This window comes from Poecilia reticulata, chromosome 17 (genome assembly GCF_904066995.2).
Source record: "Poecilia reticulata chromosome 17, P_reticulata-male-v2, whole genome shotgun sequence".
Taxonomy (NCBI): Eukaryota; Metazoa; Chordata; class Actinopteri; order Cyprinodontiformes; family Poeciliidae; genus Poecilia; species Poecilia reticulata.
Genome location: NC_088846.1, coordinates 17,425,616 through 17,713,973, shown reverse-complemented (window position 1 = coordinate 17,713,973; position 288,358 = coordinate 17,425,616). Strand labels below are relative to the sequence as shown.

At 39.0% G+C, this 288,358-nt stretch overlaps 9 protein-coding genes, 1 long non-coding RNA gene and 1 pseudogene across 27 annotated transcripts; 8 read left to right on the top strand and 3 right to left on the bottom strand.

Moving 5' to 3' along the window:
* Nucleotides 1–27,471: 27,471 nt before the first annotated feature.
* On the top strand, nucleotides 27,472–40,378 carry LOC108167098 (uncharacterized). Its single transcript, XR_001777494.2, has 3 exons — nucleotides 27,472–28,460; nucleotides 31,679–31,780; nucleotides 35,057–40,378. It is a non-coding gene; the product is annotated as an uncharacterized LOC108167098 (long non-coding RNA).
* Nucleotides 40,379–47,725: 7,347 nt separating this feature from the next.
* Nucleotides 47,726–172,252, top strand: adgrl2b.1 (adhesion G protein-coupled receptor L2b, tandem duplicate 1). Of its 14 annotated transcripts, none has more exons than XM_081598696.1 (24): nucleotides 47,728–48,502; nucleotides 78,334–78,548; nucleotides 100,056–100,269; nucleotides 107,535–107,644; nucleotides 111,070–111,084; nucleotides 113,622–114,422; nucleotides 126,636–126,935; nucleotides 129,004–129,104; nucleotides 131,778–131,963; nucleotides 134,989–135,027; nucleotides 138,635–138,818; nucleotides 140,893–141,015; nucleotides 142,816–143,021; nucleotides 144,094–144,267; nucleotides 146,893–147,102; nucleotides 148,313–148,533; nucleotides 149,668–149,734; nucleotides 154,628–154,719; nucleotides 156,153–156,321; nucleotides 157,794–157,922; nucleotides 160,989–161,085; nucleotides 163,042–163,167; nucleotides 168,538–168,591; nucleotides 170,130–170,220. In XM_081598696.1, the coding sequence occupies exons 2-23, from the start codon at nucleotides 78,473–78,475 to the stop codon at nucleotides 168,573–168,575; spliced, it is 3,678 nt and encodes a 1,225-aa protein (XP_081454822.1). In that variant the 5' UTR covers nucleotides 47,728–48,502; nucleotides 78,334–78,472; the 3' UTR covers nucleotides 168,576–168,591; nucleotides 170,130–170,220. The 14 variants fall into 14 exon arrangements, with proteins under 14 accessions (XP_081454824.1, XP_081454822.1, XP_081454823.1 ...); XM_081598697.1 differs by having other exon boundaries at nucleotides 47,747–48,502; nucleotides 168,538–168,576; nucleotides 170,135–170,224; XM_081598695.1 differs by having other exon boundaries at nucleotides 47,747–48,502; nucleotides 168,538–168,576.
* Nucleotides 172,253–221,646: 49,394 nt separating this feature from the next.
* Nucleotides 221,647–235,481, top strand: prkacbb (protein kinase, cAMP-dependent, catalytic, beta b). Its single transcript, XM_008434216.3, has 10 exons — nucleotides 221,647–222,091; nucleotides 228,206–228,267; nucleotides 228,345–228,473; nucleotides 228,748–228,846; nucleotides 228,936–229,018; nucleotides 230,099–230,225; nucleotides 230,320–230,415; nucleotides 231,433–231,555; nucleotides 232,275–232,439; nucleotides 235,134–235,481. Exons 1-10 carry the CDS (start codon nucleotides 222,046–222,048, stop codon nucleotides 235,257–235,259), a joined length of 1,056 nt encoding a protein of 351 aa, XP_008432438.1. The 5' UTR covers nucleotides 221,647–222,045; the 3' UTR covers nucleotides 235,260–235,481.
* An 8,638-nt stretch (nucleotides 235,482–244,119) lies between these two features.
* exosc4 (exosome component 4) lies at nucleotides 244,120–246,476 on the top strand. Its single transcript, XM_008434211.3, has 3 exons — nucleotides 244,120–244,602; nucleotides 245,608–245,814; nucleotides 245,886–246,476. Exons 1-3 carry the CDS (start codon nucleotides 244,432–244,434, stop codon nucleotides 246,243–246,245), a joined length of 738 nt encoding a protein of 245 aa, XP_008432433.1. The 5' UTR covers nucleotides 244,120–244,431; the 3' UTR covers nucleotides 246,246–246,476.
* Nucleotides 246,477–246,895: 419 nt separating this feature from the next.
* gpaa1 (glycosylphosphatidylinositol anchor attachment 1) lies at nucleotides 246,896–252,281 on the top strand. The gene is made up of 13 exons (XM_008434210.2): nucleotides 246,896–247,044; nucleotides 247,369–247,465; nucleotides 247,866–248,045; nucleotides 248,157–248,268; nucleotides 248,361–248,508; nucleotides 248,618–248,719; nucleotides 248,836–249,032; nucleotides 249,122–249,318; nucleotides 249,820–249,973; nucleotides 250,111–250,182; nucleotides 250,268–250,464; nucleotides 251,181–251,351; nucleotides 251,453–252,281. The coding sequence occupies exons 2-13, from the start codon at nucleotides 247,392–247,394 to the stop codon at nucleotides 251,694–251,696; spliced, it is 1,848 nt and encodes a 615-aa protein (XP_008432432.1). The 5' UTR covers nucleotides 246,896–247,044; nucleotides 247,369–247,391; the 3' UTR covers nucleotides 251,697–252,281.
* Nucleotides 252,282–253,175: 894 nt separating this feature from the next.
* sharpin (SHANK-associated RH domain interacting protein) lies at nucleotides 253,176–258,824 on the bottom strand. 2 transcript variants are annotated; one of them, XM_081598800.1, is made up of 9 exons: nucleotides 258,377–258,824; nucleotides 255,859–256,033; nucleotides 255,347–255,436; nucleotides 255,128–255,269; nucleotides 254,962–255,052; nucleotides 254,593–254,878; nucleotides 254,330–254,430; nucleotides 254,114–254,221; nucleotides 253,176–254,028 (listed from the first exon to the last, which is right to left on the bottom strand). In XM_081598800.1, the coding sequence occupies exons 1-9, from the start codon at nucleotides 258,638–258,640 to the stop codon at nucleotides 253,978–253,980; spliced, it is 1,308 nt and encodes a 435-aa protein (XP_081454926.1). In that variant the 5' UTR covers nucleotides 258,641–258,824; the 3' UTR covers nucleotides 253,176–253,977. The 2 variants fall into 2 exon arrangements, with proteins under 2 accessions (XP_081454926.1, XP_008432431.1); XM_008434209.3 differs by having other exon boundaries at nucleotides 254,330–254,433; nucleotides 258,377–258,822.
* Nucleotides 258,825–258,851: 27 nt separating this feature from the next.
* On the top strand, nucleotides 258,852–263,445 carry LOC103479659 (alanine aminotransferase 2). The gene is made up of 11 exons (XM_008434208.3): nucleotides 258,852–260,270; nucleotides 260,375–260,464; nucleotides 260,546–260,654; nucleotides 260,926–261,059; nucleotides 261,145–261,388; nucleotides 261,476–261,555; nucleotides 261,624–261,760; nucleotides 262,531–262,702; nucleotides 262,778–262,933; nucleotides 263,039–263,151; nucleotides 263,270–263,445. The coding sequence occupies exons 1-11, from the start codon at nucleotides 260,166–260,168 to the stop codon at nucleotides 263,358–263,360; spliced, it is 1,431 nt and encodes a 476-aa protein (XP_008432430.2). The 5' UTR covers nucleotides 258,852–260,165; the 3' UTR covers nucleotides 263,361–263,445.
* dhx30 (DEAH (Asp-Glu-Ala-His) box helicase 30) lies at nucleotides 263,324–277,512 on the bottom strand. The gene is made up of 19 exons (XM_008434207.3): nucleotides 277,341–277,512; nucleotides 277,000–277,121; nucleotides 276,797–276,907; nucleotides 276,098–276,349; nucleotides 275,854–276,003; nucleotides 275,619–275,771; nucleotides 274,729–275,196; nucleotides 274,068–274,448; nucleotides 273,871–273,946; nucleotides 273,672–273,776; nucleotides 273,380–273,555; nucleotides 273,066–273,272; nucleotides 272,890–272,971; nucleotides 272,598–272,791; nucleotides 271,973–272,132; nucleotides 271,716–271,873; nucleotides 271,252–271,355; nucleotides 271,025–271,164; nucleotides 263,324–264,011 (listed from the first exon to the last, which is right to left on the bottom strand). Exons 1-19 carry the CDS (start codon nucleotides 277,510–277,512, stop codon nucleotides 263,758–263,760), a joined length of 3,465 nt encoding a protein of 1,154 aa, XP_008432429.2. The 3' UTR covers nucleotides 263,324–263,757.
* LOC145547939 (alanine aminotransferase 2-like) lies at nucleotides 264,815–267,809 on the top strand (annotated as a pseudogene). The gene is made up of 10 exons (XR_014084224.1): nucleotides 264,815–264,829; nucleotides 264,888–264,996; nucleotides 265,267–265,400; nucleotides 265,486–265,729; nucleotides 265,817–265,910; nucleotides 265,966–266,100; nucleotides 266,868–267,040; nucleotides 267,117–267,223; nucleotides 267,376–267,486; nucleotides 267,605–267,809. The product of XR_014084224.1 is annotated as an alanine aminotransferase 2-like (transcript).
* Nucleotides 277,513–277,532: 20 nt separating the features above from the next.
* Nucleotides 277,533–280,895, top strand: LOC103479654 (chymotrypsin-like elastase family member 3B). Of its 2 annotated transcripts, XM_008434199.2 has the most exons (8): nucleotides 277,533–278,288; nucleotides 278,436–278,524; nucleotides 278,778–278,860; nucleotides 279,112–279,237; nucleotides 279,525–279,661; nucleotides 279,783–279,925; nucleotides 280,012–280,164; nucleotides 280,822–280,895. In XM_008434199.2, exons 1-8 carry the CDS (start codon nucleotides 278,249–278,251, stop codon nucleotides 280,837–280,839), a joined length of 789 nt encoding a protein of 262 aa, XP_008432421.2. In that variant the 5' UTR covers nucleotides 277,533–278,248; the 3' UTR covers nucleotides 280,840–280,895. The 2 variants fall into 2 exon arrangements, with proteins under 2 accessions (XP_008432421.2, XP_081454928.1); XM_081598802.1 differs by having other exon boundaries at nucleotides 277,533–278,524.
* Nucleotides 280,772–286,372, bottom strand: wrnip1 (WRN helicase interacting protein 1). Of its 2 annotated transcripts, none has more exons than XM_008434200.3 (7): nucleotides 285,704–286,366; nucleotides 284,864–285,058; nucleotides 284,176–284,414; nucleotides 283,756–283,979; nucleotides 282,241–282,396; nucleotides 281,629–281,708; nucleotides 280,772–281,548 (listed from the first exon to the last, which is right to left on the bottom strand). In XM_008434200.3, exons 1-7 carry the CDS (start codon nucleotides 286,316–286,318, stop codon nucleotides 281,267–281,269), a joined length of 1,791 nt encoding a protein of 596 aa, XP_008432422.2. In that variant the 5' UTR covers nucleotides 286,319–286,366; the 3' UTR covers nucleotides 280,772–281,266. The 2 variants fall into 2 exon arrangements, with proteins under 2 accessions (XP_008432422.2, XP_008432423.2); XM_008434201.3 differs by having other exon boundaries at nucleotides 281,420–281,548; nucleotides 282,245–282,396; nucleotides 285,704–286,372.
* Between the last annotated feature and the right edge of the window lie 1,986 nt (nucleotides 286,373–288,358).

Here is a 288,358-nt window from a genome sequence, read left to right as displayed (position 1 = left end):
CATTTTTATTACAGGATTTCACAAAGTCTAACATTTAGAAAAGTGCAGTGAAAAAAAAGCATTGATCTGATCTGAATTGAGCTGAGAACTGGCAATATGTTTGCTACATATAATCTGAAGTATCCCACTTCCATGTGTTACGTTGTTGGCAAAGTTAGTCTAAAATATTTTGCTGTCACTGTATAGATCAAAGTCAAGTTGGGTCAAATACTTCACTTTAAATATATATATATATATATAAGTAGTATATATATATATATATATATAAAAGATAAAAATAAGGAAAAATATAAATGAACATACACAGATTCACTCTGGTCAGCTACCTTCTTATGCCTTGTGGGATGTCACTGCAGGCATGTGGGAGTGGAAGCTTGTCTTTTTAAGGGTACATGTTATCTTCATTGAATATTATTTTACACCAAAATAGCCAAATAACCAGAAAAAAACTAACCAGTGAATGTATAGGTGACAAACTAAATTCAAAGTGAGTTTGTATATTTTTAGCTTCTCCAAAAAGTTTGATCTTAGGCTTGAAAGAATCTCTGATTGTGAGGTTTAAGAAATTAAAACTGCAAAACATTAACAGAATGCAGAAGCAGGCTTCAACTAAAATAAGTAAAAAAAGCTTCAAAGCAGAATCAATCTGCTTTGAGGCACATTCGTAAATTCCCGAAAGCAATCAGTTTTACTTACACGTCTTGTTGACGCACACTTAATGTGCTTATACACTTGCATAGTACTATCTTCTGGGTAGCACAATCCTTACTTTCTGATTCTAACATGCGAAAAACATTTTACAAGTAACTAAAAATATGTTGAAAGAAGAAAACATGCTTGATCCCAACTTTAGTTGAATAAAACTTATGTTTATAACCTTTACAGTGACTTTATTTTTTGCATTTGCAGCTTCCTGCAAAGTTGGCACAGTGCCCTTGATCCACTTACAAGAATTGCTGAATTTAATGGATTTTTCTCTTCATGCTTTGTATTTTATCGAGTACAAAGAAACCCAACATAAGGAGAAAAGGCTTTTCATTTTTGCACATAGAGAAATATACCTTTGTGCTGATTCAATTTAGAATCAGCACCAAAGTTTGAAAGATGGAGTAGATGCAGATGTGCATCATTTTTGCAATCTCTGATTATGTCTTTGTTTCTGCATTTTCAACAAACAATAGTTTTTCTCTCTTTCTTTCTCAAAGTCAGTTGGTCTCGAACAGCCAGAGCCCACGCTTGTTTATCCATTCAGGTGGTGGTCGGAAGGTTAGCCCTTCAATATTTCAAACTGATTACTGGGTGAAGGATGGTCACTGGCCTTGAATTTAGTAAAGCTTTCACAGGTCAGACCGGAAGATTTTTAACCTTTTTTTTTTCTTTTTTCTTTTAACGGCTGCAGTCTGTCTGTGTACTGTAGCCCAGAGTTACAAGTTGAACTGTGTTTAACACAAGCATAGCACTAACACAAAATGACAAGAAAGCTCGAAGGAAATCACGCTATTCTTCTAATCTTTAAGTTTTTACATTTTTTATCTATCTTGTACATTTAACTATCGCCCGTTTTAGGAGTTAGGGAGGGAGCTTATTTCTACTGTCTCATCCCTTAGCTGCACAAAAAAGATAACCTTTGCACTGATGAGGAAGGAAGAGCAAAAGATAAGAAGATAGTAATTTATTTTTTTCCCCCTGTGGCGCTTGCTTCCTTTGTGCTCCAGTTAACATTTATAATAAGAATAAAATCTCCAAAAGTAGATAAAATAATCTTTTGTTAACATGCAGGTAAAACAGTTTCAGACTGCAATACCCCTAAGGGGCTATTTATAAAGTCTTTGATTTTCCGGGAGTTCAACAGGTACAGTTCCTTACAAAAGTACTCACGCCCCTTTGACTTCTTTACTCTTTTTAAAATAAAAATCATAGACTTTATGTTTTACATATGATACACAAGGTATCATAAAATTATCTGCATGTTTCCACATTTTTTAAGAATAAGAATCTGAAAAGCATGAGGCACATTCATAAAAAGTTTCCCTGAATCAATACCTTGCATTTTGATTGAGGAAATATGCAAAGTATTTCCTGAATTCCTGAAGCTCCAATCACAGACTTAAAGGCTGTGATTAAAACTGCTGGTCACTTGGGCTCAACCAACTGTGTCCCATTCGTCTTGGCAAAAAAGCTCAAATGTATTCTAAAAATGTATACATGTATTCTAGACCTTGTTCTTTCGTGGTGTTAATGCAATAAAATTTGAAAATGTTTAATGCTTTGAATAATTTTGCAAGAGCCTGTGCATTAGTAACCCACTTACTAATACATTATCTACAAATAATGAAAATGTGTCATTTTTGTTATGTCACAGAGTCAAATACTCTTTTTAACAATTCTGAAACGAGACTTTCCATTGGGAGGAAACAAGCAGGTAAATATTTGGGCTCACTGAACTCTAAATTAAATCGGGATACTGAACAGAAATTTGCTCAAAACTATTTTACTTTTACTTAGAAAATCAATATCCACTTGAAGCTGGAGCACAGTCAGCATAACTGCTAATTTTAGTATTAGGCTTTTTATTTTGATGTTGAAACTCTAGAATTGTGTTTTTCTCCTGTGGATGTAAAAATCTTTGATCATTGGAACATCTCTTTTCCATTTCAGAGAAATTCCCATTTAGTTATTTTTTTCCCCTCTCTTATATCTTGTGCTAAACACACATGTTCATTTTAATGTCTGCTGTTGAAATTTATAATGCCAGTTAGATAAAACTTTGGAGCAGCAGCTGCTGCTCTTCCCACTCACTTTTGCAGATAACTTGGCTAGAAATTCTCAACCAGAAGAGAGAAATCTGCCACACTGTAGTGTGCTTCAAAACAAGAGGTTAGGAAAACATAACCTTCTTGTCTGGGGCAATGTGGTGTGGAAAAAAACATGTTGCTTCTGCTAATTCCCTGTGCAGCAAAAAACTTCCTAACAAGTAAAAAGATACCAGCCGATAAAGTGTGTGTGTATGCGTGCGTGCGTGCGTGTGTGTGTGTGTGTGTGCTTGTGCCAGCGAGAGGAAAAAAAATAACACATGTTGCAGGGTCTAAAGTGACGCACCCAACAGAATTGGACAAGAAAACACACTATAATGTCTTATCAGCTCTCTGGCATTAAAAGCAGACCAGAATGAATCACCAATCTTTGCGTGTCTGAGGAGGAGATAACTAAGCAATTTTGATTTGGAACCCATAATAATATTTTATGAGGCTCCACAAGCTCCTTTCAAATCTGTTGACGGAGTTCAAGGTTGTAGGTTTCAGCTAAAAACCGATAACCCAGACCGGAAATATTCTGTTCCAGTGAATACGTGTATTCATATTAGCTGTCCTGAATGAAGAAACACAAATAAAAAAAAAGCTGAGAAATTATAATAATAATAATAATAATAATAATAATAATAAATTTAATAAATTCATCATTTGTGGGGGGCCAGTGTCTATCTCCTACAGATTTGGGACAAGAGGCGGGGAACTGCATGGTCAGATCGCCACACACAGGAGAACCAACCGCGCAAACACACGCAGACATGCACACACACACACACACGCACACGCATACACATACACATACACACTTATACTAAAAGACAATTTAGTGAGACCAGTTAACCTAGCAGTAGCAGCCTTGTTTTTGGACCGTGGGAGAAAGTTGGAGTACCCAGTGAGAACCCATGCATCCACAGATAGAACATGCAAACTCTATGCTGCAAGGCAACAGCGCAACAAACCGTCACTATTCAGATTTAACTATAATGATAACATGAGCATTTATGTGCCTATTATTATTTTATTCTATGTATTATTTTATACTAGTGGGTATTTTGTTTGCTAGTTTCATTTAAAATATCTGGATATCCCATTGGTTAAAATGGCAAAAACATTTAGTAAATATAATTTTTACGGTAAAATATTTAGAAATTTTAGAGCTACAGCACATACCATCCCTTTAAATTGTAATAGAATGAAAGAGCAATTGTCTACCTAAACATGATTTCTGAAATTCCTGGGCTTGCATAACACAAAGTGGATTTTTAAATCACTTTTTATTGCACAAACGTGGTGCAATCAAACCTCATTTTAACTATTTTTAAATCACTATAAACAGTTTAAACAGCTTTTAATATTTAGAGTTAATATCCGTTGTAAAAGTGACATAATTTCTGCCTGTGTGCAAGAGAAACCTTTCCATATTGGTGATCTAATAGAAAATAAATTCACAAAAAATGTCAAGATGCTTGTTCCACAAAATGGTGTTCAGTTCTTTAATATTGCATTTAATCACATGGAAATATCTGTTTATAAAGTCTGAAGGTTGCAGGGTGCTGGTTCACCTTGCAGATATCCTCGGATTCCATCAGTGCACTCTAGTTGCTAATGAAAAACAATTGCAGCCTGCTCTTTAAAACCTTTTTATTTCTGTCTTTAAAAAACTAATTAGTGTGTACATATATGCATATTTCCAATTTCTATCAAATAGCATTTTTTTCCCTTCTTAAACTATTTACTTAGTTGTTTATCATCTCTTACTATAAAAGTCATTCCTTTGGTTGTTAATTAGTTCTTCAATGCCATTAATATATTACTGTAAATATTTGTGCATGTTATGAAGCAACAAACAGAAACAATCTTCATGCACAATTTAAGTTTGAACTCTTTCTGAATATGCTAACTTTTGCATGCATACTGTTTCATAAATTATGAATATTTAAACACAGTCTTATATAAAATTGTGTTGTTTCTTTTTTTAAAATGGCCTCATTATGAAGTGAAATTATTATTTTTTTTCTCTTGTCGTTTTCTTATTAATGCATGCAGCGTCGAGCAGCTGCAATGCTTTCTGCTCTAAGGAAAACCGATTTGGAGTGAAACTCTTCTCCTGAAACATATTTTTATTCATTTACTTCCCTTCATTTATTTGTTTTGATTTTTATCGTAGAGTGAAAGATTTATTAGACGAAGACAGAAAAAGGATTCATGTGAAAGCACCGGTGATCATAGACAGCGCGATTCTGAATTTTGCTCAGTTATGAGCAAAGTTAATTCGGATCAGAGCTTGTTCCCGACAGTATCGCTGCATTTGCCCTTGAGGATTGCCAACAGACTGAATAGTTGTGTTCCTGCAGAAACTTTCATGGCACAGATTAACCCTGCCTCCTGTTGTTTGATCTGGTCAAGTCATGCAAAGTGCCAGAATTATCCAATCCTCATGCTAATGCTTGAGTTGTGTGTAAAGCATTTGAAGACGGTACACGGAGCATGCACTGCTCAAGCCCGTCTTCTTAACAGCTTCCAGCCTGGGATGATGTCATTTCTTACCCTGCAGAGGAGTAATCTATCTCCTGCTAGCCCTGAAGGGCCCCTTAGGAGTTATCAGTCTTTAATAGTTGTCTCTGTTGCAGCTGATTCAATCCGTAACACCATTTCTGGGGCCTGTGCAAGCATAAAACAAACATACTTAATCATTTCTGTCTTTAGAAGAAGAGAAAAAAAATCCTCCGCGAGCCTTCGCTGCTATGTTCTGGGTGCAAAGCATTAATATCAGAGCAGACAAAGTGCTGTGGCTTGCAAGAGGTATGATTACGCACACACTCATGACAGAGGGAGACAGAGGGAGACAGATTCACACACACACACTCACGCACCCGCAGGCGGAGAGTCTCACACACACTGCTCAGTGTGCCACTTCCTCATCTCCTGCTGCTCTGTCCTTAAACCTCTTCACCCTCTTTGCAGGGAGCAGACACTGTGCTCTTTTCTCTTTGTCATGGTAATAACACTAAGCCTAACTGTCCCCCATTCTGCCTGTCAACTTGCATTTATTTTGTTTTCCTTTTTTCTTTACTCTCGCCGGCATGTACTGTCAGATTTCTTGGGATATGTTAAAGTTCCTCCTTGTATCGTTGGCTGCTCCTGGAACCAATTATATTATTCGGCCTGCCTATTCCTACATAGGAATGGGAAGAAGGGGAGGCAGAGAGAAAAAAAAAATCTAGCTCTTTTCCCATTGCTAGCAGCATCACACCTCCCCTAACTTACTCTTGAAGTCCTGCTCAAGAGACTTTTCCTCCCCTAATCTGTTTCCTCTTTAAAAGTCTTTGCAGTGTAGTTTCTCATTCTTTCCATGACGTCTCCTTCTGACAGTGGGAATAAGGGTCTTTTTGTTGGCGACACCAGCATACTGCTGTGTGACACATTATCTGGTGTGGTGTGCCACTGCAGCAGGACGCTTGCCTCGGAAGCTAAAAGTATTGTCTGAGCTACTCACTTCACCCCTGGCTATCTGCTGTGCTCTGGCTTAAGGCTTTATCCTCAGGACTCTGCTGTGCTGCTGGGCCAGCTGGGCCACTGAACATAAACAACCTCACCTTTGAATGCTAGGAGTCCATGTTCAAACCGTCTGTCGGTCTCTCTGTGCAATGTTTGTTGCAATTTTATGTAAAGACAAGCGCCAAAGTAGGGCACGATTGTGAGAATCAAGTAAAAGAATACATCATTTTGTAGACTTGGTGACATGCTTTCCCTTTCAGCCCTTCTGAGTCAAGTCAAAAGACTTGATGCAAGACTTTTGGTGTGTTTCTACTACCTTTGCACATCTAGACATTGAAATATGGGCCAGACCGTCTTTGCGAACGAGCTCAAACTCAGTCAGGCTGGATGGACGGAGAACATCTCTGAACAGCAGTTTTGAAATCCTGTCATGTATTCCTGATTGGATTTACGTCTAGACTTTGACTGGGACATTCTAACATATGAATGTGCTTTAAACCGACCCGCTGTAGCTCTGGCTGTGTGGTTATGGTTGCTGTCCTGAATCTCTACTGCAGTTTTGAGTCTTTTGTATCTTCTAACGGGTTTCCTTCCAGGACTGGGTTGTATTTATCTTGTCTTAACTAAAACAAATGTCCCACTAATAAATAAATCTATATAAATATTAAATGGGTAATGTTATGTAAAATCAAGTTTTGTGACTTTTACATTGTCATAATGTTATTCTCTAATCAAAAACATATCTGGAGTGCTGCTTTGATTATTAATCAAGCGTCCTTTCAATCATGTTTCATACGTATAGCATTTACGTACGTATAGCACATAACATTGCCCCTTTAAGGATCTAATATTTGACCAAAATTGAAGAAAATCAGCTAAGTACTGTTGTTAATTACTCTTCTCATCACAACAAATATAAGAATTGTGGAACATGTATGTTAGAAACTTGTCGCTTTGATAATATCACGAGATTTAAAAGATCATTTAAAAGAATCACATTTATTAGGGCTTATTAGGCCAAGTCCCCAATGTTTCAAGAGCCGAACAGTGCATCTGTGTGTACTGTTAGTTTCTGCCACGAATAGTGTTTGTAAGTAGGTCAAAAAGTTCAGTGCTGGTCTCTTCTGACCAGAGTCTCTTCTTCCACATGTTTGCTCTGTCTCTTGCATAACTTGTTGGCCGTCTGTAATTTCTGCAGAAATACTCATAACTTTCTTTTACAATTACTTTCTTCAAAACCGATTTAATTTGCAGAAGGTACCAATGACGAGTGTTCTTAAAGTACAATCACAAAAACAGTGATTTCAATCTATAATTTATTTTTGCTTACTGTTATGTCCTAATGACATCAAATGAAATTGAATTATATATAAACTGATTCATTTTTACATAAATAAAGTTGTATGATTTTTAGAAAAGTTATGCTGAAATAAATAGATAAACTTTGCCTTTCAGCGAATCTATGCTCTCTGTAGGTTGACACAGCCCAGAAATCTGATTAAAATTCTGCTTCTGCATTCAGCTTTCTCCTCAAGTTTCAGCTAAAAAGCAGGCCTATATAATTTGCCTAATCACACTTTTAATAGCAGTGGAGCTGTCAAAGCCCCCCAGAGCAAAGTAAGGCACATAGTGGCTAGAAATGACGTTGCTCGGACAAACACGACAAAGTGTCAGAAATGTCATTCGCGGAACAAATTGCCCGCCATTGTTGTTCTGTGACACCTGTGAGTACCTTTCTGTAGACATGGTGTAATTATGGACTCAACGAAAAATGTAGATGGGAAATAATAATGCAAATGTATCTGCTTTAGTGTTTTTTATTTATTTATAATGGCTTACTACCTACTATTATTGTTTTTTTTTCTCGTAGCTATGTTTCCACACTACGGGCTTGTCACCACGAAACGTTGTTTTCCTTTTTCCTTTTGTCTGAAGCTGAAAATACATGATTACAATTAAAGCTGAAGGAATCAAGCAGGTAAAATGTTGAATAAAATCCACCTTGAATTGTACATACAACTGAAATCAAGAAGATTTGCATCAATTGCAGCATAAAAGACCAAAGGCAAACCTTTAGAAGCACACTGTTCTCAATTTCTCTGTTAATTATTGACAATTTCAAACAATCTTCAGTTTATTGCATTTATTTCATTTCGTCAATTCGTTGGTAAACTGTTATCAGAATTATTTAATTTATTATAATAGGTCATAATAATCTTTGTTTATACTGAGCATTTTCAAAAAATGTTGGAAATGCAGTTCAAGTGAATTGTTGTAACCTATTTGCTGGATTTTACAACAATCTTTTTTACTAAGGTATTTTCATTATAAAATGAAAATATATGTTGGCGAATGTCCGTGTTGGCTTAGCGAGATAATTCATATAAGTTTAACGAACACGGTCTGTAAATGTGCAAAAAAAGAAAAAGAAAAAAAGTTGCTTCAGAAACTCCTATGTCGCTCCTAAATTGAACAGAAGTTTGAAAATGCATTAAGAACAAGAGATGATGTTCTGTTGCCCATGACAACCGTGGTTCATAAATGAAAAGTTTGCAGTTGTCAGTCAAAATGCATAAAGAAAATTAGTTTGAAATGGCTGCTGCTCACAGAACTAGCAGTGATAAGCCGGTTTTAATTTGGCAGTGCCTTCGCTCTTTAAATTCTCGTTCAAATTGCCACCTCCCACTCCCCTGCCCACTTTGGGTGATTGTGTGGAAGTCATTTTTAGCTTTAGCTGCACCGTTTGGCTGCACCGTTTGGAATTAATGCTTTAACCCGGTGCAGCCGTTTTTGTCGCAGACCACTATAATAGGAGGGGCTGAAGTCACCCCAACCCTAAAGTTTAGCAACAGCTACTTAATATTTTCCCCCTTTCCCAAGAGATGACTGTGCCAATAACGTGAGCATGTTAAGAGTTTGCTTTTACTGTTCGTGTTTAAGAGTCCAACTTTATATCTAGTTTCCTAGTGCTGCACCTACACCATTTGAATGACTTCATAGGCCTTTACTCCACAAAAAGGGAATGTTTTTTTGTGGTTAAAAACATTCCCTTCAAAATGGGACACCCTCATACATCATTACTCAAAGCTCATTTCTTTTATCTAAAATAAAAATGTGATGAGTTGCTACCAAGTGCCTGTTTTGACATTCTTAGTTCCCTTGATTTCAAATGAATGGCCTGCCGACAACTTCCCATGGCCATCTGCTGCAAAATAGATATACGATGATCAAGCTGCTTTTATCATCTCGGAATACAAGCTAATTAGTATGAGAGACTGCAAAAAAAGTTTATTGTATTGAGTTTCAGCATTTACAGCTTTAAATATTTTATTTTTAATAATCTTTTTTTTCATATTCAACAAACATAAAAGAATGTTGGGGCTAAGTGTCAGCAAAACAAAGAGGTCAAATTTAATTGATACAAAATTTGTAATGCATATTTGAAAACATAGTCACATATACATTGTAGTATTAAAGTGCCTAGAAGTTGCGCTTTGTTGACACTAATAAATATTTCAGATCAACAGCCAATTTTAATATCAGATAAAAAAAAATTATGGTTCCCTTGAGGGTTAAACGCAATCCAACCCGACGAGGAATTTTGACCCATTATTCTGTTATTATTGCTTCCAACCACATTTTGGGTGCTGAGCATGAACAACCTGCTCAACCTCAGGCCACAGCACATCACTTAGATTTAATTCTTTGACTAGGCCAATTCAAAACCTTTTTAGCCTTTTTTAAACAGTGTTTTGTTTTACTATGGTTCATATGTCATATTATTATTTATTTCAGAACACCAGATTATCATTGTTTTTGCTTATGATGAAAAAGTAAAAAGAAAAGGAATCACCAATAGGAGAATATATTTTTCACAACACATCAAATCCAGTTGCTCCAAAATAAAGTAAGGCAGCTCAAAGGTCTCAACAAATATAATATAGAAATATCATGTTTGAGAGTTCTCAAAAATAAATATATTCAACACAACCTAAACTTTAGGTTTCCAACAAAACTGTGAAAGTCAGCGAAACGAGTAGCACATGGTGTGCATCAGTATGGGATGTAACTGTTATAACAGGCAAACAAACAAATCTACAAATCACAATGTGGCAACATACCTGTGGAGCAGAGTTGACACAAGTTAGTTGCCAGTCGTGGTTTAAAACCTCCTGTAGGACTTACCGGGCCATCCGGTGTTCCAGGGTCCCTACATAGTTTTATTTACGAGAAGTAAATGCCTAACCTAACCACAAGGGTCCTGGTGGGGTTGTAAGTTACAGTGGAAAGACTTGAAATTTGAAGTTTTCGCATGTCCTCCATCTAATATGACTGAGCTTGAGCTATTTTGCAAACAGATATGAGCAAAAATATCTAAATCTGCATAGGTATAGTTGAGACATCGCAAAACAATTACAGTTGTAGATCCTATTTCGTCTTGGTCTAAATTCTAAATGCCACTAAATTACATTTAGGTGTGTGGCTGCTACAACGATAAATATAACAAAAAGTTCAAGTTCATACTTCCATGAGGCGTTGTAAATCCATTGCTTGTGTTGCTGTGCTCCAGATCCACATTTTGGAAAAATCACCGGGGCTGGTTCCTTACTTCAAAACCTTCAGGGAGATGCTATTGACTCCAGCAGAGAGGAAGATGTAGTTTTTAAAAAAATCACTATGGTTGCCCTGACAGCACTGCTGCTCTGTTCTTAAATATGTTTAATCTAGGATTGAAATTAATGTGCAGCAGGCTGGTGGTTTCACAGCAGGTGTTGACTAAAGCTTGGCTGCTCAAGCAGGGCAGTGTTCATATCTCCACAGCAGCCAATAGTGTATTGATCAGAAGGTGAAAAGCAAGTGATTGTACATGTTGTCATGACACTTCCAGAACCAGCCTTCTTGGCAGCATGAGGCAAAACAAGCGCCTGTTGAGGTGTGCTGCAGCAGCCCTGTGTACACACACAGGAAGAGATGCATAATGGCTGGGTTACTGACAGCTCAGACTCCCAGGTTTTCAGCCCTGCAGCATATGAGGAAAGTCTCCTAAAGCTGCAAGCAGACTTGCAGAGCTTAGCAGAGCTGACAATCTTATTTACATTTATTATATGAGTAAATTCATCCTGACTCATCAAAGAGAAGGAACCAGTATTGACGCTGAGTATCATAGAAAAAAAAAATCCTCTTATAAATTCAAACAGTGATTGCTACGTAGAAAATCCAAACCAAGACTGTTGCATGTGAAGACGTTTGCACATTGATTTTGTGCATTGTACATCATTCTTTAATACTTTTCAGGTATGGGAAATTACCAGCTGATTATTAATGAATTGTTTTGATTTTAGAATGAAATGTTATTTTTAATACTGTGTAATCTTTTTCTATAGAGTACCTGTCAAAGATTTACGTACATCTATTATCATTATATATGTAAAATTCAGTTTTCTTCTCATCAAAAAGTGGCAAAAAAAATGTTGGTTTTAAAGACTTGCATTGTCACTGCTAGAACTTAGGAGGCTTGTCATGCTTGATCATCTCACTGGTCACAGCTGCATGGTAAAACTATGACAATAGAACTTCTTTTAAAAATTGTCAGACACCAGGAAGGTAGTTTTTAAAATTCAATCGAATGCCCAATGACATATTTAATAGTCCCTTAGAAACTGTAAATAAATATTAGTTATGACCACTTTTAAAGACTATAAGCAGAGTCTGGCTCCTTGATCTATCTACGTCGACAGATAAATCCACACATAATTACTTTCAGCGTGATATATGTGTAATTACGTCAAAAACCGAGCATGGATCGCATTGTTCTATCAAAGCCACCTCGGCACGGCCTGATTATTCATTTGAGTTGCATATCTTGCCGTCAGTCAGCTTCAATGTTTTTCATGAGATGAAACAAAGCAGCCGCGCCACATTGTATACGGACGTTTCATCATATCAGCATAACAACTGTTCCTTCTGATGCCACAAACCACAGTATAGAAAATTCACAGCTGCCTATGTTTAAGACTCTATTAATTCCAGCCATGACTGCTGACAGATGAAACAGCTGGCAATAAACTATCTTGACAGTCTTGTGTGTTGCATTAAAAAAAAAAGGGACCGTTATAGTTGGGCGGCCTGAATTTTGGTTACTTTGTCATCGCTTGTGTTGCTTTTCTAGAACTCTGCCAGAGACATCACATCAAAAGAGCAAAGGCAAAGAGAATATTTCATCTTCAAAATGTTCACTTAAGACTGTTTCTCAGAACTGCTCAAGGACTAACAGGTAGGCTTTTTATAGGGGTTTCCTGCTTGCTCTGTACTTCCACCGACATGAAAAATTAAATAAATGGAGCCTGCATGAAACAGCTAAGACTCACAGTATGTTTGGTTTCCTGCAGGGATGCTTGGTTTGCTTAAACGCAGTAAATCATTCGGTTAAATATGCTTCTCATTCAGACTCAAACAATCCTCTCTCATCAGCTCCTGAAGAGTTTATTAAACTCTTAAGCTAAACGTGCATGGAGTCTGGCTTTGAAGCTGTCTCCCCTTCCTGCCTGTGAATCCAGCACCTCTTGGGGGCAGTAGAGACATCAACGCTTCTTTCATGTCTTTCCTGCATGTGAGCAGCAAGGTCAGAGCACGGATTGAACTTGGATTACCACCTTACGTGTCTTGGCTTCCCCTGTTTGCTTTAGGCCCAGATTATCACCATTTACAAGCTACTGGTATAGTCTACTTTGTGGCCAGGATCATATCTAACATAGCAGACTAAAGAGCTACTTATAAGCTCTCCACCAAAAATAATTCATTGCAAAAAAGTTTGAAGCTATTTGAAGAATTTTAACTTTAAACATTTTAAAGTAAAGTGAATTTTTATTTGAACCCTGATTTTTTTTTTTTTTTTTTTTACACAGCATGCTATGTGGTTGATATAAATTGGTCCTTTGGGAAGCAATTCCTGCACCATTTATTGGGTTGTTTCTACCGAGGCGTTCAGCTGGACGATCCCTCAAGGAATCACTTGTGTGTGATATGAAGCTTTGGGTGTTCTTGCAGAAATCCTTTTGATGCATGTCCCCTATGTGGTCCGAGTTTGTTTCGATTGAGTAGCAGCATCATAAACACAACAAACGCTCTCTGGGTTTGATGCCCTCTATAAACAAGTTGCACGCAGCTTGATTGTAATGATGATTTGGCACAGAATGGAAGGATCAGGCAGAGTGGGGCTGGAAGTGGCCTAGAACAATATGTTTGTATGAAGTTGCTGTGCAAACACATATAATCTCAGCTTCTTAGCCAAAGAGGCTTGATGAGTGACGCTTTGGAGGAATCCCTTGGCCAATTAGTGTAACACATGGGGTACCCTTCTTATATTTCATTTTATTTTGCATAAAAATATACAGTGCCTCGACTGAAAAGCTTGAAAAGAGACTCCAATAGACTGGAGACTGCTGAGCAACTATTAATATTTTAACAGTTTGACAACTGCTAGTTTCATCAATACATTTAACCACAACTAGCCCTTTAAAGACATTCATGATCATGATGTGGCCTTAAATGGAAACGAGAGAGACATCCCTGGTCTAGACCAAAATCAAATTGCAAAACTGTTGTAAAACATGAAATTCCATATTCACAGATATTCTGCCCATTTGGACAAATTTTGAGCAAATTTGAAAAGCGTGTAGAGACACACTCTGAAAGACTTTTGCTGTCTCCAGCAAACGGTGGTCATATTGACTCGTAGGGGAAGTGACTATATATGCTGCACTTTATACATAAAATACCCTGAAGCCAATGTCTCCTTTTCCATTGGCTTTATAATGAAGTACTATTTTGTGCTGCTCTGTCCCAAACAATACCAGTGACTTATACTGAAGCTTTTTAGTTGTAAGATGATAAAAATAAAAAATAAAAAAATAAAAACTTCACAGAATATGAAAACTTTTACAAGGTATAGTCAAAACAAGATTTTTAGTATACAACATAATTTATCTTTTCTGTTGAAACCTCAGGGATATTCAATGAAAAATAAATCAATAAGATTTTGTTTTACCTGGCAGAAGACAAGCTGTGTTTGAATAATCAGCATCCTATGCATTTTGATGTGCTTTCGGTAGGATAACTGGGATTTGATTATTCATGCGTCTGTTAAATCCAAACCAACATACTTCTTCCCTTTGAGTAAGAAGGTCAAGAAATGGCATTAAATAAATTTACTGCTGTATATGTTTTCGTTTTCCTCCTTAACAACTCTGCCAGGTTTGATTTATCGTGTTTATCAGACTGGCTAAAAAACAGCTGCAGGCAATAAACGAGCGGATTATCTGATCACCTCGCAAATATTTATCTTAAAGCCTTGGCACTCCTGCTAGGAACGCTCGGAACATACCTTGATTAAAGAAGATGAAATCATCCACTTGTAAGAAAACAAAGAAGCCCATTACAATTAAAAATCTCACTAACCCCAAGTCAAGCACATTAATATTAGCCTGAAGAATATACCTCGGTTTTTACGCACACATTTACTTCTGGTCCGCCCTATAATGTTTTCTTTGCTCTCCCCAGTTCAGTGAAAATTGATCTGAACTCCTCTGAGGTAACAGCTGCTAAATGTTTCTTACAGATTCCTTCCATAATAGATACCAAACTAAAAACCATCAAGCTGTTATTGTTTTATTTATTTCTCCAGAGGCCTGAGGAAGACTCAGCTAAGAGTCCCAGCGCGGCGCGAGGTCGAAGTCATCCAGCAGTGGCCTCCGTCTGGCATTTTACCCAGAGCACATCCTGTGGGAGTGGGAGCTGTGGAGCCGGCTGTGCGACCACATCAAACAATGGCTTTTTGTTGTAAACAAAGCCAGGGCAGCTTGCCGGGGGCCCTTTCTCTCTCTCCCCGTCTCTCCTTGCCGCTTATGGCCCCCTATCCGGCCTATAGACGGCAATTCTGGACTGACTATCAGACGGTGTGCACCACACTGCGCCACAGAGTCTCTCTTCCGTTTGTATCTGTGCACAAAGACCGTGAACCTGGCAACGTAACAGACAAAGTCAAATTCTGCAGCAGCAGAAGCGAAATGAAAACTAAAGGTTTGCCTTGAGAGGAAACAAATTCACCTGAACAGTTGTTTCCCTGGCATTACGCATAATGTCCATATGTTTGCTTAGCAGTGAATTTTTACTGCTTTTTGTTGCTTGTTTCCGGGGGTAAGAGTGCCAGTTACGAATAAAGTATTTAATGTGCAGTTGTTTTCCTAAAACATATAATTTATTTGTTTGTGAGCTCAGTTTTTCTTTCAGTTGCTTCTGAGTGTTGAAAACAACATTCCTAGTTTCCCTTAAAGCTGAATAAAACATTAGTTGCTGATAGATGTGACCGGGAAAAGCACACTGCAGTGTTTACAGTGAAGCAGTGATGGTGAAACTAAAGATTTTAGCCTGAGTGACAACCTGCATATAGAAAGAATGAATTGGCTTGATTATTTCTCCTCTTGGGGTGATTATTTAAACTGTTTCATTATTTTCCTTTCTTTATTTCCTCCGAGCTTACATACTAATGTGATTGTTTGTTGTCGGAATGTCTTTTGATTAAATTTGGCTCTGTTTTGTTTTGAATACATTGGTTGGATTGCACTTAATAAACAAAATGAATAGAATAGAACCAATGTATTTAGAACTGAACACTTTTGATTCGGCAGTAGATTGCAGTAGCAGTAGGTGCTATTCCCTTCAGTACATATTCCTTAACAAGAGTTTGACTCTTTATTAACTTACTTTTTAAGTTTTTTTTCTCAACAGTCAGGAACTCCAAACACATCCTGATTTCAGCATACGTAAAATGCACCAAAGGTCACACTGGCAACCTTTTTTTGTTCTTACCTTTTTTAAAGAGTGAGAAGTCAGAACTGATTCAAGCACATCAAGTTGGGAAATGGTGCTTTTTTGTTTTTAGACACAAAATTGGTTCTTTGGAACTTGGAAACATTTTCTGCCTGATATCACTAAATAGCTTTCTGAAAAAAGTTAACACGTGTAAATCTGACTAACCACAGGCAAAAAAACAAAAAAAAGTCAAATTCATGTTAAAAAAGCACATAGACAAAATTGTTGGTAAGCCTCTGTTAATGACAGACAAGCCCACTTTGTGTTTAGTTGTGTGTTGTAAGACCTATAACCTACGACTAAGTCCAAGCTTTTTGACACAAGGCAACACATTTCTGTCCAGAATGCCTTGATATTTCATTGAACCCTGTACAAATTTAAGACACCCTGTGCCAGATGCAGCAAATCAGTCCCAGAACATAACTGAGCCTCTGCCATGTTTCACAGAAGGATCTGTACTCTTTTCTTGGTATGCTTCATTATTTGCATCTGTGAGCTGATGTGCCTCGCCATAAAGTTCCAGTTTTGTCTCATCAGTCCAAAGGAAATTCTTCCAGAAGCTTTATGGTTTAATATCCATTGTGGTGAATTCCAGTCTCGCTTTTTCATGCTTTGCTATCCTCCTTGCTCTTCTCCCATGAAGTCCACTTTTGTTTTGGAAAGTGATTCTGTTGAACCACATGTCAAAAGCAATGTATGATTTTTATCAGTTATTCTTTTGTCAGTTTCAGAGGGTTACAAACAATGTTGTTTGTGTGTAGACTGTAGACACATTATTGCACATTATAAAAAGACAATAATCTTTGAAATGCATACAAATTAACATATGACAACCATAAAGTTACGCGAGGTGGCAATGTGAAACTTGAAGTATCACATGTGTTGCCATAATGAAAGCCATAAATCGTATACTTAATATGTTACTATAGTAATGTATACATTGTAATTTCCACTTTCATTTTCCTACCTCGGTTTTAAATGTGGAAAATTTTATTTTTTTTTCATTTTTATATATTTTTATCTGCTTTTTTTTTATTGCCATCAGACGCAGAAAACAGCATGTGAATTTTCCATTGGATTATGAATCCTTATTAAAGTTGTGCATCAATGTAATCAACATCTTGATTGTACTGGTACATGGAAGTTAATAAGAGCTATAGGGGGGCTTAACTGCTTTTTAAATCACTGGTTTCATGTGCTAAATAATTTTTTAATGTTATATTCTATACAAGGCATTTAAAAAATGGAATAACTAAAAATATCCCGAAGAGGTAAAAAAAAAAGTTTCACATAAGAGCAGGCCAGAATCAGAAAAGAAATATATCTTTAGTATAAGCTGAGGTTAGCCTTCTCTATTTCAAAAGCTACCTTTCACTTGCTCTGGAACAAAATTACTCATATCTGTGGCTGCATTTTTTGAAAAGGTCAAAATCAAGTCGTAATGCAGTTTTATTCTGAAATATGTTGATGCAGCATTTTGCTTTTGTAGGGCAGAATATGAGTTTCCTGCATGATAATGCAGTTAGCACACTGACTGGCCACAAATTACTCTTAATAGATACCCAAAGGAGCTGCAATACACAGTCAGATTACAGTGGGAACCCGTTTCATGACCACGTATGATTCCTGCACACGACCAACACAACTGCTTCATGTTAGAGTCATTGCTACTTGTTCATCTGCCAAGTGCTTAATCAAACCTTATAATGCATGTTTTTATAGCTGAGCTGGTGTTTATCCTAGAGATTATCACCACTTTATCCTCAGGGATCTTGACTGCACTCGGCTGTTATAGACCAGTGATCGCGCTTTAGCTTTAATAATGAAATATTTTAAACAGTCCACTAATTGAAACAGCAATGCAAGGCACCAGCTGTGGCGACTGCCAAGCTATTATCACTGCTGATAGATTTGATAAAAAAGGGAAACAGGAGAGGAAGTGGGAGGCTCTTCTTTTGTGTCCCATGAGCATTGAAGAACCATACATGCATACGTAAAAGTTTTACTGAAACTAATCTGTATTCTACCATCATTTTCAATGTATTCCATTGAGATTTTTTTTTTAAAATAACAAACACAAAAGTAGACAAAGTTGTGAAGTAGAAAATAAATTATGAATAATTTTCAACTTATTTTACAAATGATAATCTGAAAAGAGTAAATTTTTATTCCAGAACAACTCATTTTGGGTTTAGGTCTGGATCTTCTAACAGAATATGAATTTGATTTGATCCAAACAATGCCACTCCACTGTAGCTCTTGTTATTGGCTTATAGTAATTTTTATGGTGAAGAATAAACATCCAACTCAGTCCCAAGTCATTAGGAGCCATTAACACTGTGTTATATATATATATATATAGTGTGTGTGCGCGCGTGTGTGCGGTGTGTGTGTGTGTGTGTGTGTGTGTGTGTGAAGAGCTTCCTTACTGCAGGCTTTCCAGATAATTATTTCTTTAATTGTAGTCTACCCTCATTGTCAGTGGTCAGACACATGGCCTATGCAGAGCTAGTTGGTGGTTTTTAAATGAAGGGGAAATGGAACAACCTGCTTCAGTGCCCCCGTTGATCCCTCGGGTCTCTGCTAGTTTTTCTTTTCTCTCTCTCATACCTAGTGTGTCAAGGGCATTCCCCCGTTTCCAAGCTTCTGGAAACATGCAAAGGTCAATCACTCTAAAAGCTGGCGGAGGCTCGCAGCGGGGGAGCAGATTTACGTACTCTCCTAATCTTCCCTTCAACAGAGTGGCTAAAACGTGTGCTCTTAATAAATTCCCCAGCTGTAACCAGTAAAACTCTCCCCTTTGCAGAAAATGTACACTGTAATGTTCAAGCATCATTTGTTTTGTTCTGCACAAAGCTGGGACCGGTATCCTGTTAACATTTGTTTCCTGACTGCATTTCATATGAAGTGGAAATTATAATGGAGTGAATTCGAACCAAGTATGTGCATGCTAATCGCACCACTTTGAAATCCAGATGCTGGCAGCAGAGGAGAAAGAGGCTCCTATTGACTGTATTTGAATCTATTTGTGAGCACATGTTACAGTGTCGACACTGAGAACTGAAGGTATGAAGTGTGTCAATGGGAAGTACACCAGAGGGCAGAGGCCATTGCCTTTACTGCTATTTGGAGCATGCAGTGTCTTTGAGGTTTGAAAAGTTTGAATTAGATTTGCTCCAGCACTTCCCCAGCTGGGCACTATGTAAATTGACAGCAAGGGACTGCGCTGAAAAAATAGTGCAAGCCTCTGCTACCAGCTCTACAAGAACATTTTTATGTCCTTTACACTAAACAGCTCGTCTACAAGTTTTGTTTTATACGTCACTGAGCACCTTTCTCTTCTTCTGTGGCCTCAGTCACAAGAAGGAATATGACCATATAGGAACATCCTGCTGATAAAATATGTTCCTGCTTCTATTCTTCTTTTCCATCTAAGAGAATTAGCCCGGCATGAAAATATTTTTCAACATCCTTTTGTTCTTTAAGAGAAACAGGATGCCGAGGCTTTCCATTCATGCGCAGTTATTCAAAATAAAGAGAGGCTTCAACCCCATCTGGGGCTCGCATCTTAAAGGGGAGCATATTTCAGCTTTGAATAACAGAGTAACATCTTCATGCTGCAGCCAGTTTTAAGGCAGTGAGAGGTCTGGTTCAGCCTGTAGAGCCTGAGCAACGCTTTACAGTGAGAAGCAACAATGCTCCGTCATGCCTGGTGCCGTTTTTCTTTTTCCTTGAACTGCAGAAACTTGCAAGTAGATGAGGCGCCTCTGTGTAGCAGAGGAGGGGGAGCGGTGGGAGGGAGTAGGAAGGGAGGGAGTGATAAAAAGAAGAAAAAAAAGAGGGAATCATTTATTATTCAAATGAAATGAGGTCCAGCAGATGGTGGAAGAGGGGCCGTGGGCTTGCAGCAGAAAGCCTCCTGCTCTCTACCTCTGTGGTTTCAATCAGGCTGTGACGAAATAAAAAAGTTCAAAGGGAATCAGCGATCGTGACAAATCTCATTAGCATATTTCCAATGAGCAACATTAGAGGTGAGGATGGGGTGGGGGGCTTGGAGTGAAGGGATGAGGGGTAGTCAATGGTCTCTGGTGTGCAGGAGCTAATCAATGTATCCTGTGGACATATGATACTACAAGCTTCATTTAAACTAGATACACCTATTACTGGATGCATACAAGCTTCTTCCTGTGTTGGCTTTCAGTATCGTATGATTGTAAACAATCATTACATAAAAAACTCCGATCATGAGCCATGAAGATAAAAGCAAGGATATTTGTAGCCTGAGTGCATAAGACATAAAGATTTCAAGTCTTTCAAAAGTTTTGAATAGGCATAATTATCTAGGGCATGACTACTAAGACAAGTTTTTCTTTTAATAATTTTTGTTAGAATATCATTTTGTAAGACTTTCTGTTTAAAAACTAAAGCTAAAGAAAATTAGTTTTCAAAAGTTCTTTCCTTTTGCATTTCTTTAACAGGAAATGCAAACACCATCCCCAAAATGCAATTGAGAATATGTGACTTCAAAAAACGTTGTTTCTTTTTCCAAAGAAGGCCTGAGAAAAATTTTGTTGTTTTTCTTTTTTAAGGCAATTCATTCCATTGAATTGTATTTGGTAGTATTGATAAAGACCGCAGAATACAAATGCACGCCACACTTTTCAGATTTTTATTTGTTAAAAGATTTGAAAATCATTTGTAATTTTACTTTTGCTTCAGAACTATGCACCACTTTATTTTATCATTTCTGTAGTCTTTTTGGTACATTTCATGCTGCTTTTAATGTTTTTCTTTTATTATTATTATTATTGCATCGGTTTGTCTCTACTTTACATTGTGTGTGCAAAATGTGCTTTGATTTCGAATGCGACACACGATCTTAATCAAACATGTTTAATATGTTCAAACAATATGAATACATTTGCAGGCCACTGTCACTTAAGACTAAAACTCACAACAAGTATAAGAAACTGTTTTCTTCCAAGAATCCCGGAGCAGCGCTTATGTTTTTCTGTGAATTTTGAGTATTATCTAGTGCTATTGTGTCAAGCCATTTGCCTCAGCTCCATACAACAGAGCCATGTGTGGGGTCAACCAACCAAGGCTAGACTTGTAAAAAGACAGAAAACTCTTAAGCTGCACTTCAGACACATAGGACTCCAGCACCTGTCATGGGGAAACTTAAGCATTATTAGCCTGCAACCATGTGCACTCAGTAAAAATGCAGGTAGCTTATGCTACATATACGAGAGGCCATTGTGCCTTCTGTTTCAAACTGAGTACCCCTCCATCCTAGATTTGAAATATTGGGCTGGGAGATGTCCCCCCCCAGGCTCGACTATATTTCAAAAAACTGAAATCCGAGTGAGTTATTCTGAAGTTCCCTGTGGTGCTGTTCTCTTGGACCGCAACAGCCCACAGATCTGGCAGCAGACGCCTCTTCTCTGTGAAAATACAGAGGAACATCTAGCATTAAAAAGCACAAGAGGAATTTGGTCAGAGAAGGAATGCAATAAAACGCATTTAAGAAAGGCCAAGTTTTACTTTACACAAAGGATCTAAGAGTGTCCCACAACTAAAATGAGGGACATACGGGAACAAATAGATCACAATCACTTTTTTATGAGCTTGAAAAAAAGGAGTGGTCACATCCTGCAGTAGGGTTTTGGTTATCATATAACAAAAGAATGTTCTGTCTGTGGAGTAGAAAGACTTGTGCTGAATATAAAACCACAAGCTTTGCCAATCCTAATTTGCAACTGATTGTTAAAACAATCGTAAACTGGCAGTTTTTCAGTTTATTAGCATATTAATTGATTTAGGCATATTAAAACAAGTACCTTCGAAGAGGGAAAATAATAATTGAGTTATTAGGATCACAGAATTCCCGTGTAAAAGAGATTTTTAATCTCAATGGAATTTTTCTGATGAAATAAAGGTTAATAATAAAACAAATAATAATTTAAACAGAAACATTAGGGGACTTGGTTTTGCTTTACTTCACTGCTCTCTTCAGCGCATATGAAAAATGGTTGGAATAAATTGGAGTTTAATACTCCTACCAGTGGTGGGGAAAACCCATCTTTTGTTTTATTACCAACAGTCGGGGGTTTGAATGTCTGATTTGATGATTAATGAGCGGAGATTTTCAAAGCAGAATCGAAGCCAAAGCTATAAAGTATTAAAATAAGTTTTGACTTAGACAATGGATCAGTGGTGAAGGCTCTGGCTCTCTTAGAGCCACTTCATCCTGCCAGATAACTGGAGGCGTTACTGAGCCTTTTTGCAGCTCACCAGTGGCATTCTTTTGGTATCAGTTTGAGGATTCCACTCATCAAACAGAAGCACTTTGCACATTGTAAATTCCTCTAATTTTAAATGCATCTCATGGCTTGGAAAATGAGGAGACCACCATGAGTTTGTAACAGGTTCTTCTGTTTTTTTCCCTAACTCCCACCCAAACACTGCAGCCACTCACTCCTCTACACTCTGAGACCAGAATAGAAGCAGCAAAGTGACATTGACAAGCCCAATGGGCCTGCAGGCTGACGTTAGCCCACCCTGGGATGAGGCTGCTGCAGGACCACCCCAGCAGTCCAACTGAAGCTCGGGGTGCCTGGACCAATTTACGACACCTACAAAGCAAAACTGCAATGTAAGCAAGAGGCTGAGTCATGACTGTGCTCCAATCCTGCCTATAATCATGACCACAACTTTTTTTTTTCATTGTTTGTTACACCAAGACTATTTTTTGTTTCCACTGGTCCTATGATTGTTATTCTTCTCTACTGCAATCACACTTTTATTGTCCTGCATACTTATTATTCTATGCTTCTTTTTTTTTTTTGGCATTCGGAAGCTGTTTGTGATTCAAATATTATTGTTTCACAGGACTTTCTAAAGCAGCTTCCCACAACAGTGGGGGAAGTACTTACAGTTGAAACCAGATATTTAAAGACGTCAATCCTTTTCTCCCCTTTACTATCTGACATTACATCAGACTAAACTTGTCATGTTTTAGGTCAGCAAGAAGGAACCAAACTACCAAAAATGATTTCTATTTTGTAGATATGGTTAAATTATAAACATGTCTTAAAGAGATGGTTTTTGACTTTCTCCAAAGTCAGATGTTTACATTACTTTGCCTTTAAATTTGTGAGAGTCCTGATTTTAATGTCATTATTTTGTACGCTTTTGATCATTTACAACATTAAAGCTAGGTGGAGGGCACGTCTGTGGATGCACTTAAGGCCACACCCCACACTGCTTCCTCAAACACTCTGCATGGACCCCGCAAGTTTGATTCAACCTAGAGTACAATTTCCAAATGAAACTACGGACATCATGAGAATGTCCAACCATCGTACCGTTCAGGAAGGAATTGGGTTATGTTTCTCAGAGATGAGCAACTTTTGGAAACAAACCCCCAGAACAGCAGCAAAAGACTTTGTAAAGATGGTAGTTTAGCTGGCATCATTATCCACAGTAAAAACAGATTCTGTAACAACATATATTGAAGGGCCGCTCAGAGAGGAAGAAGGCATTTTCCCAAAAGCTACATAGGATCCCAGACCAGGTTTTGCAAATTCTCCCTGTGGTAAAGACTTCATATTTTAGAAATACATCTTCTTATCTGATGGGAATAAAATTTAAGGGTTTGGCCATAATGATTATTGTTACATTTGGAAGAAAATGAGAAACATTGTAGGCGTGACAGAACCATCCCAAATCTGAGGAGTCAGAATGACTCTGCATGGGTGTTTTGTGGTAGAAGGAACTGGGAATCTTTGGGGGGGAAAAAGTTAAAGCTTGGAGACAAATGGGTCTTCCAATCGGACAAAAACTCTAATCATATGTCACCAAAATTGCTTAAGCTCAACAAAGTCAATGTTTTAAAGTAGTCGTCACATATCCCTGATCTCAGACACAGAAAATGTGTGGGTAGATCTGAAAAGGTGAATGAAAGCAGTTCAGTTTACTGGAGTAACGTTCCAAAAAAATAGTGTGTGATGATGTTTTAGGATACCTGAACGATTTGACTCAAAACCTACAGATTAAAAAGTACCAAGGAAATACATGTAAACTTGTGAATTTGAAGAAATTGGAAGAAAATCTAGTTGTCATCTACCTATCTATCTCTCTTACAGCAGAAAAAGATGAATCTGATTTAATGCCAAGAAAATTATTCAGAGTATGTATATATTTAGTTTGATCTGGAAGTACTTGCACCACACTATAAAAGAGCTTTTGTAATGAAAATGTTAGTGAAAACTATAATGATAAAAGTCTTTAAAAATATGTCATGGCATAAATACACAGTTTTTAATTACTATAGAAAGGGTAAAAAAAATCTCCTGATTTTTGTGTGCAAAACTATTATTTTGATAACAAGCAGACAAGTAGCACAATGAATGAATTGAGTTAAGCACAGTGCAAACACCTTTTTGACCTTATTTCAGTAAATATTTAATCATATTGCATCTCTGATTCATCACAATTTTACTGATAAAGATTTTCTGACATGTCAAATCAAATGCAGTCTCATGACGCTGAATGGTTTATTGATCTAGAGAGATTACCATCTGTAACAAAAGATAGTGTTTGTATTTCTGCCATTCAAAGGACTCGAGTTTGCCTTTCATCCATACACAGTGTCCACAGTGCCAATCAGAAATATGCACACACTCATTACTGAACATGATGGTAATCGGGGCTCTTTTAATTTGATTATTTAAGTAGTTCACCATTTAAATAAATGTTTAACCAGCACACGTTTGGGTGTTATGAACAAGATGATGATATTTTTATGCTTTGATGTTTGATTACCATTTTCATCAGAAATGGTAGGGCTCATTTAAGTACGATGGCATGCTGTTACAGAGTTTTTAGAAATGAACCATAAAGTTCTATTTGGACTGAGTTTAGGTCCTTTCCAAAAGCATATATTAGTCTGATTTATTCCTTCCAAACTCAGATTTGACAGTTGTTTGGAATCATTTCCATTTGTTCAGGAACAATCCAATGGCTCAAGATACTAAAACACCAGTGTTGTCATCTACAGTGAAAACAGTTTTCCATGACGATTAAAGAGTGGCGAAGAAAGGAACACCTTCTCCCCCCCAACACACCTTCAAACTTGGTTGAAATTTGCAGCTGTCGTGGGCAAGCCAAATGTGTTCTGGAGCAAAGTTTTATGACCAGACAAGAGCTGTTGCCCACAATGATTTGAAAAATGCTTGGAAGAGTCAAGGTGAGGCCTTGAAATTTGAGAACCAGATCCAAAGCATCATGCTTTGGTTTTGAAGGGATCATTTCATTCACTTTGTGTGGAATAATTACTTTATTCAGCTTTACCTGAAATCAGTAGAAGATTCATCAATGCCTTGGGCACAATTGACAGTTCTTCATTAATAGCCTGTTAGGAATAAAGGCAGAGAGAGAAGGGGAGGACATGCGGTAAGAGGTCCAGGGCGGGGAAATTGAACCCCAAACAATGTGTTGAGGACTATTCCCTCTGTACATGATGCACTTGCTCTACATTTGAGCCATCTGGTGCCCTCATATGTATCTACTTTTGAACTGTTTGGAAAGTTTAAAACTAATCTCTTATTGCTTAGTTTTGTATTACATGAATAAATATGCATTTAAATATGCTGTCAGAAGGTGTGGTTGTCATAGACTTACATGCAGAAGAGAGGATGGCAATATTTTTTAGAGGGATAGTCATTGGGAAAAAAAATCTAAATAACACAAGACAGTCACAAAAAGCACTGGAGAATCAATGGAGGCAGCAACACAAGAAAAAATGGCACAAATTACAGACAAAGGATAAGTAAGCAACAGAAGGATCTGACAAAGAAGCAGAGAACTGACTGACGGTTAGTGAGTCAGGTGAATGAGCGACATGAAAACCAGGTGGGACTAAGCAAAAGAATGCAGTGCGGTTGCGGAGAATCTTAACGGGGAAAGTAAAGGAAACACAGAAACTAACACAGAGGAAACAAAGTGGACCAAAAGCTCAAGAATAATGTGAAGACTCGATAACATAGCACAAGAAAGAATTAAGATAACCTTATCTTCTTCAGTGCACCCTTGTTATTCTATGCCAAAGAATAATCAGCTGTCAATCTTTTAGAAAATTGAATTTATTTATGATTTTTTTTCCAACTATAATAGATATTCATTCACTTGCATTATATTTGCAATTCTACATTCATACAAATTGGAAACACCACGCTGATCCAAAGCATTTCTCATAGATCAAACAAAACTAACCCCATTCTCATAATGACGGCATTTAAAGTTCATGAGTCATATTTACAGTCATGTTCCACACTGAATGTTTTTACAATTGGCCAAATATATCACAACCATTAAGATTTTTAGAATAGCACAAAGCAATTCAAAAACAATGTTGTTTTTATTATTAACCCAGGTTTACCAAGCAAGCCTTCAAAGGTATCGACAGTAATCAGAAGCACCCTGCACAAAAAGGAGTGAAATTGAGACCAGACCGAACTGTGGACGACTCTTAATCCACAGCAGATTCTCTCAGCTTGAATCAAGCTCTGCAGCGTCGCTCTCTCTCTCTCTCTCTCTCTCTCTCTCTCTCTCTCTCTCTCTCTCTCTCTCTCTCTCTCCATCTCTCTTCTACGTCTACTTGCGCTGGTAACAAGCCTCCACTGTGACTGGGGAATTCATGAGCAAGGCCGGGGCTGGGGGAACCCTTCCCTCCCCTTCCTCTTCAAATAGAGGCATGTAGAGCCTCACTGGAAATGGTGGTGGTAGGGGAGCACGAAGAGAGGCATTAGAGCTGCTTCTCTCTCTCCCCCCCTGCAGTCCTCAGCTTTTAACCAGTCTTTTCCGCCACTCGGTGTGCATGCAAGGCCAGCCAAAATAGATAATAAGGAATGTCAGAAACAGAAAATCACCTCTACCAAGACCAAACTGTTCCAGAGGACTAGCTTGCATTCCAAAGCAACAGTGAGTGATTTATTACTGCCCAGAAAAAAAACAAGTCTCCCAAAAAGACATTTAGCTACACAGCTGGTTAATGCCAACTGGTTGTGACTTGTGATGAGTAATGACATCCCCTTTGAGCCAGTGGCTTTGTTCTGTCATGTCTGGATGATGGATTGTTTTTTTAAAACTTCTTCCCGTGATGTGCCGATTATTCATTTCACAACAATTATCCTTTGGTTTTTTTATATGAGAGCCAAGACTTTTCTTCCTCTGTCGGGTCAGTTGTGTTATCACGTTTCCGTGCAGCCGAAGAAGCAGCAGTTGTCCACTTTTCACTGTACTCATCAACAGTAGATTCAGGGTCCATACAAACCTAATTAAGAATCAATTTGAGCCAGTGTCAGACAGTCTGGCGCCTCGAGAGGGGTAAATGCTTTTAATATGAACATTTTATCGTTGTCTCAAAGTCTTCCATTGTCTAACGGTCTGGCATGTGTAAAGTATATGTCATGGAGCCTCATGCCTGGATACTGAGGCAGTAGCATATCCGCAGATTTCAACACATGGCGTGCACATGAAAGAAAAGGTAACAAAAACTGCTACGTGAAGCAGTCCCACCCGAAAGGCATAAATCAAACAATACTGCAAAACAACGGAATGTTGTCGGGAGCCCGTGATAGGCATGCATGTGCTCTGCTTGTTCAGTTTCAGTTTAGTCCCAGGACAAATGCCAGCACATGAAATCCACTCTTAAAACATGTCAAACAAGTCTGAGTCCAGCTCAAAGCGCTGTGATTGCTGTGAGGGCTTTGGAAAAACTGACACCTTACCGGCTATTATCCATCCTTCCTCCTTCTTCACATCCATTTCAGCCTAAGTGAGATCTACAGATGGGCACATTGTTTGCTGCCTGCAGATCTCACTGCATATCTTCACATTTGTTCTTTACTGTTATTTGGTAGCATAATTTCATCCGTTCAAGGGAAATTGCATGTTACATTCAAATGCCCAGTGGTGAAAAATGCAGAAAGGAGAGAGCAATGAGCAATCAGACGTTTAATGTGGACCAATTACAAACGCCAAAGTTATATGCTCTAGTTTCCATCAGTCTGCAGCATTACAAATAACAAGAGCACACATTGACTAAAACCTGTCAAACAAGAGCCTCTTTGGGGCGGCTCTCTCCATGCTGTCATAGCTGTGAAATGCTGTGATTATCACTCGAGGCGACGCCGCCGTGCAGAAATGATGGCTTCTGAAAGCAGAGTGGCAGTCAAGAAATGAGGAGAGTTTTCTGTACACTTTCACCTGGGCATTGAGGTAATTTTTACACAAAAATTTTCTCAGCGATGGTAATTGCATGCTTGCTATGCTGTTATTGATTGGGCAATTAGGGTCAGCTGTTGACAAAATGCAGTCTTTGAAACAACATATGGGGCAGGATCTTCTAGACAGATTTGACAATGACATTTATAGTGGCTTGCAAAAAGACTCGTGCCTTTTTAGTTTTTACAGATATTGTCATGCAACGACCACAAACTTTGATGTATTTAATTGGGATTTCATAGGCCAACACAATATGGTGCGGTGCGTACTTGTGGAGTGGACAGAGATTGACGTATTGATGGGTTTTACAGGGTTTGTTTTATAAAAATCTGAAAATGAAGTCACATTTAAAGTTTAGGTAACACCTTATTTGAAGGGGGGTGAATAAGACTGGCATGACACTGTCATAAACATGACATAACACTTGTCATGAACATGAATAAGCCTTCATGAATATTTATGACTGTTGTCATAAAGCGTCATTTGGTAAATTATGACACTTTTAATACAAAGTTGACATTATTCAAAATGTCTTTGTTGTGACAACTTGACATTAACCAAGAAATCATGACTGATATAAATTTGTTATAAAATTATTCGTGATTGCACTTTACAAAATTAGGCAACTTTATGTTATTAAAGGTAAAGTTTAAACAGTAATGATTTCTTGGTTAATGTCAAGTTGTCATAACAGACATTTTGAATAATGTCAACTTTGTATTAAAAGTGTCATAATTTACCAAATGACCCTTTATGACAACAGTCATAAATATTCATGAAGGTTTATTCATGTTCATGACAGGTGTTATGTCATGTTTATGAAAGTGTCATGACAGTCTTATTCACCCCCCTTCAAATAAAGTGTTATCAAAGTTTACAATAGCGTCTTAGACAACGCTATGTAGAGCCTGGAGGTTTCTGACCTATATGCAAAAATGCAAATCAGTGGTGGGAAAAATAAAAACCATCCTCAACAAAGCATGGTGCTGGTAGGATCAAAGTCTTTTTCCTCACCAGGGACAAGTAAGATGTAGTTGAGAGGTGAGGACTATACAAAACAAGGCAATCCTGGAAGAAATCCTGCTAGAAGCACCAAAAGACATGGGATTGTGGCAGGGATTCACAAACATAAAGCCAGAGCCATATTTTAATGACTTACATCAAACTGAGGCGTTCATGTGTTAGAATGCCCCTGTCAGTCCCAAATCTTTTTTTTTCAGTCTGTCTGAGTCTGAGCTACTTTGCAAAGAAAAATGTGCAAACTTAGGTGGGAAGCTGTGGCTGAACACACATGCCTGTCTTTTAATAGTGGCTTTCTACTTGGCCTTAAGAAGTCACCTCATTTGTGTAAATGGGTCCATATGCAACACATTTTATATTTTTGTCAAAATATGAAAACAGCTTATTTTCCTTTTCTTATCATAATCATGCATCACATTGAGCCAGTGTAAAATCCCCTCAAATCACAACTAAGTACTATGTAGCAAAGTAACAAAACATTAAAAAGTTCACGGGGTGTGAATACTTTGCAAGGCACTGGAATCCTTTGTGAAAAATCTGTCCACCAGTATGCTTACTCGTGTTATTTGGGACCAGTATGTCTGCTAGTCAACGTCCAAACTATGCTTTTAAATATTCTTTTATTTTGTTGGACTTTGGATTGGATGTTGGTCAATATTTAGTCCAAAATACCAAGGAAATTGGACTCTTCTGCAGGAAATTAAGCTATACATAAATATACACACACACACACACAACAACAAAAAAATACCATAAATAAAAGAATAAGATCTATGGCGTGTTTTTGTTATTTTCAATAAACCATTTCCAGAAATAGATTGATTTTTTACATGGAATTCTTGAAGTCATAGCTATTGGAAATTTCTTGCACAGACGACATGCTTCGCATCATAAAAGGATCTACAGACACGTCCACTCACTAAAGGGCTGAATGCCGTCCTAACAGCTCTGAATCATCCTCTGCAGCTGTTTTTAATCTTCTGCATTAAAGAGTAGGCTTATTTAGTCTCTTTAGAAAAGAAGCAGAAGATCCACCAATTAACTACGCACCAGTTTCCACACTTCCCTTTTTAAGCTCAATTGTAGGTAAAGTGTCATATATGGAAGTAATTTGGTTTATATATTTAAAAAAAGTTTAAATGGGTATGTCTCAGCCTGGTCTCTGAATCAGTTTGGGATGTTTTTTTCTTTGTTGTTGTTGTTGTTGTTGTTTTAACTCTAAGGCAGAGCACTCTTGGTAGAGAAAATTGCTAATTTCAGTTTTGTTTTTTTCCCCACAGCAAGGCAGCTCACAATAACAGAGGCCCAGCTGATGCTCTTTTTAGATGTATTTTTCAGAGAAATACCTGGGTGTTTTGAAACCTTTTACAGCTCAGCTCTCACTAATGTGCTGTTCTCCTGTCTGATGTGAAAGTGCTGACAAGGACCTGAAGGAGAAAGGCCATGGCACCTTTTAAAAGTCCCTACATTGGTAGCCTGTCAATTCGTGTTTTGATTCGAAAGTTCTCTGACTTGTCTTTAATGCACTTTAAGGTTTCATTCCAGCCGACAACTCCCACTTGGCTCTGAAGTATAAATCAAGTTCCCTGGTGCTTTCCAGGAGAAAATCTTTTTTTGAGGGGTAAACTGTTTAGCTTAGAAGGTATTAAAACTGTCTACCTGATTACTCTAATAGAAATAGAGTAATCAGCAGATTGTTTAAAGTTGTCTTACTTAAAGAGGAATAAACATGCCTAAATTTGAACAATTCCTTTGTTTTTAAGCAAAAAGAATAAAATATCAACAAATACTTCATAAAGAATAAATTACATAAATGTGAAAAATCGATATGTGGCTTTAAAGATAAATATTTAACCTAAAGCGAGGAAGCCAGAAATGTGGGGTCCAACAGATTGTTTAAATGCCCAAGTGGCAGACAGTTAAATCCTTTCATCAATTACAGATCCCCCAGATCTCAGCTCACTTAGTGTATAAAGCTCACCTGTCTACAGAATAATTTCTTCCACTGCAACTTTCCTTCTGCCATGGGAGAAACCAAAGAGTTGTCAAAAGATGTCAGAGACAAGACGGAAGAGCGAGACAGCTGAGTGAGAAGGCAAGACAGTTTGCGATGTAGGTCATCGGGGCAGTTGTCCACAGTGGTATTAGAAAGGGGCACACACGTTTTCTATTGTTTTTTCTTTTATGTGCAGCCAATGGAGAGTTGGCATCCCCATGTACTGAGAAAGCGCCCTCGTTTGCTGATGACAACTAGGATTTGTGTATGTTTGCTGACCATGCAGAGTCCACGTGGGGTAAGTTGAAAATTAATCTGTGACGTCTTAGTTTCTTTTAGCTAGAGTGACAGGAGGCTGAACGGAGAAACGAATAAAAAAAAATACTCTGTGTCTCCGCTGGGTGAAGTTCCAAGCGAGATCTTTTTACATGTGGTGAGGATGATCCAAGAAAAGTGAGGTACTAGCTCTATCGCTTTGGACCAGTTTCTCTTAGAGAGAGAGCAGAAAAAGGTCCCATCATATATAACCATTATCCACCCGGTTACTTCTCTTTATGCTTTGCTTGTCAGCTGCTCTTTCAATTGCATTTAACTGTGTGTAAATTGAAATGAACTAATATGATCACTAATGGCTCAGAAGACTTTTATGTAAAAAGAAGTACAACCTAAATTGGGCCCCACTTTTAGTAATGAAATGCTGCAAATACATGCCATCTCAAAAGCCGTTAATTTGGACAAGGTTAGCACCAGGACCAATAACTTAGAAATGATGTGAGAGCAAAGAGGAATAATGTGGGTGGAAGCACAATAGGGATTATGAGAAGTGTTCGTAAACCATACCACAAATAATTACTCATATTTCACTCCAGCCAAAGCATCTTTTTCACTGCTGCACTGTTCTGCACAATAATACATGAGCAGACTACAAAGTGCAGCTTTGCCTTCACACACTGTTAATACATTTATACCCACATAAAACCACGTCCATCCAATTTAGCAAAGGGCTAATTCGACTGAATGTTTTTACTAAAATAAGTGTTCATTCATTCCCCCCTCCCCCCCAAGCAGAACATTTGCCAAGAGAGCTAAGCAGTCAAGTGAGGAAGAGTTTGCACACAGCATGTGAAGAGGTTTAATCAGCCACCTGTGCGGGGGTTATTGGGATTGTTTTATCTTGATTACAATGACATGGTGTTCAGATGCATTCCATACTGCGGCTTTTCAAACAGGCCTGTAAAGGCGGTCCATTTTGAGTAAGAAATAGTGGACGCTAATTGAGGCGAAGCCTGCAAAAAGGGGCGGAAGTGAAGCCTCAAAGTCCCACCTCACTTCAAGGCTAGGCTGTGTTCCTCTCACATCTATTCCACCATGCATTTTTGCATAATGGGTTTACTGCACCCAATTTTCCCCGTGAGCTGCTTTGCAAATTATTGACTTCCAACCAACACTTGAGTGGATAATATCTTCCTGTTTTTTGTGCATTCATTATTTATTGCGTCTGTGTTTGTCTGAGGGTTTAAGCCGTATGGTATGTGTCTGAGCTTCCTCTGCTAAAAATAGAGGCAGTCCCAGAACTCCTGCTTGAGTGACAGGATTCCTCTGCCTGGCACGCAACGACGATCCAGTTCCCTTTTTCCTAAAAACGTCACCCCACTATATGATGGTATTTCAACAGATTGACTGCTCCATTTCTTTGAAATCAACTAAACCTAGAAAATCATCCTTTATCAAAGAAAGATTTAAAAAATGCAGTGCTGTAAAAAAAATTGTGTTTACCTTTACACACGTTTCTTTTTTTTTTCTGTTTGTCACACTTAAATGATTTAAGCATCAAGCTAATTCTTACACTGGGTTAAGATAAACTACACTAAGGGAAAAAGTTAACCAAACCAACCTGGCACTTTAGAATAGAATAGAATAGAATAGAATAGAAATCAGCAGCAAAGTGAGAGGCTAATGGATGCATCCATTTTCACAAAAAGATCATAAAAAATTAAACATAAAAGACAAAATAATTACAAAGTAAGAAAATACTGCAGGGCAATGCCATGCTCTAATTAAAATAAAAAATGTGTATAGATAATTTGTGAATAAAAAAAAACAAAAGACTGTTTACAAGAAGTAATAAAAAAAGCAGTGAAGAAGATAACTTAAAAACTGGGAGCTGTAATGGTTGCAAAGTATTTCAGTCTGTCACCAAAGGAGCTCTCTACTTCTGCAACAGCTTCATGCCTGAGGTGGGGGACATTCTCCATGAATGATGCCATTTTTGCTTGAATTCTTCTGTTCCCCACCACCTGCATGAGGTCAAGATGGCTTCCTAGCACAGAGCTAGCTTTCCTGATTAGTTTATCAACGACTTCCTCTCAGCTGTAGATAAGCTGCTGCTTCAACAAACGACACCATGGAAGATGGCTGATGCCACTACAGAGTCAAAAAAAAGTCTTCTTCAGGAGCAACCATTGTACTCCAATTGATCTTTTTCTCCTTAGCAGGTAGAGTCTGCTCCGACCTTTACTGTAGTCTGTAGAGCATCATTGTTATGACACCAGTCCAGTTTATTGCTCAGGTTAACATCCAGGTACCTATAAAAAAAATCCACTATCTCAATGTTAGTTCCTTGGATGTTCATGACATTATAGCAGTCCTGGCTGGATTGTCTTAAAGCCACAGAAGAAATCAAAGAACATGATCTTCACAGTCTTCCAGCCTTCTCCAGGCAGCCAGGCTGGTAGGCAAACTGAGCAAAATCCTGTGAAAACCTCAACAGGAGATAAATAGTGTTGAGGATCAAAGTCTTCATCAGATGCAAGGTCAATACTACCTGTGTGGTAGCTGCTGGCTTCGGATGTGTTGTGTTGCATGTTGGTTCTGCAAAGGAGGTCTTCCATTTCTATGGTACTTTTCTATTTTCTATCTATGCTGAACTTCAGAAATCTGGAACTGGATTGTCTTGTTTTTCCTTTAATAACTTCAATTCTCTCTTGAAAACATTTTTTTTTAATTTACATAGTTAAAACATGAGAGGGCCTAAGTAAAAATAATCTCATCTGAAATATAAAAGCAAGAACAGAAAAAACTTAATATGGGAAATATTTTTAACAACACTGCATATTTTTAAAACTTATAGATTGTTTCTTTTTAACACAACCGTGTGAAGAAAACTCAAGGTCTGCTACTGTTCAATGGCATCATCAGATTCGGTAAATCTTTTTTTTTTTCCGATTTTTTTCACTCTACGCCTTTTCACACTGGAACAATGAGCATCTGTTTCCATTTTTCAGTGTGTTTCGGCGTCTATGTGAAAGAGCACAGACTCCGCTGCACAACTCGCAGGGAAACAACATTTCCAAGTACACACAAAATAAACAGTCACCATTGCAAACTAAATTAAAACAAATGTTCCCAAGCGCTCCAGAATGCTTGACTGTAGATTGCGATGGCTTTTTCAGATAAGCATGTTTTTGGAGTAAATCACACAGTTGGAAAGCAGTGATTCTGGTACATTACATTTATTTGTACGGCGCTTTTCCCCATATAAAAACCGTTACTTTTTTTTTTTTTTTCTTTACAGGAATTCCAGGGGCAGAGAAAAGGCAATTTTCTTTCAGCCAAAAAGATCTGGAAGCGAGACAAGTCTGAATCCATGTAGCTTGTCAGATTTTATCCACCGTACACAGCTGAATACTCTTCCTCTTCTTGATCCCACCTCTGTCAGCGTCTGCTGTTGAGACAAATCTCTTGAGACTATAGGACTTCCAGAGAATATACTCTGCAGCCATGAACACTTTAGTTCATATATTTACAGCTTTGTGAAAAGTTATGAAGTGATACAAAGTAGGGTGCATATATATCAGTTTATTCCAATAAAAGTCTAAAAATAAAAGGTGACATGAAAATTTATTTATTGCCCGTAGAAAGTCCACTGCGACTGGCTGGAAACAAGAAAGTCATTGCTATAACAAAACCATTCAAATTCCCATTTAAAGTTTGTAGCAGACCTTGTAGGGAATACAGCAAAGAAGCAGAAGAGGTTCTTAAAATCCTGGACATGCCATCCTCATGGTGAAACATGGTGGTGGCAGCTTAATACTGTGGGCATGCTTACATCCCCCTACTGTGGAAGTAAGTAGAAAAATGTTAGCAAGAAAACGGAGACTGGAAAAGGTTCACCTTCTAGCAGAGTAAATACCCTAAACCTACAGCTAGGGACAAAAAGGAATGCTTTAGACATATAAAAATGTTTTTAAGAAGAAGATTGCGTAAATATTTCAGCCTCTAAATGTGCAACTCTGCTTGAAATGTGATGTTAAAGTCTTGTTTGTGGAATGGCAGGAAAAATTTGTTAATCACTCAGAGGGCCTAAATACTTGTTCATATTTTTGTTTATAAAGAAAGCCATGTATTTTGTGTTGGCCTGCAATATAAAATCCCAATAACATACATGAATGTTCACGGTTGTAATGTGAGAAAATGTCAACAAGAAGGTGTCAGTATTCTGCAAAGCACTATATCATTTGAATTCTGTAATAAATAGTAAGTTTAAAAAAAATAGACTACAGAACTAAGTAAAAAAAACTGCAAGAAGAGGTGTATTTATTTCAAATACACTTCAAATATGATTCTTTCATCTGTTTTTATACCCATCTATACATCATGCAATTTAGCAATGTGCTAATCTTTAGCAGTCAACAACAGAGTATATGCAATACAAACCAAATAAATAAAAAAAACATTGAATTTTAGAACAGCAAGATGACAATTTTCAAGAAACATTTGGTAACATTTTCACCTCACTCAATAATAAATGCCACTCGCTCTAAACATGTTCAGAAGATTTCAGACATGCTGTTTGAAAAAGAATCTCCAAGAGATGGGAGGTTGTTTTGCAAGCACCACATGCAACTTGGGGTCTGCAAACTCTTCAAGCACAGCAATGAATAAGAAGGAAAAAAAAAGAACAAAGCTCACATTAGTATGCACAGTCACTCACTGTGAATTTATTTATCAGTTCTAGTCATACAAAGGCTCAGCTACACATTGCCAGTACTTGGTGCTGTAGCTAACAGGTTGGATAAAGTCAGTAGCAGTGTCTGATATAAAAAAAACGAAAGGAATTGAAAATCAAATGGGGAGTTCTGTAAATTTTAGAGATGCTAGATTATTAACAGTTGTTTTTCCACACGTCAGAGGATTTCAAGAGTATCACTTGTTGAACTTTTTCAAATTTTGCCACAGTGCAAGCACAAACTTTCAGATATGTTCGGGGGAGGGGACCATGAGATCGTTCAACATGGACTGGTGTATCATATGTGTTTAGAGAAAAGGGAGCATAGTTTTGTATATCACATAAAATCCACATAAAGAACATTACAGTTAATGCTTGTAAGATAATATTGAGAAATTGTTCAAGGGATGCAACGACTTTTTAAGTGACAATAAGTGACAGTTAAGTATACCTTGCAACTGTCTTTTTTGCATTTATTTGGATTCTCCAGATTTGTAGATAATTATTGAGAACCAAGCAGTTTTTGTATGTTTCATAAATACTTACTCCAAATCATTCTCCTTGGTTCAAATCCCATTTTGATCTAGCCAATTTAAAATTCACAATCAAAGTCCAGTTTTCTTGTGATTAGATCATGGTCACCCCATCCCTCCCCCCTCCCCTGTTGTTCCCATTCTTTTTATGGTTTCCAATTACGAAAGTGCAGAAAGCACCTCCAGTATAAGCTTGGAAACGGATGCCGCAAGGAATTTGCCTCCCTTTGCTGGAGAAAGCGAGCACAGAGTGTCTTTCTGCCTGGAACAAGAGCATTTAACAAATCCCATAGAAAATCCTCAGAAACTTATCCTTTGATTTTTCTCTTTTTTCAGTAAATAGCTCTTCCCTCCAAGGTTTGAGATCGCCTTTGAATTCGTAGCTTTTGATCTTAATGAGGAAAACCATCTAATAATGACTTCAGACATATTTACCGCAGCTTTCCCTGCTACCCGTTTTATTTACAGCATAGATGTTTGTTGAAGCACCCCACATTATTGCATGAGGTTTCCCCCCCCCCATTATGTGAACAACAGATTTTGAGAGAACACACATTTAGAAAGAGAGAAAAACGACATGTAGTTATAAAGGAACTTTAATTTTCAGATTGTTTCCCTCTGTGAGTTCTCTTTCAGCTGAAAATGCCACAATAATTCCACCACTAAAGAGAATAAAATCTTTCATCCCCACCTCCATCTTACACGAGAATTTAGTTGAAGTCTTTTTCTTTTAGTAGCCGCATTATGTTTTACAACCAATGTTCTAATAAAAAAAAAAAACGACAACCAAAAAGATCAGTGTTGAATCAAAATACTGGATTTTTAATTGCATATCTAGATGCATTTATTAGATCACAAATATATCCGCATGGAGTGTTCACACTGCATAATCACATCTGTGAATAAATTTTATATGTGTCGCTGATCAGAGCAAATCAGTAGGATGCTTATTTCTCCAATGAGCTACAGTGGAGTGAAAGGTGGTCTCCAAGCAACCACAAGTAATCATAGGTGATGTAATCTGTACGTATGGATGGGTAGTTGTGAATCCCACTGCAAATTACAACTAATTGAGCAGAGATGTGGAAGTTAAGCTGTGGTCGGAAGTGAGAGGAGTTTACTGCGGCTCCAACCGAGCGTCCTCACAGACCCGTGATTTACGTCACGCAGCGGAGTCTGATTTTACCAAAACAAATGATAAATAAAAAAAATTATTTGCACTCTTCAGATGAGTCAGCAGCAGCAAAACCGAAGCTTGCATTTAGTCCTATTGTGATATTGGGTTTTGATTGCACGCCGAGAATGACAGGCCGCAGCGAGGAAACAGCAAAGCGAAGCGTTTTCTGACAACTCCATCAGGCTTTAAAAAGAAAAAAGAAAAAACTGAGGCGAAAGCAGAGACAAGGGCCGTCTGTGTCTATTTACATATATAGTGTGTTGACCACAATGAATAAAACACCAACAAGCCGAGCTCTCCTGGGCTAGTTCAAATGAAATTGAGAGTTTATACTTCCACTAGTAGGCAATGCATAAACATTGTTTCTCTAAATAAGGTTACGTACTGGTGGAACAGCATCATTACATCTGTTTTCTCTTACTTGCTTGGTCTATATTATGTAAAAGTACGCCTCAGAAAACATTCAAGTTCTACCGTAAGCTTCTCACTTTCCACCTGGTGAAGCTGACCCAAATTCAGGTTTCCCTGCGACCTGAGGACTGTTTTTTTTCCCTTTTCTTTTCTTTTTTTTTTATTGAATCCACGTGTAACAGAGCCCATTGACCCCAGCTGTATACTTTGGCTCATGAGTAAAAAGAGCAGAGATATTTAGAATATTATTCCTTGCCAATCAAGTATTTATTCTCAGACAGATTTTTTTTTTCTCAGGCAAATATGGTTCTTGCTTGAATTTGCACAGCTGAGATAGCTCTTACATTACAATACTGCAAAGCAGGGATCTAAAAATAGGAGCAGTGTTAGGGGAGAATGAAAGCTCCTACTAAGTGTATAATATCATGTTCAAAAGAAAGCTGTGTGTGGCTGAACTTTAGAAACCGGAGGAAAATGTTACCATAAACCTGCCTCCAACTGTGCAGATCTTTTCCCCTTCCAGTACCTGAATTGTTGGGAAAATGACAACTACACAGACATCACATGATATTCAGAGGCAAAATATCAGAGCTGAGGCAGCACATCAGAAAATTGTGTGTTGTCTCAGAAGGAAGGTTGCTGTGCAGACACTTCCTACTTCGTACTTGATCTGCTGGTAGAGCAGATCAAGTACGCTAAAATTTCCTTGGTTTATCAGTTTCCAGTGACAGTTTCAGTGTGTTTTTTAATGAGGCAGAGCATTCTGAAATGCATTTAAATTAATATAATTTTTTCTGAGTTTTTGTCGGAGAAGAAAGCACCTATTTGGCCTATGCCTCCACTCGACAAACAATGACTGCACGATTAGGGAATAGCTATGCACAAATATGCTGTTGTCCACTCTGTTATTAAGATTAGATTATTTTTTGTCTAGAAACAGCAATTTGAGGCTAATGTTAAACGGTTTACAGTACAACTCTGATGGACTTTTAGTTTCAAGAGTAATTTTATCAAGAAAGACAAATTACTTCCGCTCAAGTCATAGTGTTCATCTGTTTTATTTGTATTTATTTTGTCAAAAAAAAGAAACAAATAAAAATAAAACAGCCAGCAACATTTCACACAGGACAGGGATAAAGCTGCTTACGTCATGGTTAGGTTATAATACAGCTTTTCTTCTCAATGAGCACCTTTTAGCCTACAGACACTGTACGTCTCCCTGAGCATACCATCCCTATGGTGGCATAAGTAGAGGCAACATCATGCTGTGCATGATTTTTCTTCAGCAGTGACAGGAGCTGATAGGAAGATGGATAAAGTTAAATGCAAGCTCACTCTGAAAAAAAAACAACAAAAAAAAGAACCTGCAAAAAATTTCAGGCAGGGTCAAAGGCTCACCTTCCAGCAGAGCAACAATATTAAACATACAGCCAGAGCTGATGGCTTGGATTATGGACGGCTCATGTGTTAGAATGGCCAAGTCTAAAACCAACTGAGAATTCATGGAAAATTTAGAAATTTGATCTCCATGGATGCTTAGGACTACACTCATATAGAGGTGGAAAATCAACACCGCACATCCCCTTTATCTGAACACACCATCCCCACAGTATAACATGGCAGAGGGTGTGTAATGCTGTGGGAAAGCATTTCTTGAGCAGGACAAGGTAGGTGGATAAGTTAATGGGTATATACATGTTTTTTTATTATTATTGGAATCCATATATAGTCTTCTATCCATGTATAGTCTATCATGTATGCCTTTGACTTATGCACTATTTTGTGTTGATCTATCCCACAAAATCCAGGTGCATCCAAGATGCACACAAATTTATGTGTGTTAGGTGACAACATAAAGCAGTTGAAGTATGGAAAACTTTGTGAGGCACAAGTGATAAAATAAAGTGTGGATCAATCGAAGCCTCCATATTGTGGTTAATGTAAAACAACAGTACGTATATGCTCTCCCTCTCATTGAAATTCACATCTTGTTTAAATATTATATCTGATAAGAACATCAAATACGGAATACTTTTTTTAATTCAATAAATACTGGCAATGCTACCACTCTGGGCTGTTCTTACCTCATGTCTAATGATTTCATTCCAACTGGATTCACATACTATACCAGACACCAGCCTGAATTATAAAAAACCTAGCAGTGTACCTCATTCAGCTCCAGTTTCTCACCATATGCTGTTTTTCAGTAGATGACAGAGCTATTTGTGGAGCCATCTGTGTCTGAAATCTATTGATTTTATATTCTTGTGCATGGTTTTTTTTGTTGTTTTGTTTTCCTTTATTTACAGAAAAGCAAACCCGCTTAATTTTAAGAGACAAAAGAATTTCACTGTGAAGAGAAATCATTTTACTTCCCTTCGAAATGTGATGTTTGTTATGCACCTTCACTTGTTGGCTGGTTTGGTTTTTGTGCCCAAACAAAGGGTTCCCAGTAAAATTGGTAATAATGAGTTAAGAATATTTATCATTTACAGTTCCCTGCAGTATGTTTGAATGTTTAAATGCGTTCACATTTTATTCATATTGCAACTGCAAACGTGAATGTGTTATATTTTGATTTTATGTCATAGATCAACACAAAGCAACATATGATTCTGAAATGGAAATAAAAATATAACATGGCTTGAAAAAACATCTTTACAGGTAAAAACATCTGGGATTATTAAACAAATTATTTTATTAAACAAACCACAGTACCCAAAAGCAAATATTACTGAACTCAACCCTTTCTTGGTTTGTAATTGTTAAAAAAAAAGAAGAAAATAATCTTCCCCGTGAATTCTAAAACTTACTGAAGTCTGTGGTTGTAATCTAACATAATGTAAAAATGGGTGGGAACAATTTTGCTAATTGGTTGTTTGCAATATAGTTGTTGTTTGAAGATAGTAACGCACAAACCTAGATTTAATGACCAAGATTAAATTAGTACATTTAAATATTACAGTTAAACATAAACTGAACTCATTTACCCATAAAATGTGAGCGAACACCTTGAAAATAAACATTTCTCCGCACTGTTCAGGGTTCTGTGTCTCATGTATAATTTAAGGACGTCAGTAGCTTAAGATGATTTAGCTCGTCTCTCGCAGATGTGCAAATCCAGCTTTACATCAAAAGGGAGCCAATCAGCAGAAGGGCCATATTTTAGAAAGCTGGATGTATTCTTTCAACTGTTCTAAGCAGCTCCTGCCTTTTCAGTTCAGTTGTTTATGCTACAGAAATCAGCTAAAAAGCCAGTGAAGCTGGGCTCTCGTACCACTTTTCGTGTAACATCATCCTCACAAATATACAGGGTGCAAGAGCCAAAACATCAGGCTTTTCTCAACAACACCGCGCCTTACTTGGTCCTCATTGCTTCATAAAACAGCCCCACAGCATCTTTTAGCTGCAGAATACTTTCCAGTAAAACTCAAACATTTATTCATGTTTTATGGATGTTAAATTTAACTCAGAGAAAAAAAATGCGCTAGTTTACTTTTTATTATACAACTATGACATATTACCAATGGCTCCATGCAAACGAAATGAGAAGCATAGTACATTAATATTAAATAGCAAAATGATTTATATTTGCGACCACTCCGCAGAAAGACTTGCATAATGTTTTAAAAGCACAAGACTAATTGCTGAAAAAGTTAAATTAAACCTAATTTGTATCAAAAATGTCTTCACCTCCTTATTTGCACAAAATAGGGGCTACATTTTTCAATAAGTAAGCTTATATTTAGAACCCTTGACATTTATTGCCACCTCTGGTAATAAATGAATTAATCCTCCACTGCAGTTGCATAATCCTGCACTGAAAAATGTTGAAAAAATTATTACTCAGTGGAGATGAAAACACCCACATTGAGAAATAATTGCTTTTTGTAAAATCACCTGTAGAATAAATGTAACATTTGTTTTAACATATATTTAACTATTTTGCCCAAAGTTTGCAGGAACTACTAATTGCAAATCCACAACTTTAGCTAGAACGTGATTAGGTACTCGTCTAAATTCAGCTGCATCTCCAGTCATAGGACTAGTTAAAAAGCTGTATAAAATGCGGTCTTATGACGATGTAACAACTGCTGCATTTCCCCAACACTGATCTCTTGTCAGTGTTATGTTTTGTCTGGTGAGATATGCATGGGTTCTCTACCACTTCTTATGGCAGCGCCCAGAATCAACAGTTCTTGGAACTGCCCCATGTTTCCATAATATTTGAAACTGAAGTTTGAAGGTGAAACATACAGAAGTTAGATGTAAAATATTTTGGGTATTCCTCACCCAATCACCTGTTCTACCTGATGGGAAAGCACACAGAGAGGTGGGACTCCTAACTAGCTATAGATATGACATCACCTATGTCATATTTGCACCACAGGAGATTAGGTCAAGCTTTAACCGTTTCTTGTGAAAGAAAAAAAAAACAAATAAAAAAAACGTATTTCTTAAGTTAGGACTAAAATATATATTCTCATTCCTAACTATTCTTACTTGCTTCTACCACATGCCTCCCCTAACAAAATGCAATATAAAGCTGGATTTTTCAAGAGTTCTGAAGACAGTTTACACACCAGGGGTGCCAATATTTGTGAAGGTAATATGTTTTCCTTTAAGGGGAGAACAAATAGAGATCAAATATGCACATCATCTGAGGCGCTGATTAAACATCCCTCTCAGTGTACTGATGGCTCTCCTGCTTACATTTTTACCTTCTGGATTTAAGTCTTGCAGAAATGAGTCCAAAGTGAGGTTCTCGCTCAGAAAATCCTTTGAAGTTCAATGCGTTCTATCCGTTTACAGTGAACAAACCAACTTTCTAGTTGCGTCGCGCAAATGTTGCAAAGCTTAAGCTCTTTTTGTTGTAGATATCACAGCTCGATAAGTCATTTGAGCTACACATTTTTGAACACTGGTTTGTCTATGAGCTCCCATCTTTCTGTGGAATATAATCCAAGTGAAGAGAGATAAGAGGAGTGCAGGAGTGGGAATATTTCAAAAGGTATTTTCTTATCACCTAGGTGCATTTTTCATTCAGCGTTTTATCCGTAAACTCTCTGGCCTCAGCCAATTAGATTAAATCTTACTTTATCCTCATTATTATTATTTTTTTTCTGCTGATGCGTTGTTTTTATTAATACCTTAATGATCCAGGTGAAGCTCACTGCCCACACAGCTGAAATTTTAATAGTTAAAATTAGAGCGTTATATACATGAACTGCTCTGAGTTACATGGATTTTCGTCATTAATGGCCTTGTAATTCCGAGCCACTCCTAATTAAACCTGGGAACGCTAATTAAAATATTGTACTTCCTGGATTGTTAACATCACCTGGAGAACACAGAGGACAGCTTCTGTTTTGCTTCTCACGCATGCGTGAGATGTGTACAAATACTAGATGAAGAAGGTAAATTAGCCTTAAAGGGACAGTTTTGAAGTAAGGGTTATTGAAAAATGTGGCAGGAAATTGATATCGTCTAAGCAGTAGATAATTATCTACTGTCTTGCGTCTTCGGTTTTTGTAAATCTAGATTACTTGTGCCTGGAGACTGCCTGCCATCTTGATTTTTGGTTTGTCAGTACTTGAAAACATACATTTATAATTAGGGCCAGGACTTTGACATGTTGATTTTGATTAGTATTTAGATTTTGACCCATTAAAAATGTTAAAAAAGAAACGTGAATAATTGCATTGTTCTTTGTTTTTTTTTTTTACATACAAAAAGCCACAGGCCAGATTCTTTGTATTTCCATGTTTCCGGTGTGCCTGTAAATCTGACACACAAGCAACATCTGCAAATAACAGCAAACAAGTACTGGTGGTTCAACACAAAACAATCTGTTGGGACGCTGGAAAAGACTACTGCTGTTGCTGTGTTGTGTGTGAATTGCGGAAAAAAGGGATTTAGCCTATCCACAAAGCTATTAAAGCTTAAAATACCATCTCAATGCAAAACATGTTGCGGCAAGCAAAGACCTTCCCAACGCAGCATCCACAATTCACATTTATGAAGAAGTGCTTTTTCAAAGAAGCTACATGAATGATCAGAGGTCACTGGAGGAATTCAAAATTGAATTCATAAAATCGCACTTTGCCCCAATGTGATGGCTGAATAACCTAAGTCACATATTTAAAAATATATATTCTCGTTGTTGAGTTCATATTCACTCATATGATGAGCTCATATCATTTCGTAATTCAGCAGCGGACAGGATTTTAAAATACAAAAGCGTCTATTTTATTAATACATGGTTTTTGATTAAAATGCTGTAAACTTTGATTTTTTTATTTCAGTCCTTGCAATTAACTCGTTTAAAATGTTTTAATAAAGTTCCGCTAATTTACAACATGTAAGCGTGTTCAAAAATCATAAGAAAAAATATTTTTACTTTGTTTGGAGCTAAGTTTTAAATTCCAGCATAGCGTCACAGATAAATCTCCAGATTTTTTAAAATTTATTTTGGGTTCTATGTGCCTCCCTGTTATTATTAATGGCCCCCCATCTGCCCATCCATTGCAAAACATTCTGAAGGCTGGAGGCAGTGTGACAACAATGATCTTCCTGTGTGAAACAGATAATGAAAATGCTGCACAAAGCATTTTTGATCAGTGTAACTGTGATGCAAAAGTAACTTAGAATAAAACCTAAAAGTAATATTGCTTTCCTCTCTACTTGATAGCCACTCTGGCAACATATATTTTACTTACTCTTCTCAGTATGTTTCACAAATGAAGCTCATTGCTAGTGTACCACCTTCTGTCTGTGGTTGTGTAAATAATAATTGCCTTCTCTGTGAATAACTGCCCAAATACTAAGGTGAGTACTGTTTAAATGCACTAAAAATATATTTTGCATATACCACCGCAATATTTTTGAGATTGTTGTTGTAAGAAAGAAAAATTTCCCTTAGGTCTTCACACTTCCCAGACTAGCCGTAAACTCAGTTCTCAGTTTTTGCAACCAGGCTGTGAATAAATCATGCATGAAGTTCCAAGAGGCTCCAAAGTGAATAATAATCTTAAGAAGCAAACCAGATTTCGGAAAGCTAAAGAAAAATACTACATCTATGAAAATTTCTTTCTTGGGTTAGTTTTGCATTTCCCAAAACCAAATGAAGCATGCAGGTTGTAATTGTGACAATAATAATAAAAAAAAGAATTAATTAACAAAACTCGCCTTTTCTTCTCTAACACAGTGTTACTCCTCCCTCTGTACATTGTCTATTACAATTACATGCACATGGTTAAGTATACAGATTAGGTTACGACATTTTTAGCAACTTTTAAAAACTTTTAGGACAGACAGTACCTGCTTTCCTTACTCAGGTGTTTGACGCTCCTCAGGGAAATTTGTTACAGAAGAGAGGAGGCTCAAAGTTAGCCATTTTTAGTATCAAAAAGGTTTTTAAAGGAAGTCAGCGGAAGAACAGAGATGTTAGAAGCAATTAAAAAAAAACTATTTTGTCAAGATGTTGAGAAAAGTTTGAGCTTCATTAAGACCGGAAAAGGATTTTCAAAACATAACAGGAAGGCTGAAGAAAGTGCCTCAACAGTTGTTTTCAAACTCTTAAATCCGGTCTGTCGTTTAACGTGCAAGATTTTGAAATGATGGCAGCCTTCATGAAATCTCAGAGTTAGAGTAAGCCTCTACATTTTATAACAAATATAAAGGGTAACAGCGTTATCAATGTCCTGGCTGTGCCAACTGCGCTACTTGACATGATGCCGGCTCCACCCATGCAGGAGCTGAGCAAACCTCTGACAAACAAACAGTGTTATAATGGCAGAATGTGGCATTCAAAGCCTTGTAAAAAGCCGGAATGGGAGAGACTGAGAAAAATAGTAAGAAGGATAGGAATAGAGACTTAAAGGATTATTGGAATTTGAAGTAAACTTATAGAGTATTTATAGATTAAAGAAAGGAATATTTATTGTCATGATACAAAATTAAAAAATATTAATGACATATGGTAGTTTTGCTACCCCCTCGTGTAGCTACAGTAGGTGGCGGTATACACCTTAAAGTTGCTTGCGATCTGCCGCAGTAGGAAAGAAGAAGAATCTTACGGAGAAATTTTTTTTTTTTTTTGAATAATTTTTGCCTCGTCAGTCAACACTAAGACAAAGACGAAAGTCAAGAAAATTATCCAACGAGTCATACATCAGGTCTGTAAGGTTATTTGCGGGATGTAATGGCGAAATTAAAGTTAAAGTCAAAGACTCTTGCAGCCAGACGAAGAATTGGGGGCAAAAAGTCTTGTCGGATGTGAGTGTGAAAGCTGTCTGACGCATTTTGTGAGTATTACTTAAATAATACCGGCTTGTGAAAATCTACCTTCAGGAAAATGTTTAAAAATAAACAGGAGCATAAAAAGGTGCTTAAATGTAAAAACCACAGTTACTGCAGTCCATGTTTTCACGCTGCCACAGAGCTACCATTGGAATTTACACCTAAAATCAAGCATAACTACCTTCACCTACTAATCAGTGATTTGACTATCAATAAGTATCGTTATGCAAAAATGGGATGGGATATTTACTACACCTGCATGGAGTCGAACATGTCGTAGTTGCCCTCAATCACAGTTTCATTCAACTGGATATGAGGTGGGTTGCAGGCCTTGATCCATTTCTTGCATTATTATTCCAGACTTCTTTTGGGTTTTGGAAATGTAATAAAGTGCATTCCGCTCTCTACGTGCTCTGGGTACCGGCTGTCAGGACTGTATGTCCCTCATTGACAACGTTTGACTATGATTTCCTTTTATTTCTCCCCAACTCTTTATGACCATAGCTTCTTAGCAATGAGGAACACCGGAAATGTTGACAGAGGTTCAGTTCCTCCAGCTAAGGGGCGTTGATTGACCGCTAATTGGTCAGTTGCAGACAAAAACTCCCTAGAATGATTGACGGGGCCAACAAAGGTTGCTAAAGCCAGTTTAAATGCCAACTCCCACATTTTGTCTTTGATTTAGAATCATATTAAAACCCTTGCATTGCCTTCTTCTGCCACTCATTTTTTTTTATAATTCCTGAGGCTCAGGTTAAGTAATCTGGATGCTGACTAAAGTATGACATTAAGTCACAAAATCAGCTGCTTATAATCTTTAAGCAAAACTCCACTCCAAAAACCTTTAATTAGCATCAGAAGCCACCCCGATCCGTGCCGTGCTGGTGATCCGCGCCGGGTTTTGCGCGCCGCCATGCACAGCCAGCTGCTGCAGAGCAGGGGACCGGTGCGCCGTTTCTCCTCGCCTTGTTTGCCTCCAGTCCGGCTGTAGCTCCGACTGTCTGCGCGGCGTGTGGATGAGGCGCGGAGGGAACGACCCCCGAGCGCTCACAGAAGCGCCTGGAGAAGCCACGCTTTCCCATTTAGATCGCAGTCCGCCTGCGTGCGAAGCCGCCCGAGGACTTTTCGGACTGATCTGAGACGCTTCGGAGTTAGATTTTGAAGCCAGACTGGGGCGCATCTCGTCTCCTTGAAGTGATCCCTTTTTCATGCAGTCTGTCCGTAGCGCTCCTGTCGGAAGGAGTCTGTGAGGAGGAAGAGGAGGTGGTGGAGGAGGAATCGGATAGAAGGGGAGTGGGGGGGGGGGAAGCAATCATTACTTTTGAACAGACCCTTCGACATGGAGCTATTCGTCCGGTCCCGTGCGCACCGGCTGGAAGAAGAGCGCTTATCTGCCTCGGAGATCCCCATCTTCTGTCCAGTGTGAAGAAGGTCAGGAATGCAGCAGAGCCCCAGCCATCTTTGTGTAGTTTATGAGGGCTTCTTTTAGAATAAAACCGAGAACGGAGAGGCGGCGGCGGGACTCCTGGTGTCGGTGGACTGAATCGGATCTCCACTCCACGCCAGGGATTCTTATTTTGGCACCGCGCTGTAAGTAGCGTTTAAACGCGCATGTTTGACTCTTTCTTGTGGAGATGTTGGGTTGTGGCTCGGTGAATCAATGCCATTTATTTACACTCTCAAAATAGGATCAAGAAAAATGCGAGAAAAGGGGGCCTCCAGCAGTTCTAAACTGCTGCGACCGACGAGATCAATGCATCCCCATGGTGCAACATATATATACTTCAAGTTAGAAGTTGCTTGGCTGCAAGATTCAGAATGCTGTCTGTGGGTGGAAATAATCTAAAAGTAAACCCTTCTGATTGCTGTGTTTTTAACCTAAACGCTCCCCGTTATTGTACATTTGTATATTTTCAGTTAAGTTTATATATATATATCTCCTGATTACAAAAAAAAAAATCTTAATGCTCTTTATAAGGCAACAGATCACAATAATACCCAGAAATGTAAAATCAAATGAATTCAATACAATTCATACGGATTCATCTTTAACATTCACATTCCAGTTTATTCATACATCAATAATCTTCACTGATGCTCAACAAGACAAAGAAATCTCTTGACATGACCTAAAAGATTTGAGAATACAAATTTAATAATTTGATGTATGAGGTAGCCACTATTATTAATTTTATAATAAATACAAAAAGGAAAAAAAAAAAAAAAGCGAGAACTCCCAAACATCTCCACCCAGTCCTGGACATCCTAGATCTGGACTGCCAGTTGCTGTCTCCATTTACTTTTCCATTTTGCGGCTGTAAAATAAGATCATTTCACAGGACATGTATAATTCACAGACCTGAGTTAGCCATGTGTGATGATGGGACACACACACAGACACACAGACACACACACACACACGCTCACACACCACAATGCACACGCAGACACACGCACACACACAAACACACTAATACACACATAAATAGAGTTTTTACAGGCTGAAGGAACCATATTTTATTCTCACGTGAGGCTTTTAGAGACATGGGCCGCTCAGACCTTTAGAGAGAAACAACAAAAGAGCGCTTGGGCTGCCAGTACCAGCCTGAAATATCCAAGCTGAGCAACATTTACATATAATCCATACTGTCTGTATTAAATCAGGACAGTGGTGCATCATTATATAAGTTGAGGAAACTGGGGGCTTCCTTGGGCTTATATAAGAGCCTCGTAGTTAAGATTATGGATGTCTTTACGGCACCAAACAAATCCAATCATATTTAGACCCTGACGGGAACGATTCTTCATCCAAGACCAGACTATAAAAGTCTCGCTGGCTGGGATTGATGTTCAGTGCTTAATGCTGACATTCCCATCAGTGATCCCTAATCATGGAAAGGTCACCTCGCCTTCCTGCTAAGAAGGGCAACATTTACAACTGAAAAGAGCCCTCCATTCACCTTGCCCATGTCTGAATTATATCCAGAATTTTTATTTATTTATTTTTTTTGGAAATTTTCTTTTCTTTTTCTTGTTCTGTCCGAATTTAGCCAATTTAGTTGACCCATGCCACCAACCTTAACCACCCAGCGTTCAGTCAAAATTTAGGCGTTAATAAACGCCTTCGTGGAGACACCTTTCACTTTTTCCACCGTATGTTGCACAGACATCAAGCAACATTGTCTTTTATATGTCAGTATAATTTAGTTTACGGGGGACTAGTTGTTTTTTTTAAAGAAAAAGTCCCAAAGGGACTGATAATTTTGCCCCTTAGGAGTTTTGTACCTGTGTAGTTTTTGTCATTGCATACCAGATTTTTAGGTATAAAATGGAGCCGTCAGTATCTATCATCAGCATGCTTCTCTCTTACGATGCATCAATTCATACCTCGCTTTAAATAGAATTTGAACCTTTTACCACCATTTAAAGTAATTTTCTAGAATTTTTGTAAGAAATATGGATTGTATAACTTCAGTAATTGAAGTTTTCTCAAAGAAGGTTGCTCTTTTTATTTATTTTTTGTGTGTTTGATCAGTAGCCCCAACGGGTGCTGATCATTTTGCATCTTTGCCAATTTGAACCATTATTGATTAATGCGAAGGGATGGGCGATATGGACTTTATATTTTATTACAATTTTTTTTATACTTATTGTGATAATGATAGTTATGAGGATAAAAAATGTGTTTTTAACTCCTTTACAGTCTTTTTTTGGCAGCTGTATGACCGCACAAACATAAATATCGCTCTTAAGACACACTCGTTTTGAGATTTACTTCTTCAGGACACTAATTACATAAAGAAGTGTGATTTTTGTCACTGAACTGCACATTGTTGCTGTATTAATCATATATTTACTTATGCTCTTATGGAACCAAAGATTTTTAAAAAATGAGTAAAAGTAACTATCCTCACAATACTGACAGTTTCCGTGACTTTTCAGACATGATTAATTGGAATTTTTCCTTGATGAAGCAAAATGCTTATCACAATAAAAAAAAATGTTCCCATGAAAGGTGCGTTAAGTGACTACTCTCGTTTCAGCAGTTTTGGAAATTAGAGGAAGCCTTCTTTCACAGGATGTTTTGTACTGACCTCTGGTCAATTTAAAGTCACCTTTGAGTCATTTTGTGTCCGCTAAATGGCCAAGGATTTCAAGTCATTTTTCTATTCTTCTGTAAGGAAAGTTGAAACCAATGGATTTCCACCAACAAATGTTTTCTCAGAATCCTTTTGGTTTGATCAAGGAGTCATGTTGTTGGATATTTCAAATAAAACCGTGAGTCCAAATGAGGATTAGACCCATCATCAGTGAAAAAGGGTGGCATATAACAAAAGTTCATTGTCAAGGGGGCTTATGTCTGTAATATAGTATAAGGCTTATCTGTGAAAAAAGATAAACTGATAGACAGTTGTAGAAATAACTGTGTGAAATGGTTTGGTAAGCAAAGTACAAAATGGAAGTACGAAGGAACAAAATGGAGTTGAGAATTGGTGAAAGAGCCACTAGGATAGTAAATGGTAGGAATTCAAATGGGGGCATAGGGAGTGGTGCTAGTTGGGGACAAATGGTGTCTTGCGTCTTCCTCCCATCCCTCACCCCTCCTTCTCCAGCTTAGCTCCCACCCAAGCCATGCCGGTTGGTTTGGTCCATTTGTCTGGTGTCGTCTTTGGGAGGAAGTGCCATCTCATCTCACATTGCGCAAATGGTTTCAGTCCACGCTAGTGTGAATTCTAGCAGGTTTTTTTGTAACTGCCAATTTCCATATCAAAGTGTCTGCATTTGAATAGGGGAGAACCTTAGCTGCCAGCCCCCTTCCTCCAAGCAGTTTTGTTCTGATGGAGCACTGCTGCCGCTGGTGGGGTCGGTGGTGGCGAAGACGCAGGCTACTCACAGGATTTCTGGAGATGGCAGTTGGCTGCGTGTGTGTCTGTGTGTGAGAGAGAGAGATAGTGTTTGTGTTGGAAGCAGAATTAATGTGGATTGGGAGAGTTAGTTGGCTATAATCTAACACAAAAAAGCCATATATTGAGTGGAAATTGTGGATGCAGCTCATTGACTTGGTCATGTGAGAAAGATTTTCTCAGATTTTTCCTCTACTATTCCTCAAAACAATGCTAGCCAATTTGTGGTTTTTTAAGTAAGGAAATCAAGACTGCTCACTAGCTAAAAACAAGCAACCCCCTCTCTCCCCCTCCACACACACACACACACAAATAAGTTGCAGAAAATTTGTTTAGTCGATTGGGCTGCAGTATTGAGTTTCTAAAGCGCCCCAAAACAAATTTGCTCTCGAGTGCCTTCTTGCGAGCTGAATGGTTTAATTGGACATTGATTGAGTGACGACGTAAAGACACAGAGCGTTCATGCTTTGTTGCGAGACTCCCGTGTGCCTACTGGTGTCTGATTGTTTTTTTTTTTTTTTCCCTGTTGCAGAGATAATATTTATTTCCAATTCTGTGCAGGTGTTATTTGTCAGAGGAAGAATGCGCCAAGACATTGTTTATTTTGATGGATCCTTCGGCTCTCTTTCCTCTTTGTCTCTGTGATACACGGTCTAATCTTCGCTTCAGTTTTCGGCAGGTTAAATAGATGAAAATAAACAGACACTTTGCGGCGAGCACAAAGAGAAACAAACAGAAAAAAAAAATCGCTTTTGTGCCTTTGTGTATGCCCTTACTTTGAAAATAGGATCAGCATAGGTTAATAGTGAAAGAGGGTGCAGCGTGTGAAATGTTATTACACAGAGACAGGGAATGTAAATGCCATTGGAAGCGCAGTAGGGGTCAGCGGCCCCTTCATGCTCCTCCTGCTCCTCGGTAATAACATGAGCCAACTGCTCCCCGATCGGCTGAAGAGGACAGCTCGCTCTTTCCTCCCCTTCCCTTTGTTTGGACAAAATAGCATCACAAAACCGTCGCAGAGGGGCAAGAGCGGGAGAGCAGATTCAAGTTTGAAGCCCAAAGAGCAGGAAAGAGTGTGTGGTGTGTGGGCGTGTGTGTGTGTGTGTGTGTGGGGGGGGGATCCAAACGTCACCTGCTATCTTCCCTCATGGCCGACAGGTTTGACAGCTGCCTTGTTCAATTCCTCCAACTTTCTTGTGAATGGTTGGGCAAACAAGTAGACCGAAAGGGTGACACAGGAAGAGATGAGTAATAGATGAGCTTGGAATAGATTGATTTTCAAAGAGAAACGGTCCATAAAGATGCAACGTGCACATTTTCCTATGTATGGCGTAATTTTCTCCCCTCTGTTGGCGGTTTCTCAGCCCTAACAAAGCCTCGAGAACAGCCTGCCTGCATTGTGTACTTGTGGGAGGATGAGGCAGGAGCGACTGTGGTAAGTTTGTCGAGTTGGAGTGGAAACCACGCTGCGGTGCTGATCCAGAGCTGGCCGTTCAGATTATTAAAAAGCTGCTGAGGAGGAGAGGTGCTTGCATTCTGCTCTGTGGAGGCTGCTGTCAGTGGAGAAATTGGCATCGGTGCTCCCTCCTAAGATGGATTTCCTATTGCTCGCTGCGAAATGATCTAGAGTCTAGTAACGGCTGCAACCTGACATTTTCCTGTGATGCTCTCTAAAGACAACCCCCCGCTCCCCGTTCCAACCCCCTCCTCCTCCTCATTTTTTGGTTATTTATTTATTTTTTGAAGTAACATCAAAGCTGCTCTTTCTCTTGTTGTCCACATTTGGAAGGGATTGAAGAAAAAAAAAAAAAAACTCCCGGAGTTAAAAAGCTGGAAAGGGCACAGAGTATTTAACAAAGTGCTTGAGGGTGAGTTTTTCACTCGCTGCTGAGGCCCATTGAAGCCATTTTGTGGCTTTACTTAAAAAATAAAGAGGCAAATAAATGTGTATGAGGGTAGTTAAAGGGATAGTCTGGAATTTTTTTTTTTAAAGAAAAGCTCTATCAAGAGGTTGTAAGAAGGTAATATGTTTTCTTTCACTCTTAATCCAGGTTAGTTATTTCCAAAGGCTGAAGCCACTGCATTCTACAAAATGTTACTCTGCAAATGCCATTAATTTCTCTTTAAACCATTGTCTCGTTTGGAATCGGCTGTTATGCAGGGAAGATATCATTTACATAGGAAACGTGAGTATGGAGGCAGTGTGCCCCTAATTGCCTTCCTGTGTGAAACATATACTGAGAACAGAATATGTAAAGCATTTCTGGTTAGAGTACAATATTTTTTATTTGTATATTAAGCAGTGTAAAAAGTCAAGAATGTTATTGTAGTTTAACTTAAATTATTAGTTTTGTACTTTATAAGCTTTACCAAGAAAAGCGTAAATGTTCTATTTACATTTATGTTTCACAAAAGAAGATTATTAGTGTTGCACTGGCTCCTTCCGGTACTTCTCTTGTAAAGAACCATTCTCCTTGCTGCAAATAACCAACTGATTCAAATATGTCGATGGTATAAGTTTTATAAAATAGCATTTGAATGAATCACTGTGACCTTTTTAAGACAAGTTATTTTGAGTTAGTAGAAGTCCACTTTGGTATTGATGTTGGTTTGATCCTTAGCAGTGTTTCAGATTTAGAGACATTTACTTACTTGTGTAATAATTTTCTGCTTCTCTGTAAATAGCTACTCAATGCAAATGTCACAACGAGTTAAAGTTTTATGCAAAAAGAGTTTGCATTAACCGGAAGAATGTTTTTTGAGATTGAAGTTGTAGTCTTCTGTGGTCTAGCTTTTAGCCTTGTTCACTGTAGTGTTTCCTACTTGGTCACTTTGTAACTATATTTAACATGAATTAAGAACGCACTGGCAACAGTTTCTTTGCAAAGCAACTGCCAACAAATCTGCCAACTTTTTCTGGTGCTATTAGACACTTTTAGAAAGAGAAAGGCTGTATCATTATTTCTCTTTACAGCAAATGGGTGCTACCTTTTGGCTCCTGCCCGTTGCCAAAGCACCTCCAGGCAGCCTACGCCACACATCAGTGCCTCCCAGCTGCAGACAGAGCAGCAGATAGTCACCCCTATGTCTCCGAACTGCAAACCAATCTGTCGGTCTTCTTTTTGGGTTCTTCTTGTTGGTCTAGAGCTTGGATGAAGAAAAAGGATTATAATTGTGACATCAAAAGCTTTATTTGTAGTTCATGTTCAGAGTGGATTTCACTCACATTGTCTCTCCTACACTTTCCTTCTCTTTCATAGCACCCATTACATTTACATTCACATGGCCAATTATGCAAATCAGGAAGCATTTAAATTTAGTGACTTTTATTGACTTCCTGAACAGCCAATAGCCGCTTACAAAGGAACCGACTGGGGTCATTTTACATGTGCAACAGGGTTTATGTGCCATTCTAACTGTGTTTTAGGAAGGTGGCGAACCACTTCCAGCCTTGACTTCAACTGTAAATATTTGTAGTTATCTGTAAAAAAAATCCCAAAAATTAAAACACAAAGCTAGTTCATGAAGTAGTGATGGCATTCCCTTCTATGACTTTTTGAGAGCTCCACCTAATATGGATTTATAATAAGCAAAGTGTCAGTTACTCTCGGTAAAAAATTAACTAAGTGTTTAACAGACACACTTCAGAAATCCTGAACTGTCCCTTTAACAGCATAGGTGGATACATGCCTGAGGAAAATCTCACCCCCGACTGCACTTCCTCCGGTGTTTAAAATGACGGTTAACTTTCCCCCACTGGTTTGAAATGGATGTTTAATGATCGACAGAAGCCCAGAGCTTAGCGTCCTAGCAGTCACGCTGGCTCTGTGTGTAGGAAAGCTCTCCCCTTGGTGCCGTTGTTTGACGTCGAGTTCAAAAACAGGCTTGTTCTCAAGTGATGGATCATCACAGGTCTCTTTGGGTTGTGTGTTAACCCTTCGGAGGGTGCAGAGCTCTCCCCCCGTCGGTAGCACGTGATGGATGTGTCCCGTGTGTTTCAGCTCCATCTATCAGAAGATTAGCACTGACCTGTGAGTTGTCTGAGCCGCCCTCTGAGCTCCTTTTGCCCCAACGCTGCGGCGATATTAGCATACAAGGACGCTTCTCTGTCTCGGGGGGGATACGGAGATAGTGTTCTTTATTTGGTCCTGCCGCTGTATAAGGTCACAGGAAGTGTGTAGATTAAGGGCTGAAGAGTGTGTTGGTATTAGGTGTATCTGACAGGTCATCTGTCTTCAGTGCTTCCCTGAAATTCCTAAATAGCACCATATAATTATCCTAGAAATTGAGGTTCAGACTATGCTTCACTGCAGTTCCTCCTTCATGGCACTCATGAATCATATAAATATGTAAATCAGTCAACTGATGTGGTTTAACAGTTACTCTTCTCATAGCATCGAAACATCTGAAAGCGGAGTGTATATACACCCAGTTTTTTTTATTTTATTGTTTTTATAAGGCCGCCACACATGATGGACAGCATGAATTCTTCTATTAAGTGCCTTCACAGGAACTGCACAAGCACAATTACCTCTTGAGAAACTAGTTATTCAAAGCATTAAAAGGCTAAATCAAATACTACATTGCAGCCCTTTCCCTCACCTCAGTTTCGCTGCGATCATAAAAGTCTATCCCCACTTAGCGCTCTCATGCAATGCTTAAATGTCACCTCCTACGGTATTTCTGGCATTTTGTCCTTGTTGTGTCTTTATGTATTGAAAGAATACCTCATATGGCTGTTTTCAACAGATTTCTTTTTACTACTTTCTGAATTCACTGGGGAGTGGGAAAAAAAAAGTCAAAAGATCACCTGTAATCTGTGAGCTCGTCGTCTGCCATGTCTAATGGCTATTTGATGCTTACTTGGTGTCACTTGGCGTTCCGCGACAAAGCCAATCTATTTTCAAGGTGAGGAGATATTGTCAGAGTCCTTGAACGTTCCCCGGGCTTTGACTGGCAGGCGTTGTCACCGAGGATAAGGAGTGGTGGGAGTCACACTGCAGAGAGAATCTATTACCTCGGATGGCATAGGCACACTTTCACAATGTGTCAGTGAAGTCAGCCATCTTGCATACTCTTGGCGTCTGGAAGAGTCCCCTCACCAGAGCAACGAGGGAGCAGCTTTCAAGTTTAATTTTGGGGCTTGCCATAAGCAGTTTTATTGATGTCGCATGCTCGACCTTAGTGCTATGATGAATCGTCCTGTAAAAGCAAAAACATTGAAGCGTTCATCAGTGTCACTGTGTAATCTGTTTTGTGATCACTTGCAACATTAAACAACCTAAAAAAAAAAAAAGAAAAAAGAAGAGAGAACCAAAGTGTTGCAGCATAAAACAGGAGCGGTAAAGAACTCCAAAACTCAGCCGAGCCCTTTCTTGTGGAGTTGTGCTCATTTCCGCCATTTCAAAAGCCTCTTTAGAACAGGGAGAATAAGGACTGCGGGGCTCTGCGAGTTGCAGGCGAGAGAGGGAAGCTTGTTGATGATCAGCCGAGCAAATCAGATCTTGATATTTGAAGAGTGGAGTTGTGATTGCTAATCACTCTACTGCTGAGTTTTAATTAGGAGACTCATAAGCATTCTGTCATTTCCTTGCACAGCATATTCGAGCATCGTGTTCTTAAAAGAACAAATAATTAGTTGCCTTAGTAGTTGGGGCTACAAAACAAGCTTGTGTTTCTAGAACATACAAGAATAACACTGATTAAATTTTTTAGCACAACTGTGCGTAACATGACCTTTTATGTTATTTTTTCACCTTGTAAGATAGACTTTTTTTTTTAAAAGTAGACATAAGGCCTGCACAATATATCACGACTATACCATCATTGCAATATCAAGTGGGGGAAATATTCACATCACTAAGGACTGCTTGGAGTGCAATAAAACTTGCATTTTTCAAGCTAATGTAATATTTAGCCAGTTGGAAAGAGTCTCAAGGCAGCTGATGCTCACACCAGACGTTGCCCAAAATGCTAAAGGTCACAGAGTGTAGGAAGCACAGATGAGAAAAGAAGAAATGCAACTGATACCTTCATCTCAGTAAATATCAATATTATCTCCATTGCAATATTTTCCAATAGCCCCTAGTTGAAATGTATAGATTGGAATTTGTGCAGCTAATCTTTATCAGTGATTTTGTAAAACTCTAACCTGCCAGTACTGATTTCTCCCTAAGAACATGAAGTGACAACAGATTTATTTTTACTACTTTCTGAATTCATTGAAAACTGCAGTATTTAAATGTCTGTAGTAAGATAAAAAAAAAAAAAAGCTAAGTTACAATTTACAGAGGTGTCACTCTGCATTGCTGTAAACCTCAAAAACAGTAAAGTGCTTCAGGCTATGGGATAGAAGTACTTTTAAATAAAATCCAACTAAAAAAGATCAAAGCTTATTTTACTGGCTTACAAGGCATCTTTTTTTTATTTTTTTATTTTCAATCTAAAAATGTAAAAGTGCTTTACATGACAAGATGGTGATTATACATGATCAATTGAGAAATTTAATATGAAATTCTCAATTTAATATTAAATAAAAAAAAACTGTGATGTGTTAAACTGTTAAATCATTTTTTTCAATTACTGGAACTCTATAGAAGGCAACATTAGACCATGTATGTGAGAAGGAGTGAGTGAACAGTCAGCATCACACAGCTCTGCACTGAAACATGACTTGACAAATATTTATAAAACAACAACAACAAAAAGATTACACAAGACACATTTCAGCTATGAGACCCAGAACTTTTATGTCCTGGAACTTTCTAATTTATCTTGCCTGCTTCTTGTCTGTTTTTCTACTTTGGGATCCAAAAGGTTGCCGATGATGCATCAGTGCTGATTGATGTCTTATCCAGCTGCTGAGATTGGGACAGAGGCTCTCATCAAGAAAAAATGTCTTGATTCTAAGTAATAAAATTATAACCAATAATTCTGTTGCAGTGATTACACTTTTATAGCAGACAAACAATCATGAAATAGTCTAAGGAATAGTATGCCCGTGACAGATTTTAAAGGGATTTTCAGCTTCCTGTCATTGATTGAAAAGACTTGCTCTCTCTCACTTTCTCACAGCCTGAATGAATAATAGAAAGATAAAGTTTCTTAAAACAGTATTTCAAATTTATGTTCTTCCTTTTAAGACTCTTCTGATGCTGAAAATAGACCACAGATAACAGCGTCTTTTAATAAGATACTGTTGTCTTGGCAACAGCGTTAAAATATATTTCTGTGATATCTGCGGATTGTTAACTGATTAGAAAATGTATTGTATTTTTTTGATTCTGACCGTCCAATCACATGGTGGTTCCAATCAAGCCGAAAGTCATATGATTTCCTGCAGCAGTGTATTTTTCTGTGTCCAGTTGTAATGGCATGGATCATTTCAACCTATGTTTAGGTTTACACAATAACCTACAATCTGCTGAGCAGCTGTAGAAAATAGATTTTCCTTTCCAGAAACTTTTGACACCTTTCTTCTTCCTGCCTTCATTTTTAAACACTTCTTCACTTGGCAACAACTTTCACACCAAAGGGTGTTGTTCCCACATGACTTGTTACTGCTGCATTCACTGATTGGATGAAAAAAAATATATAGATTTTTGGTTTTCAAGTCTAAAATAGTCTGATTTTGATGATCGACCTCCTCTTGGTATACATATGCTTACACATACTTTCTCCAAGCGAGCCCCAATTTAATCAGGAGTTATTTTCTCGCAGTTATTGCTATAGATTTGACTGATCTTTCTCCTGAATGGGCATGGTTTCTGTCCTGCACTCCTAAGACCTTTGTTAGGACATTTTAATTACAGCAGAGCTGGGTGTAATTGATCTCGGCTTAGAGGGATTTCACTGTCAATGAGAATGAGCCTGGGCGTTAATACGACCCGAGCAAACGCTTCCACCTTTGTGCCGCACTGATACACACTCCTGCAAGAGGGACTGGTAGAGATGAGACGGCCGAGTCTTGTTGTTGGTTACGTTTTGAAACGGCGAGGCGTCTGTCTTTCATGTGTAACCATTCAGCGTGAACACGTCTGGATCCCGGATTTTAACACATCTGTAGCCAGCATTGTTGCTACCTGAAGTGTCCTCTTACGGAGCACTTTCTTCATGGTTCCATGTTGTCACCCACGATCCTTAAATTTTCATAAGGCTGTTAGATAATGCTTCCCGATGAGGGTGAATTATTGATGGCCTTGTACGTATGAGTGGGACAGAGCAGGCTTTTAACTCTCTGAGCTACGCTGCCTCTTATGTGGTAACTAAGGGACACCGTACAAACACCCAAAGGAATGATGTACTGGAGGAGGAAACAAACGGAGGCAGGGGGCTGAAAATAAAATAAAAGAGGCATGAATCCTTTACACCACTGTTGGGCTAAGCCACAACAGAAGGGAAAAAAACTTGGCAGCAAAGAAAGGCTTTGCATGAACAGAAGCCTTCTTTTTGTGTTTTTGAAGCATTGAGAGGTGGTATGGTGGCTGTGTATGTTTTGTTTATATTTATACAGCGCTCTGGTTGTGCTTTCCCTCATTGTGCAGAAGCACATATACACAGGTTTGCTACAGTTATTAACACAGGAATTTGCAGTTGGAATAGACAAGTAAACTTTGTGCACAATTTATAAGGATTACAGCTTAAGAAGAAGTCAGGATAAAGAAACTGATCAGGGGATTGAATGGGAATGAGCCCCTTTAACTGTTTTGGTTGTAGACTAATTGCCCTAGTAGAGCAAAAACACTATTTATCTAATGGCATTTGGTCTCATTTTTTGCCTTTCTCCCTTATTGATCTCTGAACACTTGGGTTTTGAACTGTTGATTGGACAAATAAAACAATAAGAGGATGCCACACTGCACTCCATGATTAACACTTTATAATATAAATGATTTAGGAAATGAACCATATAAATGGTCAATAGATGCATTGATAAGAAAATTAATCACTAGTCCCTAAAGCAGTGGTTATCTAACTGTGAAGTGCAGAAGACTCGCAGTGCATATGGTTTCATTTATCAGGTTTTTTTATAAGTAAAACAAATTTTGCCTTTTAAAATACCCAAGGACTTTTTTGTGATTATTAAAAGCCTTTGTCTTGGTATGCATCTGGTGAAGGGAAACATAAAGAGTATTTATGAACATTTATTAGACCAAAAGAAGAAAAACATAAATTCTAGTATTATGTGATTACATGTTGACAGTCTGAGTCTCTTGTTGGACTAAACCATCTTCCATGCGGATTTCATATTTTTTTATTTTGCTGGGTTTAGTTTGATCAGCCCATAGCTCTAAATTCTGCAAACACACACCCTGACAGCTGTCCCGAGTCTTATTGCAAGAGCTCTCATCATTGTTCAAATTCGCTCTCTTTGCACTACTATGGCCCTGGAGTTTGCATAACAATGGAGTGAGCAGAGCAAACTCTGGAAAAGCACATCATTTGGACACGCAGAATTTCAGCCGTGTGGTCCTTGAAGCTTTTAGGTGGGTTTTTAACGATCTATTGATATTTGCAGATGAAAGCATTTCATTGAATCATCCAAAAAACTTTTTTGGAATGAAATACCACAGATTTTGTTTTCAAAAGTGTTAAACCTGGAGAAAAAGGTTTAAAGGCTTCAGTATGTTGTGAATTTCATGTTGCATTTCTTTTAAATCAGCCTGACTCTTATAGGTATTTTAGTCCCTCGGGTCAGCAGCCCATCTTTTAGAATGAATATGCACAAGCATTTACAATTTTTTATTTTTTTTCATCAGAGACAGATACTCTTAAATAACCACCCGGTGTCTGCCTTCGTAAGTCAGCGACAGCACAAGAAAGCAATTATGTAGAGTGAAACCAGAAAATCAAGTCCAACCTGTGTTCGTTTCCCAGAGGAAATGTGGCAGATTGATGCCTGCGTTTTGGTTTCCAAAGGAGCTGACAGCGTGGGTGGACAAATTATTACAAACTAGTACTGAAAAAAAGTGGAAGTGGAAGATATCTAAGTTTAAAGTATTTTTTTAAATACATAACAAATTTTCCAACTTAAATTTGCCAAATAGATGGTCTGAGCAGTACTCCCAGTCCACACAAAAGAATCTTTCCTAATCAGTGCCATCATGCAAAGTAATTAACCTTTAATAAAGCCTTTGAGATTTGAACATAACAGAACAATTTACAATTACTGATTTTAAATTATGGTTTCAACAAATTAAATTAATGCGCACATTTTCTCAACGATTAGGCCCACAACTATACCTCTGGGAAACATCATTTTCCTGCTTTTTCTCAAAGACCCTCCTTTACTTAACAAGTCAACATTTCTCTACTGGTTCTTCCTAAGATAAAGTTAAGTATTTCAATCAGTATCAATAATTTTTTTTCTTTCTCTAATAAGCTAAACGGCACATTTTATACATAAGGTACATCGAGCAGCAATATATTTTTTATTGCTTTTAAATTCTTAGTGCAAACGTTAAGTAATGCTAATTGTACTGTTAATTTTTTTTTTCTTTTGCTGAACATATCTTCTCATTATTAAGATAATTAATTAAAAGTGTTTGGATATATGTGTGCAATGCTGAAAATACAGTTTTGATGTTCCAAAAAAGGACCAACATTTACCTCACTGAAAAACAATGCAGCATATTTAAATGTGTGTGCAAGTTCAGAAATCAGGTCTCAAATCTGCAGCAGTTTAAAAAATTTGATAAAATAAACATGCATCGTGAAAGGATCCTCTCATTGCTAATGAATGCAAAAATAAGCAAAAGGAAGAAAAAAAAAATTATACACCACCTGCCAATCATCAAACAGCAGACAGACAAATTTAGCGACCAGCTAATAATGCAGGACTTGGCAGATTAAGAACCAGATATTTCCCTCAGGAGTTTTGCAGTCTGCAGCAGAGCTAAAAGTGCGCGTATGCTGGCCTGAAAAGCATCTCCAAATAAGTGATAATTCTGGTTTGGAACTGTTGGATGTGTAATTAGGCAGTTGTTTGCAAGGACTGTCTAAACAGACTTGCTAATAATATGTCATTATTGTGTTTACAATTTCCTCTGCTGGCCCTGCTTGTCAAATTGAACTGATAAAAGTAGCTTGACCAAAGCTTTTCTGATGCAAGCAAACAAAAAGATAAAACGGTGTGAAAAGTGGGGGTGAGGGACGGTGTCTAATTTTACCAAGTGAATTAGCATTTTCTGTCTGCATCACCTACTGGGCTATCATAATAAGACTAGACATAATATGTTAATTTTATTGCTGGATAGACTTGATATTCTCTTCCCCTTGGTGGAAATTATATGATCATAAATTAATGTTGGTGAAATTACCAAATATCTTGCATTCTTAGTAAAAAGTGCCGAGGCTTCTTTATCGGCTCAAAGTTATCACGCAGAGACACGGTGGATGGAATCAAAGGAGGAAAAATTCACGGTAATTTACTAGCTGGTAAACATCTTTACATTCTGAAAATCAAAATGAACCCGTATGTTCACCAAGACCCCGGTAAACACACTGAGCTGAATATCATTGCAGGTATTAACGATGCCCTTCAGGATACGCTTTCATCTCTGGCCCAGTCATAAAAAGGCTTCCCCAGCATGGAGACGCTGAAAAATTAACGCAGTGTTAAATGCTCCCCTCTCTGCATCCTGATGGCTTTACCTGCAGGGAAAAACCAGTAGATATGTACCATCAACAGTAAAACATGGTGGTGGGTCCTTAATAGTATTGGCAGCCTTCCTTTGGGACTCATTACTTCTGACGATTACTCCACACAGTCCAGTAATGGCCAAGGTGTGGGAGGCAGTTTCACAGGACCACAGTAGTTTGACCTCATCTTGCAGGAGTTTTTGTGTTTAAAGCAATTTCACTGTCTGGTTTCCCAAGGTAAACGGACTAAAACGTCCTTTTTGTTAAATACCAAAAAAGTAATTTACACTTCTGTCAGACTTTTCAAGATGTCTAAATATTGCTATCTCACTAATTTTGGATTTGTTTGTAACAGAATGTAGTATTTATCATATTATTACAGTTTTGACATGGTAAAGAAATAATGTTATGTTTTTACAATGTCTTCACCTGTAAAGACATTGACAATGTCTTTGCAGGTCTTTTTGGTGTTTGAGTTATATTTGTATGTGAATTTAACTAGTATTGCATTATTATCATTCTGAACAAATTGCACACAGCACTAATGTTTTTCAATATATTGTAACATTACTTAGATCTTGATCTTGGATGCAGTGATTTTAATTTGGTGCAGATTCCTTATCTTTGTTTTTGTTAAGGTTTAGGGTGCCCAGAGCTATAATAGTAAAAGACATAAGAACAGCGTTTGGAATAGATTTTCTGCCTCCTGTCCATGAGCGGTCATTAAATATTTATTTAAGGACCAGAGGAGATGTCACAGTTTATGTGAGATAGCAAGTGCTATAAAACAGTATTTTGATAATTCAAAACAAAGCTAAACGATTACAGACTTGATTTTAAAGTGGTTGGTAGAGATTAGGGTGGCTGGCATTATTAAAACCTCGGTCTTTGTGTGTATTCCCAGGAGGATTGTTACTTATACTCTTAAATTTAATCTGAGCCAGCATTCCAAAAACTACCATGTTCCATAACAGACAGATGATAAAATGGATAAAACAGACCAATTTTGCTGTACTCTGTTAAGCCTTCCTTTCAAATCCTGAAAGACTCACGCTCTCTCGCTTTCTTGCAGCCTGAATGAACTGCAGTGTTTAAAAAGAAAATACGCCTTCCTCTCCAATTGCTCTCCTACAGTTCTGTGTTGACTCTGATTTCATCCAAAGAGAGATGTTGTTGCTACAACCTGGTAATGCTTATATATGATGTGCTTACTGATCAGAAAAAGATAAGATTTTTGAGCGTCTGTCATCCTTGGCACTGGTCATGGCAAATCAAGTTGGAAATTGTCCTTTTTGCATTTTTACCCATGAGATGTGTAAACAGTGAGACGTGAAGTTATGTAAAAAAAACAAAACAGTCCAGCATCACCATTTCTCTTTACTACTATTTAAGGAGCAATACAAGGCATTTTGAATAGTTGCTAGAGTAGACAGATTAGAAGAGCATCATTTACAGAAACAGTTGACTTTTTTTCCCGTGTTCTGGTGACACTATCAATAGTGCTTTTCCAGGGAGCTCCCTGGAAAAGCAGGGGGACATCCCCGTCTGCTTTTGCCATCACAGTTTTATTTTGAAAAAAATACAGGAGCAAAATGCAGCAATGGGGAAGCAGAAACTTCACTTCTAAACATGTTGCTGCATCCCTTTTATCTCTGAAGGCTTATGACATTACATCAAACCCAACTTAAAAGTGTACCAGGTGCAAGTTGGAAAGCCAATGAGATTTGCTAAGGGGCCGAATAATTTTTAGCCACACAGTGTATTTGAATGTTCTTAGCAGGAACATTTTCATATATAAATGATGTTCAGTGCTAAATAGCTAAAATGATTCCAAGGTGACAATGAAGATTCTTTTTTTTTTGTAATTCTTTCTACTTTTGAATTTCATTGTGGTTCATGTCAGTCAATATTTTTAGTGATGTTAGAAAGTGTTTGTTGGTGTGCTCATACAGCCCTGTTAATCAGGGCTGTATGAGTAAAGGGTGAAATGAACACGCCTTGTGACTGGCTGTCACTTCTCTTTCTAGTGTTTATTTTCAGTAATTCACATTGAATTACTTGAGCTGAATAGAAATAAATGACAGCAATTTTTGACTTATTTTGCTTAAAATACCCATTCAAAAGTGTTATTTAAAAGGATTTAACACTTGAGAATTACATAAAGTTGATGTTGATGAATTTTTTTAGGCTCAATAATTTTTGTATCTAAAGCTAAAATGGATAGTTGCATACAGTAATCATATAAATTACACTTAAATTGCATTACTTTTGTTCTTTGATGCTGTGTTCAACATATGATTATCTGCAACTTGTGGCGACATGCAACACTAAAGTCATTCTTTTTAATCTGACAAATCATCTAGTTCTTATTTGGAGATTTGCAGGACATCTATAGTCAGGATCTAAAGCAGCTTGATGCATGTCAGGCACCGAGGTGTCAAAACGACGCCGATACAGACCACACAGGGAAGGAAGCCCACGGGCCGACCACGCATGGGTAATGCGAAGCAGACCGGTGTTTAGAGTTCGGACAAACATTACGGTGAATCCGCTCCAGGAATGTGTGGAAACAAGAAGGATGGCTATATCAGTGCATGTGAGGCGAGCCATAAAGTTGTCATTGTGGCGAAACAGTCACTGCATGAAATTGTTTCTCATGCTGCTGAAAGAATTCATCTAACTCTAAATAGCTCCTAGAAGCTGTGCGAAAGCGTAGTGAGCACGGTTTGCAGACAGGAATGTTGGGAGAGGCCTAACAGCTTGTCTGAGTGATGTAAACTGGGTCTGAAGAACTGATTTGTTTTTGAGATAAAACAGCCTTTAAAGTCTGACTTTCAGATAAACATTACACTACGTCTCATAATAAAGTGATGCAGGGGCTACGCAAATAATGTGGATATTTGTCCGTGTTACTCAAAGTTCATCTCAGCTGTGTCTAATTTCTCTCCATCTGTTTAGTTTATTCATGTAATTACGGAATGACTCCTGATAAAATCTAAACATTTTGTATAATTAGGTGTATGAGTAGGTTTAAAACGTTCTACTAAGCTCATCAATCATGTTAAGAATTAGCGCATTTTTGTTTTCCATGCTGATGTTGTACGTTGCAAAACCTTTACCACCAAAATTTGATTATTCTATTTATTAAAATCTTCTTCAGTTGTAAAGTCTTGTTTTTGTCAAGCAATTTCAATAGTTTTTTTAATGTATTTTTTTTTTACACAATATTTTTGAAATACTTGGATCAGTTCCAATTGATCTAAAACATCAGTTTTACTTGTACAGGCTATGTTGTTGCAATTCTGACCATTCTTAAAGCATAACAATGTAATTTTTTCCCCTTATGACTCCAATTAAATTTATGAGGCTTTGATTTGATGATTTTCTAATGTCATAGTTGTCTCTAGGAAAGTTGATTACAAGCTTTTATGTGTGGGTCTCCTGTGAAGTAGCCTCAATTACCATTGGAGTTATTCAAAGTCATTATCTCACATAGGTAACTTTTCTCACTTGGGAATCACAAGTTGTTTGCAGTTTGTCCATCTTTGAACTGAAATGCTTCTCCAACACATGGAATTTTTTGTCACATCTTTATAAAAACAGATTGATACAAAATGTGTGGATTGTGCTCTCTTTTTTTTGGAGTAAATCACAACCAACTTTAGGATAAACCAGCACTGGTTGATACAAATGCCTCATTTAAAGGTTCAACAAGGTCAACATCTGGTTCATGTCCTATTGTTTCAAATGACAACAAAGTGATTTTGGTTTTCTACATTTTGGGTGGTGAGTCAAGAGAAGCCATTATTATGTTCAAATTCAGTATTCTGAAACTGTGTTTGAGCTCCCCCCCGCACCCCCCCCCCCCCCCCCCCCCCAAAAAAAAAAAAACATGTAAATTAGTTTTTTCCCCTAATCAACTGTTGAAAGATGTTTCAGCTGTTTCAATGCTTTGCCTGTAGGGCTGCTTGGTTGCCAGCCTCAACTTGTTCCATGTATTGTTATCTAGCCTACAGGAAATTCTAAAACTGGAATAAAAAGTGCTAAATGATGACATAAGCCTATTTTGAATGCACAAATTCTGGTTGCAGTTCCCACGAGCTGGATGAGCTATGGAAATCAAATACCAGTTTTAAACCAGATAGAAAAAATTGGGCAATAAATATGCAAATACCAAAAATAAGTTATCTGGTCAAGTTGAAAATATAATTTCAGGAAACGGTCAAGTAAGTGTCTTTTTTTTTCTCTCTCTTTTCACTGCTTGGAAAATGTGCATACAAAATAATATGACAAATATTTAAAATGTTTTAGCAGAGCTGCACCAGCCAATCAGCCAGAAACTGAAACTTGGGGATCTGCAAATCAATTGGTGAAAAATTCTGAATTATTGAATTATTGGCATCAAGAATATATTTGACTATCTTGAGTTGAGAAACGCATCAATCAGGCACTGTATTTGAGTTGAATAAAAATCTGACACAAATTACAGAGAAATGCCTGGGTCTAAATATAACTGTAATTCGTAACGGGGGTGAAATTTTACAGAAGGCAAAGCTTGATTGGTTCATTTTTATGTTTTAGTTAACATAAAACTTCAGTATAATTCTGAACTTCGCCTCTGACTTCATTTTTCTCTCTTTTCAAACTAACACAATTCATTTTAAAACCTTTTCTGTGGTTTTACACCTATTAGTATTAATGATGACTTTTTATTCCTGTTCAGCAGTATGATTCGTGTATTTGGAGCGGGGGGAAGCTATTGAGTTATCTATTGAGAGACAATTTTCTATTTTTACAGGATTAGTGTGAGAAGGGTAATAATCACAAATATTAAAGCAGTGCCTGGATCTTGCGTGTCAGTAACTTGTATCTATTTTAGCAGCGGGAGCTTCCTCCCTTGCCCTCCCTTACAGCAGAAATAACACTTATAAAACCAGAGCTTATCCCATCCGTGGCGACATCCCTGTGATAGTTTGCAAATAATGTGCCATTTCCTTTTGGAGAAGGCGGGACTCCAAGGGCTGTTCTGGCTCTAACCCCGGAGCTGAGATCACTTCGGCCCAGATGCAGCGTTTCTTTTGTCTTTGTTTGAACAAGTTGCCGTCAACTGTGGAAATTGTATCTGATTATTATGATCCATCTCTGGCACAATGGAAGCACATGAATGGAGTTGTGTAATGTTGGAGACTGATTAGACAGATTTCCCCCTGCCTGCATGTTGCTCATTAACATCACAGATGTTATGTATTAGCTTTATGCGCTCCCTCCTGATAGAACTAATCTAGTCTGAATGGGGCTTTAGAGTGTGTAAAAATCTAACATCACATCAGTGTGCTTAGTTTTTTTTTTTTTTTTCCCTTTACCTCCAGGAGGTGTTAACATCAACATATCACTCGCCGTAAATGTGCTGAAAGTGAACGGAGCTGTTGTGTGGCGTGTTTAGTGTGTTCAGGTGGAGCTGACATTGCCAAGCCAGTTATGGCTGCTTGTAAAAAAAAAGAAAATGCTGTTTAACATCGGAGGGAGCCGGAGGTGAGAGGAGTGTGTGCGCACGTGTGGGCGTTTTTGTGGATAAATGCAGGGGAGTGTGAGAATGATGCATGGAGGAGGTGAGAAGTGAGGCTTTGAGAAAAATTTATGAAGAGATTGATTTGAAAAAAAAAAAAAAAAGAAACTTTTCTTCGCTGTGTCAGTACCAGACTGCTCTGTGTTCCTCTTTGGCGACCTTCCTGCTTAACCATCTGCGCTTAGGTCAGTCTATTAATTTCAGAGCCAAACAGAAAACATCCACTTACAGTCAAATGGTAAATAAAAAGTTAGCCTCTTTAATTGAATATACTGAGATTCGGTTTTCCGAAGCTCAATGAAGTTAGAATACCTTTGGAAATGAATTTTTCATTCATTCATTTCAAAAAGAAAAACTTGTTATATAGAACTTTTTGCACACAGAGTGATGCATTGCACTTATTTCTGATAATTATGGTTATCTAAATGACTAAACACTTAAAATTGGTTTTATCTGAAAATTGTATTTTATTATCAATAAAATTTCTTTCTAGTGAAACACACTGTCTATGAATACGCATTTAATACATGTTGGGTTCCTTTTGTTTGAATTACTGCATCAGTATAGCACAATTTTCTGATTAAAATGCACAATTTTATTTCAGTGGAATATTTGGCCCAATGACTTACAGTTTATTCCCTTTCTCCTTGCAGCCTCCTTAGGATCTGGTTAAGCAGTGGCATAGCAAGCAATACAACAGTTGTAGCTGATGTCCTGGTTAAGTCTGTGTTCAGCTCTTGAAGCAGTGGATTTGGTCTCGATCCAAATCTGGTGAATACACTCCCATAGTTTTAGTAGAGCTTTGACTTCATAAGACTTTTTCATTCCACTTAATTTTCTATTGAACTTTTTGGGATGTAGCACTTTGTACACAGTCAGCTTCTGAAGGAATAACAATTTGTACCTTACCACTCAAATGGAGGGTGTAAGTAGCAAGTCAAAAATCTTAAGTATTCTGATTTTTGAGGGTTACATATTATCAAGAAAGCTTTAAATTCCACTATTAGTTTTTGAATATTGTGATGTCTTTATAATTTTTTATTCTTCCCAGTTCTTCTCACTCTTCTTTTCTGTTTCCATAAGCAAAGTGACCCAAACCTCCTACTTCTTTATCAACGTCTGAGTCAGGTGTCAGCAAAGAAAAAAAAACAAAACAGCGAAAGTTTGTCTACATGGCCAGATATTTAATAGTCAATAGAGTTTGAATGCGTGGGACTCGAAATGTTATAGTCTACCAAAAATTAATCAAGTTATGCAGCTGTTAAATTTGCACTTCAAAAATATAACTGCTCAATGATTCTAAATAAAATATGAGTTGAAATAAATTGCCATTTTGACAACTATATAATTTATTGAAATGCACCTGCAAGTCTAATTTTGAATAATTAAATTTCTAGGTTTGTGAAAATGTCAGATTGGGCTGATTGGCAGAAAAATACCCAACAATTATGATAATCCATGAACTATTTAAATCAGTTATACAGCAAAGTGCCAAACATTCACTGTTTACAGTTTTCCCAGTCGCAAGTATTAATTATGATGGAGTAACAAGCACAAGCTGTCTCCTGTGAACCATTTCAAAGCTACATTTTCCTGAGAACCACATTCTGAAAACACACAATCCCCAAAACACCCCAGTGAGCCGTGCAATATGCATGCACACTGGTGCGAAACATAATGTTCTGTTTCTGTTTTTGATGCTAGGAAATTACATATCAGTAACCTAGTAAAATTTGTTTGTTCAGGATATTGCTCTGCTTGTAAAAACAGGACTGCTCTTTAGTCTATTTAGGACTTTCAGAAATCCCCGTTCTCCCCAGAGTGCAGCTCAGAATCGATAGGTGGCTCTCGCTGTTAATTTGGTAGATTTTGTTTTGGGTTGATATCAGAACAGGTATAAAACGGCGTGAACAGTTTTTTAAAAATATACATAGCATACACAGTTGATGAATCAGTGATAATTATTGTCAGGAGATAAATTTGCTGTTGCTGAGAGATGTAGCAGTCATAACTGTAATTATTTTAGGAATGATTCATTATTTTGTTGACAGGTGTTTTTTTTTTTTTAATGTTGTCACCCCCGGCACAAATTCTTTCTTTATTTTGCTTGACACTAACCTGGTTGTGACTCCTGGGCCTTCTTTGTTCTCTTTACTTAACGTATTTTGCCCAACCCGCTCTATTTTCACTATGTCCATTTGCCCGTTGGCACTCAATCTTATCTCCTGACTCAATCACTTGGCCAGGAGCCGCCGAACACACCAACCGTTGTGCTCTCAATAAAATAAAGAAGCCTTGCACGTTTCGGAGAGCTTCTGTGTGGGCTTTGTGCGCTGTGTTCAAGGACGTTTCACCTTAAAAGCGCATTTATTTTTTTATATTTTTTCTTAGCAGTACCTCATTTTCAACTGAAGTCATTTATTCCAAGAAAAAAGACAATAAATAAAAGCTCTTCAGGCTTAATGCACTAATAAAACATTTCATTTTGGTAGATTTTAATCAATATATCAGTGAAAGGTATGGAAGTATCTTTAGTACATCTTAAATAAATTTGTGAAATTCTATTTAAAAGTATAACTAACTAGCTAAATACGTTGTTAGGTTTGTCCTATTTTGTAAAAAAAAAAAAAGTTTTATGGCATATTATTAAACCATACAACTTTACTGTTAATAGGCATTGATTTCTCAGGGTAAGCAAGTTTAGCTTGCTATCAAGCATGACTTTAGCACAAAAGTGTTGAACTAGGTACAACCTTTTTCAGTTTATTAGTACGGTGCCATCTAAACAGTTTCCATGACAGCTGTAGTTGTGATGTTCTTTGACGAAATGTGCCTAAAGGCTTCCAAGTTCAGGTTGCTTGCAAGTTTTAGCTTACTGTTGGCGCTGTGGCTAATCTTACTAAAGATAGCTACAAGCTGAATTTCTTGCTTCAAAACAGAAACTTTCTCAGCACATGTCTTTTACTATGTAGATATATTAATTTCTTATATAATCACCTGAATTATATAACAATTATATTGTTCTCTGATGGATGCCAGGCATAACCAGTGCCATTGACTGAACCAGCATGTTTAGTTAAACTCTAAACAAATTTTATTTGTTTATTTAATACTTATCAAAATGTATTTTCATAATGTCACTTTAAAAAACTTTTATTGAAATGCAGCATTGAAACTAAGTTGAACTTCTGTCAAAAAGATTGCAATAAAAGAAGGTGTTCTGTTGACTCTTTAGCTTCACATTTTATAGCAACATGTCAGAAGGCTGTTGGGGAAACCACAAGTTTACTTCTTTAAAGGAGCTGTGGATGTATGTTTGCAAGATCGAGTGCCTGCATCAAAGGGAACAATTTGGTACTTTTCTGGCCTAGTACATTCAGGTACTCCAAGGGGGAAATACATCAGTAATACACTCTGTGAAGCAATTTTTGCTTCCCATCATTCTGGAAATTGGTCATAAGTATGTTAACCAAACAATATGCAGTCAATCCTTGACAGTAAGAAAGATTATTCACAAGTAGAAAACATTCATGACACCTGCCAGTCTTCCTAGAAATGGATGTCAGGAAGTTCATTCCAAGGTCAGACATGGGAGTGTTCAAAGAAATTATAAAAAGAATGTTTCTGAGTTTGTTAGATGTTAAAATTCTTTGTAGTCTTGGAGAGGTTGTTAAAACGAGCTCGTTTTATTTAAAAAAAGACGTGACAGAAAGGCTTACTAATTTACATCTGAACAAGTGAAAAAGACATGTGGAACAATGTCCTCCGGAAAGACTTAACCGAAACGGAGATGCTTGATAATGATCCACAGCAAGACGACTGGCAAACACAAGAGCGAGCATATCAGTGCACACACCTTTCACCAGCTGTCAAGCGTGGTGGAGGAGTGATGAACTTGTTTTACTGGACTGCTGCAGAACTGCATTAAATGAGATGATGGTGAATTTTTCAGTACACAAAGGAAACCTAGAGTCAAATGTGAGGCCATCTGTTCGACAGCTGAAGTGAAGCCAACACTGGAACAAGACAATGATTCCAAGCACAGCAGCAAGTCGGAAAGAGTGTCACTGTTGACCACAACAATTAAAGTATTGCAGTGGTCCAAAGCCTTAAGTTAATGAGGGCTCACACAATAATGAACTGAAGAAACAGTGCAAAGACGAACTACACAAAATTCCTTTATTAACAAAGGAATTAAGAGACTAATCAAAGAGGAAGACTGTTTTTGAAGTTATGGCTCATAAAGGTGACTCTGGCCTTTATGAGCTTAACTCATAAAGGCCAGAGGCCATGAAGTTGGGTTTTTTTTCCCCACAATATGTAATAAAAAGTGTGCTTGAAAGTTTTAAGTGGAAATAGCAAAACTATTTCTTTCTGTTTTACAGTTTTCAAACATTCATTTCTCAGAATGACCTAATTTCCAATCAATCTGCTCATTAGTTGAGAAAATTAAGAGGATTGAGTTCCAATTAGGAAGTCGTCAGCATGTTTTGTTGTTTCACCAAGTGCAGCTGCGAACCCGTTTACAGCCAGTTAATCCTGATGGCAGTTTATCTTATCTTCGAACTGTTGATAAAGCACATTTGGCAGACTGTGCTGTGTGAAGGTGCAGCTCTGTTTCTGGATGTTGGTGGGGACTTGTCTTCATCACCGGTGGAGCCAAGGAAATGACATCATATCCCTGCAGGGGTTTAAAGCGCAGCTCTGACAGGACTGTCATGACAAAAGAGTTCCCCCGAAACATCATGGCGCACCGAGGACAGGAAGAAAATTTCCCTGAGGCTGTGTTTTCTTAGTTCCTGTAGTTCCTGTCTCTCGTTTCTAGTCCATCAACCGCGTTCTGGCGTTTGAAATTCCCTTCTTGAATGTGTCTTCTCTGCTTCTGAATGTAGGGCATGGGGGTTGGAGGCAGAAAGTTCTCCAAATTAGTACTTATTCACTGAGTGGAAGACGCATCATTGTGTTGGTAAGATCCAGCACCACAGCTCTACGTCTCTATTTCACTTGTAGATTTTCAGCCTACACTTGGACTTGCACATTAGTTTTTTGTTCCAGTCTTACTTGATATGTATGTATGCGCTCTTTGACGCTCTCTTCTGGGCGTTGACAATTGAAAATAAATTAACATTCCTGGGCTTTATTTTTGTCTTCTCTAAGCCTGTTGAGAAAACTTGGAGGCAAACTCACAAGGTCAGGTCGTACTCACAGCCTGTCAATCCTCCTCAGTGACCCCACCGCCCCGTTTCTTTCTCCCCCTTCCATTCTTTGCCTCCTTTGCCAGTCGCCCCCCTCAACTCTCACAGCTATTTAGTCCCTTCCGTCTTCGAAACTCCCACACTCGCCTCTTTCTCCCCCATCTCTCTTTCAACGGACGCCTCTCCAGCTTGAGTGAGGCAGACGCAAGCTTTGTCAAAGGAGCCTCGCATTCATTCAGGCGGCTGCTGCAGCCAGCCCTGTATTTCATGTTGAGACATGTGGGCCGTCTCCTCTTGTCCATTTGTTTTAATTATCCTTTAATTGCTCGCTGTCCATTTTTAAATGCTTGTTTATTATTTCTATCAGGATGATGTGAAAAATTTGCTGTGGACTGTGATTTTCTCCATTATCTTAACTGATGATTGATCTCTCTCCTTGGGTTTCAACTGTGTCGGCATGAGAGACAAAAGAAAACAGATGTCAGGAATGTTTGTGAATCATTTTTCATTTCATTGCTGGGGCTTTCGTCCTTTTCTCCAGACAGATAGACTGCTAATGGAAGGGAAACCTTGGGGAATATGGTGTGTGTTTTTAAGGAAGGGGATCTTAATGCACAGATCAAAATGAATGTCCCTTATCTATAGTGTGTTGGTGTGCGTTGCAAGTGTGGACTCATGAAAAATAGTCACACTGTACATCACAGTTTGTGATATTTATAAATCTGCAATATCTGCGTCTTTCTTTAAACTTTAAATTGTTATGAACCTGACAGGTTCCAGTCAGGTTTCAGCATCGGTTTTAGCATCGTCATCTCCGAGAGAAATCACCGTTAAGATGCACCTACACTTGATTAGCTACTATGTCTTCAAACATTTTAGATAATAGAGGAAGATTAGATGTAGGCCTGTAAATTATTACGTCATCCTGATTTACAGGAGAGTTCTTAAGTAAAGATATATCGCACAGCTCTAACTATAATTAAAACCTTCCACCAGCTTCACCCATCAGCCAACAATATTTGAAATTTGATTTGCATGAAGGAAATCCTTTAATTGTGAAGTTTTTATTGAAAACTGTTATGTGGGGAGCACTAATTGCAATTTGCACATGTTTACTCGCTCTTCTCAAATTGTAAAAACCCATATTGCATTAATGCATCAGATTTATGATACAGTATTCAAGAAAATATTGCATCCATGCAGTCCTTCGCAATTACGATATATGCTAATATTTCAATGATGACTTAAGATGAATTTCTGTGATTTATTCCTTTGAGTTCAGATAGAGGTTTTAAACGAGATGCTTTCTGATGGTTTCAAAACTACTGCTGTTATCAAAGTGCAGAAAATTTTTTTCTCTTAAAAAAGCTGAATTAGTCATAATTGAAAGAGGCAGGTCAGAACTTAGAAAACCAGAAGAAGAGTGATTGTGCATCTCTACAGATGATCATTATGCAGAAATGCTGGCCCTGTGTGAACCTCAGTTTTGAGGCTGTAGGGTGGCTCAGTGCAGACGATTTTTCTGTATCTTAAAGGGTTAACTGTGACTCATTTACCTTTTAAAATAATGTTCTGCTCGGAAGCATTGAGGCCCTCATCCACCAAATTACGTCAACTCCCCCCCCATCACGTTCCCTGATGTGAAATTATGATGCGTCTGTCAGCGCTCGTGTAAAGCATCTTCATGTTAATCGCCTAATCCGTTTATCTCAAGTCTGGACCGATTCAGTGCAGAAATCCCTCCAAAAAAAAACGTTTTTTTTTTTTTTTTTGTTTAGAAAAGATGAACATGGCTGTGTCCTCCACCAGCTTAAGGGAGAGAGGGGAAATGTTACTCAGCAGGACGGCAGCTGATCAGGAGAAAGGACCCTGGGGTGAAGAGGGCAAGACTTCATCTTCAAGACTGTGCAGGATCTCATCCCCTGGTGTCTGGAGGGGCTTTGGCGGGAGTTCAGTAGGTCCAGCAGACCAGAAGGGCAGGGGCACACCCCTAGACCAGCAGTCCCCAACAGTCTCCAGTCCTCTCCTGTCAGCAACTATTATGGTTATGCCACAGTCTAAAACCTCATATTTGGAGGATTATTAAGTGGCTGCAGAAGTCCGGCATGTCTCTGGAGTGTAGTTGCTCTCTTCAGTATTGAACCTGTAGAAGCTGTGTTGGTAAACTGAGGACTGAGAGCTGCATCAGCAGACGCGGACTCAGACTTCCCATACAGGAGAGCGAGCCTGCTCCTCTTTGTTCTTATCTGATCTGCTTCGGCGCCACTGCCAGATAAACAACTGCAAGAAAAATAAAAGCACAATTCCCATAAACCCACCTAAGATTGGCTGATAAATTTTAAGTTGGCCGCATGTGTGTCTCCTTGGCTCAGAGTTTGCAGCTCAATAGCTCGGTCAGGGTGACCTCAAGTAAAAATAAATATTTTCAAGCTTCGACAGGCTGCTTGGAGAACCAGCGAGCTTTTATTCCACCTCTACCGGGTTCTGGTCACGTATTTAAAATGCCCAATATTTGCTTGAATAATGTCTGAGTATGCTAATGTGAAAGCTCTCCCATGTTTTGTGGGGTTTTTATGTTGCCAAAAATATCTAGGTGTATTAGCGAGGCCCAGAGAGTGATCAGCGCTGACTGCTCTGCTGCTCATATTTTGGGTTCATTATAAAATAATCACGGCAGTTGAAAGGTGGCTCAGAGGGAGCAACATTCAGCAACAGGGAACATTTACTCTCTTCTACATGAAGACAAGTAGCAAGTGACCTATGTGTGGGATTGGGTGGATGTATTATTTAGAGATGCACCAATCAGACATTCTGTGACCAACTTTATTTCAAATTATGAATCAGACTTTTCTTAAAGACATTAGCTTAGGGAAGACGTAAGAATGTCTGAATTTTTTTTCAGCTTTCTGTGAATGGCTATTACTTATGTTAGGAGCAGAGGTAATGTGACACTATAATGAAAGGTTAAAGAATTAAAAAAAAAAAGTTTTTTAAATTTAAAAGTTTAAACTGGCTTTACTATCTTATATTAGCAGGTAGCACAGTCACTCAATTACAACGTCCAAACCAAAGTGTGTTCTCAGCACACAGTGGGGTGGTCAAAACGGTGCGTTCACTAATTAGAAACAGATAGGATTTTTAGGTTTCCATCTGATCCGGAGTCGATCAAGCAGAAAATTTGTCTGTTTCGATTCACTGCCCAACTTCTCAGTGCATCTCTACTATTACTGCATAGAGAATCACAAACACACCAAACTAATATGGTTTTTTTTTTTTTCTTTTTGCTCTAATGGAGTTTGGGAACATGATTCCAGCCAGGATATGCTTTAACTATTGCTAGCTATGTATTTGTTCGAGCACTCATATGAATAAGCTTGTTTGTGTGTGTGTGTGTGCATGCGTGGGGGTGTGTGTGTGTGTGTGTGTGTGTGTGTGTGTGTGTGTGTGTGTGTGTGTGTGCATGCGTGGGGGTGTGTGTGTGAGTGTGGCCTTTCACATGTGACACACAACACATCCTACCCCGGTGTTTGACTTTGGTAAGCAGCTTATCTGTCTTGTGTGTTAGTCTGTCTCAGGCTCTAACCTTTTGCTTCTTGTGCAGACAAAGGGCCGTTTTTGCCGGCCCTTGATAAGGCAGGAAACAAAAGTAGCTCTCAAAGCCGCCTCGTCTGTAATGGCGTCCTGTATTAACGTGTTGCCAGAGCGACATGCTTTTCTCCTGCGGTGATCTGGCAGCAAATGTAGAAGGTTAAGCACAGAGACGTAGGAGAATAATGCAGAGTAAACAGTTGGTTGTAATTGTACAGTGCTGAATAAGTGCTCAAGTGTGTTATGTGCTTTGCTGTTATGTTGGCACCCTTATAAACATGTGGTGAGAAAAAACAAGTCCGATTTGGAAGAACTTGAACTCTAAACATGTCCTCGTTTGATCAAACCTTTTGAACGTTGGTATTCATGATGTTCAGATATGTGCTGTTATTCTTTTCAAACGCAACCCGCTGATAAATTCTCGAGTCTTTCACATGTTGAATTGCCGACCCTACAGTCACACTAATGTTAACCATTCAGTCACTAAATTCTTACAGTTTTTTTTTCTCTTTTCTTGTTTACTTCTAGACAAAAAGATGCTCAGCAATACTTCTCCGAGACGTACCGATCGCTGAAGGTTTACCGGCTCTCCGTCCTCTGACTGCGACACTTTGAAACGCTGTTATCAGCCCATCAGTCATCCGGATCGTTTGCTAACTGCGACACGATGGCCTCTGCACTGTGGAGGTGTCCAGTGCTGCGCTGCCTCCTGCTCCTTTTTCTGTGCTTTCACTGCACACAAGGTACGTTCTCAGAAGGTGGAATTAATGCGATTTCAGGCAACCTTTGGAAAAGCATCTTAGTATTCAACGCATTATGAATGTGTGGAATGTATTAGTGAAAATTGTTGTAAGCTGTTTTTGAGAAGTGAAGAGCAGGCAGATAGGTTGCCAAGGTCTTCTTTGAGCTTAACCTTGAAGTTTTAAAATGTTATTCTAGACCAGGCACAAACCGGGATGAAAATCACATGGTCTGATAACCTTGAATAAAACTGCCATACTTTCACAGTAATTACCCCAAGACTATAAAGCTGAAATATGTAATGCTCTTGTAATTGCTTTTATTTAAAACAGAAAAGCAACAAAACTTTCTTTTTATTGAATACTATAGCATATTAATTATTACAGTTTAGTACCATCTAGTTATTGTTTGATTTTGATAAATATTCTCAGGCAGAAATTTAGCTTTTAAAAGAAAACACAAAACAAGGTTTATACAATAGGTTTATAACAACCTATTGTGCAGAGTATTATATGATTTTGTTATTCTGCTCTTAAAACCAGTGGTGGTTTCTGCAACCGCCCACATAGCCCAATCAATGTTTTAGAAACAGTTATGGTATTTATAACTTATGCAGGTGAAAGTGGTAATTGTATATATTTTTATGTTAATACATATATAGGTATGGTATTTTAAGGTAGCATATTTGCCTGGAGCAGTATCTATGTCTCGAAATCTCAGACTGTTGGCAGTGACTAATTTATTTACTGTCCAATAAACAATAATAACTTTCGAAACAGTTGTTAGAGTCACCTTTATAGTTTTTTTAATTAAATACCACGACATATGGTGCTGACATTTTAGGTCCATATCACATTAATAAATAGTATTGCTCCTTTAGTTCCCAAAACTTTTGGAAGCCTTCTTTCAGCCACCTGACCAGCTGTGGGTAGCAATAATAGGGGGAGGGGTAACACTGCCAGAAAAAAATCCCACTTTGACAATTTTTACAAAATGATCTGAAACCACAGGAATGGCACGATGGGAGATTTGTTCAGTTTTAAAACTTTGGTATAGCTTTGTAACAGAACTGCCTAGATATTTTCTGGCTTCTTATAAATAAAAAAAAAAGTATTTTCTTTAGCAGAGGCACTTGAAACTGCTGTCATTGTTCTCTGCCAGTAAAGTCTGAAAAATGACACCTTTTCTGCTCCACAAGATTCATTATAGATTATGAGAGTGTACTTTGATGAACCAGATTCTCAAAGAACTTATGCATTTTTTATTCTCACCTTGATAAAAATTGATCTGAGGCACCCTGCGAACATGGAACCCTCAAAAGTCGTGCACAAGAGCAAGGGACTTGTTACAAATCCCCAAATGAAACCTTCAAACTGCTTTTTTTTCTCTTTTCTGCTTTTTATTTCAGCTTCTTCTCCCTTCCTTTGCTTTTGATTAACATATTTGGCTGTAATTACAAGTGTTGTGACAAAACACACCCATCAGTTATACGCCCGTCACCACTGCTGATGGTTGGTGTGTCTGAATTAATGATGATCATTTCCGTCTTTCCCTTTCAGACCCTTTTGTACGGTGAGACAAAGTAACCTGAAATCACATAGTTGCGTGCCAAGCATTTATTACAGATAGATGTTGAAGAAGTTTTTTGTTAGGGGACTCTTTTTCAATTTGGGATTTGCATTATTTCTCCCTCTTGCTGTTCTGTGATAGATTTCTTTTCCAGTTCCATTTTAGATCTGGCTCTGGTAGACAGTTTGTTAACAATGGCAGCCTGCTACAGAGGACCTTATTCCAGCTGTCTCTCTAGTAGTAATGCAGCTTTTTTGTTTTGTTAGATTAGGTAAAATGGAAGAAGGGCTTGCTGAGGTTCTTGAAGAATAGACCCCTGATTTGGCCTGGCTTGGAAACTGAGTTGAATAGTCTTGTTGAATTTCTTTAAGAGGAACACTGCTTTGGTATGCAGAAAGGGCAGGTTTTGGGTTTCAAGTTGATGTGAAGGCTCTCAGGCCCAAGAATGCATATTTGCCAATCCGTCAATAAAGGAGTGTGTGTGTGCGTGTGTGTGTGAGTGTGTGAATCCATCTGAAAACAATATCCAATTCTATCCACATGCCACTCACCTTCAGCCCGTCCAGCCCTGAGGGCCTGCATCCTGCCGCTTATGATCTATGTTTCCATCAGCGTCCCTGCAATGCAAACTCCACCTGATAATTACCTCCTGTCCCTCACTAGGAGAGGGTATAATCAGGTTATGATTTTCACCCAAAACACCCCAGCCTAACTTTGAAATACTCACTGACATACCTGAAAAAAAAAAAAAGAAGTAGTTTCCAGTCTACGTTTTCTTTCTCTTCTGGCGGTGAGAAGGAACAGCAGTTTATCATCTGAATGAAATGCAAAAAACCAAAATTAAACTAGTTGAGATTTATGACTGTGGAGACTAAAATGTCTCTAGAGATAGACAAAAATGTTTCCAACAATATTTTTTTCTTGAAGTAAACAAATTAATTGATTTCAAAAGGCATTACGTTGTTTTTTTCCCTCTCTTGTGTTTCAAAAATGCAAGAGAGAAATAAAAGGGGGGGGGGGGGAAGGGAAGTTTGGACAGTCTGGTAGATCACTGGTAACTTGTTGACGGCTTATAACAGATTTTTGTTACTAGCCAACTTTTTTTTTTTTTTTTTTACGTTTTTTCTTTCTCTAGTTTTTACTCAGTCTTCCTATTGAGTCAAAATACATGCATGAGTTTGTTTTTTTGTTTTTTTAGGTCTGCCTGCAGACGGACTCTTTGGCTGTGCAGAATGAGTGGGCTTCAGAATTCATCTCGTACCCATATAGCTCCATTGTGAAATATGGCTTTTTAAAAATATTTATACTATTTTGGAAGGACATCCATGTTAAGTAGAGGTGCACACATAAGTCATGTTTTGCACAGAAAGTAGCTGTTATGGCAGTTAATGTAGAATGAAAAAGTGTTTGTCCCTTACAAATTTCTACTGTTTTTGCTTCTCTGTCAAACATGGAGTAGCCAATCATTGGTTTGCTACCTTAAACTCAAGCCTTCTTCAGTTGTACAGCAGGACAATGATCCAAAGAACTAAGAAGTCCACCTTTGAATGGTTACAAAAAAAGGTTTTAGAGTAGTCGCAGGTTTTAGAGATGGCCCAATCAGACGGTAAGTTTAGGCAGAAGAAACTTTTTCTCATTACTGTATTCTTTGTAGGCTGTGCATGTACCCTAAAACCTCTAATATTCAAGTTTTTAAATACTGTTTTTAGAAAACCAGATTTTTTTTATTATTGCATTAAGGTCTGATGAAACATCATCAGTGCCCGTCACTTCCACACAAGCCGACTCCATGATTAATGCCCTGTTGTGGTTAACGATGTTTTTGACAAATCCTGCTGACTTTTGTCTTCAAACATTTTATTTTCCTCCTGTCACTCCACATGACTTCCTTGCAAAATAAATCAGCCTTGTGAGAATATTCATCTGTAAATCTTTAGTAATGAAGTTTATGATCGGGATGAAAGAATGCTTTTCTTCTTCTGTTTGTATTTGTTTTGAGGATGTGTTTGTGCAGCTGTTGCTTGCATCTTACTGCTCAATCTAGATGTTCCAGTAGGTCTTCAGCAGTCAAACAAGGATTTGAATTTCATTGTCTGGCATCTTTTTTTCTTTTTTTTTTAAACATCTCCACTCCACACCTCCACTGCTCCTGTTAACCACCGTCCCTTAATTAGATCTCAGAGCAAGGAAATGGCTACCTGAGCACGACTTCACTATCATCTACTGCTTTATGGGCATCAATTATTTTAATTATCAGAGTGCTGGGCAGCTGCTTAGAGGAGCCTATGGGTGCTGATTGCTGGGACAAGGTTTGAGGAGGACAGAAATAAACCTCAGAAATTTTCCTCACCTGGGGTTTAATAATTATGAGTGGGAACACGCCATTGCACTAACGAGCTTATTAAGATTTGAGAAATTGTTAAATTAACTGAAAGCTGACCTTTTTAATGAAAACACAAATACAAAAATGAATCTTGAAAAACAACTTTACTTTTTTTCCAACAGACTTTTTCTAGTTTGGGATATTCCTCATCAAATTGCAGTATATTTCAAATTAGGTTTTGCATACGTCTTTGTTATTATTCTCAGCACATCAAATCTAATACTCGAACTGGCTCTCCTTCATATATTAACAGTGTGTCATATGAATGTCTTACACATTAGGATACTCATAACTCAGGGATCTGCAGCTCTTTTAGCATTGCAGATCTTCACAACAAGCTTCAACTCATTGTTTGGATGCACAGTCAATGGTTTCGTAATATTGTTTTCTCTGCAGCAAGCAGGGAGCTAACAAGCAGAGCAGTAGAGATGCATGTACCTTATACTTCTTGTTCAGTAAACATGCACAGTTAGTGGCTGTGTTGCACACGTACTGGGGAACTGAGCAGCAAAACAAGCCAGTATAGCCCCACAGGAATCTACACAGAACCTAAAAAACAAACAAAAACAAAAAAACTTAGTGGATTTATTTACGCTTCAGGTGAGAAGGGGAGGAAATGTGAACTTTAAAATAGTAAAAAACAATTTTGGATCTTATGTGGGTGGGATGGAAATCATAATCCTGTCCTTTTATGGAAGATTAAGAAGAGAAAACTACTGTGTGGGAGGTAATTACTCCAGATAAATAGATGAAATTGCAATGACTGATGGAATTATTTGTGACTGATTTCATTAAAAAGCTATTTAAATGCCATTTTAATTAAACCTTGTTGTTTCTAATCTCTTCATATGCAACCACATTTGGCTATATGCGACCACAAATTACAATGCATTTTTATTCGAACTATAGGCTCACACAAAGTACTGCATAATTTTGAGTGAATACACAATTTCTTAAGATCTTTTATAATGAAAAATCTCAAAAGGACGACTGTATGTGTGTATCCATGCCCCTTTACATCAATACCCCTAGAAAAATCCAGTCCAATGTCCTGCCTTCAGAAGTCACATATTTAGTAAATAGTCTGTGTGAACTATAATCAGAGAAACAGCCAAGAGGCTTTTGGTATCTCTGGAGGGACTGGACACCAACCAAGTAAAAGACACATCAACAAGAAGGTGCTCTGGTCAGATGAGACCATAACTGAACTTTGTGTGGAGAGAAACGGCTCATGGTAAAACATGGCAGTGGCAGCATCGTGTTGTGGGATGCTTTTCATCATTCGCAGGAAAACTGCTCAAATTTAATCGGCTTGCTCGATGCATATGCAAGAGTAAAATTAAAAGGCTTGGATCAAAGCATAATTGTATGTTGAAACGGCCTAGTCAAAGTTCAGCACTAAATCTAATTGATAATCTGACTGAATTATTCAAATCCTAATAAAATACATAAACGTTTGGAATAGAAACTTGACAAAAGGGTATGATTACTTATTGCAAGACATATGGCTTGTTCCTTGCCTGCCTGATTTGTAGTTCTTTCCACTCACTTCCTCGTAGCATTTTATAACCTGCCTATAAAACGATACTTCTACCCAGAGGGAAGTAGGTCATGCAGGTATTGGAAACTGTTGTATATCTCTAAAACCGCTACGGTGCTCCTGTCTAAAGATATTAAAGACGACGACCTGATTCAAAGAGAGCAGCCACAAAGGGGGAGCAAGCGAAGAGCGGTTTATCTGCAGCGGCTGAACACGAGCCGCTATCTGAGTCATTAAAGGAAAGAAAGACGAGTTTGGGAGGGGCTGTGTCATAAAATGTCAACACTTGTCTGAGTTTTATTATAAAATGGTCTAAATTGAGCTTCTTTCACAACACTGCACAAAGGTCTGCTGCAAAAAATTAAGTGGCTTGTATTTGATAGGTGTTGTACATCTATAGAAATGAGGATCAAAGTTGAGGAGTGTTTGCCAAGGTCTTGAGACGTTGTTCCAGCACAAATAAATGTAGGGAAAAGACTTTCAGCTGTATTTTGTTTTTGAATGATAAACTGTGTAGAAAAAAAAAAAAAACATGTACAAAAAAATTAGGCACTTTATTTCCGAGGAGCTGTTTCACAACATCAATTCTGCCACTTGTGAACCCCTGCCTCTCTGGATAACACACTGTACGCCTCTCGCTGAGGAGTTTTTTGTTGATAGTGAGAGACCCCTCTGCTGAACACACCAGTATGCTTGTGTTTCTCCCCCAAAAGGTTGCAAAGGTTAACGCCACGTCTCGGCACAACATTTGTGTCAAGCGGTGCCATACATTGTGCTGACGGAGGGCCCTCCCTCGTGCCACGCTGGTATTTCCAGTCTTGGGCTTGACAGAGCTGAGGGGGGAGGCCATTGTGCTCCAACTTCTCTCTGGCCCCGGGCCATACACAACCAGTCTGTCATCCATTGATATGCTTGGCTTGCCGTTTTATGATTCATATTGAATGCTGCGGGTCCATGGTAGGGCGATCATGAATTATCTGCTAAACCGTGGGAGATTCACAGATGACTGGTCAATCTGTGTGGTGAGAACAAGCGTAGAGGAAGGAAAAATGTGATATATCAGTGCTTCATTGAAATTCTGCCCAACTGGAAGTAGTTCAAGAAATAAGGGCAGGGGTTCATCATCTGGACTGGATGGACTTTCCTGCTGCTTGGAAGACACGTGGAGATGGAGAAATGGTCTCATTATTAATTTTTCTAAAAAAAAAAAATTTTTAACTAATGACTGATAGAGTTCAGTGTCTTGCACAAGTATTCATAACACTCACACCACAAACTTAAATGCATTTACATATTTAGTAGCGTTTTAATGTGATACAGCCGCAAAAAGTAGAGCATAAGGAAAATACATTTTTGTCATGTTACATTGATAAACTTCATTGTATTTTATTAGGTTTATGTGTGATAAACCAGGAGATAAGTAGTGCATAATTACTCAGTGGAAGGAAAAAAAAAAAGAACCTGAATTTCTACTTTTTTACATTTTGAATGTGTAAAGTGTGGTCTGTATTTGGAATCATCCCCTTTTCCTTTATTACCCTACATAAAACCCAATAAGAAAATGGAATCATGTGAGTAACCTAACCTGAGTATAAAGACAGCTGCACTCAAAAATACTGAGGTTTGTAAGAGGACATTTGTGAACAAAGCATCATAAAGACCAAAGAACGCTGCAGAGATGCCATTGAACATGAACAGACTAGAGCAATCAATCAAGAAGAGCAGTAATCAGAAAAGCAAGCAAGACGCTCGTTGCATCTCTATAGGAGCTGCAGAGATGCACATCTCGCATGACACAATCTAAGAAAAGGAACATTTGTCATGATTTGTGGGTGTTTGGGTTTTTGACTTATGGTTTTTATTATGGGTTATTTATGTTCAATAGTTTTTGCAATATGCGCTTTTCCTGGGAGGTCTGTTTCCAGTTTTCTCCAGTGTTTTCTTCTCTGGATAGTTTTCCTAGGTTATTCCAGATAGTGTGTCAGGTTATTCCCTTTCTGTTTTATTTGGGTTAGTCATTCTGTTCAGTTCCTTATATTTCTTGCCAGTCAGGTTCAGTCAGACCAAATGCCTAGTTTCATAGTTTATTCTGAAGCCTGGATTGTTTTTTTTCCCCTTTTTCCTTTTACATTACCAAAACACATAGTGTCATAGTGTTTTGGTTTTCTTTTTATTTATCATCCTCATTAGTTTCATTAGTGCTATTTAGGTTTGCTGTCACTGTCTAGAAGGTGTTGCTATGTTTCCTTATGTTTAGTTTCTTAGTGTTACACGTCTTGTGTATTTGTATTCATTATCTTAGATTCCTGTCAGGCCTGTTTTATCCTTTTGGTTCCAATTCCCATTTTGTCTCATTTCAGTTTCTATGTCCCTGTAATTAAGCCCATTGAACTCACCTGTGTTGCCCCATCTTAGTTATGTTACACTACTGTTTCTCTCGCTATTTAAGTTCCTGGATTTTCTTTGTTCATCGCTGAATTCTCTGTTCTGTTTTGCTCTATTCAGCTCAGTTCAGTTCAGTCCCATGCTTGTGCTAAGCTTGTTTAAGTCTTTTTAGCTAAACTCTTTTTCATTTTTTTTTTTTTTTTGTGCTATGCCACACTTCAAGAGTCGTTTGTGCATTGGCTCTATAACAAACAACATGGCGATTTTATATATTTATTTATTTTTAACCTTTTATTAAAACAAAAAAACAGCCACAAATGTATCAGGAATGATGAACACTGATCGTCATCTCCAAAACACCAGCTTCAGCATGAAAAGCTGTGGTGACAGCTTTATGCTGTGGCATTTCTTTTTTCGGCAGGGACAGGAAAGCTGATCTGTTGATGCGAAGATGGGGTGAGCTAATTACTCATTAATTCTGGAGGAAAACCTGTTAAATGACTTACAGGAAAGGTGAAGTTCACCTTGCAACAAGACCCTAAAACATACAGCCAGAGCTACTATGTAATAGTGTAGTGAAAAGCTTATTTATGCGTTAAAAAGGCTTAGTCAAAGACCTAAATCCAGTCAAAAGTATGCAGCTAAACTCTAGTCTGACTGAGCTTAAGCTTTGTTTGCAAAGAACAATGGACACAAATTTCAGTCTCTTCATATACATGCAAAACTGGAGGAATCAGATCCCTAAAGACTTGGAGGTGGTTATACAAAGTAAAAATGTGATGACTAAATACAAATACATGCCACAGTTTCTGATTTTTATTAGGAAAGATTTTTTTTTTTTTAGAAAAGTACGTTACTACTTTGTTCCACTTTAGAATTATGGACTACTCTCTCTTGTTTTTGTGGTTGTAATCTGGTAGAATGTGAAAACATTCAATGCTTTTATAAGGCACTGTATTTTGTCTGTATTCCTGCCTGATGCAGCGGCATTGCAAGCTTCTGCAAACCTCACCAGATATATTTCTGCATGACATCGCCCTTTATTATTTTAATAATATCCTGGAAAGTTTGGAACCATAGGAGAACATGAAATTGAAATGAGCCAGACCCACGCGAATATCCAGGATCCGGGTTTCACTCTGAGGAAATGAAATACAATATCAGCCTCAATGGGTTCATCCTAGATTTATTGCAACGGCCATTTCCTGAGTGCGTTTTTTGGTCAAAGCGAAAGCAAAGAGAGATGTTTCCATCCAGCGCTTGAGTGTTGGTGTGTAACTCTTTCCCCAAACCTGAGGAGAGGCTTAGCCGTTATTGTGTGTTTAAGACAGGATTGTAAAAGTCAGTTATACGGCGAGCTGATGAACAGGCGCTTAATTTAATGGGCTCAGAGACGCACAGGTTGTCTGGCAGTTTCATTCTATTTGCAAAGCGTGCCTTAAATCTTCATTTGCTAGCAGTATCTGTGAGCAACTCCACCGCCATACAACTCCACTGTTGTATGGCAACAAGTTGTATAAACACCGGACCACATGCCCACCTCGCGCTTTCCTTTCTTAAATGCTGTCTAAGAATTTCTTCTTTTTTTTCCTCTCTCTCTTTCTCCAGGCTGCCTCATTCAAGTAATGGATGAGTCCGGCTCAAAGCCGTGAAGTAGCTTGCCTCGGATTTGAAACTTTGCTCGCTGCAAGGCGTTGTTTTGAACAGGGCTCAGCTGTCAAAACAAAGTATAACATTTAATCTTGAAGGGAAACAGTAGGGGTTCAATAACAATATAAAAAGATGCAGGAATCTTCTCGCCTTTCATGGTGTCTTGGGATGTGTTTTCCAACAGCAGAAATCACCTTTTGAAACGGAGACAAAAGCGTTCACAGAGCCAACAAGAACCTCTCTCGGTTTTATTGCGATTTTTTTAATGTTCACAGAAATTTTAAATAGCTTAAAGGCACGTCATAACTAATCTAAAGCACAACAGCTAAACAAACAGGCAACAACAAAAGTGTATACCATAAAGCACTTTTGAGTAAAAGCAATCAAAGCCAGTTGGTGCTCTGAATACCTGCAGCAGGATGTTTTTAAGCACTACCTCTTCAACTGCTTTGTTTTTAATCCTGACAGAGTTGGAACAGTAATTTGTCAAGACGAGTAGACACATAAAGTGTGTCTGCCGTTTGGACAAAAAAAGCGGCTCGTTGTGAGGGAGGGGAATAAAAGGAGACTACAGTTCTATTTACTCTGTGTGAAAATTGTTCCAAAATGATGCATTTGTCTCTACCTGTCGTCGCTGCTCTGAATCAAAAATGTCATAACTGCTCACATCTCACATTTTCTACTGATGGTTGTGTTTTGCACCGCAAGCGATGGAGTTAAAACGGATGTTGACAGTAGAAAAATATGGCAATCAATAAAAAGCATTGTGGATTTGACAACTTTGGCTTTTTGTGACATGTTTCTTTGTTTGCAGAGACTGAGGCAGAGGGACTAGTAAGTTTAAAAAAAAAAAAAAAAAGGAGGACAAAACTGGCTCCTCAGCCAGCTCTGGTTTCTTTTTGCCTTTTGCTCTTGTATGGCAGACAGTCATATATGATGTGAGTCAGTGTAATGATGTGTGTTAGGTCTGCTGGCTAGCTCTCAGTACAGCCCATGAATGTGCCTCTGTTGCAGTCACTGTTTTACTAATCTCCTCAGAGCTGAGTCTGTGCTATAGAGCATGACCACATTTTTTTTTTGTCTAGGAATTAAATGTCACCTGAGGGCAGGTCACCTGCAAACAAAAGGCCACCAGCCGATTTGCAGGTATAAACAGTCCCAGATAAGGAGGCCTTCTCTTGCTGTGCAGGAAATTGAATAACTACAGAGGCAGAGAAAAAGTCGGCGAAACAGCCACGCACAAAGAACGTTTTTGTTTGCCTTACACTATCAGTATTGACCTCTTGCAGCATATATCCTCATTGAGTGTGCACGGCACAATGGTCTCATCGAAGATGAGGAGCAGGAAGCTGTCTGTCATCTAGATCTCCCCATCTGGGCATCTGTTATCAGCACTGCTGTTTTCTGCTCGCATTGACTGGAATGCTGGTGGAAGGGAATGGGGCAAGGTCATCGCGCTCAAGTCAATCAAAGTGGTCAGCGTTGCAGAGATAGCAGGGGGTTATTGCCAAGGAATGTATTTTTTATTTTTTTTTCCATCGACTTTCTGAAGTTCTCTAAGACTCCCAACAGCGTTGCGCTTGGGTCCACAAAGTCAGGTAGTGTACAGTGCATTGGAAAGGATTTCTATACCCCTTTAACTTTTCATTGCATTACTACTTTAAAGTCTTTTAATATGGTTTAGTGTGATACACCGAGACAAAATAAAGCATAGTTGCAAAGTTTTTTTTTGTTTTTTTTTTTTGTGATGAGTCAAAATCTGAGGTGTGGTGGACATTTTAATTCAGCCCCCTATACTCTGCTACCTCTAAGTTAAGTCCAACCAATTCTCTTCAAAAGTCACCTAGTTACTGTACTACAAACTAGACAGGCTTTCTATTCTTACAATTTCAGACAATTCTAAAGATAATATGGATAGAGAATTAGATTCCATAGAGATTGCCGATGCTACTGCCGATACGTAGGAAGGCAAGGTCACAGGCCCTGATGGTCACAGGCCCTGCATTGAGATCTATAAATGTAAAAATAAATTAGCTGAACTGCTTAATTAACCCAGAACAAAATGGCTTTGTGAAAAACAGTCAGGAATTCCATCAGGGTGTCGAACTTGATACGTGTTATGTAAGTTTTATAAGTTGCATTTGTTATTTAGAAATTGTCAAACATGAGGGGGATGTAGGTTATCATAATTTTTTATGTTAATTTCTTCCAGTCAGTCCTGTGTATTTCGAAACTGTGGGTGCTCGGTTTCATTGAGATTGTGCAAGTGCCAGCTTAAATGTCCTAAAAGAGGACAGAGTGCAAGCACACGCTGATGTGACCAACACATTTTTTAAATTAGGTTGCTGCAGAGTCGGCATTCTAGAAAAGAGATTCCTGCAGGATGAGCAGAGTTAGTAGGAAACTCAGGATGCCTCTTGAAGAGATTGCTGATAAAAATCAGCCCATTAATCTAAGTCAGCACAGACTCGGCCTTAATTGCATTAAAAGTTGCATTTTAATGCAGAAGGAAACATGCGTTCGATGAAAAACATATGGCATAATAACAAAGGCATGAAAAAAACTTTTTTTTTTGCATGTGCAGCCAAAAAAAAAGTCTTATGTTTGAATAAAAACAAATTAAGCACAAAAAAATCAAAAACAGGGAAGCCTGCATAAAATGCCTTTCAATCTCAAGTGAATTAGTTTGTAATCTCAAGAAACAAGCCAGTCCAGTAGGAGTGATAGTGTGACAGTTTCAGAAACCATGATGAAACTGAATTGACCATTTATTCTCAGCTAAAGCCTGATCTCTAGTCATCATTGTGGTCTCAGCCTCATTATTCATGTAATCCGTGTTCCAGTTGCAGCTTCTCCTTACACCCTGATTCGGCTCCACACATGCAGGATCGGGCAAACGGAGGCGGGGGTTGGTTAAGGGGAACTCTGCCCCGGCAAACAAGAACAGAGACGAGCATGTGATGGAGACTAACTCACCCCCACCAACACCACTTCTCCTTTCTGCTTCATCCTCTTCTTTTCTTTCTCTCTATCCTCCGGGAAGGCACCTGACTTACCCACAGACGTTTCTAGCGTGGAAAATCCAGCTGGGGTTTAAGTGCAAGGGTAAAATGTGGGCTTCAAGGGGGCTTAGGCATCACTCAGGGCAGATCAAACCCACAAAACTATAACCCTGCTGAACTCTGGAGGGTTAGCCGAACTTACCTCTTTCTGTGTGTTTCATCAACTTCCCTGAAGAGATGCAACAATATGTTGGATATTGAACAAGCAATGAACTAATTCTGTCAAAGCGCCGCTCTCCCAGGAGGGCATTGGAGATTTTTCATGTTCTAAGCTGAACATTACCTTCTTCTAAATGTTTATCCTTCGTAATAGATATTTGTATCAGTGTGGGAGGGATGTTTTCTCAGTAAATTATGAGGGATTATATTTTACTTTAATCAGACTAATGTACTAGGGAAACGGGCCAAACATTATAGTTTACTACATCCTCACCAGAATTATTCCTGTCATGGCCCTCGTGAATTTAGAGGCTTACATGTATTAGTAATGTAATGAAGCTTCGTCTATCTTCTGATGTTCACCCAGAGGGTCAGAGATATGGAGGATAAATCTTAATTATTGTGACCAAATTAAGTCATTACAGCCTGCAAGTTCTGCAAGAAATTCTTATCTGCAAGGGCCTGCATATGAGTTGGATGTTCTGGAGAGGCTAAGTAACCCACCGTGTTCTCTGTGCATCGTTTGTGGCAAAGCGTACACATGGATACTCTGCGGCTCAGTAAAGTCGAGTAACGAGCTCCTAATTGGAGGGTTGTAGGTTCAATTCTGGCGTCCTCAAGTCACATGTTGATGTGCTTCTGGGCAAGGCACCTAACCCCAAGCTGTCTATTCATGGGTGGATGCGGGATGTTGCACGTGCTGAAATTGATTCGATACATTGTTCAACTCTACTTGTTTAATTTATTTGCAAATTTACGATGCAGAACATAACCAACGTATATTACCAACGTATACAATAATTCGGCATCATTCAAATGCACTACCCTATATTCATCTGGGGTATGTTTTGCTAATTGTGGTGCTAATGCTATGTGTATTGTGATAGAACAATACACATGTATGGGACTTTGAGACCCATACATCTCAAAGTCAGTTTGTAAACTATGTTACTATGTTCATCATTTTATCATCTTTTAACTGACATGGGTTAAATGATGCTTTTTTTTTTCTTCAGGTTTTTTCTTTTTTTATTTTCTCTGCAAGCCCACAGGAATAAAACGATTAAAGGGGAAGGGTCATAAGCCTCTTAAAAATATAAAATGTCATTTTCTTCTCTGGATTAAACAAATCATATCATTGGACCAACCTGCTCATTTTTGTTCAGTGGCCTAACCAGTAACATAATTTTTGTTAACTTTAAACCGTGCAAGTCCATAATGTTTTAGCATATTGATTGCTGGCTTCAAAACTAATTTGGAGATTTACAACAAAAGCGAGTGTCTGGGTTCTCTGAGAAATAGCAAGCTGCAACTTGCAACAAAGCTGCAACCGTTTCATTCTTCACAAAACAAACGTGAAAAAATTAAGAAAGTATAAAATTAACATATATTTAAAACTCTGATGGACAAGAATAAGTATTAAGTATTACTTTTCTTTCTTTCTTTTTTTTGCCTCTTATTCACATAAAAACTACATCCCTGGAAAATTAAGGTTTAAATATTATTGAAAATCGTTTTATCAATATGTTTCTGCTAGGCTAGTAATAATATGAACGTTTTGGGGTGGTCAAGTCAAAGCCTGCACTTAAATCTAGCAGTAGTCAAAGTGTGTTTGATTTTGGCAATCTAAAATTAAAGATTAGAATAATGGCAAAGAAGTGACCTTCCAACTTCAAAATACTGTTGATAACACAGAAAAATCTCCTGAGCAACTTTTATATTGCCCAGTTCTGTGGGAATAGTAAAGAGTGGCATACTAACCTTTTAGAAGGACACCATGGTCCGGAAACAAATGGAGTGATTTGTCTAAATGAGCAGCAAAGACTACTAATGTGCTACTCCCATAGTGCGTTACAGAAAACTCAAACAAATCAACTCTATTCCAATCCCTGCTCTTTTGGTACATGGTTTCTTTTCCCTTCACCTCACTGCACTGCATCATGAACCTTTAACAACCCTTTAGATTATGCTCGGTCACTATCTACTACATTTTATTATGTTTTAAACAAAACCAGTGAACTCACTATTCAACAACTGTCAAAATCTAAATTTATGTCCAAACCTACTTACTATTTTGTATTGAGCATCATTGCGGTAATATATAGACCTCCACAGGCCGTCCTAATATATCTGGTTTTATCTTTCAGAAACAATGAAATACCTCTATATGGTGTGATAGCATCTAGGTTTTAATAAAATGGCCCGCCTGAGGAGTCTAGAGGCAGCATTAGGGTCCTTTAACCCTAGCAATATGACAAATCCTTCTCCTTAGACCCCTTCATTGGGACATGTGTCAACATTTAATCTGTTATTCTATACTCCCGCGCTGCATTTCTGAGTTAAGACAACATTTAGAGAATAAATTGGGGGAAAGGGCAGTGGTACGAGCTGCGGCTTTGCAACTTGAACCTGCAACGGCTTAATTTATGTATCACCAAAGAGAAAAGGGATACAACACGGAGCGCTTCATCTGACCATGGAAGCAGTCTCTTCTTTAGTGCTGGTTTCTATTTTAGAATTCTTATATGGGAATCAAGAGTGTCTGATAGCAGCAGTCTGGGAAGGGCGGGTTTAGCCCTGGGATTTGTGGTCTTGTCTGACACTGTCTTTAGAAACAATTCCCAGCAAGGTGGACCAGAGCAGGGACTAAAGTGTCATGGGAAACGGTGCAATGTGTCCAACTTGATTTTCAGTGTTTCGCCGTGTTTCGACAGTTGGACTGAAATGTGAGCTGCGGAGGGATGTGGAAGGCTTCTTTGGGTGTCATCTGTATTCGAAAAGCAGGTGTTACGTCGCGAATCCCCAGATCTCCGTTCTAATCTCCCACCTTTCTTATGTGTGCCTCTCACATCTGATGAATGGTCATGTGAAACATTTCCTAACGTTTTGGGCAGAATTGTCAACTGCCTTACCAATTAGAAGTATTTTGTGTGGTGCATTCATACAGGTTTGCTCAGGCTAGTTGAAAAAAATTAGTGTTTTTAATCTTCTATGCCTGTTTTTATACATTTCTTTTGAAAAGCCTAACTCCACTGAAGTAAATCCTTCTCATTCCCTCCGGATATTGGATTATGGAGGCATCTCTCACTTTTGGGGGAAAAAACTTGACTCTAAAATCTTCTCTTTCTTTTCAAGATGTTGCCTACCAGTAGCACCGGGAATAAAACAACATAAAAAGACAAACAATCTTGAAGTACTCCTGCTGCGACCGTGGTGGGGGCACTCTTATTTAACTAAAGGCTACACCCTCCTTTATGCTGCAAAAGAAAGCGTCCCTGTCAAACTGAAACCCAGAACAATAGAGGCCAGCCTCAGGGAAACAGGGCCATTTGCATGCAGCTGTTTGCCGTTTCCAGGACCACAAAGGCCAATCAAAGAAGCCTTAATGGGAGATGACAAGCGTCAACCAGTGCCTTTGCTCTCTGTCTGTGCCAGGTCTCGTCATTCTCTCCTACCCTCCAAATATGGCCCAGTTTTTTTTTTTTTTTTTTTAAAGTTAAACATTCCTCCAGTCTTTTTGTGCCTCCCACTGCCTGATGGTGTGTAGTTGGAGCGGTCAAAGGTTGGTCATGACTGCAGACTTGAGAGCTCGCGTGCAGAGCAGCCAAGATGAACCTGAGCATGTGTGTTATGGTCCGCCACTTGTAGCTGGCAGACGGCAATATCGCAACACGAAAACGACATCATGTTCTCATATAATCTTCATAGATTTTTTTTTTTTTCTTACGTCACATGAGGGTATAATTGCAGAGGGTTTCAGATGCACCCATCTGAGCCACAGTGCCACTTCCAATTTCAAGGGTGTTGATAGAAAACAAAATATGTATTATGAGAGGGATTGTCGCCAGTGAATTATAGGCTGTCAGCTGGAGGAAAAAAGAAAAAAAAATAAAGCTCCCAGAATGCAACAGACTGAGCATCAGTACTGATCTTGCTTTGCTCTCTTGAGCTCAATAGATGGCTTAGCAGGCAGGTCAGGAGGAGAAATCTGAAAAGCTACTTTTCTGTGCAGCCACTCACTGACAGGAATGCATGATTAGGCCTGATGTCAACAAGAGCAGAAATGGGGATCAGAGCCAATTATCACTTTGTCAAAGTGGCTTCCATTGCAATATGTCTGGGTGGTCTCAATCGAATATGATGATACTAAGCGTTTTATTTGGCAAAAATATAATTTCATGATTTTTTTTACAACAGGAAAATTAGGGTCACTGTTATCACAATCTCTGTATGTAAAAACAGTATCTAGAGCTATGACATGGCATAAAGCGTAGGTTGAAGAATATTTGTAAACATACATCTGCGTTGCAGTATCAGTTTTTAACAATGAAACTTAGATTTTTCAGTGGGAACAAACACAGTAATAATAAAAAATCAGCTTAAGTTAATAGATAAAATTGTTTGGATACATACTGCTTTTTAAGAAATTGATAGTTATTCTAGTGATATTAATGTAGAAAAAAAACAGTTTTCACTTTAGGAAATATTTGCAAGGGGATCAAACTTGTACTGTTGAGTAAATTCTTGGATGGCTTCTTTTTACCTTTACTTGAGGAAAAACATGATGTAGAGCTACTCTTATAAATGTTGACTTGTTGACTGCTGTACCCAGCCTGGCTCTTTACATTTATATCCTTAAATAAAATTGAATAGAAATACGTTCTTGTTTGTGGATGCCTTACATAAACACAATATGAAAGCTCGTTCAGAGGGAAAATGGACAGAGCTGTGGCAGCTAAGGTTTTTAGACTTGCATGTAGGTTCATCCTCTAGCAGGACAGTAACCTTAAGAATACAATCAGGGCCACCTGCAATGCTTGTAGAGACCAATGTTGAGCGAATGTATGAATTTATCGACCGTCGACAATAGGCTGTGACCTGTTGCTTCATGCGTTGTTGCCAGTAAGACTGCAATGAGTAGCTTTTTTGAGAAAAGTTGCTAAAGGGAACTGGAAAGTCCCTAAATATATTGACAAGTTGGTAAGTTAGCAACAATTATACTATGCAATCTGCCTAACTAATATGACTTAGGTTGGTATTGTATTGGCATCCCACAAACAATATATATTTTTCAAAAACAGAGGGGTAAAATATTTAAAAAATATGTGGCATAGTGTAATTGTAGCCAAATAATTTGTTTGGTCATTTAAATTTTCCGCTTTACTTTCATTGCTTTTTGCTTATGTTTGTGGTGAATGGTTTAATTTAATGAATGAGTTGAAGAAATTTTTTTGATAACTGGATGCAGTTTTATAGGAATTTCACAATAGAAATTGCTGTTGAACTAAAATTTTAATAATGCATTTTACCATAGTAATCATTACAACCAACAACTTTTTCTGGTCTACAACATAAAGCCAGTATAGTGATGAAGTATAAGATTCAACTAAGTCTGAAATAGAGCACAAAACATTCATGTTTACCGTTTGTCCAACAGACCACATATTTTATGTTATGTTATGTTAAATATTGGCAGTGACACAGCAAAGATCACCCAGTCTGCGACTCACACCCACACAGGGTTTGCGTTATGAATTCCATCCTGCAGTTTTCCTGACACCATTTTCCCTACAGCTGGTGGCCTTCTGTCGCAATCTTCAACTGCTGCAAAGTTGATCAGTCAAACAAAGCACAGAGTGTGAGATGAAAAGCTTTTCATGCCTCCCTAGAACACGCTGCGCACAAACAACCTTCACTCCTTCTCAAGATCTTGCAAAACTTGTTTAAACCAAGGAAGTGCACACAGAATAGACACATCCAGAAACCTTTGTTGTCACAAGGTTTTTGCTTCAGAGCTTTGTCTAAACCCTGAGATCTTAGGCGACATCCTGTTCAGCCACCAAAAATATATTCCTTTGAATTTGGACTTTTCCTATCTACACAATGAAAAAAAAGTCTTCTTTACACATGGTATAGTGTTGTATTTTATTCAGATTTGTCATCGCATGCCTAGTTACAAGTTTACTAGACAAGCATTAATGAGACCAAGACTATGTGCAGTTTGGAGAGAAGGCGATTTGTTTTTTGGGCCGCCGGCACAGTCTAGGTGCTCCTAATTGATGTAGTGTTAGCCTATGACCAAAAAGATCTATACCAGAGAGGTGAGGGGTGGAGTCCAGCCAGCCACGAGCCTAATCAATCGCTAGTCTTCTGCTGACAGCAGCTTGCCATCATGCCATAGCGATCTGATAGATGGGCAGAGGCAGCGGTGGACTGCCGGAGAAAGAAACTTAGACAAGGCAGATGGCGCATGTGTCCGTGAGGATGTTTTTTTTTCTTTGCAGAAAGACGGTCTTTCTGCTTGGAATTTTAAAACCCCACAAGATACATTATTTCCGTCTGTTCTCTATAGCTGCCGTGATAAACCCGTCACTCCGTCCGTGAGGAATGGCAGGCGGGACGATCATTAGTCTTTGCAGTAAAGCCGCCAACTCCTCTCTCTGGGTTTTATCATCCACCATTCTGGACAGGTTTTCTGAAAGGTTTGGGTAATTGTCATGGTTATTGGGAAAGATGGAGTGACCCCGCAGCCCTTCACTTATGATTTGGCTGGACTGATTTCTTCTAATGAGGTGATAAACAGTCCAGCTAAGAACAATTTACTGGCTATTAGATGGATCATGGTTTCATAATGAAATGTCTAGAGGCCAAATGCCAGAGAAAATCTGCCATTAATTTCATATTTTGTTCTCTTGCTACTTCTCCTGGTGTGCCTGGAACTTTTTTCTAATATGCAATGACTCTTTCGGTATATTTTTAAGAGCGAATGTTTTACAGATGCCATTTTTCTCCTTTTTGCTGCTGCGGCGTGTGCAGGCTTACACAGACTATCATTATGACTGAGCTAGGCACAGAAAAGCTGAAATGACTTGCAGACATGTTGGTCAGGTTTTTAAGGACAGGAATTTCGAGCCAGAATCACTTCAGCTCTGAGCAGTTCAAACAATGCTAATTGCGCAGGACCCTGCCTATCAAAAGTGTGAGGATAATTAAAGCATGGGGGCAAAGTGAACCCGGGGTGGTAAGTGTTAGTACATGACAATGGTGGGGAGCCAATGGGAGCAGGAAAAAGGTAACAGGCTGAAAGGAGGGCTAATTAGGAGAGAGCAGTGTAGAAAATACAAATGGTAGCTGCTCCCTCAGGGGCCTGCCGGCGCTGAAAACAACGACGATTATTGACAGTTCATGCAGAGCTCTACTTGCTCGTCTTTAATGGAGCACATTTCCATGTTCTGCTTAGATTTTACCAAATTGTTTTCTCAGAATTGCAGACAGTTCTAGTTTTTTTTTTGACTGGATCACTTTAACTGCAGTTAATGGATTTATTTTTCTTCCTTACAGTGGATATAAAAAGACTATATGCCTGTGTTAAAATTTCAGACTTTTTGGATGTGAAGTGTACAAGCTCTTAAACTAGTACTTTGTGGGAGCACTTGTTCATTCAGATTCAGCATCTGTTGTTCTTGTGCACACACCTGTCATCATTTCTAATAAGTCAAATAAATTTTTGATAAAAATCAGCAGTATTTCAGTTATATCTATCTTTTTTTTAAATAACCTTGGCAGATTTAGAGCCAAATACATATTTTAACATTATGTTTCTTTTTTAGAGTAACTTGGACTTTTGGTCATAATCTCAAGACATGGTAAAGGCACTATCATGCTGTAGGATTACTTTTCTTCAGTTGAACCTAGACTTTTTCTAAAGACAGATGACGTTCAGATGACGTTCTGCGTAGTTCTAAATACCACTCAGCTGTGATGTAAAACCTTCTGGTCTATGTTAAATAAAAGCACAAACCACAATCAGTGCTTTACCAGCAGAAATATAAGGTTTTAGAAAAGACCTGGCAGTAATTTGGAATAAATCTGACAGGAAATCCGTGGGGTTACTGATGAAGCTTGTGGACAATAGCTCTCATTTCAATCTGTTAGATTAACCCAAATCTATCAAATCCTGACAAGTCTAGAATTCAGACACCTATATTATGCAGTTTGATTGTGTGGGATAGACATAACATTTTGAAATTTTGCGTGGCTCCAGTTTTGACCAAACTTCTCAGTGCTTAACAGAGACACCTTTTGTAGGGTAATTTCCTCTGAAGTGATTTAGACATCGGTAAACTGTATAATTTTCTTCTTAAATGTTATATAGTTTAGGAAAAGAGTTATTTGGCAATTGTCCTTTCTACTGGGCTTCATCCATTGGTCACGTGTCCTATGTGGACTTCACACTGTCCCTTGTCTGATTGGCCCCCCCATATTTTTCAGAATCCCACTTCATTCAGGTGGTACTCTGCCTCTCTTTGTGTCCTTCTTTTCAAATCAAACAGAGTAAAAAAAGAGAAATAAATTAAAGGGTCTGTATGATAATAAAGCTGTTCTCAATCCAACTGGATTTGGTCCTACTGGTGGATGCTCTCTGTTGGTGGAGACCATCTCAAATCACTCTTGGCCTTTACATCTGCTGAGGAATTTATTAGATCTCAGATGATTTAAAAATTTGACAGGCCTGACCACAGAGCAATGGAGAAATGAATTGTTTTTCATCGTTCCCCCATTCCTGGGTTGCGTGTAACGGCCCCTCTATTTAAAACTGTGGTAAACATTGGACTGCTGTGGCCTATTCGGAGCTTGCCAGCAAATTTTTACAGCATGATGTGCGGTCTTATTGTGCTGGTGCAGTGATCCCTTAACCTATTAATTTAGTGATGCGCTTTTTTTGTCTTTGTGTGCGTTTCTCTTTTCCCTCCATCGTCAGGCTTCAGCCGTGCGGCCTTGCCTTTTGGGTTGGTCAGGAGAGAGCTCTCGTGTGAAGGATACGCGATTGATCTCCGTTGCCCTGGGAGTGATGTCATCATGATCGAGACGGCCAACTATGGCCGCACTGACGACAAGATCTGCGATGCTGACCCGTTCCAGATGGAGAATGTCAACTGTTACCTCCCCGATGCCTACAAGATTATATCGCAAAGGTAAAACACCGGGGGGGAGAGCAGGGATTCCATTTCACAAACACAACCAGGAGTTAGGCAGAAAAAGCATGGCCTTTTTTTTTTTTGTCTGGAATATTGCTGAACTCTTTATTGCTGTAATATTTTTTTACATTTCGGCATGTACTTCTTCAGATGGATATGCTTTTGTGAATTGTCATTATCATTATTTCTTTTCCTAGTGCATCTCAATTATCCGAATTTCATATAAAAATGTATTTAATCCAGTAATTCAATTCAAAAGCAAGACTGACATTATAATGATTCATTCTACACCGAGTGATGAATTTCAAGTCTTTATTTCTTTTAATTTTGATGATTATGACTCATAACTTATAAAAATTAAGACATAGTTTCCCAGAAATTGAAATGTTTCATTATATAAACATGTTATGTTATGGCCATGTTACAGTCTGTACAATTATGGAGAGAACTGCTGACATGGCAGTTGTCCAGCAAACAGTCACTGACTCGTTCCAGAATGATGTCATTAAAATGTCATTATTTACTTTCATAATGACATACTTTAGTCAGTGTCCTTGAAGCACCTTTTTCTGTTTCCTGCCACTCAACTTTTTCTAATAAAACTGAATGCAGGAGTCTGTGAACAGTCAAATTTTAAGCAATGATGTTTCCGCTTGTTGGTGGATGGTGTCAATCACTGCTAGCTAAAAAAAACTGTAAAGTCACCTAATTTTCATGTAAGTCATGTTATTTCTTGTTTGAAAATTATCTTTAATTAATTTAACATAAAATTATTCATTTCTGAATTTTGAGTTTTTGTTACTTTTAAGCCATATTTCTCAAAATAACAGATATAACATTTCAAATGTATCCCATTACGTATAAGGAATCAATATAATATATATTTACTTTTTTAGTTTAAATACTGGAGTACATGAACTTTTTTCCTGGCATTACTATCTGTTAAAATTCACATGTGCTTTTGACCTCAATTATGTTGCTCTGGTTTGTATTGGTGCAAAAAAACTCTCTTTTCTGGTATGCTTATCTAACATTTTTTGCATACAATATTCAAATATCTTGCACGATTATGTTACTAAACAGCAGTAGACAAGCCTGACCTACAAACTTCACATTTCAGGCAGATCAGGACCAGTGTGTGTTGTGTGTCCTTGGCGCCTTTTAGACTCTGCAGAGCTTTTTTCATGCACAAAACACTATGCAATGCGCCGAAAGCTAATACGTATAGACAGCTGAATGTGTTCAAGCAAAATGGCGCCATCTTACACCCTTCAAATTCCAGGTTTTGCCATCTCTTGCCAAATTATGTGGATGACATTTAAAATCTTTAAAAAAGTGTTGCGCAGATTAATTCTTGACAGGCAGGAAGTGACATCCATGCAACGGAGCTCTTCACACCAGCTGCGTGTTGTTGCTTCTGTTTGAGTCATAATCGGAGTAGCTCAGGGAGGCGACCGCCAGTCACATGAACACCCTCCTAATACCCTATCTGGAACACTGCACTTGCTTTGTTCAAACACTTGTAGTGCATTGAAGTGGCTTTGCCTCAGGTAGCGAGCGGTGCCCATCATCGTGCCTTTTATCCTGGTTACCCTCTCACAGGATGCCGCCTCATTGTCAAACGACAGCACAGCAACACTTCAGCTCGACTGCTGCTTGCCCCTAGAGGTGTGTGTGTGTGTTTTTAAAGGGCACTGGATGAGCTATTCATAAACAGTAACGACCACTGTTCACTGTCTAATGCGCCGCTCTGTCTTAACCTGCAGCCTCTTTAAAGCTGGCTTTTGAGCATCATTGCCCACCATGTCAGACCTTTGGGATTTTTACATGCCTCATTTTCTCCTGTTTACTCCCATGAGATGCAGCTCCACAGAAGAGCTTCATGAATACATCAGGTCCTGCTGTCTTTCTAAATCTACACCGCAGTCCCAGTGCAGTTGTACAGTGTAACGCTGCAGACGCTTTCCATGCCTTTTGCTTTCACTGACCACCGCAACACTTTTGTTGACAAGTCGAGACCCACACTGGGTGGGGATTTACTTCAAACCTACAGTCAGGTGAAAATTAAAACACCCCACAACAGCCCATGTTTTTACTTCATATTTGGGCATATGGATATTTAATGTCAAATTCAAGTAATACCCCTAACAAAACAACAATATTGAGCGAAACACATTTTTAAAACCTTGAAAATGCGATATAATTTCTGGTAAGAAATAAATAACATCCCCACATTTATTCTTTCTTAGAATGGTTAGAAAAGTTTATTGGTATTTTGAAAAAAGATTTAGTTTGGTGTGGCTGATGAGGCTGTTGAAGTGAGAGAGCATTACGGGAGGATCTGTCTAAAACATTCAGAAATATGTTGTTGCATCTTACGTGTCTAACTAAAATAAGGCCTCACAATAATTACAAATTTACTATTCCATGGTATGGGAAATAGTCTACAAGTGAACAACATCCAACATGGTCTGGTCTGCCCCATCTAAGAAAGTCCCCCTTTTAGTGGACTGTAAGATGCCAAAAGAAGTCTCTGGCTATATGTCATCAATGAACCTGCTGCTGGCCTTTGCAGCTGTTGCTATGAAAAATAAATACCTGCATAAAAAGAGAAAGACTGCGTAAGTTTAACTTTCACGGGAGGTGTGCAAAGAAGAATACTTTCATTAAAATAAATAAATAAACCAAAGCCACACTGAGATTTTCCAAGGATAGCCCAGACAAAGACCAGAACTTTCTGGATGTTGTTCTTTGAACAGATGAATGTAATATTGAGAGGTGCGTGGTGAAAATGTGAGACCCTCTCTAAAGCAGTTGTTAGTGAAGCAGAAACTGGACCCTGTGACATGACAATGACTCAAAACATGCTGGTAAAATCTGTCAAGGACTAGCTGAAATGAAAAATGCCTCTCTGAGTCAAAGCCTAGATCTTGAACTGATTGAGGTGCTGTGGGGTGACTTGAAACAGGCTGTACATGCAAGAAACTCTTCAAACATCTTACCGTTGAAAGTGAGGAGTGGGTCTAACTTTGCTCAGATTAATTTCTACAAGAAGCATCTCTGAAGTTTTTTTCAGCCAGTGGGGTAAGGCTAGCTTTTAGAAGGTAGTGTGTCCTAAAGTTTTCCTCATTTTTATTCTTTTGTTTAATGAGTAAAAGCAAGGACATTTTTGCTATTTAATTTCAGTTGAATCACTTTAATTTTCAGAAATAAAGAAAATGCAATTAGACACCAAGATTTCGGCATTTCTTAATAAATAACTTAATATTTATTTGGGCGTCCTATTTTTTTCACATGCCTGAATATTGATCCAGGTTCCCAGGAAATAATGGTTTTGAAAGGAGCCTTTTGCCACAATGATCGTAAGGATTCAGATTAGAGGGAAAGGGCTCCTGATCGTAATTAAAGGTGATGTGATAAATGGCGACGTTAAACCAGCCGCAAATCTTCCAGAGGCCAATCAGCGCTCCATTGGTGTGCAGCAAACTAGAATGTGGGTATTTTAACTCTATCACAATGGACCAGTCAATACTGTCAGGATTAACAAAAGGCAACAGCCCCACAGACGGATAAACAAACACATTAAACAAGAGCGGGTAGATGGAAACAGTTGGAGGTCTGCATCTCAGACTGGCAGTTTCTGGAAATTGCGACAGAGAGCATTCGTCAAGAACTGTTTTTTTTTTTTTTTTCTTCCCCCACAACAAAAATTACTAGACAGGAATCAAATAGATTGATTTTTGCACGACAGCTACATCAGAGGGTTTTGTCAAGAAGAACATTTAGTTGAAAGTTTTGTAAAGAAAGTGCCGCAACCTCTGGTCACATTGCTTAATATTCAGGTCCTCATTCCTTTAGAAACGCGTCGTGAATGGACTGCGAATTTGACCTTTCCGTCTCTCGACCGGAGCAGGTGCAAAAACTGTTCACTTGTAAAAAATTATGATCTAAATACACTTTTCGTCTCTCTGCCTTCCATTACTTCATTTGAATCACAACCTCTTCTCTGACCCTTTAAAACTACCAGAATGAATCTTTTATCTGGTCAAAGGTGCAGCTCTCTGAGAGAAAGCGAGTGGAATTCAAACACTTGACTGCCGTGAGACTGTTCAGTGCACATCGCACGCTGGGATTTGCTGCTGTTATAAACAGACCGTCAGAACCCTTAGCAACAACACCTGCTCCTAAAACACAAAGGCATCTCCAAATTACTGTGAAGGAAAACGCTGCGGTGAGCGGTTCCTGCATAAAAATAATTTTTAGTGATGGAAAAAAAGCTTTTTCTATTGGTTCTGACATGTATACAAATCAATATTTCATGTTTACCAAAGATCAAATGGTGTAATATGATAGGTGTTCTCTTGTACTGGTTAACCAACAGAGAATGATCATCTAACAAAACATTTTTCCTGTCTTTTTAACTCACAGCCTTAGTTTTCTGGTCTGCAAACTAAACAGTTTGATTTGGTCTCATTGCTCACATCAAGTCAGCCGAACACAACCTGCTTAGTACAACAAAGAACTCATAAATAGCCAGAAATGCTTCCCTTCGGAGCCGCTAAGAACCAGAAGTGGAGCTGAAGCTTGGGTGAATATTTATTAGATGTGTGCCTTTGTGTGTTCTTTTGTCCTGCAGGTCAGCTGCAGTGTGGCACAAAGTCAACCACAGTAAAAATTGCAGATGAATATTCAGTGTTTTTTTATTATTGATTTATCACCACCTTTATAATTTATCTGGAGTTTAAATTTCCTGCTAGTTGAGATGAAGCTCATAGTTTCTTCCTTAACACACTTAATGACAGATTTATAAAGAAAAAAACACCATAGGAGTGCACAGAAACATTTAACCCATGAGACTATGCATGATGTTCACAAGGTTTTAAACAAATTTTTTGTAAATCTAAGAATGCAAATAAAGATTTTTGCAAATTCTGTTTCTTTTCCATGCTTGTGCTTTTTAATTCTAAGAAGAGACGATTAGGATTGAAAATCATCCCTTTTTTGAATTTTAACAGATTTCAATCTGTTAAAAGGTTGGGTATTAATTTTATATATTATATATATAAAATTATATATATTATATATATATATATATATATATATATATATATATATATATATATATATATATATATATATATATATATATATATATATATTATATATATATATATATATATATATATATATATATATATATATATAATATTATATATATATATATTATATATATTATATATATATATATATATATATATATATTATATATATATTATATATATTAATACAATTTATTAATATAAATTTTATATTAATAAGGTCTTATTAATATAAAAAATAAACTCTATGGTGGAGCATTATCCAGTTTAGTTTAGATTAATCAAGTATTTTATGGTTTGAACTACAGATGATCAAATACAGAAACGACTCAGCTTTTTATTTAGCACCTATAGCAAAGCTGTAAAGCACATGCTATCTTTAGTTGTGTTAGCAGCTAATGGTTTCTCTTGTTGGTAAATGTGGAGTTCAGGTGTGATCACTGTAGCCTCCATGTTTTGCAGGTTGTTTGCATCTTATCTACCACTGTCAACAATTACCCAAAATATTGCCAAAAAAGGGATATAAAACTGATGAAAGTTTCTTAATCTGTTCTAAAGCATTGTTTCAAATTGACCTTGAACCATCACAATGCCTTGGTTGATGGCACTATTGCCTGCTGATGCATTTTCAACACAACCAAATAATAATCTATTGCCCAATTATGCTTAATTTTGCTGATCGGCACTCTACCTGAATTTATATCCATCCTGTTTGCTGCATTGAAATTATATAGTGAGATTACGTTTTTTTTCCAAATATTTCAAAGCCTATTTCCTATCACTTGCAGCTATTGACTTTAAAATCTCTGCACCCAGAATGAAGTGGAACATTTTTGGGTGAATTTGAGGTGATCCAGCATGCCCCACACACTGTCAATCAGATCACATTTTCATGCAGTGACCCTTCCTCCCTTGCGGCAGTTCTCTTGAACATTTGCTACGCTGGAGCTACAAACGTTGCTTCTCTATAAGCACAGCTGGCAGCATATTGGCACTGAAGTTTAGACCATAGCTGGCTCTTTCTAAAAATCCTTTGTTAATTGTGCATGGTTTTAATAAGGTGTAGTAGTTGTATGGCATTAACTTTGAAGTACAGGCAGGGTGCTACAAAGAAATTGCATGTGCACTTACGAGCAAAAGTTTCATGCTGGATTTACATGTGTGCTTACCTGCTTTTTAAAATCCATTAACTTAGTCTTACATGGATGGTTCTGTTCATCCGTCATATTTTTGTTTTGTTTTGTTTTTGCAGTGATAAATTGTCCTAAACCTGTTACTGTTGTCCCCTGTTCAGATATATGTTCAACTTGCATCTCTGCCTCTGACTTTTTTTTCTTTCTTTTTTTTTTTTTTTTAAATATTTATCTCAAACCTGCACATTGTTAAACGTTTCTTTTTCGGTGCCAGTTTTCATCTTGTTTGCCTCTCTTGCTGACATCATTCTCAATCCCTGGGCCTGAAGAGAGCTCGATTGAAGTGGAGCCAATTTCACCCTATACAGTATTTACACAAACTCGATCTTTTGCTGTTCTTCTATTTTATTTTATTTTTTTCCCCTCTTGCTGCCTCTTGACTTGAACTTTTTTTTAACACCCAGAAACATGTGCTAGCACACGCACACACACACACACACACACACACACATACCCAATGTCTCTGCAATTCACACATCATACTGTTATTTCACTGAGGGACACCATATCATGCTGAAAGGCAAATAACCTTTCATGGAGTTGACACATTCATGTCTTGTTTGGGCATACATGCAGAGGAGCTGCTCTGTTGTACTCGAGGCCACCCATTCCAGTCCAGTGCATGTCACCACCACCTGTCGCGTGTGTTTTAATGAATGTCCTCTCTTCCAATAGCAGCCTGAAGACAGTAATTCCCAACATGCCTTGTAGCTGCTCTCTCGCTCTGTCATTCATGCCATCGCCTTCATTTACTCGCCCCTTTAATGCTCTCATTCCTCTCCCTCCTCGTTCGCCAAGGTTTGAAACTAGAATGCATAAGTAACAGTCGAGCCCGGGATTTCATCAATGTCACTGAGGCTGCTACAATGAAGCGCTCCCTCCTTTTGTGTTGTTAATGTTGTCTCATGCGGAGTACTCTTACTGTGGGTAGTCATGATGAAATCTCTGGTCAATCTTTTTTTTCCCCTAGGTGCAACAACCGTACGCAGTGTGTGGTTGTCACTGGCTCTGATGTCTTTCCCGATCCATGCCCTGGCACCTACAAGTACTTAGAGGTCCAGTATGAGTGTGTTCCCTATAGTAAGTATCGCCACCCCAATCTCATACAGAAATCTTTGTTGTGTAAAATCAAAGTGTCTGATGTGACTGCAGCCTCTCTTTGTTAGCTCTTACAGATGACTCTTCAACTCTTTTATCTGGAATAACACTGTGTTAATTATGACCTAAAGCTAGATGGACTTGGAATGTTTCTTAGGTATTTAAAATTGAGCTTTTCCAGTTATAAAAAGAAAAAGCACACATTTTTCCTGTTCCCTTATTGGAAGTCTAGTCATGCAGATGTGATTTTATTTGACTTTATTTGAGATGTGAGATATTTTATGTAATAAATGCTGATTTTTGTTGGCTGTAAGTAAATGCCAAACAAGTGGCAAAATAGAAGTTGATTAAAAAGAAACGTGCACCCAGAGAGGCATACAATGGTATGAGTCATACAATATAAGAAATAAGAAAGAAAACAAATGTTTCACAAATGGTATTTGCACAAAAAAAAATCTAACAAAGCTCTGTAACGCAATCTAACTGAGTTTATTTAAAACAGAAAAGAAACATTCCCACTACTGCTAAAACAAAATATTGATTTTTTTTTCCTAATTTGTATTAATATTATCTATACGATTTATTTATTGTAGTTTAATCTTGATTCAGTAGAGTATTACCCCCTTTTTGCTTTTAATGTTGCAGCTTATTAACTATAGTTTTAAAATGTTGTTCTGCTTATAGAGTTCAGGGATAACATCTTTCAAAAACTGGTTTTTGCATGTGAAAATACTTCCAAACAGCTGAATTAGTTTTTTTTTAAGAGAAGGAAAAACTATTCCACATTAAGGTAACCTACAGTTCTCAGGGTCTGCCAGCTTGTTAAATTTAGTTTAAACCCCAGGAACAGCATGATATATGGTTTTACAAAGCTTTGGTATACCTGGTCCCAGCCTACATTATTTTTAAGTCATTTTTTAGATAATGTTCAAGATGGAACCAATATGCAAATGTTCTGTCCATCTTCACGACTGCAACTTGCCAAAGTAAATTATCACCACATTAAGAGTTGTGTGTCCACGGTTAGGGGTATTTAACTGACAAATTACACATAAATGGCAATTTAACCCCCCCCCCCAAAGATTAACAAATAAGCTAACAGAAAACAGTTTATTCCCCAAAGGCATCTGTTACATAATTGCACTTTAAGTGACCAAAAGTTTCCACTTATTAACATGTACGACTCTGACTGGCATAGAGAATGCTCCAAACTGCAGAAAGTTATTCAAAACCTTTTTTTTTTTTGCTTTTTGTTTTTGTTTTTTTTTCTTCTTTTTTTTTGTTTCCTGTTAGCAAATTTTCACCCTATTTATGACATTTCCCGGTAACAGTCGGTAACCTATAACGCTGTCCGAGGTCACTGCTCAGCCTTGTTTATTTTTTCTAAAACCAACTAATGGAAACATGCTTAATTTGCATGCTCATTTTGTACCTGACAGCGACATAGAAGCCTGGTTACTGGCATGCCAATTATCAACCGTGGAAGCTGAACTTTCACTAACAGATTGTAAATCTACTGCAAGATTCAAAATTTTGTTGTAGTCAGTTTAATTTTTTTAACGTAACTGTGCAGGCTGAGCACAGCGACACAAATTAGCACGTCAAACTCATCAGTTTTAATTTTTGCGAAAAGACGACTGTAAATGTCTTCACGGATTGCTGCGAACATTATCTGGCTGCGTAAGATATCATTTATTCTAGTTTGCAGTGTTTTTAAGTTTAGCTTTGGCTCGGGGTTTTTAAATTAAATCTTCACGTTTTAGTCATGTATCATTTTAGTTTCAACCACTAAAGCAAAACCGAGTCAGATTGAAGCAGAGGTTCCACATGATTCAATTTCCACTGAGGGATTTCACTGGGGACTTAGACGTGATAAATGGTTGTTGATGTGTCCCCATCGCCGTCTATCCCAGACTCTGCTTCAACGGCAGTAAATGCATCTCTGGTTTACAGTATGACGCTCATATAGATCAAATTGAGTTTTTCATTGGCCGTATCTTTTCTTAAAAAGCATTGCTGGTTCTGCGGTTAATCCTCAGACCTTACTGTGATCAGTTTACTTTGGAACTACTTTCCACCGAACAAATAGCTTCTGCTTTTCCCTTTTTTTTTTCTTTTTTTCTTTTTTATAAACTCAGTCTTACATATTTGTGGTTCAGTTGAAAATCTCAGGGGTATATATTTCTACAGCTTGACAAATAAAGCTGAAGCTATCTGCATGACTAGATATTAATAAGGGTTGGAGACGCAATGTTTTCTCACAGTTTCCGTTGGCTGACTTTTGGATTGTCTTTTACTGAAATCAGAATGTATGGCGTTATTTAGTGCTCTTGTTGATCCATAACACAAAGGATCCTACTGTAAAATCTGTTTAATTGCCTAAAATTTAAAAGAATGCTCTGCATTTTTCCTGAGGTTAAACTGAATTGTTACACTTATCACAACTCTCTTCTTCTACAGTTTTTTTTATCATCTTTGCTGCAAATATGTTTATAACAGTCACTATTTTATAGTTAATCCAGCTTTAAACGGATGCCTAGAGTAGTTCATATGAATTCAGCTTTATCTGAGCTTACTCCATATATTAAGTGCTGAAATGTAAACCTTTAGAAATACTCACTCTTCTTTCCCCTCTTCTTTCAAACAGACCTTCCTTTCACCTCCTGTTCCCCACCAGTACTAACTCTTTCTATTTTTTTTCTTTTAATTTTCAACCTTTTTTCATATTGTCTGCAGCCTCTTCAAAGCACCGAAGCACATGCAGCTGCATTTCTAAGGAACGCCCATTAGGCTATCATCAATCACCTCGTGCGCTGCCAGCTCGTTTAAGCGTTGGTAACTTTAGTGTCGTGTTTTACGCATGTGGGCGAGCAGATCTAGAAATCCAGCGTTTCGTTTGTGTTTAGAAAAGTTTGAACAATTTCCACCCTCAGCCAAGACATGCCAGAAATAACTCCGATGCTGTGTTGACTGTTCTCCATCGTAATATGACCAGGACTTTGGATTTTTTATTTTATTTTTTTTATAAATTTTCTCCATCTCTTGCTGCTTAGGGGAGAAGCATTCTTTGAGGAATTTATTCAGCTTTTACTGTACAAACTGTTGTTTTGTTGGCAGATAAAGGCAATGGAAATGAGTAGTTTATTGGGAAGTGCGATACATGGCTTGTCTCTTGCCATAACTTCTCTGTTTTTAATTCTAGGATGAGACATCGCTCTAACAAACTTTTTTTTTTTTTTGCTCTTCCTCTAAGATCTCCTATCCCAGCCAGCTGAATGGTTCATTTCACACTCACACCCTCCAACTAATTTTCTTTCTTTATATCTACTAGTTAACTCATGATAACATTTCTCTTCCTCTTGCACTCTTTTTTTTTTTTTTGCTTTCTTTTCCAATGCCTGAAATAGAAGTGGAGCAAAAAGGTAAATGAGTGCTCTGGTCCTTCCCTCTCTTTACCCCTCCACCCCTCCACCCCCCACCCTTTCGGCCTCTTGTTCTGTGGTGTTGAGTACAGCTCCCCTCACGTCACACCCCCTTCCACCTCTCTCCTCCCTTCCTGATTGCCTTTTCCTGTCAAATTGTAAACCCATAGGAGGATGGTTTGCACCCATGGAACCCAAACGATTTGCAGAATGAAATTTCAAATGACAACCATGGTCACCAGACCAAGTTCTCTTCTCGATACGAAAGAAAACACTGACTGTTTTTGGTGTCCATTCATTCCTTGGACCCCCTCGTAAGCAGTGTAACCCCCACCCCCCTCCCCGACTTCTCCGAAGAATGACTAGTTGTGTGTATACCTCTTAATTGGCTCAGTCTCAGTTTGCCTGGCCCGAGTTCTGCTGCACCCATAGCACGTGATGTGAAATAGCAGTGATGGCTGAGTGAGTTTGGCACCATCTGCAAAAAAAAAAAAAAAAAAAAATGTTTGAGGACGGGAAAACAAAATTTCCCTGTCTTTCCTTTCTCTTTTTTTTTATCCAGAACAAATTAATTTGTATTGGAACCTTGCCGTGGCCTCCCTCACCCATCAGTGGTTACTCTTGTCTTTTGCCACAGAAGTAGTGAAAATCCTTTGCCTCTGTTGTTTCTATTTATTCCCTCAACCTCCACTTTCATTTTTTTTTTTTAGTTTGTTTTACCTTTGCTTTGCTGCCGCCACCACTACCATCCGACAACCTGTTGTTCACTCTTACCACGAGATGTAAAGTCTGTTCCCTTTCCCTCTTGTTACTTAATGACCCTCAGTCATGTGAGAGTGCATGTGCAGTGTGTCCGTATGTACAGTGGATATAAAAAAGTGCATACACCACTGTTAGAATGCCAGGTTTTTGTGGCATAATTAATGAGACCATGACAGATCACTTGAAAACTTTTTCTACCTTAAGTGTGATTTTTATCTTGTACCATTTAATTGAGAAAGTTACGCTTGAAGGAGAAACAGAAACAAGAATATAAAAGCTGGAATGACCTGGTTTAGTACCAAATCTGAAACCGATAGTTTGTTCAATCCCTGCAGCCATTTATGATTCAATTTCAGCATTCTCTGTTTTTTGGCCTTGTAGACGCTCTCAAAGCCAACATCAGATTGTGAGGGCATCTTTTGTCCCTCCTCTCTTCATGCGACCACAGAGATTTCTGTCTGGCTTGGCTATTTTAAGATAACATTTTTGCTGGTGAAGCCTTTTTTTTTTTTTGTATTCTATAATCTTCAAGCTTTGACTCATAAGTGTTTAGGCTCAAAACTGTCTGGCACCTTCCCAAAAAGTCTAGTACTCTAAGCAAAAGCATGATGCTGCCACCAGCATATTCTACTGTAATGATTGTGTTTTAATTAACTTTTTCAACTGTGCCAAAGGTTCAGATTTAGTTTGATCAATCCGGAAATGTGGAGCACACTGGAAATTGTTGCCACATATAAAATAGAACCAAGCACAAGGACTAACCAGAAATTTTTGCAGTTAACTCAAATCTTTCAATTTTTCTGGGAGACTCTTGGTAGCATCTTCAACCAGTTTCTCTCTTGTCTTTCTATCAGTTATGAAACATGCAGTTTTTGCCAAGGATCTGTTGTCTATATTGTCTGCAATTATTGACAACTGTCTTTGTGATACCAGATACTATGTATGATGAGATATTTTATGACATATCTGCTTACTTTGTCTTTACCTAGAGGATTGAATTAAGCAAAGTCAGTAGAATTGGCCTTATATGGCTGAAGTTTATTTGTTATCCATCAGATTCACTCTTAACTGATGGGAGGTGTAAACACAAGAATACTGGATACTGGAATTGAATTAAAAAGTGGTTCAATATAGTATTAGATTCAAGGTGTGCATACCATTTTCCAAAAGATTTGAATATTTTTCATTTGAATTGTAAAAAAAAAAATAATAATAATACTTACCATACAAAGGGTGGAAAAAGTTTGGAAATGATTTTTAATAATCTCCTAAAACCCTGACATTTTAATCAGCCTATTTTTACTTTTATAGCCACTGTACCCAGCTGTTCATGTGGCATTTGACATTTGAAGAAGCCTTTCTGGTGTTGGATGAAAAAAAAGAAAAGAAAAAAAAAGCACACAAAACAAAGCACTGTGAATTCTCCTTTCGCCACTTCCCGTGTCTTTCGTTTGCAGGACTTTAAAACTTTTTCGGTTCACATTTTATTTGTTTTGTCCCCGGTACAGTGTAGCAGCAGCCCCTTGAGAAGCAAGTTCTATTAACCTCACATTTTTCATCCTGAGTAGTTACTTTGACACGTACATTTGTTTTCCTCCCCCCTTTCCCCGTCTCATTAGTACAAAAACACTAGTCAAAAGCTTCAAAGTCCCTGATCTTTTTGTCCTGTACTTGAGTGGCGCAGCTGGGAAAATTGTGCCTGTCACACATGTAACGTTTGAGGTTTTTAATATTCTGCCTTGTTGTATTTTTGTTTTGCTCTCCTCTGTCACCAGTTTTCATTTGTCCGGGGACTCTGAAGGGCATAGGAGCTGCAACCTTCCTGTTCGAGGCCGAACAGCAAGCGGGCTCGTGGTGCAAAGACCCGCTCCAGGCTGGAGACAAGGTCTTCTTCATGCCCTGGACGCCCTACCGCACGGACACACTCATTGAGTATGCCTCCCTGGAGGATTTCAAAAACGGTCGCCAGACGACCACTTACAAACTGCCTCACCGTGTGGACGGAACCGGCTTCGTCGCCTACGACGGTGCAATTTTCTTCAACAAGGAGCGCACTCGTAACATTGTCAAGTTTGATCTCCGCACGCGCATCAAAAGTGGAGAGGCCATTGTGAACAATGCCAACTACCATGACACCTCACCTTACCGCTGGGGTGGCAAGACAGACATTGACCTTGCGGTCGATGAGAGGGGCCTGTGGGTGATCTACGCCACTGAGCAGAACAATGGACGTATCGTGGTGAGCCAGCTCAACCCGTACACCCTACGCTTCGAGAACACCTGGGACACGGCGTACGACAAGCGCTCGGCCTCCAACGCCTTCATGGTGTGCGGCGTGCTGCACGTTGTGCGCTCCACCTACGAGGAGAACGAGAGTGAGGCGAGCCGCAGCCAGATCGATTACATCTACAACACCAAGCTGAACCAGGGCGAGTACACGGACATCCTCTTCCCCAACGAGTACCAGTACATCACCGCCGTGGATTACAACCCCCGGGACAACCAGCTGTACGTGTGGAATAACTTCTACGTCCTGCGCTACGACCTAGACTTTGGGCCGCCGGATCCTGCAGAAGGTGAGGGACTGCTTCATTGTCAGGTGTAATCCATTGTCTTTGTGTAAACCCCTCTATTGTTTGGGAGTGGCTTGGGATGTCACAGATGGCTGCTTTTTAATTCTGGATACAATTCAGGTGTGATCAAGGAAAGAGGCTTGTGTTATTCTTGGGGAAAGGCCTCATTTGCAGACAGAAATTACAGATTCACCTTGGAATGAGGGACAACTCTCTGTAGGGTTGAGGCACAGCTAAAAAAAAAAAAAAAAAAACATGAAAAATGCGCATCTTTATTACCACGAAGCAGGCAAGCCACTCAATCCAGCTGATGCTTGGACCCCATCAAATTCTTCAATCTCGAGCCTTATCCGAAACCATTATCTACACTGCCTCCCTGAACTTCCCTCTCACGCTGCGAACATGTAGGAAAAGGCTTGTGCACAGTATGACAGAGGTTATCCTTTCCTCTCCGCCTCAGGATTGCACCATGTGTTGCCATGACTACCTCTTCAACTTTTGCTGTTGCCATTTTTCTTTTTCTTTTTCTGTTTTTTTTTTTTTTTTTTTCTCTAACAGATGAGGTGATAATCGGCAACCTATTGTGGGCTAATATTTTTCAAAGGCGAGTTATGGAGCACACAGCGCATCTGTTGGAGAAAAAAACTGGTTGGAAAAGGAGATCTATTACAGTGAAGAATCCTGTCAGGCAGTTAACAGGCTTAAATTAATCTGTGAAGTGCTGAGAGGCGACATATGTGTCATCAGACAGGGACATTACATCAGGCCGATAATGGGCTTAATTACCTGACAGAAGCCAATTTATCCCACAAGTCTTCTGTATGAAGAGGGGGAATAAGAATCTTGACCTGACTGGATGATGCGTTATAGAGGTTCGTGTTGCTGCCCCTCTGCCGAGCACTGTTGGATATCAGGTTACGACTGGGCCACTTATTAAAGAATCATCGAGTGGTGATATTATTTATTGTGATTATGAGATCATTTATGACACATCTTATGTATTTATCGTTAAAAGTTCTTCTAAAAGGTTTTGAGCATGGAAACTGTTGAGTTTTCAGACTATATTTCTTACTATATTACCTAAAAAATACAAAAATCAATTTGAGAAAACAAGTAGCATTTTATATTTTACAGTTTTTATTGCCACAGTCTTCCAAAAGTAATACAATTGGTACATTTTATAGCTTTGTTTGGCCTCTGGATCTTCATAGATCAGGCTTTGATGCAGAGATAACTGATTGATCAAGTTCTTTTTGACTATATATTTTGTTAATTGGCATCATTTAAATAAGCTGAGTTTAAATTAGTCAGGCTTTTTCTGGTAGATACTGTTTTTTTCTTTCTTTTTTTCCTTTTTTTGATGACTAAAACACATGAAAGAGAAAATACTCTGCCGGTTCTTTGGTGCATCAGTTTTGAATCCAAATGACAAAATTAAAATAATTATTTATGCATCAAAGAATACAGTTAAGCCATACCCCAGGCAGAATTAGGTTTAAAGTATTTATTTGTTTATTCATTTTACCAACATATTTATTCTGACTGGAGGTAATGTTAATGTTTTGAAATAGCCCAGTCAGAGTCCTGACTTGAATCCAGTAGAGAATCTGCCAAAAAGTTTTTTACATCGTCTATGGAGAAAGGTATATAAAACTCTTCCATTTTTCATTAGTTCAGGAGAAATGTCTGCCTCATTTCTTATCAAAAACAGACTTCTTGGTTCAGTAAAAATTCATTTAAATTCAAAGCAGTTTTTTGACCTTAACTGTGTGTCCAGCTATGTCATTAGTTGGATAATCCAGTATTAGATTCTGAAATGTAGGCTTATTTTAATTAGTCCAGACTTCAAAGAAGAGGTAAAATATCCTTACAATTATTTGTAATTTTTATTGAAAATTGTTCATCAGTTCATAAAAAGCAAAACAAACGTCAACCATAAATTAGGAAGAACATTAGGAAGAAAAATGACAAATACACTGAAATATACTAATTAATTTTACATTAAAACAATGTGTAAATATGCAAAGAAAGAACACAAGTGAGAGATACACAAGAGTACAGCTTGTCAACGTTGCACTTTATATTTTCTATATACAGTTAATAAATATAAATAAAAGGAACTGTTTTTTTTGTTTGTTTTTTTTTGGGTGGGGGGGGGGGGTTATCGCATAGTTCTTTGCAACAAGCAACACATAACTGAGCTACAACTCATTATTAAGATAATTCTGGTTTCTGTGCCGGTTGTGAAAAACCTGAATGTAGTTTTGCTAATCAGGGTCAGTTTATGAGCGTGTGGGCCCCAGGGCCAGGAGTCAGATCAGGTGCTCTACTTACACAACTGAAACTTTTCCTTATGAAAACAGTTTTTTTTCCAGAACTCATCAACCTGTGTCCTTTCTGAAAAGATTCTTGTAAGCAAGGCAGCATTTCTAAGAGAAACTTGGGAGTTTACATTTGCTTGCCGTTATCAAGTTCTAAGGTCAAGTGGGGCTGTGACATTATTTTTTAAATAGTTTCGTTTTGGTCATTTACATGAATATTCAACAAATTAGAACACTTAATGATATCGACTTACACCTTGTAGGAAACCTGGCAGTCCTTTTTGCTCTATCAATATTGCACAGACTGAACATTGTGCAGTCCTAGTTATGTTTTGTTTTTTTTTACTTATGAATATTTTGGAAAGCGGTTGCCATGGGGCTTGAAATCCGATTCCTGACCTGTGCTACTGAAGAGAGAGACATGGGGAAAGGTTGATTTTAGAATGGAGACTGTGTGCTCCTGAACTTTGGCCCCATGTCACCAGATCTTGTTTGTTTTCCCGCTGTTTTCCCGGGAATCTCCGAAGACTCAATTAAAAGTATGTTAGAGTTGATATGAAAACTACTCGAACTTTGATGAGTTTTTGTCGTGCGTGCAAACTGCTAGCTCAACTGCTCACGTCCTGATTTATGTAAATGTAATTAACAAGTGAATTATCATAATTACCCTCTGTGTCTCTAAAGAGTCTCGGGAAGAGGAGGGAAGTAGCCATCACAAAGCATTTCCAGTGAAGGGTTTAATGTGCTCTCTCAGCTACCGTAATGCCTGGGTAAACATAAATGCCACATAGGCTCGGCGTCGCCTCTTGCTGCAGTCACACAACACAGTTGTTGATATCACCCATTAGTCTCAGAGCTGGTTCCGTGCTACTGTTCTGACACGGGGATCCATTCAGAAACCTGTCTTCTCTGCAGAGCTTGTCACAGTGGATCACTGGATGTGTTTTATGAGCGCATTTAGTGACGCTGTGTTCTGAAGGAGGCATATCTGAATATGCTGAGGCCATCCTCAGCGGCAGCAACAGTATGCTCTATAAAGGGCTCTTGAAAATAATTGGTCCTTGTTTATTAGTTTTTTCCCCCCCTTTTCCCAGATCTACACCTCTAATTCTGTACTGTGAAGCTGTTAGGAATTATTGCTGGCCGTGATATGTCGCTGAATTAAACAACGTACTCTGCAGGGTAGTCTAATCGTGCTGAAATAATGTCTCACTCTCTGAAACTGAGGAGCACTTGAGGCGTAAAGGAAATTAATTGTGCCCATTAAGATTCATCGACCACAGAAGGAAGTTACACCAAAACCAGAGCATCTTTTCTGCCTTTATTTCCTGTCGGTAACAGCAGGCGTCGCCGTCCTTTTCTGTCAGCGGCATCAACCTTGACGGAGATTCTCTTACTAGAGAGACGCTGGAACAGCAGCGTGATTGCGGGTTCATTTTAGGGAGAGTTTTGGCAAAGTGATCAAAGCGGGAGATAATTGACCTCAGCAACTTGTCTGCTCTTTTACCTTGCGGGAGAGGCTGTGTAACACTGAAGGCTGCTCAATTCTGGCCTCCGGTTGAGGCGATTAGCTCGGGTCATTCCACATATTGATCTCTCTACTTATTGTTCCAAACAATTCACAGGGAATTAGCAAACGCATCAGGAGGCTGCTAATGCGTTGCGAACACAAGCCAATATTGGGAGAGTACACCTCCTCAGATGTGTGTCGAACACCCCTTTCACCACCACCACCCAAAAAAACCCAAAAGGTTGTAGCTAGAAAACTTATAGGGACATCGGTAATGCATTCTCTGTGATGTACAAAGGCATTAACTGATTTCTTAGCCAGTAATTGCAGAGAACATTTCAAACTAACAAGGAGAGAAAGGGGAAAATGAATTTGTCTTTGAGGTAGCATTGATTCGAGACCTTAAAGAGGAGAGGCGTAAAATTGATGGCTTTGTTCAAAAGGCTTAGCTCCTTGGAGCATTCTGGTAGAACTGAACAATAAGTGGGTTCTGTGTTAGAAAAAAAAAAAAAGGGGGGGGGGAGTGGCATTTTGCTTTCCACATATGTATTGGCTGGTTACTGGTGTCAAGGTTTTTAAAAGTTACAGTTTCAAAACCGCTAAATTTTCCAGTGTACCATATTTAAATGAGATCCCAGACAAAGTTTCTTGACTACCTGGAGTTTTCTTGACATATTGAGCATCACATCAGCTGGCAGGAAAATTATTCACTACTGCATCATTTTTTCTCAATTTCAGACATAATTGTTTCTTTTTTTCTAAATTACTTGGAAAGTTTCACACAAGCTATCATTAAAATGCTTTTTACACCTTTCAATTTGTAATCTTCTGCAATTTTTTTGAAAATTGCATTTGCATTAACCTTTTCAGGTCTTGCTAATTTGCTTGTCAGTTTTTTCCTAATGAGTTGTAATCATGTGCAATTTGTTAAATCTATATTTGTTATGATTTTGCAAAAAGTTTGCTTTTTATTAGTAGATAAGTTCACTGTTCTTGATTAACCTGATTAACCTGATTAACCAAGTTCTAACCAAGTATATATATATATATATATATATATATATATATATATAAAATCTTTTACTCAGTCCAATATGAGAGAAACTTCCCCCTGTCTGGTCAGGCCTTCAGATAAAGCTGGTCACCAACAACCTGTCAAGATATTAGACTCCCTGTGTTTTGAAATCCCGGGTCGGAACCTGTGCGGATAAAGAGTTTACTTTGATCATCCTTTGATGATTCTTTGGTAGATGTTGTAGTTTTGAGTCCGACAGAAAATGCAGGAATTACAAGATTACGCTCTTTTTTTGGATCAAAGGATTTGTCTCCAACCTTTATCTTGCTTTTAGTACTCAAAAACAGCGCATCAAAGTACGCGCTGTTAGCTGATTATAGACTGCAGTTTAGATTCAAAGTTTGAATTTAGTTAATGGATATTAAAAATTTAAAATAGGCGTTTGACCTAATTTAAATTTACCTTACTTACTTTTTTTCTTTCGGTCAATCCAGACCTATTTCCACATAGAATGAAGTTTGTCTATTGTCTTTTTTTTTTTTTTGTCTTGTTCTGGCTAAACCAAGCCTTGCATCTTGCTCAGCTTAGCTTTGCTTTTATATCTTCGTATGACACCTCCAGGTGAGCCTTGAAGACTGTGAACATTTATAGATGTATCACGCGCTAAGCCTGTGCTCCACACTCTAAAACATGTTTGGCAGCAGAAATAGAGTCTGAAGCAAAAGAAGTCAGGGGATTTGGAGCAGCCTTAATTGTTCTGCTTGCTGGATTATGGCAGGAGACTGTTTTAGTGGACCTCATAGGTGTACATGACAGGGAGTTTTGGAGTGTTTTGCTCCAAGTGTATTTCTGTCTCTACATATATCTTCCTGTCCGCACGCGTGTGTCTGTATAGCAAGCTGCTTTGCCATCTCCTCCTCCTGAATCAGGCTTGTCTCGTTGTGACTGTGTTACGCCTGCTGCTCCACAGTGTTCGGTTTCTTCAGGCCTCATAAATTACCCCACGCAGACACAAGATATGTGTCAGGCAGAGCTTTTCTCGTCCATGGCTCTTTTAAGGAACAAATGTCAATAAAGCTGTCAGCCCAAGAATTTTTTTTTTTTTTTACTACTTTATTTTTTTTTATTTTGAAGGAATGATAGCAGGTTCCTTAGCATCAAATTCAGGAGTGCTTGAGTTATCTTGTTACTCTTTACGATTCACGCTGCCTTCGTGTAACCCTGAATCAAGCAGAAACAGCACAAGCGCCTATAAACAACCTGATGTAAAATTCATGTCTTGTGGGATTTGTTGCTCTGTCATTAATTATCAGCTCGAGCTCCAGGTAAAGAGGCAACTGAAGCTCAGTTTTCATCCTCTAAGACGTCCTTGTTATTGAGGCGAGCTACACATGGATTTATGTAGAGCCACATGCACATGATACAGGCTCCATGGAGTCCTACTGCCACTCTCATCTCTGCTAAGCTGTCCAGCTGCTGGGACAGCTTTAAATGAATTTTGGAAGTTATGTTCTTTTTAGAAGCTTATAAGCAGTTAGTATTTTAGTCGCTGTAGATAACTCTCTTGGTGTCTTTGTGACATTCAGATTAGGTCCTTTATGCTAAAGCTAACAGATAGGATTGAGGCCTGCTACAATGGAATGGAAGCTTTTCCATTTAGCATTCTATTAGCATCCAGTCAAAATGCAGTGAGACCTAGGCTGCAGCATTTGTTAGTTTCAATGTCATAAATTGGATTTACATAATAATAATTTAAAAAAGTTAATTATATTTTGATAATATTTAAATTACTCCTTACATCAGTGACTTTTTTCACCTGCACATTGACACTCACTGTAGCTAACTTTGAGTCATGTGCTAAGCATGGTTCATCAAAATGTGATGATTTTAGTTTCACCGATCAGGGCCCATCATTCTAAAAATGTTCCTTTAGACAACCAGTTTTCTGTTGCATTACTTAACAGAACAATTATTGATGTTGAACCTCCTCCAACCTCCATGTACCTTGTAAATAGTAATCAGCTTCTGTCCAAATAAGACCACGCTGCAAGCATGACAATGGTTTAGAACTTCGTAAAGCAGCATGTACATGAAGCTGTATCATGGACTGTTTTAAGAAATGTTCTGCTTAAAACCCTGAAGCAAAACATTACTTCAAACACCTTGAACTATCCATTTAATATCTAGCACACACTATAGAGTCTTTTTATTGCCCACCATGGGAATAGCAGCAGAGAGATGTGGGGTCATTTGAATATTATTTCATATTCTTGCACATTTTAATTTCCTATAAGCCGCATGTGTCTGTTTATTAGTATACAAGGAGGATTAACTGTGTAAGTGATTCATCTTCAAAACTGAAACTAATTAAAGCAGCTTGATTTGACTGCAAGCTGTCATTCCACTTCCCTTAATAGCAACCATTAGACAGCTTACAATCTATTTATTTACGTGTCTCTCTGGACAGGTAGAGAATACGCCGACTTTGTAATTTAGGTGGGAAAAAAAATAAAGCTCTGCTAGTGGGAAAGTTTGAGGTATAAAATCAAGGACAAACAGAATAAGCACTCTTCTCATCAGATGATTACACTTTAATATTTTTTTGCCATCTCCCTCTCAGGAATGACTCAAGGGGGCCATAATGTGATGAAACTAATTCTGCTTCATCTCCCGCGTTTTTCGACTGATGATCTTGCGGGACGATATTCCTTCTCCCCTTTAGCTGTGTTTTAATTTACGCACTCTGCTTTGACACTGGTCATAGTCATTTTTCAAGTGCTCAATCTCAAACTCTTCCATTACATACAAGAGGTAATATTCACCATATGGCAACGGCGTGCTCTTTGGTGTCAGATTTCCCATAAAGAGTGACTTCACTGCCTCTTGAGAGGAATGCAAGCTAATTGGTGCAGCCCTCTCTTGGATGAGTGCTATCAGAGGACGCGAGGCTCTTACTGGAGGGAGTTGCTCTTTGCAATCAAAAGAAAATTGTAGAGCGCATGGTGCAGAGGCATCAGAATAAGCCCGCAGATGTGTTGCCTTCTGAGCGCATTACTTTGTGTAGTACAGAGGAGCTGTGCTGCTTAGCTGACTGTCTTGATGTTACCCACACTTTGATTTGAAGACTTAAGACATGATGACTACAAGGATCCACAAAGATTTTCTTTGATTAAATAAGGTGAAATGATGGTGGTAAGAGTAAGAAGAGCGAAGAGGGAACGGGGAAGATGATGACCGAGTGTCTAATAGCTTAAAAAGCAGAAGCACGCTGATTGAAGATTCCTTAAACAATTCCCATTTTTGTAGAGCTGCTGTGTTGATTTATTTACTTAGTTGTCTGTTTACAACTGAAAGAGGAAAAAGTAGAAAGAGAGAAAACATTCTCCGAAAAGTACCAGGTTACAGATTTTTCTGTAAAATCTCTGGAAATCTTTGAACAATGACCTTCAGGTTGTAGTTGATGAAAATAAACTCAAATAAAAAAAATGACAATCTCTCTACCTTTGTAAGAAAGATAATGGCCCTTTCCCATCAAACTTTAAAACAATGAGTTGCACCAAATCACACGATTACCATTTTTATTGACTGGTCGACCTTAATTTATGCTCAATATCATAAGTCTTAAATGTCGTCTTCACGTAAAGAATCACATTTGCAATGTAATGTGTTAGATTAAGTATAGACATGCAATATAAGTCACAGCTTGATACTCAAAGCTTAAAGCGATTATCTGTCCTGTGATTGGAAATTATAGATCTCATGAAGTAACCTGGAATTGAATTTGTCTATTTAGCAGAAGGCACTTTGAATGATAACCTTCCAACTTTAATTTTCCTGATCTTATAAACTTTTAATTTTTGTCTGATTTTATTTTTACATTTTTAAAGTAATTAGCCACTTAGTGAAGGTGCCCTAATGGGGAGGAAAAGGGCATAATGGATTGGATGTTAGCACTGGAAAACAGTATTTAAATACCAGAAAGAACCTACCTGTCTGAATATATACCTTCTCCTTCTGCATCAATGGGTTTTGTTCAGGTACTCCATTTATTTTCTGTTAAATTATCTCATTTTAGCTCATTGGAAATTGGACTGCAGTAAATATTAACTAGTTATTTAGGTACTATAGCATCCATCCTCTCTATTCCCAGTAATATGTTTATTGCTTGTTCATTGCAGCAGAAAATGTTGATGGAAAGCATTAAGATGTTCTGGTCAAATCACTGAGAAACGACAACAGCTAAGTTGTTCTACAGCCAAATCGGCTGATGTAGCCGGATGCAACGCTTTTAATAAAGCAAGTTAATGAGATCAAAGTAATGAATTTCATTTCTATTTTTACATCAATGCCATTTAGTTAAGTATTTGCTTATTCATTATTAGTTGTGTAATCGTCACACGATTCACAAACATTAACGCATATCACAGAGAGTTGAATCAGAAGTGGAGACATTAGGCCATAATGCACAGCAGCACCATTAATGAAAATCAAATCCGGCATGCTAACACAAATATGTATTTCCTAATTTTAAGCACGGTGGTGGAGGGGTGGTGATTTGGACCTGGGTACATCCCGCTCTTCTGTGCTTCACACCATTCTCGATTGAACACTTAAGGCCATCTGTGTGACAACCAAGGCTTGACCGAATTTGGACCAACAACAAGACATCTGCAAATCTACAACAGATTGTCTGGGGGAAAAATAACAATAACTGAGATGTAGCAATGGCCCAGCCAAAGTCCAGACCTCGAGCCAACTTAAATGCTGTGGTTGGACATTAACGGAGCTGCTCATAAAGAATGTCTGCAAACCACAACGAACTGAAGCAACATTTTACAGGGGAGCGGGCCAGAGTTCCTCCACTGAGATGTGAGAGCCCGATAAAGTCGTACGGAAAACGACTGCTTGAAGTTATTGCTGCCTAAGGTAGTTCTACAAGCTGCTCAGTTTTGGCGCGCACTCAACTTTTCCCATGACTGTATAAATCTGTAAGAACACCGGTGTGCATTTGAGAAGTTAAATATAACATCATTTTTGAAGGTGCATTTACTTTTAGAAAAGCATTTCTTGAAGGTTCCAGAATAAACAGCACTTTATTTATTGTAAACTTTCGGTGCCATTGTTTTTATTTTGCTTCAAATTCCTAAATTCACCAGTGTTATTTTTACACAGTAATTGTTTATTAGATACAGGCATCCTCAGTGCTTGAGAAACGTTTTTAGCAGTGGTTTTTAATGGACAAAATCCTAAACACTACTGTAAAACGCTGTGGTGGAATATACAACTAAAAGTAAAATAACATTATTGTGAGCAACAGAACTGTACAATCTGAAGATTTCTAATGGACAAATATATGAACAATTATTATCGTAAATAATTATTTCCTGTAACATCTAACATGCACACATGCTTCAAATGTTTCATCCAAGGGAATTTTTGCAGCATGTTGCAGCGAACTGGATCTTTCGGGATATGAAAAGTAAAATGAAAAATATTACTGCTTAAAGATCATTAAAAAGCAGACAATTTGCATGTTGTGATCATTTGCACTGGAACAAGTTGCTTCAGAGGGTTGAGTTGGAGAAATACGCTCTCAGGAGCAAGTTAATCAGGTGACGCAAGCAAGCTGTTACAAACAGCTGCGTATCAGGGTTTATATCAGCCTGTGGAAAAGCAGAAGTTTGCTCAGGTATGGAGAGCTTTAATATTCTGAAACCCGATTACACTTGCCCTTATATTGCATTATATGTGTCTATTGAATCAACCAAAGTCAGCCTATGAATCTTCTCACTTTCCCTGACTCAATGAAAAAACTTTGCCTCCATTACATAATATGTCAGAAACTTTTTGCTCACTCTCATAGATATCATTGTTCTGTTGGAGCAGCTTGAGAGTCGATATTGACTTTCAGATTAAATACGATAGCTTCTGGAGTGAAAATATACAACAATGAGTGCGATAGATATAAAAACCCTTTTATCAACTTAAATCTCAAGTTGATTTCATGTTTTTTACTTTTTTTTGTATTACTTTATAACGCAACCAAACCGCACAGGGGTTAGCTGTTAAAGGTCCAGCCATGATGACCAGGCCAATTTGTGAATGTGTGGCTGACAGCCACATGATCGGTGAATGAGTGCAAGTAAACTGTCCGGGCCCGCGTAGGAAAGGAAAAAAGGTCATCCCGTGAAATGTCACATTTGAGACACTCTGTCTCATTTCCTTTTCTCATCATGAGCATCACCCGCCACTCCATCATGCTAAGGTGGCCTCTTGGCCTCATCACAGATATCAGCTTTGTAATAAACTCAAATATTTTTACCTGAATGAAGAAGCGACGATCCCCCTGACCCGCTGATTGGTGTGAAACAAGAAATGTCGGCTCTGTCACTATTCTCCCCCGGGGAAATGGAGATAGGTGTCTGATGATGGAGTGTCAGATAGCATGATATTGCATTTTCCCAAAAGCACCCAGGGAACATGATGAAGACTATAGTGGCTTCTCGCATGGGCAGACCTCATTGTGGGAAGCTGCTTTTATCTTAAAATACAATCAGCAGGTTGTGGGTGGAAATGTATGGCCTTTCAGAAGACAAGAAGCCTGGGATATCTGCGAAGGCACACAGACACACAAACACTCACTCTGTTTTCTCTTTTATCCATATTGACTCTTCATACTGTATTAAATTTATTGATTTCCCATTCCTGCTCTCATTTCCTAGTTATCTCCAGGCCCTCCGCTGCAGATATCAATCTGTGAGCTGGCAGTGATTTTAGGCAGGGACACACCTGAGTAATAGAGCAGACACTGGTTGGGTTGCACACTTGTGTGTGTGTGTGTGCGTGCTGGGGTGTGTGTGCGTGTGTGTGCATGTGCGCAGTCACACTCGGATTTGCTTGGTAGGCGTGGACCGAATACAGTGGAATCGCATTATTGCTGATGTATGGTTTTTGCTCGGGGCAGTGCGGTTCTCCTTCCGCGCTCCAGCTTTATCAAAGGGAAAAAGGCGAACTAGGCAGGGAGAAAAAAGGTAAAAATGCAGACAGCCTTTGTCTTCATTGTTGACATTTAATCAGCCCAATACGGAGCCTGCTCGGAAGGAATCACTGCTGTGTGAAAGATTGCCCTGCCGCTGCTGCTTGTCTTGCTTATTGGTTTAAGTAAAATAGAAACGGTGAAAGATAGTGTCACATTGTCAGGTTTTTCCCCAGTGTTGTTTTGTAAGGAAGAAGAGTAGAGGTGGAATTATAAAGCGAGACCCCCCAACCCCCCGCGAACCTTTTTAATTTTCAGTCAACAATAACTCTAGCATTCACCGGTATCAAGAAAGCACGTCTCTAACAGCCTCACCGTTCTGTCGCTCCTCCAGTCCCAACCACAGAGGATCCCTCCGTCTCGTCATCCGTCCCCAGAACCACCCCGATGTTCACCACCACCACCGTGCCCACCCTGAGGGGGCAGGGCGACACCACTGGAGCGGGAGCCGATCCCAGAGAGGGGAGAATACTTTACGAGGACAGCCATGGGTCCGTCACGTCCGAGCCCACTGTGCCCGAGTTGCCCCCGACGCCCCGGCGTTTCTGCGAGGCCACCAGGAGGCGAGCCATCGACTGGCCCCAGACGCACACCGGCACCACTGTGGAGAGACCGTGCCCCAAAGGAACCAGAGGTAAGTGTCTACATTTATTTGAAATCCATATTTTTGTAAAAACGTTCAGTTTTCTTTAAAATGTTCAATTTACTTATGCTTTGTCAGGTTTCAACCATTAAACTCTTTAGATTTTGTTTGAAAGAACAACATCTGCTCCAGATTAATGCTTTTATTTCCTAGGCTCAGTTTACCATGACAGCCTCTCATGTCTTGTTAGGTTTGCAGTTGTGCCAGACCAATTGCATTTTCTGATGATGGATTAAGCAGTGCTGCTGGGTTTTTATTAGTGGTATCAAAGGGACTCAGTACACCGTGTAATACATTTCAGATTTTTAGTTGTACTAGGTGTTAAAAACCAACGTTATTACTTCACCTATATGTGCTGGCATGTCTATAAAATCTCAATAAAGTTTATTGAAGTTTATATTAACAAGACAAAACACAAACAAGGTTTTTTTTTTAATTAATTACCCAGAATTCTGCGTAATGGTAAACTTCAATGATTTCTGGAAATGTAAGGCAACATTTGTTGTTTATGTAGGAGCTTAACAAGATTAAAACCCTTATCGTTATTTTGTTGTGAATAAAAATACATAAGCTTATCTTTGCACTGCTTCAGACTTAACTAGCATAAAAGTTATCTTGTTAAATCCTCTACAAGCCTGCGATTAACATCAGTACTTTGCTAAAGTTTTTAAACCCCTCTAATTGATTTAACTAACAAAACCACATAACACCTTTAGAAAATTAAATGTAATAGAATTAAACCTATTTCTCATTATGATGCAACCCAATGCTAATGCAGTACAGCACAATCTATACAATTTAAAACGGCCACATTGTTGATCTGAATCACTGTTTTTCTGAGACTCTTTCTGAACAAAGACATAAACAAAACGTGTCCATGCTTTTATTTGTTTCAGGAGGCTTGGGTTTGTTCTCATTTGGTACGATGACAGTCGCAATTGGAAAAGTCACTTCTGCCGCTGACGTTTTAAAATAAAAATAAAAAAAATGAGCGAAAAGCAAGATCCGAAGAATCTGACAGAATCTCTTAAAATGATCCCTATTTGTGTGCTCGGCGTAGTGTTATTTCCACCTCTATTTACATGCACCAACTCAGCCACGTTTCAGCGGCGAGGCAGCATGTCAGTTTTAAAACCAAAGTGTTGCATGATTAGAGCTTTTTCCTTCCTACATCAAGGAGGGAGAGGGAAAAAAAAATCATTATGTACCTTCTTGGTGCTTTCGTGCTATTTCGAAACTCTGGGATAAAAGTGTACAAATAGCAGGAGGGGAAACTGTTGCCTGTTTCCAAATGCACAAAGGCAAACAAATAAATGTGACGGACTGTTCATTTCGTGAAACGGCATCTCTTCCATCGTAGGTAAATTTAAATAATGCACTTACAATTTACTTAGCGCAGTTAAAATCTCTGCTGGAAGCATATGAAGTCAGCAGTTAGGGAAGCAGTTTTTCTGCTGTAGTTATGTGTGATCGTCTGACAACAACATTGCCGCAGTAATCGCGCTGAAATTACATTCGGAGCAAATATCAGAATCTGGAAGTACTGTCAGAATAAAAACAGAGGCAGCAGATACAAGTACAAAAATAAGAGTGAGATAATGTTTCAAAAGGACGTGGCGTCGATTTTTGTCTCATCAGTGTGGCAGGAATTAATTGGAAGTAATCGTGATTTTGAAAGATGAGGCAGCCTGCGAGATGCTGAAAGCTGTGAAATGTGTTGATCTTTAACTGTAAACAAATGCCACTTTGCTTTCTCTGTCAGTTCTTTTCCCCCTTCTATCTCAAGCTACACGGACCTTGACAGCTTTTTACTAAACCTTTCCAAACATGCTTTTTTTTTTCTTCTTTTTTTCTTTTTTCAAAGCAGACATTAAAATTCCTCTCAGCCTTTCAGATCATTTGAAAAATTCCTGCTGCTGCGGAACATTTAGTATCCTTCACAGGAGAGTCTGTATAAATGAGCGATCAGCAGGAGACATTGTATCCGAGCAAGATTTTGGCTACCCTCCAACTGTTGTGTGTGTGTGTTTTTTTTTTCTTTTTCTCTGTGCTGCTGCAGGCACAGCTACTTTTCTCTGCACCGTGATGGGGACTTGGTGCTCCAAGGGGCCGGACCTCAGCAACTGCACCTCCCACTGGGTGACTCAGGTGGCACAAAAGGTAAAACGGAGAGTTTGCCCATTACAAAACATAGCAGCGATCAAGTATAGAAATCAAACATCTTCACTGTGTGCAATGGGTGACCCCTTTCCTTGCTTGGTTTATTTTCTGAACAGGTCAAGTGTACTCATCATTGAAACACTTCCTTTTTTTTTTTTTTTGCAAGGGGAGCCAAAGTCATGTGGCAGAAAAAAGAAATGCTCTCTCTCTCTCTCTAAAAAAAAAAATCTGGCATAAATGCCAAGAGCTGCAGCATGCTACGGAGAATCAAAGAACCAGGGTCTCTTTCGTCAGTGCTTCTGTTCTTTGATGTTTTGCAGGTAGAGCTGTAGATGTGCAGATAAGAGCTTCAGTAGCCTGAATGCACTATAATAAAACAGGAACACGCTGCATTCTGAGAGAGAGATTTTTGTTCTCTCTGTTCGAAAAGCAGAAATGAATGCAGCAGGTTCAGGCAGGGCTCCTGGGGTGGGGAGGCGAGTGGTAGTGCGTGTGCATCTAAAGAGCTGTGCCCTGATTTCGAGCACTTTATGTGATAGAAACAGAATTAGTATGATTTAAAAAAGAAAATCTGATGCACGGCGAATCACGTTGGATACTTTTTGTACTGTTAATGTTTTTTTTTTTTTGCCATATTATTCCATATTTTCCCTAAATGTAATCTGCAAAGACAGCAAAATGAATAAGCAGAGATGCACATAAACACAAGTTTTTTTTTAGCCATTTCAGTAAACTGCATTCATACAAAACCGCAGGGAAACCTAGCATATTGCAATTATTCTCACATTGGTTATAAGAAGAGAGAGAGTGATCAACATTTAATGTCCAGTTTCCAGTAGCTGATTTTTGCAAAGCTTTGACTACTGATTTTAGCCAATGATGATCTCTCATTTGGAGCTATAATTGAGGAAATGAAAACAACATTAATGGCGTTTGTTCAAGCCGTGAGCCAAATACAAAATCATTACAGATTTCTATCTTTAGCATCTCATATTAGCAATTATCACAACATGTACTCCAAAAACAGCTAACGAAATCCAGAGAGCATGCATCTCCACAAGGGCTGACCTATATTAGGAAAATATTCTACATGTGAGAATATTGACAAATGTTTCAATAACAATACGGTTTATGATAAATACAAAAATTATATGTATGCTTTGGGTCCATTGCGAACATAAATGCCACATAAAGAATAGTCTATCCAGTAACAGTATTAACAGTATTAAAACTGAAATGCATTCAGTTTTAATACTGAATGCAGCTTCTCAAAAACTTTGTTGCAATTTCTTAATGACTTAAACACTTTGACTTCTTCACCTTCTAAACCTTTTTATGCTGCATTAAGCAACAAGTCCCATCACTGACTGTGATAGAGGCATAGAAGTTCTGAATGCATGCTAAATAATTAGCTTTCGCTTCAATACGGTCCAAGTAATTCTGTGTGAATATCCATAAGTACAGTGATATTGTGATGATAACTTTACAATATATCTTCAGCCGTAATCTCTACCTTAACTCTGAGATCTCTAAAAGCCTTTTCAAATGGAGCATGTTATATAAATGACAGAGTTTAAAGGATCAAAAGGATAAAACAGAGAAACTCTGCTGTACTCTGTTCAACTTCCCCATTATCTACTGAAAATGTTGCTTACTCTTGCTGTCTCATACCTCGAATGTTCAACAGATATGTTATATTTTGTGGGAAAGAATGTTTTTTAAACAGGTTCTTAAATTTCTGCGCTTCCTTTGACTTCGTTTTTAAACGCCTCACTAATATTAAGAGTAGCTAACCTTGAGTCTTCTTCCTTTTAATAACAGCATCCACACCAAATGGACTTGTTGTTACCAGAACATAATAGCTCTTTGGAATGCTACGTTTTACAGATCAGAAAAGAAAAGGGGAAAAAAATAATAATAATAATAATAATTTTGAGTTTCAGAGCTGCTTGTTGCTTTGGGTCGATCAAATTGAAAATTAGCCACCAGCTCAATGCTGCACTCTCTTTTACAGCCTTTGTTTTTAATAATACTTTGCACAAGTTATCTGTTTTATTTAATAAAATGTAACCTGGAAGCAATCAAAATATAGCCACCTGATTTATCAGCTTTAACACAGTTTATTTAATTCCTACCTCTAATACTGATGACTATAATAGTGCTGGTCTTCTAACTGTTCAAGTAGCATATTTTTATACAGTCTCATCACCTTTCCTGTAGATTTAAATTAAATCTCAGACACACCGAATGAAAATGTGCTTCCTGTGTCTGTACATGTATTGCTTCCTCCTGCACAAATTGATTCATCACTCACCACAGAACAATCCCACCATGCGAATTAGTATAGATGTAGTCAGCATACGTACTACGACCATGAGTCACTGCAGAGCTGAGATTGGGTCTAATAATAAATACTATGTTACACTAATCACAGAGGACAGCTTATAATTGTTATGCTGGTGTATTTTTCTATACTCCTCTAATGCTCGCGGGTGACTAAAACCTCTTTTTTTTGTAAACAAACCGTGTTGCAGTGGATTAGGACTCTGAGATGTATGTGAAATAAATTATTCAAGCCGGCGTTATATAACCATCATCTCAGGCCTTCATCACCCACATTTCCTTGACACCCCTCTCTTGTCTCCCCCTCCCTCCCTCGTCTGCTGTTTTTAGATCCGAAGCGGCGAAAGTGCGGCTAATTTAGCCAATGAGCTGGCCAGGCACACGCAGGGCCCCGTGTTTGCAGGGGACGTCAGCTCCTCCGTGCGGCTGATGGAGCAGCTCGTGGACATCCTGGACGCGCAGCTGCAGGAGCTCCGGCCCAACGAGAAGGACTCCGCCGGACGCAGCTTCAACAAGGTCTGGCCTGTTGTAACCTCTCGTTACATTTTGTTCCCTCCTTTGCTCCTCACTCAGAGTCAGCATAACCCAAGACATTCATTAGCAGGATGCTTACGGATAACACACGGACAAGTCTGTGCACTCTCTCTCTCACCCACATGCACACACACGCACACACACACACACACACACACACACACACACACACACGTACACCCACATAGGTATCACACTCAAGTCTTAGGTGAATGACGCTAAGGGGCCAGGCCTCTGCCCTGAGGGGGAACCTCATTCCTTTACAGCTCCTGGGTAATTAAGGGCTTTTGGAAAAACAAGCTCACCTGGCAGTTTCACCTTATCCGAGCTAATGGCTACGAGCCCCCCTCCCCACAGAGAATAAGTCTTCATTGCTGACAAGTGCAGGACTGCTGTCCTTCGGAGCCTCGGCGGACGCCTTTTGAAAAGAGAGCGGGTCCGAGACACGGCTGCTTCTCTCAGCCGCCGGAGGTTCAGCGGAGAGATGAGTGACAGCTTGAAAAATTGCATTATTATTCAGACTCTGCAGACGGCTGTTGCTTGGTAAACAATGTGATATTTTGCTGAAATGACAACTGCAGTTTGTGTCCATATGTTCAGACGGCAACATAACTATCCCTGAGATTACAAACAGCTAGTCTGTTCATAAAGGGGGAGTTTTTATGAAGGTTTCCTGCAGTGCTGCTTTGAAATGTCACAAAAAGGGCACAGTGTAACTGAAAACTTCAGGGATTTAACCTCTCTGCAGTGATGTGAAGGTGTACTCGGTGACATTGATGCGCTTTGTTATTACAGCTGCACATGTACACAAGAGTTTTTATGTCCTTACAGGCTGATATGGCGTTACTCCTGAAGCAGGTTGTTTCCCTTTGGGAATTCAGTTATGTTCAGCTTGTCTCAACTTTGTAAAAATTAGCTCCTCGTAAGCACCTTGTCCTGTACATGTACACTATTATATATAATGTAGGCATTGTACTTTATATATAATGTACAATGCCCTTTACACACATCTGTTATTTTGCACCATTTTATTCTGACACAGATCCTGTACAATTCAACTGAAAAGGAAATCGGAACAATTAGTTTTAAAAAAATTAAATAAATAAAAAGATTTTGACTTGACAATGATTGTCTGCTCTGCCTGGCCAAAGTTTAGCAAATCTGTCACCTTAGGAGGACAACTCTTGTCCACAGGCCTCTGCAGGGTAACTTAGATTTTTCTCTCAGATTTTAGTGTAAAACTAGAGTCCTGTCATCCCAAAAGTATTATTAAGGAAGAATCACTCATTTTGATGTAGTTTGTGTCTGTTTATAGTTCAGTCTACCTTGACAAAAGTTTTATTGAAAGACGTATCCAGACATTATGATGCCGCCACGATCATGATGTGATTGTGGATCCGATGTTCTTTCGGCTGTACCGTTTAGAAATGGTGCACACAGTTCAACCTTCCTTCAGCTCATTTTCCCACAAGTTTTTGGGAGATTTCAGTCAGACATTTATCTTATTTGCAATGCCACTTTTTGGTCTCCAGTTAATGACCAGTTGTCATGGTAAATGTACTTAAATCCTGGAATGGCTGGTTTCCTTCTCCTAACTGATACCTTTGAGCAAATAGATGATTATGCAAATGAGCAAATTTCAGAAAAATCCTCCTTGGATACCTGGACTGTCATTCAGGTTAGTAAAACTCACTAATGATGTAAGGGGTCTCCTTAAGAAGACTAAATGCAGAAAGTGAATGAAAAGGTGCATTAACGAAGCATTAGTTTAAGGAAATGCACACGTATGCAGCCAGATTTTTGCTGCTCTAAGTTTTATATTTTATCCCGCAATAATCTTTTCAGTTGGGTTGTGCAGGATGCCTCATTAACAGTTGCAGGTGTTGCACAATTTTGAAATCTACTACATACTCCATCAACAAACCTCCCCTCAATCAGGAAATCATGCTTTTATGGAAGAGTAACAGCAACAAAAAAAAAAAAAAACACATTTCTCAAAACAATGATTTACAAATGCACATTTTACTTCTCCGCTGTGGTGTTTCCTTTTCTGGTTTTTGCTATTTTTTATATTTTTTTTTATCTTGTTGTGTTTTGCACCTCATGGCCGCTCCGACTACGGACACTGTATTTCATTTACGACATCTGATATCCTCAGAAAGCAGCCTGCAAATGTATCCCTGTGTAAATGTAAACACAAGTGAAGATAAAGTCGCGCCAGTTCTTGGAGTTGGCTTGTCAATTTGCATGCTCTGCAAACAAACAAAAAGAGGAAAACAGTGTACATCTGAGCAGCTATGTGCGTGGAGTTTTAAACGTTTATTCGTAAATTTGTTTCCAGGAGGATGAAACCACTAAACCATTGTGTGCCCCTTTAGGTTCCGTGCAGCCCCTTCCCTGCAAACTAACAACTCAAATCAAAGTCACAGTCTGCAGAAGTTTTGTGCATACCCTTAGGTGTTTTGGATGCTGTGGCCTGGATAAAAGCCCCTGTGTTGCAGTGGAAGGAGCAGCGGTGTTGGATTTTCTTTGGTGTGACTTACTTCCAATGACACGGCCACTTACTTAACGCCAAGAGATTAACCGAGGGTTATAAAAATAACTAGCATTTAATTGTTTTCTCCATCGAGTGGAATGCAAAGATTTTATCCTCAGATTGTTTATCCTCTCGGTGTATTGCAACGTGCTGCTAATGGGGAGCAGCAGAATCTAGTCTCAGTACTTACTCCTTCCCGCCGTCTGTGTGTTTCTTATCTCTTCCCCTCACTCGTATGTGATCCATATTCATAGCAAGGAGTTGCCCCTTAACTTCCCCTGGGAAGCTTTTAGATCTGTCTCATTATTTCAAGGTGATAGTTCACAGACCTGTGCCTTTCCTTCTTTTCATTAATCCTGTAATTGATAGTAAGTTGCATGGTTTAACGCTTCCTTTTCTCTCACCACCTTCTCTCCCTCTTTCTCTTTACAATCCGTCTCTTATGCTTGATCCTCTTGTTGTACGGAAAAGCTTCAAAAAAGAGAGAAGACATGCCGAGCGTACATGAAGGTATAACTGCCAGGCTTTTTTTTTTTCTTCCCCCCCTTCACATTGCTGTTTCTACCTCCGGCCCCTGACGTCTGACTCTCTTGCATGCGCCTTTATCTTTGGTTGTCTCTGTGCCAGGTGACCCAGCTTGTACGAAAATACAGCGACTCTGTCTGTCTCTGCTCTGCCGTCGGTCCCTTTGAGGATGTCCCTGTCAATATCATTCCGTTTGTGTCTCATTCTCCCCTCCTTAATGTCCAATCACTTACACGTCTTCGCCTCATTTTTTTTCCCCTTTCCCTCCTCCCACTTTTCACCCTCTCCATCAGTCTTATTGGCTTTTTGCACGTTCTGTGAATAATTGCCTTCCCACGGTTGTAATTGCATCTCCCTGTCAGGCAGAAGTGTGATCAAAGTGCCTTGGTGCTCAGTTGTCACTTGCTTACATGGTAAAATCTCTACTCTCCCTTATCCCCACAGCAAGAAAAAAAAAAAACTTTTCTCCAACTGTGATTGTGTTTTATCTGAGGGATTAATTTCCGAGCCCGTTGATTTGTTTGTATTTCGCTCCGATTTTTACTTCTCCTCTGCTGCTTTGGAGTTTATTTTCTCAGGTGGGCTCTGCTGAACGATAAGGCCGTGATATAAACTCGGGGGACAAGATTCCTTGCACGGACTAAGACAAATGATCATATTATGGTTTACTCAGTTGCTATGTTGTTCTTTTTGCTTGATATCTCGTTTTACAGAGGGAAAAATGCCATGTATTTCCTTGCACTCATTTGGAAATGTTGTTTTAGCCACACTAGCAGCCCAACTAAAGGTGGCGTGGGTCCTCTGGTCATCCACTCAACATCTGCTAAATGAATTGCCGAAAAATGCAGAGCACATATATTTATAGCACCCAGAGGCAGCATGATAATGGCTTTTTTTTTTTTTTTTTTTTTTTTTTTGTGGCCCTATGTTTTGCATCATGCACTTTTGAAAGCACATCTTTTTTGTAAGGCCGGAACCCACAAGGTGATATTTTTGCGACATCTTAGTAATGAGAGAATTCATTCTTTCAGGCTTCAAAGTGGGCTTTAGTTGCCAAAGCGTGGAGGGTTCAGCCAGACGGTGTTCATGCATTGACAGCGGCGAGGGAGGTTTAGATGCGACAACGATGTTAGCTTAGCAGCTTGTCGCATCAATTCCTGCATAACTGGAGAGTATTTTGGAGAGCAAATACTGCTGGTGCAGGCTTTTTATCTTGGAAAACATTTATTTGCACTCCTACCAGCTGGATGGGACCAACTGTTCTACTAGTAGAGGTTTGCTCATCCGATATGTTGGACTCATAAACACTTATGACACAACCAGAAATTTTGCAAAGGTGAATTAATTTATTTTCTTTTTTTTTTTTAAGGCACACCAACACACATTAATACATTTTATTTAAATTAGCATATTTTATATTTTTCTGAGCACCCTAAAATATCCAGTGCAATGAAAGGTTCAAATTATCATCGGAAAATCGAAATAGAGTGACGCTGCTGCAGATTTACCAGGGCATGTCCATCCACCTTACTGGACAGCAGAGCATTAATCACAAAAGAGTAAAAGGCTTTACGGTTTGGTGGGAGAATCGCTTGACAGGACAGCTCTGGCCTTTGTGAAAGAGTCACAAGAAAAGTTAAGACTGCCATAAGAAAATCCGTTTGCTGATTATTGTAAGCAAATGTAGAAGTCATAACAAAGATTTGGAAGATTGTTCCCTAGTAAGATGAGACCAAGATAAAAAATTTTGGCCAACATGCAAAATCCTGTTGTTGGTTGTAACACTTGTACTGCTCCCTCCTTGAAACATGGTGGTGGCAGCGTCATGCTGCAGGGACGCAAATATGAATGGAGCTAAAAACAGAGCAATCCTGGAGGAAAATGTCACTTTCCAAACAGCAACCCTAACGTAAAAGAATAACTGAACTGCACTTTTTTTCAGATTTTTATTTTCAATACAATTCCTGTTTAGAGATAACTTAACTAACTATTGATTAAGTTAATAGTAAATATTACCAGTTTCTCTTTGGAGTGTAATACATTTTTACTACATCATTTTTACAGTTCTCTAAAGATCACTTTTTATTTTCAAGAGTAGCTTTTTTTTAGTTGCAGAGAAGAAGAGTCATTGCATTACAAATAAATCAAATCCAGACTTAAGAATAAATAAATTGCTGCAGCTCCAAAGAAGGGTTTTAAGGCCGCTTGAATGTTGACTGTCCTGTTCAATAAGCTCTCACCATATGTCTCCCTAAAGGCTCCCCTGACTGAACCCCTGTGATTTGTAAACTGACCTCCAACCCAGGCGAGATTTAAAGAGCATTCAGTCAGCAGACAGGTTCTTTCTGCGCTAACATAAATTAGAGACAGACAGGTTTTTCCCTTCTCTCTTTTTTTTGTTTGTTTTCAACAACTTTTTTTCTTTTTTTTCCTTTTGCCTTACCTCAGGGTGGGAAAAGATACATTTAGTGTCTGGATTGCTCTGTTACATGCACATCAAGCACACAAAGCGACAATCTTTCCGCTGCCTGCAAGGTCAGGGCCGTAAAGATTGATTTTTTTGCGCTCAAACTCCCAGACATAAAGGAGCACTAACAGCCTGGTGTCTGGAAACAGTCATCATTGTTGTGGTTACCAGGAGCTTTGTGGTTAAATGTTGCGGTTGATCAAATTTCGGCACGGACCTGGGTCCTGCTTTGTTTTTAGTCCAGGCATGTGGAGGATCCTGTCATTGGTCAATTAGTATTTTGGAAAATCACAGGCATGACTAATTGGTGCCGTGAACAGGGTCCTGTTGCGGTTAATTACCATTATTGCGCTGGCTCTTGCTGTGGGTAATGACACCTATGGTTAAATTGTCACTCTGAATTATCACACTTAAAAAAGTAGTCCGAGATCGCTCTGCCACTGTTGTTTTTATTTCTGCTGGATTTCTCGAAGCTAGTTGTGTTGTTTCTTAATTTTTGCCGGTCCTGAGTCATGAACTCAGCCATCCAGCGTCAAAGGAAACTCTTGTTTTATCGACATATGATACTTGTGTAGGGTTTGCTGGAATGTTTTGCTTACTTAGGGCTTATCAGAAAGCAGGAAATTAAAGGATTGAAACTGAAAACAAGCAAACCGTATACCCCTTTGCCCCCGTTTTGACTACTCCTCTGGATGAGGATTTTATGATAATGCCCCCTTTCCTCCAGGAAAACAGCATCAGCAGATTCAGGAATAGCAATTGTTTGTTAGGAAAGCAGGAATTCTGAAACCCAAACAGTAGAGGCAGCTTTAATAATTAAAGCTTTATGGTTTTTGAAAGTTTTTTTTTTTTTTTCATAAACAGAATATTTTACAATGCCTACTATTTTTTTTTTTTTCATCATTATTATTTTAGTTGTCCTTGAAAACCCCTTGTGTTTCCTGTCGGAACAATCTTGATATTTCAGTTCCACTTTTTTATCACTCTGACTGTTTCTCATTCATGTTCGCTTCAAGCATTTGCTTCCCAGTCCCTCTGTGCTTTGCTGTTAAACTGGAGTTGTGACAGGAAAGCGAGGGATGGCAAACTGACGGGTTTTTTTTCCTCTCGTCTCTGTGGATGCAGGCGATTGTGGACACCGTCGACAACCTCCTGAGGCCGGAAGCACTGAAATCCTGGAAGGACATGAATTCCACGGAACAGACGCACGCCGCCACCATGCTCCTAGACACCCTGGAGGAGGGCGCATTCGTGCTGGCGGAAAACCTCATAGAGCCGGCGATCGTGAAAGTACCCGCAGAGAATATCGGTGAGTCCATTAAAAACATAGATATGATGTCTTAGCAAAAGTATTTACACCTCTTTAACTTTTTTTTAACCTTTTTATTCTGTAACAACACACTTCAAGGTAATTTATTTGGATGTATTGGTGGTAGATCAGTACAAAGTAGAATTAATTAGAATGAAGTAAAATTTGAGGTCACCTTTTAATTTGACTGATCAATTCCAACACATAAAAATACACTCGTCTGACTTTATCTGCTGCTAGTTCAGGTTTTTGGTATCTTGCCGCTCAAATAGATTTTCTTTCTGCATTTAGCCCCATCCATCTTCCCATCTGAACTCTGATCACCTTCAATGTCCTCGTTGAACAGCAGGATGCCCAAAGCATGATGCTGCCATCGCCATGCCTCGCAGTGAACATGTTTCAAAGTGATGCACAGTGTTAGTTTTCTGCCAGAAAAAGCAAACGCATATTTTGTAAAATACACATTGTACGGCAAAAAGCTCAAGGGTTGTGAATACTTTGGCAAAGGGTTTTTTTCACAGCACGTCTGGCTCAATTTGTGCTGCTGGTGTTTTTTTTTTGTTTTGTTCTTTTTGTTCAGTTGATTGAGCTGAAATTGATTTTTAAAATTATTTTCTATTTAGTAATCGGCAGCTTTTCTCATTGGAAAACCGGTTTGATGTGAAATGTAAAATGTTCACATCACATCATATTTGACTTGACGTAACAGGACAAAAAAAAAAAAAAAAAAAAGAGGTTCATTAGTGAAGCAGTCTCATTCATTTTGGTCTTTTCCGAACGTGTGAACTGTCATGTTTCTGCTTGTAGCTCTTTGTTGCTATGGTTATGGTTCCTCACTCACCCCATCTTTTTTTTTGTCTTATGTCTCATTGGTTTTTAATCTTTCTTTGTGAAGTCACCTCATTTGAACGCGTGCTGCAAGATGAACTGTCCCGACCTCTTTGGTGGGAAACAAAAGAAACCAATTGAATGGCACCACTCCATTCAGACGGCTTCTCTATCGGCTTTCTCCGAGCCTTTCCCATTAAGGGGTAGTTAGCAGCGCTGATAACGACAAGTTCTGTCTTTACCAAAAGCACTGATTAATACATTTGCGTAGTATGCCGTATATTGACTATTTAATCACTGCGTTCTGGCTGCCCTCATGAGGCTGTTGAGCTGTCGCTTATCTGCAGCAATGAAGATAATATTTCAGTGTGGGAGCAAAGATACACCCACGAGGAGAAAGGAGAACAGTTTGCTTGATCTCCTTGCAAAGGTACAACAAAAAAGCTGAAATCGATTGTTTTTTTCTCCTAATAAGGTATTTTAGAAGGCCAAATTAGTTCTCCGGGTAAAATCTAAGCACATGATGAGAAAAGGAAAAGGAAAGTGAGATGGAGCGGAAGGGTGACCCAAACCAGAGAACAGTTCTTCATCTTTGTCCGTCAGAAACGCCCTATCTGCTGAAGTGTGGCTGTTGGTGATGGGAGGGGGGCAGATACGTGTATCCTTCTGACCCTTTAGTAATTTCACACATCAAAGGGAACACCACCCTGCAGCTGGCATGCTGGAGAGCGAGCGCGAGAGAGAGAGAGAGAGAGAGAGGGGGGGGGGGGGCTGCAGGAATTTGGAGGATTTTCAGAGATTTGCTCATCCAGCCCCGAGTTATCTGAGCCCACGGGGGGGAAGAAAAAGTAAAAGTAAAAGCACAATGATATGTTTGATCCTATGAATATTTGACATTCATGCTGCAGCAGGCTGTGCGCTGGCGTTTACTCATCCTCCACCGCAGCCCTTGTCGTTATTTTTTTTTTCCCTTTGCTCTTGCCTCTGAGGCTTTCACAATGCCAGGAAACAGCTCAGTGACATGGGTTTTTTAAGTAAATGACACCCTACGGGATTTTGCCAAAAAGGCTCGACTCTGTTACTGTTACAATGAACGAGTCTTTTACAGATGCACCACTGGGCCTTGATGGTAGAACTCTATTGAACACAGCAAAGCTTTTAAAATGTCGTCTTTGAGTTATGCATCTCCCAGGTTTTTTTTTTTCCCCCGCTAACCTCCTCCTTTCTACCTTCTTCCATTTCTTAGTGTTGGATGTGTATGTAATAAGCACAGACGGCCACGTGCAAGACTTCAGGTTTCCACAGACGAGCAAGGGTGGAGCAACTCTTCAGCTATCCTCCAACACAGTGAAAGTCAACAGCAAAAATGGTGAGAAAAATAATAAAAATCAGAGGAAAAAAAAGCATTCGTATCAGTCGTTGAAATTAAAAATTTAACAGTAAGATTTTCAACCTTACTGAACTCCTGCGGGATTGATTTGGAAGTGCTGTTTGTCCGGAGTGACCAGCACAGTGGCTGAGGTGAAACCATCGCTGTGAGGAATCCCACAGCAGTGCGTGACCATGCTCGTGATAAGCATGAGGAGAATGGGGCAGGGTATTATGGTCGTACTCTGCTCAGGGTTCTGTCTCATAATTGATTAAAAATTTTAATTACCAATATGTCTTGTTTCTTCAAACTTTAATCATCCAATAAATCCAGTAAACGACACCAAAGATTCCACTATTTAAAGGGAAACAGCCTTTCTGAGATACTAAGACGCATCGTTCCAACAAAGAAATAATCAACCAAGCTCAAATTTCTTTACATTTTGTGCCAAGTGTAGCTTGACCTACTCAAGCCAAGTTTTAATCAATCGCAAATGGACCTTCAATTCAAGTCCCTTGTTTATTTCCAAAGCCATGAATATCCATAAGTTTAGATAAAAATCCTCAGCCTTAAAAGTGGAAAGTAACATTGAATTTATTTGGTCAAGAAAACTGATAATTTAACAGAAAATAACAGTTAGTGTGATGAATAGATGATTGGATTATATAAATTCTTTGCAATAGAAACTAAAACTTATGCAAAAAATAAAAAAAACAGTATAAAACACGTCACACGTCTAGATATAATAAACATCTGTTATAATCTCCACGGTTTTCTTTTAGTGTCATCTCTAAAAGAAAACCACATCTCCAGATTGATGAGTTACTTTGGCGATTTTGGCTCAAAACTCTAAGGGTTTTTCTTATCTCGATATCCTGAAGAATAATTAAATCAAGACAGGGGCTGCGGGCATGTATGATATGAAACAGCTGCCTCTGTGGTACTATGATAATGATTCGTCCATGAAACGTCAGATATGATGTTATTAGATTATTATTTTTTAAAGAATCTGATTGTTATTCTTTAACTGGATGGAACATAGCCTGTTGAATAGTTCAAGTTTCCATCTGATCTATCTACTGTATGGACCTAAATTATTAAGAAATTAACATACTCTTTTGTTCTTTGCTTACTGTACAGGATTACACATATTTAAACATGTAAAATAGTTCAAATAAATTAAACTTTTATTGCAATAGCTCTATATCATGTGAAAAAGGAGATTCCTTACCATACAGCTTACGAAGCATGGAGCCCAGAGAAATGCTGGACTTTGTCTTGCCTGGTTTGTCACGATTGGTTTAAAATTTAAAGTGCAGATATGGACATTTTTAGGTGGGTATATTTTCTTCTTGTAGCCATTTTCTACCTTGGGAATATCAGTAGACATCTGGCTTTCTTGTCTTTCCCATTTTGAAAGGTGAATACAGCGAAAGAACTGTTATGTCAACACCTAAAAATCCCAAGACTAATTAAAGTGGAAAAAAGAAATGATAAAGAAAAAATGCTGAAGTTGTGTTTGTTGTTGTCAAACATATGTCCTCAAATTAAAGGTTAGATTTTTCTAAAACTTTGGATGTTAAATTATGTTACTGGAATGAATATATATATATATATATATTTTTTTTTTACACGTTTACCAGCCGTGCCTGTGCATGTTTAGGGTTCTGTTCATCCAAACAATGAACCCTCCAGTACTCGCCATTTAAAATGATACCTAATTTCTGCACTTTTGCTTTAACTAATTACGCTATTGTGAATTTCCGCAAACTACTAGATTTTATAATTGTCTCGTTGCAGGTGTGGCCAAGCTGGTGTTTGTGCTCTACAAGCACCTGGGCCAGTTCCTCAGCACAGAGAACGCCACACTGAGGGGAATGGGGGATCTGAACAAACACAACCTCTCCCTCACTGTCAACTCCCACATCCTGTCAGCTTCCATCACAAAGGAGTCCAGCCGTGTGTTCGTGGCCGACCCGGTGGTCTTCACTCTGGAGCACCTGGATGTAAGCCTCCTCCTGCGATTTGACCGGACCACCTAATAGCGCTATCTCTGACGGATACTGATGTTATACCATGGACTTTGACAAGAGACATTGAGGGGGTTATCATGGGGGCAAATTGTTTTGCATTGTACCAATGCAATTCTCAAATCAGCTCTGGCAATGTTGATTAAGGAGAGGTTGCAGGTATGAATAAATATGGAGGCTATTTTTGATCATTCAAAGGCATAAAACTCTAAAAGAAATCTTAAATCTCCAAGAAATGAGACCTTGTAACCGATAATATAGTTTGCTTTGTAAGTGGCATTCATTTATTTGGAAATAATTATTAGACTATCTGAATGTGTTAGGTTGTCTGCAGGTGTTGCTATTGATTCCTGTGCTTTTCACATTTAGTCACATTGTAACCTTTAATGTATCAAATCTGAAAATTGCAATAGCCCCCCTTCCACACCTCTTTTCCCCTAAATAAAATCAAGCGCAGTCTTTAGATATTGAGCTAATTTGTAAATAGAATCCACTTGTTGCGACAGACTGGTGACCTGTCCAGGGTGTACCCCGCCTCTCGCCCGGAACGTTAGCTGGAGATGGGCACCAGCAACCCTCCCGACCCCACTAAGGGACAAGGGTATAAAGAAAATGGATGGATGGATGGAGAATCCACTTGTTGGATATATAATCATCCACTATAAATACGTGTTGTTTTTTGTAAAAGGCCCGAGAGGTTTATAAAGGAGCCATCGTGTTGTAGGGAATGTTTTTTTCTTTGAGCAAATAAAGGGTAAATCTGAAAGAAAACCTCTCAAAGGCTGAAAGAGACTTGAGACTAAGGCGGAGGTTCCCCTTCCAGCAGCCAAGACATGCAGCCAATCCCAAAGTAGATTGGTTTGGATCAAAACAAAAATCATGTGTGAGAATTGGCCAGAAAGTCCAGACCCAAATCCAATTGAGAATCAGCGGTAGGGCTGATAAATAATTTTACGAGGCAATGTACATGTATACACATAAAGAGTTTATTCAGTTGTTTTTTGTTTTTTTCTGATTTAGGTTCTTCTGTGTGTTTGTTACTTTGCAGAAGGAGCATTATTACAACCCTAACTGCTCCTTCTGGAATTACTCGGAGCGAAGCATGATGGGATACTGGTCCACTCAGGGCTGCAAGCTGCTGGAAACCAATAAGAGTCACACCACTTGCTCCTGCAGTCACTTGACCAACTTCGCTATCCTCATGGCTCATCGGGGAAATGTGGTAAGTGGCCCCAACCTTGCTGTTCTCACCTGCTATTTTTCTTTCTCAATTAGTCCTTCTGTCTCCTGTCCTGCTGAATGATTTGTGCACACGTAGCAAGTGCAAGAGTGGCATCTCAGCGATAATTAGATTAGAGCCAGAGTAGAAGGTGAGCACATAAGCAGAAGGTGTTAGGGGGGGGAAGAGAGAGTGGGGCTGTCATTTTAAAAGAGCGACGCTGCGGATCAGGATAGGAAGTGGCACAACGTTATCAGAAGTAATTATGTTTCACCTGTGGTCCGTGTCTAATATGTATTCTCCGTTCCTGCGTACCCCGAGTATCATGGGAAACAGCAGAACCTTGGGTTTTTACTTACATTTGCCACCCTTCTTGAAGTGGTCCAGAGTCCATTCAGCTACAAAATGCAATTACAATCCAATTACATGAAAAATAGCATGTGTAGCAGAGACCCAGCCAGTAATAAATGTAGAGGATAAGTATGTGGTTTGTTTAATAGTGCGTTCCAACTCCTGAACTTGGTGCCTCTCATCTGTCTTAACCTCAACCTTAACCACATCTTGAAACCAGAGCCCAGAGGCTGGGCTCAGCCTCACACCAGTCCCCATACATATCACCTCAACAGTAACTCCTGACCTCAATGTAATTACAAATATCACAGAAGGAATTGCCTCACTTTCAGGCCACCATGAGTTTGAGTGATATTTCTTATGGTCAGGGCTGCTTTCCTATTTTATTTTTTTTCTTCTTCTTTGCAGCCTGGCCGGTTGCCCACTCAGTTTTAGATCTTCTGAAACGCTGCATGAATCAGCCGCACACGGCCGCTGCTCTTTGAGGCAATCCCCCCACCCCTCCGCTTCCTTCTGATGTCGCTTTCTGCAACGCGCGCAGCATAAAAAAGGATGACGGATCGCATTCAGTTCGTTTGCCAAATGACGTCAGGCTCGATCGGGTTAAATTAGGGCTTTGCAGTTTGTCAAGCCTGTCTCTTGTTGATCAGTCAAACGCCCAAATGAGCGCCGAAGCACTTCTGGCTCTGATGTCAAGTTGAACATATAAGCGCTGAGAATTCATATATCTCTAACATCTGCTGCATTTTGGGGGAAAAAAAGAGAAAAGAGAACCCTTAAAATCAAATTTGCCCTCATATGAAAAGAAAGAAACTGTATTTATCTTTCACTGCAGCAGCATAATCTCTCTTTCAAAAAATGTGTACACATCCAACATTTAATTTTAGTGCATTTATTCATTCTAAGAACATATTCCATTGTAAGAAATGATTCTCACCAGTGCCACAATTATTGGCACCTCCTGCTGTTAATACTTTGCACATCCCCCATTACGAAAAGAACAGCACTTTCCCTATAAATATTCACAAGGTTGGCGTGCGTACATAGAGGAACCGTTGACTATTTCTCTTTGCATGATATCTCTAGATACCTCTGAGTCCTGGGTTTTCCTTATGTGCTCTACTCTTCATTTTGCCGTACAGGTTTTTAATAGGATTAAGGTCTGGGGACTTGGGATGCCAATTAAATAAGGTTGATTCATCGATGTCTTGTGAATCATTTCTGTACTCATTTTGGACATCTGTTTTAGATTATAATCCATTTTTAGTTTGCAGGTAGAGTTCACGAGATTTTTAGAGTCTCCAAAACCATTGAGACATTCTGAATTCATTGATTTATATTTTTTTGGCTTCAGAAAGTCTTGATTGAGCCCAGGCTTCCCAAAGGAGGCTTTAAATCACCTGTAGCTTAGTGCTGAATTGGTACATTTATTACTTCTTTCCTTGACCCTTTCGTTTTTTGAGAAACATTACTTTTATTATTATTTATTATTTTTACAACCTCTGTCTTTCATTTGTTCTTGTTTATGAACTAATCTGTTGTAGCACTGTTGGAAGGAAATTAATGCTGAACATTTTCCTTTCTTTTGTGCCCCTGAAAGAATGATTTCCCTGTCACAGCCGCTTTATTGACATAATGTTTTCTTAGTTATTTTCAACTGTGTCCTTTTGTTAATAAAATCAATGAATGTTTTAAAGTTTTGCCTTAAGGTTTTTGGCAAATTGATAAAAGAAAGTTGCTACTTTTCTTGTATGCACTTCCCATCACAGTGGATACCACTGCCCCTTATTTGAAAGTCACAATCTTTTGTTTGTCCCACCTTCACGATCAGTGAATCGAATTGAGTTTATTTTATATAGGAAAACGGGATGCGAGGAATTACTATTGTTTCTTAAACATCCATCAATACTTTATGATTACTTATAAAGTATTCGGTGACTTTTGAGTGGTGGCAATTCTGTGTTTTTTTGTTCTCTGAATAAATGGACTTAAATAAAATGTACCCTTTCAGTACAGGAGCAATAAAAGCAATAAAATATTATTGTATATTAATGGCTTTTACTCATCTTTAGTAAGTGTGCCAGTAAATTTGCAGAGTGCTGCATGAATATGACTTATAAAACTAAACTGAACACCTCATGATTTTCCATTTTCTTTACATGGATGAATGTTTCCACCAGACTGGACTTTAATCTCAGAGAATCACAAATGCCAGCTATTATGATGAGTAGTGCAGGAGCAAAACTGAGTCTGTGCTTTCCGCGTGCGTTTCTGCAGAGAGACGGGGGCATGCACGAGGTCCTCCTCACCGTCATCACCAGGATGGGTATCGCCGTGTCTCTGGTGTGCCTGGCCATCAGCCTCTTCACGTTCTGCTTCTTCAGAGGCCTGCAAAGCGACCGCAACACTATCCACAAAAACCTCTGTCTCAACCTCTTCATTGGAGAGCTTCTCTTTCTTGTGGGCATCCACATGACGGAGCCAAAGGTACAGGGGGAAATTATGCTGCAGTGGCTCTTAATTTTAATTGCCTCAACTTGAGCAATTAACCTTCACTAACCTAAATTTCACTCCTAATTTGTCTTTTTAAATGTTGCACCAAAAAGAAAGGAAAAATAGCTACATGTGAGTAAAATTAAAAGCCTACTTGGAACGGCAGACGGCACCGTGTGGTGTGTCTTTAATAGGCCTGTCACGATAGCAACTTTTGCTTGACAGTAAATTGTCCCTTTGTGATAAACAATTATGTCGTCGTTTTGAGACCGTTTTCAAATAATATAGTGATGGCCTGTAAACGAAAGTATAAAAACTATGGAATTTATGGAAGATTGGGTGGAGGAAAGAGATTGCTGAAAGAAAGTCTTAAGAAGTTCAATTTACATTTTGCCATGTATGGAATACAGAAAAATTGTGGTACAATAAAACATGCAAATCTGTGTCCTGGAAAACTAAATCTAGACATCACCCAGAACACATCCTTACAGTGATAAATGGTAGAAGTAATGATGAGTTCCTTCCACATGGACAGGGAAACTGGTTAGATCTGACTGAAAGATCTAGATCAACTTGGAAATATGTGCCAAGATCTAAAACCTGCTGTTCACATATGATAGTATTTTCATATGTAAAGCTGCTAGAGACAAAGTTTGACTCGGGTAATCCAAATTCTTGCCACATTTTCAGATTTTTATGTGCATATCCATAGTTGTTGAAAACATGTAGCACTACTTTGTGCTGGTCGATTATATAAAATCCCTACAAAATGCATTGAAGAAGAACTGTGTGTAATTTTAAGAAACGGTTTGCAAAACAACACAGGCATCGATTTGCTGTATTGACGTCGGCATCTTTGGTGAATGCAGGTTCAATATTTGCTGTCCTCTTTGCTTTCAAATAGTTCACTAATTAGAACTATAAGAACATTTGAAGGCTAAACACAAACCAATAGACCTTTTGCAGACAGACAGGACATGGTTAAGTTTATTAAAGTCATTTAATGAAAGCAGCTGAAGACCAGAAAATGAATACTTCAGATGAAGAAATAAACCCAGGTTGAGTGAACAAAGCACAATAGGGCATTGTGGTTTTATACCACGACAAAACCATGCAATAGTCTTATTAAAAATTCTATTTCTTTTTTATTTCAGGAGATATGAAATCCTCTTGCGTGCAACTCTTTTGTGTGTTTCCTTTTCAGCTGGTGTGCTCCATCATTGCCGGAGTCCTCCACTTTTGTTTTCTGGCTACGTTCACCTGGATGTGCTTGGAGGGCGTGCAGCTGTACCTCATGCTGGTCGAGGTCTTTGAGAGCGAGTTCTCACGCAGAAAGTATTATTACCTCTCTGGCTACCTCGTCCCTGCGGTCGTCGTTGGCATCTCTGCAGCCATCGACTACAGGAGCTACGGAACGCAGCGGGCGTAAGTGCTCCGCCTTCTGCGAATCTTTTCTCTTGGCTTTGCACAAAGATATGAAAACAAAAAAAAAAAATCATGAACTTCTCTACTTGGACACACCCACACAGCATGCATATGGAGCTCTGTGCTAATGACAGTAATATCACAGGGAGTAGTCCACCTCCGGCCTATGGCGAATTAACAGCCTGTCACTGCAGAAAGAGGAGGCTGTAAGCATAGAAAAAGCATTAATGAATATGCTGGCTGACTGGCTTGCCAGTTCCTCCTATTTATTTTTTTTTCTTTTTAGTCTTTGCAAATGGATAATTACTGCCCTTATCAGTAAGAAGTCTATGCGCTTCTGGACTGGTCTTTATCCAACCAGTAAACTTAGGACTTGGAAGGCTTTAATCTTCTAATTTGAAGAATGAAAGTGTATGTCATTTTTCACTCTCCCAATTTCTTGCAGCAATCCTCACTTCATTTATGCATCCTGAAAAATAAAGGCCAAAGGATATTGCTTTTTTTTTTTTTACTTCCCACAATACATTGTCTGCTAAACACAGACTTTGAAATTACTATGAAGCATGACTTTTAAGTGTTCAGCTAAGGCAAATGACAGCACCAGTGACGATGACAAATATGAGAAAAACCAGCCACGCTGCCACAACCACCTATCCCTCGATTCTTTACCCTTTAATGTTCACCAGGTGAAATTACCCCCAGAATCACCACGCCCAGTAACACTCGGCAGAGCTGTGAGCCGTAAACCAGGACAAACAAAAGTAGCAGTAACAGTAAAAAAAGAAAAGGAACCGCTTAAGAAATAAAATGAAAAAAATAATAATAACAAGTCACAGGCTGCTATCATCACCTACTTTCAGTGCAATCTCAGAACAGCACATTTGCAAAACACTGAGACGTATAAACGGAAAACACCAGCGCGATAAGAATTGCTTTTTACTCTGCAGCACCTCGTGGCACAGTTCCAACACCCTTTCGAGGTCGAGTTTTCTTCACTGTGGTCAGAAGAGTTGCCGCTCTGTTGCCATGGCCTATCATCTAACCAGCTCCTCTGTGCACCAATCAATACGACAGAGCAGTGTTTTGGCATTGAAATGACTTGATGAACTAAATGTTCCTTTTTACGTGTTCCAGATGCTGGTTGAGAGTGGATAACCATTTCATATGGAGCTTCATTGTACCAGTGGCCTTCATAATAGTGGTAAGTTTTAAAATTTGTGCAAGCATAGGATCGTTTTTTTTTTTTTTTGTTTTTTTTTTTAATCGCAGAGAAGCTTTGGAAACAGTTTATAGATTTTCTCTCCATGTGTACTGGCAGCCTCTTAGCTCTGCTTTCTCAGATCAATTTGCATGAAAGGAAAGTGGTCCCATTATAGCTGACACGAGGACATCAGTGTCCACTCAGCTATGAAATCCTATGAAATCAGAATTGTTGAGCAGTAACAACGCGGAGCTTTTCGGTCCTCTCGTCTCAACTAGAGAATACTCCCCTTCCTGCAATCAGGAGGAGAAATCGTTTCAGGCATGAAGGTCATTTGCTCAGTGGGAAAACAAGGGGGATGACGGTGAGGGGCGAGTTGGGGGGGAGGGGCAACATGGAAGTAATGAGTGGGTGGGCCAGAAGACAACCATTACCAGAGTGCACTGCCCTGCTGAGGATCATGACACATCCCCAGCCAATCCCGGCTCACGGACATCTCCATCTTCGCTTCTTAATATTTCATGTAGAGTACACCGAGTTCGCCGCAAACTCACAACACACGTGCAGGAGAGGTGAGAACAAACACACGGCGAATGTCCACGCAGGAACACGCATGTAAACGAGTCCAACGGTTGTATAAACATGCAAAACCATGAGAGGAGCTGCATGGACTCCTGCACTGGTTTTATGTGCTTTATTTGGCAGAGAAGTAAGAGACCTGAAAACTGTGGAGGACGGCTCCTTAGAGACCAAGCATGTAGGGAAGGAGGTGTTTTTTGGGGAGGGGAGGGGTCGGTGGGGGATCCATATGCAGCTTTCTGCAAAGTGCCTCCCAGCTTCTCTACTCGCCGTCCATCCGTCCATCTGTCCGTCTCACCGTATCTGTGTCATCACTTACGGCTGTGTTAAATGTATCTCCAGCCTCTCGGCTCGTGTGGACGCAAATTGGCCCCAGTGGCTGGGAGACAAAACTCTGTGATCTAAAAGCCTCTTTCTGTCTTCGCAGCCGCTCCTACTTCTTCCATCTTTCTCCTCGCCGCTGTTCGGTTACATATGCCTGCCCCTCACATGCTGCTGCTGTTTCCCTTCCAAGACTATTTTCTGTCATCTTGTCATTTTTTTTTTTTTTTAGACTGCATCCATATGGTCGGATAATTGGGATTCTTTCTTCCTGCAGGAGAACAAAAACTTCAAAAATGTTTATAATTATAGTTTGCTTTCTAGTAAACTTCAGCGTTTTTTTTTTTTCCTTTAAAGATTTTTAAGCTTTTTTAAAAAAAAAAACAAAAGTCGACCTGAAGTTCCTAATGGAGGAAAAAAAAGTTCCACATTACCCCTGTTGTTTTTCATGGAATCTTCAGTGCAGCACATTTGAACAGTTAAATATGGTATCAGACCAAATCAAAGCTCATCCCCTCCCTTCCTTTTTGTGGCCACAGGCCCTGCGGTGCTTACAGAAAGAGACATCCTGAGAGCATGGAAACCTTTTCTGGATGTATGGCTTGAATCACTTAAATGTTTTTCCTGGCCTCGGTAGAAATTGCCTCTAAAATATGGCATTCAGCTCCTGTTGCTCCCACCCCCCCACCTTTCTCTCCGAAAGCTTCCTGAGCTTTCAGCCATGACGTGTTAAGATTTGTGTGGGCTTTGCCGTGCGTGCGTCCTCATCTCGTGTAATTGCGCTCCGTGTTTGGCGTCGTCTATAATGACAAACACGGGAAAGGAAGACAAACAGCGAACGCAGCTCGTGTCAAAGCCCCGAGCCGACTGAGGAAGACCAAAGTGATCACCTCTCGCTGTTGATTTTCTCTGTGAAAGTCAGAAGGCCTTATGATCAGTATAAAATTTTCATAGACCTCTCACTGAAGGTGTGTTGCTTGCTTTCAAGCCAACACAATAAAAGATGTAGTTTTTCTTTTCAGACTATATTGGTTTCTGTCTACAGTGTCTTTCAGAAATATTATTACCCCTTGAGTCTTTTTTTCACATTTTGTCACGATTCGACCGCGAACCTCGTTTAGAGGGATTTCATGGGATTGGCCAAGACAAAGTAACGCGTAATTTAGAACTGGACAAAAATAATGCGTGGCTCTCGAAGTATTTCTCAAACAAAGACATCAAAAGTGCGGCATGCTTTTGTATTCAGCTTCAAGAGTCAATAGTCAATTGCAATTGCAGCTGCTAGTTTTTCTGAGAATGTCTTTTACCAGCTTTGCACAACTAAAGACTTAAATGTTCGCCCTATTCTTTGCAGAATGGCTCAAGTTCAATCAGAGTAAATGGAGAGCATCTCTGAACAACAATTTTCTCATCCTATCCAAGAATCTCTGTGGGATTTTTTCGACTGGGCCATTTTAACACATGAATATTCTTTGATCTAAACATTTCTTTTGTGGCTCTGAGTGTGGAAGTCCTGCTGGAAGGTCAACTTCTCTCCTGCAGCTTTTTCTCCTAAATCGTCCCGGATTAATGCTGCAGTCGATTTTTTTTTTTTTCTTCAGAAGTTGGAGCTTAGAGTTAGGAATGACGTCACAGCCGAGTTAAGAGTGTAGTTGCAATTCGCTAAATAGGGAAATGTGCTGTTTATTGTGGTTTACAACTTTCAACGATGCAAAAGAATAGGTTTCTCTTCATTTTATACTTTCAACTTTAAAAGGAAAATTATCCCAAGAAAATAAGTTCCACCACTCTGTGCTTTTCTAAGAAAGCATGTAGACCAAAGTGAAGTTGCCAGTGAGAACATGGAAAAAAAACAAGACCCGGGTTCTGAAAGATTCTCCGACTCCACTCAGAGAGCTCCCATTTTATTCTAAAAATTCCTGCTGGGGTTCTGTAGTGGCGCAGGGGTTAAGCACAAGCCGACCTAAGGAGGCCTTAGTCCTCGACGCAGCCGTCGCAGGTTCGATTCCTGGCCTGGTGACCCTTGCCGCATGTCTTCCCTCTTTCTCATTACCCTACCTTCCTGTTGTAGCATTTTCAAATAAAGGCCACAAGAGTCAAAAAAAAAAAAAACTTTAAAAAAAAAAGAGTGACTCAGTTAGCTGCTAAAGGCGACAGAAAGTTCTACCTTACTGAGGTGGCGTGGTTGACCCTGTTAGGTGTGACACTGTCTTCACTGTAATTGGTTTATACATAAACCATAAAAAGTGTGCCCCCAGTATAAGTGACCTGGATTTAGAAGTGTCATGGTGATGAAACTATGCAAATTGGAAGCATCACACATTTACACACATTTACAGGCTTCTAGCCATGCTGGTTAATTTACTACACCATCTATTCAGTGATAATGTGTGGACACTCATTGCCTGCTTGTATCAAGTTGTTTTATCTGGCTAAACGATCAACACAAAACTGGGGAATAAAGGACACCAAAACCAGACACAACAAAGGAGCAGAGCCTGTTCTTGGCAGAGCTCTATCCATTTTAGTATCTGTTTTCTGTTTATATTTCCACCATAATGAAGGCTTAAGACACTCTTAAAGTCCTCATCACTGTTCCTGAAATTGCGTCACATTAGGAACTCTCTTAAGGCCTAAGATGCGTCGTGAAAATTCTAAGAAAAATCTGAGAATTTCTACAAAATTTTACAAATGTTCCTAAAATGACGTCATTCAGAGCTAATTTTAGTTTGAAGACTAAAATTAGCTATACAAGCAGAAACCCCTTCAGCATTTCTCAACTGGAAGTGAGAAGCACAGTATCCTTTCCACAGACCGATACCAGAGACACCAAAGTTATTTCAGCCAAAGAAGATAAGTCTAGGCCACTGGTTCTTAACCTGGGTTCGATCGAACCCCAGGGGTTCGGCGGAGCCTCTGCGTGGAGGTAAAGACACACTTGTGTAAAGTCGTGATGACGCGCACCGCTTTGCCATCACTTGCTGCAGAGGATCACGTTACATTGCTTGGCCAATCAGTGCTGTGGAAGAGCACCGATTGAAGGAGCTCCACTCTCGGCATGGATTTGAACTTTTGTCTTTAATTACTTCAGCAAAGCTCACAGTTTTTACCAAATTTTCTGTAGCTTTTGGTGTACTTCTAAATCTACATCTTTTCGGGCTTGCTACTGCCTCTACGCAACTAATACAATTGCACTACTAAATCAGAATATCGCAAAGTCTTTTATTATTTATTATTAATTTTTCATTCTCTTAAGAATGTAGAGCTAATTAAATGATCTAAACAAGACCTTAAAGTGGTTCCAGTTTCTCTCGATGGCCAACCTGTTGAAACTGTGGCAAATTTTAAATATCTTGGGTCGTTCCTGGACAATCAGCTCAACTTTGCTGAAAACATTGACTATATTTTGAAGAACTGTTCTCAGAGACTCTACTTTTAAGATGACTTGGTGATCTAGGGTGACCCATCTAGGCTCTAGTTGGGTCACCCTTATGTCTTAAATTTGGGGGGGGGGAAATCATATTTTATTTATCACTACAGAAGGGTTCAGTGAATGCGCATATGAAACTGGTGGGTTCGGTACCTCAAAAAAGGTTAAGAACCACTGATCTAGGTACTAGAGAGTAGAGGGGTCCTAAGGTTTTTTTCTGCTAGAAAATATTCTTTTGTTTGTATCCTTTGTTTAACAAGTAAAACAGATGATTTTTTTTTAATTCAGTTAAATCTCTTTCTGTTCCTGAGACAAAAGGTGTGATTCAACATCAGTGTTTGAGAATTTCTTAATACAGAGATGAATATTTAAATGCAAGCTGTGTTTAAATACATGGGTTTTTAACTCATTAGAATATCTGGAGTGCTTCACAGCACTTCTCTGTAAGGAACGCATCTGACTACATCTCTACTGACAGCACCTAAGCCTGCACTGCGAGCACGTGGAACCGGATGCCTTCCTTAGTGCAGTCTATTAACCCTGATGCACATCTGTTTTGACAGGTCAATGTCATCTTCCTGGTGGTGACGATGTACAAGATGGTGAAGCATTCCACCTCCATGAAACCCGACTCAAGCAGGCTGGGGGGTATCAGGTGAGGGGTGTCACTCTAGGAGATTAAGAGGCCGGGTGTGTCGTTGCTTGTTTTGTGCGTGTGTTTGTGTTTGTGTGTGCATACTGAGAAAGGGTATGAGGGGGGAGGGATGGTGGTGTATATGCGAGAAGGAAAATAATACGCGCCGTCGCCGCTTCTGCCTTGCTGCTATAATTTCAAAAGCTGTATTTGACCTACACATTTTATTTGATTTTACTTCCAGCCAGACCCACGGTTTTCCCTTTCAGATTTTATTTTCCTTCTCAGTCTGTTGGTGGTGCTTTTTTTAGCTCACTTTTATGATTTCAGTATTTGCGCTACTCATGGGTATATTGCCTGTTTTATTTCTTCATAAGTGCATTTCTGACCTTTTGGCGTCTCTTTGCTCCTGTGTTCTCGCATAGTTTATAGGCGCATTTGGAAGATAGATCCCAACCATACGTCTTGTTGATTTCAAGATGTGTAAAACGGGGGGAAATTATTATATGAAGTGGGTTTTAGGGGTCGGGGTTTTCTTCCGTCTCCCTGCTTCCAGTGGGCTGCTTTGGGTTGATAAAACAGCAAATCCCTGACCATTTCTGCACTTGGAGCCTTGTTCAACAATATGTTTGACGGCATGCCAGCATATGTTATGTAGGCGTTTGATTTTTAGGCAGCAACTCAGATTTGGGTCCAAACCAAAAAAAAAAAAAAGCAGAAAAAAAAACTGAACAAAATAAAACATTTTAATTGGCTTTTGTGTTTGTTGTAGCTCACATAAATGACACATTTGTGGATGTTGCATTTTGTGCAACCATAACTAGCAGTCAAAACCCATTAACTGTCATTAATTAAGGTCTGCCGCTATGGCGTATAGAGATTCTGTGTTGTGTATATTGGAACTTGTTAAAAAGTTGTCTGGCTTTTTTTTTTCTTCTTCCCAGACCAAAACCAAAATTATATCCCTGCAGAAGAAGCACAAACAAGTGGACAGCACGTCTAATAAGCCATGATTATTATTCTGATTTCTTTTCAAGTGACATGTTGATGGTCTGTTTCTCCCCTTGTCTCCACACTCTCTAGATCTTTCTCAGAAATGGGTAGGGGGGGAGGACTCCCCTCTTTCTCTTGCTTTTTTTTTTTGTCACTGAAACTGACTGTTAGGCTGTATCTTGTATCCTTTAGACTTTCCTCAGAAGGCGTCGAGTGAAGCCTGCTGTTTGTGCCGTCTTTTCAGCTACCAAACTCGGACGCAGACCAAGGAGCTAAATTTATATCGAACTGTCCGTGCCAGATATTTGTCAAAATTTCTGCAACATTTCCAGAGCAGGAAAAGTAACCCAAAAATATATATTGTATTAAAGTGCAGTTCAGAAGTTTTGAAATGTCGCACGATTTTCCTCTTTCAGTTGTTCATCATCACTTTTCCTCCTGGTTTTTTTGTTTTTTTGCAGGTCATGGGTGTTGGGAGCTTTTGCTCTACTTTGTCTTTTGGGACTCACGTGGTCCTTCGGCTTGTTCTTCCTCAACGAGTCGTCCATCGTGATGGCTTACCTCTTCACCATTTTCAACACTCTGCAAGGGATGTTTATCTTCATCTTTCACTGTCTGCTTCAGAAAAAAGTAAGAAACTGCCTTTTGGGACTCGTGCAGAGGTGGAAAAAAAACAGTCGAGAGGAACTTGTTTATCTGTAAAGTTGCCATACAGTATGCATTGTAAAAGTATCAATACCCCTCACACTTTTACAGCTTTTGCAAATGTCAAAAGTTTTTCACTGGCATTTGCGTCGCTTTAGATGTGAAGAACACATACTTCGTATTTACCGTAATTGAAAAGACAATAACGCCACAGTCTGTAATTCCTTTTTCCAGAAGTCAGATAGGATAGAGAACATCTGTTTTCAAGTTTTGCCTCAGATTCTCAATTTGATTCATGTCCAGCCTTTGACTGGGCCATTTGAATAGATAAGTATCCTTTGATCTAACTCAGTCCACTGTGGCTCTGGCTGTTTGTCTTTACATCCTCAAACAGAGTTTCTTCCAGGGTTACTATGTATTACGCTCCATCTTTCTTCCCGTTAACCCCAGAGTATATCACACATATCATCATCATCATCATCATCACAGTATGAGTATGCACTGCATTAGGATCACAAAGGAATGTCTGGAATGCATTAGTTCACAACTAACACACATACAGCTCAATAGCGCATACGTATAAAATGGAGCCTATTTGATAGTCTCTGTAGTAGATGCCCACTCCTCTCATATGAAGGTACAGAGACCTTGACGTACAGCTCAAGACAGGAGGGAATAAAATGCAAATAACAACTGTTTGTCATTTTTTACCAGTATATTGCTTATGCTGTAATATTGCTTGAGTCGTGTTTCTTAGTCTCAACTCACCAGAGAATGTTTTTGTTTTTTGTTTTTTTTTCCACCTTTACATAACTGTAGGTCTGATTCCTTATGGCTTTGCTTCAACAACAGCTTTTTCTTGACAGATCTGTGGATTGACATTAGTCTTGTTTTCCACCTCGGTTGCGGATCTCCAGAGTTACTGAGTAGTTACAGCTACCCAGTCGCATCTGGCCGCAGTAGGTTAAACACAATTTTATTTAAAGGTATCAAACTAAAGAGAGCTTTATGCAAATAAATGCGAATGTCACAATTGTTCAGAATTTTACTAGTTTAAAAAATGTATTGGCTACATATACATTTTATTATACGAGAAGGAATTTTAAGTGGGTCAAATCATAGCTTGCAGATAAGTAACAGATTACATGTTTTCCCATTTAACTCCAAATTTCACTTAATTTAAGCCCAACACACTCATTCTCCAATGTGGATAATTTATATTCTCACAAATATTTTTCCCACTTAAGCAAAACAGATATTCGAGGGGAGGCTTTAATTTGTAGCGTGTTACAGGTTTCCTGTCATCCCAGTTCTTGAAGGTTTGGCATTTAAACTGCTGTCGGCTGGCTGCCAGTAGATAAAGATTTGGGATTTGCACCTCTCCCCGAGGAGAGGCGGATGTGTCAAACTCTATGTCCGTGTGTTCAGTTTGTCCTAATCTTTTTGCTGCTCTGCAGGTCCGGAAGGAGTACAGCAAATGTTTCCATCAGTCCCAGTGCTGTGGCGCTCTGCCTTCTGAGAGTTCCCACAGCTCGGCCAAGGCAGCCACGTCTCGATCCACAGCCCGCTACTCCTCTGCTACACAGGTAGGCCAACGGGAAGCAAGCAAGAGTTTAAGCTACGAAAAGATGTCTGTGAGGATTTCAGCAATATTTCAGCGGCTGTTTTTTTCTTGATCTTTTTTTGCTTTTTTGAAGAACATGTTGAGTTATTTTGCTACATTTTTATGTCAACAAATCCAGCTGAAAGGTTTAAACCAATAGTCACTTAACCTTCAAGTGTTGAGGCCTTTTTCTCACGTGTGACTTCAGTTGAAAGCACATGGTTACATACACCATGCACTTTCTTTTTCCTCATTGACTAAATGTTTCCTAGTTTATGTCAGTTAGTTTCTTATACTTCATAAATGGCAAAATACTAAACCTCCAAATTCAGAAGATGTCATACATAACTTTAATATTTGATAGGATTGCCTTTTAATCTGTATGACTTGGGTTAGGAACATTCTGGATTTCCCTCTGCAAGCTTTCTCTCGATAGTTTGCTGGCATTTTGGCCCTTTCCTCCTGACAGAACTGGTGGAACTTAGTGAGGTTTGAAGACCTTTTTACTCTACTGCAAAAATGTTATTATTGATGAACGCCATGGTAACAATATGACTTGACTAAATAGTGAAATATTTAACTCAACAGTGATATTTCTGCTTTTGCAAACATAAATAACATTCCAATTAAGATTGACTTTTACCTTCTAAAACTTCGTTATGCTGCATTAAACAAGGGTCAGCAAATGCTACTTAAGCACCATGTGTTGAGCAACCTGCATGCATAATACCTAAATAAAATGGTTTGTTCCTACAGTTCTTTGCATGTTTGAAATTGCAATACACTTCTACTCCTATAAAGATAAATGTAAACTATATTCTGTGACTTGTTTTGCCCAATACTTTACTGTTTGAAGGATGATTTTGGTCTTGCAAGCATCCCTGTTTTCTCTCCAAATGTAGCAATGGTCATCATAGCCAAATACTCCAATTTTAGTGAAATACTTCAAACACTTACATTTTTCCAAATTTTAGGGACAACCGGAAATGCCTTCAAAAATTCATTTCTTTTCGCTCAAGTGCATTTTGCAAACTGTAATCTGTCTTTTCATGCTGCTTTCGGAGCAATGGCTTCTTGCTCGCTGAGTGAGCTTTCAGCTTGTCTCGGTACAGGATCCATAACGACTCTCTTCCCAGCTTCTGCCAGCATCGTGTTTGCTTTTCTCTTTAATATTTGTGTTCTTTTAATGCTTTTGTATCTCTGTCTGGTTGAAGAAATTTAATACAGAAAAAAAAAAGTTTAGTAGTATTTATTGTGATTATTGAGAAAACCCATGTAGGACACAACAAGATGTGTTTAAAAGTAATAAAAAAAAATGCTCTTGGTTATTTTCTAAATCTAATATCTTTTGAAGTCCTCGTGAAGGCGAGGCATTTTTTACGATCAGAGTCTGACAGAAGGAAATGCCTCTCAGCCAGATAACGAGTGAAAGATTTACACATTTTCAGAAAGCAGTCGCCATCGTCTGTCAGCCGAGCTTGTCAAAATAATGACGCGAGTAGATATATTCGGAAACAAATTACAGCCACGACTGTTACGATGCTGTGCAAAACATGTAAGATGGTTTATTTGGTTACACAAGTCAGATCAAGCAAGAAATACACATGTCAGAATTTTATAGATAGGTTAAACCGTTTGTCATTTTTACACTTTGTTTAGTTATGTGAACAACAAAGCATGCAGCTCAGTTTCGTTCATAAAGCCAATACATATTAATATAATTACATCTCCTTTCTGATTGTTGAGCCGTAGATTATATTTAGCATTAGGAAAATCTCTCACATTTGGATCAATTAGCTTGTTTTACAAATATTGAACCAGAGTAAAGCTCCCTCCATACTGACTGGGACCTCTGTTAAAGCTGTTTAAAAAGCCTTAAGGCCTTTTGTTCTCTTCCTTTCAGCTCCCGCAACAACTTTTCTACTCGATTAAAGTCTGCGGACTGAGGTCGGCACACAAGGTCTTGTGTGTGAGCTTGTGTACTGATTTGACCAAATGTTATTATTATATTTCAAAAATTCCGGTGGTACTAAGGTCTAAAGTATCTGAGATCTTTAGTCGTACTAAGGATCTCAGATGCTTTGGGTAAGATACAGACCCACAGCATTACTGGTCTCCCACCATGTTGTGCACTGGGCATCAAGCGCTTTTCTAAAAGTGGCGTTTCATATGAGACCTATGGCTGTTTTTTGACATCAATCTCAGACCTCCATTTAATTTTAGATGGCACCTAAAGGTTCTACACTAGATTCTGCTTACTCTGTAAACTTTGCAGGTCTTTTACCTCCTCCCTAGCCATTCTTCTTAGTGAGAAGTATAGCAACATAAGGCTATGTTATTTTATGCGTCCTCATTTCTCACTTTAAAGAGAGGCCGAAAAATGTTTGGCTCTCTGTTTTTTTTGTTTTTTTTTGTGGGGGGGGGGTTAGATTCACTGATCAACTTAAAAAGCAAAGTACAAATAAAAAAATTTGAAGGTTATGGAAATTGTGAATAACTTCCCCAACGTTAATGAATACAACACGCATCAAAGCAAGTTTTAAACTGTGGCAATTTCGCTTGATTTCTCCAACCTTATATTATTATTATTTTTTTTTATATATATATATATGATTTTCTGAAAAGCATCTGCTCTGAACTTAAAACATGGGCACCCTGTGGGAAAGAATTGCTGCTTATCCCACTTATGATATCTGCTCCAAAGACTTTGTGAGGTCTCATTTAGGGAGCGCCGCTGGGAATTCGGTGGCTGCCTCTGCTCTCGCTGCTCGGAGCAGAAGAGAGCAGCTCAGAGTCAAATTACAAACCGTAAGATTCTCAGTGGCTCCAATTTTAGGGAGCAGTCGAATCAATAGCATGTTGTGGAGCTTTGTGATACACAAACATGTCATCAGCTAGCGCGTCAATTAGATCCTAATTTATAGAGAGTATGGTCTGAATCACAAAACCACACAGCCACTCAGGCCTGGGGACCAGAAGCCTTGAAACATTACAGCGCCATGTTGAGCACTAATCAGCGGCTGCTTTTTTTTTTTTTTTGTCAACGCAGAGCCGCATCAGGCGGATGTGGAACGACACTGTGAGAAAGCAGTCGGAGTCCTCCTTCATCTCAGGCGACATAAACAGCACCTCCACGCTCAACCAGGGTAAGCAACTGCTGCCTCCGTCATCACCAGACGAGACACGAGCTCTGTTCTCTTTGTGATGAAGCTCTGAATTAACAGTAAACACTTCAATGGATGCAGCCTGCATCGCTTCGTGCTGACTGAGGGGAGAGGGAGATAAGGCCCGATTTCATGCCGCTTTTCTCCAAACGAACAATCAGATGCATTAAACGCTCAAAGCTTTGCAGCATTTTCTCACTTGTCTCTGCTCGCTTGGACTAAATAAATGGAAAGAAACAGACAAATAATAATATATTTGCAGTGCCTCCCCTCCTAGAGACCCTTTTTCGTTTTGTCACATTACAACTACAAGTGTGTGTGTGTGTGTGTGTGTGTGCGTGTGTGTATTAATGTGTTGTTAGACCAAGCCAAAGTTGGGTAAAATTGTGAAGCAGAAAGAAAATGATATAATTTTCTTTTCAACTAAAACTCTGAAAAGTGTTGCATGCATTTATTAAAAAAAAAAAAAAAAAAGTCCTGTTAAACATCCACTATATAATTTTTATATAGTTCAGTTCTAGTGTGAATGAGGTTGTTCTGCCCTTTAAAGCTTTGTTTGAGAACTTCACTGAACAAACAGCATATTTAAGAACATGTCAAGTCAGGGATAAAGATGTGGAGATGTTCAAGGTAGGGTTAGGTTAAAAAACATCACAAAAAGGGAACAACTCAATAGGTAGAAGTGAAAATATACCAAGGGCAAGGAAGAATTTAATCAGAAAAACATCCAAAATGCTAATGGTAACTGGAGGAGCTGCAGAGACATACTTTTTGAGTGGGAGAATACAGCGACAGGACAGATATTAGTTGTTTGGGCCAAAGAGGATCAAGACAAACTCCACTGATGAAGAAAAGCCAAGTAACCCACACAGTCACCATGTGGAATAAGGTGATCTGGTCAAATGAGTCCAAAATGTACCTTTCGAGCCCTCATGGAAAATCTGTGGTTGTATGAAACTCCACATGACTCTTAGGAGACCAACGTCGGTGTGAAACATGGTAGTGGCAGCATCATAATGTGGGGATGCGTTTATTAAGCAGAGCTGATAGGAAGATGGAGATTCAGTCTATAAATTTGCAAAGCTAGTCAAGACTTACAGCATCGCTGCCGCTACAGCCGAATTCAGATGCATACTACAGTTTAATGAAAAAAACTATTTTGTTAAAAGTTGCAACAGAACAAAATGTAGAAAAGCGGTTTATCGCTTTGTTGTGAAGTTTATCATGTTATAGATCAGGACTAAAGATACTGTCATCCCAAAGTGACTTTGAAGGTAGAAGAAGAGGACGGAGAGGAGCAAAGTCGAATGGGGGTCAGAGCAAGCTTTGGGAATTATTCCAGCATCATGAAACCCAGGAACCGGACTCTGCCAATACAGATTTGGCTTCAGCTCAGCACTTTTTTTTTTTTTTTACAGCGATCCTTGCCAATACAGAGTTTCTCAGCGATTCATTCTAATAACTTCGGATGTGTTGTTGCATTCCCGAGAGCTTAGAAAAGCGCATGATGGTTGATGAGGATACTGTGTTATTTGTGGTAGGCCGCATGGATATGTTTCGTCTGCTGTCTCGAATGGATGAGTTTGTTTGGATGAATCTGCCTCGCATAAACATTGCAGCTGATTATGTTGCCAGGCTTTGGTCAACACTTGTCCCTATAATGCTGTTTGTCAGCTGCATCGGCGAGCTGTTTGAGTAACGGCACGCCTTGACCAGCGTTTCCGCGGCTGCTCCGTCCGCTGCACAGACGGAGCAGAGGCCGTAAATCTTCTGCGGCGAAAGGTTCCGCACAGCGAGTATCAGTGTTTGTTTATGGAATCTACCCGACGCGATCCCGCAAAAACCCTAAGAACATGCAACCTTGAGCTCACTTCCTCTACTGTTTTCACCTCCTAATTCTTTCCCCTTTTTTCTGTCTCTTCTTCCTGTTTATTGCAGGGATGACTGGCAACTACCTCCTAACTAACCCCCTCCTCCGAACCCACGACACTAACCCCTATAACAACCTCCTGGCTGAAACGGTGGTGTGCAACACCCCCTCTCCTCCGGCCTTTCACTCCCCAGGTGCACATCCTCTACCCCTGCCACCTCACTTCTTCTCTTTGTCTTTGCACAGATTTTTTGGTTGTTTCGAAAGCACACATGCGACATTTTGAGAAGTGTTCCCCTTTCTGGAAAAAGAGACAGATTGCAACCACTTTCATGTCGAGTCTGTTAAAGCTACAGCCAGCTCTTTATTTTTTTAAGCGTGAAGAGTGAAAACCTGGCTCTGGTTTCAAAGTACACCTACCAGCACTTCCGAGGCTCAATAATTAACATGTTTTATCCTATTTGTGTAAAAACAACAGGTTGTTAGGGTTTAACAGCGAGCTGGAACATCAGGCGAAGCAGCCTCAATAACAAAATCAGCCTATCAGGACCTTAAAAGCGCACTAATTAACACTTTATATCTCATTTGTTTAAGCCATTGGAAAACAACAATTTGCCATTTTGGGGTGGGTTATCTGCCAGTCTTGGAGCGGAGCTGTTCCCAGGCAACCAACTAAGAGAGAACGAGAGCGAGAGAGAAAGAGAGAGAGAGAGAGAAAAGAAAGTTAACGGCCTTTGCCAGAGGAATTATTCCAGCAGGAAGTTGTCTTTTTTATACATTGCACATACTTGTGCAATTAATAAATGATCCTGATATCAAGTGTTAATTAGGGAGCAGTAAAGGTGGCTGCAGCTGGGCCGTGTTGCCTGGTTAACAGCCTTTATTCTATATGCTATTTTAGTCTCTGCAGCTTCATATTCAACAGACGAATCTTGAGAGTGATGTCACTTTTCTCATCCGTCTCCCTGCCAGAAAACAAATTCTTCTCAAAATGCCAAACTGTTCCATGAAGTATGTTGGATTTTTCTATTTTTCTTTTTTATATGTGAAAGCAGTGGAGACTGAGACTGTGACATGGCATAACTGAACATGTTCAAACTAATTATACAGACTCTACCTTTCGTCCTTCATGGCTCGCATCTTCTAAGTGTTTTATTTATCGTTACCTAGTTTTCCCTTTTTTATAATGGAGCTCAACATCAGAGTATTCTTATCTGGTCTACTTAGAAGTCATGTGGGAATTTGTTTTTGGTGAACACAGCTGCAGCATATTAGTCCAGATTATTTATATATGCGTATACATATATTTTGTTTTCGCCACCTGACAAGTAAAATATCCAAGGGCAGTCTGGGGAAAAAATGGGATTAGATTAGTGAAGATTTGTTTGCCCATCATTCAGTTCCCATTCATCCACCCATCCATTGGTTTGTCCATTATCCACCCACCCATCTGTTGGCCTCCATCCACCCAGCTAACATTCAGGCATCCACTGAGTTCCCTATCATAAACCTTTTATTATCCACCAACGTGGATATTTCATTTATGGAGCATTGGGCGTCGTCACACAGTGACAACTTATTGAAATCTCGACATTTTTCCGAAGACGAAACCTGATTTGGAACAGCGCTGTGCATTGTGACCTACTTCCTCTCTTGCAGAGTGAAAGAAGCCCAATCAGAGGAGGAAAAAAACAGAAGCTCGTGACGCAATGCGGGCAAAGTTACAGGCCTCTGTTATTTCACAGGCACTTGATGATAAAAAGGGAATACACAAGGCGGCAGAATGGCAAAAGTGTGTACGGAGCGGCTGTGCCGATTAACCTGCTCCAGTCTCTGTTGTTTTGTGCTGCGAGCTAGCTGGCAGCACAATGCGCACTTCATGCATAGAACTAATGAAGCAGAGCTTGGACCGAGCCACTGCTGAACTACTGAAAACCACATGCACTTTTTGATTACATTTTTTTTGTTTGTTTTTTTTTTTTTTCAAAATTGATTAATTTAGTTTTTATTGAGGTGAGTTCCTCTGCAGCCAAGCAGCTCAGGTGCATAACTTAGCTGCTGTTTTCTATCCCTAAAATGTTTACCTGCCTAATCTGTGTAGAATAATTGCATTTTAACTCTGGCGCACAGGAGACAGATAAAAAGAGGGAATATTTAATTACCGGGTAATTCTCAGTGTGTGAGCATAAATCCTTGCCTTACACACTTTTTATTTTTTCCCCTCCTCCTGAGGCTATCCTCTGTTGTTATTTGTGTTCAAACACACAGGCAAAACAAAAGAAATAGTTCACATGCTTATAAACGGGGGGGGGGAGTCTAGGATTTAACATATGGAAAATAACGTTAAGGGAGCTGCAGCGGCGTAACACACAAATGTCAAAACCTGGCGCAAAGATCACCAGCCAAAAATGAAATACGCATAGAGAGAAGCTGTCAAGCTCAACACAGGCGTATACTAAGTTTGCCTGCTATAGTCATTACACTTAGCTCCTGGAAAAGGATGAGCCTGTCCTCCATTATAAGTGTATTAATACAAAGTAATATTCTGCAGATGTTCGTCTGATGCAGTAAAAACTGGAAAGAGAGAGCATATTGAATGAATCTCTGCTGGAACGTTTCCCAGAGTGCAGCTGTCGCCATGTCCAGTTGAATTCTGTTCACATCATTTCCCTCCCTTTCCCGGTAGACAATACCTGTCTGCAGTAAAAATAAATAAATAAAAGTCCAGGTTGCATGCAAAGATAAATGTACATTTTGAAGCAAAGTCTATCCAGACACAAGTTTGAAAACCCCCACAGCCACCAGCACCCCGACCTTGACTTGCATTTTGCTCTTTGCACTTAATTATTTTACTCATTCTAGAATATATATATATATATATATACATTTTATTTTTTTACTTTGTGTATTTTTTTGACATGCATGTTTAAATTCAAGATCTTACCATTTTTTTTCTTTTGTTTGCCAGGAACAAAATATATTCAACTCGCAATAAACTGTCCTGAATCCAGACGATTAACTAAATCAGCAACAAAATACCTTGAAACTAGTTCAGTATCCTCACAAGTTAATACAATTAGGTTATTTTAACTACTTTTATTGAGCCGCTCTGGATAAGTTCTTGCATAAATGCAGGCCTGGCTGAGAACCTTTATCAGCACTCCACTTTCTCGCTGCTCGTATGATCCCTTCTGATGCCGCCCTGGGCAACTGCCTTTTGTTGCTCAATCAAAATCTGCTACTGACGCCCAGCTGATCAAGTGAGGGATATTCCAGAAATGTCTCATGGTTAAACTGTGCAATGTCCAATGAACAGTACATAAAATTTACAGCTGCACCCTCAAGCCACAACCTCAAAATAGCGTAAGTGTAATCTGAAAGCGATGGGTATAATTTGAGATCTCAGACAACCCCCCATTAAAGTTAATAAGGGCTGGTCCACAGTCACCTTACTCTTTACTCTCTGTACTTTTTTGGCACTTTCCATAAAATACTTTTTTTGCTTTTTAACTTATTTTTGGTTATTTGAATTCATTTTCTGATTAGCTCAGTTGAGACTTGACACTGACACGCTGTCCTTTTGTTCGCCTGAAACGATAAAAACCCAACACTTCAATCACATTAAGTCCTCCTAAAAGCGAACGAGGCACTTCCACTTCAATCTTTAACACTTACACTATAATTCAGATGCAGCCTGTGGAAAACCAGAGTCATTTTTGGTAATTTGTATATGTTCTACATTGTTCGTATAGAAGCGGGACAAACTCGGTTTTATCTAAGAAGTCTCTTGCTGATGTTTTATTTTGTTTTGTGTTTTTTTTATTATTATTTATACGGAGCCCAAATATTATTCATCAACCTGAATAATATTTTGGGCTTTTGCATTTAACACATTTTTTTCAGGGTTTAGTGTTTATGTGACAAATAACTTCAGTGAGTTTTGAAAACGATTAAAATATTGTTTTTTTTCTGTAACTTACACAGGGAAAAAAAAAATATTCATACAGACTCAAATATATCCCTACATCTCTACCTACATTCGGTTAAATGTAGTCTTCAGCAAGCTTGTGGCATAGCTGTTGGTTGAATATTGACAGCACTTCTTTTTAACCCTCCCAGATCTTATCAAAACGCTCAGGAGGGGCATTAGAAATGTCATGGTCAGACAGCTGGGAAAGAGGAGTTCTACCTTCAGACCGTCAGTTTCCTAAACCACACATAAAAAACCTTGTGGGGTCTAAGTGACCCATCTCTTAAGACCGTGGGAGGTTTAAATACAGTAAAACTAATTTAAATAGGTGCATTTTCCTTCTGCCTTGGAACCAGCTGTAGTACTCAAATTTTCAATGGGGTTGCAGTACAGACTATTCCAAAAGGCTGATGTTTACCTACTTTATATATTCCAAAACCATTTTTATTAGTTTTTGGAATCATTTTCTTGTGGAAAAGTTTGCAGGAAGTCCTTTTCTTCCTATTTTCCACCCATTTTACAAGAGTCCAAGTACCACAGGCAGCATAACAAATTGCACACCTGACAGTTGGCACAGTTATCTTAGACTAGAAAGCCTCAAAGCATCCTTTTTCTCATGGAGGCTAAATATTTCAATTTACAAGTCAGAGGATGTTGGGCACTGGTGTTCCATCAGCATGCTGTTATAACGGGTTTAAATTGAGTTCTGGCTTGCTCTTGCACTCTGTTTCTTTCGTCGGAGATAATAGTTCTGGTCAAAAGTGAAAACTTGGTCTCAGTTATATCTTCCATCTGGTCAGCGACCCCAAACATGCATCAAAACTGGCTTTAGGAAGGATGAACACTCTAGTTTTTGCCTTCTGGAATTCCCCCAAACTCAACCCTGTTGAAAATGTATGGTCTTATGCGTTAAAGCTCGCTGTGTGCCAGGAAACTAACCACTTTAAATTAGCTCTACCAACTCTGCTAAGAACCGTGTTCAAACATCCAGTCAGAATTTTGCCAGGAGCTTGCTGGTGGCTACAAAAAACTGTGTGGTTTCTCTGCAACTTCCTGAGGGACAGTAGTTTGAACATCAGTAGGGGTGTCTGTACGTATTTGAACCTGGATATGCAGTTTTGAGCCTGTGTGCATACCATAGTCCAAAATAAATTTCTGTTTTTTTGTTTTCTTTAATTCCCCGAAGTTGTTTCTTCTACATTCATTCTTCTCCCCCAAAAATGTTTTTAATAACGTCATTAAAAGCCCCAAAATGAATTTAAAATTCATGTCAGAGATAAGTGTACGTAAAGTTCTGACACAGGCTGTACATATGCTTGCCGCTGAATCTTTTCACCTGCAGAGTCCCTGGATTCAGTTGTTTTTTTCTGGCTTTTACTTCTCAATCTGGCGAACAAATACACGCATGTTTCCATTCAACTTAAACACTTGAAAGAAAAATCAACTTGCGGTTTGAAGGACACAGCTGAATCCAGGTTGAATGTTACAAGCTTCCACTTTTGTCTTATTTCACTAATTTTGTTATTTCTGCTGCAATTGAAAGAGCATCTGTTTTCCTTTTTTGTTGTTGTTGTTGTTGTTGTTTGCAAATCAGCTGTTCTTAGGCCTGATAGCCTGAGCAGACACACTTGATGTGAGTGGTGGCAAAGTGAGTCATTGCACGGTGTCTGTGTTTCATGCTGTGAGGGGGCCTGCCGCTGTTCTCATGGGGCCCCCGGCGTAAAAGAGGTGGCTGGCCATCTGTGTTTGACATTACACTCTAGTCTTGCCTTCTTTTACCAGGTGGAATGTTTTATTCATTGTGGATGACACATTTTCTCATCCCCTCGTTTTCATCTACTTGGGTTATGCGCATCACCTATTTTTCAGCCGTTTTTGCTGCTGTGATGTTACCTGGTCATGAGCTACTTTGGTGTATGTTGTTGTTTTAAGTTTTAAGTCATTCTTTGGTCTCATTCTTCCAATATTGTTCAGGATAATTTCTTATATTGGCCCGAGAACGTCGTCTCTAATGAGGACGAGCATGGTGGGAAGATAATTGGTTCCCCTTTGAGTTTCATGTTGTCGCACTTACATGAAATTAAAATCAAACCTCAGATCAAAAAGCAAAACTTTAAAGTGTCCTGAGCAGTATCAGCTGGAGTGCTTTGCAAAAATATTAACATCTCTTGAACTTTTAAAATTTTTGTCATGTCCTAATTATAAATTCCAATGCATATTGGGATTTTATTTGCTAGACCAACACAAAGCAGCTCATAACTGTGAAGCTGAAGAAAATTAGACAGCTTTTTAACTAAGCAGCACATTTTTACTTGTACCTTTACTTTGATTTTACTTAATAAAATCCAGTGCAAACAATTAGATACAAAGGAACGCATCAGAAAGGTCAGGGATAAAATTGTAGGGGGGATCTTAAAGCAGAGTTAGGTTATAGAACAAAATCTCAAGCTGCGAGCGTCTCACGGCGCTCTGTTCAATCCATCATCTGAAAATAGAGAGTATGATTCTACTGCAAACACACCTGGACATAGCTGTCCATCCACACTGACAGGCAAGGCAAGGAGAGCATTAATCAGAGAAGCAACCAGGAAGCCAGTGCTTACCGTGGAGAAGCTGCAGAGATCAACAGCTCTGGTGGAAAATATGTGAGCAGGAAAAATGTTATTTGTGCATCCTGACCTTTAGGAGATTTGGGGTGGGGGAGCAAACATGCTCTGGTCAGCAGGGATCAAAATTTAACTTTACCACCTACATGCATAAGCAGAACCCTGACATTGCACAACTCTCTGAATACACCATTACGTTAGTGAAACACGGTGGTGGCAACATCATGATGTGGTGTATTTGTGCCGTAAAGTCCAGATCTAAATCCAATTAGGAACCTGTGAAAAGACTTGAAAATGGATGTTCTGATATGTTTCATGAAGAAATAGGCAAAAAATGTTCATCTAGATATGCCAAACTGGATAGAGACAAGGCCTTATAGCTTCAATTCTCCACATTGTGTTGGTCTATCACATAAAATACCAAAAGACTGATTGATTGTGCCTCTACACAACAACATGTACACAAGTTCAGGGGCTATGAATATGTTTGCAAGACCCTTCATATGTGGATGGTGTGGTGGTTTTCTTTCTTGACATGAATGAAATTATATCTTACCTGCTTTTCCGCCTTTCGTTCTAGGACAGCACTCCCTCAGCAACAGCAGGGACATCAGCGCCATGGACACCCTCCCCCTCAACGGCAATTTCAACAACAGCTACTCCCTGCGCGACGATGACTACGAAGCCGTGGGTGTTCGAGCCCCTGGTGACCTGGGGGGCCTCAACCTGGATGACGCCGCATTTGAGAAAATGATCATATCCGAGATTGTCCACAACAACCTCAGGCCCCGCGGGGCCCCTAAAGCTCGCAGCACCCCAAGAGAGAGGGACCGTGCGCCGCCTCCCCACACCAGGGTGACTGTGGACCAAGGAGGGGGTGGGAGCGGGAGCGAGGATGATGCCATCGTGGCAGACCACACGGAGGCCTCATCCCCGCAGAGAGGTGGTGGAAGAGGAGGCCACACCACCCTGGAGCTGCTCCTGCACCCTCACCACAAGGAGGTGCTGGAGGCCCCCCTCCTTCCCCAAAGGACTCACTCTCTACTCTACAGCGCCCAGAAGGCTCCCAGGCGCCTGGAGGGCCACAGCGGCCATGGCTCCGAGACTGTTACCGCAGTGGAGGACATGGGCTCCCAGTCACCCAGCAACAATAGAGACTCTCTGTATACCAGCATGCCAAATCTGAGAGACTCTCCGTCGCCGTCAGCTTCGCCGTACCCGCCGGAGGAGGGGGAGGAAGAGGAGGAGCTCTCTCCCTCACCTCACAGCGAAGGCGAGGATGCGTATCACAAGAGCATGCCCGAGCTCGGCGACGCTCCGCAGCCGCTGTCCTACTACCACATAAACCGAGGCACCAGCGATGGGTGCATCATCTCGCCCAGCACTGAGGACTGTGAGCAGGACGGAGACGCCCCGAGCGATGGACAAATGCAACTGATCACCAGCCTCTGAGAGGGAATGCAGGGTTTGGGCATCTCTGTCGCACAGGTTTGAACAGCTGGGTGCTTTCTGGTGATGTCAAGAGAGCCTAGTGGGCCTGGCTCCGCACATGCCCTTCCTGTTCGGACAGGAAGTGAAAAGTCCCCGGATTGGGAATAGGAATGAAAGACTTTAATTTTTTTTTTTGCACAGAGATCTCATTTACACACAAGACACACCCAACTGAGGCCAGACAAATGTGGTGCTGCGGCTGCTCTGCTGCTGGACTAATGAGGTGCAGAGGATAACACAGAGGCCGCAGTTTCAAAGATAAGTCTGGTGTTTCTGTCGTACTGAGAGAAAAATCGAAGAGTAAGGGATTAAATAAAAAAATTTTAAACCTCCAAGCAAAGAACCATGAAGCTCTTGGCATATTCCTGGGGGACTTTGCAGAACCAGGGTGCTTTTTAAGTCGAGAAGTGCAGAACAAGAACTAGTGAGGCTCCACTTACACCGTCAGGACTGTAAAGTTAAGAAACCACTAATTCAGACTCAGGCCTTATATTTTTCTCTATTGCACAATTAACTGTTGTACATGTAACAGCTGAAAAAATATATATATTTTGCTGTACCACTAGTGTAAAAAGTAAAAACAAAAAGACAAAGTGAAAAAAAAGATAAAGAAAAAAGAAATGGCAAGAATTCCGTAGTTATGCCCTTTCAATGTTAAAATTCTTCAGACAAGGTTAATCAAACTGTTGGAAATGTGCTTTTTTTCCCTCTCACACTTGACTTGTTGTAGAATGTTTGAATATTAAAAAAAAGAAAAAAAAAAAAGAAGTTTTGAGACATCAGTTCATATGAAACCATGTTCACATCTCTGCTTGTGAAGTGTTTTTTGCTTTTTACGAATGATGAGTTTTTCGCCAGTAGTATATTTGTTGACACCGGGCCACGCAAAGACTTAACGTTAGAACGAACGAATTGGATCCCCGTGTAATTTATTTGACTTGAAAGAAACTTTCAGTTTTGACTCCTTTCCTTCCATGCCTTTGCAGATTTTGCAGGTTTTCTTTTTTATTCTTTTGCAAAAATGTTTCATCCTTTGACACTAATTAATTTATTAAGTAATTAAAAAAAGAAAAAGATCATGGTTGGGGAAGTGTGAAAAGACATTGCCGCACTGATTAGGTTAATTTTATTTCTTTTGTAAGAGCCCATCATCAACTGGTATTTAATTCAACTCCTGTTTGATATTAAATAAATGTGAAACTTTTTCTCGTTCGCAGAAATCTGGCTGCTCTTTCTTATCTTTTTTTTTTTTCCATTTGTTTCTATGGTTAAAAAAAATGCTCTCTGTTCATGCAAATATGAAACTGTTCTCCACAAATGAATATGTGCATTAAATCCACTTGTGTTCAGCTTTGTAAATATTACCATCTATCAGGGGACAGCATTTCATCTGAATTGACCTTTCAATGCAACACACAAACAAAACAAAAAAAGAGCCCATGCCGTTCTCACGGCAACAGTTTCTCCCTGCTCCCATTCTGTCTCATTCCCTCTGTGCTTTCCCTCTCTTCTGTATGAGACATCTGTTGTCCGTCTGTAAAGTCTGTCCGTTTTATGTCCAGTAACAGCGGTGTATTTGTATCCTCCCCCCTGTGGTGGAAATGGGTTTTTTAGAAATGGCAGCTGACGAGTTGCACATGGCGTCTTGATTTTTCTTTACAGCATGCGATAAACTGTACAGTATTTAAGAGTTAACAGATACCCAGTTTTTATAATGCTGGACTAATGGAGTGGATAAGAAGGAAGCAGATGGTACTGGAGAATATAGACCCATTTATGCTGTTCTTAAAAAAAAAAAAAAAGAAGGCAAAACGTTTCTGAAAAATTGTGGAATTGTGAGTTTTGTTTTGGGGGTTTGATGAATGTACAGGTGCATCTCAAAGAATTTGGATGTCACTGAAAAGTTGCTTTTTCACTAATTCAGCTAAATAATGAAACATGTTGATACGTTATGCACATTTTGAGTCTTTATTATATAAAACAAAACTAATATTTGATACATAAGTATCATGTTTATGCCGTGTTGTGGCATGCAGAATCATGAGAAGACTTTCATTAAAAAAAAAGAAGAGCTAAAGAAGCTTGTTGAATAGACTTCTGACACAAGTAGAAGAGGTTTATATCTTGACAGTTTTTATTAGGCATCATTTCATTAGACATTTCTGTATTAATTTTTTTTTCTTTTACTATTTATTGATCTCAATTTAATTTTCAAATTCAAGGCTTTATTGTCTGTAAGCCATAAAAATCATAATTTGCTAAAATGAAGCCTTAAAATATTATTCTGCTAGAATCCACAGACAATGAGCCTCGAATTGATTTCTAAATATTTTTGTTAAAAAAAGGGAAAAAACAACAAGCTTATATTTGTTCTACTTTATGCCCATAAATAAAGTGATCTTATGCAAGAAACCATCAGAATGGTGCAGCAGTTTTAGACTGCTCTTTATTGCATATTTTTTATTCTTATGCAAGATTCCACAAAATCAATGTTTGTTGTTGTTTTTATTGTTAATGTGAGATTGTTAATCTGGTTGCTATGTGAAACCACTTTTTTTTTTCCAGTCGGTTATAAAGTCAGGAATTTTACATTGTAAATTTATTATAAGTATTCCAAGTGATTTTTTTTTTAAGTAAGAAAAAAAAGTACAGACTCCTTTAACTTTTGGTTCATTACATCCATGTTACAAACAAAACCCATGATGTGTTTAGTTGGTGGATTATGTGACAGACCAACACAAAGTAGTTTGAAGACCACTTCAGTGGAAACATAATTCTACATTGAAATTCTTTCCTCCCAAATAAAAATCTGAAATGTATGGCGTGTCAGTATTCAGGCCCTTCTAGATTTGTTACTTGGAGCCATATTTTGTTGCAATTACAGCTGCAAGTTTTTTTTTAACTTGCAGTCTGTTTAAGCGTCCAGATGTACATATTTGTACATCTGGATGCTAAAATTTCTGCCCATTCTGATCAGCTTCCAAGTCTCCAAACCGAACATCAATAGGACTAAGATCTGTACTTTAGCCAGTCCACTCTGCAATGATCCAACTGTCCCGTTGTAGCTCTTGCTGTGTGTTTAGTTTTGTCCTGGCAGAAGGTGAACATCTGGCCCCCGTCTCTAGTCTTTTGCAGCCTCTGACCTGGCTGCCCTGCATTTAGCTCCATCCATATTCATATTAACTCTGACTAGCTTTCCTTCTCCCTGCCAAAGAAAACATTCTCCTTAGCACGATCCTGTCACAATCCTAAACTTTTGCGTCATCTATTCATGTTTGTCGCTGTAAGATGACTAAATTTGGAGGTTCAGGAAATGGAAGTAAAACGATAAAGCACGATAAAACATTTCAGAATCCCACTTTGTTTATATGCAAGTGTGGAATCTTTCCATTTATAAAATTCCCCACAAATATTCATGTTTATTTATAAAGAGAAACAATGCATAAAATGCAAATCGATTTAATTTAAGAAAATAGCTTAGGGGCCAAACTTGGCATCCAATTAGATTCTTTCTTGAAGTTTGAGTTTAGAGGAAGCTGATGTTGAACGGTACTGAGTGACGCTTGGTGACACTGACAGATTGGAGCACATCTAAAATATCAGACGAAGATGCAGCCTTTGAAGCGTCGGGGGTGGGGGGGCCTTTTAGCGAGTATTCAAATGTCCATTCATCCATCAGCTTTCTATTCCATCTTTTTGCGGTTAACAGTTGAAAAAACCTGAGGTCTTTCTCAGCCGTCACTGAAGATGGGTCGGACACAGAAATACTGGCAGCATAGGAGCAATCAGTGCACTTCTAGTCATATCAGTGGGACTTGGGACTTGATAAGTACCATTTTTTTAGTATTGTGGATTTGAGGGTCGGCTTGAGCTGCTGCTCTTTAAACCCACATGTGATTCTTAAGGTGAAGGAGTTCTCGTTTTGATTGATATTTTGTTCCATCTGCTATGGCACCTCACATGATGGTATAATGTCTGGATAATGGAACTATTATTATTTTAAGGCCTACTTTTTTGGATTTCTACCCTCTGGGTGTACTTTGCATACATAAAAGAAGGCTTTTTAAGTTGAAACAATAAAGTATTAAGGCATTAAGGTACTGCCAACCCTAACCCCACCCTAAGTATGGCTGGCAAAACCAATCATTTCAAACTTTTCATATCTGACTGAGACAAGTAAGCTAATAAAGGACATATGTAGTAAAGTTGAACAAATTTTACTGCTTTTTGATTGCCCCACTGCTGCTTATATCTTGAATGACCAACCCAAATAAAAAAGGCACTTTTCAGACTATCCAACTGTAAAACCTTATAATACATGCTTCATCTTTTTGGTCCTTTGTACATCCAAGTACTTACTGGCACAAACTGTGTGTCGGTTCCCCGAGAAAAAATGTGTAGTATGCGCTTGGATTAATTTCTCCCCACAGGCCATGATCAAAAGCCAGCGTTTTGCGTCTGAAAGTGCTGGCATTTGGCTCAAATAGGTTGCATGTGAGCATTTTTTGCATCAGAAATGCTGCTAGGGATGTATATGAGGCTATCATTATGGAGGAGTTTAATCCATAATGACAAACAGATACTATTTTGCAATCCATCACTGGGATATTTGTACATTCGGGGTGAAGTGTGGCGAGAAAATGAACTGTAGGTTCCAGGGTGATTCATTCACACATGCGATTCTCATTTGACGATCACGCCAAAGGAATTGAGAAATGCTTGGGTGCGTTGCGGCCCATGCAACCGAGTAAATCAAGTTGTTTAACCTTCTTAGTCTAACTTAACAGATTTTCAGATGGTTGTTGTTTGACTTCGACAAGGAAGTAATATTATAATTAGACACACTGTTTGACTCTAAAATTTCACTGTAAAACGTATTGCCTTGCAAAAGTCTTCATACCCCCTGTGACTTTTTCACCCTTTGTTCCAACCACAAACTTTAATGTAGGCACTGGCATTGTAGGGGATAGAACAACACTATGTAGTGCATAACTGCAGTTATAGCTAAAATCGAAAAATAAAAAGTGAGGCACGCATCTGCAACATATACTGTTCCCTAAATTTTATTGCATTTTCTTAATAAAATTCAGTCTAAATGGCTGATGATTACTCAGTCAATAGAGTTCACCTATGTGTTATCTTACTTCAGTGTTAATCAAGCTGTTCTCCGAAAGCCTTAGAGGTTTGTTAGGTTTGTTAGAGAACATTAGTGCTCAAACAATATTGTGAAGACCAACAAACATAGCAGAAAGACCAATGTGGTATTGGCAGCATCAGGCTCTGGGGAGGCTTATTGTCAGCCAGAAAAATATTTCAAGAAAACTTGTTAGAGGTTGCAAAAGACTTCAAACAAGGGCAGAAGTCCAACTTCCTACAGGACCACAGCCCTTAATATGAAACTAAGCTGGAGAGCATTTCCATGTGCTAGTCTGGCATTCTGAAGTCCACGCCTAAATGTTGAGAATTAGACGCAAGACTTTGAAAAATGATGTTCATTGACACCCTACACTCAGTTTGAACAAGCTTAAGGTGTGTTACAGAGAAGAATGGACAAAGGTTTTCAGTCACGTGCGTGAAGCCGCTTGAGACGTAGCACAAGACTTAATTACAGCAAGACGTGGCTCCACAAAGCATTGCTTTACCAATTAACTGTCCTAAAATGGCTTATTTTTACAAGACAAACTGTCAAATAGATTCAAGGCGCATAAATGCTTTCATGAGGCACTGAGCGCTGTTTATTGTGCATCATCAGGCAAAGCTCCCATGGTAGATTTCAAAGATTTAGAAAAAATGGAAATGTCTTTCATATGTACGTTTCTAGGAATTTTCCAGCTTAGCTGGCCACACACACACGCATTTGCCAGTCGCAAAGCTGAAGCAGTTGCTTCAGGATCTTTGTGGTGCAGTTTATTAAGTAGAAGTTGGTTGCCAGTTTGCTGTCAGGAAGCTGACGTGGAGGCCAAAGCAAAGGTCTGGGTGCAGTATGGCTCTCAGCATTGTTTTCTGAATATAAAGTGCTCGGTTTACGCAGAGCCCTCCAAAAATCCCCCAGAGACAACAACCCCATCTGTATTTCATACAGACTTCTGGCTTCCCTTCAGTTATAAATGAAATTAAACGCAGAGCTTGATGACCTGCTAGCAGTTCACTGGAGAACGGACAGGCATCGTCGGTGAAAGCTTCCTCTTCAGCTACACAGGCCCCACCGAGAGACAAACGCTACAGGACGTGTGATGTCACAGCTAGGACTCTTTTTTTTTTTTTTTTTCCTCAGGGGTGCGTGATGAGTTTCCTCCTGTCTGCTTTATCAAAGACAAAATTTTGATAAATGAATGCGCTGAGCTCCCTTTTCCAAACGCAAGGATCAGTTTTGCATGATGCATATATATTGGTTCATTATCACTAAGTCACCTGTGCTCTGTATTAGCTTTCTCACCGCATTATTATTTTAAAGAACATCGGATTCTGAGACTGAATAATGTATAGATGATCCCATACTTTTCTCCAAATAACACAGAGGGAGTAAAGTGTTGATAGGAGAGGGGTTCCAGACACAAAGATCAGCATTTCTCAGGCTCTCCTTATCCCGCTGTGACGGTTTCCAGCCATTCATCCTCTTCAAAGACACTCCTTACACCTCTGACTTCTCGTTGCGTCGCTGACATTACCATCTGTCCTTATCTGATGATATTATGATGCACCATATTAGCCATGCAGTGTTTGCAGTGCAAATGAAGAAGTTTCGCAGAAGTTTCCCAGAGATGAAAGTGCTTCATTTATCAACTCATCTTTTATCTTGGTGCAGTCAAAGCCCCGGCATTCGTGGGGCAGCGGGCAAATGACGATGCAATAAATAAGGCCCGGTTCGAGAAAACATTACCGTGTTTTCATTTGGAGCTGTTTGATGTTCCCGGCTCCAGCCCCTGGTGATTTGGACATTATTTCATGTCCATCATCAAAAAGACATCAAACAAGATGCTTCATTCAAAATCAGATCACAGGCTGGACCAGAATGTGCTTTATTTGTGTCTGCATGTGGGTGCTCTGTACTGTATGTGCACTGCAGTGCTCTGAAATTTACCCAAACATAAGTTTTTTTTTTGTTTTTTTTTCCTCATGAAATCTCCTGAACTTACTGAAATGATTATTATGTTTACAGAATCAGCTTTTTTTAAGCCCGCTCTGGCGAGGTCTTGCTTTGGAAAACATAACAGTATTATTAAAACTATGAGGCAGCCTTGCAGAAAATGTTTACTTTCTTGGATAGTGATCTTTTCTTCAGCTTGTACCGGACCTATGCATAATTACATTATCAAAACCATAATGCGGGAGGAGTATTAGATATCCCGAGGGCCTCCGCTTACATTCCTCTACCTTTCTCTCGGCAGCATGAAGATAAAGAACATCTGAATCATTCCTGCTCTGCTGCTGTCATCTCACCAAACAGCAGAGCATTGAGAAGGCTCACAGCGGTTTGAGCTCCAGGAAAGGTCCGGTACTTGTGTTTGCAACAGGCATAGTTCTGCTGAATCTTCCAGAAGAAAAAGGGCCACACTCTTCAAACATTTTCCAATTTTAACAAAGTGAATTCTTTTTTACTTGGATTGTATGTGATACGCTAACAAAAAGTAAAAACACATATATATTCATTGTTTTCAAAAATGTTTTGCAAGAACAAAATTAAAAACATGTGGTGAGCATATGGTAGCTTTGCAGGAGGTGCAGAAAAATCCATCTTAATTATGAGTATCTGTTGGTAAGACAACTATTAGTTGTGCATTCTACAGATCTGGGTTTTATGGAAGAGTGCCAGCTATAGGAAGTCCTGTTTTTAGCTTTCCCCAAGCCATATAGAGGACGCAGTAAGCTTGTAAATGAACCAAAACTGAACTTTTTGGCATCAATGGAAAAACATGCAGATGGTGTAACCATAAAAGTGTACAGCATAGTGAACACACCCTCCCAGTGTAGAAGCATGGTGGTCATGCTGTGACAGTGAAACTGGTTGGAAGTCATTGAGAAGCCGAATAGAGTTAAATACAGGAAAGAACTGAAAGAAAATATTTTATAAGAAGGCTTGCGTCATGAATTTTCATTTAACACATCATCCTGTACTTTGTATCACTTAGTCCCATAATATCTCAATAAATTTCACTGAAGCATGTGGTTGCAATGTGAAAAAATGAGAAGACATTCAAGCGGCATCGACACTTTTAGAAGGTTTTGTAATCTTTAAAGGACTATTTGCTGAAAAAAACGGGTTCATACAATGAAGCAAGTACCAAATATTTCTCTAAAACATTCCTTTTGTCCGATCAACTTACTATGTAATTAACTACGCAGTAAATTTCCTGCTGTCAACTCTTTATGTTGATTGAAAACTAAAAAAATTTGAAACCACATCCAACGGAGAGCTGCCTCAAAAGAAATATGGGCTTGGTTCATCTTTAAGAATGAAGCCTATTGTGAGAAATTTAGACGTCAGACTAATATATGCTCAGGAGCCCTTTTGCAGTCAGTCTGGGAGGGCTTGAAATAATTTCTTACCCGCTTGTGTTTTTGAGGAATAAAAGAAAGCGATTGTTTCTCACAGAGCCCCAGAAAGGCAGATGGGGAGAAAGCAGGAGGTGTGGGGAGTGCGGGGGGGGGGGAGAGCGCTCGTTGTGAGACAGACGGTGAGCAGCAGCCTAACATGTCAGAAACTATCCGAGTCTGAGCCCGGCAGCTGTAAAACTGTCATACCTCGTAGGAAACACCAGCACTGACCTCAGAGCTGGGCTAAGGTAGCCTGTCCCACCCATTACACCGTAAACACTCCGCAGAGGCCCGTGTTTTTGCTGGGTTGTCTCTGTTAAAATAATAGCAATACAACCCCAGGAGACGCAAACATAACATACGGCTGCTATTAGTCAAACACTTTACAGAAGAATTTTTCCATATTTAAGCAATTGCTCCCACAGTTTTTTTTTTTTTTTTTTTTTAGCCATTTGAGACAAAAATGTAATGATTGTAATTTTTTAAAACATACAACTCAAGTGGAAGAAAAAAATGCAATTCAGGTGTGGGAAGAACATGTGCAACAATAAATGTAATCATTTTTATCACCTGAAAGAGCCTTTTATTTATCACATGAAAATAAAGGCAAATCCTGTGATTTGCAAAAGTATTTACACCCCTTCAACCTTTCCACATTTTCTTGCGTTACACTCCTAAACTTTAATGGTCAGAGGGCCCGGTGGCGCCGGTGCACGGCAGCCTCACCTCTGTCAGACTGCCCCAGGGCAGCTGTAGCTGCAATCCGCTAGCTTGCCACCATCAGCGTGTGAATGTGTGTGTGAATGGGAAAATGACTGAATGTAGTGTGAAGCACTTTGGGGTTCTCTTACCTGATAAAGTGCTGTACAAGTATATAATTAAGATTTGCTGTGCTAAAAGGAGTGTGTAATGTTAAGAAAAAGGTAATACATAATTTTAAGATTTTTTTTCCTTTTTCTTTTTTTTTTTTTTTTTTACAAATAAGTATCTGAAACTAACATTTGGCTTTGTGTTGAAAAATGGCAACACTCACCATGGTATTAGCGTGAAGCATGATGGTCTGAGCATCAGGATGTGGGCATACTTTTCTTCAGCAGGGGAAAAGAAGTTCCTCAGTCTTGGTAGGAAGCTGGTCTTAGGTAAGCTGAGGGCGATCGAGAAAGAAAACATGCAAGGCTCTTCTAAAGTATTGACATGAACTAAATTCAAATTATGGTGGCAGTTTCATCTAGATTGATGCCCATTTATTTCAGATTTTGCTTATTTTAAATAAACTTGCACTATGCTATTATAACTACTTAATTTAGCATCCTGAAACAATAGACCCTTGAGAAAAAAAATGACAACAGAAAAACAATTAAAAACAATTGAGATCAATTTAAAAAATATATGTATATATATGAGGTTAGTTTAATGTTGATGTGGCAAAATGTGGAAAAGTTCAATTTCTGTCGACACATTTAGAAGGCACTGTGTATCTGGATTTGTTTTACAATTGTAATTTATCACACACAAAAAAAAAAAAAAATCTATAAGAGACAGAACATGAAATAAGGGCGCTCCGGGTTTGTAGAGTTGGGAGGCAAAAGTTCTGCATTAATCACTTTCAGACTGTGTGCGCTGTGCTTTTGTTGCCCCCAACTTCACTGTTGGATAACCGAGACGATTTGTAGTATTAAACTCCAGGGTGCCCTTATTTAAAAGGCTGTTATTCACAGCTAATTTACTTACAGTTTGGTATAATCATCCAGCCAGGATGTAGTCTGCCTCATCTGAATGTGAAACACAGTGGTACAGTAACATGTGGAGATAATTATGAAGCTAAGATAATCAATGTCATGCTTGAAGTTGCAGTCAAAAGACGCCCAAAGCAATGTTTTCTTGAGCCATTGGTTTGAAAATCAAAGTGACGGGTTCAGAAGGGGGGTTCAGCTTCTGCTTTGGAACTGCTGAAACCTAATGGAGTGTGTAGCTATGAAATGCTTTATTAATGCTTTCTTTTTAAGAGACTAAAGTGACCTTTACTAAGTATTACATGTACATCAACATAGTTTATACCTCAGCAAAATATTTAGTTCGGGACTAAAGACAGACAAATGCCAAGCCATCATTAAATATTTCTAAATAAATGTAAATGGAAAACTATTTTAGAGTAACAAAAATAGTTAAGAATGACATATCGTTTTGAAAATGTAAACTTTATGGCAGAGTGAGGAGAGAAGAGTGAAAAAAAAAAAAACGAAACAATTTTTTAGAGATCAGATTTCAGAGGAAAGGCCTTTTGGTAACTCAGTTAACAATTAAATATGCCCTGAAGCAAGGTTTAGCTGTGTATCTCATGTCAGGAAATCCCACAGTGGGTCCAAATATGTGCACAGAATTTCTTTCTTTTCTGCTGCAAAATATGAAAGCCATGCTCCTACTACTAACCACTGATTAGACACAGTTATTTCCAAGTATGAGGGGAAGGATCTGCCAAAAAAAAAAAAAAAAGCTAAAAGATGGATCAAAAACTGGACAGAGGTGAATAGAGAAAACATCTTATACACTAAGATTGTGAACTAATATTTACACACTTTCCACAAAGAAAAACAATCACATTACAGTAGAGTTTCAAGGTTCAGTTTCATCCAAGCATTTAGTTGATCTAAATGAATGTACTGTATATGAAAATCGGAAGCTACTGTAAATAAGCAATTCCAAACTAGGTCAAATCGCGGAGTATGTTTGTAAAAAAAAAAAAAAAATCTTCAATTTGAAATTACTCTGACATAAACAGTGGAATAAATTTTAATGACTCAGTGGAAGGTTTATGTGGAAAAATGAATAATTCAAAGAAGACGACCCAGGACTCAACAGAGCGACTTTGTATTTTTCTCTACCCAGAAACCAGCTTGCGATTTTCCCCGAGGCGCAGAGGAGTACTGCTGGGACGAAGAATGGGTTACCTCTGTGACCCCGTCGCTGATAATCAAAAGAAAGTGAATGAATGCAAAGATGGCAGAACAGAACCAAAGAAATAAGAAGCAACGAAACGAGAAAGAAAGAACAAAAGCAAAAGGAAAAAGTGAGGGACAAAGAATCAAAAAAGAAGGGAAAACTTATGTGTGCTAAGAAAGCATTAAAAAAAAATTGATATACATATACAAGTGGGGGAAAAAATGACATCACCATAACTTTGTTTGTGACCTCAGTAAAACCTTTACTCTGTATTTTCCAAGTCAAGGTCGAGAGTTATTTAAGAGAACTTGACAAGCAACACAAACGTTAGCCTCCCTTTTACCATACATGAAAGGAAACTGCTTGTATGAAGTCTTAGCGGTACTAAAACATCATGTCAGTGAATCCAGTCAACAAATCAAGAGCACACAAGAGCCTAACTGTGTTGCGATGACAGCAACACTCTTCTTACTGACACTGCAGCCGGGTAAAGAAGACTCAAAGTTGGGATTTTCGGCATCAGTAAGAGGTGCGTGAAATGAAGTCAGAGGAAACACAGAGATGCTAGAAGCTATTTAAAAGAAAAATATAACTACAGTACTTTCAGACTGTGTGAAAGAGATCGACTTTCAGAAGATAACAGGAAGATACCCCGTACAGCAAAGTTGCGCTGGTTATCCTTTTGAGCTTTCACCCTCTGTCTGTCATAGAAAATGCCAGATTTGAAAATGTAGAGAAACTTTTTGCAAGTCTTAAAGTTGGGATCTATTCTTTGTCAAATACACACAGAAGGCACTGTTTACAGTTACATAAGCTGACTTTTTTGTCCACGTAAGAATCAAGACACTTCAAAATGTCAACTCTGTAATAATTTATTATGGATTCTACTTTTCACCTTCTAACCAAGCAAATAAATTCTTAACAATAATAACAAAGCTGTTAGGTAAATTTTTTAAAATTAAGAATAAGTGTAAAATTCTATTGATAAAAACCAAAACAGAAAGTGACTTTTTTTTTACTTTTTAATGAGATCTTTTCTTCTGTCCCAGTCTATGGAGTTTGTCTCAGTTCTCTTTAAAATAGTTGTCAAATGAACTGGATTCTGTAAATACTTTCTATTTTATCTCAGTAAAATTTTCTACGTTTTCATTTGGCTAACAAAAGGCACTGCAGCGGCAAAGTCATGGAATATCGTAAATGTGAAGTAATGATGGGGAAACTTTTTTTTTTTTTTCCATTTACAGCAGAAGTGAGTAACACACAATGACAAAAGCAAGTTGTGATAGTTAACCACTTAGTAAGCTGAACCCTAGTGTGGGAAGTAGAAAGCAAGGTAAATTGAAAATAAGACCAGAAACGATTTTGTATTCAAATCAGAACAACACCACAAACATCCAACATAATAAAACCAGGGCCATGACAGAATCGCCGCCTGCTGGAATGATCCCAAGAGCACCGGCGCACATTTGCCACACTTCCTTATTAATGAAGCGGTCTTAAAACCTGGCACACATCTTAAAGCATATATCAAATACATCACATGCATATTTCGAACTTCTGAGCTGACCTTTCCACATGTTTTCAACATCTCCATGGAGAGAGTACAACACAATACCAGCTCCCTCCTCCGTCCTCCGTTACATCACTCTTTTAACTCCAATATAAATTTTATTGAGGACTTGCATTTTAAATTATTCCGTTTCAAGAGCTCACATCTATTTCAGTCGAACATATACGTCAAGAAGGAAAAAAAAAAAAGAAATATCAGCTAGAATCCTGCCCTGTGTGTGACCTCTGCTGATCCTTTTCTTACCATCCTGTTTTAAAAACCAGAGAAACGTCTCAACTCGAGACCCCGGAGGGAGAATGTTCCCCAAAGAGACCTGGACGTTTTTTTTTCTTCCTTATTCTAAAAAAAAAACAAAAAAAAAAAAACACATGTGTTATTTGTCCCTTTTGAAAACATAAAACCTCAAATGAAGCAAGGTTAAGATTGTAATTAGAAAACAAGCACTGCTTTATTTTACTTTGTGTTTTTCAAAGTAATTTACCTATTATGATAATCGTACTGATGGAAATGCACCCAGGGTAAAAAGGAAACCAAGGAATAAGAAAGAAGGTTTTTCTATTTTATACTTCAACCTATAGTAATGTAACAAATATAAGTGCACAGAAAATTGTTGGAGGCAATGACAGACCACTGCTGTAGCTAAAAAGATAAACTTCAACACACCTGAATCAAATAATCAGGTCGTTAGAAGGATTCCGGAGAACGTGACGGCATATTGAGGAGATAATTCAGCCATTTGATTCAATTTTGTTGAACCAGCGAAACGTCTAAAAGGTGTAGGACACTGTCCCTGGAGAACTGGAGTTAAGGACCCCAGGTCTGGATGCAGGTGAAATGTCCCCTGAAAATAAATCCTGTCTGACTTGTAATCCTGTGTGGTTCCCTTTACAGGCAACCATAAATTTAGCTTGTTTTTTATTTTACTGCATTATGACTTGCAAGATTTATAACTTTATTAAATATAAATGTAATTAATAAGAGAGAGAGAAAAAAAACAATAATTCACATGTTAGAAAATATATGTGAAGACACTTGTCAGTTTCCCGTTTTCACAAGCTTTTACATTTGCTTCCATGTCTTATTTTTTTTTGTTGGGGGTAGGTTGAGGGTATTTTGGCTTAATGTATTTTTATTAAACATCTTAAAGGCTATTTATATGTGATAAAGTTGAGTAAGTTTAATTTAAAGCAACGGATTAAACCTAATGGAGTTCTACTTAAACATACATTTTTTAGACCTGTCATATTATAATGGGAGAAATACTCAGCTGCAGGTTTGCAGTAACTTCTGCTCCAGATATTTATTTCTTTATACAGATATGTATGTTCAGGCTTTTATTGTTTATTATTAATATATAAAATGTTCTTTTTATCCATAGTTATCTTAACTATGTATAAATCGCTTTTGAGATCAAGTCCTTAATTAGCTTTATGAGTAGATTACAAGTAATTATTCAGGCCATGCTCAAAGTCATTTTTATGTCTGAATGCTTTTTCTTCTCAAAGGTTTGTTACACTTTGGGTTTCAGTGTTTAGTCTGCGCTCTGTTGTGTTTGCCTTTAATGTTCTTTAGTCTTTGTCGTCTTCTTTTGAAACGACTTCAAAAGCTAACAATTGTTCTGCTGTGTTTCACTTACAGCATAAAAGACAAAAAGGCGATTCATACATCTTAAAAGATGAAAAATTAACTTTCCCTCTACAGATTAATAGTTGTCATTTAGTTTTTACATTTTTTTTTGTTTGAATTAAAATCAAAACCACAAAGTAATGTATTTTCATTGCGGTTAAGAGACAAACATTTGTTTAGGCATTACATTTAAATAGCAATGTGCATCTATGGTGACCAGATGCTGTTGTACGTTTAACATTGGAGCAGTGGCACAAAAAGAAACGTACAATGCAAGAGTAAATGAGCTTAGAGATGTAAAAGTAAATCTAAAATTAAAGAATGAGGTTTTACAATGTGTCAGGAAATAATTTATGTGCAAAGATGAAAAGTGTAGTTAGAAATAAATCAGTTCTATGGAGTATATATTTTTTTAAAGTATCTTGTTTGCAATTAATAACAATCAAGTGCATGTGTAAATCTATAAAATCTGTCCTCATGAAGGTTATATCTGCTAACAAACACCAAACATTACCTAAAGATATTCCCCATGCCCTAAGTGCAAACGATTTTGCTTCTCAGATGGGGTTTTATAGTACTTTTGGGGTCACAATAATCTTTCTTTCTTTTTTTTTTCCTATCTAAAGTGGCCTTAAAAGTGTATCTGTTTTTTCTCTGGGCACATCCATAGTGCCAGAGGATTATATTTTTCCCCCTCCCTTGATTTTCAGACAAGATTTTTTGGCTTTCCCTGGTGGATTTCTAGTGGGGGGGCTCACTGTCGTTAATGCATCGTTAAAAGGCTGCAGCTGGAAAAGTGAACAGGAACAATTTTTAAACAACCCCACAAAGCCCTAAAGCCTAAACCCTGAGAGCGGTTCCTGAGCGCCTCCAGCAAAAAGAGGGAGCTGTCCTCTAAACCCCCAGACTCCAAAAAGCTGAATGTCAGTCATCTACATTGCACAATGTCAGTGGACACTTCACTTTCGTTTCTCTCATAGAGAATATCAAATATTAATTTTTAAAACATCTTGTGGCCAAGAATGTATTTTTTTTGTTAAGAGCATAATTCAAATTTGGAGGTGATTCGGATGAGATATAGCGGAGACCTTGAAGTCATCCCGGAGAAGTAGGGAGGCTTGCACTGTAGTTTATTTCGTGAGGGATGTACCGAGCATATATTTTCACAACAAAGTGCAAATCTTGAGGGGAAGTCCGAGTCGAGGAAGATTCATTTCATCATAACATAAACGTCTAGCCCAGCTGCCTCCTTCAAATGCACCATTGTGTGTGCTAAAATAATCTGTGCACTTTGGGGAAAAAATACGATTTCTATTAGTCGTCCTTGGGTATGAAGAACGCACAGTCTGTCTCTGGCACATCGGCTCACAGAATAGAGGACAGAGCGGAAACATTGTATGAGTGACTGAAACAGGCACACACAACTTAATGAGAGGAAGTGTGCAAGTATGTGAGTCATCTGAGCAGACAATTGGGCAAATGCACTACAAGAGGTGCCAACGTTCATATTAGATCCAGTGCCCTGGGGCATCATTCTGTGTTATGAGTTCAGTATTAATTGCTGCCTTTGGGAGCGTTTGTTCTTGACGCAACGGCTTGTCAGAAAGAGCGCTGACTCCCACAGAAACACAAGCAGCTTAGCGGAGTGTTTGGTGACAAATAATTTAAGTTTTTAACAAGATGGAGTTGATTAGCAGCAGCAGGGAGAACAAATTTGGCAAATTTAATCCTCTGATGATGCTAGTCTGGTATTCCTGAAAAAAAAAAAAAAAAAAGCAGGCACACACACAGCTATGCTACAGTTTCTACAAAAATCAGATACAAAATGTTGACAAGGACTAGAAAGAAAGTTCAGATCACATGTGGGTTTTTGAAATCAATTTAAAGTGTTTTTATTAGTCTTTAATAGTAGTTCTTAAAAGCCTTAGTCCATCCAGTTAATTTAATTTTCTTTTACCTCACAAGTGGGCCTCATGAAATGAGACCCACATCTGTTTAATTTTGGGGGCCATAATCCCCATTCACCACATTCACAGATTTCTTCTGATCTTGGTTTTTGGGCAAAGGTGAAAAAAAAACTAGTAAAAAAAACTAGCATCAGATAAAGAGAGCTGGATTAAATACTATATATATATATATATATATATACATACAGAGAGAGAGAGGAGAGAGAGAGAGTATGTAAAAAAAACGGTCCAACTCAACCAGGCCATGTGTTAAACAGTAAAATCATAAATTAACTATAATTAAATACATTTTCTGAACAGCAGCGTACAAGTTCACCACCCACACACTCAGGCACGATTAGTGTCAGATCTGCAGAACCAAGACATCACTAACCTGCCTGACAACATGAAGTAGGCAAAATGGTATCAAAATCGAAAACATTAAATTTCTGGGTTCACAATATTCATCACATAAATAGCACTTTATATAATAGCAAATTATTTCTCACTGCTTAATCTCTAGAATTTTATTAGTTCAAATTACAACTTGATATAAAAAGAATTAAAAGGGATTTTTTTTGTTTGACCTCCTTGTTCTTCAAAGAAACAGTAGAAACAAATCAATCTGGCATTTCCTGTCTAGAGCCAATTTTCAGTTTTCTTTGAGGTCTAACCTCAAAGAGTTTTGAATAATGAGTTCTGTGTAGTTTTGAAAAAAGATGTTTAGCTTTGTGTAGGTATAGCTATGACATTTGTTAACATGGATTCTTGAGCCAGGGCCTGAATCAATGGGAAAGTTTCCCTTCACCTTGGGCTTGCCAGGCTCTGGGGTTTTCTGAAAATGGTCTTTTATTAGCATCCAAAGTAAAAACTGAAACTTGTGGCTGGGAGTCATGTTCTTATTGCAGAAGGGCCTTTCTGAGAATCTGAGGGTCGCTGAGAATGTTAGAGAGTTTTGATGTTTTCCATTTCACTGAAAACTTATTTATAGTCCCTTATCAAACTGTAGATGGGTTTTTGTTCTATTGCATTATTATTTCATTCTTCTTTCTGACATTTCATCTGTGAATTTTTATCAACATTTTTTCTATTTTAATTTTCTTTTTTTAATAGATAAAAGTTTATTGTTCATCTTAATAAATTTGTCTTGAGGTTAAAATAGATAATTAAGCACAATTTTTGGTTGTTGCTTTTATTGTCTGTCTTTTCAACCAAACAATTAAGATGTTTTAAAAAAATAAATGTTTGTTTTCATATAAACTTAGAAACTATTTCCTTTTATATCTTTCTTTTATTGAGTGGTGAATTATACATTTAAAAAAGCATTACCCAGTATATGCTATTTTGAAACCTTTTACCACAAGTAAGAATTTGTGTTTTCATTCAAAATTCCTTCAATTTTAAAAATGACTGACATTATAAATGACTGACCAAAGTCAACTAAAAATAACCAAATTAGAAATAAAGAGTACATGGAAATGCTGTGCTATATTGGCTGTTTTATCATTTTAACAAATATGTATGTATTTGTACACAATAATTAAGTTGTTTTGTTTGTTAATAAAATTATTTTTTAAAGATTTTTGAAAAAAAATGGCAAAATATCTAAAACATGCATATATTTATGAAAATTATACTTTTCCTCAATTTATCTATGTTTTGTACCCACATGTACTCTTTCAAACTTTATTCTGATCTTTCACATAAATCATAATATTAATATCAGCCAGTCAAACTACATAGAACTACTTAGACTAAATAAACTTGAATAAAGATAAAATGAACATATAATCATAGGAGTTAATCACAGGAGGAACTAAACTAAATGCAATTAGGTGAATTACTTAAAACAAAACTGGAAATAAAAAATGATGACAGAAATGGCAAGAGCTTCAGCCATTATAAGCCAAGTTAAAAAAAATACAGCAAACAAAAAAAAAATCCTCACTGACAGAATCAAAAAATAGAACTAGATAAAAATAGGTTTTGCTGAATTTCAGCCTCACACTCTCATCTGAAATTAAACAAAAGTTGCACATCAGCAAGTTTATGATCCAGGATCTCAGTGTCACTTTCACATTTGCTGCTCTGCTTGACAGTTTGACACACCTGTGCATCCACATCAATACCCTGAAAAGGGGCACTCATGCAAATGCATGCTGTCCCCCTTCTTCCCCCTCCCCCGCACACATACATGCACACACACACACACACACACACGCACACACACACACACACACACACACACACACACACACGCACGCACACCCCCACACACACACACACACACACACACACACACACACGCACACACACACACACACACACACACACAGTCAGGCACACATGCCCTATTGGACTTCGAAGCCTTGCGACCGTCATGTCCATCTTTTCAAACACTGTCCAGACAGGAGAAAAACCTTGGCCATCAACTCTCCTCTCTGAACCTGTCCATCACTGTCACTCTGGATCACTGGTGCAGAACTCATCTTTCCTCTCCCGCTGGTCCCCTCCGGACTGGACTCGCTCGGTCTACAGTCCCTCATATCGCTGTCAGGAGTCCCAACTGACAGCCTGCTGCTGCAGCTGATTCCAGTTTGTTGGCCCTGCTATGGGCTAATGCCAGCAATCTGTGCTCTGGCAGTGGGAGGGCGTCTAGTGGGGGGGAAAAAGCTCCGAGAGGTGCTATGATAGACTTATTCATACGGGCATCTTTACACCTCAAAAACACGATCACGTGCATGAAACATCATGCATGTAACTTCTGACTGACACGAGAATGCACACATGCTGGCCGGGTAAAAATAATGCTCACATGTTAAAGTGTTTCAACCATTGGATCAGACCGGATGTCACACCAGTTCCCCGTTTTTGCACGAGCGCATGCTCGTCCTCTCTCTCTCTCTCTCTTTCGGCACCACATGTGTGAATTCTATCACAGTGGCTGGGGTTTCCAGAGATCTCTGGATCTCTCAGACAAACCACAACAGGCGGTAAAACCCAGCTTCTCAGCCTCCCACAGAGACGGGGACAGTCGGTGGAGAAGTGAGAGTGGGGATTGGAATTTAATTACAGCCTTAAAGCCCTCAGAGTCCAATATGAGAGAGAGGGATGAGGCATAAATCTACTGGGGTGCCTTTGTTTGTGCGGTGGCTACAACAAGAAAAATCATTCAAAACCCACTGCGGAGACACTGAAGTCTGGAGAGCGGTGGTTCAAAGTTTGACAAATGAACAACTGGGCTTTCAAAGGGCTGACATTCACTCATTCCTACAGCTTTCTTTAATTAAAGTGTCCATTTTTGTTCTCTCATGAAAAGCCATGCTTCAATAACAGACTGGAAGTAACAAAGACAAATATAGATTTGATTGCACACACTGGGAAAAGTGTCCACCACTATATCTGACTGTATATTAAAATTATGTTATTTTCAACAACTGACAAAACAATGAGATTTTTCTTTATGTTTTACACTGGGAGAAACAGCACAGAGCTCACTGATTGACTGCTGAAAAGGTTTGCTAAACTATTGCAGAAGATAAAATGAATCTTTTTCATATTGTATAAACCCAAGCCCCTCTGCATCTCAGTGATGAAAACATAGAGTCGAGAAAATAAGTATCGAACAAGTCAATGTTTTTCTCAGTAAACATATATCTGCAAAGGCTTTTTAAAGGAAATCCATACCAGATGTCGGAAACAACCTTGTAATCCACACATAGAATGAAATCAAAACAAATTAGTCTATAAGTTAAGGTTTGTATAATGAAGTGGAAAGACAGATGAAATAAGTATTTAACATGGTTAATAAAATGTATTCCAAAATATTTGCACCTGCGACTTAGCTGGAATTTTAACCCACACAAACTGTCTTCCTATATCTTTAAACTTTGGTCTGTAAACTATGACCTTCAGTTTTTGGCATTAATTTTCAACTCGATTCCAGTCAATGATAGACAAGATAATTCAAATAGTCTTTTTTTCTTTCTCTAGCTCCCATTGAGAGTTATTAAGGATATTCTTGTCCACCCCCCTATTTATCCTCACATTCTCCATTTATCCTTTCTTTAGTTAAATGAAGTCTACCAGTACCATATGCTTAAAAATTGCTGCACACCATGATGTTCCCACCTCTTGTAACTCTTGGTATGGTGTTTTTTGGGGTGATGTGCAGTATTTTCCCTTTATCAAAATGGATTGTGCAATAACATCAAGAGTTCAGTTGTGGTCACGTAGAACAAAACCATAATCTATAAGTATTTTGTTAGCTTCCTCAAACCTTCTGGTGTAATCTATAATCATGTTTTATCCTCAGCAGTGGAGTCTTGCGCAGCAAGTGTGCATCAAAAAAGCATGTGTGTTGTTTTGAAACAGAGTTTAAGAAGTGCTCGAGAGACCTATTTGCTTTAACCCAACAACACATGATTTTTGTGCAATACTTTGAGAATGAGAGTTTCTTTTTAATAGGCAACGACTATGACCAAACGAAGCCAATATCAATTAGCACAAAAGGAGACAGAGTTGCTTTGGAAATACTGACAGATTTCTTCAGATTTTAATTTGTTTGTTTGTTTTTTGTTTTGCTATGGTTTGGGATCTTTTCCTTGAAGATCCCAAATTGCACTTTATTACACCTAGCTTAATTTACAGACTAATCTATTCGGCTTCCTTTGTATCCATGGACTACCCACATCTGGTGTGAATTTCATGTCAAAAGCCTCATTAGAAATACATTTACAGAGAAAAACGCTGAGGGGTTCAATGCTTCTTTTCCCTGCTGTAGATGTATGTTATGAGGGAGCGTATGGCCTTCTGATTCAATTCAAAGCTGCTTTGGTGTACACATCAAGGGACTTACTGGGCTACAGATTGGCTGGACTGGCGGTGTAACACAAAATCTGCAGAGTGAGTTAAAAGTCAAAGGGCCTGCATCACAATCCATTGTGTTCCAGTCAGTGGGGGCCTCAGGATAAAAAGCAGACAAGCTCCACATGCTACACAGCAGCGCCAATAGAAACCCAAAGAATGTAGTTTGTCTCTTCTGCCTTTTCTTCACATTAGTAGCAAAAATACAGTCAGGAAGTGTTGCTTTAGGACACTACTAGAGTGTGATAGGTGTGACAGACAACCCTGACGGGATGGATTCAAAATTGCGTGACCTGCAGGATAAAATCAGACTGAAAGAGAGAGAAATCTTTTCTTGTACCTCTGTGAGGAGGCAGTCAGGGGGTGGGGCACCCTCTAGTGTAGAAATCCAGATGTAGATCACTGCCAAAAAATTCCAAAATCCTGATGTTCTTGCCAAGAGGGAGACTGCAAAGCCTTTTCTATGTAAAAAAAAAAAAAAAAAGTCAGCAAATCACTCCCTACAATTCATTCCATAAAAAACATGGAGACATTTAAGCTGAGACAGCCATGGGAATCCAAACCGCATGTCTTCTTCTGTTAGGGTTTCTTAAATCACCTCAGCTCTGTTAAAACATAATATCAGGGTACGATTTGACACATCAGGGAATAAACGTATGGGTACGACATATGTGGAGCTTTTACAGGATGAAGAAATCTGGGGTATCCTGCAAATCAGCGATGGTAATATTCTGCTCTGATATCAACTTACTGGATTTGCATAAGGAGCTAATTTAATTTTAAAGATAAAAAGTCTTGTGAGCTGAACTTTCTTCTGACATAAGAGTCCAGGCTCAAAGTCTTCCTAGAAAAGTCCCAAAACGCAACGTTTGAACTAAGAAAATGAGTCTGACATGTGAAAAGGTTATGTTCTAGACAGCCCATGTGGAAGCTCTGGGCAAAGAAAGCAAATGAGAATCAAAAAGGAAGATCCTCCTCACAAAAATATTGCTGAGAAAACGCTTAAAACCTATATGAGGATTGTCCCAGGCGGGTGGGTGCACGCAGACTCCACATGTTTTCCATTCTTTTGCGCAATCACAGCCACGCATGTGTCATCGTTCTGCTCCCCGTTTCAGTTCGAAGTTCAATCCACCAACTTTATGTCAGTTTTCCTGACAGATACAATCTCTTTCAACAAATGCTCCAGAAGCTGTGAGGTGTTACTGACCAGATGTTTTATGCTCACTTTATTCAGAGACGTTTTGATTAGAATGAAAGCCTTTCCAAGACTCATCTAAAATTTAGCTAGTGCGTGTGTGCGACAGAGGTAAGAAATACCGTATGGAAGTATTAAAATCTGAATGAGCTATCCAATAAATGTTAATAGTTACTTTGGGATGCCACCTCAAGTCTGACATTTTCTCCCCATAAAATCACAGCAAGGCGACATTTTGAGTCTGTTACTCATAAACGCAGGAAAAATGGAAGACTGTGCATGTTACAAATTATTTAAGAGCACTGCAGAAGTTTTCATACCCCTTGAACTTTTCTACATGTCACTTTTCAACAGACTTCAATGAATGTATATTATTTTATGATATGCCAATACATAGTGGAAAATACTTGACACCTTTGTTTTCGCTCTACTCTGATACTGCTATATAAACTCCATTGTAACCAGTTGTCATCAGAAGTCTTTTTAATTAGCAAATAGAGTACATTTTTGTGTGATTTAATTTGAGTTTAAACACAGATGCTGTGTGAAGGCCTAAGAGGTTTGTTTGACCACAGCACCACGGAGCTCAAAGAACACAGCAGACAGGGTGTGGATAAAGTTGTGGAGAAGTTTAAATTAGGGTTCAGTTAAAAAAATAAAAATAAAATAAAAATATCCCAAACATTGAACATCTGACAGAAAGCGCAGTAATGGGTGGTCAGGGGAGGCAGGTGAAGCGGTGTCTCTCCTTTAATCCTGGAAAGTAAAATAGGTACATGAGAAGTAAAATAGATTCTAACAATGGTGAGAGAAAATAAATTTGTCCATTTTACTTTTGTATCATTTTTAATTTGTAATATTTTTATTTGGTAATAACATTTTTATGGTCAATATTGTTGCATTTACGCATTGCCTGTTCAAATACATGATAGAAGTCCGAAGTGAGGCAGTGCAGCGCTGTGCCTCACCACTTGTGGCGCTGTGTCACACAGAGTGAATGAAACCGGCAGTTGGCGCTTACCATTTGCTGTCTCTTCTTACATCACTAATATACTTGCTTAATTATACATTATGTCTAATATATTTAACAAATTTGAGTGACATAATTAGTCTGTCTGATCAGCTACAAATGCTCCGTGAAAATGCACAGCGTGAGGCAGAATGCTTCACCGATAGAGGGCACTGCTGAACCCCATAGGCACAACTGAAAACAGGTGCGCTTCTTCTACGCATTGAAAAGACTCAAACTCTCAGAAAAATATACAAATACAGTCGGAACAGAAGTGTTCGATGCCACGCTTCTCTTTGATGCCAGATTTTCAAAAATGAAAGAAGAATGAGAGCCAAACAAGGACACTTTTACAACAGACTCACAGAGACATTTGTAAAAAAAAAAAGACAGGTGTAAGAACTTCATATAAAAATTAAGGTAAGATCATGCATGATTTTTTATTTTAAGAGAGAGGTTAATCAAAGAAAACAGCCCCATTAAAAAAATGACATGTGACCTTATATTAAAGTAATGTCCACTTGATACGGTCTTGTGAAAATGGGAAACAACCACAGAACTGAACGCACACAAAAATCCTAGTTGTTTGAAAGTAGTTTATTTTATTTTGTCGACTTCCTTGTTGTTGGTGACTATGCCTGTGTATAATCCTTAGCTGTTTTATTGGCACTAAAAGACTTTGCTAATTTGACTTGTGTGAAGAGAACCAATATTTAGAGAGTCTTTGGGATTACTGGAACACGATCACTGTGTCCCGTACCACCTGGGCCTCAAAAATCTGTTTAGGATGTCTGCCAACAACCCCTGATCCGTGTACTGTCTTTACTGTTTTTCTTTTCCAAAAAGAAAACCAGGAGCACGAATCACAGCAAGTTCAGAGTGTGCAATGCTTGAGGAAAATACAAGAGAAAAAAAAAAAACACAAGAGCTCACATGCTATGAGGCTAATGTTAAATGTGAAAGAGCATTGCAGTATAACTTAAAAAAGATGAACTTCTTTGGAAGGAAGCCAGCTTGAAGCTTATTCTGTCTAAAAATGCATGACTTTGGTTTGCAAAGCTGGATCAGAATGAACCACAAGACATCTGGAGCAGCGTCCATTGAACAGATGAGATCAAAGTGAAGATGTTTGACCATAAAGGCACTGGCAAACATGGCATTTCAGCAATCAAACCCGGTGGTCGGGAGATGATGACTTGGGCTTGTTTTGCAGCCACAAAAATGGGCACCTTGCAGCCATCAACCTCGTGAATTCTACTGTATACGAAAGTGTTTCAAAGTCAGGGTGGCATTTGTCTGAAAAAAAGCTGCTCTGAAAAAAGTCGTGCAACTAATATAAAGCAGACGGTTCGAAAAGGAGAAGAAATGAGATGATGTGACACCCCCGTCAAAGCTGAAAAGAATCCTCCCTGTTAAAAATGCTGCGTCAGAACTTTATTAAAGCTGTGCAGAAACAAATGCCCAGAAACCTCCGTGAACAGACGTAAAATTATTCAAACATTGTTTATGTAAAATTATTTGTTCTAAAGGTGACAGAGAGTTTAGTGAAAGCGTACACCACCTGCAGCATTCGTAGGCATACCCAGTCAAATGCATAAACAGTCTTGAAATAAGGTTTCGCTAAAATAGCAAGATGGCACTCGAAGAATATTATATTCATAGGAAAAAGGCAGTCATAGATTAGTATTCCGGGTTTTGCTAAATTTTGATTAAAGTATACAGTATTTTTCCCCATTGAATAACTATACTCAAAAGCTACATGCTGAACACTGGATTTTTGTAAAATGTTCAGAGAAGATTAAAAGCTGCTGCAATTATGTAACATTTGCAATATTTAGCAGAGTTCCCTACTCCTCTGCTGGGAATCGACACCACACATTTTTGCACTAAATCAACCTTGTATTCTTGTTTTGGTGAAGATGATGTTTGCATACACATTTTTCTTTCTCGGTAAATATTTATAATATGTTTTTTCCCTCCAACATTTTACATTTATATTTAAAAACAGAGTAAAGTGGAATCGAAGACAAATTTCTTGTTTGTGCACACAAACTTTGCCATTACAGTTTATTCTGATTTTGTAATCAGATACTGTTGTAAGATTTTTGTGCAATCCCTTTTTATTATTTTTTTTTTACTCTTTTAAAGCTTAAAAAGAATCTGTCCTCCCCGTTCAGTGACTGTTTAATAAAATTTATTCTCCATTATAAAAAGCACAATCTAACGTCAATATCTGACATGACTTTGAGTTGATGCAACAAAGACGGTAGGTGCTCCTGGCAGGAATAGGAAGTGTTTGACTTATTTAGTTCCCCATCAGTATGTGTAAATGTGCTTGGAATGTCAAAAAGGGAGTAGAATAACTAATATGTTCACACCATGTTTTTTTGTAAGTTTATAAAAAAAAAGACAGAGAACAATCTCTGGTAGTGTCGTAAAGCAACAAAATGGTAGCGTTCATTGAAATTAGTTATCTTCATGGCAAACTTCATACATTTTCAATAGGATGTGGTTGACACCACTCCAAAAGGTTATGTTAGTCAGCTGTATGCATTTCAAAAGTAGCTTTGATGTGTGTTTGGTGTCATTGTCATGCAGGGATACAGAACCATGACCAATTTTTCATTTTTTTTATCTATATTATTTCATTATGGCATTACCCCCAGGCAATGGCATAGGATATATAAAAAGTAACTAACTTGTAATATGATAAATCAAATGCGCATACAGTTTTCATCAATAAACTCCAAAGCTATATGGATATGAAAGTGACTTTTTTCCTGTTTAAAATAACGATTTTTTTTTTAATAATATGTAATTTTTTAAATTATCCCCAAAATGGTTTCTATCACTAGTTTACACAAGCACAGTTATACAAACCTTATACATACCTTGGTTAATTAGAGAGAGACAGATCCATGACATGTTTTCATAACATCACGTCTCTGTAGATTCTTCCCCCTTTGATGAAAATACCTGCTGAACTTGGCCCCAAACAGAGTGTAAAGGCTGGCGATACATAAATGACATATATGAACTTTGACATGACAACATGACTGGTTGTATTCATCCATGCGTATGCTGCAACTGCCCAGCCATGCAGGACGGCTGCGTCAGTCGCTGAGGTTAATTAGCTATCTGGAAACTATTTTAGCTCTGCCAACTTTGTGTCACTTCAGGTATGTCTCTGTTTGATGATTTCTGCTCTAAGTAAAGGCGGCCTCCACTGGCCCACAGGCCCGCAGTGCTTTTCCATTGTGTAGAGTTACACCGACATGATGCAAGAATGGGGACTTGGATTCGGAAAGGTTTCACTCACTGATCCTCAGGGATATGTGCTTTAGTTTTTTTTTAAAAATGAGTAGTTCATTATTACTGCTAAAGGAAGAAATTAATTGAATTGAGAGATTTTGTACATAATTGTTTATTAATTTTTAAAGTGGGTACATAGTGCCAGTCAGGCTACTTATCTTACCTTCACTTAAGTGCTGTACATATCCAACATAACTTAAAAGAAACTTGACTTTGCAGTTTGACCCCCTGAAGTTGGCCTCTGTCTCTTTAAGAAGCTCCTACTCTTTCAGACTCTCCCACATTGTTGGGTAAAATTACTCATTTTAACTAATCATTGTTTCATCATTTTATTTGAGTGTTTTATCTACATGTGTTCAGTTACCTTTGACCAGTCATGCTTTAAGGTTCTTTCTGTATCTATAATGTAATTTCCTACTCAAGGGGTCCATCTGTTCTGTTATCTCAGCATTGTTCTACTGAAGAAGGTCATCATAATAAAAGCCATTTCCAAGCAGAGTTGAGCAGAGCTCACCAATCTTTGATCCCGAGCGGGTTAGAGGTTGTGGATCTCTCCCTTTGCAAAGGAAGTCATAAAACCCTCATTTGTCTTGTGTCTGGTTCTATACAGGTCTTGAACTAACTTTAAAAAACCCCAACACACATCATCACAACATTTCTCGCTATGCCATTCACAACCATTCTTTGGAGTGTTGGACAAAGACGTAGTATGTACAGCAGATGAGTAGTTTCAGCAGGTGTTTGCCAATTGCTGTTGCTGTGATAGTTTGAATGAGCTGTGTAGAGAAAACTTTGGGAGAGGAGTGCTCTTTGGGGCAGGATGAAATTGTAATCAAAATTTTAGATTTTAAGCTGGAGCAGATCCATTGCAGTCCAGAGTCTTTAAAAGGCAAGGACAGCCCTTTAATTTTGTGATGATGAGGACAGTCTTGAGCTGGACTCTTCCACAGGGAGTCATGCTCTTTCAGACTAGCCAGTCAGTCGCGCTGTGAGAGGCAGAAGCTCAGAAGTTTGGAAACTGCAACTCTGAGGAGGAGCTACACCTCAACGGCGACACTCGGTTCATTCAGACATTTTGTACAGCTGAATGGTTGCTGTGGAGATTGCTGTGGATATCTCTCAAATATGCATAAAAGAATCAATGCAATGCTTCAAGTATGTTTTTGATGAGAGAATAACATAATATGATGTAAAGATCAAAAAAGTAGATAATACTACCCCTTTAAGAAGACATTGCTTGATTGATAACATAGAAGAAGAAACACGACTTTGTTTATATAATGCACGTATGCGAATGACAAATAATTTCATTACTTTTTACTAAGAAGGCTGAACTGAAGACGTGTTTTCTTCAGTTTTACAGACCAAAGAGCTTTAATGCCATAAGTCGAATTCACAGACTCTCACATAAATTAGTTCACATGCCGTTATGAGTTTCATTGTCTTGTCCAAAAGCACTTCAAAATGTGCAGAGAGAAGCTGGCATCAAACCACACCTAATTTAGCTTTTCAATGAAGTATATTTTCTTCTCTCAAAGAACATAACTGCTCATTAGTTACGTTGTATCGGATTTTGGTTCTTGTTCCATTGTGAAGGTTCAAAGGAAGTTATTAAAATGTATGCAAGCTTTTTTCCCCAACTTCAGTGTTTCTCTCTTGCTTTGTAAGGCGGAATAGGCAGAATGAACACACTCCAGCTCATTTTATGATCCTGCAGTGGTTTTAAATTATGCTTAGATTACAAGATTAAAAAAACGGTATGTTTTCATAAATTCTGTCAAGGCAAAAGAAGCTAACACAAACAGTGTGTACACTTTTGCCAGTAGAAAGTCTCAAAGTATAAGAACAGATATATTAGCATAATCTTTGATGACTTATTTGTCTGGTGCATTAGCATGCTCAAACACTGTTGTCGCATTGTGAAATTGATAGCACCCCTGATGTGCCATCATCTCCGCTGAAAACACAGCTATCGGTGCACAATCTATAGGAAAAGACTGACTTTTATGCAAAATAGCAGAAAGTTCTTGACAGCTGCAGCTCAGTCAGTTGCCACTTCAGTATTGATGTGAAATTTCTTGCCACACGATGAAATTAAGGAACACACTGCACTGTCAAATAAATGTGCAGACACAGTAGTGCTGAGCAAATATGAATTCATAATAATATTACATTAAATAACAAGGAAAAGCATTAAAATTCTATTTGTAAGAAAAGATTACGGGTGCGCATCCTAATGTAAATTGAAAAAGCAGCACATATAATATGGATTTAAGATTTTATTTTGCACAGCAGTATGAAATTATTGATTGACACCAGTTATTATTCATGTCTTTTTTGTTGTACACTGCATGAGTCATTCAAATGCAAAAAGGCAGAGTTCTCTCCATTCACCCAACATTACAATAAAGGATTATATGATCTCTAAAGCTTTTGTTGAAGAACCAGCCTGACAGCATGCCGTAAAACTCTCTGCACTCAGTTTTTTTCTTCTTTTTTTTTTTTTAAATTCGCACTTGAACTGATGTTGTTTTTTGTGGAATGACTTTTAATGTTTAACATTCAAGTGCAAGTGTGTGTGATCAGAGTTAGGAGGGCACAGACATGAACTGGATTATCGCCAGCAAGTTCAAACCCAAAAAGACAGTTTTTACATTGTTCACAGTGACTGGCTGCTGAGTATGAGCATTAGCTATGCTGGCTGCGGAGCCACAAATAATATTTTACCGCGGTAAAAGGGGTGTGTGTGTCTGTTAGCATGACATCTGGATTTTAATTCTGCGAGAAAAATCCCATATCTGCATGATCCGACTAACGCAAGCCATCTGAAGAGAATACAGATGAGAAACTTTCCCTCTGTTCTCCCAGAACCTCCGTCAACAGCCGTGCATGGAAACACGTAGTGACCTTGGCTGTTTATATATTCCTCTCTGGTCTGCGTTCCCAAAAGCGAGCCTTCTCCCATGTCTCTATAGTGTTTCGATACAGAGCACCTACAAAGGCAAAGAACTGTGGAAAGAGGGATTTGAAATAAAATGTTTTAATTGTGTTCTGGTCTGAACCGTTTCTGCACGGGGAGCTCGGTTGTCAGACTCGTATGTATGCACAGATGGGAGGAAAATGTGTGCATTTGCAGATCAATATGATTTCATTTCACGTGGCTTGCGGGATTTATTATCATCACTCATTTTAATGAGGTAGCAAGTGATAGGGCAACAAGATTACTAAGAGTAATGCTCCATGGGGATAGTGCGAAGACCGCCACCAGATGGCTCAGTTGGGGAATGACCAGAATAGCAAGCAGGTTTTACAAACAGAATGGTTTGACTTGCGGTGTTAGTGTGATTCCTGCCATGTTTACAAAAACAGACCTGAAATAGCCTGTTAGTGGGTTCCCACTACAAAAAAAAGGAAAGCAAATGGAAAATAATGCAGCAGTCACCAAATCGAGTTCATCCTCAGGAAACACATCATGACTCAAATACAGAACAAGCGAAGAGTGAATGCCACATCAGGCTACAGTGTTTTAATAAAGTGGAGGATACTCAGAGGGTTTTATGCGCTAGACAAACAAAACATAGCCCATATTTGATTCTTCCATGTTTTTTAATATAAGTAAACTCTTAAAAGCGCGGTGCGGATTTATTTTTAACCCCCTGAGTCAATACCTTGCAGAAACACCTTTACGTCTACAACAATTGAATAATTAGAGATTGAAATATTTGCCCATTTTGTTCTGCAGCCAGTTTGGATTAAGAGAGTCTGTGACCAGCACTTTTCAAGTAATGCCACACATTCTCAAAGTCTCCACCATTGTAGGCTGTGAAATTGCTTTGATCTTCTGTTCCTATTGTAGTTCTGGTGGTATGTGAAGGGTTAAAAAGTAAGGTTTTCTTCACGGATTTTCCTGTGATTAACTCCGTCCATGCATCTTCCCATCAACTCTGCCCAGCTTCTCTATTCCTTCTGAACAAAAACATCCCAATAGTATCGTCGTGCCACTGGCCTGTTTCATGAAAGAAACACGTCATCTCCATGGTAATGATGGTTTTTAAAAATACTACAAATTCACATAGCATTTTGCATGTTGACCAAGAGCTTCATTTTGGTCTCATTTGACTGAATTGCCGAATTTCACAAATTTGCAGTGTCCCCAACATGACTGTCAAAGGAAAATTATTGCTGCTTACTTTCAAGAATTTAACAATCTAGCTTACTATTTGGAAAAATGGACAGATTTATCGAGTACACTTTAAACTGTACCGTCCACAGATTCTCCCATCAGTGATATGGATCTCTCCAGCTGAATCTAGAGAATTAAATGTTCCCCCCTGGCTACTTTTCTGGTCAAGGCCTTATTTTCTCAATCTTTCTGACTAGGTAAATGTTCATGTCTTTGTAGACTGGCATTTGTGCCTCACCAATTCCATTCCTTTCCATTTTCTTTTTCCATCTTTCTTTCTCCACAACCATATCCCCTTCAAGTGTGGTGTGTTCGTTCTGAACGCACCACACTTGAATGCTTCTGAAGCATTCACAGCATTTATATATCTAAAATTAAATCAAATTGCACACAAGTCAACACTAGTAATACAAGTACCTCAATGCAAATGCGCACCACACTTTTCAGATTGCATTTGGGAAAAAAATTTGTCTTTTCACTACCACTTGTGGACAACGCTGTAGGTCTGTCATCCAAAACCACAATATACAGAAGTTTGTGGTTAGTACATGACAAAATGAGAAAGCTCTCAAGGGGTATGAATATTTTCACAAAGTCATATGAGAAAAAAGACGTTAGGAATCTGAGTAGAGCATATGCTAAATATCTTCATCATAGCAATACTCTCTGATGTATAGTCCTGGCTAAGCTTCATGGAGACCTGCCAACTCTTTGAAGCCCCCAGTTACCACACAGTTGAAACTGGAAATGTTCCATTTAATACCTGTCACATTGTCAGTCGAGTCACCAGTCTTTCAGCTACCTCAAGCCTTTTGTGAGGCAGGAGAGAGGAACAAAGGCAATATGAATTAAATCTGTAACTGATCTGGCCCCTAGCATACGTCTGAAATCAGCAGTGCTTTTATACGCCTTTCATTTTATTCTGTTTTGATAATTCTCAGCCCTTAATTGCAGCGGTGCAGCAGGCGGACCTGGGCTGGAGGAAAAAGACGTAGAACACAAAAGACACAGCTATCAAGGGAGCTAAAAAAGACTGAGATGAGCTAAGAATACCACTCCCACATTTTTTGATTTATAAAGGGAAAGTTGGAGTCTAGTTGAATACCGAAAGATCACAAACCCTCCTGGAATCAGCCATGTCTTGAGCACTGTGTCTGCATGAGTGTGTGGGTGCATGTTAGCGTGTGTGTGTGTCTGCATGCAGACTTCTCAGTTTGGAGTTATTTAGCAACCAATTCCCTACTGAACACCAATGCCTTCGGCCAAAACTGTCTCCCCATGTCCAAGGAAAAATTTGGGGCTATTTGAAAACAGCTCTAATGTGAATCGAGCTTAAATCCAGAAAGAGTCACATCCTATTAAAGCAGACACAATGCATGGAGCGCGTGTTTGCAATGGGTAAATATTTAGAGCAGAGGCAGTTGACATTTTATTGGCTGGAAAGTCGCAGCTACAGTGTGTTGTGCTTTTGCCAAAAAGTAATTTATTCAGCACTCGCAAAGCCAAGCAGTGAGAAAATAGAACAATGCAGGAGTTATTAACTGAACTGGCACAATTGTGGAAGCTCTGTTGATAAAAGTGATAGTAAAAGTAATACAAGGCCTTGCAGGAGATAAAGAAATTTCATCTGAGTGACGGGGCAACTCAGAGAAAAATACAGACTTAAGGTCAAGTCAATAAAATGTCCAAGATATGCCTGATCAGATTAATATCATCTATACATTCTGCTCTGTTTGACCTTTCGCTTTGATCTTTAACACAAACCAGCCAATAAACCACTTAACCAGAGGCTCAGCCTAATTAAACTGTACCCTGACGCATTAGATTCCACGTAACACTTTGAAAATCTTTCATCTTGCCTTTATTAACATTTATCTACATCTGTCAGAAATGTTCAAGGGCACACAGGACAGGAGAATTTTACCACCAGGACCGAAAGCTTTAGCAAACCAAACAAGAGTAGAGCAGCTCAAAAAGGGGGTGAAAAAGGAGCCAAAGGACTTCAAACAGATTGATGAAACATCATCAAAATGAGAGTTCCCCCCTCAGCACGCTCATCTCTGCTGCTCTCACAGACATTACAGGCACTCCGAAAGATGCTGTCTGTGGAATTGACAAGCAGGGCCAGGTTGGGTGTTTGATCTTATTCTAATTATTGCTGTGCTCCTAATTGAGACATGTTTGTCCCCCTGTTGCTGCAGGTCTGATGTAAGATATTTGATCGGTGATCCCAGAGGTAGACCTTATTTTTTTTCCCAGTGACTCGTGTACCCTTTTGCCGATGTCCCTGAGGTGAAAGGCAACTTTTACATCTGCAGGATAAGCTGCGGTAATGCGCAGACGCTTCTGCATGTGCACGCCAGGCGTTGCACATTTTCTATGCACTGTGTATTTTTAATGCAACTTCCAAGCATTTCCCTGAGAACACAGCGGCTTTTTAGAATGATCAAAGCGTTGCGTATTTCTCATACGAGGGCACTGTTTACGGTTTTAAGATGTTTTGATTTGAAGATGAACTAACATATATTACAAGCTTGCCGCAAATATACATTCCCTCATCGTCATCATCATGAAATATTATGTTAATTTTAGGCTTTAATGATAGAATTAAAGTATGCTTTTCCCAGTGTGAAAAGACCATACAAAATGCCAAAACTATAAAAACAGGTTAGACTTATTGGATGTTCTTTTGGGGGGTTTTTTCTAATTCACCAATGGCTATGAAACAGTCTGCGTCCGTCTAAAACCCTCCAGGGAGAAGCAAAAATAACTAAATAGTAAAGGTCAAAATAGACCGGACTGGCAGTTACAATAGTTTTGTTTGTGAATGTGCAGAATGTTGCACATCTTTCTTCTCAGTTGACCTTTGTGGAAGAATGTAAGGTTATGCTTTTATATGTTTTCATCTAAACAAGCATCGATAACATTTGGGAGAAGGTGAGTGTCACTAATATTCCCCTACGTTAAAACCACCAAATTGCTTCATTTACGTGTGTTATGAATGATTCTTATTACACCACTGAATGAAAACGTCATGACGATCATATTTAGAACTCCAAAAGAACTATACTTCTTGAATGTTTTATACTTGCAGTGGTGTGTAAAAGTATTGACATCCTGAACCTCTTGTCATGTATTTACTTTAGAACTACAAACATCAATTCATTTAATCGCAGCTTATGTGATTTGCGACTAACACAAACATTTAAATATTTGTAAAGTGAAAGAATAATGATGCACAAAACAAAGTCCCAAAAAGTGCGATGTGGAATTCTGTTCGGATGACTAAATTACTACTTTGTAGAGCACCCTGTCACTACAATTATAGGTTTAAGTCTTTTGGCATCGGTCTCTACCAGATTAGCGCTAGAAACTTCTGAGAAATCTTCATTGTAAAATAAGTTGTGATCAGTCAGACTGGATTGAGAGCATCTGTCAACATCAATTTTTATGTTTTGCCACAAGTTTTTGATCAGATTGTGACCTGGACTTTAACTAGGACGATCTAAATGCTTTGTACAAAGTGACTGTACTCTCTCTGCTATGGAGAAACAATTGCTTCCTGGAGGTGTGGACTCATTGAAGTTTAAAATTTTACCCAATATTTAATGTTTGTTCATTACGTATGCAATGTGCCAATTTGACACTATGAAGCTTACTGGAAATTGCTTGCACTGTAAACCGCCATCCCCCAACTACGAAGAGAAAAGTGCTGAGCTGAATGAGGCAGCTGATGATGTTAATTGAATATTTGGAAGTGTGGCCAACTCGGACTGAAGGGCTTCATTCACTTCCATTCATAACAGTGCAGAAAATCTGTCATCATTCACAACTTGTCCTTCTGTTCACTGATTGGCCCGGTCAAAATTCTATCAGAGGAATCAAAGTCAATGGGAGAAAGACCAGACAAGCACAATAGCGCAGGAAGGCAATGACCAGGCTAATTCAGGCGTAAAATGCCATCTGAATGGAAAACATGTTGCAACAACCACAGATATCCCCAACGCTAATGTCAGCATCTACAATCCACATTTCTAAGGAAGTAGTTTTCAAAGAAGTTACATGACTCATCAGGTATTCCTGAAACAATTGAACGCCGAATAGCATAACAGCATTTTTGCACCAATCTGATGCCTGAATAATCCAAATAACAGATTAAAAATAACCTTTGTTATTCGGCTCACGTCTGTTTAATCAATAATTTAGCAGGGTTTTAAATCGAAAATTCTGCTTATTTTGTCAGTGTATAGTTTTTTATTAAAATGCAATATAATTGTGATTAATTATATACCATGCAATCAATTCAATTTAAAAAAATGAAATGAGTTCCACCACTAATTTTGGTGTCACTCTTCTACTTTACCTCCAAATTATTTTTTTTTTTAAACGTTGTGCTGCAGGGAGGTAGCAAAGGCCCAAATCTTAAGTCTTTTGTATCTACATTTTCTTTTAGCATTGGCCAGTATTTAGCCCCATGCATGTTTCTATGAACTCTTAACAGCTTTTTTATTCCTGCACAACAAGCGTATGCCAATAGTATAACGATAAAACCACCACTCCTCACAATAAGGATAACGGGTTCATGGTGAGGTGCAAATGTTTGTTTTTTTAATCATGCAGTTGTTTGCATGTGACTCAATTTTGAGCTCATTTGACCAGAGCACCTTCTTGCACACATTTAACAAAATACAAAGATAACTTCTGATGGTTTCAGTAATGACTTTCTCTCATGCAACTCTTCCAAAAAAACTATTTTTTTTGCCAGTGACCCACCTGAGACACTGATGACCACAGCTCCATTAGTCACCATGGTTTTGATCTTCCCTTATTATTACTCTCCATATCCAGCATTTACATTTTTTAATGGTGATTGGCAGTGTCACGGTAGGTTTCCAATTATGTCATATGCATTTCAATTTTAGATAATGGATTGAACAGTCCTTTTTGAGATGTGAAAAATTGCCTAATAACCTAACACTCCTTGAATTTTCTTTACAACTATAAGCCCAGTATGGTCATCGGTCTTCATGATGTTGTATGATTTCTACAAACTTCTAAAACCTTCCTCAGAAAGCAGTTTTCACATTTGCTTCACTTTTTGGACATTTGAAAAATGACTAAAAGCAAGATCCTCTGTTTTTTTGTTTTTTTTTTTGCTCATTTTTGTTGGTCTATGACATAAAATCTTAATGAAATACATTGAAGTTTGTGGTTATGACAAAATATAAGAAAACTCAAAAGGTATGAATGTTTTTGCATGGTGCTGCAAAATCCAACCAGTATCTGCAAAAGATATGTGAAACAGTGATGCAGTTTTGAATTATGCTGTTGTGTTTTTATTACACTTGAAGGATTTGTTTGTTCAAGTTGAAAGATTTACTGTATGTTAAATCAAAAGGTTTACTGCTGTAAATACTTCACTATGACAGTGCAGCGCACAATACTTTGGTTTTATGTTAAACCATTCCCAATTTCCCATGACAATATAAAACCTAAATCCGCACCATAAATGATAATGGCAGTGTTATGTCTTATCAGTAGTGGCATTGTACGGTTTGCAACAGAAAGACTCTTGAGTCATATTATCACAGGTCATTTATTGTTTGCATTGCTTTGAAGGATTTACGTCTGACCCTTTCACTGTCCACTTTTCAAGGCTTATGCAAGGCCTACAAAATAAAGAGCCTACGAATGGAAACAGTTGAGGTTAACGCTCTTACTTAGTCAGAGGGAAGGCTGACATTTAAAAGAGCTTATGTAGCTTTCACTGTGGCTTTGATTGTCTTCGCTTTGATCTGGTTTTGGGGCTGCCAAGTTGTGTAGGGTTATCCTCCTATAATCTTAGCCGTCCCTAAAACTCTTTTGTGATGCAGTGAAAAAAAGAACAATGACTTGGCTTCTCTCTTATTCACTGAAATCATAAATTAGCCCGTCTGTAAATAAAACCAGTAACAACTCAGAAGGCAAGTTTATCGGTTTATTTCAGTAAAATAAAGAAGCTCAAGTGAAAAACATTACCTTTAGAAAGTAGAAGTATATTTTACATCTTTAGTACTATACGCTTAAGTATGTAGTACTTAAATATTGTAGAATTTAAGTACTACATAAAAAGAGAAAAGTCCCACTTTTAGGATAATAGAACAATTTCTTCAGTTTATCCTGTACCGTGTTTAAAAATAAAATCAATGGTAATATGCTGTAATCATTTGGTCTGACTTAGGGGGAGCATATAGATACTGCATTGAGTAAAAGTGGCCTAAGAATGGACACCCACTGATCCTTGTTTGCACATGTCTTGCACAGTATTTAACAATGTCATCAAGTTTTCCAGTCAACCAGTATGTTATGACCAACTGTGCTAAAAAAGGAAGCACAATTGAAAAGAACAAAACAATGAATTCAGCTCTTTGAAACAGTAATACCAAGCATTTAGATGCAACTCAGTTAAAATGTACATAATTTAAAACAAGGTTCAAATATGAGACTAGAAAGCATCTTAGAGATATTTGAAAAGGGATGAAATTAGCTAATAAACTTCCTGGAAAAATGTAAAACAATAGCTAACCTGTCAAAAGAAACAAAAACAAAAATCAGTATTAAAAATAAAAATACAAAGGGTGCTAAACTACTTTCTCCTTGTACTTTCCCTTTGTTGTTAAATCACTGAAATACTTAATCAAATGCATCACATTTTCCCTCAGCATCTGTGCTCTGCAGAGGAGCTATTATGCGCTGTTTTCTGAGGCAGGAATTTCAGAGTCCTCTTGCTAAAGCAGAACTTCAAAGGATATTGTGCAGCTACCCCAAATTAGCTGCCTGAGCAACTGTCTGATCACTTCTAGACCATACTCAGTTGGAGAGAATATATTAACCTGTGAAATTAAATTACTGGCAAGCGCCTTACACCGTGCCATTGAGACCACAAAAGGAGAAGAAACACGGCTGCATCCCAAGTGAATACACAGTGAGGACCTGTAAAAGTGAACAGCGACTGAACTGTGACAAGCCCTTATGGTTGTAAGATCAACATTCCCGGACGGGTGTGCTGTAAATATGCAGCAGCTCTTCATGCTCTGCGCTTGCACAGAAAGATGGGTGGTAAACTCAACCCCCCCCCCAACCCCCACAACAGCAAACCTCTATGCTTGCAGAATATGAAACTGAAAAATGGAAATGGTGGACACAGGCATCGTTCTGAATGCTTTTACTGATTTTCCCTCCATTTGTATTTCTTTCCTGCCAAGTTTTTCACATCTTCATAGAAGACTAGCAAAAACATCCAGTATATACTTACAAAATCAGACTACGGTTCTTTGCAACAGGTCATTTGAGCTTCTAGTCTGCGGTCCAAAACACATATTCACGAGAAATATTTTCATCGGGAGGGCTGTCATGTATGTTGAAACACACTTGGAAGGCCTTCAGCAGTGTGCGCATGATTTGTATCACCTGCATGTCATTAAACCATGAGCATTTGCAGGCAATATGAACCATAACAAAGACAGGACCTACATCACACTGAGATATCTGATCAGGCTGCAGCTCAGGACGTTGCAGCAGAGACCTCTGTCTTTTTTTGTTTTAAAGAAAGAAAAAAAAAAAGCTTAATTACATAAACAAATGCATGATTAAAAGTTGTGTTGGAGATCTCCGCCAGCTGTTTGAGGCAAGCTGACACAGCTGTATACATATGTCTTTGCACACTAAATCAAATGTCCCGTTGTGCTCATCTGGAGTGAATTAGAGGGTAGAAGGAGGCGGGGGGGCTGGAGGCTTTGATATACAGGAGAGGAAATGGGTAATGTCCTGGAACCACATGCAACCTCCTAATAGGAGCCGGTGACTGATAAGAAGAAGATAACCAACATTAACTGCCTTTTTTCTCTCTCTCTTTTTGATAAAGTCATAACATTAGAAATTAACATGTTAAGCAACGCAAACTGATCTCCTTACTTTGAGGTTGTTTTTTTGTTTTTAAACAAGATTTATTTAGTTTTTCAGGAACAAAAAATAAATAAATCTCCTCGCAGCTGCTGCCAAGGTAATAATTCATGCCACCTGCTCGTATAAAGACAAGTTTCAAGGAAAATGAGTCCAATAATTGCACTCTCCAGGTCTTGGTAATCCCGAAATGATTGCAGCGAGCTCGCCGTTTGCAGTCGTGTTCATTTGAATGCCAGCAAAAAAGTGGAAGGAAATTTAGGGAGTGTGCGACAACCAGAGGCAGGAGAGCTGCAAATATATAACACACCCTGCTCCCTATAAATTCAGCTGATGTGCTGTGGAGGAAGCCACTCAAGCCCTAACCACTAGAGTAGAGCTGGTCGGTAGCCAACAGAGGAAATCTGTGGTTGTACAAGGCAGCTCCTGTGTGAATGTGAAGCAGGGCGTGTCTGGAATACAGCCACTCTGACCAGTATTTCAATTGCTGGGACAAATAAAGGCTCAAAAGTGCTTTTGACTCTATCAGAATTTATTTTATCATGTGGAAACCTGTCTGTCGCTATGGCAGCAAAGGATGTCACAATCATCATTGCTGCGATTAAAACTATACAAATTATTAATGCTGAAGTAATAGAGAAGCTCCAGCTCTAAATAGAACAAATCAGAAAACAAGATGGATGAGGACTTACATTCACTTGTTTAAGGGAATGAATCATTCCCTTTGAAGCACATCTGAGCCTGTTTGCAATAAACATAAGAAAGCTAATATGGAGGGCAGCTGGTCAGTGGGGAGGAGAATGAGCATGACCTGTTCTTTGATGGAAAGGAATAAATAAGGCTGGGAGACATACGCGTAAAAGAAGTAAAACAGATGACAATCCCATTCAGTAAAAAGCAAATATTCAATTGATATAGGTTTTACGTGCAAAACAAAATGAAGTGACTTATACTTCCAGAAGAGGGAAAAGGAAAGAAAAATCTTGGGTAGCTGTCAATCCAGAGTGCTGTTTTTAACCACCAGACATGCCACCACTCTTAACGAGACACGCTGTCCCCATGTTTGTTACAAAAAGTGCAAGTACTTTGAAGAGAAACTCTTGAGCTTCTAAATTTACACAGTAGACAACCAGCAGGACTTACATCAGCCAAATCCAATATAAACAGACCCAGTGAGCAGACTTCACCGAAGCGACCGCAGTGAACTTAAATCAAGAAATTAAATCAACTCCTTGAGAGGATGGTAGAGGGAAAACATGGGCGCACTACCGGATTTGCCTTTGCGACGGTAGAAGGAAGTGCCACAGAGGTCTGCTGCACTCTTGTGGAGAAAAGTGTAACAGCAGGCTGGATGGATTTTTCAAGTGAGCAATAATGAGGTGTTTCTTGTCACATCATGCGTTATAGAACAACCCGGGTGGGAAGGGATATGGATGTGTTTTTTCAGTGCTAGACAGACAGAAAGTTTCCACGAATTTTCTCTGAATTTATAGAATGTATGGGGAGCACAAAATCACATTTATGCTTGAAGATACACTTGTGATCGTGAGTTGCCTCAAGTTATCTGTCTGGAATAAAAAGCTCGGAGAACCCAGAAAAAAAAAATTCAAAATAGCTTATTTATCCAAATAATCTTCTGTGCTGTTATTCATCAATAACACATATTTTATTGAAAAAATACATTAAATTACATACTAATGTATGACATAGTATATATGTATTTAGGGAAAAATGTAGGCAAGACACAGAAGGTTGTGATACTAAAATTTCTAATTTAGTTCTGATACCTGGTGCAGCTGGTCAGCAATTATAAGCAGGGTTTCATTGTTCTAATGCCAATGAAGATTTTTCCATTGGTTGTTGAAAAGGTCATGAATAATTTTTCACATGCAATTTTTAACCATTCCATTTTTGTCCTCAAAGTTGATACTCTATTTGCATTGTTGTGTTGTCTATTGAGATGTCTTTGTTTCATTTACTGTCAGAAATAAATATCTTGGTTATAGTTAGCCGCTTATATAAGGACTTATCAACTTAACTTTGGTTTTACAGATTCATCTGCCGCATTGGCAAAATATATGTTTTTCTTGTTTGTTTGTTTTTGTGCCAGTGTCAACTACCATTTCCCATCCACCATATCTTTAATTTTACAGACAATATCAAATTGGTGAAACTTTTCTCAGACAGGAATAAGCCTGCCTTTAGGCAGGAAGTAAAGTATCTCAACTATCTCATTGATTTTTCGAGAAAATGACCTGACACTTGATAAATTATAGACTTCAGGAAACACTGTACAGATCACCAGCCCCTTCTCCTCTAGGGTCAATGTGGGGAGAGGTTACAGTCATTCATATTTATTGGTGTATACATCACCGACAGTCTCCCTTGGTCTACAAACATTGCTGCAGTAATTGCGAAGGCTCAGCAGCGACTGCGTTTCTTGAAGATGATCAAAAAGAACGATCTGTGTAAAAAATCTGCTAATGATCTTTTTAAGAGTCAGTGTGGAAGGCATTTCAACGTACAGCAGTGATGTGTGGAAAGGCCAGGTGCTCAGCTGCTGACAACAAGGCTCTCACAAAAGTAACAAGGTTTGCCAAAAAAAATAATCGCATGCCCTCTTCTATCCTACTCCCACATTGCAAATGGTCACATTGTCTCCAGAGCTAATAAAATCATGAAAGACTCTCCTCACTCCAGTCATCATCTGTTTGAAGTATTGCCCTCTGGCAGACGTTGCCGTTCCATCTAATCCAAAACAAAAAGAGTCTCAAACGGCTTTTTAACAAATGCAATAAATCACATTAATAAACTAAACTCAAGGCATTAAACTGTAATCCAATGCAAACTTACTGGAAATAACTTTATTTCTAAAGGGGGTGGCCTATGTACAGGATGTTTTATTTATTCCTTTTTTTTTTGTTCAAATAACATACTCATGTTATTCATTACTATTTATTCATTCTTAATTTGTGACAAATTTTAAATGTATTTTTTAAGCCATGCATGTTTGTTTATGTATGTGTAATTGTACTCTAAAATGTTATCATCCCCCTTTTATGGCACCATGTACAAGCAGCTTTCCTAATTTCAGTGTACAATGCCAGTAAAGGTATTATTTCACTCTTTGAATAACAGTGACATAAGCTGAACTCTCATTCTAAACGCATTTCCTCTGAGCTAACTGAAGGATCACTAAGATAAAAGGAGCACACTTGTTTTGTTGGGGGGTATAAACCCAGAGCAAGTGAGTGTTTTTATGATTAATTTAAATTTCATTAGCTTTGATCGGTTGATTTGCAATTACCCTAAGTATAATAAAAATTACCTCCATAAAAACTGATTTCGGTCAGCAATTGGTCTAATGTCAATACGTTTAACTCTTAGTGAAGTCTCTGCTGGATTTGCATTAATTTCAGTGTTTTGGTAAACTGCATTTCAGAAACCATGTTCAATAATGCAGACCAACATGGAATTCTTCCATCAAATGCAAATGGTTCTGTTTCTATTTTCTATGAGAACTGCAAAATGTCATACCTCCTCAGGTAAATTACTTCTATACCTCATTGAAGTATTAATTGCAATATTATATAATAACTATAAGTCATGTTTTACAAAGAAAAATCTGGGGAGAGATCAGAGTTGGTACAGTTTTATCCTGTGTTGCCAAAAGCTAACAAGAACAAGACAGGATATCAATATTTGTAACATGCCCCAAGTGTCCGTTCAGAGCTGACTGGCCAAGAAATAAAAGCCTGAAGGAATGACCAACCCCCCAGTCCTCTGTTCTTATAACTAGCAGCCTTCTTCATTACTTTGTTCATTTTGGACAGAGCTCCCTTCTCTCTTTAGATTTTTTGTGAATATTAATATTCTAATATATTAAATATTCTAATTTGACCTCAGCTTGCCACTGGTCTGGACTTCACATGATGTGTGACCATTGAGTAACTAGACCATAATGTTAAAGTCAAAAGTTTAATATTGAATGTTTTTAATCATTTGAAGTAGGAGAGTAAAATACCACCCAACTTTTTTCATATTTAATTTATTATTTAGACATTAAAACAGTTTATAATTTCTAATAACTTTATTATTTTTGGTTGTCATTCTTTTTTCATCAGAAGCCAGGGGTGACAAAGTTTTCACGAAAGCTGGAAACCAATCAAAAAGCCATCTTATCACAATATGACAGCTGGCTGAGTCTATCAGTGAAGAGGGGACCTCCCGTCCCACATGCTGACGATAATTAGGCTCATAATACGCACTGAGCAGTGAAGTCTCCTGTCTCAACCAACTGAGCTGGGTGTGGAGCTTGAATGCAGCTATAAAAAAAAATGTATCTCATTGTTCTTAATGATCAATAATACAATATCATATTCTGGAATTTAACAATTTAAACCGTGTGGAAAAACATAGTGTCTTTAATAACTTCAAAAATTGATTTTGCAGAAATTACAGCTTCAAGTGCTTGACGATATCCTTGGCAGAATAGCTAATGACCAGATGACTTTTAAGTCTTACTACATATTTTTCAGTCTGAACTTTGTTTATTACCACTGGGTAAAAAGTGAAACATTTTTCTTCCAATTTTTCACTTTGTATTGTCTTTGGCCCCCAAAAGTAAGTAATTTTGGGGTCAAACTTTGTCTGCATCAGCTTATCCTGCCTGCCAGACCAGATCTCTCTGAGTTTTATGGAGCTACACTTATACACTTATGTACTTAAAGTTGAAGAATTGCAAAATTCTAGATTTAGAACCACCAAGGGGGCTACAACCTGTCAGTGAGGTCTGACAGATTATGCCAATGGGTCAACATCCAACAAGCTGCCCATTTGATGTCTTTTAAGTCTCTTCCAACACTAAATTACCTAAACAATAAAGCTTGAATAGCATGTGATTGACTCTTATGGTACACCATGTTGGAATTTCTGTTGGTTTTAAAAAGAATCGACAGTTTTTTCACCTTTTATTTTAAAAGACAAGGACGTTAATGCTGAAAATTATAAGTTAAATAAAAAAATTAATAACATTATAATACACATTTGAGAGTGTGGGGCAAACTTCACATTATTCATAGTAGTTGAGAGAGCAACCTCTGCTATCCAAAGACCTGGATGCTGTGTTAGTAGTAAATGTCTGCTTGAGTCAATGTGAGAAATAGAATTTGGCGAGCATTGCCAATGAATCAAGAGTCAGCTTCATCTGATGAAAAGGGTCTGCTGTGCTGAGTAAAAAAAGGTTTTCTACTAAATCACAGTCATGTCTGATGCATTGACGAAAGCCAGGGACTTTTTCTTTTATATTTTCCAGAGTGAATGGGGCACAAATAAGTCAGTAGTTCAAGTGGGAGGTTCTTTCCACCTCTAGGGCACATTTATTATGAACTGTCCTCATGCATTTTGTAAAAATGCATGGAACCAAGGACAAGGGAGGACAGCGAATATGTTTCTTCTTTAAAGGTGAAGCTAAGTTATTTTCAATTTCTGATTATGAATAATAAGAAATTGGACTTCTGTGAAATCTCTTCAAGAAAACCAGCCGTTTCCATGTAAGATGCTTAAATTATGTGGTAATTGTAAAAAATTAATTTGTATAGCCCAATCGAAAAAATAAAAAATTTATTTGGAAAAATAAGTAAAAGACTTGTCAATAAAAAGTCAAATTGCTTAGAGTTAGCATAACAACAAACCACATGGGACTGTGTTTTCTCTAATAAACGTGTCATAGTGCCGGCAGCATCAATATTCTATCACTCACTTGGGCTGCGCTCTCATTGTATGCAGAAAAGAGAGTTGCTAATACTGGGCAAACATGCCATAAGCTCTTGCAAAGCCAAGGCTATGTTAGACAAAAGGCTTGTTTTTCAGCAGCAGCAGACTGATTCATAGCATGCAATCCAGGTCATGCTCCCCAGTGTTATAGCCTCCGGGCCCTCATGTTGAGGTGAACTAATGCTTGTGGATGTTTTTTCCAAGACCTTAGTTGCTCTAAAATGCACCTGTTGGGAAAACGTCAAAGGTTAGAAACAATTCGTCCTTTTCCTTTGGAAGAAGCACAGTGGGAAGGCAAAAACTTGAGGTGTCTATACTAAGACGAATTTTTAAAAGATCTTAGAAGTCAGTCTCCAAAATGGTGCAAATTCCTAACCCTTCATGGATCCAAAGAACAGTTGTTTACAAGTGCCACATACATTGCATGTTATGTCAGCTCTATCCTTAGACTTCGAGGATGCTGTGTGGGACATGAATTTTACAAGTGTTTTATCTTGAACTTGTATTAGCGAGTGTAAATTTTATGCTAAGCCTTGCTGTCATACCAGTTTGTTAGAAGGGAAGCGCTTGTTGTGCTTGAAATACCAAAATTCATTTTCTTTTTAAGTGCTAATTTGCTGCTATTAGCAACATTTTGCATGAATGCTGCTGTGAGCAAGATCGTTTTTCTGCCACCACACCACACACCTACTTTGCTCAAAAAGTTTTTGGTTAAAAAAAAGAGAGAAAAAAGTCAATAAGATTTAGCATTGTAAATTTCTTAACGACCCCCACAAAATTATCTGTCATTGTTTTTCCTAACAAATAAAAGTTGCAAACTGTGTTTTAAAGAATCTTTAATCAATATCAGTTTATTCCAGGCTTGGCTGTTTGATATGACATGTTCATTACAATTTCTGAGTTTACATAAAACCCACAAAACATCAAAAATGCTCTTTTTTTCTGAGTTTTCTCATCGTTTGAACAGTAGAATTACATTCTGATCTAGAAATGGTCAACTGCAGTGCAGTCCGATTCTTTAAAAATACAGAAAAACTTTACATTTGGTAGTGAATTGGAAGATGCAAATTAGTGTCAAAGGCCACCTGCGAACAAACTTAAGATACAGAGTAACAACTTTAAATTGTGGAGTACTCACTATTTAGACCAATACTACACTGTTTTAGATAATTATGCAACAATCTTAGATTCCAGAGGAACAACTTTCCAGAACAGGAACATTTCTGTATACTTCACTCCAAAGAACCTATTCTGACAGGAATCAGAACAAACAAAATCCAGAGGAACTCAACTTTAGATCAACATTATCACAACAAGAATCCAGAGAAATACCACCTATAAATTACAGATCGCTTAAACATGCTAATATTTAGTTTTTGTGTTTTTTTTTTTTTTTACTTTTTCTTCTTTTGCTCTTTCCTTTCCTTTGATTTGTTATTTTGTTTGAATTAACTTCTAATTCATTTAAAGCACTTTGAATTGCCTTCTTGCTGAAAATGTGCTATATTAATAAAATTTACCTTACCTAAAAGAAGTTGACTTATCACCAAAGCTATTCAAACCTAAAATACCATCTCAATGCACATGCATCCCCAACGCTGCCCACAGTCCACACTTCTAAAGAAATATGTTTTTTCAAATAAGTTATATAAATGACCTAGGAGTTCCTTGAAACACTTGAACACTGTATCTCATATCACTTTGCTGCAAAAAAGTGAATATATTTAATTACAGATTAACAACAATAAATTGTTTTGTTGTTGAGCTCTTATAGTTGATCAATAATTTAGCAGCAAAGGATGTCTTTGAATAGAAAATGTTGCTTATTTTGTCAACGTATAGTTTTTGATTAAAATGGAATTAATTGCAGTTAATTAATTACAGGCACAGCAATTAACTAAATTAAAAATTCTAATTGAGTCCCATCACTAATAAATATGTAAACGCTTATGAACTGATTTTGCCCTGTTTTTTTTATTTTTCATTTATTAACCCATGTTTTACCAAATATGTTACGTTTTCAAATAAATGAATTAATATTTAATTTATGAAACCTCTTAACATGTTTATTGAGATTAACAACCTCTGCCGCATGACATTAAGTTTTTTGCACAGAAAGCTACACACAGCAACTAACATCTCCTGCTTCTTTCATGTTGTAATCCAGATAATTTCAGCAGTTTCTGTTGAGCTCTGGCTTAAAGAGTATTTAGTGCAGTCTAATACACGATGGCTTATAACATGATACGCAGGAAATTTGAGTCTCTATATACAGATGAAGTGAGAGACAAAATTTGTAAAACATATAGTTCAATATGATAAAGAATAGATAGCTGAATTTGTGAAAGTTGTCATACTTTGACACGGAAAATAAATTGTGAGCACTTTATTAAATATGGCAGGAATCAGACTTTCAATTTGTTTAGGTCTACTCAAATCAATCAAAACACAACTCATATACAATAAAAAAAAACAACTAAATATGCCTTAATCATAAAGACATCTGCTTTGTGAAGAGATTTTCTATTTTATTTTTCCTCACAGATTCACAGTAAATATTGTCTTTTGAAGGACACTTCACAGAAAAGTCAAATAAATCCAATCATCCAGACAGACTCAAAGTGAGCTATATGCATTAAATTTTAGTCCTAGTTTTTAAACAATGGAGTAAAGTCCTATTTATTACTAAAGTATTTTCTATCTAACCAAACCCACCAAAAAAATTGAATCACTGACTTGCAGCAATTGTTCCTGTTTGACAAGGACTTCATACCGAGTTATGGCTGTTCACTAAAACTGACAACACAGTAAAGTATAGCATTACTCAGAGAATTAGTAGAGAAACCCATGGTAACTCGAACCGGGGGAAACTGCAAAGATCTAAAGTCTTTGTGGTCTTTGTGGAACAGGGGTAAAAAGAAATCTACTGTTAAAATAAATACATTCCTGTTTGGAATTTGCCACAAGCATTTTAAAGCACGCAAAAAACATATGGAGGGAGATGATACTGGTGGCAGCTTCATAATGCATGGATGCTTTTCTTAAGCAGTCAAAGAGATACGAATTCTCAGTAATTAAATTCCTCGGAATGGTTCGTTTGCATGCCCAAAGATTTCGCTAGTTCGTTCCAAGAATGTGTGATGTATTTACGTAATGACGTAGTATAAAAAGCTACGCAACTTGAAAAATATCCAAGATGGCGTCACGGACGTCTTCCAAAATATGGTCATATTTCACAACCAACAAAAAGGAACAATACCCGGGTAGGTTGTAACACGTGCACAGCTTTAATCACAATAAAATGCTGAAATACGCCCAACATCGTCAAACAGTTGACCACTCAGAATGCAACTGATTTGTACGAATGTTCGATACGTTGCTTAGCGACAGTGGGAGCTTCGATAATACAGCAACACCTGCCATGACCGCCTCAGGTAACGTTAAGCTCTTTCAAGTCCTGGTTATTTTATTAACGCTAGCCTCATACTTTATGAATGATCTACATCTCACAACAGTCATAATCAATAAATTAGAATATGGGTTCAGATTGGGCTCATTTGTCAGATTTCACCTTTTGAAAAATAATCTTGCGCAGTTATAAAACATATTTTTCATTTGACCCTCGTTCTGCATTTGAATGTTTTTTATTGGACTGATACGCTATTCTAATCTTAAATGTCATGCTTTGATTAGCTGTAAGCAAGAAGTCATCGTTAACAGAAACAAAAGCTCTGAAACGTCGGTCTGTGTGGAGCTAATAATGTGGCTAACTTGCGAACTGAGTTTCTGAAACTCATGAAAGTTTCATTATTATTCAAATTTATTGAATATGACTGTAGTTGAGGATAGCCAGAGCGTAGCTGGCTCAGACGTAAGCTCTTGCACACTTTTTAGCTAACTCTTGTGGCGGGAGAAAGGAAAAACGACAGAGCAAATAAATAGCATCTGGCACAGTTTAAGTCTTGAAAGATCCTTACTGAAAGGACAAACGTGTAAATGTTTCTGCACAAAAACAGTCGATGTGGAAAAAGTTGTATTTCGTGTCAAAATGTTCATTTGACAGCGAGAATCTTATTTTTCCAAGTCAGGTTTAATTTTGTTTGAATCAAATACAACATGGTGCATTTTTTGAATTAGAGGCTTTATTTTATATTCTAACTCAATGAGAATCAACAAGTGATATTGATATGGGATCAATTTCATGAATTACCATCTCTACAGAGAATCTGGTCTGAGCTAAGAAGCTGGATAGAGCTAAATTTAGCAGTGTTGCAACAAAGAAATGGAAAAAAAAAGCACTACTAACAATGTAAAAGTCTTGAGACTGACAAAGATGTTCACCTTCCAGCAGGACATCAACGCTAACCATATAGCAGTATCAACAGGGGAGTAAAGTAGATTGTTTAAAGCATTTTAATCTGCTCGAACAATCCAATCAAAATCAATACCTAAATCCAATCGAGAATCAATGGTAAGTAATGGAAAGTGATGTTCAGAAATGCTCTCCTTTAATCTGAAATATGTTAAGCAAATGCGGTTAAACATTGTACTGTAGCAGAGGAGTTGATCCATTCATGCAACACTTTTCAGATATTTTGTTATAAAAATGTTAAATCATGTCTTTTTGTTTGACTTTATATTTTAAAAAGCATTTAATGACTTTGCTCTCCAAGTCAACACTGACTGTGAATTCTTCACAGTTTTCTTCAAGCAAATTGAGTTTGTATCTCTCCACTTTTATCTTGTGGACCATTGATTAAATATAAGGAATTATATTTACTTTAATCTGAAAAGAGGATTCCCTTGATTGACTGCTGGATATGTATGCATGTACATATTAAAGGTGGATCGATTGCAGTTTTCTGGCTGATCGCCACTTACCGATCTTTTAAAAAGCCTAACTTATCGATTCTGATTTTGGCCGATACCAGTTTTTTGTCTGAAATGTTGCTCAATATATCAAGAAAGTTGCTGAATTGGCAACAATGGGGTGGCTATTGCTAACTGTAAATGTGCAGATATGACCTGGTCGGCCGGTTTATCAGTCAAACCTCTCTCACCAGAGAAAAGAAAAGCATAGTGGCTGATTTTTAGATCTTGCCAAGGTTGATAACATTGGTGGATAAGATCGGCTTCACGTGTAAAATAAAAATCGGCCGATCACCGATAAATCGGTTGGCCGATAAATCGGTTCACCTAAATCTGTATGTGGTGACTCTTGAGGCACTGATTCCAGTTGCTGTCCCGGCCTGGTAATTTGTTAGCCATATTCTTACGGTATACTAAACTATGTTTAGTCCTGTCAGTTGTTTGTGCTTTTTTTTAAAACCACACATTTTCCTTCTACTTAACATTCCATTAATATGCATATCGGTCACAGTCAGCTTCTTTAGCAGAACTTTTTTATATATATATATTGTGTAAAGAAACTGAAGTAAAAACATACTTATTCGGTAGATAGAACAACGCTGATTTACTATTAATAATTTGTTAAAAAGCAGTAAATACTAAAACATTAACATATTCCTTCAGTATGCCTGCTTCAAACTTATCAGATCCTACGGCGGAATTGCAAAGTTTTAATTTCTTCCTACTCACGATTGATACAACTGGAACACAGAACAAAGTCAAAGAACTGACATGCCATCCCTTAACTGTGGACACAATCGTGTTACTTCAAAAAGACGCGGAAGCCAACATGGTCTGGTATCTTGACACCGACATCTCGGGCCAATCCAAGCCCTGAGCTCAGCACCCAGAATGCGGCTGAGCAGCCGGAGAGGGCTGGAGTAGAAGCAGCAGCTTATAGCCTGATAAACGAGTGACCGCTAGCTTCATGTCAGCCGCGCAGACATCACTGAAGTAGCAGCAGTGGAAATCTTCCTGCGGGAAGGAGGGGGGGAGACAGAAGGAAGAAGAGCGAGAGGACGGGCAAGAAGGGATACGGGACATCATTTGATCCGACGGGAGTAAATGTTTACGTTGATTCGGTTTCAACTGTTTTAAAGAGCTCCAAAAACAATAAGAATAATAAAATTAAAAAAAACAGCAGGAAGGTTAGCTAGCCGCCGCCATCTCCTCTTAGTCGGAGCGACTTCCACACCATGGGAAACGCTGCAACCGCCAAGAAGGGCAACGAACTGGAGAGCGGTGAGTCCTAGCTATCGGTCAGCTTCGGTGGTGTTTTATAAGTCCTGTTTGTCTTAACTCTTTCCAGTTGCTAGCTAGCTTTAAACTATGTTTAGAATAGTCCAAACTGGCAAGTCGTTTTACATCTCACTCGTCACACATTCTCACATTATCAACCACAAATGACTGAATACACATTTCTTGTATTTTGTTGTATCTTTGTAATTTAAATATTGCCCAGACCGTTTTGGTTCCATGTCTTGGAATCCAGTAATAGTAACCACCCCGTGGACGGGCAGTTAAAACGCATTGGGGATTTGTTAAAGTTATTTATTGTTGTATTTTTGAAATTAGCTAATTCAAAGGGGTAATTTTTGTATTCCCTGGAACTTAGCTAGCCCGCTAACTTTAGCCTGCATGGTGGTGGGGGGGGATTAGCCCTCTGAAGGCCCCTCTGTCCCTCATGATTGTAGTGTTAGCAGTAAAGGCCTTCTACAGTTGCAGCCATACATTTCAATCTTTTCCTGTCAAAAATATTTGGAAATGGGCGAGAGAGAGAGAAAAAAACTTAACTCATCATTGCCTCAACATCCCTGGTGGAGGATGTTGTTGTCTTATAGTATGTTTGGCCTCAGGCTGCTTTTCAACACAGCCAGCTGTGTCAGACAGAAACTTTGCACTGATGATCTTCAATCTGCAGCGTTAAACCAGAGAGCCGTGAATAATTGTTCTAAATGGGCATTAAATTTTCTCTGAAGGCAGTGTGGGGCTGTTTCTGCCCCCTCTCCAGGGCTCTGCTGTCACGTTTTTATTCTTAGCTTCATAAACAAAGCTTTCTCCCTCTGTACAGCAACATGCCCAAATATGGTGAAGAAATGACAAATTCCCTCTTTCCATTCATAAAACTGGGACCTTGCTCTTGTCTGCCCAGCACAAGCATGCAAACACTGAATCGTGCCATTTCTGTTTGTTCAAAGCCCCTCTTCTCTAATCGTGCTGTGGTAAAAGTCCATCAGGGTTCACTTCTCACACTCAGCTCGTCATTGACTGTAGCAGCTTGTCATCGGACCTTCGTCAGAGGATAAGGGGTATTACAAGCTTTGAACGCTTTGACGTAACTCGGCCTAGGCCGGTGTTGCTTTACGCTCCTATACCCTGATGTGTGCAGCCGATCATTGCCGAAGAGCTTATGTTGTAGATCATAACCCTGGTTGCAAACTGGGAAGCATGGAGTGCGGGTGTTGTTTTGATTTGCAGTTCACGGAAAGTTTCCCATCTTCGAGATCTTGAAAACACACAAACCGTCTGTGTGCAGTTATGGCCCGAGTTTGTTTAAAGTAAAGTCACTTTATGATGCTGTGGGTACATTTGTTTGAGATTTATTGACCTGTTGAGAGATACCAGGCAGGCATGGTGAATGCTGCCAACCAGCAGCACACACAAACACACACACTCACAGAGAAGACAATCAGATCAGTGAAGAGTATCTAAACTTGCAGCCACTCCTTCTGAATCCAGCTACGATCCCTGACTCTTAAACCTGTTTACGCTGACACAGTGCCCTGAGCTGTAGATCTTTCTGGAGTGTAGCCACTCTGGATGGGGTGACCTGGTTACCTACAGTGGTATATGTTTACTCTACATAAAGATGTCTCTGACTGGAACGGATCGTGGAGCCACCACACACTCACAGTTGGACAGCAGGATTAAACACTTGCCTTTGCGACACCTATTTTGCTCCACAGTACTTCCATGTACAATGTTCACACTGTAGTGTAACAGGATAGGCCGGCATAACTCAACCATGGTATGCCCAGCTCAGTTTTAGCACTGGAATTAGAGATGGTCGTCTAGCTGAAGGCATGGTTGCAGTTCTCCTATAAAGTCTTGAAGTGAATTTGTTTCATGCAAGAAGCCATATTTTTATTTGAACAATATTTTTACTTCGAAGCACATTTTCTGTTCCTGTGTTATCCTTTTGATCTGTTCTAATGTGCATGACCGATTTTTCTGCTGCATTCCATTTTGGTACACCTGTTCCTCGACTGCCACCATAGACAGTCTCTGTTCAGATTCCTGAAGTGATTATCAACTTTGTTCTCATTCCTGTTGCTTTTCTTTCCCAACATATGCTTGGCATTTGTAGATGTTGTCCTATACTTGTTATTGTTTACTTGAACTCTTGTGTTTTATTTCTCTGTCTTCTCTTCTGTATCATCCAATCCATGTGGGTGATTGTTCCTGCAAAACCATGGTGATCTATAGACACATTTGGTATGCTTAAAAAAAAGAGGGATCAGACTAGCTGAGCAACAAAGGGTTCCTTGTGGAAACTTGCTAGACATGCTTGCTTTTGATGTGATTTGATCATGTTTTTTCTTTTTTTTTGTATGTTCTTTTTGTTTGTTTTTTGTTTTTTGCACTCCATCTGGATATCTACGGTCCGCTGTGTTTCCTATACATTGGTTTGTTTTTTGCTTAAATTTTAAGCTTGTTTTGTGAGACTCCTTAAAAGGCTCCGGGTCTGTTCTCCCCTTCACCAATTCGTACTTTTGCACCCAGCTGTTGCCATCTCATCCTAACATGCTCCCACTTCTCACTGGTAAGCGTAGCACTGTGCCTAACCATTATGCATCAGTGAATTTATCCTGGTGTTGAAGTCATTTGATCAGTCAAAAAGAATAATGATCCCACTATCTAAATAACACAATTTTAAATAAAGCTGGATGATATGGCTCATATTATCAGTCCATCCATAATTATTGATTTGTTTTTTTTCTTAAATGTCTGAAATACTGCCAGTCTGTTGATGTGACTTTTCCTGTTTCATTCACAGTTTTCACTCCTCATTTTAAGTTATGAGGCAAAACCCGAAACTGCTGATATACCCTAGTTACTCAACAGGCTGTTGCTAGGTAACCAAAGAGTGAGTTGGTTGATGTCACCCACCTTGCTCAGCTGGCCTATAGTCATGGCCAAAAGTTTTGAGAATGACACAAATATTACATTTTCACATGATCTGCTGCCCTCTGCTTTGCATGTGTGTATGTCAGATGTTTTCATCACATACAGAAATACAATTGCAATCATATTATGAGTAACAAAAGCTTTTATTGACAGAATGAGTTAATGCAGCAAGTCAATATTTGTAGTGTTGACCCCTCTTCTTCAGGACCTCTGCAATTCTCCCTGACATGCTCTCAATCAACTTCTGGACCAAATCCAGACCGATAGCAGTCCATTCTTGCACAATCAATGCTTGCATTTTGTCAGAATTCCTAGGTTTTTGTTTGTCCACTCGTCTCTTGATGATTGACCACAAGTTTTCAATGGGATTAAGATCTGGGGAATTTCCAGGCCATGGACCCAAAATCTCTATGCTTTGTTCCCTGAGCCAGTTAGTTATCACCTTTACTTTATGGCAAGGTGCTCCATCATGCTGGAAAAGACATTGTTCATCACCAAACTGCTCTTGGACGGTTGGGAGAAGTTGCTCTCGGAAGACATTCTGGTATCATTCTTTATTCATGGCTGTGTTTTTAGGCAAAACTGTGAGAGAGCCGACTCCTTTGGCTGAGAAGCAACCCCACACATGAATGGTTTCAGGATGCTTTACAGTTGGCATGAGACAAGACTGGTGGTAGCGCTCACCTCGTCTTCTCCGAACAAGCTGTTTTCCAGATGTCCCCAACAATCGGAAAGGGGATTCATCAGAGAAAATGACTTTACCCCAGTTCTCAGCAGTCCACTCCCTGTACCTTTTGCAGAATATCAGTCTGTCCCTGATGTTTTTCCTGGAGAGAAGTGGCTTCTTTGCTGCCCTCCTTGAGACCAGGCTTTGCTCCAAGAGTCTCCGCCTCAGTGCGTGCAGATGCGCTCATACCTGCCTGCTGCCATTCCTGAGCAAGCTCTGCACTGCTGGTAGCCCGATCCCGCAGCTGAAACCCTTTTAAGAGACGGTCCTGGCGCTTGCTGGTCTTTCTTGGGCGCCCTGGAGCCTTTTTGGCAACAATGGATCCTCTCTCCTTGAAGTTCTTGATGGCATCATCAGATAGATTGTTGACTGAGGTGCAATCTTTCTAGCTGCGATACTCTTCCATGTTAGGCCATTTTTGTGCAGTGCAATGATGACTGCACGTGTTTCTTTAGAGATAACCATGGCTCACAGAAGAGAAACAATGATGCCAAGCACCAGCCTCTTTTTAAAGTGTCCAGTGGTGTCATTCTTACTTAATCATGACAGATTGATCTCCAGCCCTGTCCTAATCAACACCCACACCTGTGTTAATGGAGCAATCACTGAAACGATGTTAGCTGGTCTTTTTAAGGCTGGGCTGCAATGAAGTTGAAATGTGTTTTGGGGGATAAAGTTCATTTTCTAGGCAAATATTGACTTTGCTGTTAAGCTGATCACCCTAAAACATTCTGGAGTATATGCAAATTGCCATTATAAAAAACTGAAGCAGTAGACTTTGTAAATATTAACATTTGAATCATTCTCAAAACTTTTGGCCATGACTGTAGAAAGGTTGTGCAGCTAAAGCCTTTCTTCTGCCTACATCCCCCAGAATGCTGTGCGGATCTGGATCAGAGTTCAGTAAATTATTGAAAATTCTATCAGACGTATTATCTATTGATGTTGAGCGCGTCTATCACAATATGTTGTTATTGATTTATTGTCCAGTCTGACCTTTAAATTTAATTTAATTGAGTAATTAAATTAAATAACTCAATTAATAAAATAACTCATTGAGTTATCAATTAAACTCAATAAGTTATTGAGTTATTAATGAATTAAATAACTCGATAAGATCAATAAGACTTGGTCTTATTGGAGAGTTACCAATCAAAGGTTTGAGACCAGAATCAGCCGTTCTCTTGACCTGATCTGAATAGTGATCAGCAAGTAAATGCAGAAATTTTAGTAAGCGCTCTTACTGGATTCAAAAGCACTACCTTTACTAAAGAATGTGCACTTTATTTTTTTTTTAATTATATGTTTATAGGCCTAAGCACAATTATATATCAGACCTAATAGAAACCCGGAACAGGAAAAGCCCTATCGGTGCATCTCTTAATTTTACTACGTGTCTTCAAGGCTTGTGGTTCTGATCTCTGTTTGGGCCAAACAACTGTTGTGAAATATGGCAGATTAGAACCGAAACTAGAGCCGCATAATGTATCAGTTATATTCATCATCACAATTTCGTCATAATCATAAGTGCAAAGAACTGCTTGCAGGTAATATTTGGTAGACTAATATATGTCAGGTGCAATGCATTCCAACCGTGCTTGTCAGTTATATGCTTGTTCAGGTGGACGGACTTCCTCTGCCTGATTAAGACCTCAGTCTGAAAGAACTCCAACAGAGAAGTGGGGTATTCAAGATAACGACAAAGTGAAAGAAATTTGACTTAATAAAATTGGTGTCATTTTTGCAAATATTTAGCAATATAATCAAAATTTCTTGTTTTCCTTATATTGTAAAGCCCATATTAATTTAATAATGAGTGACATTTACTCACAGCTCACAAGTCAAAAACAGAAAATGACCCAACACTCAATTATTGGTTGTGAAAGCATTTAAAAAATAAATTTTTAAAGCCAGGTACCAATTAATGTGAATTTTAGACGGCTTATTTCCATACCTGGAAAAAGTTGTCGTACAAATCAACCAAAACTGCAAAAGTATGTAATGGTAAAAGGGGTGAAATGACTAACATCCTCCTTTAAGTGTTTTCTACCAAAGGTGATGCCCAGAGAAACAAATCCTGTGGTTTCTGAGGGATGTTTTTTCCTGTTTGACTTGGACTACTAAATGACAGAAATGCTGAGTTTCTTGGCATGCATCACTCATCTGCCTGTCCTCTCATTGATATTGTTGTCTTGTGTTTTTGTTTCCTTACTTTCCTTTCATTTCATATCCAGATGAGAGTTAACTCTGCTTGTGTTCTTCCTCCTTGACTTGAGTTTTTCCATTTCCTACTTTTCTTCCCTTCTCCTCTTCTCCTTGATCTATTTGCTAAGACCAGTTAAGCCCCAAACGTGTGGTGAACCTGAATGCAAAATTGCTTCTACGCAAACTAAATGTATGCCAGCTCACTCTGTCTGTGGTGCGTCTCATTTTTCTTCCAGTTAAAGAGTTTCTGGCTAAAGCCAAAGAAGATTTCTTACAGAAATGGGAAAACCCACCAAAGGTCAGCCTGATTTGTTTGTTAAATGTAACCTTTGTTGTCTTGGCACATTCAGTAATAACCCGAGGTTGTTTCCACAGTGCTCAACGTGCCTAGAGGACTTTGACAGGATAAAGACTCTTGGTACGGGCTCATTTGGAAGAGTCATGCTGGTCAAACACACAGAGTCAGAACAGTACTTTGCCATGAAAATCCTGGATAAGCAGAAGGTTGGTGGCAGCTTTATTAAGACTATAGCTTTATTTTCCAACAAGTATTAATGTTATATGCAGTAAAAATGTTTAGGGTTTAGTAAAACTGTGCCATTTGTCACATCCAAGAGCATAGTCACTTTTGTACTTAAAAATGGCATTTTGTTATGAATTACAGTGTTACTTTAGAAAAATAGATCATTAGTAGCTCCAAGTTGCCTTGCCTGCTTGAGTTCCTCTTACTATTCCGTTGGCGGGATCTGATTGACGATCTTATCTCCTTATCTGTCAGGTGGTGAAACTTAAGCAAATAGAACACACATTAAACGAGAAGAGGATATTACAAGCTGTGAGCTTTCCTTTTATCGTCACACTCCAGTACGCCTTTAAGGTATGCTTTGCTTATCTTGACATGTAGAAATTTGAAAAAAATCCTTTAATTGGTCTTCTGGAACATTTAGGAGCCTCTTTCATTTCTAGGACAACTCCAATTTGTACATGGTAATGGAGTACATTCCAGGAGGAGAGATGTTCTCTCACTTAAGACGAATTGGAAGATTCAGGTGAGGATTAAATGTAAACCAGAAAATTCCTGCAGAAATTTTACGGGACATGCCAAAGTGTGCCCGTCAACTTTAATCAAACATTTTAGCTATAGTTTGCACACTGCTCTTTCAACCTGAAATTAATAGGAAGCATAAACATACAGCACTAAAGGACTTTACTTTCTTCAACAATGTTCAATGACTGAAGCTCTTTCCAGATCCATCACCATAGTTCTATGACTGATCTGGTTTACTGTAACAGTGAACTGGTAGAACCTAATGCTTAATGATCTTCTGTCCGAGACTGAAGACTTTAAGCTTCGCACATCTAGTTCTCACTCACGGTACAAAATAATAAAACATAAAGACAGTCGATAATTGTTTATTTCTCTAAATCTTTCAGCCTTCATACCAAGGATTTTAATTCACACTCAAAAATTCAGAGAAATTATTTTATCTAAATAAAATATGAATAGTCACAGGAAATATGTATTCTTCCCACAATGCATTGTGAGACCTCTCTGCGATTCTTTGTGAGACTACTCACTGCCTCTGGCTGGGACCCGTTGCTATGGTAATTAATTATTTTCACCTGGGCTGGCTTTGGAGACAGAGTTTCTATACTTGGGAGACACCCAGCGTCATTCTCAAGGCCCCTGACAAGAAACCATAAGCGCTAGCAAATTTTTGAAAACATTTTAAGGGAGCAGGCACCACTTTTGTGGGGGTGCACGCAGCGGTTCGGGCCACATTAACGATGACGGAAGAAAAATGAAGAATAATATAGAGACATTCTATTAGGTGTAGAACAATAGGTGCCTGCCGTGCAATGCATGGAGGCAGTGACTGACTTGCTTCGCAAGAATTAAATAACTCGATAAGATCAATGAGACTTCCTCTTGAGAAAGTCAGTCACTGCTCTCCCTATGCATTGCTATGGCATGCCCCAATTATACAAAGTGTTGCTGTGCAGTGGTGTCTTGGCTTTTTTTTATGTGGTTTATATTTTTATGCTAGATTAAACTCCTTCTACATTTTCTTTCAAATGTTTTTTTCCTCCTTTCTTTTTATGCTAAACATACATCTCTCAATTTCCAGTGAGCCACACGCACGATTTTACGGCGCCCAGATTGTGCTGACGTTTGAGTACCTACATTCATTAGACCTCATCTACAGAGATCTAAAACCTGAGAATCTTCTCATTGACAACCATGGCTACCTTCAGGTGAGCTGCAGTCCAGACTATGAATTTATGATGCTGGAGCGTTTTGCAAAACGGTTAGAGGTCAGTAATACGCCATTTTCCCTACAATTTTCAGGTGACAGACTTTGGATTCGCCAAGAAAGTAAAAGGAAGAACCTGGACGTTGTGTGGAACACCAGAATACCTCGCGCCAGAGATCATTCTAAGCAAAGTATAAACTTTAATTGTTTAGTTGATTATGATATATTCTTTCCCCCTAAAGAACATAAAACCCATGTAGTACTTTTCTAATTGCCCTTTGCAGTTCTTCCCAAGTGTAATACCAGTAATTCTTTCCTCTGTCACTTTCACATCTTCACAGACACGACCTTAACGGTTTCAGACCTAACACAGACGGATTTATGCATTGCCAATAAAATTATATTGCTGTGTAATTACGAGCATCCCATATACCTATTTACCGTACTCTGGTATTTGCAGCTGGGAGTAAAGGCATTTCATTTTTTGTTGACTTATGAGTTATTATGAAACCATATTCCCTTTCAGCCCCTCCCATCAATGTTTAACCAGCTCAACCAGTGGCCCTGTTCATATCTGATGTTAACATCCGTCTTTGCTGATTTAGATAAATGTAAACCTTGTTAAGCACACCACTTTGCTCCTTTGCTTAGTAAAAAAAAAATGTCAAAAAAAGGAGCAAAAGTTGACACAACTAAGACATTTTGTTCTGCCGGAAGTATCGGATATAGTCAGATCGGATATAGTCAGCTTGAAATTTGTCCCTGGAGAAACAAATTTCAAGCCTTTTTTACTTAAAAAAAAAAATCTTCACCCAGTAGATTAATGTGAAACCTTTTTCACTGATTTCAAAGACTTTTTCCTCAGCATGTGAGGCTACTTTGCCCTCTGGTGTCCTTAGCCGGTTTAATCTTCATGCAAACTTCATACAACTAATGGTTGTGTTTTAACATAACTGTGTTGCTGTAACCACTCATTTATAAAGTGTCAGAGCACATAAAATATATGCCTTCGAGCATTTAAATGTAGTGTTTATTTGTTCGCAGGTCAGTCTTTGGTTGGTTTTTTTCTGTTTTTTTTTTTTCTTTTTCTTTTTTCTGCATGGGACGTTTAACACCTGTGTTTATCAGATTTAGATCCAACAAAGAATGCACACTTTTATGATGTCAGAAGGCTTGTTTGTTTTAGACATCTGCCTGGTTTATTTCAGGGCTATAACAAAGCCGTGGATTGGTGGGCCCTCGGAGTTCTCATCTACGAAATGGCAGCTGGTTACCCTCCGTTCTTTGCAGATCAGCCGATTCAGATCTATGAAAAGATAGTGTCCGGAAAGGTAAGAAGGAATTTCCCTCTAGAGGAATTTACATACTCCAGAGCTGCTGCAGAGTATGATGAAATATGGAATTTGGTTCTAGTATGTTCCAGGTCTGGATAAATCTTGACAGAAAGAAAGTTGAGTATAGAGTAAAATTTTTTCCATATTCTTTTCCTCATTTCATTTCTAAAACACAAAATCTGAATGTGGAAAAACAAATCTTGACTAGGAAACCAAAAGCTGCCCATAACACAACTGACGGTATGTTTTTTTTCTCATCTATCTCCACATTTACGTAATTAGAAAATTGATGATATTAATGTTCAGTGAGTTGTCCATAGAACTGATCTGGATCTAACTAATACTATTTAATTCTAGATCTCTGCTTTAAATTGCTTACTAATTTTATGAAATAGTTTTATAAACTAAAGACTTTGCTGAAAATACTTTTTGTTTTTTTCTACATCTGTGTCATTATATCATGTCTGGATTTAGACAGATAGCGAAAGACTGAACAGGGTTTAACAATTCCAAAACAACACCAATAATTTAGTCTGAAACAACAAAAAAATCTCAAGATTTGAATCTTGAATAGTAAATTCACTTTAAGAAACTTCAAAAATGGAAAGGATGTTCAATCCTTGATGGCTTTTCTTCCAAGTGTTGCATATAGAATTTATGAAAAGCCACAGTTTAAGACCTGTTGAAGTTCTGAAACTTTCTTTTCTTCCCTTCAGGTACGATTCCCGTCCCACTTCAGCTCTGACTTGAAGGACCTGTTAAGAAGCTTGCTGCAGGTGGACCTGACCAAACGCTACGGAAACCTGAAGAACGGCGTCAATGACATCAAAGGCCACAAATGGTTTTCCACAACAGACTGGATCGCAATCTACGAGCGAAAGGCAAGACGTGTTTTATAACAACAATAACCATTATGAGCCCGACCCATGTTAACTGCTTATTGATTTATGCTTGTTTGGGTTTTTGGCCGTTTTGCTCATAAAGTTTTCCAGGTATTATGCCATGTGGTGTTTCTAGAAAGTATAGCATTTATTTGATGCTTTGTGTTTATTTCTTTTGTTACCATAATGACCTTTTGAAATTGTGCTCAAAAAGTTTAACTTTGGTTTATCAGACTATGACACGTTCCTCCACAAGACTACTGTCTGGAGGGAGTTTTCAGGAATACAGGAGTCACTCGAACACAATCGGTACTGATCAGAAATCCCTGCAGCTTCCTCAGTGTCGCCTTAAAGCTCTTAGTAGTCTTCATCACCGGTTTCCATCTTGTTTTTAATCAATTGTGGAGAAGAATCAAACTTTAGAACTGTGACTGGCTGGACTGGAAAGGCTGATTCAACAATGTTTTAGTTTAAGGGGATGCACATTTATACACCCAGATTATTCCATCTATCTTATTTTATTTGTTTTACATTTCACAAGAATCTATTGTATTTGTCACATTAAAGGTAGCAAAAGTTCTGAAATTATATATAATGTTCTTTAATATTTCAAATAACAAAAAGTTTGTTTTTAACTGGCCTCTGTAGACTCTTAGTAAGATGAAAAGTATTATGTTACATTGATATCATTTAATTGTTTTCAAAAACTGAAATCCCAGCCAGCAGTTGTTAGTTCACTTTCTTAGTTTGCACACAAACATGTCATATGTTTTTGTGTGTGTCACTCTGGCAGCCAACACACTCAGTATTTAATAAATATAAAGCTGATGGAGGTGTTTTAACTGGTCTGTCAAAAATTGCACAAAACATTTCAATTTGTGCTAAGAAATGTGACCATTTCAGCTGCTTCTTGTTTTTCAAAGTGTGCGATCTGGCTTTAGACTCGTTTCTTTGATTTTTGCAGAAGAGTGTTTAAAGATCAGTGTGGAAAATAATGATGTAGAGCATAAAGAATGCAATGAGAGCCGAGAGCTTTAGTAGTCAGTTTAAGAGATAATTTGGTGGAGGAGAAAGTCACACAAGACAAAGATTCGTTTTCTTCATCAAAGTAACCCAACATCACTACATGCACGCAGAAGCTTTATTGTAAAAAACTAAACAAAAAAAACAAACATTTAATGCTCTTGATAGCATTGCTTTACCACATGGTGAGCATGAAATAGTATTGCCTGAGCACGAGATAAGATTTGTTTCCACGGTTTGATTAATTTGGCTTCCCATTTTTAATACCCTTTAACGTTTTGGTTAATTTGAACGCGTGAGATAAGTGTTCATACAGTGAAACGAGCACAGCAGACTAGCTGTTCACTCAGGGAAATAAACAGAGTAAGTTGGATGCCTCTTAATCAGAGTTAATCCCCCCGAAGACATTAATTAGTGGGGTTTTTAGAGAGATTTGGGCATGTATTTTTATTATGCTTCTATATAAAATGTCTAAAAGGGACATTTAAATGTGCTACTGAAGCAAGAGGATCAGCCCCCCCCATTGCAGAGTGTCAGTAAAGTTTGCATGTGCTTAAATTTATTAATGTCATGTTTTGATTATGTCTTTTAGAGCTGTCTCCTTGTGGAGGTTTAATGACTTTATATGGAACAATTCAAAGACGTTTGCCAATTATTTGGGGCACGAGGATTGGATTTATGGATTTTTGTTATCCAAATAGAATCAGAATCACACATATTGGGTTAAAATAGGTGTTGAACTTAACACGTTTTTTAATTAAATGTATTTTTAAAGGTGAACTTGACCTGAAATTCCTACCAGATGCAAGTAATGACCTATTCAGTCCATATTGATCTTAAACTTACTTTACAATGGGTATGTCACTGATGCTCCACATTATAAGGCTTGGTGTTTGCTGTTCTTCATCCTAAAAAAAATTCCTTCCATCAGATCAGTCCAAAATTATTGCATTAGGGTGTTCCAACATGACAGTGAAGCTAACCGGATCGAAAATGTGTTGGAATAGACGAAGGAGGCCGACTTAAATTTTCTGTAATGTTCCTGACGTTCGACTGATTAAACATTTCTGAAAAAGTCTGAAAAATTGTGTCTTTGACTGGTAAGCAACCAGTTAAAATGATTACTTACCAGACAATAATCGGCCAGATTTATACCTGGATCTTTTGTGACAGCTGGTTTTCATCAGCAGTCACAGATCATCTTTGTGTAAAAATGGATCTCTACCTCACTTTTGAATTTCATGTCAACCGCTCTTGCAAAGCCTCCCTCTATGACCTCCGGAACGTTTCCAAACTCCACCATATTCTCTTCCTCAAACCCCGAACAGCTGGTCCATGTTGTTTATCTCCTTCAGACCGGACTACTGGAATGTACTTCTCATCAGGACCTCTAGCAAAAACCTACAGAGGCTCCGATACATTCAAAACTCTGCAGCTAGAGTCCTGATGATGGCGTACAAACATGAGCTCATTACCCCCTTTCTCCACTCTCTCCACTTGCTTTCTTTCTCCACCAAGGTTGAGTAAAAAAAAAAAAATCAGTCTTTAACTGTTTTTACCTTTTACTTTACAACAGAGGCTTAGTATTTGACAGCTTCCCAGTTAGTTGTCCTTACAGGCAGTGTGAGTAGGAATCTGAACGTCATCAAACTCCTCCTCTTGTTCTTCCAGGTGGAAGCTCCATTCATACCAAAGTGCAGAGGCCCCGGGGACACGAGCAACTTTGACGATTACGAGGAGGAGGCTATCCGCATTTCTGTAACGGACAAATGCGCAAAGGAGTTTGCAGATTTTTAAGACAGAAGAACATGGATATATCAGGGAATCATAACGGGGACCTTTGCACTCTTCTAAAAGACTTGGGATGGAATGAGGACCATCTTTTTTTTTTTTTTTTTTTTTTTTTTCAGATCTACGTAGTCCCTTCATTCCACAAGGCTGAAAGAGGTCGCCGTGTTCCTTGAGTGTTGAAAACTTCTCACCGTCAAAAACACCTGCGTATTAAAGCAGACAAATCACTCTTTGTTTTTACTTTTCTGTTTTTGTCACTTTGAAGGGAGTTAGTTTTTGGATGTATTTGTTCCCAACTGAAATGTGATATGTTTTTTTTTTTTTTGTAAGGGAGTGGAAAAATTGAGATTGAGATTGTGGCCAGTAACAGTCCACACTCTGACTTAGGAGGTCATTTGGCACACAGTAGAATGGGTTGTTTTGCTTTTCTTTTTCCATCGTCAGTGTAATTTCGATGTCCACATCCCACTAAGTTGAGGCAGCGTACCCAGCAATATTTGGTCCGTTTGGTGCATATTGCAGTTTTTACAACAAAGAAATATTGAGTGTATAAAGCATGACCAAACAGAAAGTATCTGGCTGACAAAAAAGGAAGTTCTTTCCTTTCTTTGCTTTTTGCCTCTGAAAGCCAAATCAACCCCCCAAACAGATCTCACTTTTTTTTTCTTTTTCTTTTTTTTCCACACCTTCACACATTTGGAGATTGCAGCTGGTAAAGCTTGCATTAAATAAAATGCAAGTCCGTCTGTGTGTTTGCTGAATTTGGAGTTGAATAGTTGCATTTAAATGATATACTCTGCCATCTTGCTGGTTTTGGTCGGGGTTTGTTTTTTGTTCTTGTGTTCAAGGTTAGTCTTTGCCCCTCAATTTTGGGTTCCCTCAGGACCTTTTGTCACAAGTCTGTGGGGAAAATAGATATTCATTAAAGGGATATAAATAAATCCTTTTTGAGGATTTGGAGTGTTTTAAGTCAAAAAGCTCAGTGTGGATAGTGTTCACGCTTTGTGCCTGAGCACTATTAATATTTTTTTTTTATGTATTGAAGATGTTATAAAATTTTAAGAGCGAAAGGGAAATCTACATATATATGACATATTTATTATATATCACCCCAAATAAATTTGTTGAATTCTTGTGACAGGTTTGCAACTCCTAGGTAATGCGTGTTTGAAAGCTTGATTTCAAAGTTTGTCTCACAGAACACTGGCTAAACTGAAGACTGCTCCTTTGTATCACATGTAACCCTGTTCCTGTTAAGCTCATAACATCCATATATGCATTGTTCATATGTTTTTATTTATACACGTTAGAGATGCTAATAAATTTTATTTTTAAAAGTGTTGAAGTTTGACAGCTATATTATTTCAGCTATGGTCATCCTATTTATTTATTTATCTATTTATTATTTTTTTGAAGGATGGACGCTCCACGAGTTCAAAGCGCTCTTATACCAGTTATCAGAGGAATCGGTAAAAAAGGGGGGGTTGTTATTTTTTTGCGATGGGAAGTCTGAAAAATCTGATTTTTTTTTTTACTGTATAGAATTAGTTGTTTCATTTTTATTTACGTTCTAATTTTCATTTTAAAAAAATCACTTTTTTTTGTTAAACCGATCAATATCTCCCAATAGTACAACATCAGACAAGTAATCTGTGAAGAAATCAAGCTCCTCTGCCTCCTACCGGTGGTTCTATTGCCATTTGCAGCAATACATCTCTTGGTCAGAAACAGAATCAGCCAGGAGGAGGGTCTTAGTGCAGTCACAGGCATGTTATAAAGTCACCAACTGCAGCTTTAATGTACGTTTTGTGCATATGTGAAGCAAACAGTTAAGTGTTAAAGTTGTCAATATATATTAGAAACTTAAGACTTACTGAAAGATTATATGCTTTAGTGGTAAATTATTAGATAAATATATTTTTTCCTTTATAAAAAGAAACATACATGCTAATATAAATCAAATACTTAATTTTGTTAGAATATATTTTTATTCCTTTTTTTTCTACCACATTTGCCCGTTTTAGTAATAATTCCAATTTTAAATGCATTTTAATTTTACCTGCATTTCATAACGAATAGTCAATATTAAAAATGGAAACAAAATCATAAATCTTTAGCTATGCAGAGACTAATTATTGTTTATATAGTCACAATTTATTCAAAGTCGTTATTAAAGTCGCACCTAAACTTAAGTCCCATTGTAAATATTAAAAACACACACACAAATTTAATTTATTATATAGAAAATACTCTATTTTGTGTTTTTGTTTTATGAAATAAGTTCCATCTACCCAGGGGTGAAAGTAGTTTTAAATTCTTGGGGGTACTATGACAATATATATATATATATATATATATATATATATATATACACTGCTCAAAAAAATAAAGGGAAGGGAACACTTCAGTGTTCACTTAAATGTCAAAGTGCTCCCTTTATTTTTTTTGAGCAGTGTATATATGTATATATATTTGTTTGTTAAATACAAACAAATATATGTTTGTATTTAACAAATACAAACATATATTTGTATTTGTTAAATACAAATATATGTATTTAACAAATACATATATTTGTATTTGTTAAATACATATATTTAACAAATATATGTATTTGTTACTTTGAGGTATAGTCATTCTTTGACTATACCTCAAAGAATGAGGTATAGTCCAAGTTTGTCGTTTATTGAATGCTCAGAAACTACAGTGGCTGTGATGCGCCACAACAAAGATAAACAAAGTTAAAACAACCCGAACAGGTGATCAACTCTAAACCACTCGCACATTTTTACTCTTCGTCTCTTTCAGCACACCCGTTGCCATGGCAACCTCCTGCGCTCCACAAGCCGACCAGAGATTGCGTTAAAAATATAACATTTAGTCCGTTACGATATTAGGTTTTCAGGCTTGATATTTATTTTGCAATCATTAATAAGCCTCCCTGAACACAGTGGTGGTTGATTAGTTAATTTTAAACTCCTGCTCTGTTATTTTGGTAATGGAACCGAAACGCACAGAATTGCGCAACACCTTGTTGAAATAATAATCACTGAGATTATTATTGTTGTTGGGTCATTAATTTGAACATTTTTTATTGCTGTTCTTTAATAAAGTTTGAACATTTTAAGCGAGCCAGAGGAGGACGTGCTGCTCTCAGCGTCCTGGCTGCTTTCAGTTTGTCACCTAATGCCGAGATCGACTCAAAACCTTCCGCGATCCACGTGTTGCACCGCTGCTCTAGCAAAGCAAGAACAGTTCAGAAACAATATGAAATAGGAAAAAAGTTATTTATTAACTGATTAAGTCTGTTTTAGATTGTTTTTGAAAAACGAGTCAGTCACGGCTAATTAGTGGGCGCAGTCGCGGCTGCAGTTTATCCCACTGATTTTTTACAGCAGACAGCCGCTCCTCTCTCTTGCAGGTACTGCGAACCCCCTCTAAATCTTTTAGGGGTACGCAGTACCCTGCCGTACCCCCTTACTTTCACCCCTGCCTATGACTGCTGTGTGGGGAGAGACATTTCAGTAATCTAAAACTAATAGCAAAAAATTAAGCAGTCTACTTGCATACTGCATGTGGACTGTTGCATGTAAAATAGATGAGCAGTAAATATTATGCTGGTATCAGTCTTGAATCAAAGAAAGCAAGTTGCAAGCCTTTAAAATTGTAACATTTTTTATGGGAGTATAAAAAAAGACTCAAGGTGTGCTGTGGTAGCGCAAGGGTTAAGCACAACCCACATATGGAGGCCTTAGTCCTCGACGTGGCCGTCGCCAGTTCGATTCCCGGCCTGGCGACCTTTGCAGGGGGACCCAATCTAATATTTTGTCAGGAGGCCCAAAATTCCTGGCGACGCCTCTGGTACCAGCTGTCGGCAGAAGCTCAGAAGTGAAGTTAAAAGCTGAATGAAGCTTCATATCAGGCAAAGGAGTCTGAAAACAAAGAATCAAAAGAACTCTGTGAAAAAGGGGAGTTTTAAAGACGGCACTCATCTTTCAGAGAAGCAATCAACTAACTGCAGTGCATTATGAGTAAAAGTGGCAGACAAGTTTGTAGTTCCCATCTGATTGAACAATTCCAGCTCTTGGCAGGGCTCAGAAGTGAGCATTAAAGTTTCATGTCAGAAAAACTGAGTTATAAAATAAAGAAATAAAAAAATTAACGAATGTGATGGAAAAAGGGACTCTAATCAAAATTCCAATCTTCAGAATAAGATACAAGCAATAATCCTGCATCCAGTGGAAGTGAGCTGAAGAAATAAAATATGACCATCCTTCTTATCCTTTTCAAAGAAAGTAAAGCAAGTAATTAAAATGTTCTGAAAATAAAATGAAATACTGACCTTTTATTTATTGGATGCCATTTTCATATTTTAGTTTATATAAACTTGCATTTTAGAACAATGCAAGAACATAAACGAACCATATATTTGTTTAAAACTGTGTATGTAAAGCTCAGTTTCTGTAACAACAATAAAGAGATTTGGTAAAACACAATGGGCATCAAGGTAAGGTCAGTGTCTGGGAAAAAACAAGTTCCTGCAAGGAGGAGTCATAATGTTACCACTTGGGAAATTCCCACCACACTTTCTCAAGAACTAAAACACGACAAAAACAATATAACAGCAGAACTAGCTTGACCTAGATTAAACATATTTCAATATATATGCAAAAAAGAAAACCATATAAACATATTTTATAAAATGCATAAATATATGCAAGTATGTCAGTTATGACATCACTCTATCTGTGATGTCATAATATCATTCTCTTGTTATGACATCATAAACAGTCTTAAGTACTTGAACTTTTTCCCAAGAGATCTTTCAGTGTAGTGTTGAAGAAAGAGTGGCAACTTGTAAAACTTTTATGATGGAGAATCCAGAATTTCTTGAAGAACTTGAGGAATTTTATATAAGGATTCAAAGAAGGAGGTTGCACAGTTTAAATGCAGAGGAATTAGTGACTGAAATGGCGGAATTAATGACGAAAATTAAAAGATTTTATGATTTGGACCAGTCAGAAGAAGATGAGATATTGGAGGCTGTAACAGAACATCTGAGGCCAGAAGTGAGGCAGCAGCAGCGTCCATCCTGGAGTATGTGGACTTTCTTGTCTGATTGTGGGGAATCTTTTATGAGCGGCTTCAGTTTTGGCTTGGGTTTTGGTACAGCTGCAGGCATTGTTCTGGCTGTGTACAAACTCCTTTCTTAAACACTCTTGTGAATATGGATGGTGCTCTTGGGACGTGGAATGTCTCCTCTCTGGGAGAGATTGGGAGAGGGGTTCCTGCCTCAAGTGGAGGAGTTTAAGTATCTGGAGATTTCGTTCACAAATGAGGGAAAATGGGAGCGGGAGATCGACAGGTGGATTGGGGCAGCATCTGCTGTGAAGCAGGCACTGTACCAGTCTGCAGTGGTGAAGAGAGAGTTGAGTCAAACAGCAAAGCTCTCGATTTACCAGTCGATCTTTGTTCCCACCTCATCTGCGGTCATGAGCTGTTGGTCATGACTGAAAGAACGAGGTCCCAGATACAAGCGGCCGAAATGAGTTTTCTCCGCAGGGTGTCTGTGCTCTCCCTTAGAGATAGTGCGAGAAGCTCGGTCATCCAGGAGGGTCTCAAAGTAGAGCTGCTGCTTCTCCAAGTTGAGAGGAGCCAGTTGAGGTGGCTCGAGCATCTGGCCTCCCTGGTGAGGTGTTCCGGGCACGTCCCACCGGGAGGAGACCCCAAGGAAGACCCAGGACACGCTGGAGGGACTATGTCTCTCGGCTGGCCTGGGAACGCCTTGGGATTTCCCCCGAGGAGCTGGGAGAAGTGGCTGGGGAGAGGGAAGTCTGGGCCTCCCTTCTGAAGCTGCTGCTCCCCCGAGGAGCTGGGAGAAGTGGCTGGGGAGAGGGAAGTCTGGGCCTCCCTTCTGAAGCTGCTGCTCCATGACCCATGGAGCAGCAGCTCCATGGGTCAGCTGCCAGTCGCCATCCATGAGCGACTGGCAGCTCAACTGAACCAGCTGCTACAAAATGGGACTCACCCTGAATGGTTAACTGAAGGGCGCACAATCCTGATACAGAAGGAACCCTCGAAGGGTTCAGTCCCATCCAACTATCGGCCAATAACCTGTCTCTCTACAACATGGAAGCTCATGTCAGGCATCATAGCGGCTAAGATAAGTGGGCACATGGATAAATACATGAGCAAGGCACAGAAGGGCATAGGCATAAATAGCAGAGGAGCCAAACACCAACTCCTTGTAGACCACACAGTTGCCCGAGACTGCAAAACCCGACACACCAACCTGTGTACCGCTTGGATTGATTTACAAGAAAGCCTATGACTCAATGCCACACACTTGGATCATTGAATGCTTAGAGGTGTACAACATCAATAGGACTCTAAGAGCCTTCATTGCAAACTCGATGGGGCTGTGGAAAACCACCCTTGAAGCCAACTGCAAACCACTTGCACAAGTGTCCATCATATGTGGCATATAAAAAGGAGATGTCCACACTGCTGTTCTGCATAGGTGCTTATAGGCCTGAACCCTCTCAGCCAAATCATCAACAAGACTGGCTACGGATACCGACTCAAGAATGGGGCCACGATCAGTCACCTCCTCTACATGGATGACATCAAGCTGTACGCCAAGAGCGAGCGAGACATCGACTCACTGATCCACACCACCAGGATCTACAGCACTGACATTGGGATGTCATTCGGACTAGAGAAGTGTGGTCGGATGGTTACAAAAGAGGGAAGGTCGCCCACACAGAAGGGGTCTCACTCCCAGAAGGAACAATAGCAGACATAGAGCACAGCTACAAGTACCTGGGAATACCACAAGCAAATGGCAACCTCGATGAGGTCACAAGGAAAGGAGTCACAGCCAAATACCTCCAACGAATAAGGCAAGTCCTGAGAAGCCAGCTCAATGGCAAGAACAAGATCCGTGCAATAAACAGCTATGCCTTACTAGTAATCAGATACCCTGCCGGAATAATTAACTGGCCAATGGAAGAGATGAAGGCCACGGATGTTAAGACTAGGAAGCTACTAACCATGCATGGAGGGTTCCACCAAATCCAGCACCCTGAGACTGTACACGAGCCGTAAGGAAGGAGGCAGAGGACTAGTGAGTGTGAGAGCCACTGTCCAGGATGAAACATCCAAGATCCATAAATACATCAAGGACAAAGCCTCAACGGACGATGTGCTCAGCGAATGTCTCAGGCAATGGGGAACAGAAGACAAGGTGCTGGGAGGACAAGCCCCTACATGGGATGTACCACCGACAAATAACTGAAGTGGCTGATGTCAGGAAAACCTACCAATGGCTGGAGAAAGCTGGACTCAAGGACAGCACAGAGGCACTCATCCTGGCCGCCCAGGAACAGGCCCTAAACACCAGAGCAATAGAGGCTCAGATCTACCACACCAGACAAGACCCAAGGTGTAGTTGTGCAAGGAGGCCCCTGAGACAGTCCAGCACATAATAGCAGGGTGCAAGATGCTGGCAGGGAAAGCGTACATGGAACGACATAACCAAGTGGTGGGCATAGTGTACAATATCTGTGCAGAATATGGACTGGAAGCCCCGAGATCAAAGTGGGGAACACCCCCAAAAGTGGTGGAGAATGACCGAGCTAAGATCCTGTGGGACTTCCAGATCCAGACAGACAAGATGGTAATGGCGAACCAACCGGACATTGTGGTGGTGGATAAAGAACAGAGGAAAGCCGTTGTGGTGGATGTAGCAATACCAAGTGACTACAACATCAGGAAAAAGGAGCATGAGAAATTGGAGAAATACCAGGGCCTCAGGGAGGAACTGGAAAAGACCTGGAAGGTGAAGACCACAGTGGTGCCTGTGGTCATCGGGGCCCTCGGGGCAGTCACCCCCAAACTGGAGCAGTGGCTCAAACAAATCCCAGGAACAACATCAGACATCTCAGTCCAGAAATGTGCAGTTCTAGGCACAGCCAAGATACTGCGCAGAACCCTCAAGCTCCCAGGCCTCTGGTAGAGGACCCGAGCTCAGAGGATGAAACAGACCACCCGCGGAGGGTGAGAAGGGAATTATTTATATATATATATATATATATATATATATATATATATATATATATATATATATATACTGCTTCTTTGTGTGCTTTGGAATGTGGTTACATTTTTTTGCGAAGCGATAAAAGCTGGGTCACTCTTGAATTGCTACAAAATAGAGCTATATTTCCCTCAGCCTGGCAATGTTGACACCTTGAGATGCCATCAGACCTAAATCCTGAACATCATGGCATGGAGTGCATCCCAGTTTTCCATGTCTGGCATATAACTATTCATTTTAGCTTTTAAACTGGTTATATTGATCCTGTGTCCAGACAGAGGGATAATCAGTAGCCCAGCATCATGACCTGTTTGTTCTGAAGATCCTGCAGCTTCCACTTCTCTTCCTAACATGGCGCCTCCTCACCCTGACTCTCATACTGACAGGAGGAACCACAGAGCTCTGTTAGGTTAAAGCTCATCTTCTGAAGTTGGGATATTTTTCCTCCAACAAGTTCCAGAGGCCTCAAACCAGATGTTCTACTGGATTTTATTTCAATGTCATTTGTGAATGTTAGAGCCTCATTTTCAACAGTGGAGCTATAAAGGTTGAAAAAGGTTAATATTTTGGAGAAAGTCTCATCAACATCAATATTTCCACTAAATAAGAGCCAAAAACAAAATTGTTTGATAGAGGAAAAGCCTCTCAGACTCTGAGCCTGACCGCACCAAACTATTTTTTTATATTAGACAATTAATTTAATTTCACACAATTATCACGGAGCCATTTGTTTGTTAAATACTTAATGAAACATATTTACCGTATTTGATGTTTGTTGTATTCACAAAGAAGGAGGTAATTAGTCCAAGTTTGTTATTTATTTAATGTTTAGAAACTACAGGCTGTAATGAGCCACAGCAAAGATAAAACAACCTGAACAGGTGATCAACTCTACCCTTCACCAAATAAATTACTCAAAAATATTCATGTGGATAAGATACGCTTGTAAACAAGATTTCGCATCTGTAGGGTTTTGGCTCTTTGGTTTTGCCGTAGATCTTCTCCTAAGTGTTTGATGGGTAATGTAGTGTAGCAGTAAAAACACGTGGGTTGTGGCGTTGCTGTGAAGCTTTCGGAAACATGGCGGGCTTGGAGCTGCTCTCTGATCAAGGATACCGCCTGGATGGAAGAAAAGCCACCGAACTACGGAAAGTTCAGGCCCGTATGGGAGTGTTTGCCCAGGCTGACGGGTCTGCTTATTTAGAGCAAGGAAACACCAAGGCTCTGGCTGTCGTCTACGGTCCGCACGAGGCAAGTACATCTGGAGAAGTGAATGGCACTGCAGAGCAGAGTAATTAAATAAATTCCCGTTATTTTAAAGAAATTGCCTCTTGTTAGAAGGCCGTAACTTTAAAATGAAGGTTAAAAAATGTTTTATTCGTAATTTTTTTTATTTAAATTACGAATTCATCTATGCATTTTTAAAAGACAGATTTTTTTTTCTTACAGTTAGGCTTTACATGTGTAAAGACGGCTTCTCTCTAATTTAATATATAGCATTTTTCTCATTTCATTTTCATTTAATTAAATCATATGAGTCTGGGGAAGCGCCTATTAAAACAACAGTAGTGAAACACTACTGTAAAACCCTTGACTATCAGAATTGAGCTATCGGAGTTTTGCTGTATTAAAATAGTTTTGTTTTATAAATTGTAATGCATTCTTATAAAATATCCAAAATTGGAACAAAACCTGTATGGTAACCATGTGTTCTACATCTTTTTATCCAGGATAAAGATATTTAGTTAGAGGCTGTTACTCTCAGAAATGTGAATTATCAACATGTATGCCATAGTAATTTGGGGAGGAAAGATGCGCAACCCATTTAATATTAAGTTTATTTGTTGGACAACTTTTAATTTATGAGATATTCTCTAATCCACACAGCATCCAAATATGCACTCAAAATCACCTGTATGTATACTCACCAACTTTAATATTAAAGTTGCAGAGAAACCACCCCCTTCTCTGGGCATCAAGAAGATCCAGGGGTAATTGGGACTTGATATTTGATACTAACCATCTTACCTTTGGCATGGGTTATCTGTTCCAAAATAATTTTTTAATATTTGTTTGGGATTGTTTGGTAACATGATGATATACTCTGTGTGGGCAAGGGAACTGATGTTTCTGCATCTCTGAGTTTGTTGTTTCTTTAGTCCTTCCTGAATATTATAACCATCCCTAGGTTGATTTACGATACCTTTTAGTAACTGGGCTTTAACTATTTGACATTATTGTCTGTGTCTGCCTCAGATACGGGGCTCCAGAAGTCGGGCTCTTCACGATCGAGCTGTTATCAATTGCCAGTACAGCATGGCCACGTTCAGCACAGCTGAGAGGAAGAGGAGACCACACGGAGATCGCAAATCCACCGAGATGAGTCTCCACCTGAAGCAGACGTTTGAAGCTGCTGTGCTGACCCAGCTCTTCCCGCGCTCTCAGATAGACATCTATGTGAAGGTAAATTACAAACTGAAGGTTTGCCAAGTCCCATCGGCTGTGTTGCATTAAAAATATGTCTTCCCTTCCAGATTCTACAGTCAGATGGAGGGAACTACAGCGTATGTGTGAATGCAGCCACATTGGCGGTCATTGATGCAGGCATCCCCATGAGAGACTACGTCTGCGCCTGCACCGTAGGTTTTGTCGACGAGACTCCCCTTGCTGACCTTTGCTATGCTGAGGAGAGCGGAGGAGTGAGTTCTCTGGCTTTGGCGCTGCTGCCCCGAGGAGGACAGATTGCTCTCGTTCAGATGGACGCTCGACTTCATCAGGACCACCTGGAAACTCTGATTGAAGCCGCAATGACTGCTTGTAAATCTGTGAGCAAGGTGCTGGATGAGGTGGTGAGGCAGCACCTCCAAGAAGCGTCGGTGCTCTCCACAGAGTAACATCTGCACTGGGATTCTGAAAGAAACTGTTTGCTTTCATTTGTTTCATTTGAAGCGTTTCTTTATACTTTTGTACGTAAATAAGCCTGACAATGAGGATGTCAGTCGTTTGCTTCTTGTATATGATCTCTGAATAAATTTGTTTTATGAGATTGTTTAGATGGACGGGAACAAAATGGAAATCGGCATGAGAAGCAGTTGAAAATGCTGTAAATAAAATGTATACCTCTATCTTGTAGTCATATTTTTGTCAGTTTATTATTTGCTCTCCCTCAAGCCAACAAAGCCATTTCTGTGCCAATTTGATGAGGCAAGAATGTATCTTTTCGTTATTTTGTTTTTGCCCCTATCCTTTTAATCCAGAGTGGTTGTACTTTGTTAGGGTTATTATTGCAGAAACACAATAAATGCAATGCCTTGTTCTTTCAATGAAGTGTACACACTACCCTGAATTTACAGGATTTTTGTTTTTTTTTACGTGCAAAATTAAATCGAGGAATGCAACTTTAAAACGTTGGATTGGTTTCCTAATATCAATTTAAATTGGGAGGGACTAAAGGGTTTCTAAACAATGAAATGGGAGGTACTTTTATTTATTCATTTTTCATATTGTAAAAGTTTAATTGAAAGATTACCTTTGTGTTATTTTTTCATTTTCCATATCGATGCATTTTCTTAGCGGAAGTCGGTCCGCAGTAAATACGTTCCCACTAAAACAAGGAAATTGCACCGACTTTTAAGCCAGCTGCTGCTCTGATGAAACCTCGCCTCTGCAGGTGAATGTGACCACTATTCTGAGGTACGTTTTCCTATATTTGAAACATTATAAGACACATCTTCGTAACCAAAAACAGATCCTTCTTGAGGATGAATACGTGTTTCGGGAAATTTACAAACTCGGAAAACTTGCCTGGTAACTGGTTAGCATAAGGCTAATCACAGAAGAGCTGTCATGAATACTGTTGAGACAACAGAGTTTGATCAATGAATGAAAACTCAAATAATATGTTTGTTTTGGAGCGTGTGACAGTAATATATGCCATTATGTTCCACATTATAACTTCTTAAGATAAAGATTATTAAAGTGTATTTCTTGGTCGATTTGTATGTGCGCTTCCTGCAGGACCCGGTGTAGGAAACGAGAAGATGGGACTGCTGTCTGATCCCAACAGGAGACGGGCTTTGATCAGCCTGTTGACCCGCCTCAATGCTCCTATCTGGTGAGTGTCAGTCGCAACTGGGTCTTATTCAGCTTTGTTTCGTGTTTCATCATTTTAATAACATCCTTTATTTGTTATAGGATCTAGACTTGTCTTGTGATCTCTTTATGTCGTCTAAAAGTTTTTTGAGGTCCATGTGAAGCATACGAATTAAACCCATCAACTAGTTTTATTTATAGAGCACTTTGCTTAGATAATTTGTTTAGATCCATATTACGCTTGAGGTCAAACAATGTTAAGAAGTGCTGTCTTTGAGTTAGTATTATTAATTAAGTTCCTCTAAAATTTTGCTTACATTTTCGAAATTAGAAATAGACCTTTTGTTCTTAAACAGGACTACAGTTTTACATTTTGGCTCAGTTTTGCAAATAATTTTCCTTCTTCTCTCTCTGCATGCCAGTGCACTTTGCTACTTCGCCGCAGTGTGCTGGTTTATGGGGTTAGCGTTTGAGCCGTTCACGTTGCGGACATACATGTCGGAGAATGCCATGGGATCCACCATGGTGGAGGAGCGCTTCCCTTCAGGAGAAAGAGCTCTGGCCACTGGCAAAGAGTTTGCTGCTCACAAGAAGAAAGTTGGGTATGGTTTTTTTTTTCCTCTCTTTCTAATGTTTATCTTGTCTGTTGATTTAATTGAAAATCCCAACGTGAGGTCAATAATAAAATACTGGTTTGTTTGACATCTCTGCAGTGGGATGCCGGTGGACTGGCTGGTGAAAACGATGCAGGCTCGAGGGCTGGAGGTGTTCACCCAGAGCTTCTCTCGCACGCTGCCCTTTCCAGATGAAAATAAAGAGAGATATGCAAGTTTATTGCCACAATTAATTTCCTACATTTGCACTCTCTTCTCTTTTTATTTCTCTCAAACATTGACTGACTGTACCTTTCTTAATAGATTGTGAAAGGTACAAATGTCTACGGGATCCTTCGCGCCCCTCGAGCTCCACGAACTGAAGCCCTGGTGCTCAGTGCTCCTTGCAGCCCCGGCGACAACAACAACCAGGCTGTGGGGCTGCTGCTGGGCTTGGCTCACTACTTCCGCAGTGAGTAGGGCACCTTCTGACTGTCCAGCAACAATCGGGAAAACCTTGGAAAAGATTTGACACTTAAATTCAGTGCCGATGACTCAAGTAATTCTTCTGTGGTTACCAGGTCAGGTTTTTTGGGCCAAGGACATTATTTTCCTTGTGAATGAGCATGACTTGATTGGTATGCAGGCCTGGTTGGAGAGCTACCACCACACCAACACTACAGGTGATCATCCTGTCAAAATAAACAGCAGAGATCCTCGAGTAAGAGGCGTAAGTCACATGTACTTGATTTAGTCAAAAACGATGCATCTTGGTGCATTTTTTAAAAATATTTTCTAGGAATGGACTGGTCTCCATTACAAGGACGCGGTGGCTCAATCCAGGCTGCTCTGTCCTTGGAGCTCAGCAGTGACGTCATCACCAGTTTGGACATAATACTGGAAGGCCTAAATGGCCAGTTGCCAAACCTGGATTTGGCAAACCTCTTCTACGCTTTCTGCCAGAAGATAGGAGTCCTCTGCACCATCCAGGGCCGGGTAAAGGCCTGTAAACACATACAACGTTATCCGGTTAGCAGAGCTGAAGGATTATAGCTTTTTACTTTCATTTGCCGGTGCTTCTGTAGCTGCAGAGGAACGACTGGGACAGCGTGTCGGGCTACAGCCACGCCGTCCAGACCATGATGCTGATGGTAATGAAGCAGGCCAGCGGGCGGCCATGGGGAGACCACGGTTTGTTCCTGCGCTACCACATAGAGGCGGCCACCGTCAAGGGCATCAACAGCTTCCGCCAGTACAAGACGGACGTCACCACCGTCGGCAGGTCAGACTGCTGTTCTTTTTTTATTGTTTTATTTTTTTTAATCGTAACCCTAAGTCATATTTTTCTTACACATGTCTCTTTATCAGATGTTCAGGCTTCGAGGATACAGAGCATTTTATGTGTTATTTTATCCAATTTGTTCTCTAAAAGCTTATTAAACTGTATAAGTTTTCCATTGTTGTTCAAAATGTAGCTTAAAATCAGCACAAGAGTATTAAGGAAAATGTTGTAGTACAGGTTTATGTGCATATCAAAAAAGTCTGTATCGTACAGAATAAACACATTTTAGAATAACCTTGTAATATCAAACATTTTTCTTCCACTTGATTTTCCATTAATATGCCTGAATACAGCACACTGACCAACCACCTCATGCACCTTAATCACTTGTTGCTTCCCCCTCAATGTTATTTTCTAAAACTTTGTCAATGAAATTTAAATTCATAACTGGAAATTTTAGCATTTCTGATGTCTTTTTTTTTTTTTTTTTTTACGTTTTAGACTCCTGGAAGGAATGTTTCGAAAACTGAATAATCTTCTGGAACGCCTTCACCAGTCCTACTTCTTCTACCTCATGCCATCACTTTCCCACTTTGTCTCTATTGGATACTATATGCCCGCCTTCGGCCTCCTCGCGGTCATCCTGCTGCTTCGTGTATCCTCTGATGATTTCACTTTTTTCTTTTTATTTATTTATTTGGCTGAAGTCAGCGTAAAAAAAACCATCTGCTACTACTGACTGAATCTTAGTTGTGCAATCTTTCCATTTCTCCTCCTTGACTTTAAGTTCAGGCCTTGGACCTTTGGGTGCAGCTTGTCAGTCCACCTGCCATAGCAGCGGATGGAGTTGGTGACATCGCTCAGGTCAGAAATAAACACTGATAAATTGATGAGAGACGAAGACATTTTGTTCCTGCTTATTCACCCATAAAAACCCTCCTGAGTGCAGCAGTCCAGCCCTGGGGTTCTGTCAGTGTTGACTCCTCTGGTGATCAGCCACCTGACCGGAGCGGCCCTGTACATCCTGCCAACCCGTTTCCAGGAGATCGCTGTCGAACACTTCCCGGTCTCCGAGACTGAAGCCGTCGTCCTCACCGCCATTGCCGTTTACACAGCGGGCCTGGCTCTGCCTCATAACACACACAGGTACCGAATGACACAACCTCTGACACTCGACATTTTCATTTATATTCAGTCCTTTTAACCAGCAGTGTCCGGAGCGACAGTTAGCCACAAATTTAAAAGGGCAACAAAAAACAAAGACCTATTTATGTAATCTTGAGTCAAACCAATATGTGGATACTTTGAAATATAAATAGAATCAGTCCTCTGTAATATTCATTTCTGATCATTTCGGACGTGCAGGTAGGATTTGTGTCATGATTTTGCTCCAGGTGAAGGACACAAAGAGTCAAATCTAGAGCTACTAAAGTGTTAAAGTTGCTATGAATTCTGGCAAAGGGGGAATGGAGCAACAATCACATAGGCTTCGATTTAAGATCTATCCATCATTCAATCAGTCATCTGATGTCATTCAAACATCGCAGCATAAGAACTGACCAACAATATGATGAAATAAATATTTAGGTTTGCCTGTGTTGTGGATTTGCATTAATTCTGACATTTTAGATTTGACTTTTTAACCACTATGCTGACATCAATTATAGCCATGTTTCCTGTATCCCCAACCATTAAATAATAAAAAAAAAAAAACTTCTTCTGCTCAGACTGTGATCATTGCTACATACTGGTCTACATACTTAGCTGGATCAGTTGAGGTGATTTCTGAAAGTCAAAATTGAATTTCCTTCCATATTGAAGCGGAGCCAGCTGTCACTTTGGCAGTTTCTGTTGTGTTGCAGGTTGTTGTCGGGTGAGGGGACGGAGCAGGGCTGGAGGGTGCTGAAGCTCGTTGCCGTTCTGTACCTGGCCGTCCTACTGGGTTGCACTGCCCTCATTAACTTCTCCCTGGGCTTCATCCTGGCTCTCACCTTGGTGCCCGTGGCTGCTTTTGTTACACCCCACGTGCCAAAGTAATTCACCGACGGACATTTTTTTGATCAACATTTGTGTCTCGCCAAAATAAATCTGAACTGTGATCAGATTTTTTTCCACTCTCTCTCTTTCTCTTCAGAACGTTGTCAGCTGTCGTCCTGGTGATCCTCAGCCCAGCCTTCACGCTCCTCTTCTCTGTGTTTTTCTTCCAAGAGCTGGAGGAAATGCCTGTTAGCTTCCAGGACGGCTGGCTGTTGTACCTGTCGGTTATTTCGCAGGGAATCCTGGACCACTACTTGTACGGTTCTCTGGTATACCCGCTGATTGCCTTGATGGTTTATCCGTGCTGGCTGCTTTTCTGGAACATCCTCTTCTGGAAGTAGACTGCAAGTCTGCTGCAGGCTTCACACTTTGGGATGATCTCAGGTTTACTTATTTTTGTGGGGGAATGTGAAGAACAAATGCTTAGATCCACTGGAGTTAAACGAGGACATTTACATTGCGAGAAACTGTGTTTGTCTGTTTTTTGTTTTTTTTTGTTGGTTTGACATTTTTACTCCAAGTTTGTATTTCACCTCCCAGAGATTGCAGCCATTTTGTGGCCAACTAGAACATTTTAAGCGGTGCATAAAGTGGTTTGTACTTTACATAACTTTTAACAGTTGTAGGGGAGGGGGACATGTAATAGTGGACGTAACTACAATTTTTCCTTCGGTAAGGAAAGTTGATTTCATTTTTAATACTTTGGTTTGTGGTACTTGAAGAAACAACTGCACTGTTGTTTTTAAAAACTGCTTGAGGGACAGGATGGGAAAGATATTAGCCTGATAATTATTGTGACGCTATTAGTGAATAAGCTGTTAAGCGAGCTGCCACCGATATTTTTCTACTTGTTTTTGTCATTTTTGTTTAGTGAGACGTGTTTATTTCGTATTTATAACTCACAACGTTAAATGTTTAAAACTGAATCTGTGTTGTTTGTTTCTGCTTTCATTTCACTCTCAAGCTTTTAAAAATGTAAAGGTGTAAGTTATTATAGCATCCGTCCAGCCTACACAGTCCTCTCCACAGCGGCTCTCTCTTCATGCTGGTGACTCCCTTCAGCATTTTCTGACCGTGTCTCGGTTCTCCATTCATTGGCATCCTGTGTAGATGCTCAAAGCACCTCAGCTGACTCCAGCCGATGCAGAGAAACAGCAGATCTACACCACATCTGTTGGTTGGCTGAGCCCATTCAACCAACATTTGTCCAGGATCTTATTTTTTTGGTCTTGACCATTGATGGAGCAATAAATCAAGAGCTTAGATCAGCACAGATAGATCTGCATGAGTGAGAAGAGAACAATCTTGAGTTGTTCCTGCGTACCTCTACTATTTATCGCATGTAGCCGGGGGTAGGGATTTATTTTGATGGTCAAAGTATACCAGCAAATGCAGACTTGGGTCATATCATTTAGTAAAAGTAGTAATGGGCTATTTGTGGTACTTAAGAAGACTAGAATGGAACGCGCCATGCGATAATTCAAAATTATTTAACATTTTTATTTAAAAGTTCCTGTCCCGACTTGATAAAGATGAACTGCAAAACAATTTCCTTACCTTATTTTAGTGATTAAAACTAAAGTGAAACTCTTGATTTGTTACACAGTGATAGATATTAATTAACATTTCTTTTTTGATTATGGGGAATAAGAACTTGGCATACTGCCGACTTTTAAATTACATTTTATTTTAGGTTATACTTCACATGTTTTCATGGATGTCTTAGTTTATTCTTATTTAAGATATTTTATCATGTTATATGTGTTTCAACTTTCCTGCTTTTAACTTATTTTTAGACCTGGACTTCGATGTTCGGTTCACGTCCCTCTTGTCTTTTTTTTTTTTTTCCTTTTCTTTGTGTCGGAGGAACTGTGAAGATGTTTGCAGGAAACGGCAAAGAACAGAAAGAGACTCAGTCAGATTCCTTCCTTTATATATATATAGATTATGCACTGAGAGTGGATCTTTCCTCACTTTCACAGCTCAGAGGAAATCAAGTACAATTAAACCACTATTTGAAATTTACATCACATTGTTAATGCATTTTAGTAAAAATATTACACTAAATACAACCCTGTACATGGCGCATGCTTTTTGTCTCTCGTTTCCGACAATGTTTTGGCATTAGTCTGTCGTCCTCCTGCAGGAGACGGATGAACAGATTACCAGGCTTTTGCACAAAGCATCTGAATCTGCGCTCTCTTCGCATCTGGGGGACGCTGCACGCGACGTTCCCTCGTTTTCAGTTGCAATCGGATGCAAAGAAACAACCTCACTCCCTTTCTCTGCTAAAATAAATATCAGGCTGTTTGCGCCACACACACACACACACACACACACAGACACCCACTCTAAAACAAATGGCAAAGATGTCTGGCCAAATGAGATGTATGTCACAGTCATGTCATGGTGTCCATATTTAAATAGACAAAACTCTGTCAGCAGATTGAGTGGCGCCGCATCGCTCCATTCAGATGGTTATCAGTGCACTTTGTTCTCCCTCTGTGAGTATTTTTGCCAACAGGTGTGTTTCAGATCTAAACGGCTCGCTCTTGGCGTGTGTATGCGTGTGTGGACGTGAGCGAGAAACGAAATCCAGGCGGCGATGACGATGACGGGCAGTCAGCTGCGGCTCAAGCCAGACTCTCTGCGATCCTCTCTCCGTCCTTTCTCCTTGGTGAGAGACGGAGAAAGAAGGTGACTGTGTGAGGGGGGCCGGTCAGACTGATTCAGCTGGACTCGGATGTGCGGGAGTTACCTGCTGGATGCAGCTCTGCACGTCGGGTCTGGCGGTGGCGCAGATCTCGCAGCCCGGGCGAGACGGCTTGTTGATGAAGGTGCACGAGGGACAGGCCCACTCAGTCTGCTGCAAGTTGGGGAAAAAAGTTGATATTTTCGATCCCTCCATCGTGAAACCAAACCCTTTAGCTTGCTCCGTCCGTGGCATGTTCAGAACACCGAACGGCTCGGATACCTGCGTCTTGCTGGCCTTGTTGGATTGATCGTTCAGCTGCAGCTTCTCAAAATCGAGGACGTCTTTGATGTCTCCTGCTTTGTTATTCCCTCCACCTGTTTCTGCTAAAAATAGATTCATGCCAGAGAAATGATCAGAAACTTGAAAAGATGAAAGATCTCAAGAACTATCCATTTGTTTTTGCGAACAGGAATTTGCAACCAGGCATTGGTGACAGACAATAGAAGACCAAATTAGGAAATGGTGACTTTTATTGCACTCACCCTGGTTGTTGTGGGGGAGCTTTGAGGGCAGAGTGCTGTAGCCCCTCCAGACCTGGGAGGTGAGGCTGCTTCCTGGCGGCAGCGCCGAAGCCATCAGGGAGTTCTCCAGGTCCTGCTGGAACAGCTGCCGTGTAACGCGAGCTTGTCTGGCAGAGATCAGGTAAAGGTACGCCGTGTCGCCGTCTTTCTGAACTCCGTAGGAAGCCAGTGACCGCGGATCAGAGCACAGGCACTGACCGATCACCCAGCGCTGCACGCGAGGATGGAAACCGTACTCTAGAAAGACCTGGAAGACGCACAGCTATGGAAGTTTGCGGATAAAAGCCACCAGAGGATTTGCCCGTTTCGCCAATTTCACAGTTTTCTCACCTGTTGTTTGAGTGTAGCTACAGACATGTAGGGAAAGACTATGACTGTGACGCAACAAGAAGAGGAGGCGTCCTCCACCACCACGGATAAACTGGAATGAACATGGATCACGGCATAAGTCGAAATATAAGTGAAACGGAGCGGGTCAACCCGCTTTAATCCTGACCTGATTTCTCCATCTGTGTAGTTTTTCTGGGACGGCTGTATCGTCAGCATCGCTTTTTGTCGAGCCAGTGCGGACGCGTGCTGCGAGGCAGCCTGAATGTCGCCTGCCTCGATCACTTTGGAGAGCTCCGAACACAGCTCCTCTGAAAATCACAGGACAAGGTGACGCCTCCGGAGCCCGCTGCGAGCGCCGACGCAAGCCGCAGAGCGGCAGACTCACCACAGAGCGTCAGAGAGGTGGAGCTCCTCTGATCCGCCGCTGCGTCGGAGTCGTGTTTCCCGTTCGATTCGCAGGCGTTTATGTTTGCCACTGTCAGAGAGAGAACAGTGAGAGGAATCACTGTAACATCTCAACATGTGGTGGTTCACATACAGTTCAGCCCGCAATTATTTGGAAGTTGTCTGATTTAATGTCGTTCAAGTCAAATATTTAGTTCCTGAGAGGAAATCAGACAGATATATTTCAAAAGATAAAAACATAAATAAAAGATAGCAATTTTTTTTGAAAACAATAAATCTTATTTAAATAATACATTTTCAATTATATTTTAATGTATGGATTTCTACCTGTGAAGTCTCACATTTAAAGATCTATTGGTAATAAAGTAATAAAGCTCAACAGGGATGAATAATTTTGCTCTACAGTAATCTTCCAGCATCTTCAACAGAAATGTTGAGGCTATAAAGAAAGGAAGAAGGAAAAAAAAAAAAAAAAGTTTTGTTCAAACTGACCTCTGCGCGCCTCCCTCAGTGACGATATGACCACGGTGGACCAGGCCTCGGCCTCGCGGTCACAGCGGAAGTTGAAGCGGATGCAGTCGTGAGGCGAAGCAGCGAGGCGCATCTCGTGGCAGCGAGAGGACTTGACCTCGTACTGCACCGAGCGCAGGTCAAACTCTGCAATGAACTGAAGGTACGAACACATGCTGTGACAAAACGGCTTTTGCAAATGACTTTAAGTAAGTTAAATGTGAGATCGAAACGTATCAAAACTAAAGAGAATGCTGGTCTGGATTGATCAGATTATTTGTAGATGCATGTTGGAGTGGATGATTGAACAAATGATTTCTTCTCTTCTCCAGTTTGTGATTGGGCTTTAATAAAAATGTTTTAATAAAGCTTATGGATCTACAGAGGAACATGTATTTTTCAGCATTTCCAAAAACTTTTTCTTTTCGCTCATTACTCACATTTGAGCATAAGTTAAGGTGAACTTAAAAACGCACAGTTCAACCTGTTGGTGGGAAGAGTAAACTTTGCAGTTTGCAAAAGAAAAAAAAGAAAGTATCCCGTTTAGAATCTGCCAGAAATTGTGTAAATCCCCAGAGATTACTTTTTCAACATTATCCGTTTACACTTGCAGCTCTTTAGGGAACATAAGGCCACAGAGGCAAAGAGGGCTTTGCCTCCTGCCAGAGAGAGAGAGAGAGAAGACGTCCGTGACTTCTTTGAAATGACTGACGGAAAAAAAAAAAGTTATAGATGATCTAAAAGAAGCAGGGATCAAAGTAAAGCCATGCAAATCGGAAAGCGTCTCAATTGTCGGTGGGGAAAACGTCTTACTCGGAGATGAAAAGCAGATTTGGAGCCTGCGAGGGTTAAGGCGGACGTCATGTGGCGAACTTGGCAAACACGGGACAGATGTGGGAGTTGTGTTTGGATACAGTGAGCCAAGTGAAGTCTACATGTTGGCAGGGTGAAAACCTTAACATAACAATTTCTTATCCTTAAAAGTGTATCGAATTCCTTCACGCTGATGTATGAGAAGCACAGAAAAAGAGAGCAAACTTTAATTTGTGGTGGTTGTTTTGCTTTTTTGTTTTTATCTAAGGTTACACTACTTTTTATTTTCTCAATATATTTTGAGAAAATCTTGAGATCTTTTTTTTCTGTTCTCATAAGGATCTTATTCAAAGACATTATAAACATTATGGCCGGAACGTGGATCATTAAGTCCCTGAAGAGACGGAAAAGGTGGAGCTACCTTTCTTTATACACAGCTTGTTTAGAGCTACACTGAAAGATTTCTACTCTGACAGCAACTCATGGAATCCACAGTATCTTCATATTCCTCCCAGTGTGCTCCATACTGTTTGTTTAGCTTTTTAATCAAATGTTGAGACATTCTGTCTTAATTATTTTTTTTCAAAAAGTTAACATGCAGATTCTGTGATTTAAAGTCCTTTTAATGAGAAAAAAGTGTAAAAGTGACCCAACGTTTTTCTGGATGTAATATAACTACCAATCAGCTGGCTGAAATAGACTTGACACTTTCCCTACTTGTACAGAGAAAGCCAAATTTGTCTGACTGGAGCTATCTGGGGTCAGCGATGCACAAATACCAAAACCTGGAAAGCAGAATTCAATTTTCAATTCAAATAGGTTTATTTATATAGCGCCATTTCACAACAAATGTATTTTCAGGGCACTTTATTAAGCCATTTCAACTAAATTGCACATACTTTCTAGTTGATCTTGGTCATAACATACTTCATTAAGCTTAGTTTATTATTCAAATTCGTTTTAAAAGTTTTCTGTCAAAAGAAATCCAGCAGATTACGACGAGTCGTTGATTTGCTTGCATTGTGTCGTTAAATTCCCAATAATCCCTCACACCGAGAATGCATGGAGCGACAGTGGAGAGGAAAATTCCCCGTTAACAGGAGGAAACCTGCAGTAGAACCTGGTTCAGTATGAGAGGCCATCTGCCAGGGCCGACTGAGGCTTAGAGAAGACGGAGCAGACACACCAAAAAGAAACAAGAACTAATGTAGGAGAACTTTCTGGTAATGAAAGCAGGAGAGCGGCACATTTAATAGTTGTCAGCAGTAATTCAAAACACACGTCTGACTGCATTGATGTATGTTAGTAATTGAAGGGTAGGTTCCAGAAGGGCTCAAAAGAAAATGCAGTGACTAGAGTTACTATACAACATCTGAAAATGTGGTGGGTAACACGCAGCTTAGCCCGCATATCCACTATTTGTGCTTCCCAATTACAATGAAAGAGAAGCAATCTAAAATTTGTATGATTTCATTTGCCTGATTTCATAATTCTGAATGTAACTTTAGTAGTATAGTTATGAAAGCAGATCAAATATCGAATCCGCTTCTGAACTGCTCAAAGATGGCCTACAGTGTCCAGGCCAACATTGCTATGAGGAATGTAGGAACATGGGTGCTTCCTCGACATCTGAGCGTTTAACAGCAGCTCTGCAGGTAAACAAACGAGAATGCGGATGGAACCTCACCACGCTGCGGTTTCCGCTCGTATCTCGCAGTGCCAGGCGGAACTCTCCGGCCAGATTCGGGTCCATGCTGAGCTGCAGCCGCAGAGAGTCGCTGCCCGCTCCAGGAAGGCACAGGGGTCTGATCCCGGAGTGGGACACCGAGACGCGGACTGACATCAGGACAGTGCTGCAGCATGCAGCCGGGCTGGGGCCGCTGCACGCAGGCTGCTGGGACGAGGCAGGCACCGGGGCTGGGAGAGCCCAGCTACCCGAGCTGAGTGCCATGTTTCGGACACTGGGACCGGAGGAAGGGTCGTTGCTTCTGCCTGCTTCTGCCGTAGGGTCTACACGGTTCGGCCCGGTTTAAAGAGACGTGGTATGTTCACGGGTAGACTGTGGTTGTGTGTCTGCCTTGCACATTCTTCCATTTCTATCGAACCGAGCAGATGGGGAGCGAAAGAAAAACAAAACAGGAAGAAGAACAGCACGTCTGTTATTTACGTCCGGGGAGAAACAAAGTCGCCAATCTGAAAATTATATAAAATAAAGAGCATTACAGAATCCTGAGCATCTTCTTCATATAACTGTGTAATAAAACAGCAGAGTGATTTCAGTCTTCATTTGAGCAACAGGAGACTGTTCCTGCCCATCACTTTATAATAAATTGTTGGAAACTTGGATAGTATTTACATTTAAAACTTATATTTTATTGAGTTTAATCAAAAATAGACAGAAACATGTGCTTGAAATGCATTGCTCTTATTGAAAATTGCTCTTATCCAAAACGAGTTTCACATCAAATTTCTGACATCATTTAACTCTTTTTTTAGTGATATTTTAATTTGTAGTGTTGTAATTAACTTACATATTTATGTCTGTCTGTGTAAAAGTTTTCAGACATGCAATTTATAGTCTTTGTATTGCTACGTTTATAAAGGAGTGATTACTGTCAGTGTGTAATTTAATTCTGCATTTATTAATTGCTTATTTACACCACAACTTTCTTGTTGAACATGGCAAATGGCCTGTTCTTGTACAGCGTTTTATCTAGAGCAAAGGACCCCAAAGTGTTTCACACTGCATTCAATCATTTACCCATTCACAAACACATTCACACACTGATGGTGAGGTCAGACATCTTCAGCTGCCCTGAAGCAGTCTGACTGCACCTTCGCCATCAGGCCTTCTGACCACCACTATATAATTTGCAGAAGCATACATAATGTTTTACTTATGAATTGGGTCATGAGTTAATTTTTTGTTTATGACGAATTTAAAATATCTTTCCAATGTTATGTTTAAGTTAAATGCTATAACTGATTAACAGAGTGGTATGCTCCTTTAACTGCTTAAGGTCAGGCATTAAAAGTACAGAAATTCAACATATCCACATTCCATTTTTAATGTTGTGAAATGTAGTTTTCCATATTTACAAATTAGGAAATATTGAACAATCAGATAAACAGATCTGATTGACTTTCTAGCTTCCTCAGAAGCTAGAAGGTTCTGAAAAATACATTACTGATTAGTCTTGTTCCAGATCAGAAACCAAAGTTAAAAAATAACAAAGAAAAAGAAGGCTTCTCACATCAGCTGATGTTTTTGTAGATTACCTAATAAAGGAACAAGTCAAAACAGCCACAGCTAAAAGCACAACATCATGTTAATCTAACACCTATTGCTACATTTTATCATGTATCTTTAACAAGAAAACTGGTTTCACTTCCACTGAGCTGCTCAGGACATCAGGAGCCGTCCTGCTCAGACTGCGTTGGTCAGCATCTCTGGTCAGAGAGGAAAAATCACAGACATGTCTGTCCTGCAGGAGATCAGCTCCGATGTAAGAAATATGAAACAGATGGAGAGCTTCGTCTTGTTCAGGCGAACCAACCAGATCAAGGAGGAGCTCAGACAGGTAAAACGTAGACACTATACATTTGCGATACGTGAATGGAAAAAACAATGAAAAATATTCATTGTCTTTCTGTTTTATTTTATTTTTTATGTCTCAATTCACAGGGAGTAAGAAAGTCCTACAGAGAGGTGATCGATGTCTCCTGGGGTGACCCACACAGGGCAGGTGTGAAACCTCTTTCTTTTGTAAGACAGGTATGAGACGACTTGCAACCAAGGTTTACACATTTATTTCCTTGTTTTGTCCAAATAACTGTTAGCTGTCTTCTCTTCTAGGTTCTTGCAGCTTGTCTCTACCCTGAGCTTATGGATGGAGACAAGTTGATGGTGGATGTCAAGCAGAGGGCTCAGCGGCTGCTGGGAACATGTGCAGGAGGGAGTGTAGGTAAGACATGTGCATTTGTCCAGTATGAGATTCACTATATTTTAAGACAATATCATGGATGGAGTACTACTAATTTGAGGAGATAATATGTGGTTAAAGGTGCCAGCAATGATAATAATTGTGGAGGGTACTGTGTGTACAAATATTGGGTCAGCCTTATGACGGAAACAGAAAAGATATGTTTCCATATCGCCACCAAAAAAAAATCTAAATTTTTTTTTTAATATATCTGATTTCTGTGAATTTGAAAGAACTTCTGTCACGTCTCCAGGTTCTTACTGTGCCACAGCAGGAATACCACAAATGGTTGAGAGCGTCTCCAAATACATTATGAGACGGGATGGAGGGGTTCCATGTCACCCTGAAAACATTTACATCAGCCCTGGCTCACAGTGGGCACTCACGGTAAACTCACCGACACAGTTCATTCTGCCTCTTCCTTCTGTTGGTTACCTGGTTAGCACAGCGTGTCATCTACCGGGCTCTTCAGAACATTTTAAAGGTCTTGGTGAATTCCGAGGCCTCGCCCAGAACTGGAGTGCTGATCCCAGTGCCGTGCCACTCCACCACCATCTTATCCCTAACGACGCTGGGAGCAGTGGTGGTTCCCTACTACCTCAGAGAGGAGCGTGGCTGGGCGCTGGATATGGAGGAGCTGCAGCGAGCTCTGGACTCTGCAAAGGGAGTTTGCAACCCGGTTGCTCTGTATATGATCAACCCTGGAAACCCAGCCGGTAGCAAAATCTAGGCAGTATCAATATGATTTGTGTGTCCTGTCACTGGAATAAGATTTTTTTTTAATTTTTATTTCATGCTTGCAGGTTATGTTCAAAGCAGAAAATGCATTCAAGAGGTGATCCGTTTTGCTGCAGAGAAGAAGCTTTTTCTTCTAGCCGATGAGGTTAGTGAATCAAGAATTTTACAAAATATTCAAACACTGGACCTGTGTAACTTCTTCTTCCTCCTCAGGTGTACCAGGACTGCGTTTATGGGACGGAAAGTGAGTTTGTCTCCTATAAAAGAGCTCTGGCTGAGATTGGAGCTCCTCTGTCAGACACAGTGGAACTAGCATCCTTCCACACGGCCTCGAAAGGCCTCATGGGAGAGTGAGTTTTCATTCACACTGTCTGACACATTTGTCTTTTCACCCAATACAAAAGCTCAACTTCAGAGAAATGAAAGTAATGAAGCATATATGTATTAGTGTAAGTATTACCTTTATATAAGTAGTAGTAAGTGGGTCAAGAATATGAAGAAAATAAAAACATTAAAAATAAAAAAACTTTTAACTTGCATTTCCTCTTTTTATGACGAGTTACAAACGTTTACTCTCTTGGAGTGAGACACATGTTCACTCTGCCCAGATGAATCTCGCTCCAAATATGGAAAGTGGCTGAACTGCCCCGCATGATGCTGTATGTGATTGGCCACTCCAAACCCACTTTAATCCTTAATCTCAAGTTGTTTTTAAGAAAATACAGCTCTGTTAAGTTATTACACTGACTTGACATTCAGGAACTCTTGGAAAAATGTTGCAAATCAATCTTACGCAAACAAGCTGAACAAATGAGTAACTAGAACAAAATGTATACATCTGCAAAGCATATATGTTGAGTAAAGGATTTGAGATTTTTACTCCAATTAAAAAACAGCCAGGAATGTGTTGCTTTATGACAGAAGTGTAATGTTTGCATATTCACAATAAGACATCTTGTGTGAATATGCAAACATTCAAAAGGTGAGAATACCAGTCTTTTAAGTTACACATTCAATATATCATTACATGTCTTGCAGGTCATACGGCAAAATTAACTTAAGTGGTGAAGATTGATTGAACTGTGATTTTTAAGCACTTCATATAAGTCTGTTGTATTAGATGTGGTCTGCGAACCGGCTACGTTGAGCTTGTGAACCTTGACCCCGCCGTAATGAAGCACATCAACAATCTATTCTCCACCAACTCCTGTCCAGTTTTGGGACAGATTGCTCTGGATGTGATGGTGAATCCTCCACAACCAGGAGACCCCTCACACCCTCTCTATTTGAAGGTGAGACATTTTTATTTACCGCAACAACTGGGGGTACAAAAAATTTGAGCTGTCGGCTTGATCTTCATTGTGCAGGAGACGCAGCACATCAGGGCCTCGTTAGCTCAAAACGTGAGGAGGGTGGAAGAAGTCATCAACAGCTTCCCAGATTTTAGCTGCCAACCACTGGAAGGAGGAGCATTTGCATTCCCAAGAGTGTTTCTTCCACCCAAAGCCATTGAGAGAGCCAAGGTTTCAGAATAAATGCACATTGAGCAATATGATGCAATTCGTAATGTACTGCCAAAGGTTCTTGTGTGTTTTGGTTACGAGAGCGGATTTATTCGGATGTTTCAGGAGGCTGGACTGCAGCCGGACACATTTTACTGTTTGAGACTTCTGGAGGAAGCCGGAGTGTTGTTTAGTCCTGGGACTGAGTATGGACAAAAGGAGGGCACCTACCACATCAGGTGAGACTCAAATTCTTGAACGTTTGACGAAATAATTAGCCATTTTAAATGAACATAAAATGATTAAAGTTAACTTCACACAGCACAGGTATTCCAACACTCGCACTTGTCTTTGCAGATTTTGCATCATGACCCCCACAGACACCATGGAAGAAATATTGAGACGTTTGAGCGCCTTTCACAAACAGTTTATGAAGGAGTTTTCATGAAAACAGGAAAAAAAAAGTCTCTTCTGATCTTGCAGTCAGTAAAACAAAACTTGTGACCTTATACTGGCAAGAAATGTTATCATTTTAATAAACCTGACAGTGTTCACGATTCCAATGACCCGTCCTTACTCATTAGAGTAAAATTCTAACTACTTCCTTTAGAAAGCAATGAAGCATTTAGTTTACAAAGAAAAAGGTCAAAACTGGATTTTCCTATCATTGTAGGATAGGAGTGATGGAGTTAAGCATTTATAAAGAAAAAGCAGCACACAATTTCCAGGGGATATGAATTTGTTGCGATCATCATTTTCACAAAAGTGCTTCCGAAATAAAATATGCTTCATGATTTCAAAATTCGCCATAGAGTCAAACCTCGCATGCAGAAAATATATAGTTTTTAATCCACTTCACTTTCTGTGCCAGACATCTCAACAAAAGGGTTCGACTCTGTGTTGTTCAGCAGCTCTACAAGTAAGGATATGAGGTTTCCATCTTGAGAAATGTTAGCGTTGCTGGGATTGTTGAAGTTGCGGTAGAGCATGGTCTGAATGGAGGTGCGAAGATCCCAGAGAAGATCCCATGTCTGAAGTGGGACCTCGCAGCGCACCAGAGAGCGGCCAGGAAAAGATACCTCCACCATGGCGCCGTTTACTGAAACAGCAGGGAAAAAAAAAGATGAAAACTTTCGTTCAAGTATGAAACAAGATCACCTTTTTTGATACCCAAGAAAAAACATTTATTAAATTAGAATATGCATTCTGGTAAGCCTCATTTGTTATATTTAAAAAGTACCTTTAAAAAAACAACCTTTAAGCAGGTATTAAACGTATTTCATTAAACTAACGTTTCTCTATTAAAAGTTCTAAATGTTGCTTTTTCATAATCTTAAGAAATGAAGGCATGGAGATAATCTGTTAATCAATATGTGCATCTCTTTGTGAATTTGACTTTCTAGTATAAACATTTTACAAATCTAATGTATTGAGACACACCTGTATGTGTGACTTGCAAACAGATTTGTTTAAACGTTCTTGCTGATTTTAGAAGGAGAGGAAACATTTTTAATCAGTGGATATCAGCCATCTTTAAAACACGACCGGAAAAATTGCATTTCCTGTGAAAATGCTGTTGACTTTGGTAAACTAGTTGAAGACGGAGAATAAAAGTTATTTCATAGAAGAGCAGAAACCTTAGAAGAAATTTAAGGTGAACAGCTGAAGTTTTTAATGTAGTTGAGAACATAAAGAAAAGATTATTCAATTTACAAAAGCAGAGGCAGAGAAGTTCCATAAGATTGGTACTGTTGATTATTTGAGCTTTCAAAAGGATGATTAAGGGAGATTTCATTCAAACAATTTTGTCACACTTAGTCAAGACTTTGAGGAACTGGCATGTAGGTTTCATTTTCCAAACACACACCCTTTGACAGAAAAAAAATTGTCTTCAAGTTTAAAATGTATGCAACCAAGGTTTACACATTTATTTCCTTGTTTTGTCCAAATAACTGTTAGCTGTCTTCTCTTCTAGGTTCTTGCAGCTTGTCTCTACCCTGAGCTTATGGATGGAGACAAGTTGATGGTGGATGTCAAGCAGAGGGCTCAGCGGCTGCTGGGAACATGTGCAGGAGGGAGTGTAGGTAAGACATGTGCATTTGTCCAGTATGAGATTCACTATATTTTAAGACAATATCATGGATGGAGTACTACTAATTTGAGGAGATAATATGTGGTTAAAGGTGCCAGCAATGATAATAATTGTGGAGGGTACTGTGTGTACAAATATTGGGTCAGCCTTATGACGGAAACAGAAAAGATATGTTTCCATATCGCCACCAAAAAAAAATCTAAATTTTTTTTTAATATATCTGATTTCTGTGAATTTGAAAGAACTTCTGTCACGTCTCCAGGTTCTTACTGTGCCACAGCAGGAATACCACAAATGGTTGAGAGCGTCTCCAAATACATTATGAGACGGGATGGAGGGGTTCCATGTCACCCTGAAAACATTTACATCAGCCCTGGCTCACAGTGGGCACTCACGGTAAACTCACCGACACAGTTCATTCTGCCTCTTCCTTCTGTTGGTTACCTGGTTAGCACAGCGTGTCATCTACCGGGCTCTTCAGAACATTTTAAAGGTCTTGGTGAATTCCGAGGCCTCGCCCAGAACTGGAGTGCTGATCCCAGTGCCGTGCCACTCCACCACCATCTTATCCCTAACGACGCTGGGAGCAGTGGTGGTTCCCTACTACCTCAGAGAGGAGCGTGGCTGGGCGCTGGATATGGAGGAGCTGCAGCGAGCTCTGGACTCTGCAAAGGGAGTTTGCAACCCGGTTGCTCTGTATATGATCAACCCTGGAAACCCAGCCGGTAGCAAAATCTAGGCAGTATCAATATGATTTGTGTGTCCTGTCACTGGAATAAGATTTTTTTTTAATTTTTATTTCATGCTTGCAGGTTATGTTCAAAGCAGAAAATGCATTCAAGAGGTGATCCGTTTTGCTGCAGAGAAGAAGCTTTTCTTCTAGCCGATGAGGTTAGTGAATCAAGAACTTTACAAAATATTCAAACACTGGACCTGTGTAACTTCTTCTTCCTCCTCAGGTGTACCAGGACTGCGTTTATGGGACGGAAAGTGAGTTTGTCTCCTATAAAAGAGCTCTGGCTGAGATTGGAGCTCCTCTGTCAGACACGGTGGAACTAGCATCCTTCCACACGGCCTCGAAAGGCCTCATGGGAGAGTGAGTTTTCATTCACACTGTCTGACACATTTGTCTTTCACCCAATACAAAAGCTCAACTTCAGAGAAATGAAAGTAATGAAGCATATATGTATTAGTGTAAGTATTACCTTTATATAAGTAGTAGTAAGTGGGTCAAGAATATGAAGAAATAAAAACATTAAAAATAAAAAAACTTTTAACTTGCATTTTCCTCTTTTATGACGAGTTACAAACGTTTACTCTCTGGAGTGAGACACATGTTCACTCTGCCCAGATGAATCTCGCTCCAAATATGGAAAGTGGCTGAACTGCCCCGCATGATGCTGTATTGTGATTGGCCACTCCAAACCCACTTTAATCCTTAATCTCAAGTTGTGTTTTAAGAAAATACAGCTCTGTTAAGTTATTACACGACTTGACATTCAGGAACTCTTGGAAAAATGTTGCAAATCAATCTTACGCAAACAAGCTGAACAAATGAGTAACTAGAACAAAATGTATACATCTGCAAAGCATATATTTGAGTAAAGGATTTGAGATTTTTACTCCAATTAAAAAAACAGCCAGGAATGTGTTGCTTTATGACAGAAGTGTAATGTTTGCATATTCACAATAAGACATCTTGTGTGAATATGCAAACATTCAAAAGGTGAGAATACCAGTCTTTTAAGTTACACATTCAATATATCATTACATGTCTTGCAGGTCATACGGCAAAATTAACTTAAGTGGTGAAGATTGATTGAACTGTGATTTTAAGCACTTCATATAAGTCTGTTGTATTAGATGTGGTCTGCGAACCGGCTACGTTGAGCTTGTGAACCCTTGACCCCGCCGTAATGAAGCACATCAACAATCTATTCTCCACCAACTCCTGTCCAGTTTTGGGACAGATTGCTCTGGATGTGATGGTGAATCCTCCACAACCAGGAGACCCCTCACACCCTCTCTATTTGAAGGTGAGACATTTTTATTTACCGCAACAACTGGGGGTACAAAAAAATTTGAGCTGTCGGCTTGATCTTCATTGTGCAGGAGACGCAGCACATCAGGGCCTCGTTAGCTCAAAACGTGAGGAGGGTGGAAGAAGTCATCAACAGCTTCCCAGATTTTAGCTGCCAACCACTGGAAGGAGGAGCATTGCATTCCAAGAGTGTTTCTTCCACCCAAAGCCATTGAGAGAGCCAAGGTTTCAGAATAAATGCACATTGAGCAATATGATGCAATTCGTAATGTACTGCCAAAGGTTCTTGTGTGTTTTGGTTACGAGAGCGGATTTATTTGGATGTTTCAGGAGGCTGGACTGCAGCCGGACACATTTACTGTTTGAGACTCTGGAGGAAGCCGGAGTGTTGTTTAGTCCTGGGACTGAGTATGGACAAAAGGAGGGCACCTACCACATCAGGTGAGACTCAAATTCTTGAACGTTTGACGAAATAATTAGCCATTTTAAATGAACATAAAATGATTAAAGTTAACTTCACACAGCACAGGTATTCCAACACTCGCACTTGTCTTTGCAGATTTTGCATCATGACCCCCACAGACACCATGGAAGAAATATTGAGACGTTTGAGCGCCTTTCACAAACAGTTTATGAAGGAGTTTTCATGAAAACAGGAAAAAAAATGTCTCTTCTGATCTTGCAGTCAGTAAAAGAAAAAAAACTTGTGACCTTATACTGGAAAGAAATGTTATCGTTTTAATAAACCTGACAGTGTTCACGATTCCAATGACCCGTCCTTACTCATTAGAGTAAAATCCTACATACTTCCTTTAGAAAGCAATGAAGCATTTAGTTTACAAAGAAAAAAGGTCAAAACTGGATTTCCTATCATTGTAGGATAGGAGTGATGGAGTTAAGCATTATAAAGAAAAGCAGCACACAATTTCCAGGGGATATGAATTTGTTGCGATCATCATTTTCACAAAAGTGCTTCCGAAATAAAATATGCTTCATGATTCAAAATTCGCCATAGAGTCAAACCTCGCATGCAGAAAATATATAGTTTTAATCCACTTCAACTTTCTGTGCCAGACATCTCAACAAAAGGGTTCGACTCTTGTTGTTCAGCAGCTCTACAAGTAAGGATAATGAGGTTTCCATCTTGAGAAAGTTAGTGTTGCTGGGATTGTTGAAGTTGCGGTAGAGCATGGTCTGAATGGAGGTGCGAAGATCCCAGAGAAGATCCATGTCTGAAGTGGGACCTCGCAGCGCACCAGAGAGCGGCCAGGAAAAGATACCTCCACCATGGCGCCGTTTACTGAAACAGCAGGGAAAAAAAAGATGAAAACTTTCGTTCAAGTATGAAACAAGATCACCTTTTTTGATACCCAAGAAAAAACATTTATTAAATTAGAATATGCATTTGTTATATTTAAAAAGTACCTTTAAAAAAACAACCTTAAGCAGGTATTAAACGTATTTCATTAAACTAACGTTTCTCTATTAGAAGTTCTAAATGTTGCTTTTTTATAAGCGGTCAGTAGAAATTCTTAAGAAATGAAGGCATGGAGATAATCTGTTAATCAATATGTGCATCTCTTTGTGAATTTGACTTTCTAGTATAAACATTTACGAATCTAATGTATTGAGACACACCTGTATGCGTGACTTGCAAACAGATTTGTTTAAACGTTCTTGCTGATTTTAGAAGGAGAGGAAAACATTTTTAATCAGTGGATATCAGCCATCTTTAAAACACGAACGGAAAAATTGCATTTCCTGTGAAAATGCTGTAACTTGGTAAACTAGTTGAAGACGGAGAATAAAAGTTATTTCATAGAAGAGCAGAAACCTTAGAAGAAATTTAAGGTGAACAGCTGAAGTTTTTAATGTAGTTGAGAACATAAAGAAAAGATTATTCAATTTACAAAAGCAGAGGCAGAGAAGTTCCATAAGATTGGTACTGTTGATTATTTGAGCTTTCAAAAGGATGATTAAGGGAGATTTCATTCAAACAATTTTGTCACACTTAGACAAGACTTGAGGAACTGGCATGTAGGTTTCATTTCCAAACACACACCCTTTGACAGAAAAAAAATTGTCTTCAAGTTTAAAATGTTTTAACCTGTTAAGCCCGACGGACCCTCCGAGGGTTCCAGCTGCCATGTGACCTCGACTCGCTCTGTAAACAAAGGCTCCGTGTGCCTTTAAATTTTTTTTTTTATTATTATCCGCTAAAAGAGGCTTTAATCTTTCAAAAACTATTCCGCATAAAGGTTTGCCCAAATGTTAAGATTTTAGAGCTATTTAAAAACAGCTGATGAGATTTAAAGGTCCTCGGGCGATGACGCAACTGCCTGGAAAACACCCGATCAGCTGATCATCACGGCCATTTTATGGCTTCACGTGAGAGTGGAAAGACTCTCAGAGTATGGCACAAGATGTCGGCTACGCAAAATCATGACGTATTTTCCGGAACCCGATCTAAATGAATGCGTAATTCATGCGCTCTCCATGCGCTCTCCGTGCGTTAGTAGGTGTGGTATACGGGAGTCTGAGCACGTGGAGTTATCTCGGTTCCGTGAGTTCAGTTTTGATTTATTTATGATAAATCGATCATAGCAGCAGAAACTTGACGATTTAGAGGCTTTTGAACAACAACGGTTTTTCGATTTGCTATGAGTGGAGCTAAATCTTGAAAAAATTCTCTCACTGGCGCGGAGGAAAATGTCCGATGTGGAGGCGCTGGAAGAACTATTCGGAGCGATTTTGAGCTGGAAGATTCTTCTGATAGCTGGTGGGATTCGGACGAGGAGGAAGAGGAAGAGCAGGACACAGCAGACAGACTTGATCTCGGTGTTGTGTAAGTTTTCCGCCGCAATTTCACACAATATATTTGATGTTTTGGTTCTATTTATTTATTTATTTCAGTGATTATATGCTTGTAATAACGGCAGGAAGTAAAACCACGTGGTTATTTGTTTATTTATGTTTTACTAAAATATGTTTTATTTTACTAGTAAGGATTTCATGTTTACTTTGGTTCATTACTTTGTAATAAACCTCTAATTCTTCAAATACTTTATTTTTATTTATAGTCGAGTGGAAGCCGAACCATCAAGCTCGGGTGACGCTGAACCTCCCCCCACCTCCCCCACCTCTCATGATTCTTCACCTTCTTTGAGGTAAGATGTCCATTTTTTGGTGGTGATGGTGGTGGTGGATTTTCAAAATTGTTATTTGCTCTTTTAAATTATTCAAAAAGTATTTTTGACTGTTTTATCTTGTTTCAATAAAAGTTTCTATTTGGAGTCAAAGAAAGAGCTTTCACATCATCATTATTATACATATTACACTGTGCATAATGGTACATTTTGCATATAAATGGGGTAAATGTCATGACCAATGGTTATATTATATGTAGAAAGTGTCATTAGTGTAATAAGCTATTTAATTTTAACAAACCCCCAGTATTGATGTAAAAAACACATTTGGCACAGTTTGGTGACATTTTGGATAAATGTGCCAAAATGGCCTCTCCGCCTAAGAAATTTCTCACTAATACCATTCTAAAATAAATATGATTCATCTGATTGAGTCCAAATTTGGTATACTTTTACACAACATTTAGATTTAAAAGTCTGTACTACTTTTTGTGTTACAAATACTATTTTGGTAGTGTTTTCAATGTTTATTTCAAAGAAAATTTGGCGAGGTTAAAAAAAATGCAAAATATTTTGTATTTTGTCCCTAATATTTCAGGCAGGGTCAAAGCTACAATGGTGCTGACACCAGAAAACCATTCTATGACATCTTACCTTTACAGAGGTACCAAAAGTTTCTTATTAAATCTAATAGCTGTGAGGCTATAAGTGATTTACTTTTGTGTGTTTTTGTCAGGCGGAAAATTATTCATACCCCTCAGGGGGTAAGAGGTTAAGGAGAAAAACGATTGAAACAGTTGCCTCCAAACGCTCATGCTCGACAAACACATTACCTGTCTCTGAAATGTCACAGTCAGTGAGCAGCAGCAGGGCAAGGGGGTGAACAGCAGAAGAGTCCCTGATGAAAACATTCCCGTTAGACTTGACCGCACTGAAAAAGGTCAGCCACCGACTGGGGAGATCCTCTTTGCCTCTGCAACAGAAAGGGAGACAAAGTGAACATGACCATTATCCCACTCGGTGTCATTCTGTTGGGGAAAAGGTCTGGACATGATCAAACCTGTTCACTGAGGAGCGGTGAAGCAGCACCGGACCGCTGAGCGAGCGCAGAGCGAGATTATTGGGACGAAAGCGCCCCCCTTTGGTAACAATGCCTTTCTTTACCTTCAGAAAAAAAAAAAGGCAGTGATATTAGGTTGAGCCAGAATGTATGCTACATAAGATTCATTGAGAATGTTCATTATCATTTAAATATCTTTTACTTGGAAATCTTTAGCCAAGCACAGTATGAAAGCAAAATGGACTAAACCTACTTGTTGGTTTTTCAATCAAACCGACCTCGTAAGTTATTTTACGCTTTCACACAGATTGCTAGGCAACATGGCATTAAGTGCTTTGTGACAAAGGCACATTGATATTTGATAGAGCTGGAATCAAACCTAACATTTTTCCAGTTGCAGAATTATTTATCTTATTGCATTTGCATAGAAGCACCAACAAAAGCCAGTATGCAGCGTCGTATACCTGAATGAGGTTGGGATACAACCCAGCCAGCAGTACGGCCTTCAGCAGCTCGTCCTGGTTGCTGTGCTCATTGTAGATGGACGTCTGCCGCTGGCACTCACTGGCACGGGAAACAAGCTGCGCTTCCTGCAGGTTGTCACTGAACTGGGAGATGAGACCTGCCACGGGATGAAACGAGAGCAGGATTTATGTAAAAGCGAAACTTTATTCCAAATTTCTGGAAAAGACTAATCTGAATGCGAGTGGCTCAGACAAACCATTGATAAATCGGAGACTGCCTCTAGACAGAGTGTATTTGTTCAAATAGTAATCTCTTTCCCCTCTGGCCCCCTCATGCTGGACTTTCCTCCAGCCCAGAATCGCTCGACTGAACACCAGATAGTCGCTATAGCTGGAGCCGCTCAGCTCCTCTTTGGCCTAGACAAACAAAGCACAATTAGTCAAGTCATAATTAAAATTATGACTTTGACCATTTTCCCAAAATGCTCTGGTTTTCTTTTAAAAAGATTTGCTGAACATGTTTTCTGATTATTGACAGACTTGAAAAATACACACAGGGTCTCAAATAAACCACTTGACCTATTGACCTTATAGGTGTGTTAACAAATCCTCAATATTTGCATTATTAGATCCAAGTGCAGTCCCCAATACAGTAATGCCTAACAGACTTATGATTGGTTTCTTCAAAGCTACTACTATATTATGAAACATTTTGCATTTTGTAAACATGGCAGACTGAGCATCTAAACAATATAAAACTGAGATCCAGTGATGCACGTCACAATTTATAATTACCTTTGTCACTATTTTTACATTAAAGTAAAACATTTTAAACTTTTCCAACAAAAATAAAATAACAAACCAGACCTGCGGTCTACTCACCTTATTCACAAGCGTTCTGTTCTGCAGGCTGTTAAGGAATGGGTCTCTGGTGAGGCAGGCAGCTACAGACAACAGGGGCAGAACACACCTGAACATGGCACTCAGGACGAGGACTTTGCCCAGCCGTGGGTCACATGACATGCAGGCAACACGCTCTCCTAAGGGAGTCAGGGTTTCCGTCTTGTCCAGGACCCCTGCCACAAATCAGATGATGTACATATGTTAAGAGGTTCAGACATGAATTTGAATGTCAGTGTTACAGCGGATGTTTAGGTGGATCCCAGTCCCTCACCGATATCTTGGAGGTTTTGGACAGCATCTCTCACAGCTTGTGGCTCTGGACTGTCCAATACTTGGGACAGGAAGTCAACAGCCTGTTCATAAACACAATTTATTTATTTTTTATTTTTTAAATGGTCATTGCAAAAAAAGAAAGGTAAAAAGATAGCAAAGAAACATCTAAAGTACCTTGCAGTTTGGACTGTGGATTTTAGCCTGCAATACTAAACTCTCCAGTGGTGTGCGCAGGATTTCAGGAACAGGAAAGGGCGTCATGGTCTCCAGCTGTTTCCTTGGGAACAGGTGGTACGCCTGCCCCGGCTGACAACGTCCTGCTCGCCCTTTTCTTTGTGTGACATTAGAACGAGATATCCAAACTGTGTCCAGACAAGAAACCTGCAGAAAAATAATAGTTTAGTGTTATCAAGAACAATTGTTTTGATCTCATATTCTAACATGAAACAGAAGTTAAATGCATTATAAAAAAAAAAATAAAAAAAAACCTTTGTCCGCTGGTCATAATTCTGTTCCTTATGAGTTCCTGTATCCACCACATGAACTATATCGTCTATTGTAATGGAGGTCTCCGCTATGTTGGTGGTGAGTACAATCTTCCTCTGTCCGGCTTGGGGGCGCTGGAACACCACCTGCTGGTCAGCTACTGATAAGCTTGAGTGCACTACAAAAAAAAAAAAAAAAAAAAAGAATAAATAAAAATAAATCAGAAAAGCCACCTCAAAGTTACCAATAACCCCCCAAACACCAAAACTTGTCTATCAATGTGTTCAGTCTTACACGGCACGATCATTTGTGAGCCTGGTGAAAAGTTTGGTTTCTCCTCCAGTTTTTGTTGAACTACCTTGATGTCCTGCCAACCAGGGAGGAAACACAGAACCGCACCTGCAGAAGGAAGGGAAACAATGTAAAGATATGTCTGTGAAGAAAAGATATGAACACAAAACAGAATTATTGCATGAGAGTATGCATTAGTTACCTGGCTCTCCATGTCTGTCGATGTGCTCAATAACGTCAGCCACTAAGTCCAGATCTGGTGCGGCCTCGTCCGACCCCTCCTCAAACAAAATCAGATTAATATTTTAAAGAAAAAGAGAAAAAAAAAGAAAAGTACTAAAGCAATAAAAAAATGCAATCTAAATGTAAAGCAGATCTAACAGATCTACAAAATTTCACCTTGCTTAACTCCACCCTGTTTTGGAACTTAGCTGAGCGTCCCATCTCCTGCATCACATCCTCCAGGTACCTGTCCTTCACAGGGTGCATGAATCCCGGGACCTTTACAATAGGGCAGCCTCCGAAGTACTCTGCCAGCCTCTGGTTGTCCCCGGTGGCGCTCATGAGAACAACTCGCAAGTCGGGGTTCTCGTCCAAGCTCGAGTGCAGCAACGCCAGCAGCAAGTCTGTGTTTACATCTCGCTCGTGGACCTCGTCCACGACGACGTGACTGATTCCTGCCAGGGTTGGGTTGGACTGCAGCTTTTTCAGTAGGACGCCCACAGTGAGGAAGAGCATGGACCCCCCGCTGTTCTCTGGAGGGCGGCTCTCAAGTCTCACCTACGCACAGAGGAATTATTGCGTCAGCGTTTTATATTACACTGGTTTCCTCTCCCTACAGCAATTTCTGCCTGTCATTTATATTCTATGAACTGTGTTCACTTTGTATGATGTTATAACTAACATTTGGTTTGTATGACATTACAAAACAAACTACATAACTGTGAAGGGTTAGAACAACTGCAAAGAAGTATGAAATGTTTAAGAAATTATTGTGAGAACTTCAAGTATTACTCTGTCCCAAATTGCATAATCTTCTGTAACAAATGTTGAAAATCACCTGATATCCGACATGGTGTTTCAGACGTGGCCCCATCTCATGAGCGACTCGATGAGCTACAGACACGGCACTGATCCGACGAGGCTGTGTGACGAGGACGTTGCAGTCTGCGCCCTCCCCGTCTCTCACTTGTTCCTCCAGCAGGAAGCGTGGGATCCGCGTCGTCTTGCCACATCCCGTCTCGCCGGCGATCACAACCACCCTGGAGGAGCGCACGGCCGAGACCACGCGCTGTCGGTGAGCGTCGACGGGCAGTTCCACGCTGAGTCCAGGGTTTGCCCTTTTCCATACGTCCTGTAACTGGCGACTGAGGCACTGAGCCTGATGTTTGGACATCGGCCTGTATGGCCTACCGGTGATGGCGTCCGCAACATAGTCTTCTTCATCCTCTTCCTCCTCGTTCACCGTCTGTTGTCCTCTTGCCTCTTCCTCCTCCCATAGTTGCTGTACTTCTGTTGCAACCGGGTACTGTGAGGAAGATGACTCAGCATTAACAATTAGAGTCGCAGTATGCAGCTTTCATAACCAATGTGTTGTATTTCCATATTATGCAATGACAGTATAATATGAGACAGATGATCTGTGGAGACAAAAAAAAAAAAAGAAAATATGCTCTCCTGCTTTCTCCCTGGGGTCCTACTTCCATCTGTAGAAATACACCACTCAGATCAGGAATAACCAATCAGAGAGAAGGAGGGTCTTAGTGTTGTCAATCAAGTTCATGTACACGCTGCTTGTGTCCCTCTCTTGCTCTCTTCTAGGCTACAACTAGTTCCCCACACCACGCCCTGTTGTGAATGCTTAGGCTAGTCAGCATGGCTACTGCCCACACATTTGGCCTTCTTAATGCATGAATCTAAATAAGCAAGACATGTGGAAAAGGAACCGACCTTTGTTAGGTAGTCCCTCATGCGTTGCTCCAAATATTCTGGAATCTCTAGTGGGAATGGACGCCTCTCTCTCTCTCCAGCCTCCTTTACCTTTTCTCGATGATACTTCGCATGAGTAAGTGGATTATTGTCTTTATCTAGAAGACCAAGCTCCTGCACCAAAAGCATGAGAAATATTTTAGCACAATTATGACTTGCAGCTAAATGGACATCAGTTCACCAGATCTCCTCCCACCTTCAGCTTCAAGCAGGCAAGTGCTGCAGCCTTTTTCTCTGCCATCACTCGGCTGCCCGCCGTCGCTCTGAACATCATGTTCTCCGGCCAAAGTAGAGTCAGCTCGCACTTTTTTTGTTTTCCACCTGCTGTTCTGAAATGCATTAACTCCTATAGGTAAAAAAACAAAACAAAAAACATTCAGATATAAAGAGGATAGAAATGATAGGCTCCGAATGTAGAAATATAAAAAACTTTGACCAACCCTGACTCTGCTGGTTGAAGTGGCCACCTGGATCACTCTTGTCAGAAGAGATTTAGGTTGTGGAAACAGAGAAAGAGCTTCAGAGACATTGGAGGCATCTTCCGCCGGAGAGAACAATTCATGAGCTCTGGAGGTGGGAGCGTTTGTCAGACAGTCCTCTTCAGGATAATAAAGATGGGAATGTAGCCCTCCTCTCACCCGGCCAGCTCTCCTCTTTGGGAGCTGATTGTTAGGACCAATCACACCCAATTCCTTTGGTGAAAAACAAAAAACACAAGTACCATTTTTATTCAGCAACCAATTGCCTTCAGCAGCTACCCAATTAAAATTTAGTTTGCTTGTGTATTATTTTAATCTTAGTATAAATAAATTGTGTGTTTTACAACCCACTCCTCCACCCCTAAAAATGAGGGGGAAAAATGCAGATCTAAGTGCAGCAAAAATTGCATAAACTCAGAGGATCTGAAAACATGAGCAAACCACATATTCCAGATTTTTGGATTAAAAAAAAAATAACTTTACATTATTTTACTTCCACTCCATAAGTATGTTTGACATCGTGTTGATCAATCACACTAAAACCCAATAACGTATACTGAGGTTTAGAGATGTAAAGTGAGAAGGTGTGAAGAATCTAGTGGTACAAATGCTTTAGCAAGTCACTGTGCAGCTCCTTTTGTTTCTTTTACAGCAGCTTACCCTGAGTCTGAGGCAGGCTGCAGCCGCCGCAAATCGCTCTGCATCAATTTTCTTGGAAGCATAACCATCTTCTTTAATCCTGTTGGGCCACAGCAGCGTGACAGTGGCCTTCTGCAGGAGCATGGTTACAAAATACAATTGTGTCAAACACAAAACCTCTACATGTCAGGAGGATGGGTGAAGTCGAGATGATTTCAGCTGACCTTGACACCATCATGCTCTGTACAGGTGTACTGGATGAGCTGGGACAGATCATTCACTCCTAGTGACCGGGAAATGGTGTTGTTGAGGAGGTTTTTAGGATCTGGAAACTCCTCTAGAAGATCTGGAATATCATTACCGAAGAATTAAAAACAATGACCAGACACAGAGAAACTTTAACGCTGTTTTTCGGCACTCTAACCGAACCAACACACGTTGAAATATGATCTGAAAACTGGAAGCGGAATGATTTTTAACACATTTTTTTATGCTGGATGTCCTTGAGGTTAGACGCTGCTGCGACAGTCAGCTATTAGCTAACCGGCATTTTTTTTTTACTCACCTCGTTTACTGTTGAAACATGACGCGCTGCGCTCGTGAAACTTCTGCGCTTTTGTCCCATACCACCGCATTTCTCCGCTCCAGTTAAATGCCGTTTTTCCTGCTGTATGAGCACATTTGGCCACTTTGCAAAGCTCTTTTAGCCTCACGAGTAAGGCACCGTGTAGCGCCATCTTTAAACAACAATTTCTTCTTCTGTGTCTTTGGAGTGACGAAAGGGGGTGAGCTGTTTGTGGCGCCCTCTTTTGGTTGGATGTAAAACTGATTTACACACTTCGGACTTTTAACTCAGAGATTGTCCCTCTATCCATTTTCTAACACACGTATCCCTTTATTGAGGTCGCCAGGGGTGTTGGTGCCAATCTCCAGCGGTCAAAGGTCAAGATTAATGAGAATTATTATTCAAAAGTTATTTATTGTTATTTGGCACTCTTCACTCCATAAGAGTGAAGAGTGACACTCTTATGGAGTGGCACTACTGAAGCAGTACTTTAGTATTAAGCTTTGGAAATGTAAATTTTTCTAAGAACAAGATGGGGATATATGTTGCAGGTGAAAATAACATATATTTTTAAAAATAAAATATTGCAGTTTGTATACATGAAGGACAACTTAAACATTAAACTTATACTTGCTTCATATTTTTATTACAGGGTCTTGCAAACTTCTAAATGGTCAGTCACTAAAACCACACAGTAGTGTAAGATTAAGGAAAACCCCAAATATCTAAGCTTTGAAAACATAAGTGTCAAGCTGCTTATAGTGTATGCAGTTTAATGGTAAACATTAGTCCAGCCACCTGCAGAAAAGAAGGAAAACTCCCAGGGTGGGTTTGTCTGGTCTTGTCTGGACTCATTCCCATGCAGTGCTGCTTGATAAGTCACTTTTCTTTGAAGGAACAAGACAGAGATGGAACTGGGACTTGTTTTCCTGCTGGTTGTCACATCTGGTAATTTCAAAGTTAAAATGTGATCGTTCTGATTCAAAAAATGTGTGTGAAGCTAGCTATTAGTCTTGAATTGGGTCAAAATGGGATTTAAGCTTCTCTTAGGATACCATTTTAAATTTTGCCTTAATTTGCCTCTCACTGCTTCAGTGTCTGGGTGTGGCGTGCCCAGTTACTGGCCCAACACCAGTCGAGTAGTAAATGGGGAAGAGGCTCGTCTGTACAGCTGGCCATGGCAGGTGAGTGAATGAAGGGGGGCGGGGGGATCATAACATACACGAAAGTAATATGCAAAAATGAATTTTTTGCATATTTTTTTGCATATGTTTCTTTTTCTACTCAGCAATATGATTTTTGTACTTAAAAATCTTTAATCCATTCTGTTTGGGCATACTGTGTTTAGACACAGATTGTACCAGAGCTGTTGTCATCTGTAATAGAAATGTGCTACAAATATTAGCATAATTGATTTCGTTTTATTTAACCCTTTAGGTTTCATTGGAGTCTTTTTACCCCACTTGTGGAGGAACTCTTATTGCTCCAGACTGGGTTTTGACAGCTGCACACTGTATTACGTGAGTTTTTTTTGTGGGCATTGCCAGAGTTTACTGGCTATTTTGAAATGTGTCAATTTTCTGACTGTTTTTTTATTTTACAAATAGTGAAATAAACAAAATATGGAGTTTATGTATATCCAATTTCAAGAACCCCCCTTGAGAAGGAGGTTACTTTTTTACTTTGTGAAAGTATATCCTCTGCATAAAGCAGGGAGCTTTCCAATCTTCTACTTTGGAAAGTATGTACAACATTTTTGTTTCCAATCCAGATTCCACACATACAGGGTGGTTCTTGCTGAACATGACATGGACAAGGAAGAGGGACCTGAACAGTCCATCATGGTGGCAAAAATGTTCATTCATCCCAAATGGAACGATAACTGTGTGTCTTGCGGGTATGTTTTAACAATACAAAGTTTGGAGGAATGATTACTTCCTAAGAACTTTAGGAAAATTACCAAGAATCAATGACATGTTTTTCAGTAGTACCCAGATAACTCATGGTTATAAGCATATCTGGTTGGATTTAAGAAATCACCTCAGTAATGAATAATGACGTAATTCACCAGAGCTGTAATTTGCAAAAGACACTTTGAAATGTCAATATAACTAAAACTTTTCTAAACTGCGATGGAACCCACAAAAATGAGACACTTAAATAGTTTTGTTCTCGTTCTGACAGGAACGACATTGCCCTGCTCAAACTGGAGAAAAGTGCTGACCTCAATGACAAAGTTAAGCCTGCCTGCCTGCCAGAGCACAGCTCCACTCTGGCCCACAACCAGCCCTGTTACATCACAGGCTGGGGTCGACTTTACTGTAAGACCTGCGGTTCACTCAGACTGTTTAAAATATGACATGGTTCTAATCATCTCGTTTTTTTTTTGGAGCACAATTCATGCTGTCAATGTTTACAATGAGCGAGTCATTTTCTCTGCAGCCGGTGGACCCCGGGCAACTAGACTGCAGCAGGCGCCGCTTCCTGTGGTGGATCACAGCGTCTGCAGTCAAAGCGACTGGTGGGGTAGCTCAGCGAAGACGACAATGGTTTGTGCAGGAGGAGACAGCAAATCGGCATGCCATGTGAGAAACATCCAGAGAATTTAATGCTCTGCTCATGTAACACAGACCACCTAGAGGTTGAATAACAAACTGCTTTAAACCTGCAGGGCGACTCTGGGGGCCCTCTAAACTGTATGGGCCGTGACAACAGATGGTATGTGGAAGGAGTAACGAGCTTTGTTGATGGTCGTGGATGCAATACCCCTAAAAAGCCCACCGTCTTCACGCGGGTGGCTTCTTTCATCCCGTGGATCAGCGAGGTGAGGGAATAAATTCACATACTAACACTTATCTGACTTCCTGATGTCTTCATTGTTTTGTTTCATTACTTGTTTTAAATGATCAAATTTTAGTATAAAAGATAAATAAAATTTACAGCTTCAAGGCTATTCATTCCTACTAACTGGTCATGTCAACCTGTAAATGTAATAGTGGCTGCCATCAAGTGTTGGAGGTAACTGGCAGGTAATCCTTCACAGTGCTGGGTAGGAACTTTGGCCCACTCAATGCTAGAAGCATTTTAGTTCAGCCATATTGGAAGGTTTTGAACATGGACTCTCCAAATTGTCATTCTGTTGTATAACCCAAGACTGATTGAATTTAAGCCAGTGAGCAGAATTTGTGGTTTGATAAAATATTGCAGGTCTGAGGATGGCTAATAAAACTGAACCACAGTAGGTAGTCAAAGCTCATTAATGAGTCAACAAAGAGCATATTATTTTCACATACGATCAGGATGATTTGTTTTGGGGGTTTTTTTACCTTAAATTTTGAAGTTACCATTTAAAAATGGTAACTCTGTTATGCTGAGATTATTTTTGTCTGATCTGTTGACATTTAAGAGTGACACAAAGCCAAAACAGAAAATTATTTTACTTTCACAGTTATGTTTTTAATCATGTTGCATTTTCTTACAGACAATGGCCCAAAACTGAGGAAACCTTCAACAGTGGTGCAATACAAAGCAATAAACAGTTTGATTAACTTTTTATTTGACTGTGTCCGTCACTGAAAACTTAAACTTATTATACAAGATATATAATATCCATTAAATTGCAGTATTAATTCTCATCATTAAACATTGGTGAAAAACTAGATAAGAATACATAAAAGCATAATCTGTAAACCCTTTGAGAGTGCTATTACTCAATTTCTTGAGTACAGAGAAATGGAGTAATAACAGAAAAATGTGGCTTCATTTGAGAATATAGTCTGATTTAACCATTTTGAAATAATCAGGTTAGAGAAAAAAAATCCTTAAACCTTCAGGGGATCTTTTAAATGGCTGCAAACAAGCTCTTGGAGAACAAAGCTGTGTAGATTTGGTCTTAAGCTTCACAATATGCCGAGTACCTCAACCACTCAACGGTCTGATGGTGTCCAGGTGAAGAAGTCAGCACCCCGGAGCTCCTCAGGCAGGTACTCCTGCTCCACCGGGCCTCTACATTCCGGGTTGTACTTGTAGCCTTTAGCATAGCCCAGCTGTTTCATCAGCCTGGTGGGTGCGTTACGTAGGTGCAGGGGGACAGAAGGAAGGGGACCTTTGTGATTTCTCAGACATGCTTTTACATTGCCATAGGCCTTATAGATCTCTATAGACTTGGGAGCTCGTGCCAGGTAGACAGCACACTGAGCAAGGATCACCTGAAAGAAAATGATAAAGACAATCTTTGTAGAGATGGCGGAGAATTACAAAACAATCTATGACGGTAAGACATGCCTACCTCACATTCAGGCATACCAATGAAGTGACAGGCCTGAAAGGCGGACACAGCCTGAGTGAGAGCGGAGGGGTCGGCCAAACCTGGAGGATAAAAAGCAGGGAGACATGTTGAAATAAATCACATTTTATTAACAGAGCACTTTTAAAAATCCAAAGAGCAGAAGTAAGAGGCATTAAAAAAACCACAAACCAAATATTAAGAATATTGATGTTAATAAAAATGAATAACTAAAAAAGAGATTAGGTATTGAGGGATAAGAAACTGTGGAAAAGCACTTTGGAGGGATTCCTGTACTTTTTCTACATATGTTTCTGTACTTTTCCAAATTTATATTTCCAGAAATCTCACCCTTTTTAGCTTCAAAACAAAATGTTATGGTGAATTTACAACAACTAGTTCAACAGAGGTAACGTTTTGAATCTAACAGATGACAGACTACTTGTGAATTAAAGAAAAGTGGCAAAGACTCAAAAGGTGGATGGATGGACAAAAAGGCAAATGACCACTTGGGCAAACCTGTAAATAAAACATTGGTCGAATGAATAAAAGGACGGACGGGCAAACCAATGGAAGGGGCTGGTTGAAGATAATGCTCTAAATAAAATGACCTACCTACATCCTCGCTGGCGAAGCGGACCAGCCTGCGGGCCACGTAGAGCGGGTCCTCGCCGCCCTCCAGCATGCGGCCCAACCAGTAGAGGGAGGCATTCTCATGGGAGCCTCTCATGGACTTATGCAACGCTGAGATACAGTTGTAATGCTCCTCACCTATGAATAAATTACACACACATTTTAACACATTAGCACAAGTTGCCTCACCCTGTGAAGCAAGGAACAGCAAGTCCTTCAGACAGCTGAACATCAAAGGTCAACACGGAGGACGAACGAGTGGCGAGACGCGATATGTAAATGGTTGGAGTAGCAACATCTACAATCTGAGGATTTTCAATACCTCATCTATTAATAAATAGCGTGATAGATGCTATGGTGATTATGAGGACATGGGTCACGACTAATCTCTGCATTAGTTAGCTGCCACAGTTATGAAGGCGCCAAATTATACAGCACAGCATGGCAAAAGCTGGACTCTTTAACGTTATATAATTAGTTTTGTAAAGGGCACTGATGTCCTAATAAACATGAATAATAATTTCAAGTATTAGGCAGAAAAAAACACACAAAAAAGTATCCTCAAAGCTTTCTTTGCTTGTGACTTGATACATTTCTAGGAAAGGCTCATAAAGATCACACAACTATCACAGATAAGCCCAAAATTATTTTAAATTCTAGTATGGACTCTTTTTGGGCCACTCTAAAACTATAAAAAAAAAATTATTAGTTTCACTTTAAGAAAAATTAGTGAAATTAAAACATTACTGTAAACCTAAATCTGACAGAGGTATGAAAACATTTGGCCTTAACTTGAGGATGTAACATGACAGGACTCTTTGGCTAAACAAAACATTGTTACATGCATCAAGTTTAAATATCCGTCTGCTTTTTTCTTGAACAAATGAAACTTTTATTTTTCAAATCTCTGACTTGTAAAGTACCTTAATTCATTTCACTGCTAATAAAATGCTAAACATTTTTGTTATTCATTGCTAATTAATTAACTCTCTATTAATTTCTTAAATTGTAATTTCAAATGTAAATCAAAGATTCACAGTACGTCAACAGACTCTATGCTATTTATGTTTGAGAATAAATATTTGTAATTATCATAAAACATTAAATATAACATAATATCCAAGCGATATTGGAAAATGTGTGAAGGTTAAGCGTAGAAATACTTGAGGTCAATTGCAAAAACCCTTTTGAAATGTCATAAATAAGCAAAAGAAGATAGCATGACAGTCAGCAACATTTCTTTGCCAAAAAGCAGAAAATTGCTGCAGAATACTACTTACAATGCTAAACTGCACGGCCATCTGATAACATGATCTAATCAATATGTGTTCTTAAATAGATAATTGCTCTAGGTGTGATTAATAACTGCAAACTCTAAATTTAAAGCGGACCTTTCTAAATGCAAGAAGGAATAACAAAAAGTTTGATACTCGGAGCAAAGACCCTCGTTTTTTTTCTCCAGTGACACCAACAGTAAGCAGCTATGAATGAGCTCACCTGCTTTATCATAGAGGATGTGGGACCTCTGGAGACCCTCCTTGATATGCTCCTCCGTCACCACGATCTCTTGAGGAAATCCGTGTTGTGTTGACTGGTTCAGTCGTGGGGTTTTCATCTGAGCTTGAACAGCCAGCTGGAGACTATTGAGTCCAGTTCTTGCGTCACCATCACAGAGGTAGGCTATGGTGTCCAAGGCTTTCTGCTCTATGTATATAGAAGGTCTAAAACAAGAATACATACAGAAAATATGCAAAGGGAAAATCCCTATCTACAGATACCTTGAAATACCACAACAACCTGTGTGTTTTCTAAAAATATTAAATTATTTTGAATAATACAGAAAAATCCATGGGGAAAAAAAAAACGAAAAAAAGAAAAACTGATCTAAATCAACAGTGACCATAAGATAGCACTTACTCAGAGCTACTGGTCTGCTCTCGATAAGAGGAATTTGTTGGATGTTGTCCTTGGACTTGGATCCCAAGTGCAGCCACTGCCCTGTTCAAAATTGAGCCCATTGCCTCGACTGACAGCTTCTCCAGTACCAGCACCCTGCATCTACTCAGCAAAGCAGCGTTCACCTGGAAGGATGGATTCTCAGTGGTCGCTCCAATCAGAGTGACGGTACCGCACTCCACATGAGGCAGGAAGGTGTCCTGGTCATAAAGAGAAAAGGCGAGAAAGAAGAAGCTAACAGAGATGAAGATATGAATCCTGAAGCAGTCTAGCACCTGATTTATAAGTTTGGATCAACAGATAAAACAAATAAAATAAATAAAGAGACTGAATTGCTATATTTAGCCTTTTAAAACTTCTCATATCAAACAAAACCTTACAAGACATGATCAACAGCACCAACTCTTGCGTTGTCACTTATGTTAGTCACAAAAATGGAGCAGGAACCATATATTCCTTTCAAAATACTGGCTTAATGATAATCAACAGTTTGTAAGTGGCAGAGCAGTTTTTAGAAAGTTGAACAATTTAATAATATATTAAGAGAGCAAATAGATTTAAAGTGGAGTCCCACAGGGCTCATTGTTTGGAGCCATATTGTTTGTGAAGAATCTAGGAAACTAAAACTACTTTGTTGTAGTTATTCTACCTGCTGGGATTTGTTGAAGCGGTGAATTTCATCAATGAACAGGATCGTCTTTCTCTTGCACAGCCTGAGCTCATTCTGCGCCTGCTTGATCACCTCTCGAACGTCGTTGGTGGACGCACTGGTGGCCGACAGTGTGACAAAACGAGCCGATCCTTTCTTTTTGCTCGTGCTGGCAATGATGTGGGCTAGGGTCGTCTGAAGAAAAAAAAGAGAAAAAATTAAGTAAAGCAAGTGAAGAAAAAACACGACCAGACAAATCTGGAAACATCAAATGAAACCGAGATGTTTATTAGAAGAGTATTTATTTACAATTTTATAATTTGCCAAACCTATATATTTAATGATATTTTTACAAATTAATTAGTGATTTTTTTTTCAAAGTAAATTTAATTGAAAATGTAAACAGAGATACTCTTGGAGAATTGGTATTGAATTATTAGCAAACACTAAAACTTAAGTCTACTCACATTTATTCAGAATAACTTTAGGCTAAGCTTATCAATTAGAATGCAAAAGATATATAATTTATCTTTTATTGCCAGTGTTAGAGGACAGTAGTAGGTGCTTTGTCGTTATTAGAGGTGCGCTATATTAGGAAAACATTGATATATTTGTGCAATTAAACAAATCGGTTTGATTGATTTGGTGATTGAAGAACAGTTCCATCCCAAGAGATAGAGATTTAATAACTACCAAATGGAGTGAAGATGGGATTTTCCTTTATTCCCCCTAAGACAGTGATATACTTTCAACAAGATGAAAGTGACAGATTAAATAATTGTATAAGATACTGGGTGTAGCACCAGTTTTGAATGTTTCCTATCGCTATCACCTGCACACCTTTCCACATCCCGGTGGACCCCAGAGAATAAGAGAAGGGATCTCCTGAGATTCCAGAAGCGACCTGATGAGAGTTTGCTGGCCTACAACTTTGTTCTGGCCAAAGTAATCCTCCAGCGTGTTCGGTCTCAGAGCCTCCGCCAGAGGTTTGTTTGATGATAACAGGGTCCGTGCTGGTAAGTGATTAATGTTCTTCTCAGCTTCGCTGTTTGACACAGATGGAGTCGCTATCCCTGTTGATCCCGACACAGCCTCAGTCAGTACACGTTTAGTTCCCTTACTAAAAGCACCGACGGGGCTTCGTTTGCCCGTAAACACAGCACTTCTGTCAGGCTGAGCGTCAAGTTTGCCCTTGTTGGCTTGAAACAGAGAGAACACCGACGAAGAGGATTGCGTCCCAGGCATGGCGGAGGAGGAGGAGGATGAAACAGATTCGTTGACAGGCTCCGAAACACGCACTTTCTTCACTGGAGGGCCAGTCTCAACAGCGGTGGACGGACTGTCAGCAGCGCTGCTCAATAAGCATGTGTCCAGGTGTCCGTTAATTGTCCCAGGTGTGAAGTCTTTGAAACAAACAGGACATTGAACTAAGTTCGAAATTGTCTCGTCCGCCATGTTGGTTCGCGCGAATTGTAGTTCACGTGACCAAAACAGTGGGTACGTAAGGATGATGACGAAACGGCATGAGACGAGACCCGGGTCGTAAATTAACCGCGTTTAACTTACACCGGGTGACAAATAGTGCGCACCCTATTTTTCTCTGAATACATAAACTCAAATATAAACAAGCTTGTATAAGCAAGCTTTACACAAGCTTGCTGTGTATTTTAGTTCACCATATGTTGTAACTGCCATAGCTCTTATTGACTTTCTTGACAAATTCAAACCGCACTTTAACAAAACACGCAGTTCATCATTAAAGGCATGAATAGTTGGGACATTACTCCATACATTTGATTTGTAGATCTCCATCTTGGAAGCCTGAGGAAGATTTTAAATTGATCTTTAAAAGCCACTTAGAATTAACGCGTTAACAATCAGCTAATGCGTTACCTTCAGTTGTTATGAAAATTCTTTGTTGTTATAACAAAAAATAACTTCTGACATTCCCCTTCATGGTGACATCATAACAATGTTTCTCCATGCCTCCCATTGATGCCAGTATGATAAGCTCAGCCGAAGCACAGTTCCACCAAGTGTTTGCTAGCTGCTGCTGGTGTTAGTCTGGTGGAGATGTGTATGTAGGAGAGGCCAGGCAAACTTGAGGTCTGTGGGCCAGGAGCTCTGGTGAGGACTGAAACTCCACGGTGGAGCTTTGAGGCCTTAGCCGGCACATTGTGATGGCCAGTTTAACATTTGCAGTAATGTTGAAATAGTGTAAGCTGATTATTTAAATTACAGGGATCTTCGACTGCCTTTGCTGACAGGAAGACAAGAACAGAAGCTCTTTTGACTTTTCATACAGTGCTAAATTAAGTATTTCAGTTCACAAAGTGTCTGTTTGCATGTAGAACGTAACAGTTACAGGCTACCGTGAACAGAGAATGGTGAAACAGCTTGTGTCTCTGACAGTCTTTGCTGGCACCTGTCACTCTTTTATAACAAGGACATGCTGACCGTCCCTTGGCTACAAAGTGTCAATTGAAGTGGCTAGTTGACTGAATTAACAGAGGCTGTGGAGGATAATCTAGTCCTAATGATTGGGTGTTCCTTACTCTGAGGAGGTACTGACATCTGCTGCTCTTGAGGCTCCTCTGCTGAAACTCCAAGGGACCCTCATAGATAAAAGATAGAAGATAAAGGAAGGCTAAAGATAGGATGAGAGGTAGACTGAAAGTCATGGAGAACTTGGTCTCAGTGGGAAACATTTGGCTAGTCAACAGCATGTGTCTGGTTATTTCCTCCGTCTGGGGCAAACTGCGCGATTTACTCTGCTACAGGAGGCACACAGCATTTGCCAACCAGGTACTTACAGTTCACTTTGACACATGGAACAATATCAAACATTAGCAAAAAAAAAAGAAAGGAAAAAAAGTTTAACAATTTTTTTTCTCATCATATGTAACACGTTACTAACATCAATACTAACAAAGCATGAGTGCTGTCAGTATTAACAACATTTAACATTTTTTTCTTTGTGAATTATTTGTGTCTTATCAGTGTTTATGCACAATGGACTCCTATAAATATGAGATGTTGAGGATATAAGAATTTATTTTATTTTATTATTTCGTAGGCATATTTTTTTGTTTTATCCATCAGTCTTAACCTCTTATTTAATAAATTACTCTCACATTTAAAAAAAATATACACTTTTCCACTTTTTTAAATTATTGCAGTTGGTTCAAATTTATATAGACTGTTTTAATAATTGCGGCAATGTCTCTCAATATGTCTCATACTATTGTTTGCATCAATCATTTCATAAAGGCTAAATGTCAAATATTGTTGTGGAGCTGCAGATAAGAACTGAATATTTTACTCAGATGTGTTCTTGGCTTCTCAGAATTTAAGCAAAATATCAAGCAAAGTATATTATCAAAAGGGTATCTATAAACATTTGTAAAATATTAGAGATTCAAATGTGTCGGTCTTGTATTTTTTTACATTTTGTTTCAATGCATTAAAAAGAATTGTTTCCTAACTGGAATTCTA

What these genes read in the sequence shown, in the direction of transcription:
- wrnip1 (XM_008434200.3), bottom strand. Translation starts at nt 286,318, where the DNA reads ATGGCGGACGAGACAATTTCGAACTTAGTTCAATGTCCTGTTTGTTTC. An exon ending in GTCCACCGGGATGTGGAAAG is followed by an intron (nt 285,059 to 285,703) that starts GTGTGCAGGTGA and finishes TTTTTTCTTCAG; the next exon opens with ACGACCCTAGCCCACATCAT. An exon ending in CATCCTCTATGATAAAGCAG is followed by an intron (nt 282,397 to 283,755) that starts GTGAGCTCATTC and finishes ATTTATTCATAG; the next exon opens with GTGAGGAGCATTACAACTGT.
- exosc4 (XM_008434211.3), top strand. Translation starts at nt 244,432, where the DNA reads ATGGCGGGCTTGGAGCTGCTCTCTGATCAAGGATACCGCCTGGATGGA. An exon ending in TCGTCTACGGTCCGCACGAG is followed by an intron (nt 244,603 to 245,607) that starts GCAAGTACATCT and finishes TGTCTGCCTCAG; the next exon opens with ATACGGGGCTCCAGAAGTCG. An exon ending in AGATAGACATCTATGTGAAG is followed by an intron (nt 245,815 to 245,885) that starts GTAAATTACAAA and finishes CTTCCCTTCCAG; the next exon opens with ATTCTACAGTCAGATGGAGG.
- sharpin (XM_008434209.3), bottom strand. Translation starts at nt 258,640, where the DNA reads ATGGCACTCAGCTCGGGTAGCTGGGCTCTCCCAGCCCCGGTGCCTGCC. An exon ending in CGAGCGGAAACCGCAGCGTG is followed by an intron (nt 256,034 to 258,376) that starts GTGAGGTTCCAT and finishes TCGTACCTTCAG; the next exon opens with TTCATTGCAGAGTTTGACCT. An exon ending in TACACAGATGGAGAAATCAG is followed by an intron (nt 255,053 to 255,127) that starts GTCAGGATTAAA and finishes TGTTCATTCCAG; the next exon opens with TTTATCCGTGGTGGTGGAGG.
- LOC103479654 (XM_081598802.1), top strand. Translation starts at nt 278,369, where the DNA reads ATGGGATTTAAGCTTCTCTTAGGATACCATTTTAAATTTTGCCTTAAT. An exon ending in GATAACTGTGTGTCTTGCGG is followed by an intron (nt 279,238 to 279,524) that starts GTATGTTTTAAC and finishes TCGTTCTGACAG; the next exon opens with GAACGACATTGCCCTGCTCA. An exon ending in ACAGCAAATCGGCATGCCAT is followed by an intron (nt 279,926 to 280,011) that starts GTGAGAAACATC and finishes TTAAACCTGCAG; the next exon opens with GGCGACTCTGGGGGCCCTCT.
- prkacbb (XM_008434216.3), top strand. Translation starts at nt 222,046, where the DNA reads ATGGGAAACGCTGCAACCGCCAAGAAGGGCAACGAACTGGAGAGCG. An exon ending in CACTCCAGTACGCCTTTAAG is followed by an intron (nt 228,847 to 228,935) that starts GTATGCTTTGCT and finishes TTTCATTTCTAG; the next exon opens with GACAACTCCAATTTGTACAT. An exon ending in ACAACCATGGCTACCTTCAG is followed by an intron (nt 230,226 to 230,319) that starts GTGAGCTGCAGT and finishes TACAATTTTCAG; the next exon opens with GTGACAGACTTTGGATTCGC.
- dhx30 (XM_008434207.3), bottom strand. Translation starts at nt 277,512, where the DNA reads ATGGCGCTACACGGTGCCTTACTCGTGAGGCTAAAAGAGCTTTGCAAA. An exon ending in CGACAGACATGGAGAGCCAG is followed by an intron (nt 273,777 to 273,870) that starts GTAACTAATGCA and finishes TTCCTTCTGCAG; the next exon opens with GTGCGGTTCTGTGTTTCCTC. An exon ending in CAGTCTCCGATTTATCAATG is followed by an intron (nt 271,874 to 271,972) that starts GTTTGTCTGAGC and finishes ATCCCGTGGCAG; the next exon opens with GTCTCATCTCCCAGTTCAGT.
- gpaa1 (XM_008434210.2), top strand. Translation starts at nt 247,392, where the DNA reads ATGGGACTGCTGTCTGATCCCAACAGGAGACGGGCTTTGATCAGCCTG. An exon ending in CGCCTCAATGCTCCTATCTG is followed by an intron (nt 247,466 to 247,865) that starts GTGAGTGTCAGT and finishes TCTGCATGCCAG; the next exon opens with TGCACTTTGCTACTTCGCCG. An exon ending in CCACCACACCAACACTACAG is followed by an intron (nt 248,720 to 248,835) that starts GTGATCATCCTG and finishes AATATTTTCTAG; the next exon opens with GAATGGACTGGTCTCCATTA.
- adgrl2b.1 (XM_081598688.1), top strand. Translation starts at nt 78,473, where the DNA reads ATGGCCTCTGCACTGTGGAGGTGTCCAGTGCTGCGCTGCCTCCTGCTC. An exon ending in GCCGCCGGATCCTGCAGAAG is followed by an intron (nt 114,423 to 126,635) that starts GTGAGGGACTGC and finishes TCGCTCCTCCAG; the next exon opens with TCCCAACCACAGAGGATCCC. An exon ending in ACTGTCTGCTTCAGAAAAAA is followed by an intron (nt 156,322 to 157,793) that starts GTAAGAAACTGC and finishes GCTGCTCTGCAG; the next exon opens with GTCCGGAAGGAGTACAGCAA.
- LOC103479659 (XM_008434208.3), top strand. Translation starts at nt 260,166, where the DNA reads ATGTCTGTCCTGCAGGAGATCAGCTCCGATGTAAGAAATATGAAACAG. An exon ending in CTCTTTCTTTTGTAAGACAG is followed by an intron (nt 260,465 to 260,545) that starts GTATGAGACGAC and finishes CTTCTCTTCTAG; the next exon opens with GTTCTTGCAGCTTGTCTCTA. An exon ending in TCGAAAGGCCTCATGGGAGA is followed by an intron (nt 261,761 to 262,530) that starts GTGAGTTTTCAT and finishes CTGTTGTATTAG; the next exon opens with ATGTGGTCTGCGAACCGGCT.